Genomic DNA, 218,341 nt, shown 5'->3' on the forward strand with positions numbered 1-218,341 from the left:
CCTGCCACCTCGAGAGCCAACAGCTTTGCCCGTCGCCCGCCAACTGACCCAACACGCACCAGCCCCGTGGACGTGTGCTGGGCCATTTAGGAGAGAAGTCTGCGCCCACCACCTGGGAGCCCCCACGACCCTGTGGGCAGGGCTCCGGCGGCACCCCACACTCGGTGCAGGCGAAGCTCAGGGCCTGGTTTCCACGGGCTCTGTGACTCCTCACACCCAGGATTCCCTGCGCATGGCGTGGCCACAGCAGACAGACGTCCTCCGGGAGCACCTCGGTGGCCCCATCCCACCACGGCTCTCCTGGGACAGGTCCAGGCCGGCCTGTAGAGTAAAACTCCGTCTCTTCACGGAGACCAAGAGGGCACGTGGCTCGTGGAGCACGGTGACCCCCAGAGGCTCGGTTTTGGGGCAAAGCCCTGGGCCACGGAGCCGGGAGTCCAAGCTCACAGCGTCCAGCCACGTGCAGTCAGCTGAGGCTGCCGAGCAGCGTCCCCCGGGACGAATGTTGCCAAGGCTGCTCTCTCCGCGAGCCTGGACCAGGGGCCTGAGCCGGGGCCCCACACAAGGAACCTCGAGACCAGGTGTGAATCCAGGTCCCTCTGGAAGACAACCCCTCACCACAGGGTGACAGGTGAGTGAGGAGGGCCAGCTTCTCAAGCAGGTGAGCAGCTTGGGAGGCAGCCCTGACGGCCACGCTGCGCATCCTCTCCACACGTGGTGAAGGCCCCGCGAGTTCCCTTGACACCCGAGGCCACGGCTGAGCCAGAAATACAGTGAATAAGGTTGGAAAACTATCCTGACTTGGGCCTTAGAACAGTGAGCAAAGGGCCGGCTGGTGTGGCTCCGTGGATGGAGCGTCGTCCCGTGGACAGAGCGTCGTCCCGTGGACGGAGAGTCCCCACTGCATTCCCGGTCAGGACACAGGCCCAGGTTGTGGCTCAATCCCCAGTAGGGGGCCTACAGCAGGCGGCAGATCCGTGTTTCTCTCTCTCTCTAAAAAATCAATAAAAACAGATTTTAAAAAATAGTGAGTAAATGTCTCTGTCTTTTGCCCTCACTGAAGCCACTGGGAAACAACATGGAGATGGAGACACATGTCGGGACACAAGGCCACAGGTCGCGCCAGGAGGACGGGAGCAGGGGCCGGGGACATGGACCACTGCGGGGTTACGGGGGCTCGAACCCCCCTGCAGTGGCCTGTGGGTGCGGTGGGACGGCGAGGGGCTGACCCCTGCAGGCTGACCTCCGCGGCTGGAGGGCCCGGCAACCACCTGCCCGCAGGACACCGACCTGACTGGAGCACAGCTCCAACCGCTCCCGCGTGAACGTCTTGCGAAGGGAAGGCGGACGGAGAGCTCCCGCGGTCCGTGATGATCAAGAATAAAGGGTCCACGGAAGACACTGCGAGAGCCAGAGGAAAAGGAAACGGAAATCGAGTGCTCAGTGCACAGGCCGCACCGGCCGGGCCACCCAGTGTCGTCAGCGTGAAGACATGGAGGAGACGCTGGTCCTCCGAGCACGAACTCGGGCAGAGACGGCGACCGTGGCGAGGCCCTGACCTCAAACCAGACGAGGACGCACAAGAAAAGAAAACAGCGCTCCGATGCGCCCCGTGAACACCGATCGGAAATCCGCAACACGTGCGAGCGAACCAAACTCCACACCACGCTCAGCGGACTGTCCTGGCGTGAGGCTGGTTCACCGTGGGCCAGTGAGTCAGGCGCCTCCTGTCAGCGCTGGAGGCGGAGCCACAGGGCCCGTGACCACCCCCAGGACGTCCCATCACAGAGACAGCCCGAGCTCTTCCAGCAACTGCGGGGACAGAGAGGGGCGGGGCCCACCGAGGAGTCACCTGGGCCGGTCACGGGGGCACCAGGCTGCCCGTCCCTCAGGGTGGAGTTGAGAGCCCACTGCTGCACCCCAGGAACACCTCTGTCACTGGTTTTAACGGTTGTTTCCTCCTCCGTCTGGGGGAAGCCCGGGGAGGGGGTCTCCTGGTTGCGGAGGGACACTCACTGTCCGCTCTGTCGCCTGGCCCTCGAGGAGGACAGCTGAGCCGCAGAGCCGCTGGGAGGGCCCCTGCAGAGGTCGGCACCTCCCCCTCGGCCGCCCCTCCTCCTGGTCCTGAGGCTGGCTTCCCAGCCCCCTGGTCCGTCTGTCCCCCCAGCTCTGGTGAAGGGACACGGGTTTTTGCTTCAAACCGTGTCCTGAAGAGACGGGGGGTGCGCATGGGGGGACACAGAGCGGACACGCTGAGCACTGGGGCCTGTCCGCCCAGCACGTGCCCCCCGCCACCTGCACACAGGCTGCTCTGTGGGTGCTGGCTCCACAGGGGTCTGGCCGACTCCACGCAGCAGCTGCCTGCCCCCCCCAGTGCCCTTGGCACCCTCACCCCTCACCCCCACAGAAGCTCTGATGCCCCAGAAGGACCTGCCCTGACATCGCATCACTGAGGCTGAGAATGGCCCCGAGCCCCCATCCTGTTAGCCACCGACAGCCCCCTCTGCAGTCATGTGCCCACCCCCGCACGTGAGACCCTCAGGGGCTTCCCCGCATTGACCCTGCCCCTCCCCACAGGCGCCTCTGCCAGACACGGGGCCCCTGGAGCCCCACCCTTTGCCCCTAAGAGGGCAGTTCGGGGGGGCCCACACCTGGCTGGGGCGCTGAGGGGCAGGGCCATGTGAGTGTGGGGTCTGCTGAGATGTCGGCACAGGCCCCCGGCCTGCGTCCCAGCCCAGCCTCTGCCGTGGGAGGCAGTGTCGTAATGGAACCACAGCAGCTCAGCCACTAATTAGCAGTGACCTTGGCAATGTCCCTGGGCCTCGGTTCCCTTCCATAAAAGGAGGGGCGGGGGAGGTGATGACTGGCGGAGGGAGAAGCCAAGGCGTGGGGGGCTGGGGGCTGCCCCAGGGCCAGGCCTCACCTCCCAGAGAAACAAACCTGAGGAGAGCAGACTCCAGACAGACCTCAGCCCGTGTCCAGCTGTGGCCCCAGACCAGCCGCGGGGCCCTGGGGTCTGGTGAGCTGCCAACGCCCCACTGGACCCCGGAGCTCCACAGGAGCTGAACCCCTGCACCCTACAGTCAGCCTGAGGAGCCCCGGTCTGGACACTCCCCCAAACCGATGGCCCAATGTGAGCCTAGAAGTGGGGGTTCCAGCCCAGAACTGCCCTGGACACCCCTTCTTGGCCCCAGGAAAGAGTGCCAGGGCTGGAAAGGGGCAAATTTTTGTAGACCCTGCTGCCAAAGCCCGGCCCCCAGCTCGTCCCTGGCGTCACCGTCCCTGGAGCTGCCGCCTGACGGGCCCACCTGCCGCCACTCCGGTCCGCTCCCTCCTGCCCGCGCCTTCCTCCTCAGTGAGGGCTCACCCTGGGCAGCTCACAGCCACGTGTCCCCAGGAGCCCTCGGGGAGCACCCAGCCCCGTCGAGGCCGAATGCTGCGGACGCCGGCGGGCCCCTCGAGCCGCCACGCCGAGCTGCTGCAGGTGCTGGGTTCTTCCAACCAGATTCTGCCAGGAGGCGGCCGGCTCGGCCCCGAGGGCCCGGCCACAGTGGGCGACTGTGCGGCTGTCAGGCTCCCAAGGGGCAGCGTGGGCCGTGGGGGTGGAAGCGTGTCCCAGTGCCACGCGCCCTGATCCCTGCCCACCTGGGGCCCTGAGCACTGAGCGCACAGGAAACAGTCCTGGGCTGGTCACAGCGCCTCTGTGGAGGCCGCCAACCGCGGTCCCAGAGCCCAGTCTGCACACGGGGACGCGAGGAGCTTGGAAGCAAAGCAGCCCAATGAAGAGACGCCCGTGCGAGGGGACCTGACACACCCTCGCCCCAGACCACAGCCAGCTGGGCACGCGGCACCGTAGGGAGAGGCCTGCCCTCAGGGAGCCCCAGCCAGCGTGACTGCGGCCAGGACGCGCGGCCTCACCTGCAGACAGCCTGCCTGGGACCCTGCTTCTGCTACCAGTGGATGCTAGCCTGTCACCAGGGGACGGCGGGGTGGAGGACGGGGCAGGTGGCTGGTCTGTGCTGCAGGGACGGCCTGGGGGCAGGAGGCACATGGGGCGGCAGAGACAGGGACCAAGTATGATCCGCCGTCTGCCAATCACTTACGTGAGATTTCCGAGATGGGTGACCAGCAGCAAACGGGGTCACATCTGTCTCAGCCAGGAAAGGGGCGCCTGAGGCTGCCGCCCTCTTCACAGGCAGGGAAACTGAGTCCCAGAGGAGCCAAGAGTCTTGCTGCGGAGCGACGAGGGCTCCGTCCTGGTGTGAAAGGTTGATTTTAACCCCATCTGCCTCCGTTCCCGTTAATTTGCTGAGAAAGTCCTACTGGTGAGAGGGGCAGCTCTCAGGGTTCACACACCAGCTCCTCTGAGGTGACCCAGCTTGGGCCAGGGGCTGTGGGGGGCCCCCAACTCTCCTTCCAGGGTGCCCATCCCCGCCCCCGACGAGCACAGCGGCCCCAGCTCCCACCTCCGGGGGAGCCAGAGAGCCACTGGGTTTTGCGTTATTTTGTGGGGTTTTAACCGTTGGAGAGTTTCTGAGGTAAAACTGGGGGGGTCCCAGCAGCCCGAGTGAGCTCCGCATGATTCTGGAACATTCCCTGTGACGGGTCTGATCAGGAGAAACCCACTGAACGCAAAGCTAGAGATTCTGCAGCCGTTTCCGTGTTGGCCGGGGAAAAGCAACCCTTGGGAAGGCGATGTTTTGTTTGAACCTTATTCCATGAGAATTTCATTAGAGCAATTATATGTTAATGAATGCAGCTGGGGGTGTAGATGGCCCCGCATTTCTCCATCCAGGAGATGCCACAGCAATTAGCCGCCTGGAAATGAGCCGGGCGGAGCCGCGGCCAGGCTTTGCCTTGTTCTCGTTAATGAGTTACTAATCATCCGCGATCCCCGGACAGCCAGCCCCATGAAGCTGCTCCCAGCTCACCAGCAGGAGGCAGCCTGCCCCGCGGCTCAGCCTGTGAGTCCAGCGCCTCTGTGGGCTTGAGTCTCCGTGGGCCCCGGGCCGGCGTCAACCTCACACGCCTCTCGGGCTGGGCCTGCCCGGGACATGCTGTGTCCAGGGCCTGCCTTCCGCAGCGCCTCGGCCTAGGCCCCTGGCCAGCCCGGGACCCCTCGGCGAGCAGGACGGGCCCCCAGTGGCGTGTCCAGGAAACCGTCCAGGAAACCGTCCAGGCCTTTGTCTGCGAGGATCTTTCCCGGACGCAGGTGAAGCGGAAGGATGCCCATGCGACGCCGCTGAGGGCACCTCACCGTCCTCTGCCTTCGACAAGCACATGCCGGTGACCTCGCTTCTACGTGGGATCTGAACACACACGGCCGAACTCACAGACGGGCCAGGCGGGTGCTGGTGGTGACGGCGCCAGACAGCCAGCCTTCCGTCCAGTAAGGAACGGCCCCGGGTCGGCGTGTGCTGCTGCCCGGGAGCCGTCACCAGCGGTCTCTGGGACCCGCTACACCCCCGTCCCCTTGCCCTGTTAAGAAAGCTTTGGTCTCAGTACATTATTCTCAGATATATACAGTTATAGATTTTTTAATATAAAAAGGTTACAAAATGGGCTTGAGGTTGGAAGCGGGGGGGGGGGGTCAGGGCTGGGGCCAGCGGTCCGACACGGAGCCAGTGGGTGCCCTGGGGCCCTGAGCGGCCTCCTCTGTGAGAGAGACCCTGCTCTCGGGGTCGGGGGACAGTGGGGTGCTGGGGAGAAGGAGCGCCCAGCGAGACAAAACCTGGACAGCTGGTCACGGCCTGACCAGGCTGGCGGAGGAGGCTGAACCCAACGCAACCCAGGCCCCTGCACCGTCCCAGCTGCACCCACACTGGGGACAGAGAGGCCCTCGGGGGCTTTGGTGCTGAGACACCGCCCCCTGCAGGGAGAGGAGGAGGCGAAGACCGAGGTCTCCCCGACACCCTGAGGCCACCCTGAGCGCCTGGCCCAGCTCCCACCCGGCAGCCCGCCAGGCGGTGGCCTCCTCCAGGTGTCCTGGCTGGGCCTGGGCATGTGAGCCGGGGCCTCTGCCCAAACACCCACCATCGTGTTTCAGCACAGGCTCAGGGCAGAAGCCCGAGATGTTCGTGAGACCAGTGAGGAACGCGAGCGGGTCCCCGTCCCTCAGGCTGCCCTTCGAGGGAGCCCCCAGGTGGGCGGCCTACCACCTGGCTTCCTCAGGACTTAGCTGGTTTGGGTGGGGAAGGCCCCAGCCCTGGACACAGCAGACACATGGTCGCCCACCGTCCGCAGTTGTGCCCCTGGGCCCCAGCATTGGAGCCCCACCCCACCTCCTGGGGCCTGAGGGGAGAGGAGACCCTCACCTTCACCTTCACCTTAACCCTCCAGGAGGCCAAGTGGAGCCTGAGCCCCGGGACCCAGCAGGCCTGCCTCCCTGTCTGGAGCAGAAGTCGGGGATCAGGGGTCGCAGGGCAGGGGTCCTGGAGACTCCAGGGAGGGTTCTCCTGCCACGTCCAGCCTCGCGGTGCTGGCAGCCCAGCTTGTGGCTGCAGCACCCCAACCTCTGGTTTGGTCCTACAGCTCCCCTTACAAGCACAAAGCCACGGGACTGGGTCCCCGTCCTTTTACAACATCTGAAAAGACCCTGTTTCCAAATAAGGCCCATTCTGAGGTTCTGGGACATGAACGTGGGGGCTCATGCTCCATGCATTGCATCAGGTCCCTGCAGCCGGGCCCACGGGTACCCCCACCCACCCCTGAGGGCCCACCATGCTCTGCTCAGGTCTCACCCTGGGGTCCCGGGACCCTCGGAGCCTCAGCCCTTGATCCAGCTACAGGGGCTCCTATGAGGCTGCCATCTGCAGAGGGGCCACTCTGAACCCCAAACTGAGCAGCCAGTGTCTGGAGACAGCGCCCCCTGTGTCTGGACCACAACCACCCCAGCTCACGTCTCAGAGCCGCACTCAGAGCACCCTGGGGGCCTGGAAGCATCACTGTTCCCCGTGGAGCGATGCTGTTAACACTCGGGCCAGCCTGCTCCCTCCGGACCCTCTTCCTGCAGCGCGGCCACGAGCGGCATCGAGCTGACGCCTGCACCTGGTCCCCTGCGCCGCGCAGCCAGCAGCCGGCAGGCTTCAGGCCGCCCTGAGGCAGCAAGAGCGGCCTGTTCACGCCCAGCCCCGCCCTCGGATGATGGCACAGCAACGTCCCCAGCAGGTTCCTGCCCTCCCTCTCTGCCTGGGCGCAGACTGGACATCGGAGGAGAGATGTCAGTCCTCAGTCTGCAGCAGCCACTGCTGGGCCTGGGCCTGGGTCTCTGCTGAGGCCAGAACCCAGGGCCACAGCACCATTGTCCTGCAAGGTCCGACCACACCGCTGTTCTGAGGAGACAAAAGGGACCCCTGCAACATGGAGCCCACGGTCCCTTCCCCTCACGTGGGGAGACCTCCCCACAGCCTTGCTGCAGCCCCGTCCTCGGTGTGCCAGCCTAGCACGTCCATGGTCTCCGCTGTCCATTCTCCGTCCCGTCTGTCTGTCCTCCCTCCAAAGCAGGCTGGGTGGGGCTGACCCATGGCCCTGGGGAAGGTCCTGCTGCCCTTGGAGGTGCACTTACAGGCCCGTGTACACTCTGCAGAGGAAAGGGCGGGGAGCCTGCCACATCCCTGGGGGGGCTCAGGGCCCCAGCGGCCGGCAGGGAGCCCCCTGTCCCGCCCCTGCTACTCCCAGCCACGCGGAGCAGCTCCCTTTCTCCAGCACCCTCCTCACGCGATGCTGGGCTCCCGTCAGGACCTTCCGGACCCGCACCAGGAACCCGAGGAGAGGGGTGTTGTTCCCTAAATCTGCCACACCCTTACTTGAACAGATGCCTGTCCCAGAGAGTGGGCGCAGGGTCCCCACACTCCCCGGCGGCAGCCCCTCCACAACACAGACGCGTCCTTGTCATTAACTAAGCTCCACCGTTTCCCCCCTAATGTCCTTCCGTCCCAGGACTGTCCGGACCCAGGTGACACTTGGTGTCTCCTCAGGCTCCTCTGACTCTCCTCGCTTCGACGACCTGGTGGTTTTGAGGACGGTCACGTATCCGGGGCACATCCATCGTCACGGCTCACCACTGGTGACCTTCAGCTCAGTGACCCTTCACCCTGATGACTGGGGGGCCCCGGAGAAGAGGCTGTCATGAGACTCCTGGGGGCCAAGGGCTCCGTGTCCTCCACAGAGTGGCACCTGGCGGACACTCACTGTCAGGACCTGGGGCCCACAGGAGCCCCGAGAAGGTCATCAGGGGTCAGCGCACATCCCCGCGGTGTCCGGGCGTGGCTGGGGGGGCCGGGGCCGTACTGTAATGGCCCTCTGACTGCAGGCTGGCACGCAAGCTGCTCTCCCCTCATTAGGACCAGCTGCCAGACCCTTTTAACCAGCAACTTTAAAAGGATGTGGAGCTTTTCCAAATTAGCTTTGAGTCTAAGAATAATAAGACAGAAGAGTCGTATCAATTAACTCCCAGTGAGCCCTAAGAATGCATGTGCAGGTTGTTTGTTTTTTCCAAAGGCGGCCAACAGCTGCTGAGCTCAGAGGACCTTCCGGGCCCACGGGGGACGAAGTGGGGGCGGGAGACAGGCCCCCAGGCTGTGGTCCTCAACCCCGTGTCGGCCCCAAAGCCTGTTCTATAATCCAGAATGACATACAGTTTCTTCTCCAACATCAGCTCACAACCCTCGTTCAAGTGGCAAAACGTGTAAGTAATAAATGGAGCCCCTTCGACATGGGGCCGGAGCCGCTGGCCCAGAGGCACCGCCCTGCATGGCCGACCCTCGGACTCTGATGCTGAAACAAGACCCGGGGCCTAAGGCAACACTGTAACCCAAACGGCTGTTTATAAGATGGGAAAGCAGGTACTGGCCACCCCAGGACCGAAATGAAAACATTGTTTGGCATCTGCATCACGGTGTGACGCCATCTGCGCCCTCAGCAGTGCCCTCCTGCTGTGCACGTCCCTGTCCCCACCTTTCCATAAACCCTCACCTCCGTCTCCTCGGCAGAACATCTGTGCTCTCGCCTGAATCCATGTTCCCACTGATCCCGCACCCTGGAAGGACCTTCACTGGTAGGCGGACACGCTGCTGACGCAGAAGACCTGCGCCCAAGCCCCTCGGACTGCTGGACGTGCTGGACAGGGTCAAGGCCACGGACACAGGACCTCTAACACAGCCTCAGCCTGCACCAGGACGCTCACCCGCGGGGGCACAGCCGCCCAACCCTCACCCACGGGTCTCCCAGGCATGGCCAGGGCAGACGCCCAGAGCCTCAGACTCTGCTACAGGTCTTGTCACCCTCTTGCCTGCTAGCCAGAAGCAAAATGTCTGTTGTATAAAAATGTCTTTGTGGCCCTGGCTGGTTTGGCTCAGCGGTTAGAGCGTCGGCCTGTGGTCCAGAGAGACCCGGGTTCAGTTCCCGCTAAGGGCACGTACCTCAGTTGCAGTTTGTCCCCGGCCCCAGGTGGGGTTGTGTGGGTGGCGACCAGTCGATGTGTCTCTCTCACATCGACGTTTCTCTCTTTCTTCCCCACCTCTCTCCCACTCTATCTGAAGATAAATAGAAAAGTGTCGTTGGGTGAGGATTAAAAAATAAAAGTCTACACGGACGCATGCCCACAGACACGGTGCGCCTTCAGAGAGAACACACGTTTTACTAACACGGACTTATGCCACTGTTTGGATCATCACAGGAACAGCACTGAGACCCAGCCTTCTTCACTCGGCTGCCAGCTGGGTGTTTTGATGGCGGCTCAGCTGACAAAACTTGTCTGGAGCCCAAATCCTCTGGGGATATGCCAAACATTGTCCCGGAACCTGGAAAATAACTTTACGTTGACTTTTGTAGGTACAACCTCACCGAGCAGCATCAGGGATGGAGAGAGGAGCAGAGGACACGGTACTTGGATGGAGGGGGCTTCAAATCCTTATCCAAGTGCAGGAACTGTATAAAATTCCTCCTTTAGTGTTTGAAAAGTCCAAATATAACCCATTATTCAGATGGATTCACTGGCATACCTCTCGGGACTTCCCGGTGACACCCTACGGAAGGGCCAGGGGGAACCCAACTCGCCAAAGCATGAGTCAAAGTTCAAGTCCTAACACACCAAGTGCTGAGAAGGGTAAGGCATTGGCATCTAGAATTCTCTAGAATTCTCTAGAGTTACCTAGAGAAGAGAAAAGGGATTTCCTATGCCCCTGGCCTGTGTCAAACGTTACTGGTTCTGAGGGCGAGACCCCTGCCCAGAGATGAGAGGGTCCCAACAGGGTCCGAAGGACCCTTAGAGAGCATCTCGTTCAGCACCCTCCCTCCACACACCAAGAAACGGAATCTGCCCCAACCACTGCTTGCAGGACAGACGGGGCCCCAGGGGTACATGGTGTTTGGGAAGCCTGACCTGCCCCCACCCAGCCCAGGGGTGCGGTCAAGGTTGTGGGTGGGGATGAAGCTGGTCTGCTGAGTGTCCCTGCGGACCTGACCTCCAGTACTAGGACAGGGAGACCCTCTCACCGTCCAGGCGCTCACAGGCCCCTGATGGTGCCAGTGGAACCAGACTCAGGATGAGGAAGAACAGAAAGATTTAAAACACAAGCAGGTATTTGGTGATGTCACTGAACTGCTGGATCAAACCGTCCCTGAAGCCCGTCCCTCCACACCTGTCAGCTAGAGGGACCAATAGCACACCCCCCCCTTGTCATACTATTATGTAAGCCAGTTTGAATTGACTGTAACCTAACTGATACAGGTGGGTATGAGTTGAAAGGCAGTTTCATTTCATATGGGCCAAATGAAGCATTAAACGGTATGTAAGGGAAGTTTTCCCACCGAGTCTTGCAAAGATCGTATGACAGAGAGCCTTTGGACAGCTTTTAACTGTTGCCACCACCACCATGGATAGAGCTTACTAACTTCAGGACTATGTACACAAAATGTCCCCCACAATGTATAGAGGGTGTCTGTAGATTCTATTCTCTTTTGAAAATGAAATGTATTTTAATAAACACTGGCTTTATAATTATTCAACGTTGTGTACACATATTGGGGGGCACCCTGTGTGTCCTGCACAGGAAAGTCCGTGTTATGGGCCTTCTTTCTAAAGCCCAACACTCCACATTAAAGGGAATGTTTAAATAGTAGTAAACTACGCTTCCGAGAGCGGACAGCGGCCCCCGCGCTGACCGAGAGGCCGAGGCCGTGTCGCACACTGACTCGCCGACTCGGAGGGAGTTCAAGCACCGGACGGCCCCAGACACAGTGGGACTTTCCTGGGTGAGTGTCCAGTCTGCAGCACTGACTTGTCTCACCAGCAGAGCTATTTCTAGGGGAAGCAGGAACAGCAAGCTCACTGAAGATACTCATGATCGATCCCAGCTTCCTCTTTCACAGAAAACGCGGAAGTTTCCCCTTCCGTATTCTTGTGGGAACCCTCCCAGGTGCCGGACACGAGGCCCCGAGACCCCGCTGTCCGCTGACTCACAGGCAGGACCCATCCAGCGAGTGATTTACACTCATGTTTCAGTCACTGCGCTCTCACCGCCGGACACGGTGATTCAACCTGAGTGCGTCCTTCCTTCACACTGGAACTGAAAAAACCGTGTTTCCTCTCGGAAAAGTACAAGCAAAGCAAAGCTGAATAAAACGAGCAGCATCCAGTTATAGGAAGGATTTGCGCTACCAACACATTTAAGGATTTGCAAAGACGCAGCCGCAGAAACGGAGGGCCGAGCCCAAGGCAGACGGACAGAGGTGTGGGGTGGGAGGCCCACATTCAGACCTGAGGGTCGCGGTCGGCGCTGGAATATCAGAAACATCCCGAATCGTTGGCAAGAGAACGGGTTCTGCAATAAACGGCAGAGAGACCGTTTTGAAAAATTAATGTAGCAGACAGCATTTGTCCAGATAAATTCCCCCCAGAGTGAGGCTGGAACACTGGGGCTCCCCCTGCTGACCGGAGCACGCAGGGTGCTCTGTCCCTGGTCCACAAGAGGACCGGTGTCCGTGGTGGGTGCCAACACTGGGCCCGGAGGCCCTGCGCCTGGGTGAGCTGGCCCCACCCTCAGCCCCGGACTCTGGGCTCTGTGGGGAGCTAACACCCACCTGGAGCCCTCGGCCCCTGCAGGGGCACCCTCCTGGGAGGCCTCTGGGGCTCTGCCGGCAAAGTCCCTCCCAGGCAGTGGGTTTGTCACTCGCAGGATACGTGCAGGGTCCCTGAAGCGTATCACTGGATCAGAGGTTCAGATGCAACAGCTGCCCCTATTAGCACCCACGGGTGTTCTGGGGTGGGGGGGCGCTGTCATGCGGGTCCAAGAATAACCGCACCACGGTTTGTGGCCACAGCCATCAGGAAGTCACTGGAGTCTCCCACCCACTTTTGGAATCTGCATTTGGGAGAAGCCTGTGTTTAAAGGCTCCTGACAGACGGGTGGCAGCCTGACGCCCAGCGGCCAGGGCCGGCCGGCCTGACATGAAGCCCGCCTGACAGGCCCGCCGGCCCCGCACTGGCCATCTGGCCGCACAGAGGCGGCTCCGGGAACTCGGGGGAGGCGGCCCATTTTCATGGAGCGGGTGCAGTGACCGTCTGTCCAGTTGACACTCCTCTCGACACCCACATGAGCCAGGGTCAGTGTTTGTGCCGAGGCTCCGGGTTGAGCTGGAACCGTCTGTCTTCTGCTTGATGTGCAACGGCCCTCAGGTCCTGGTGAGCTGATGCTGACGAAGGGCGAGCTAGTGAAGGGGGGCGTCAGGGACCCCTCGGGAGGCAGGCAGGCAGGCATGGCCGGCCACGGCCGGCGCCCAGTGCCCAGCACCCAGCGACTTCAGTGCTGTGGCACGACCTCCAAGGCACCTACGTCTGACTCGGGGCCCCCACCTGAATGTCCCAAGGACGCTTCTGAGATCCCTGGACCTGGGGAACTGACACCGAGTGAAGACTGGACAGACACAGAGTCCACCCGGAGCCTGGGGTCAGCCATCCTGGGGTCACACTGGACTTGGGTCAGCTTGGACCTGGGATCACGCCTGTGCTGGGGTCACACCTGTCCTGGGGTCAGCCTGTCCTGGGTTCACATCTGTCCTGGGGTCAGCCATCCTGGGGTCACACTGGATCTGGGTCAGCTTGGACCTGGGATCACGCCTGTCCTGGGATCACAGCTGGCCTGGGGTCAGCCTGTCCTGGGTTCACATCTGTCCTGGGGTCAGCCATCCTGGGGTCACACTGGATCTGGGTCAGCTTGGACCTGGGATCACGCCTGTCCTGGGATCACACCTGGCCTGGGGTCACGCCTGGCCTGGGGTCACACTGGACCTGGGTCAGCCTGTCCTGGGGTCAGCCTGTCTGGGACTTGTAAGGACAGCAGCATTTCTCGAGAGGTCTGGCATACGAGAAGAGCAGCTGGGCCTCCTGAGCAGTGGGCTCTCTGAACCTCAAACCCAGCGACCCGGCCGGTGGGGACCCTGCCTCCCTCCCAAGAAGGGCTTGTTGTCTGAAAGGGACGGACGCCCTTGGAGCAGCCCACGTCTGCAGGGACAGGTCCACACGAAACGCCCCGCCAGCCAGGGACCGCTCCACTTAGAGTCCACGTGGGAGGACGCGAGATTGGGCCCCCAGAGCAGGCTCGTCGGATCTGACAGCAAAGAGTGCACCTGCCCTGGCCGGTGCGGCTCAGCGGTGAGCGTCGACCTGTGCACTGAAGGGTCGCAGGTTCGATTCCCGGTCAAGGGCACGCACCTGGGGTGCAGGTTTGTTCCCCGGGCCCAGCTGGGGTACGTGCGGGAGGCAACCAGTCAGTGTGTCTCTCACATCGATATTTCTCCCTCCCTCCCTCCCTCCCTCCCTCCCTCCCTCCCTCCCTCCCTCCCACTGCTCCTTGCATGGGAATGTGATCAGCCAACTACCACGGAGGAGAACAGAAAGGGGCCAGAGTCAGCAGCGGCTGGGCGCCTGGCCCTGTGGGGGACCCCAGCACCTCCCATAAGTGAAGTCCCACGGCATTCGTCTTTGTGACGGGCTCAGTCCACTGAGCACACATGTGGCAGGTGTCGGAACCCCTCCCCCTGGGTGAACACTGTGGGAACATGACGTGCGCATACTCCTTCGAGGTCCTGCCGCCAATTCTCTTGGGCATATACCCAGCTTTAATGCATTTTAATATACGATTTTCTCTCTAAGTTACTTTTTACATGTTTGCAAAATTTAACTCATTCATTTAATTGAGCTATACCTGTACCATTTTTGACACTGATAACCAATGTCATCTCCAAATTAAGTTTGTGCTAATAAACATCTGCGATTGGAGAGAGAGAGGGAGAGGGGGGCAGGCGGCTTAGCCGTCCTCTGCAGCTTCCCCGGGCCACGCCTCCGGTCTGGTTTAGTTTTTCCTTGGCTGAGCCCTCGGTGACCCGCGGACCCCGTCCTGATGCCGCCTGCGTTTGGGTTCTTCATCAGTGATGACGGACTGTGACCAGGTCCCTCTGGGGATCTGAAGACGGTGGACTTTGCAGGAGCCTGTTACTGGCTTTAGCAGCCGCAGCCTTTGGGACACCTTGTGAAACTTCGCCCTGTGCCCCGGCGCTGTCCCCAGACCCGCCACCTTCTATTTTGATGGCTTGCCCACTGCTCGTCAATGTGACAGACCTAAGGCCCCAAGATCCTCACCTGAACACCTAGTGAGAACCGACCTGGTCCGTGCGCGGACACTGCCCCTCAGTCACCGCTCTGCCTCCAGCTCCCATCGAGGACCTGAACCTTCCCTCGCAACTCGTCCCCACGTACCCCAGCTCCTGTGAGCCCTTTCCCTCCCCTCTCGGACGAAGTGCGCAGCCCCCTCGTGTTAAAGCCTGAGCCTATTCCCTCCCACTCACTGAGCGGGGCTTTGCCCCTTGTTTGGGGGATGCTATCAAAACAGAAAACAGATTTCATCTTGCACACCCACGTTTAGAGGTCCAATTGCGCCCCTGTGTGGTGACAGACAAGAATGCAAGCCAGGGCACCTCAGGCCAGGGAGCATGTGTGCCCTGCGCTGGCCCAGGTGGGTCCCCAAGGGCTCCAGGACTGGGGGGGGGGGGTGTTAGATGACGAGCTGCCAGTCCAACTGCTCCCCAGAACCCTGGCTCTTGCAATGCTCCATACAGCTTATCAGCTTAATTCTTTAAGCCCAGGTGTGTCCAGCAGATGTGGCCCAGTGGACGGAGCGTCGTCCATGCAGAGAGGTCCCGGGGGGATTCTGGTCAGGGCGTGTGTGTGGGTTTCAGGATGATCCCCAGTAGGGGGCGTGCAGGAGGCAGCTGATGGATGTTTGTCTCTGACATCGATGTTTCTCTCTCCCTTCCTCAAAAAAAAAAATCAATAGCCCTGGCCAGTTTGGCTCAGCGGTTAGAACGTCGCCTGCGGTCTGGAGAGACCCGGGTTCGGTTCCCGCTAAGGGCACGTACTTCGGTTGCAGTTTGTCCCCCGCCCTGGTTGGTCGTGCGAGTGGCAGCCACTCGATGTGTCCCTTTCACGTCGATGTTTCTCTCTCTCTCCCTTCCTCTCTCTCCCTCCCACTCTATCCGTACAAAAAATGGAAAAATATCCTCAGGTGAGGATAAAAAAAAAAAAATCAATAAAAACATATATATTTTTTTAAAAGCCCAGGTGCTATGTGTATTATCAAATTTAGTCATTAATTCATTTCCTGAACAAATATTTCTTAAGACCATTTCTATCCCCCAAGCGTGTTAGCAGATGCTGATGGACATGGCGCCCGAGGCAACGCTGGTGCGCGACCACGGTCCTCACGCGGTCAGTCAGCGCGTGGACCCTCCAGAAACGCTGCCGCTCCGACGACGTGATGGAACCACGTGGCACCCGGGGTTTCTCCACTCCCATCCCCACGAGGAGCGGGCACTGACCCTGGCAGGAAAGGCCACGTGTGTTTGCGCAACAGGAGCATTATCTTGCTGGGGTAAAAATAATTCCGAGAAAGTGCAATTTAGTGAAAGAAAACCTGGAGTTAGAGACCAAAAAACCCAAATGCCACCTCTCCAGGGACCCGTCGGTCCGTGACATCACCACTGCTCTGAACGTCAGTCTCCTCATCTGGACCAGGGGTGACAGCTCTGACCTCCGGGGCGGCCACCCCCCGAGCGAGGCGGGACCTCCGGGGACAGACAGCAGGAGGGTGAGGGCCCCGGGAGGGGAGTGGACCTGAGCTTAGAGGCTGCGGCTCACTCCCAAGCCCCGAGCTGCGGGATCAGGACGGTCCGCTCAGCTCACTGTCTGACGGACTGGACGCCGCAGACAGACTCCCGGCGCCTGCACTGCCCATCCCACGTAGGGCCGGCGCCTGGCTGCACTGCCGGCCTGAGGAGGCTCCACATGACTGAGGCCACTGCCCCCCGCACAGCAGTGAGATAAAGTGCACCCCAGGCCTCTTGCGTCAGAGGCTGGGGAAGAGCGCAGGAGCGGACAGCAGGCAGACGTCCCAAACCACACGTGAGAGCAGTGTCCCCCTCACTGAGGTGAGGGGTGCTGGCTCCTCCCACAACCGTTCTCAGCCTGGTCCCACCCCGGGCGCGAGGCTCACAGCCCGCGCAACCCCGGCCATTTCTACTCTCCAAATCAAGTGTGCATGTTACCCTTTTCCAACTTGGCCTCATCCTAAGGAAAACATAACGTCATGGGTTTAATGTGTGTGTCCTATTTGCTCAATTACACACTCAAACAAATGTAACTATGTAATGAGTAAAATAGAAACTGTGTGTCCATATGCTACCCAAAGCCACTCTTGTTCAAAGGACTCCGTGTAGCACTTTCTGGAAACCGGAACAGACGTCTGCCTTTGGGAAGCGCCCATGCTCCTTCCTCCCTCCCACCTGTGGCTCAGGACCCCAGCCTCCCTCTGACCAGGCTCAGCGACCTTCACTGGTGGACTGTCTCCATCTAGTGGCTGCCACGCTCGTTACACCGAGAAGCAAGCGGCTGTCTTCAGAGGGTGACAATGTTCTGGGATTCGGTGGTGGTGACGGCTACATCACCGTGAATCAGCAGAAAACCACCGAATTGTGCAGTTTTTTTTTTTATTCTGAGAGTACGTCTATTAAAGCTGGAGACAGTGGAACGGAGGGCTCGGACTAGAAGCAGCAGCAGGAGCCCCAGGCAGGGCCGCTGCCAGTGCACTGGGAAGTCGGAGGAAAGGGGGCTTGGGGACAGGTCCAGGGGTTTGCCCAGGACGAGCAGTCGCTGCCCACTGCTCTCCTGGTGGCAAGTCTCTGGGGTCCCTTAGAGCTCAGGAGATGCAGAAAAGGGGGAAGGGAAAGGCCCTTTGTACATTTACATTGTGCACTTGAACGGAATCACTTACGCTGAGTTTGTATCTATTGTGAAAGGATTCACTGTGAACAGAAAGGAAGACGCTGTTCCTGCCTCTTACGGTGAGATTACTTAAACCTCGGCGAGGGTGCCTTCTTCTCTCCTCTGTGTCCAGCACATGCCACTGACATCCAAGGACCAGCGTCTTCACAGTGGAAACTGGTGCCCTGGCGTGTGTGTCTGAGAGCCAGGCTACAGTTGCTGCTACACACGACTTCCAGGGACCCGTCTGTCTGACACTCTGATGCTGTCTGTGTGAGGCCCTCTCTCCGGAAGTGCTCCGGGCAGCAGCGGCACAGAGCCGAGCGAGCTGTGTTCCTTGCTCCTGCCCGGTGCAAGTCTGCAGCTGAGACTGAAGGGGAGGCTGGGGACACCTGTGCGCAGGGGGAGCCACCGCGTCAGGCAGGGCGCACGACACGCCCTCCACAACCGCACCCCCACCAGAGCACTGGCCCCGAGGCCCCTCAGCACCAGCTCCAGAGCTCCCGTGGCTCACAGGGATGGATCACTGCAATTACTCTGAAGGTCTCTGTCACTGGAGGCTGAATGCCCAGAAACAGTGATAATTATTATCTAGGAGTCAAGCACTGATTTTCCGGCTGAGATGCCGCCTCAGCCACAGGTGTGGAAAGGAGAAAACAGCCGGCTGAGCAGCTCACATGTGGGGGGAGAACCGTGACAGGGGCTGTCCTGGTCCCAGCGACACACTGGAACTCGGGGGGCGTGAGACCCAGAGAATCACGGATACACCCCCCACGGCTGGTGCCGTCCTAGCCCTGACCTCCCCCTGTAAGCTCCAGAGGTGCCCCAGCCCGACTCCTCAGGAGGGCCTGCTCCCTGCTGCCCGGTGGTGCCCACCCCAGTGCACCCTCACAGCAGCGCCACGTCGGGCCAGCGTGAGCCACTGGAGGGCCACACACTCGGAGCCAGGCCCAGGGCCAGGCTGGGCGGCCAGCGCTGCAGCTCAGCTCCCCTCGGCCTGGCCTGCGCCCTCGCTCTCCTCAGCGCTCGGTCCTGAACACTCCACCCCGAGACCCATCACACCAGCCAGTCTCAGTGGACAGTCGTCCCTACAACAATCACTGAGCCCACAAGTCCGCAGGTCCTGAGCCACCCTGACCAAGAAGAAAGGAGGCTAAACAGTCAGCAATCAGGTGAGGGAGGGAGCACCTACCACCCAGTGAGACAAAAGGGTCACAGGGGGTGTCAGGAACAACTTTATGCCAACAGAGATGAAACGGACGAGTTCCTAGAAAGACACAAATAATCAAAACTGACTCAAGAAGAAATCGTCTGAATGGACCTATAATGAGTAAAGAAATTCAATGGGTGATTTGAAAATCTCACAGAGAGCTCAGTACCCAGGGGGCTTCACCGGTGACTTCCATGAAATTATTTAAAGAAAACGTAATCCCAACCCACACAGCTCTTTCAGAACAAGAGGAAGTAGCCTTCAGCTTGATCAGGACGCCGGCCTCACAGCGACGCGGCAGCCATAGCACCGCGAGGAAACCACAGCCCTGCCGCTCGCGAACATCGGCACAAAACCCTTGACAAAGTTCCAGCAGCCCAGACTCAACAGCGTGAGTGAGGATCATGAACCAGGACCACTGGAATGTGTCCCGGAACGCAGGCTGGTGACATCTCCAAGCTGATCAGTCAGTACACGTGGGAAATCACTGACAATATCCAACACCGATGCACAATTTAAAAACCTCAAGAAACGAGAAGCAGGAACATCCTGCGTGGTTAGCGGGGAAGTCTGAGCACCCCTCCGGGATGCGACCAGGGCAAGGGGTCTGTGCTCACCGCCACTGGCCCCTCTACTGGAGGCTCTGTCAATGCAATGACCACCCCTCTCCCCCACAAAAGGAAGGAAAAGAAATTAGTTGATATTAAAAACAAGAAATACAACTATTTACCGATTACCTGATCCTGTTTATAGAAAATTCTAAGAAATTGGCCAAAAATTAAAATTAAGAAAACTACTACAGCTAATAAACAAGCTTATCAAGATTTCAGGACACAAGACCATTATGCGAAAATCAATTCTATTTTCATATACTGTCAAGAAACAACCTGATAGGAGATCAAGAAAATTCCACTTATAACAGCACCAAAGGAAATGCAATATTTCACGTGAAATGTAACAAAGAATTGTTCACTGAAACCACAAAACGCTGCTGAGGGAAATTATAGGTTTATGTAAATGGAGAGACAGTCCATGCTCCTAGATCCAAAGATTCCATCTTGTTTACATGCCAAGTCTCCACAAACTGCTGCAGATCACTATCAAAATCCCAGCATGTTTTAGACATCGACGAACTGATCCTATTATGTATATGGACATGAAAAGGGCCTAGAATAGCCCAAATAATGTTGAAAAAGAACAAGATGGAGAGTTTACACTATCAGATTTCAAAGTTCCTATAAAGCTGGTAACTAAGATCATCTGGTGTTGAGACAGAAGCACAGACATAAAGATCAAGGAGATGGAACGAAGTCCTAGCATGTCTGTGGTCCACAACGTACAAGTAACACAAAGTAACATAGAGAGTCCTCGGGGAGAAATTTCTTTGTAGTGACTCACTCAACCCTACGGAACGCTCTCTGTCTCGTGCTGGGTTCGACAGAGGACTGGCAGGCGGCGCCCCCTGCCCGCCTCGGCTCCATCAGGCAGGGCCACCCTGCGACCTGCTCTGTGTCCACTCTCCCCAGTAAACTGCAAAGGAGACTCGACAGCAGATCAGAAGGTGATTCACACACAGATGACCATGAGTGTTGAACGTATACAGGAAGATTGTTTCCCCTCAAACATTTAAAAGATTTTATCATGAAAGTTTTCAAACATGCGCAAAACCCCCCTGGTGCTCCCGCTGCCCCTCCGCCGTCTCAGCCACACCCCCTCCCTAGTCCAGATCATTTAGAAATGAATCCCAGGTGTCACAGCACTTCATCTGCAAATACTTGAGCGACATCTCCAAACGGTAAGGGCTCTTTAAACCAACACTCAAATAAAGCGTAACTCCCTCAGGAATTTTTGTTAACAAAGTGGACGGCTGTCGGCATTCAGCCTGTGGAGCCTGGGTTCTTTTAAAAGCCTTTTGTGCCCATCTGATGATGCACATTCAAATGAGTCCTCTGCTCAGTTTTCAAAAAAAATATACCTTTTCAGCTGCAGGAGGGCAGCACGGTGCGCAGTGGTCAACGCCGCTGCCGGCACCGGAGCAGACGCGTCGCACAGAATAAATGCATGTGGACCTGTTCACTTGCTCACTCCCACGCCAGGCCTCCCGCACGCCTCAGGTGACAACCACAGGGATGGAGAGCTGCAAGCCGTCCAGAGCTCTCTCTAGGAGAGAGGCTCACCGTCTAGTCTGACCCTCATAAGCGAGTGTTAAATGAAAACCTGTGGTTTGGAGATGTGCATCGCTCACTCTAACACTGGACTTGAGACAACAACCCTGAACCCAGGCCACACAGGAAGCTCAGACAGTGAAACACTTCAGTGCCGCTGCCGGAATACCTGATGCTGATGGCAATCCTGAGGCCAAATCAGACCTCCACCCTGTGGGCTGCCCAGAATCACAGCCCGCAGGGCATCCCGCAGAAGAACCTACCACACACGTTACAGCACCCCCCTCCCTCGGAAGTGTAACAACAAAGAGCAGGAAGAATCAGAGCCTGCCCGTCTCCTCCCGCACGCTCCCCTGGCCGGCTCCACGTGCGGGCAGCGCTCCCAGGAGAGTCACTGTTAGCATTCAAGGTGTCCGAGGAGGTTCCACATAGTGTGCATGGCGGAGGTACACCTCTATTCCCGTTGATTTGTGGGATTGCTTAAAGGAAATGTTTCTGATTGATGGTTGGAAATCAGCACCAAAAAGCAAGCTGCTCTCAGGGGAACAAACACAGGTGTCCTGACCCCTAGGACTCCACCTCCTCCCATTTCAGGTTCCCAGCTGACTTTTTCTTTATTGATTTTAGTGAGAGAGGAAGGGAGAGGGAGAGAGAGATAGAAACATCGATGAGAGAAAACACTGATTGGCCGCCTCCTGCATGCCCCCCACTGGGGATTTGGCCTACAAGCTGAGCATGTGCCCTGACCCGGAATCAAACCAGCAACCTCTTGGTGCCGGGGTCGATGCTCAATCACTGAGCCACAACAGCTGGGCCCAGCTATGTTTTCCATCCAAAATTCACACGTGTATTACTGCCTCCTTTAAAAAGTAGCATGTTCCTTTTAGCCAAAACACCTTTGTTTTCATTACTCCTCTCTTCCCTAAGAGCCATTCCGTTGCGTAAAGGGCTGTCAGCCAAGTCCACGGCAGTGATAGAGGCAGCACGGAGTGAGCCCTGCGAACAGAGGGCCTGCTCTGTCCTGTGCGATTGCCTGAAGGTGACCCCACGGAATAACGTCCTGCGCACGTGCCGTGTACCTGCTCTGTCCTGTGCACGTGCCGTGTGCCTGCTCTCTCCTGTGCACATGCCGTGTGCCTGCTCTGTCCTGTGCACGTGCCGTGTGCCTGCGGACACCTATCTCGTTGAGCTCCCGCCTCCAAGTGACCAAATTCTTCTGTCAGAAGAGCCTCTCTCTCAGACAGGTCAGCGTTCTCTCCCACTAACAGGACTTCCCTAACTCCAGCTCTCCCCTGCCCCCTCATCAGAATAAAGGAGACTCTGAGCACATAGCTCCTCTAAGATCAGTGCTGTATCCTGAAAAACAGGCCCTAGAAAAAGAAGAGGGGGGAGGGCTTGGATCAATTTAATCCAGTTAAAACAGAGAAAAACCAAGACAAGAATTTCCATCTTGGGCAACAGGCAGCCTAGGTGCTCTAGAGCCTTCACACTACAAGCAATTCAGTTCTGGAAGTGATGCTCCTGCCAGGGCAGGCCTGCAGGAAGGCATCTCCATGACTCCACACGGAGACCTGATGGGCTGAACCGAGCCAGAAAGCCTCGCGGTGGGGCTGCCTCAGAGAACGTGCCTGATCAGAGCTCCGGAGCCCAGCACGCAGCACAGGCAGACTGGACTCCTCCCTGCAAGGGTTCAGGAGCGTCCAGCCTGACCCTCTGGCTCCAGTCACAGCAAATGTCACCCGGAGGCCCAAGCGACGTCAACCCCATGTGAGCTCACACTCAAAGGGCCGGCCACAAAAGGAAACGCACTTCTGTGCATAAGAGTCAATAGCAAAAAACACAAAACAGATTTAGACCCACAAAGACAGCAATTTCTCAAATGACAAGATTCGGGATCCTAAAGATTAGGTGTAAACTAATTAAAGAAATAAGAATAAATTACTAAAAAAATAAGCACATAAAGAGACTATAACTGAACAAGCATATTTAAAAATTATCCAACTAGATCTTTTTACAAATAAAAATTATAATTTTTGAAGGAAAGCCTCAAACATGAGTTATCAGATTACACACAGATGAAGAGAGACTAAAAAACTAGAGATTACATCTGAATAAGTCCCTCATAATGCTGAACAGAGAAATAAGGAGAAAAAAACAAAAATGATGAGATGAACTATAGAACAAGATTTAACAAATATCTAGTCAGCGCCCCGGCAACTAAAAACAAAAAAGAAATGTTCAGAGAGAACGCTTGAGAATTTTCAAGAACTGATGTAATTCACAAAAAACAGAATCAACAAAAAGCAAACCACCCTCAGACACATTGCAACGATCAGAGACAGAGAGGACAGACCTCTGGAGCCACGACACTCAGACACACACAGGGCACCATGGAGACCAGAACCCGATGGAGCAACGTCTTCTAGATGAAAAAATCGTTGTCATCTGATAGCTGTATGTCTCCCAAGACTCAAAACTATCTTCCCACAGTGAGGAAGTAAAGCATTCTTGGGTAAACAGACTGAGCTTAACTGCAAAAGAACCTGACTTGAAGGAATCTGAGCGCTGCACTGAGGTGAACCTGATCCCGCCGAAACGATGGATTCACACAAATACACGTTATACAGAACATCAGTTAGAGAAACATTAAATGTGCATTATGTTCGTAGAACCACCTTCCTTTCATTGGAACGTCTCTTTCTTAATACATAAATTACGTTACTAAAAAGAAAGGATGTAAAAAGATACTAAGCCAACCGGTCATTAGAAGAATACAAATTAAAACCCAGATTTCACCTAGATTGGCAGATTAAGAAGTCATAACACCGCCCTGGTCAGTTTGGCTCAGCAGTTAGAGCATGAGCCCACAGACCAGAGAGGCCTGGGTTCGGTTCCCACTAAGGGCACGTACCTCAGTTGCAGTTTGTCCCCAGCCCCAGTTGGGGTTGTGTGGGTGGCAACCACTTGATGTGTCTCTCTCATGTCGATGTTTCTCTCTCTTCCTCCCTCTCTCCCTCCCGCTCTGTCTGGAGATAAATGCAAAAATGTCCTCGGGTCAGGACACCAAGCTGCCAAGGGTATGGTGGAGTACAGGGCCATTTGGGAAAGAGTGACATCAACTCCCACACCTATGACTCAGCAAGTCCACACCTGGGTCCACACCCTCCGGAGGCACCTGCCACAGGCCAGAGTAGGAACGCCATCCGGCGTCCACCCATAAGAGAATGGGTAGATGCACCCTGTTACAGTCACACGGAAGTCACAGTAAATCGACCGTGACCATATGACATAATGATTTCTGAATACATAGAGATGAATGGAAAAGCCGGTCACATTTAAAAGAGCATACGTATGGCCCTGGCTGGTTTAGCTCAGTGGTTAGAATGTTGGCCTGTGGTCTGGAGAAAAGAGCACACATGACTCATTTTCATAAGCAAACAAACGCAACAATATATTTGTGTAAACAGCAGGTCCTTGAAAACATCATTCCATTCCATGTCATTTCGTTATAATGTTGAATGAGACGCTGAAAGAACTTAACCCTTGTTCTTATCAAGTAGCCTGGGTAAAACTGGTTTCACTCTGTCACTTTGCTTAAAATCCAGAACCCATCGAAGACACCAGGTGAGGGCTTTCTGTACAAATGTACATACGCAGCAGATAGACCATGAAAGGAGAATGAGACACATGGCCTGGAGGTGACGGACCCCTCCGCTGTGGAATCGAGGGGACAGGATGAGATGGTGGGGCCCCACAGGTAGTTGTAACGATTCTGGAGATGTTCTCGAGTTTAGGTTGGCTGATGGGCTCATTCAGGATTACTCGTTCGCAATGCACATGTTTACACGGGGAGAGAAAGGGGGGGGGGGTCCAGCTAAAGGCTGTCAGATGTCACTGCCGGGCAGAAATGAATCAGTAACCCTGGTCTGTGCTCTTCTCCGGTCGCTGCTCCCCACAGTTGTCCCGAACCCTCCCAAGCAAGCCTGGCCTTTGCCTGTACCCCAGTCCCAGCGCTGACCCCCCACGCGCTCGCTCCCCACTGGAAAGCCCCCCTGATCTAACCTGAACTCCCCACGGCACCGGGCACACTGACAAGTCCCGCTCGCTGCCCACCCGTGTGCAGCACCTTCCCCCACAGATGCTCCCTCACTCACTGTCACTTGCACTGTCCCCAGGGTCCCAGGGATGTGCTGCACTGGCCCTACTCCCCCAAGGGCTGACCGTACTGCGGGGGCACTCGCTGCTTCCCTCCCAGGGCGGCCCCCGTTTCCTTTCTCAGTGTCTGTCTTCTCCCAGGAGCACTAACCTGCCCAACGAGGGCCAACACCCCGAAGCTGTCCCCGCCACCTACGCGGTGACCTGTGGGCGCTCAGCCCTCAGCTGCCAGCATCCTGAGGCACAGGCGTCTGCTCACAGCTTCTCGGGACACCCAGTGCCTACGAGGGGTCTCGACCCGTGGGCAGAACGCCTGTCGCTCAGGGCCCGCCCCCAACTCATGCGGTCGGGATCGTGCAGCCCGGGCCACGCAGACAGTCGCTTTTCACACAGCCCAGCGCCTCGGGCCGCTCGCGCCGGCCCCGGGGTCAGAGCCCCAGGCACGTCTTCCTGCAGGCGGGGGCCGGGCCGAGGCGGGGCAGCGGCGCGGGTCAGTAAGCACATCGCACGCGAGGACGGGCCTGCGGCGGGAGGTCCCCCTGCGGGGCGGACGAGCCACTCGGCTCACGCCGCCCCGACGGAGCCGCCCCCGCCCGGCCCTCGGGGCCCGGGAGCTCCGGCCGCAGCGAGTCCCGAGCGGCTCGTGGCGGGGCGGCCCCTGCGCAACGGCTCTCGAGGCTTCCGCGGCTGCCGGCACTGGGCACGAGCCGCTGAGCCTGAGGAAGCACGTTCCTGGGCGTCGGGCGCGTGGGCGGGCGGCTCCTGACACCCCAAACACACTCTGCGGGGCGACGTGGGGCCCGCCTCCCTCTGACCTCCGACCGCGCACCGGCGAGCTGGGACGACGGCTCCGTGGCTCGAGTTGCATGCCGGGACTCGTAGTTCTCAGGGCGCCCGCCTTAGCGCGCGAGGGGACGGTAGGACGACGGCCCGCGTTGCATGCCGGGACTCGTAGTTCTCAGGGCGCCCGCCTTAGCGCGCGAGGGGACGGTAGGACGGCGGCCCGCGTTGCATGCCGGGACTCGTAGTTCTCACGACGCCCGCCTTAGCGCGTGAGAGAACGGTAAGGTCGGCAGCCCGCGTTGCATGCTGGGACTCGCAATGCCTTATGGGGATCCGCGATCAGGCCGCGCGCAGTGCATGCCGGGACTCATGGTTTAAAGACCCACCGCGCCTCAGCGCGCCAACGTGCCTGTGGGACAGCGGCGCGCGGCATGCTGGGATCGCTGTCCCCAGAGCAAGCCCGGAGTAGCAACATTGTTCCCGCCGGGGCCACCCCACGGGCTTGAACCTGGGCGCCTCGGGTACCCGTGGCTTAGGCAGCGCCTCTCGGACCCCGCGTGGGCTTGTGTTTACACGCGGGCCCCCTGGCGCACGCACGTGGCGTAACGTGACGTCACGCGCTGTCCCGGAAGTCGGCGCGGACCCGGGCGGCGGGTGGAAGCCGGTGCAGGAGTGGGAATCGCAGCGCAGCCGCCGCCGCCGCCGCCTGGGCCGGGGTCGCTCGCCCGCCCGCGATGGGCGCCGGGCCCTGAGCGCCCCCCGCCGCATCTCCGCAGCCACCCCGCCGGCCGCGATGGAGGCGCCGCCCGCCGCCCGCGTTCCCGCCGAAGGCACCCCGCCGGCGGCCGTGGCGGAGGTGCGCTGCCCGGGTCCCGGGCCGCTACGCCTGCTCCAGTGGAGGGTGGCGGCGGGCGAGACCGTGCGCATCGGCTCGGTGCTGGCCGTGTGTGAGGCCACCGCCTCCGCGCAGCCCGCCGGGCCCGCCCCTGCCCGCGCGGGCTCCGGGAGCTGCGTGCGCGCCGAGCGCAGGCTGAGGTCGGAGCGCGCCGGCGTCGTGCGGGAGCTGTGCGCACAGCCGGGCCAGGTGGTGGCTCCCGGGTGAGTGAGGCCGGCGGGGCCGGGCGGTGTCCTGGGCCGGGGGAGGGTCCAGGGGCTGCGCCGGCGGGAATTTGCCGGGTAGGACCCCCGCCCCGTCTGCGTGCCTTTCTAAGGCTGCGGGGCAACCATACTGGTGATTGCTCTTTAGAAATCGCTTGTGTTCCCCCCTCTTCTGCAATAGGTAGGTGCTGTTTCCAAGACGCCGCACTTGTAAGTTAGGAGAACTCGGGGCGACGGCGAGTCCAGGACGAATCAGCGCGCCCCACTCTTGTCATCGCGCCGTAAACTCTTAGGGGTGCGCACTTGAGATCCTCGTAAACTTTGTGGAACGCGGTTGTAAAAGCTGGTGCGGTTCTGCATCATACTTCAGGAAGGAGGTGCAGCTGGGCGCGGGGAGTAGTACCTCCTGCCAGGATTGGCTCAGCTGCGTGTCCTTAGTGTTAACCTCATTAAGGGAATGTTTTTCTCTATTGAGGTGTGTGAACTTGGTGTGTGGTTTGTGTGCTTTTGAGGTCGCGTTGCAGTGAGCACAGGTGTGCGTGTGCACACGGCTCGTGGATGTTCTCATTGTCGGGAACAGAAGGACGGGGCAAGTGAGCTTTCCTGCCTTCTGCTGGAGTGGTTGGTGTACAGCTTCCCTTTGGGGGCCACAGTGTATCCCCCGCACTCAGTTGGCTTCTTGTCCACTCCTGCCTCCCTTCTGGTGGTGCTGCTCACTCTGGTCTCCTTCCCTCCCCCTGGGACTTGCATTGGTGCTGAGCTGTGCCCCTTGTAAGGTGAGGATGAGGACAGGATAAGATAAGCCCTTCCTTTATCCCAGCCCCCGGAGCCTTAGCCAGTGTCCACTCTCCATTCTCTTCCTTTGGAGATGGAGTCCATGTCTTTCGCCTTCAGCTCAGGCGCCCACGCCTGCCCACTGAATGCAGGTGGGGTGCCTCACCATGTCGCTCACCACCAGAGCCCACTGCCAGGTTTCCATGGGGGGGGCGCTCACTGTTGTCTGTGTGACACACTGTTTCATGCTGTCATCACTACTTCGAAGTCACACCTCACCTGGCCTTCTCTAGGGCACCAGTGAGCCTGAAACCTGCCAGCCTGTGCGTGATAGAGGTGCTCAATGCTGGTGCTTCATGGTGTAGAACACCCCTAAAGGGAAGAGCTATTCTCTGTGCCACTCTGTTCCTCTGTACAGAGAGGGTCACCAAGGCCCAGACAGATCAGTGACTGGTCACAGCTACTGAGAAACTGCAGTGCTGTGCTCTGGTGACACCCGCTGGTCTGGAATCAGTAACCCAGTGCATTGCCTGACCAGTCAGCCCAGCACCTGGTCTTGAGGACAGGTTCCCCGCAGAGACATTTCTCCTTTGTACTTTTGGTCTCCGGGGTCTTGGGGTATCTCATGCAGTGACTTGTTACTGAGCTCTCTCCAGAGAGAGTGCGTGCGGTGCAGAGGCAGGCTCATCTGGCCGAGTTGTCCCTGTCACCGCGGTCACCAGCAGTTGGAGGCTGACCACATCAGTGGTCATTTCCAGCAATAAGTCATTCTAGGAACTGAGGAATACGGGCTTCTGTGTGAAGCACCGACCTGTCGGTGAGGACTCGGGCTCTTACCGGCCTCAGTGGGCTGTCACTGTTGTTTGTCTTGGGAGCCCTTCAGTTTGGCTGCTCTGACAAGGCCCCATCAGTCAGAGCACGGCCCTATTTTCTGACACAAATTGTGTTCAGGCACCAGCTCTCACAGCCTCGCAAAATGTGAGGGGACACGCGACAAGACTGCTGGGTGGGTTCAGGTTGGAGACCTCAGGTTTAACTTAATATACAGAAATGTTTTACTTAACACTTGTGAATGTGGAGTTTAGATTAAAACACTTGTGGGTGGACAGAAGGTCACACGACAAGGAGAACAGAAGTCGAGTTAAAATGTCATGAGGATGGGCTTGATTGGTGCATTCTGCACCATGCTCTTCCTGACGCCTGGCTTGCGGCTGACCACATGCGTGGCGTTACTAGGAGGTCTTTTGGCTTTGCACGCACTCAGGTTTGTGCGGCCCGGTGTTCAGCGTTGACTGCTCTCTTCAGGTCTGTGGAGGCGAGTGGAGCTGTCCTGTGTATCTTTCGCGAGCAGGGGCCTCCCCGTGGACATTCTGTGGCTGTCATTGACTGTTGTCCTCTTGGGGATGGGTGCCTCTGGGGCGTTGAGGGCGCGGATGCATGTAGCTCAGGGAAGGCTCCAAGCTGACACTCATCTCTGTGTGCTGTGGGTGCCCTGTGCATGGTTAGGGGCTTCGCAGCACCCCCGGCCCCCTACCTTCTGGATCCCAGTAGCCAGCTCCTGAGTTACAACTAGCAGAGATGTCTCCAGATGCCGTGGCCCCTGGAGCCCTGACCCTCCCTGTGAAGTAAGGAAAACAGGAGATGACGAGGCTTTAACGTAGTCAGTGCTAGTCAGCGCGAGAGACTTGAGAGAGGTGCAGGCTCAGGCTGTGTAGCCTGGAGCGTCCGCAGCCGATAGGCCGTGTGCGTGCCCAGATCAGGTGCCTGCTGGCAGGCGGGTCTCTGCCCAGGACTCAGAAACAAGGCAGGGCCAGTGCCTCCTTGCTCTCAAGGAATTGGTGCCCCTTGGACCCTAAGTTACAGCATGGCAGGAGGGTGTGCCGTGTGTCACCCAAGGCGGTGGGAACTGAGAGACCTTGGGGAGGAGGAACAGCTCTGGGTGTGGGGGATACTTGGTGGGGGGTTGGGGGAGAGCTGTTACACAGAAGGGTGAGGCAGGGGTGGTCCAAGTGGAGGGAGCTCAGTGCCAGGGGGACCTCCAGCAGTGTTTGGGGGCAAGTCATCAGCTGGGCACATCGTTGGGTCACGGTGGCCATGGAGTGATACAGTGAGGTCCCAGGGGTCTACAGAGTGACAAGAAGGTGACCTTCCTGTGTGCATATGTGTGGGTTCCCTTGACCACAGTGGACAAGTTAGAAGCTGGTTAGGGCCAGGGCTGTCTGTGGAGGGGCTAGGTGTGGGGGGAAGAAGAGAGGGCACCTGGAGGGCTGCCGACATGAGTCCCCTGGGAGCAGCCTGGGCCCTCCTCTTGTCCTGCTGCAGTGTTATGCAGAGGGCCTTTCTAAAGGACACAGCCGCTCTCGATCGACAAATTCGATGGCCTTGGAAGCCACCCCCCAGTCGAGACGTGGACATCTCCCTTGTCCAGACGTGCTGCATTTTAGCCCCACCTGGTTCCTCTTGGCATGTAACACGGGCTCTTTCTCAAGGTGTCCCTTCCGTGAGGTCTGTTGGGGCCTGGCTGTGCCCCCTTTGTGGCGCTGATCTTTTATCTAATTGCCGTTCCTTTTTCTGCCCATCTCTAATGGTTGGGGCCCCCAGAGGCCCTCGTTGTCTGTTTCCTTGTTGGTGGCGATGCCCTGGGCCCATCCACCTCCTGGCTGCATCCAGCTGTGCCTTCCTGCCGGCGCCCCTGCCCCTCACTTGCTGGTTCCCAGGAGAACCTGCTGGCCTTGCCTCTCACCCTGTGTCTTTTCTGCCCTGCTCCCTGGGCCCAGGTGGCCCCTGCCGGCTGGCCCTGCTCTGGGCTGCTCGCTCGGTGACAGCGCCGGCTCTGCTGCTGTGGGCTTCTCCGCCCACCCTGAGGGGCGGGCAGCGAGCCAGGGCCAGGCTCCTTGGGGGAGGGTCCCTGTGAGGGGTCCAGTGCAGGGGTTGGCTGGTCATGTGGGAAATTGAGGGAGATTTTTCAGAAGAGGTTTGAAGGGTGTTAATGGCAGGTAAAAGCACACTCCAGGCAGAGGGGGGCTGATGGGGACAAAGCGGCGCTGGGGTTGGAGGCCGCGGACCTGGGACAGGAGGCCCTTGCCCTAGACCCACCCACATGAAGAAAATAGCGATTTCTTTGTTTCCAGAAACTGGAACTGTTGCAGTGGTCTGTTAGAAGTCAGGTGCAACCCTGGCCAGTGCTCAGTGGTTAGAGCGTTGGCCTGCAGACCAAAGAGTCTCGGGTTCGATTCCTGTCATGGGCATGTACCTTGGTTTTGGTTCGGTCCCAGTCCCGGTCGAGATTGTACAGGAGGCGACCAATTGATGTATCTCTCTGACATCGATGTTTCTCCCTCTCCCTCCCACTCTGCCTGAAAATAAATGGGAAATATCCTCGTGTGAGGATTTAAAAAAGAAGAAATGCAGATGCTTTGCAGCTTCTCCACACTGGGCTGTGGACAAGGCCTCGTTCGTTGCTTGTTGCTGCTGTTCCTTGGAGTGACGAGATTTTAGGTTTTGTAAATCCTTTATCAGGACTGTAAGGTTCATCTGAGGTGGTTTTCGTGTTGCCCACGTCTCCCCTCCGACAGGACATGCTCAGTCCCTGCACCTGACCTGTGGCTTCTGAGGAAACGGCTCTTCCTCCCTTGCACGCAGGAGCGGGCCCGGGGGGCGGTGACCTGGTTTCCGCCCACTGGGCGCTCTGTGGAGGTGCTGAGAGCCGGAGCCCCCTGCCCCTTCTAATTCTGCTCTCTGCCATGTCCAGAGCGGTTCTGGTCCGAGTGGAAGGATGCAGCCACCCAGTCGTCATGAAAGGCTTGTGCGCCGAGTGCGGCCAGGACCTGACCCAGTGAGTACCGCCCGGCCGGACGCTGGCCTCTCGTGCTGGGCACCCTGGGTGCGAGGTGAAGGGTGAGGCACTGGCGCTGGGAACCCGACCGGACGAGGGTCAATGCTCCTGGTCACCGGCTGTGGGCGGGGAGCACTGGTGGGTTGAGAAGCGTTTCTGACCCCAGCCGAGCAGACCGCACCTCCCTCCTGCTGCTGGAGCGCCATCCTGAGGCGCCGTGCGCTCCCAGCACCAAGGACCCCACCTCGAGCCCGGGCCAGCGCTCGCCCCACTGTGTGTGAGGGCCTGGCACGTGGCCTCAGTGTGTCCAGGCTGTGAGCGTCTGGGCCTGCTGGCCAGTGCCCCGTGTTCGAGGGGAGGGTGTCCGGCAGTTGCCCACAGCACGTTGACCACAGTGGCAGCAGACGTGCTTGCCCTGCTGGTCACGGCCAGAGGCGGTCACCTCACAGCCTTCTCCCCTCCGCAGGCTGCAGAGCCAGAACGGGGGGCAGCAGGTGCCTCTGTCCACCGCCACCGTGTCCATGGTGCACAGCGTCCCGGAGCTGATGGTGAGCTCGGAGGTGAGTGCTGCCCAGACCCCGGGCGGGCAGAGGGCTGGAGGGCTGCAGGGCTGCTGTCACGCTGTCTCTGGAGTGACCGCTGGAAGACGAAGCTGGTGGTAGCTGCGTTTGTCTCTCCCAAGTGACTCTGCCTGGGAGGCGGCTGGCTGCTTGTTCCAGGGCTGTGGCTCTGGACCCCAGATCCTGGTCCTGGCGGGGGGGAGTGGACAGGTGAGCACGGGGCTGGTGCGCACGCTCTGAGCAGCGGTCTGGTTGGGGAGGCTGCGTGCCGGGGCTGAAGTCCGAGAGCAGCCGCCCCAGGACAGGTGGCCGAGCAGGAGGCGAGCTGTGGGGTGAGGGCATCAGAGGTCCCGGCAGAGCAGACATGGGCACAGGGGCCGGGAAGAGGCTGCTGAGCTCCTGGGGACCTGCATGTGCCACGCCCAGGGCCTGCGTAGAATGGGAGCTGGGGCTCACCACATCTGTCCTTCGTGTGTTCCCAGAGTCCTCGACACCTGTGCTGTCTCGGTCCGGGTCCATGGGGTGCGTGGGCGTTGCCAGGGCAGCGCAGGCAGCCGGTCAGGGCTTTGTAAGCGCAGCTGTGGAGCCGGCTCGGAGCTGCTCCTGTGCACTGGAGAGTGGGTGGCACGTTGTTAACGATTCTACTGGGTTCGTGCTCGAGTAGTATCAGCTTTATTTTTTTGTGAGAAAGACAAGATATTAGGTACATAACTTAGGTTTTTCTGAATAACTGAACTTTAAACAAATGTAAATACGTGTGTGTGTGACAAAACTGGGGAGCTGGAGAATAAAAAGGGAAGAAAGTGTTCCCCATTGTTCGTGCCATCACACAGCCACTGTTGCCTGAGTCCTTTCGGGATCAGACAGTGGAATTCTGTGCTGCCTCTTGAGGGCTGGGTGCTTGCTGGTAACTGAGTGTCCTGCTGTGAGGAGGGTGGTCACACAGGCCCAAAGCCTGTCACGGCCCGTGGCAGTGCCTCCGTCGGCCCAGCGTGGGAAGACCAGGCCCTTCCGGGAGCAGTGTCTCCACTGGCCCGCGAGGGCAGTATCTGCGCCGTGCGTCTCTGGGACCCACCTGGGTCTTTCCCAAAGCGGGGTCCAGCACTGAGCAGCGGGTGCCCGAGGTGCATCCCACTCCCCTGCTGCCTCGCTCGTGTCCCCGCCCCCATGTCCCCGCCTGCCTCCCACTTTCCTGTCTGTCCTGCACTCCCTGCATTGGGTTTCTCCACAGCATCCCAGTGAATTCCTACAGGGATGACCACTCTCTTCTTCTTTTTTCTTTATTGATTTTAGACAGAGAGAAAGTGAGAAGGAGAGAGAGATAGAAACATCAATGAGAGAGAACATCGACTGGCTGCCTCCTGCACGCCCCCCACTGGGGATCGGGCCCACAACCTGGTCATGTGCCCTGTCTGGGAATCGAACCAGTGACCTCTTGGTGCAGGGTCAACACTCAACCACTGAGCCGCAGTAGCCGGACATGACCCGATTGACACTTTCTTTTATCTCCCTTTTCATGGTTTACACCGGGCCATCCAGCCTATGGCTCTATGAGGCCCCAGAACTCGATACAGCTGACATCACACACTCACCAGATTAGCCAGATAGACAGAGAAGCTGATTTCTAAGCTGATGGTTTGGTGTGGCCTGCGAATGATATGAGTGTCCAGGTGGCCCTTGGCAGAAGGGAGGTTCCCAGCGCAGGTTACGCCTGGGCGAAGTGGCAGAGGAGGAGCTCGAGGCCGAGTGCCCACAGTGGCGCTCACACGCGGCTGCAGCACAGGGAGCCGCCTGCGGCCCGCGTGGTCTGAGCAGCAGTGGTCCGCTGGTGGGAGTTCAGGACAGTGAGCACAACCACGCTCAGCGTCCCTTTGTTTTCCTTAACAAAACCAAATTTTGTTTTGGATCCAGATATTCACATTGTCCTGTTTCCTTCTCATTTCAACATCAGCAAGCCGAGCAGCTGGGGAGGGAAGACCAGCACCGACTGCATCGCAACAGGAAGCTGGTGCTCATGGTGGACTTGGACCAGACCCTGATCCACACCACCGAGCAGCAGTGCCCGCAGATGTCGACCAAGGTGAGGGCGGCAGCTCCCGCAACTCCTCCGTGGGCCTGTGCACACCACGGGCAGGTCACCTGCCTGGTCCTGTCAGGTCGCCGTAGCGCACACTCGGCCTCGTCACAGAACCCGCTGGGTGCCAGCGTTAGTGAGGGGCTGAGGGTGCAGACACCTGGAAGGCCCGGGCACGCCGTGCATTGGACAGAGGGGCTATGTTAGGGAAGGTGAGCGGATTCGTGTGCCCTCCGGGAGTGTCAGCAGTGCTGGGGGCAGTGCAGGTGGGCCTGGGCTGCAGTGGGCTGGCCGGAACCCTGCACGAGTCTCCAGGGACGGACAGAGAGAAGGCATTGAGGGTGGAATGCTGCTTCAACTTTGTGCTCGGTGTGGAGCCGAGAAGCTGGATTTCTGGACCCTCAGAAGGCTCTGCCAGCTGCAGGTGGCTGTCCAGGCCGGTGTCAGCTCCTGCTGCCGCTGCTTCCGGAGGCCTCAGCGTCTGTCTTTGTGGCCTCTGCTCGCACTCGGGTCTTTGTGTCCACAGAGCTCACCGGACTGATTAGGACAGCGCCGCGGGAAGGTGTCCTTCATGGGGACTGGGCCAGGCTGGCACGCGGGTTTACTGTGCCTTTGAAGTCAGGCTTTACGAGACGGCTCGAACTAGCTGTGACGTGCCGGCTCTCCGCTGGCGTGGTCTGGAAGGCGAAGGTGCCCTGGCTTCTGTGTGGCCAGCCCTCTGCTGCGCTCTGCCCCGCCCTGCCCACGCCCCCCCTCTGCTGGGCTGGGAGACAGAGTGATGACAGGTCTGTGCCCACGCAGCCCACTCACGCTGCCGCTGGCCTGGGACTCTGCTGGCGACCAGAAAGACGTCTTTAATTGTTAACTTCTCAGATCTGAGCTTGTGTGTGAAGAATGTTTATTGCAGTTCATGGGCCATTTAACTGTTGAGTGGGTGGAAGCTGTTCATAGGATTTCCACTCCTGACTTCTGACAGCGGCCTGATCACAGGGCTTTGCTGGCTTAGGGCTGGGAAAGGTAACCGAGCCTGAGGCCGTCTACCCTCCTGCGCAGCTGTTCAGAGCTTGTTTACTGAGGAAATTAATGAGAAACGGGAGTAGAAGGATCAGCCTTTACTTCCTAAGGAGACAGAGCTTGTTTGCATGTTAATTGTGTATAGGCAGGTTGGTGTTACTAATTTCACCCATCTGCGGTGGGTTAGAATGCTGTTTCAACTTTTGTGATTGTTTATAAGTTAAAAATATTCCGTGAGCACTGGCTGGCTTGCTCAGTAGATAGAGCGCTGGCCCTCAGACCAGAGGTTCTCGGGTTTGATTCCCCATCAAGGGCATGTACCTGGGTCGCAGGTTTGACCCCTGGCCGGGTTATGCTGAAGGCAACCAATCAATGCGTCTCTCTTATGTCGATGTCTGTGTGTGTGTATCTCTCCCTCCTACTCCCTTCTATTCTGTCTAAAAATGAATGGGAAAATATCCTCAGGTGAGGATTAACAAAAAATTTTATTTTATTTTATGTTATTTTTTTTTATCCTCACCCGAGGACATTTTTCCATTTTTTGTTCAGATAGAGCAGGAGGGAGAGAGAGGGAGAGGGAGAGGGAGAGGGAGAGAGAGAGAGAGAGAGAGAGAGAGAGAGAGAAACATGGACGTGAAGGGACACATCGAGTGGCTGCTACCCGCACGACCAACCAGGGCCGGGGACAAACTGCAACCGAGGTACATGCCCTTAGCGGGACCCTGTACCGCAGGCGGACGCTCCAACCGCTGAGCCAAACCGGCCAGGGCTAACAAAAAATTTTAATAACTTTTTTTAAAAAGGAAGAAGACCCAGCTGGTTTTGCTCAGTGGTTAGAGCATCAGCCTGCAGACCAAAGAGTCATGGGTTTGATTCTGGCCGAGGGCACGTACCTCGGTTGCAGTTTGTCGTGGTCGCTGGGTGTTTGTCTGGGGGCGTCTGTGCCTGTAGCAGGGGCTACCTCCATTGCCCTGGGCTGTCAGCATAGGGGGTCGCTGTGCTTTCGTAGGCGGTTACGTGGTTGTCATGGGTGTTGCCGTGGGCAGTGGCAGAGGGGCCGAGCTCACGCAGTGTGAGGAGAGCACGTGCGCCGCCTGGACCCTCCGCAGTGGAGCGCGGCCCGCGGGCCCTCCTGACGGCCTCTCCCTTTGCAGGGCATCCTGCACTTCCAGCTGGGCCGGGGCGAGCCCATGCTGCACACCCGGCTGCGCCCGCACTGCAGGGACTTCCTGGAGAAGGTCGCCCGGCTGTACGAGCTGCACGTCTTCACCTTCGGCAGCCGGCTGTACGCGCACACGATCGCAGGTGAGCGAGCGGCTCTGCTGGGCCCCGCCGGCGCCTGCTTCTCTTCTGTGTCCTCCCCAGGGGACGTCTGTGAGACACGTTGATCCTCTGACCACTGAGCCGCGTGGGCCAGGACGGGGCCAAGGCCCCACCTCGCCCTCCCTCGGAGAGGACTGGGGAGGAAGCTGGGCTCACAGGACCTCGCGGCAGAGCTTTGAGAGCGCTGAGCCTTCAGAGGTGGGGCGGGGGCAGGTGCCAGGCCAGGTGGGGCGCGGCGTCTGTGCCATGCAGTCCTTCGTAGCTGGCGGGCGGTCCAGGCCCCTTCCTTGCTCACAGATGACAACCGGAGGCCCAGGCGTTCATTCTGACACCAGGTTGTAGTTTTCAACCGCGATGTCGTTTGTAGCTCCTCTATCAGCTTTTAATTCTGAAATTCACCGTTTTCACAGAATGTGTTTTTTAGTTTAATCGGGATAAAAATATTTTGTTAGGATTTCTCACTTATTTTATTGCAGAGGCGCCAATAGTTCTAATAAGTTTTAGATTTACTATTGAGTAGCTTCAGTGCTTACATTGCACTTACACATTTGTTATATAGTTAAAACAATATGTTTCTTCTACAAGAACAAGTGTCTTCTGCTAACGAAGTGTCTGAGAGGTGATCCAGAGAATGTAACCCTGTGGGAGTGGCAGGCCCCCCGTGGTGGTGCACGTGGGCAGCCTGGGGGCTCTGAGGTGCACAGACGGCTTGTTCATTTGGGGGGGTGCCCCCGCATGTGTCACTGTGATTTCAGAGGCTCTGGGGCGGGGGTCAGGGGTAGGCAGGCTTTGCTGGGAGGCCAGTCTGCAGACAGTGGCCACCGTGGGCGGGGACCCATGTCCAGGGACTACACGGTTTCCACGCTGTGTGGCGATGCCGGGTCCATCTAAAACGGTCTTCAGAAAACATGGGGTGCGTTGTCAGGGTGAGTTTAAACTCTGAGGTGTCCAGTTCAGCCCTCTGCTGTCCCAGTGACAGGCTGCAGCCGGCCAGCAGCAGAGCCAGGCCCAGCCCTGTCCGGGACCTGTCGGTGTGGCTCAGCTTCCTGGGGCTGACGTTGAGCTGGGTGCACCTGTGTTCTCTGCTCCTGCAGATCCAGGTCCTATAAATTCCGTGAATGTTTCGTGAACGGTGCCCTCACACACACGTTAAATAAGAGGGACCGTAAGCAGTGACCCTCTTACCTGGGAAGGGAAAGTGTTTGATGCCAGCGTGTGACACCGTCTGATCCTGAGGAGACAGACCGCCGTGCGCGGTGGAGCCTGCGTGCGCCTTGGACGCACCTGACCTCTGTCCTGTTTTCTTTCCAAAGGCTTTTTAGACCCCGAGAAGAAGCTTTTTTCTCACCGAATATTGTCGAGGGACGAGTGCATTGACCCATTTTCTAAAACGGGGAACCTGAGGTACGTCCCGGTGGCGTCCATCATGCGGCTCACGGTCAGTCCCCACCATGAGGGTGCTGGGAGCTCAGAGCAGTGGCCGTCTGTTCTCTCGTCTCTGCCGCTGTCGTCTGACCAGATGCCTTCCTCCTGCCTCTCCATGACGTCCAGGCCGTGGTGGGAGCCTAGGAGGACAGGGTGTGGGGGAGAGGGTGCTGAGAGCAGGGTGGGGTGGCACAGGAATGCAGGTGACGTGTGGGTGGGAAGCATTCGGAGCTTCCCCGAGGGCAAGGCAGGCTGTCCGCCGAGTCATGAGTTTAAAGAAGGTATTGGCGTTGCAGGTCCATGTTGCTCGGGAGCTAAGGGTGTTAGAGGTCCCAGGTCACTTATCCATCTGCCCTTCGCTGCCCCCCCCCCCCCCCCCGTCACCACACACCCTTCCTGTCCTGCCCTCCTGCCTCTGCGACAGCGTCGTCCCCCAACCACGGGCTCTTGTGTCCTCAGGGGCGTCGTCTTTGTCCGGGCAGTTTCCCCATCTCTGCCGGGTCAGGCAGAGCTTGTTCTCGGGGTGCTGCCTCCGAACGAGACTGGGCAGGAGCTGGTAACGGCTGTAGCTTCAGTGGCCTCTTGGTTGGTGTCAGCCGCCCTCGTCTAACGTTTTGTGCTCAGATGTGGGGTGTCCCCACGACAGAGACCTGCCCAGGTCAGCGTGTACCAAGGAGAAATCCTGAAAGTACTGGTTTGGGAAAGAGACCTCGTGTTTGCTCAGCTCAGCGTGAGCAGATGGGTGAGGACTGAGGAGGTGAGCGCATGTCTGCCTCAGGGGCAGCCACCCCGTCCTGCTCCCCAGGGGACACAGGCCGTCCCCATCTGGAATCAACGTGCCGAAGGCAGCAGCCACCGAGGTCCAAGATAGTTCAGCTACCTTGACATCTTGCTTCTCTAAAACAGACTCAGAAAATAACACTGGTTTTGGACACGTAGACTTTTTTTCTGGGAGGTATAGTCTGTATCATTGGCAGCTAGAGAACTTGAACAGAGGCAGGATCTCTGCTGGGCTTGTGTCTGATCCTAGCGGACGGGGGGAAGCAGTCGTTTAGATTGTAACGGCAGGAGCAGCCCTGCATCTCAGGCGGGGCAGAGGGGAGTCTAACCAGACCGTTGGAGGGAACAGAGCATGCCTGCACCCGGGGGGCCTTTGGGCCCTTGTTAACGTTTCTGTTCACCCCTACGTAATAGTAGCTTTAGGGAATACAAGTCACTTTTTGGGAACTGCAGGGAATGCTTGTTTATATTGAACAGCTGAGGTCGAGCAAGGCCTGCCCACCCCTCTCTCTGAAACCCTCGTGTGCGGGAGCAGGTGTGAGCAGACTGGCCCGAGGCGGGTGGCCTGTGTCTATATATGGACTTGTCCGAGGACGTGGCGCTGATTCACGCTGGTCCGGGAGCATTCCCTTTGCTCTCTGGTCCGTGGAGGGCGCTGGCCCTGCTTTGAGAAGCAGCAGAGACAGTGGAGAAAACTGAACCTATCTTAGTGTTACTTTCTCTGGAAACAGTTTAAATGTGAGCTACACAAAAGCCTTCCATGTAGTTCGCACCTGTTTCACGTTAGTCTGGTAGGTGGTGATTCTTTGTAAAATGTGCTACTAGTTCTGCTACGTTTTTACTTCCAGAAATCTCTTTCCTTGTGGAGACTCAATGGTCTGCATTATTGACGACCGAGAAGATGTCTGGAAGTTCGCCCCCAATCTGATCACCGTAAAGAAATACGTCTACTTCCAGGGCACAGGGGACATCAATGCTCCCCCTGGGTCCCGGGAGTCTCTGGCGAGGAAGAAAGGTGGGCAGCGTCCTTCGGGTCCTCCCAGTGTCCACCTCGCTGTCTCCTGCCTCTCCCGTCTGTGACGCCTCCAGATCCAAGGCTCACTCTGCTGCCGCTGCTATTTCAGTGTCACAGAGGCTCTTGGGTTTGTTACGCTAAACGTGTGAGGCTTGGTGTCAGTGGGGTTTTCAATAGTACTGATCTGGACATTTTCCTGACTGAGTAGGATTAAGTGAAATGTGTGAGGTGTCCAGTTAACTGCAGCCACTAGACTAGGACCTAGAGGTCTGGGCCGGGAGAAGGTGGGACCGGGGCACCCCTGCAGAGGCGGCTCGATGTCTGTCTGGGGCCGTGTGGCGGGTGCGTCCTGTGTCCCCCGCTTCTTGGAAACCATGTTAACCTCTCCTTCCTGTGCATGCACAGTGAATCATCCTCCCAAAGGTGCTGACATCGCAGATCACGCTTTGTCCGTCAAGGACCCCGAGGAGGGAAGGCCGGTTCCTGGGGTCGAGCAGAGTAACGGCCTTGGGAAGCCCGCGAGGGAGCTGAACGGGGACTGGGCCCTGCCTGCCGCCCGTGCGCCCCCGGCGGATGGGAGAGATCCCCCAGCGTGTGCTCAGCAGCAGGGTCAGACCTCGGCAGAACAGCGGCCGCCTCAGGGTGCGTCAGGCAGCGACCTGGACTTTGACTTGTCCAGTGACAGCGAGAGCAGCAGTGAGTCGGAGGGTCGGTCCTCCTCCAGCTCTGGTGGAGAGAGCGGGGAGAAGAGGGGCCAGAGAAAGTCTAAGGCTGCTCGGGACCCTGGGAGAGGCCTGCCACAGGGCGGGCCCCCTGGCCCAGGAGGGGAGAAGTCCGCAGGGACGAATCACTGCGCGGAGCCCGTGCCTGGCGTCCAATCAGACCTGCAGGAGGAGGGCGAGCGAGACAGCCTCTGTGGGCTGGCGGGCGGTTCTGCCGACAAGAAGGAGGCGGAGACGGAGTCCCAGAACAGCGAGCAGTCGGGCATCACGGTGGGCGAGTCCCTGGACCAGAGCGTGGAGGAGGAGGAGGCTGAGGAGGAGGATGATGACAGTGACGACCACCTGGTGCACCTGGAGGAGATCCTCGCCCGTGTGCACTCCGACTACTACGCCAGGTACGACCGCTACCTCCGCGGGGAGACCCAGGAGGCCCCTGACATACGGAAGATCGTTCCTGAGCTCAAGAGCCGAGTGCTGGCAGACGTGGCCATAATATTCAGTGGGCTGTACCCCACCAATTTTCCGGTGGAAAAGACCCGGGAGCATTACCACGCCACAGCCCTCGGAGCCAAGATCCTCACCCAGCTGGTGTTAGACCCCGACGCCCCTGACCGGGCCACCCACCTGATTGCCGCGAAGGCAGGTACGTGGCCTCCCTGGGGCCTCCCCTGGGGTGGGGCAGGGGCACCGCGGGGCTCCCGAGGCGGATGGCGTCTGTGGCCCCTATGGTTGCTTTCCGTAACCAGCCCCGTCTCTGGGACTTTCAGAAGTGTCTTCCTGGTAGTGACACAGTGGTGAAGCCCTAACTGGACTTTCTGGGTCTGCCCATCGGCCTCTGCAGCAGGTGGGCGTGTCCTGGCGAGGGCCCTGCTCCGTGCTGGGCCCCTGGACAGCAGGCCTTGCTCCCCTCGTTGCAGGCACAGAGAAGGTCCGGCAGGCCCAGGCGTGCGGAGGGCTGCACGTGGTGAACCCCGACTGGCTGTGGAGCTGCCTGGAGCGGTGGGACAGGGTGGAGGAGCAGCTCTTCCCGCTGAGCGAGGACTACGGCAAAGCGCAGAGGTAAGCTGCCCCGGTCGGCCCGTCACCTCCGGAAGAGCCCACCCCTGGCCCACACGGCATCTCGATGTGCTGTCCGAGGGTTCCTCAGAGCACCCCCCCACATGCCCAGGCTGCCCCACCACTGCTCCAGGCTGTGCCGTGCCAGGCAGCCTGGGACTGGTGAGCGTTACGCCCAGGGAAGGAGCAGGTGTTTCCTGGGACGGGACGGCTGTCAGCGGTGGGCCTGGGGTGCCGTGTGCCTTCCCTGGGACGGGACGGCTGTCAGCGGTGGGCCTGGGGTGCCGTGTGCCTTCCCTGGGACGGGACGGGCATGAGTCGCGCAGCTGCTGCGGAGTCCAGTGTGGGAGGGGCCAGGCCGTGGTGAGGGATCCAGGAGAGCGTCTGCTTGTCTTGTTCATGTTCTCAGAAAGACTTGACAAACGCTTCCTGTTCTTTAGAGGTTGAAGGATGTATTTAGGGGGAAGTCCTGGGACCGACGTGAGGGAAACAGCAAATGTGTTCTCTGGGCTGAGGTCCGGCGGGCGCACCTTCTGCCCAGAGTCTGAGGGCAGACGGCCCAGAGCTGTGCCCGGCGATCTAAGAAGAGTCATGTCCGTCTCCGCCTGCACAGGCTCTGGGCGTCAGATGCTGACCTCAGTTCTTGGGCCTTGAGGGGTGTCCCCATCCCCCCGTCAGTCCCAGCACCTCCTCACAGCCTGTTTTCCCCGCAGGGAGGACGGCCCCGCAGCGTTCCCCGACAGGCAGGGTGCGCTTCCAGCTACCTTGTTCCATCCGACACCCGTACACCCCAAGGCCCAGCCCGGCCCTGATGTCCGGATCTACGATGCCAGCACCGGCAAGCTCATCCGGAAGGGCGCTGCCGGCCCCGGGCCCCCGGGCTCCCTGCAGGTCCACACCGAGCGCTCCTCCTTCAGGTATGTCTCCCGGCGCCACGGAGCAAGCTGCCGGCCGGCTCCCTCGGGTGGGCTGGGGGCTGGCATGGGCTGGGCTGTGTCAGCTCTGAGTGGGACTTGGCTGCCTGGCTGAGGGTTCCGCCGGCCGGCGTGGCAGCACCTGCCCTCCACATCGGCCTCAGCGTCTCTGTCCTGTGCCAAGTCCCAGACAAACCCTTGGTCCACCTGTCAGCCGACGTGCACTGGGCCACGCACCCTGGCTCTGCACCTCCTCGAGCCATCTCACGCTGACCTGGCCTCCACGCTCTCCAGGCCTGGTCACAGGGTGGAGAGTTGTCATGAGGGGAGGGCAGCTAGGCCTCAGCTCAGCAGCACGGCCTCCCTGGCCACCTGCCTACTTCCACTCAGCCCAGGGGCAGGATGGGGCAGAGACACCCGAGTGGACCAGCCCCAGTGCTTCCTGAGGGGCAGCGAGTCTCATGGGGGTGCCCTGCACTTCCTCTTACTGCCTGGGTCCTCCCAGTCTGAGGTTGAGGACCACACCCACTACGTACAGAGCCTCTGAGATGACACGAGTCTGCAGGCTGTGTTTCAGAGAGCAGGTGAAGTTCCCCAGTGACGTGTGGCCCCTGCACTGTGTCCCCCTCTCCTGGGGGCGCTGGGTCCGAGCAGCTGCCTCTTGCTCTAAGCTGGGGAGCTGGGGTGGCCCAGATGGGCAGTGTGTTCCTGTGTCCCGGCCACAGGGACGCCTCAGAGTCACCCCACTGGCCAGGTGAGGTGTCCACTGGCCCTGCTGCGGGCCCAGGTGGGGCAGGCAGGCAGCCTAGGGTGAGCGGTTTGCGTTGGGCTTTTTGGTGGTTGGTTGGCTGGTTGTAACTAGAAGCATCATCACTAGCTCACTCCACCACTTAAGGAGTCACCTTTGACTCTTGCTGCCCACGCTCCTGCAGCCTCGCAGCACAGCCGTGCCCGGGAGAAGGTCGCACCCGGGATGCACGGTGTCGGTTGTTGGCCAGGGTGCTGGGACTCGGGGTCCCACCAGCAGGTGCGGGCGGCGGTGGCAGCTGTCATGGGGCCAGGCTGATCCCCCACCGGGGCCTCACGTCAGCAGGCTCCTCTGTAGCCTTGACTCACCCTTCTTCCTTGCTGGGATTTTGTGAGTGTTCACCTTGTCCCTTCCGGGAAGCGCGCATTGTTAGAAGAGCGTTCTGTCGTCGGTGCTGCCGTTGAAACGAAGGAGGTGGGCACGTGGAGTACTGGTGTCTGTCTCCGTGGTCAGTGTTCACGGCTCACAGTTCACGGCGTGTGGCGTTCACTCTGAGCCCTTCCTTGAAACGTTGCTCACTGCGGTTTTGTCTGCTCCACTCCCTGCAGAACTTGTAAGGTGACCGACCCCGTCGGGGGAAGGTGTGTGAAGTGCACCCTTTCCTCAGCACGCAGGGTGGCCGTCGTGTGGCCAGAGCAACTGGTGGAAGGTCCGCTGAAGCCCACGGTGGACTCACCCTCGTGCGTGGAAGACGTGGATTCAGACGGGAGGCTCCTGCCTCAGCACAGGTCCCGCCAGGCCCTCCCGCAGGAAGTGGCGTCTGGTCTCCAGCTCTGGGTTCTGTCCCCCAGCGGTTCAGAGTGCGGTGGTTTCTTGTCAGGCTCGGAGGTGCCTGACTTTCCGGGGCTGGGCCGGGCCCTGTCTCTGCTGCCACACGGGGGGGTATCGCTGAGCCTTCTTCGAGGTGAGGCCATCCTCACCTCTGAGGTTCCCCATTGAGAGGAGCCCGCCTGGTGTGCTGGCTTCACCGTGGCTTTGTGTTCCTGGCTCTGCTTTGCCCTGGGACGGGACACTGCGGCCACCTCAGAGCCTCACGTCGGATGGGCGAGAAGGGGCTGCACCCCAGAGGCTTCCCAAGAGGCAGCCAGTGGCAGGGGAGCCCCAGGTCGGGGGCTGCGTGCCCCCAGGAAGTCCTGATGCATCCTGATGTCTCTGCACTTTCACAAGAACGGGGAGGAGTGACCTCCGTGTGGATTTGGCCGCTGTCGTGATGGGCAGCCGGAGCCCAATGGCTGAGCCCCTGAGCGCAGCCGGGTGGTGGTGCCAGTGGGGACCCTGTGCACCATGGGGTGGTGGTCTGTGAGGTGGGGATGAAGCCCACCTGGCAGATATCGGAGCTGCGGGGCCTGAGGGGAAGGGCCCACGAGGAGCCGCGTCTGAGGGGAGGTGCCGTGGCCGTGATGCCAGAGCGTTCGCTGTTCAGGAAGTTGTCCTGTCGTCTGTGTGCACTTAGCCGTTCAGTGTTCACACCGTTGACCCTTGAACAACATGGGTCGGGGATGCCAACCAAGTGCAGTCAGAACCCACATATTACTTAGGCTGCTCCCCAAAATCTTACGTTGTCCCCAGGCATCCACTGGGGAATTGGTTCAGGACCCTGTAGATACCAGAACCCAGGGTGACTCGAGTCCCCTCTGTGGGACACCAGATCAGTGCCTGCGCCCCGAGTCTGCAGCCTCCCGGCCTCGGCTGGGAAGAGGAGCAGGTGTCTGCTGCTGCGGAGGGTCAGCTGTGCGCTGTCCAGCGACTCCAGTCCCAGTGCAGACCACCCGAAAGCACCACTGGGTCTCAGCTCGCTCTGCGCTGGGGTGAAGCAGGCCCGTCGTGGGCGGGGCCCAGACCCTGCACTGCACCCTGGTCCGGGTCCTGCTGGGCGGCCCCTGCGCGTGTGACCTGGAGTCAGGTGGTGGGAAGGGCTCCGCGCTGAGCTGGCGCAAGGAGCACAGGGTTCTTGGCGCAGTGTTGGCCCCGGGCCGCGCCGTGTGCGGGGCCAGGCCTGCCCTCCCTGTGCTGCTGCGGAAGGGCGGCCAGGTGGACCGAGGGCTCTGGTGTGAGGAACTGAGCAGTGTCTCAAACCTTGGGGTGTTTAGACGTAGGTGCGGTGGTCTCCGGGCGAGTCTGCCTCGCTGCGAGGGGCCCAGGACCCCGTGGGCAGGCGGGCAGCTGCGGGGCCTCTGCCTGTGTGATGCGGGGAGCCGGCAGCAGTGGTTCCGCAGGGGAACGAGCCCTGGCTGCCATTTGTCCTGATGAGTTTACTTCTGGTGAAACTTTTGTTCTGAACGCGGAAGTGTGCTTTCCACCAGCCTAATTCGTTAAACCACAGTCAGCGTGAGGTTGGCACTGGAACCGGCATGTTGCAGTCTGGCCGACGGCATCCGAGGGGCCTGGGGCGTCTGTCAGAGTGGGTTGCGCTCTGCTGGTCTCCCCACTGGTGCGGTCAGTGCTGCGCAGCTGGGTGACCGTTCTGCCTCCAGAGTTGACAAAGGGCCGGTCTGTGTAAGAAGAGGGGGGTTCCTGTCCTGCACCCAGTCTGAAAGGCCCAGGACCCGGGCCCGGGGACGTGCAGGACGGGGCCGAGCTGTTGTGCACCTGGCCTGCGCTGCAGGTCGGCCCCCAGTCTCAGCAGCACAGGGGGTGTTGCCTGCTCGTTGGAGCCTAGAGCCCTGCCCTGTGTACCCGATTCACACTGTGCCCGGGCAGCTGTGTGTCCGTGCGCCTGTCCACACGTGCCTGCCAGGCCCCAGGCGCATCCCCCGTGCCCGTCGGGCGCTCGCCAGCACTTGGCTCCTGCTGGTTCTCGTGCCCGGTGCCCACCTGGTTCCTGTGGGAGTGGGAGCCCCTCCTCGCCCCGGGAAGGGCAGCGTGGCCTGTTCTGTGCCCGGAGCCCGTCTCCCTGGAGGCCCTGAGAACTGAGTGTCCGTAACGTGCTGAGATGTGCCGGTCGGGGTGCAGAGGGGGCAGCACTGGGGCGGGGTGCAGCCGTCGGGCACGAGCGTGGCTGGCTCTGGGGCAGAGCCTCGATCTTTGCTGGTGGGTTTGTCACATCAGCACCTAGTGGTTGAGCTCGGCGTCGGGCACAGACTCGGTGCCCCTCCCTGCTCCCCAGCTTCACCGTCCGGGTTGTTCTCACAGAAGGACTCTGGCTCGCGCGACCTTCCTTTGAGGATAGATAGCACTTCCTGCTGCTTTCTAAGGAATTTTCCTCTTCACTCTTCCTGTCTGCCCTTTGTTCTAACATGAGTCAAGCCCAGCAGTGTCGGCCTCCATAGCAGGAGCCCGGCACAGACTCGAGCCAGTGAGCGGGCAAGGCAGCGTGTGCCACAGTGAGAATGCTGTGTGTGTGCGTGTGTGTGTGCACGCGTGTGTGCACGCGTGTGCACCTGTCCCCAGTCCGAACCTGACTCGGTGCTGGAAAGGGAGCTCACACTGCCTTCCTCACGCGGGACCTGAACTGTCCTTGCAGAGCTGTTCAACCGCACCAGCAGCAGATGCTTGGGGAGGAGCTGCCCGATCGCCCCGGTGGGGAGCAGCCCGGGCCTTCGAGAAGGAAGCGACAGCCCAGCATGTCCGAGGCCATGCCGCTGTACACCCTGTGCAAGGAGGACTTGGAGAGCATGGACAAAGAGGTGAGCCCTCAGCCCGCCCACTGGGACCCTGCGTCCTGCCCGAGGTCTGGGACCAGCCTTGATTCTTGGGAGGACGTGGGCAACAGTGCCAAGGGGTGTCTCTGTCACAGCATTGGCCACGAGCACACACTTGGGCCTGTGATCCTGCTGATGGGCCCTACCCCCCCCCCCAGGGCACCAGACAGCATCTGGGGTTGTCATTGATAAGGGGTGCTCCTGGCGTTGAGCAGGTGGGGGCCAGGGATGCTGCCACACAGCCGTGCCGTCACACAGTCTGTCTCTGGTTTGTCCTTAAAACTCGCAGAAACACTCATGTCAGCCTGTCCGTGGTCCCACGTGGCCATAGGTCCTCCCCTGGCCCTTATGCCCCTCACTTCCTGTCGTGGGCCAGCCCCTTGGGGAGGTCACGGCCATGGGGTCTGTGGAGGTTGTCAGCGCGGCACTGCTCTTGGGCTGACGTGAGGGCCCATGTAGAGACCACACGTGTCCCAGGTGAGCGCAGCACTTGGTGCCCCCAGGCCCCGCCCGGCAGACGCGCTGTGCACACGGCACTGGTCTCCCTGGGCTGGGACAGCGCAGAGGGGGTAGCAGACTCTGTGTTTTCAGCAACAGCAGGAAACTAGACGGTCTGCTCCGCGCAGAGCCTACCAGAACCTCAGCCGGCTGTTTCCCTCACCTGCCTCTGAAACATTTAGTCAGGACACGAACTGTTTTTGTTTTTTTAAAACGTTTCTTCTAAAAGAATTTTCTCAACATTACTTGTCCATCTCTGATCCCAGACCTGGGGTGCCCCTTCCTTCCACCTGGGGGGCTGGGAGGGGAGGACACCTGGGGCTCCGCTGCTCCCCTCCTGGACACCCAGCCCTCCCCGGGCGTCACGGCGACCTCCCCGCTCTGACCTGCGCAGACCCTGCCTGGTCGATCAGGCAGTGACCACAGTCTGACTCGTCTGTTTCATATCAGAGGGACTGAAATTCCAGCATCAAATAAAAGTGTTAAATGTCTCTCACTCTGAGACCTGGCCCTTCGTACAGAAGTAAAGGCCGTAACTCTTTAGACGTGGCTTTGGGAGCAGGATTGGCGGCCGGAGACATCTGGACCCCCAGGGAGCACAGAGCCCGTCCTCTGCCCTGGCTGTTGGCTCCTGGCCTTCTCGAGGTCGTGGGGACCGGAGGCTGTGCAGCCGACCGCGTCACACTGCACAGCCGCGCTGGGGGTGCCGGCGCACCGGGGCCCTCGCAGGGTTGCTTCCCACCTGCCACTGTGTTCTGAGGGGAGGGGCGTGTCTTCCGCTGCCTCACGACGTGGAGACGAGCGGGTCTCCCCGCAGCTGCGGGCCGGTGGAGGCGGAGGCCGCGCCCTTCAGCCTCGCTGCGGCTGTGTCTGTGGTTGGGATTGTTCATGGTGCGTCTGTGATCCTTCGCCCAAGGGGTGGCTCTTCTCACGATCTCTGTGGCCTCCGTCCTCGTGGGCTCTGAGAAGCTGTCCTTTCCCAGAGGCCGGACACCCAGGAATCTGCTCGGGCTGGTGGCAGCTGTGGGGGGGGCTGGTGTTGGGGTGAGAGGCCCCCCCCACCCAGGGTGGCATGGGCCTGTGCCCTTGGTGCTGAGCAGCGCATCACCGGTGCCGTCTGGTGCCCTCGCTGGTGTTTCCCCCGCGCCTGGCGGCTGCTGCTGGCCATGGTGGAAACAGATGCCCGCGTCTCTTCCTCTGGCTCTGACCCACACACAGGTCAGGGCCCCGCCTTCACGCAGACGTGAAAGGGCCACAGCCAGGTGCTGCTCAGGATGGGAGAGCCTGCCGGTGGCCGAGCCGCACACGGGGGGGGGGGGGGGGGGGCGGGCAGGACGCCCGCCTGCATGGGTGGCGGGTGCCCAGGATGGCCAGCGCTCTGTCAGGCTCTGTCCCCCTTTCTGGATGGAGGGTTTTCTCTTTCCCCGGCCATGGGCAGCGGTTGCAGACTGGACAGCACAGCACGCGGGCCCCTGACGCGCTGAGTCAGGGAGAGGCTTTGGGTTGGAGAGTGTCAGGCTCTTATTTACTTCACTTGCCTGTTTGCCCCTTTGGCAGCCCCGGCACACGGCGCTGACAGCGGGGTACCCTCCATCCTGCTCACCACTATCCCAGAGTCGGGGACAGTGCACGCACCCCCTCCGCCCCGCTCACCGTGTCCCGCAGTCAGCAGGGCTGAGGGCTTCTCCACCTCGTCTCAACTGGTTTCCAGTCTGTGACTCTCTGCCACGTCCCTCTCCACAGGTTGTCAGAAGCGGGAACAGTGGGGACAGGAAAGTGCTAGGACCAGGGCACGGCGGGTCTGAGGGCAGGTGTGGTGCCCTGAGACGGACGATGCTGGACAGAGGGTGCGGGTGGCCCCGCCTCCTGCTGTCCCCGTGTGTTCTCTGTTTCTCAGCGGCGACCTCGGGGGCCCGCTTGGTTGCCTCTCCGTGATCCTGCATTTCAGTGGGTTGTGGAGACTGTCTCCGTAGCAGTTGATGATGAGCGGTTAATTCAGGAAAACAGTGTTTATACTTGATTCGAGATTTTTTTAAGATTTTAAAATGCCTTTTAGCATCTTTAAAACATTTGTAAATAGTTCGCTACAGATTCCTGGTGTTCGAACAGTGCACAGTGACCGTTCTGTACGAGGGGGCCCTGGGAGGTGCGTGGAGCAGGACGAGGGGCGGTGTCACCGGGCACCGTGGTCTGGTCTGTCTGCGCCAACACCCCGTCTTCCAAACAGCAGGCGGGGCAAGGGGCGCGGGGGCTCTGGTGCTGACTGAGCTGCTCTGTGCTCAGGTCAGGTTCACAGTGACTGGTCCTTCAATCCCTTCTTTTCTCTTGGAAAGTCATGGTGCAGAGCTAAGACAGCGAGTGTTTTGAAGCAAATGTACAGACTATTCTGATAGGTTTGCTTATCAAGGTAGACGCACCGTCATCTGTCTGGGAAGGCCAGTGCCCAGCGTCTCGGGGGAGCCCGAGCAAGCAGCACGGGTGGGGTCGGGCCTGCGGGGTTGGGGGAGCCCCGCTGTGCAGCCGCCTTGAGGAGCACGTCTGTGCCCCGGGCTCTGCTGTCTCGTCTGCGGTCGGCCTGCTGGGCGGACCCCGGTCCCGGCTGCTCTGCTCTGTTGGGTGCTCTCTGCGCAGGGGTTCGTTTAGCTTCCTGGCCCATCTCGGGCGCTTTGTTTGGTGTGTCTGCTCCCACGTCTCACAGACGTTCCTGGGCCCTCAGAGCAAAGGGAGCAGCCCGGCTGTGTGGCTCGGGCTGAGCGTCGGCTCTGCACCAAGAGTCGCCAGTTCGATTCCTGGTCAGGGCACGTGCCCAGGTTGTGGCCTGATCCCCAGTGGGGCGTGCAGGAGGCGGCCAATTGATGTTCTCTCTCATCGATGTTTCTACCTCTCTTCCTCTCCCTCCCTCTTGCTAAAAAAATAATTAAAAATATTTGAAAAAAAGAGAACAAAAGAAATAGTCACCAGGGCCGCCGTGGTCACTTGGCACAGCTTGGGAGCCCAGGGTCGTGTCCCAGTCGTCCCTGGAGCAGAGCACTGGCCAGAGTCTGCTCCTGACCTCGCGTCTTCCCGGTTCAAGGACTGGGGGACGCTCACGGTCTTTCCTAAGGTGCAGCAGTGAATCAGCCCGGTGACTCCCGGGTGCTGTGAACGGCACTGAGAGCAGAGCCGAGCTGGGAGGTGAGCCCTCGCCTGCTCTGTGCTGAGCCCCACCCAGCCTTCGGGGCGACGGCAGCCGTGAGCCAGCTGCGCGAGGCTCGTGAGGCCTGTGTCCTGGCCCTTCTCCCCGCTGCCGGTGCTGGTGCTGGTGCCGCTCGGGGGCCCGCCTTGCTGTCCGGCGACTGTCCGCACCACCCTCACTGGGCAGGCCACGGACGGTGACCTGGGGTCGCGGGGAAAACAGGCACAGGTGCCGCCGATTCCACGGTCTGGACGCCTGATTGTTCACCATAAAGCTCGTCAGTGCGTAGACGTGGGTCCCTGACAGAGTCGAGGGTCAAGGTGACCCCAGGCTCCACCAGACAGGTGGTCAGCGCGGCCCGTGCGCCTCGTCCCGTCCTGGGCATGTCCGAGCGAGCTGAGTGCGGAACGCAGTGGGGCTCAGGGAAGGGGCGTCGAGCGCATGCTGGGGGGCCCGCGTGTCCTGCGAGCGGACCGTGGACCGACTGCTGCCCGGCAGGTGGACGACATCCTGGGGGAAGGCAGCGATGACAGCGACAGCGAGAGGAAGAAGCCGGAGGAGCAGGAGGCGGAGCGGGAGGCGGCCCCCCGGCCCGGGGAGCGCCAGGCCCCAGCAGCCCCCAGGGGGCTCTCGCTGCAGGCGAAGTCACCCAGCAAGAGGAGCGCAGCCGAGGCCCGGGGGCCCAGGTGAGGGGGGCCCTGGGGAGGCGCCCTGGGCGGGCAGGATAGGGCCCAGGCCGGTGCTGTCCTGAGAGTGGGGTCTGCTCAGACGTGCCCGCCACACCCCCGCCTCTCGAGCCAGCGCGTCCTCTGCTGTCTGTCCTTGTCCTTGGGGTTCTCTGGGGTTGGGCGCGTCCAGTGTCCACCCGAAACGGCTCCTCTGTCATGACGGTCCCGTGACCTCCTGTGGCAGGGATGCGGCCTTGTTTGGCTCTGCGGTCCGCCCTGTCCCGTCCTCGAGCGCAGGGCCTGGCCGTGCGGAGTGGACGGGCCGCACTGCGGTCCTGGTCGGGCCTCCCTGGTGCGCGGAGCCTCTCAGGGCAGACGCTTCTCTTCCAGGGGCCACAAGAGGAGGCTGAGCGACGAGGACGCAGCCAGCGAGTCCAGCAGGGGGTCCAGCGGCGAGGACGAGGAGGGGAGCAGCTCGGAGGCGGACGAGATGGCGGCAGCGCTGGAGGCGGAGCTCGACCTCATGTGACCTCACGGCTCCAGGCGAGGACACATCGCTCCCCCAGGACACCCCGTCCAGAAACACGTGCACATTCTGCGAAGCTCCACATGCAGAAACATCACTTTGGAGAGATGGTGTTTTGAGAAGTTGTACTGGGAAGTCTGCTTGTTCCACAGCAGTGACGGGCAGCGTGGGCCACACCGGAGATCTGTGGGGCTCGGCTCGGTCCTGCCACGCGGAGGGGCTTGGAGGGTTTTCCTTAGATTCCACAGCATCTTATTCAGGGTGAAGACGGGGATCCGACATGACGCAGAGACGCGGCGAGAACCTGGCGTCCTGGGTTTTCCACCGAGGCTGCCCGGTGTGCGGGGTTTCTGAGAGGCCGGCCTTCACGTGTGGGCAGGCCTGGGCGCCCACGGCCCCCGTGGCCCTCGGGCTCGTTTCCGAGTGACACCTGGGTTCTTGGACTCGGCCCAGAACCCGGTCCCGGCACAGCCTGGCCGTGTGCGCCTGCCCCTCGGAGATCTGGTGTAAAGTTTTGTATATTTCATACCGACCCCCGAGCAGGTCTTTCCTTCATTTAATAAAAACCCTTTTTGTAAGCTCCCTGTCTCGTGCATTGCAGCAGCGAGTGGGCCTGTCCTGTCCTCCCCGGGGGCACCCAGAGCTCATAGAGCAGGACTCGGCCTGCAGCACGTACGGAAGGGGGGTCCCCGGGTGCGCGCCCCGCCTGGGAGCTTGTTCTCACACCTGTGGCGGTGGGTCCCTCCGTTACTGGGTGTTCTCAGAAGCGTGTGGACCCCCCCAGACTGCTGTCAGACGGCTCGGGGACCCCAGCAGCCCAGACCGAGAAACGCAGGCCTGGGAACTGATGGGCTTTGTTCTTCGCTGGGCCTCTGGCAGGGGAGGTTCATGAAAGCTGATCTTTAATGGGTATTTAATGGCCGCCTTGCTCTCGGCCCAGAAGCAGCCCGGGCACCCGCCCCCACCTGCGCAGTCTAGGTGAGCGGCGTGCTGACGTGCGCTGGCGCTGCTGCTCGGCTGGTCCCTTTATAGCCTCTTCAGAGCCTCTGTTCTTTTCATAGCATCAAATAAGTGTGGGGGTGGGGGCAGGCGGGGGTGGAGGGCCTGCTCTCAGCTGCGTCCTGGTCCGGGGCTCCGGGCAGCACAGTCCCGTCCACCTGCCTTTGTCTGAGCTGAGGGACCCGCCCCCCAGAGAGGTCCCAGGGCTCCCCGAATCCGGTCCCTCCTGCCATCTGCTGCCCGCTGGCCTTCACCTGCCTGTGTTCTTACAAAGCGTGTCCCGGCTGTTCCCGTCCACTTGCCTCCTACACACGCACACACACGTGTGCACACGACTGGGGAGGCCCCGGGACAGCTGTGCCTGCAGCGCGAGCAGCAGGTCCGGGTCAGGCTGCGGTGGCCGGGCCTGCGTCTGGGCCGCTGCAGAGTCGGCTCTCAGCACAGCCGCCTGCCCGCTCTTTGTCCAGTAGTGGAAGTCCCTCCGCGCACGGAGCAGCCCCCTGGGAACAGGACACCACGGGGGCAGCTCCTGAGGGCGCCTAGGCCCAGGCCCCTCCCTGAGCCTCCTCAGTGGATCCTCGCAGTACGTCCTTGTGCGTCCAAGCACACTCTGCGTGGGAGCAGACACGGCCTTTCTGGGCACGGCTGTGGCTCCCTTGGTTGGGCAGGTCCCGGGCAGAGGCAAAGGTTTGCTCTGCCCGAGGGAGGGAGCCGGACCGCCCCGCCCTCTGGGGAGACGCTGGTCACGTGTCAGCTCACCGCAGTTCCAGCTGAAGATACTTTGTCCTGGAGGGAAACACTCGAGGGGTCTCCGGTGCCTAAAGCCCCAAGCTCTGTCTCACGGGGTGCGGGCCCCTGGGCACACGCATGCGGCGCTGATGACGCCGGGATCGTCACGTCACCCTGACGTGTCTGCCTCGGCCGCCGCCGTCGGCGCGAGCCCTGGGCCTGCTGGTGCTCTGAGCAGCTGCCGCATCCCTTCTGAAGTCCGGATCCGTTTCCAACGTGGCCAGAGGCCAACTTAACAAAAAGATTCAAACCGAGCAGCCACCGTCTCGTTGCACATCTGAGGAAGTCGGGGCCCAGTCACCTCGCCGGACCTGCTTAAACACTGGGGGTGTCTTTAGTTCTCGTTCCGACTGGTTCGTGGGTGTTGAGAGTCGGGGTTTGCCAGTCATTCCACAGCAGATCCCGGAAATTAGTGACGGAAGCCTCAGGTGTGGGCTCTGGAGCCGTGACGGTTCCAGGACTGCGTGTCTGTTGGGCGGGATGACCGGGACCATCCCCACAGGCTGTGGGCGTCCCCCTGCCGCAGGCCCCCGAGAGGGGCAGTCTGTGTTTTAGGGGGTGACTGTCCTGGGAGCAGCCTCGGCACCCGGCACGGCGGGTCCTTGAACACGGGCTGGAGGCTCTGAGCACAGGGCGGGTTCACGGCCGGTCTGCGTAAAACAGACCTTTCCCGGAAGTGCCCCCTTCGCACCGTCGTGGGCTGGGTGTCCACCCTCTTCAAGCCTGTTTTCCACCCGTGCCCGGGATCCCCGCCCCGGGGCCACGGTGTGAGGGGCTGCACAGCACTGGGCGGCGGGGGTGCCCGCCACGAACCGGCTGGAGCCAACCAGGCTGAGGGATCCACCGTGCACTGTCCCAGGGTCCACCGGCCCCTCAGCAGCACAGGTCGCGGTGCAGCCAGGCTCAGGCCTCTGCTGCCTCTGCCCTGACAGGCGCCCGTCCGTCTGCCCGCCACGCCCGCCAGCTGTCCGCAGGTCCGTCCCCCAAGAGCAGCAGCTCCTCGGCGATGGGAGCCGTTAGCGTCACAAGCACAGACCTGGCCGGAGAAGGTGATGCAGAAAAGGCTGGGTGGGAGGAACTCGCGTGGTGACGGGGACCCGGGGGCCACACTGTCCACACGGGCCAGCGCGGCGGATCCAGGGAGAGGTGGGAGGCCGGGTGGGTCACCCACGGGCAGCACAGCGTGACCTCGTGCCACTGGCGCCACGTGGCCACGCGATGGGCCGGCCCAGACTGTGGCTGGAACGCATCCCGAAGGTGCCGCTCCCCTGCCCGGGGCCTTGGCACTGACTCCTCGCTGTGAGTTCGGGTGCAGCTCCAGGCCCCCAGCTCCAGAGGGAAGGCAAGACCCCAACCCTGTGCAGAGGGGGGTCCTGGCAGACGCGACCACAGAGAACTGCTGATGGGATTAGAGCGATGTGCCTGGAGGAGGAGCAGACAGGCCGCACACATCACCCAAACACCCACAATTGCCGGAGGATGGAGCAGATCACTTTGGGGGGGTCTTACATTTGGCAGCATCCCGGTCTCAAACGATGGCTGAGTACAAGACCCCAGTAGTGAGCCGCCCGGACGCCAGGGGTCCGAGAGGGGACCGGCGTCTGCCGACTGTTTTCTCCTGCTGCGCTGGGTCTGAGTGGTCTTCGGGGCGGCTGTGGGTGGAGGGTGGAGGGTGAAAGACGCGCTGAGATGGCTTCCCAAGTCCGGGGAGAGAGCATGGCCAGGAACAATTCCAGGACATTTTCATTTATCTGAGAAGAGGCCTCAGTGGAGACGCGACACGAAAGGCAGCAGATGGACCAGCCGCCTCGCCTGGGCCGGCAGCGCGCACCTGCCCCACCCTCAGAGTCCCAGCCTCACGCCAGCCGAGCCGCGTTTCACAGCCGCCTGCGCCACGGGGAACGAGACGCGTGTGCACAGGCCCCGAGAGCAGGGGAGCCTGCGGTCCAGCTCGACCACGGCCTGGGTTCGGGGTCTCGGGTCCCGGAAGTGTGAGCAGAACTTGGCAGAGAACCCAGAACCGGGCCTGTCCTGTCCCTGCCTGGATCGAGGACCCCACCCCGCAGAGCCCTGCCTGGGAGCTCCTGGTCCTGAACCCCGGACTCATGCTGTTTGGTCCGGGTCTCATCTTGTCCCCCACAGTCCACATCAGGGTGACCCTGCCCCTTGCAGTCTCGTAGCAGATGGAAACCCTAACTCGCTCAGCGTGCTCCCAGAAAGGAGCCCGGCCACAGCGAGTCCCTGGAGCCTGGCTGGCGGCCCCGTGGGGCTGGGCTCTTCCCGGCAGGTGCCAGCCGCCGGCCCAGACTGAGAACTGTCGGAACTGGGAACGCCTGATCCTTAAATCAGGCCTGGGGGGGTCCTGTCACTCCTCAGCAAAGAGAAACCAGAGCCAGGTGCGGAGCGGGAGCCCACGCCCACGTGGGGGCCTCGGAAGCCCTGGGTGCTGGGCTCACGCAGAGACGAAAGACCAGGCAGGACTCGGTGCCCGCGCCTGGGACGCTGTGAGGCTGAGACCGTGCAAGGGACCCGTCAGCACGGTGCGGGGCTGAAAATGTACTCGGAGAAAATTCTAGCGAAAGGGCAATTTTCACCGGAAAGACCACATCTGTGCACTGGTCTTGCTGCCTGTTTGGGGAGGGAGACAGTGTGTGTTTTCACAGGTGGGTAAGGGGCAGACACTGAGACCTGACTGCTGGGCCAGGTGACAGTCGCCTGAAGGAGGGAGCAAGTGTCACGGGCCAGGGCCAGGGACCTCGGTGACAGGCATCTGGGCACATGGTGGACTTCAGGAGACAGAGACACGCACGGTCAGAACGCTGGAGAAGTCTGGGCTTTGTTTGAGTAGGAAGCTCTGACCACAATCCCACGGAGAAGAGGCGCTGGCTCAGGGGAGCGCGGCTCGGAGGGGAGGCTGCCGTGGGCACTTCTTCGCTCTGGGGACGGAGAAGCGGGGCCCCGGGTGGCCGGACCAGCACCTCTCTGCTTGTCTGCGTTTATGTCTGCCTATCCGTCTGCTAATCCTCTTCTGCGTGTCTCCTGCGCAACTCGTTTTTTTTTTTCTTATTCAAGTTATTTAAACAAAAAACAAAACACTTCACCGGTTTCTTCCACCCCCGGATGATCCGTGACAGTGAGCATCTTCCGTGTGCCTGCTGGCCATCTGCGTGTCCTCTCTGGAAAGATGTCTGTTCAGGGCCTCTGCCCATTTTTAAATCAGATAGCTGCGGGGTTTTGTGTTGCTTTTTGTTATTGGGTTGTATGAGTTCTTTTATAGAGCTCACCACCCATGTTTCCTTCAAAGTTTTGTGGTCTCAGGTCTTAGGTTCAAGTCTTCAATCCATTTTCGGTTCATTTCTGTGTATGGTGCATGGGGCCCACTTCAATTATTTTGCAGTTTTCCCAGCACCATGTATTGAAGACACTATCTCCCCATTATATATTCTTGGCTCCTCTGTCTTCAATTCATTGACCGTATAAGTGTGGGTTTATTTCTGGACTCTACTTTGGCCCATTGAGCTACGTGTCTCTCTTATGCCAATGCCATATTGTTTTCATTACTGTAGCTCTGTGATGTAGTTTGAAGCCAGTCGCATCCTACCTCCAGCTTTGTTCTTCTTTCTCAAGGTTGCTGTGACTACCCAGGTCTCTCATTGTCCTGTACAAATTCTAGGATTGGCTTTGAATTTTTTAGAATACAGTTTTATTGATGTTTTAGAGGGAGGGGGAGGGAGAGAGAGAAACATCGATGGGAGAGAGAAACATCAGCTGCTCCTGCACGCCCCCTACTGGGGATCAAGCCTGAAACCCGGGCATGTGCCCTGAGCAGGAGTCAAACCAACACCTCTCAGTCCAGGGGACGACCCTCCAACCACTGAGCCACACCAGCCAGGCAGCTTTGAAATTTTGATAGTGATTCTATTGAAACTGTGTATTAATTTGCATGGTATGGATATTTTAAGAATAATAAGAATATTAAGACTTGCAATCCATGAGGTATTCTTTATTCTTTTTGATGTAATTATTATCTTAATTTTTCTTTCTGATAGATCATTATTAGTCTATAAAAATACAACAGATTTTTTGTGTATTCATTTTGTATCCTGCAACTTTACTGGATTTGTCAGTTCTAACAGTTTTTTTGATGAAGTAAAAACCCCTAAGGAGGGTTTTCTATATATAATATCATGTCATCTGTGAATAGTGACAGTTTTACTTCTTCCTTTCCAATTTCAATGCCTTTTATTTCCTTTTCTGGCCTCATCGCTCTGGCTGGCACTCACAACATTATGCTGAGTCACAGAGGTGAGAATGGACTTTCTCGTCTTGTTCCTGATGGAAAACTTCCCGTTTCCACTGGAGACCACGATGTTAGCTGTGGGCTTCTCACACGTGGCCTTCACGCTGAGGTGTGTTCCCTCTACACCTGCTTTGTGGAGTGATTTTATCGTAAATGGACATTGAGCCACACTTGCACCACTGGGGGGATCCAGTGGACACTGTGCCCATCCGGCAAGCCTCCTCTGCCCGTTGCCTGAGCCGCCCTCCTATGACCTGGGAAGTTCTGGTCGTTCGAGCCAGTGCTCTGGTCATTGACTGTTTTGTGGGAAGGTGGCCCGTGTGCTGCCTACTAGCCCTAGAACGGCTCCTTGTTCCCCTGGGTTTGTCGTGGCGGGAGACTAGCTTCTGTCTGTGTCTCCGCTTCTCTGCTGTCTCCTGCCTCCCTGATCTGAGCCCGTTCTCTGTGGAGATGAAGTGAGGATGGGTGTGGGGAGGCTCACCTTTGGGGGGAAGAACTTAAAGCTGAGCCAAGGTGGATGGGCTGCCAGCCGTCCACGTAAACCCAGTCCGCCATCCATCTCGGGCTTTGATTGGTCATCCCCCAGGGGCGGATGCTGGTGCCGCTAACGGCACCATTTCTTCTTCAAGGTGCTTTCTGGCCTCTGGAGAGCAGCAGGTGGGTTTGACGCGTCCTCCAGGTGGGGGTGCCCAGCACACCTGGCCCCGAGGAGGAGCCACACTAACGGTGTGAACACACATGCCTGAATGAACAGAGGCAAGGGGCCTGTCCCCCAACACCTGAAGGCTCCACTCTGTCCACCCACACAACAGAAAGATTTATGTTCAGAATGTCTTGGTGCCAAATAATTCAGAAAAGAAGCAAGTCCCAGTCATCCAAAGCCCTGTCCCAGCTTATTCTACAGAACAAGCCATTCGCGCAGTTACAATGTTGTCACCTCAGACTTGAGACTGTTCCTGAGAAGCAGGGCCGACAGCGGTGGCAGAAGGATTCGCTGAAGAGAACGGCCCCTCCGGAAGGCCCTGTGCTGCTGGGTCATCGTAGCAGTATGAGGGTTACGGACGTTTCCCACTGAGACGTGGATTCTGAACACACCGCGCAGGCTGCCGTCAGGAAAATGGAGGAGCCTGGCGCAGAAGGTGAGCCTCGGGTCCGGGGGCACAGAATGGGGCGGTGACACCCCCTTGCCAACAGCCAGGAGAGAACGCACCAGGCCGGGCCTTTCATGGGAACTGACCTGGAAGTGTCTCCTCTGGGACCGAGTCACAGACGCGCCACGTGCACAGACTCGGGTGCTCAGCCTCCTGCGAGGGTGCGACCTCCCTGCGCCCGCGAGGTGCCAGGTGAGGGGCCAGAGCGGCTTTGCTCTGCGGAGGGTGGTGGGCAGCCTGGCAGCCGTCCAGGTCAACGTGTCTACCTCTGAGCGACTGCCTCCCTATTTGGAGCTGAAATCCCGACGAGGGGACAGAATAACAGAGGCGCAGGCCGGGGGAGTTGCGGGCAGAGGACACAAAGTCGTGAACTTTTCAGGAGACTGGAGAAAGCTCAGACGGAGCGGCCGCCTTGTGACGGGAAGCGCTTGATCATCAAAGCGGCTGCCAGGCAGATGAGGAGCGATCGCAGGACATCTGAGGGACCACAGAGTGGCCTGGAGACATGAAAGGCTGTGAATCCACAAGAGAAAGAAACAGAAAAGAAAAGAAGGAAGGTGCTGGTGGGGGGGGTGACCAGGGGAAGAACCCACATGCAGGACAGAGGGTTGGCCAGCCGGTGCGGGGACCTGGAGGGACAGGGCAACTGACTCCTTCCATGAGTAAGAAGGAAGAACAAACAAGAACCAAGCAGAGAGACAAATGGAAGGAAGCTCGTGTTCGAAGAGCTGAGGAGCCAGGAGCAGTCTGAGGGGACCTACGAGCGTGGCCCCCTGGGGAGAGGAAGCCTTTCCTTCCTCCTCCAAGTGTCAGCATGCGCAGAGGAGACAGACAGACGGAAGTCGGTCAGCGCAGGGACTGGGGGCTGGGCAGTGTGAAGGGCCCAGGGCTGCTTTATGGGGTGGTGAAGTGCTCTGCGGCCTGTCGCAGCGCCACGCGCCCCGGGAATCCGTAGCCCACACGTGGACCGGGCGAGCTGCCTGGTGTCTGGATCCCCCAGCAAAGCTGTAACCAAAAAGGAGGGAATGTGTCATCTTGTTTCGAAAATCAGCCAAGAAATGAAAGTAGAGTTCGATATTGAGAAGAAAATGACTGACTCGGAAAACACGGGTAAAGAGGCGATTAGACACCTGCGTGGTGACCAGGTCCGTCCCCTTCCTGGGTCACGCCCTCGGTGAGTGGACACACACATAGGTGCCCGCATGAGGCCCACCGCTGACCAGCACGTCAGCGTGGTCAGCCCGTGGGTCCAGATAGACCCACGAGGTGTTCAAGGTCGAGCGTTTTCTAATAGAGAAAAACGTGTCAAATAGTAGTTTCGGTAAAGTACTAGCCATATACGGAAACCTGTGCAAACCTTCAAGACGATGTTGGATCCTGGGAAACACTGAAGATGTTCATTTCCTTTTAAGTGATAAAAGCCAGTATATATATATAGTAGGATGGTGTGTGTGTGTGTGTGTGTGTGTGTGTGTGTGTATATATATATATATACATATATAATTTTTTTTTCCTTTTTTGTGGTACGTGCCCCTAGTGGGTACCAAACCCGGGTCTCTCTGGACCACAGGCTGATGCTCCAACCGCTGAGCCAAACCGGCCAGGGCAGAAGTTTGCTGGTTTTAACAAAGACCCTGCATCACTGCACAGAAAGCATTTTGTAATTGGTTGCTCCTTCCCTAAAATAGAAGCTGCACGCGCAGCTGCGACAACAGACACAATGTAACATCATTTAGAAGAAGCAACAAAGAGTCTGCCGGGAACCTTCTGCAACCTGGTCCCCAAGCGGCCCTGCCCCTGTGACCCAGGCTGAGACCCCGGGACGTGTGCTGCCAGGTCCTCAGCACTAACCCCTCACTGATGCCACCTGTGAGGTCAACAACGATCAGAAATGTGGAGGGACACATTCAGAAATCCAGAACCTCAGCCCTGGCCGGTTTGGCTCAGCGGTTAGAGCGTCGGCCTGCGGTCCGGAGAGACCCGGGTTCGGTTCCCGCTAAGGGCATGTACCTTGGTTGCAGTTTGTCCCCGGCCCTGGTTGGTCGTGCGGGTGGCAGCCACTCGATGTGTCCCTTTCACATCGATGTTTCTCTCTCTCTTCCTCTCTCTCCCTCCCTCTCTGTCTGTACAAAAAATAGAAAAATGTCCTCGGGTGAGGATAAAAAAAAAAGAAATCCAGAAGCTCAGCAGCCCAAATAACAAGGGGGTGAGACACACCTGGTGAGGGAGATATGGGGCCTGGGGAGACCAGAAATGCTTGTATAGACGACGAGCAATTCGAAAGGACGTCACACAGGGCTCGCCCATCACTGAGACGCTAGGCCTGTGCCCTGGTTGTGGGTCAGGGTTACATGATGCCAACAGCGTCCTCCATCACGACCAGGCCGAGCCCTTGGGTGGGAAGCTGGGCTGCTTCCCCTCTCCAAGGGTCATCTGGGCTCAAAATGTCAAAGCTCCTTGGTTTACAGACATGTTTAGTGTTTTGTTGCAACATCCCTGAAACATTCTAGATCGTTAGTTTTGTAAGCCTAACATAACCACGGAAGGCACCTGGTTTGTTCCCTCTGACCACGTGTCTCCCGGTACTGACTCATTTCACTAGGAACACAGTGGGGTAGGTTCTGCTATGATTCCCGTTTCACAGGTTAGGACATGGGAGCAGAGAGAGGCGAGTGACGGGGTCAAGGACACACAACCTCTGTGACGGCCCCGGATCTGCACCTGCCGGCCTACGGCTCACACCCCCGCTTCAGAAAGGAAGGGGGAGCATCAGTCCAATGCTACAAAGAAGTCCTATGAAACAGACCACAGGTGCTGTCTTGGGGGGAGGGGAGGGGATAATGTTGGTGGACTTACCATTTCAGAGGCCTGATTGGCAATATTCACTTTCAGAAAGGCCTTGACTGTCTCCATGACACCTCCCAAACGAAGTGGGAAAGGTGAGTTGCTGGAGTAGCCTGGATGGAGACGGACCATGGGGCCAAGACAACTGATTGTTAGTCAGTACCAAGCCCAAACCCAGGAGAGCACCGCCCGGCCCAGGCTCCCTTTCTCTGAGGCATCGACTCCACGGATGACTCGGATTTGTGTGTCCCAGGGCTCAAGGTGAGAACGCACTATCGGTTCATGATAGGGTTAAGATTCTGGAACACCTGACAGGCTCACCAAGACAGTAAGGACCAATGAGACAGAATTGAACAGGAACAAGCTGCAATATACTGCACCTAGAGTTTGAAGAACCAAACTGAAAATCAGGGATCAGAAAACAATCTAGAAGCGACGGCACAGACAGGCGATCTGCAGGGCTTCGTTGCCTGAAAAGCCAGGGTTGTTGGAACATGGACACCGTGCCAGAGAGGCCCAGCGCCCGGGAAAGGGGGTGGGCTGGGTCCGCTCTGCATGGTCACAACCAGGGACTTGAGACAAGGTGCGGGGCTGCGGGGGGCACCCAGGGCGGACCTGGTGAGAACGGGAAGGCTGTCCAGTGGAGAAATCACATAGATCCAACCTGGGAAAGAAAAGTACCAACTAGGCACTCGGTGCGCCAGGCACTGCTGGGCTTTCCGTGAGGCACCTTGTTTGTGTCTCAGACACTGTTTCTCCTGGGTGGAGGGGCTTCTGTGCCCACGAGGATCTCTCCTAGCTCCCCAGGCAGCCAGATGACCACTGGGCAAGGCGCTCCGAGGGGGGGGGGGGGCTGAGGAGGACTGATAACAGGCACAGCCCAGAAACACTCCTGAGGGAGGTGGCCTTTCCCGGCTGGGTGGCCAGGCCTCCCTCTGGCTCTAAATTCAATTCGTGTTTCTATGGAGAAAAAACCTCTTTCCGGGCCTGGGTGTTCAGGCTCAAGCTGCCGAGAACACTTCCTTCTGGTAAAAGGAAAGATGAAATCCCCCTCCCGAGGGCGCCTGGTTATCAGGATCCACTCGGCGTCGCGGGCGCCACAGCTGGCTCTGCTGGTGGCTGGCAGTGTCTCCAGACCCCCAAGTGGCCGCCACAAGGGCCCTGGGGGAGCGCCAAGTGGAGCCCCTCCTCTGCCTTTACCCGCGGGCTGCTGCGAGGAGTGGGAGGGGGCTCTGTGCCCCACGCCACTCTGTGTGCGAGCGCGTGTGCCTGGCGCGTTGGCGGATCCGCGGCTCCTGCGCCCCGGGGACTCGCTCCCAGTGGACATGGCCGTGGACTCCTGGCCCCTGCGCTGGGGTCCGCTCGCCTCCCGACCCGCGGCCGGGCACGAGGGGGCGCCGCGCCATCGCAGCCGTGCGGATCTCCGGGGCCCGGGCCGGGGGCGGCGCGCGGGGCGGTGCTGGACTCCACGGGCTGTGGGTTCCGGAGACGCCGCGCTCCGCCCGTGGAGGCCGCCCGCCGGGCTAGCGGAGCAGCAGCCCGCAGAGTCTGATCCTGAGGTAAAGTTGCTGCGCGGTGGGACCCGGGGTCTACACCGGAGGGTCCTGGGGCCGGGACGGGGGCGGGGGGGGGGTCTACATCCGAGGGTCCTGGGGAAGAAGCGTGGGCTGTGGAAGTGGTCGGGGATCTACACCGCAGGGTCCGGCCGAGCCAAGCAGGGGGCATTGGGGGGGCCTCAGGCACCTGTCCCCAAGCGGCGATGGTCAGACGCACGCAGTTTCTAACCGGTTGCGAGGTGGGGTGGGGGGTGAAGAGATTGGGGAGAGATGTTGGAAGCGCCTCCCCCTGGAACTGGGGTCCCCGCTGTGTTGGGCGCCGCCCCCAAGATCCTCCCTCCCTCCGCCCTGCAAGCGAGGCGCGGGCTCTGCCACGAGGTGCGCTTTCCTGGCCGTCCCAGCCCGGCTGCTGGAGCCTGGTTCCCCCGCCGCCGCCCCGTGGGTCCGTAGGGGCTGCCCAAGCCCAGGTGCGAGCACGGACCGGAAGCGTAAAGCGGCGTCTGCGATGTGGGGTAGGCGACCTGGGTGGGGGCACCCAAGGGGGCTCTTGCTGCGCGCGCCCTGGCTGGGGTGGTGGGCGCACCGGCTCGGCGAAGGGGCGGCGGACCGTGGGCGAGTCCTCCTCCCGCGGGGGCCCCTTCCTGTCCCTGGAGTGGTAGTGAAAGTCGCCCCCATGCGCGCACACACGCGCGCAGACACACGCGCTCTCCCAGCCCTTTCTCCGGCCAAATTGCAGACCTGAATTGGGCAAAGGGCACCTCGAATTCTGCAAACTGGGAGCCTGATCCGCCCAAGCGCCGAGGAGAGGCAGAGGGCTTCCAACTTGGCAGCCAAGCCCGATGTGGGGCTGGAGGCGCAGAGAGCGGACGAGGGTCGGGACAGAGGGGGGTGGGGAGGGCGGGGCTGAGCAGTTCTGGGGCCTCTGCGCGCGATGGCAGGGCGTCCGGCAGTCCGGCAGGGCGACACGGGCACTCTCTGCACCCTTGAAACTCCTCCAAGCCCGCAGAGTTTCCAGGGACCCTGCCGTGTCCATGCACCTCCAAGTGTGTGTGCTCCAGCAGTTTCGGGGTAACTCCCAGCCCACCTCAGTGCAGCTGGTTTCTGGCTCTTGGAGCAGGGCCACCATAGTCATGGACTGTGACTCCCTTTACCAGCCTTTGCCACCTCGTCCAAAACCATCACCCAGTGTGGGCTGGATGGATTCCATTTGGCCCTCACAGTTCCAGAAAATTCTCTTCCCCTACCTGAAGCCTGCTTTCTTCTCCCTCTTCCTGGGCTGCGCAGACCCTGGTTCCTGCCGCCCGCTCAAGGCCAGTATTGGGAGCAGGTGGGTGTAAGGTAGATTCAGACTGTGTTGGTGCATCAGGATAGCTCCCTGGGCGGTGATCTCTGAGGATCCCCAAGGCCCAGGGTGATTCACGACTCAGCCCTGCTCAGAGCGGGTGTCAGTCAGGTGGGCTCTCCACGGTCACCCTGCCCACCAGACCATGGAGAAGAGTGCAGGTGGGGTCTCCAGACTCCAGGCAGGGTTAAGCAAAGGGAAGCCCCGCCCCCCTCTCCCAGGTGCTCACTGTGTACAACCCACCCCCAGGCTGTGCTTCATTCACATTCCCTCCGGGTCAGTGGGCTGCAGTCGCCCTCGTTCCTCCTACACCTGGACTTGGAGGCATTGTGCCTCGTTGGGGGGTGAGGTCCGCTTGGCTGCGGCTGTGGGTGCAGACCAGCCACACACTCAGGGTCACACAGTGGTGCCAAGGAAAGAGGTGTATCTGCACCTCTACTGGGGACACAGTATGAAAACAACTTTCAGATTCTGTCTAGGCCGGTGCCAAATAGCATTCGGATTCTTCCCCAATTTATGTATTCCACTTTGCAGCAGTTTTTTTTATACCTTGAGATTTCCATAATTTAAGAAAAATCGGGTGTTTTGTGGGCACAGAGGGAAGAGGGAAGCAAGCTCGTAGCTGGTGGGGCCGGAGGCTGTGCAGTCTTCCTTCTCAGGGCCTGGCACCGGGCCCGCGCGTGCCGGATGCTCTAGATCGTGTGCCAGTGCGTTAACTGAGTTACAATGGAGAGCTCCTGCCCAGGGCACGGCTGGCACCGCCCCGGCATAACTACAGGTGTGCGTGTCGAGATGAACAGTCGGACAGAGCGCATAGGTTGGTAGGGAATGACAAAATGTTGGGTTTGCCAAGGCAGGTGGGTCTGAGCCTCTCAGGTGGTCCAAACAGCCTGGTCCTCCTCCTGTCCTGCGGTTTGGCCGCTCATGTGAGGAAGCTCCCCTTCCCCGGGCACCAGGAGGGCACGACCACCGAGGATGAGGTCGTGCAGTGGGAGGACGTTTTTGCTTCTGCTGAGTTCGGATGTGTGGGGGTGGCAGTGAACGGGAGCAGATGGGGCAGCCAGCACCAGGGTGCGTGGGTGCTGGGGGTCGGAATGAGCCAAAGGGGCTCGGGGACTGTGGGATGAGGACGGTGGGGGTCCCAGGGGCTGGGACCCAGGAGTGAACATCTGAGCGCGTGTACTAATGGGAAATTTCATGGGGGATAGGGACAATTTAGGGCTGAAGTCATGGAGGCCCCGCTGCCTGTGAGGTCTCTCACCCTCACACTGAATAGAAACATCACCTGGTAGCCCAAGACTCTGCAGTGAAGGGAGCCGGTGACAGCCAGCCAGGGCACTGAAGGACAGCCTTCAGAGCTGGTCAGGACATGGGTGCTCAGCTCGCCCATCTGGTGGCCTGCACAGCACTCAGGGTCCCCTCGGGTCACCTCGGCCATCGGCACTCTCGAGAGCTTCAGCTGTTCTCTCAAGGTGAGCTGAAGTGAACTGCAGGAGAGAGAAGCAGCCCGTTGGCTCCGAGACCCCTCCTCTGAGGCCTCCCCTGTGGGCACCTGCAGCCTTCTCTCTGCTCTGTTTGCCCGATGGTTTGTCTGCAAGAACAAACCTAAATCGGAAACTTTGAGGAGCAGCCAAACCCAGCGTCAGGTGCAAAGTGATGAGTGCATTGGAGGGCAGGTCTGCCGTCAGAACTTCCGGGGGGTCCATAGACCCCCGGTCAGCCTCTCCTGTGCCGGCGACGTCAGACTGACCCTCGACACAGACAGGCTACTCGGGCTTTGTTGTTAAGCACCTCAGAACCAGGGATGTGGTCCTGGGGGCAGGTGTGAACGTCCTGGGCCTCGTGGGCCGGGCAGAACTGCTCATTTACATCCTCTGGTGCCCGAGTCCAACGACTCTGCCGGCTCAGCCTCTGACTTTCCGAGGAGATACTTGTGTCTAAACAAGGAAGTCCGGGACAGCAGCTCTAAACGTGAACACCCAAAGTTCTGGTTTGACTGTGTGCTTAGAAGAAGACTGAAGTGTAATATGTAAGTGGTACAGAAGACCTTTGGGTCGCCTTACTAAGTTAACGCAGCGACACCCGGACAGACTTCACTGAGCATTCTGCACAGGCTGGCAACCTGCGCCGAGTCCCTGCTCTGTGTCCGCCACCTCTCCCCGGGAAATCAGGGCATCTCTTGATTTAGGGGTCCCTCCCCTTGCCCCACTGGCACACCCTCCCGCCACTCCTGCTGTGTCCCCAGCCTGGCTCAGCCTCACCAGCACAGCGGCTGGGTGAGGAAGGCAGGCCGGGGCAGGTGTGGCCCAAGGCTTCGGTTCCCAGAATGGAATGACCTTCCTGGATATGTTTAACCTTCTCAGACATTTAAAAGGTAGCATTTAAGTCTTACCACAGACTCGGGGAATGTTGGGCACATGAAGACTAAAGGCTGAAACTGGGGGCCCAGCAGAGCCCCCAAGCCCTTGGGCAAATCTGAGCCCTGCAGCCACTTTTCCTACATTCTGGCTTGAAGAGGCACGTTTATTTCTGCAAAGAGTCTTCCCTGGCTCCTTTCTCTCTGGCCTGGGAAGGGGTGGGCAGCGGAGGGTCTGTCTCCAGCTGGTCGTGCTCCGGGGGCCCAGCTGTGTTCATGCAGAGGCACCCAGATTCCCTTCCCGCTTCGAGAACTCTGGAGACGTCCAGGGGGACCCAGTCTACCCCAGCCAGCACCTCCCCTCTGGGTGTGCTCTGCTGAGCTGCTGCCCTCCTGCCCAGGGGCTGCGGGTCCTCCCCCTGATCACAGGGCTCAAACACGCTGGGGACAGCCAGGAAGAGCAGTCCCTGCCTGCTTTCTGTCCTCTTTTGGGGGGTCAGGGGCGGTGTCTTTGCAGATTAACAGGAAAAAAGTATGTGACACGTTTTATATCTGGATATTGTATCTCACACTGTAGCAATCTCGTGACATGACGTGCGTTAAAACCATTGCCATCACGTGACTAGCGGCTTGGCCACGGGTCGGAGCATGAGCCTGGGGAGGTGGGGCTGGATGTCCTGAGGGGGCGCCCGAGCCCCTCATCTCCTCTCCAAAGCATTTCCCCGGCTCACAGTTACTTCAGGAAAAAATGACAGTTTCTGACTGAACAAATGTCTTTGAATTTGTTTCCACCAAAAGAAAAGAAAAAAAGACATCTTTTAGATGAGGAAGGTAGGAAATAAACATCACTGGCTTCTTTAATACTCACCAAGTGAGAAACAGCAAAGTCTGGGGTCTCAGGAAATGCCAGTGTGTGGAAGCTGTGGGCCAGGTCAGGATCAAGACTCAGGTCTTATCTCTGGGATTCACGTGTCCTTTTCTGAGAAACCTGTAAGTTTGTTTCTCAGGAAGCTGGGGGGGGGGGCCTTCCCCCAGGCTCATCCCTGCAGCTGGCAGATGACCCCTGCTGTGTGCGCTGTGAGGAGGCGGTCACACTGGGGGGTATGACATTAAACACAGTCCACACCCAGCCCAAGGGGCAAATGGAAAGATACTTTGTTATCTTTTCCAGGTGCAACAATGTGATTTTAACTACCTGTTAGAGCTTTTCCTCCCCACAGAAGTTGGTGGTCACGGAAGACCTGGAAATACCGGTTAAGGAAAAGCATACGTTGTAAAACCCTTGTGCAGGGCTCTCTGTCAAGGTGCAGGGCCCTCGCTTACTGAGGTATTTCCTTCGGCCTCCGTCAGTGCTTATATACAAATCACACACAGATCCGCTCACACTCTGATGCCCACCGGACAGCGCACACCCCAAACTCTCCCCGTCGTAGGTCCTACTAAGTCTGTGTTGCTGTTGAATCCATGGCAGGCAGAGGGAGCAGGACTTTGGAGAAGGAGACTGTGGGGCCTTGGCCCAATGGACACGTGGACATCCTCTGCTGCTGGGGGCTGGGTCTCAGAGGTGCATCTACCAGATGGTGCCTTTGCTGGGTCAGCCCACGCGTCCTGTGGAGCAGCTGTTTGCCAGCAGACTGGGGCTCGGGGCAGGTTTCCCCTGTGGGGACCAAGGTACTGATGGGAGTCAGGGCAGAGCCCCTGGCGCCGTTCGGTGACCAGGACACTGCAAGTGCCTCATTGTCGCGCTGCGTGTGAGCCGGGACTCATTCAACACACAGCTCAGAATGGCCCAGGGACCTCGTGAGCCGGGGGGTGGGGTGGGGTGTCATGTACCTGAGACCCGGGAAGCAGCGGAGCAGCGCACTGTGGGAGCCCGGGGCTGGCAGCCTGTGAGCACACCCCTGTCATCAGGGCTCCTCCTCCCTCTGCTGTGGGCCCAGCGCTGCCTCCCCAGGTCTGTGCCTCGGCCCCCTCCCTGTGCCGGGCTCATCATTGCTCAGCAGATGGGAGGGATGAGACCAGCGGGTTATCTCAGCTCAGCATTTTCCTCCCAGGGGTGGCTCCAGGGCCCCTTCCGAACCGAATTAGGAGGTTGTTGACACGCCCGCACATGCTACGGATAACGTTGCCCGTCTTTTCTTGTGAATGTTCCATCGCCTGTGAAGACGATCTCAGGGCCCGACGGGGCAGGCGCTGGGACAGCGTCGCTGAGCTAGAGTGAAGCCAGGCGCACCTCCGAGGGTGTGCTGGGTGAGTGGAGAGGTGGCTCGGTCCTGTGGGGAGAAAGCCGGGACCACTGGACGCTGTCCCTCCTATAGGGGTTGCTGGTCTTGCTCAGTAAAGCAGATGCCTGGTGCCGGCAGGTGGGCAGCTCCTGAGCCTGTGTCTGTCAGCCCTGTTCACGGCCTTGGAGCCCCTTGTCACGTACACTTGTCACACCTGTCACACGTGGCTTCACGTGGCTTCATGCTCTCACACAGGTCATCACGTGCTAGTGAATGGCCGGGGGGTCAGGGTGTCACCCTGAGCTCACGGAGATGCCTGTTCTCCGCCGTCCCCTCAGCACCTGGCCCACAGTGGACATCCGCACAGCTGCTCACCACCTCCCGCCCAGGGCCCTGGGTCCCATCACCTTCCCTACACCCTCCTCCAACCTCTCTTGGCCTCGTTCTGAGCCCCAAAGACCCCTTCATTCGTTCACGGTTTGGAACCCATGAAAGGCCCAGCCCGGGGGAGGATGCCAAGAATCTATGGCGTGAGGGGGAGGCAGGACATGAGGTCTTTCCAGGAGAGACAGTTGTGGGACAGAAGCAGGTCCAAACCACACCTCCTTCCTAGGATACCTGCCCAGTGACCCTGCTGCCACCCCACAGGACAGAAAGGCTGAGCCAGCCGGCAGGGAGGCCCACCCGGCCAGGAGGGACAGTGGCTCAGGGCTCCTCCCTGCCGGATTGAGTGGCTCTAGACAAGTTTGCTCTCCCACCCGGAGCCATGTGATGCCCACCCTTTAAAGGGTCCTACGGGAGGTGCAGGTGGAAACCAGGGCCTGTGGGTGAGGACGCAAGGGATGGGGCACAGTACAGCAGGGAGAGCACCCTCCCAGGAGATTCGGCCTTGGGACCGGAGGGGGCTGCTCATTTATCCCCCCCCCCCATCCTCAGCCAGGTCTCCGCACTTTTCATAACAGGTGCGCATTTTAAGTTCGACACTATTTGAACTGAAGAGAATATGTTTTTGAAACAAGTGATAGATACAGCTATTTATTTTTGGAGCTCTGACTGTTAAAGTCAAATGATATAAAAACTAAGTGATCACTGGTTCACTCCAAGTAGATGAACTGAGCTCCCACGGACGCTTCTCCTCATCGGCAGCTGCTCCTTCGAGGCTGCATTTCTCTCTGGCCTCGGAGTCTGGGGAGGTGAGACGGGTCTCGCACCCTGGACCCTCTGCATCCCTCTGCCCGCTGCCCACCCGCGGCTCCTGACAGGACGCGGGAGGAACGTTTTGCTGTCACTGTGGAAACAGTTTACATCTGGTTTGTAGGGCCGTAGGGAGGGAATGACAGTCACTCAGGTTGTTCTCACTACCTGATGTCGCAGACTTTTTAAACTCCTTGTGTTTCAAAAGTTGAATTACTTTACTGTAGTTGTGGTTGCAAAAAGGAAAACATCGGAGTGACTGGAAAATCTCGTTCTAGAATTCTGAGCCTTCCTGTTTGCAAAGCAACAAGTTCCAGAGTCTTGTTCGCCCTGGTTTTCAATGGTTGGCTGATGTGTGGATACAAATTGTCTCTTCTGTCGTCTGGGCTGATGTGTGGATACAAATTGTCTCTTCTGTCGTCTGGGCTGATGTGTGGATACAAAAGTGTCTCTTCTGTCCGTCTGGGCTGATGTGTGGATACAAAAGTGTCTCTTCTGTAGTCTGGGCTGATGTGTGGATACAAAAGTGTCTCTTCTGTCCGTCTGGGCTGATGTGTGGATACAAAAGTGTCTCTTCTGTCCGTCTGGGCTGATGTGTGGATACAAAAGTGTCTCTTCTGTTGTCTGGGCTGATGTGTGGATACAAAAGTGTCTCCTCTGTCGTCTGGGCTGATGTGTGGATACAAAAGTATCTCTTCTGTCCGGTCTGGGCCGGGAGCTGCGGAGAATTACAGGCTCGGGGTTCGAGACCCAGAGTCTTCCCCCAGCTGGCCAGCCGCCGCTGCATCGGTTTGAGTCACAGAGCTCAATTCTCAGGATATCAAATGCCTACAAGGATTTAACTCAAAGGTACATTTATCACACTGTCATTTCCTGGGACTAACGTTTCATCATATAAAAAACTATACGAAGTGATTTCCCCTCTAAAATTAGAATACTTTTACTCCTCTTTCTAGATACTAAAATTGTATCTTTTGTTAAGAGGGGGAAAAAAGCAGGAAAGAAAAACATAACAAAAAAATACAAATGCTCTAAAAGGTTGCTGCTCACACCCACTCCATCCAGAAGTCTCCTCACTCTCCTGCCCACGGAGAGAAAAGGTGTGTGTACACACAGCCCGCGCTGCTCTGTAACCTGCTTTTCCTGTCAAGCACCACGTTCCGATAGCACCTGGACTTGAAGGGGATGTGTGCAGAGAAAGGCCCAGGCTCTGCAGGACAAGCGTGGGCTTTCGGGGTCTGCGCCAAGCCTGCTGGGCGCAGGAGTGTCGGGTCTGTCCTGTGGGCAGGTCGCGGATGAGCAGTCGGACTGAAAGCCTTCTGGAGCAGACAGTCTCCACGTGCAGAGATGCCTCGGGCTCCGATGGCAGACAGGTCTGCAGGGAGCCGGCGGCCGGGGTCTGCTGGAGGCGCAGGGCAGCGTCTCCGGACGGACAGCGGCACAGGGACGGACTGCTCCAGGCCGTGCTGGGCCAGCAGAGTGAGCCCACGGTGCACGCCTCTGACCGGAAGCGGCCGCGTGAGCATCACTCCCCACTGTCCCTGGGGGACACTTGCTTAGCAAAACTGATTCGAAAAGAAGTGACCAGTTAAGAATCGTCACGATCTTATGCTGGCTCCGAGGGCCAGTATGATGATCACGGAGGTGGTGTTCCTGGGGAGGCTGCCCGGGGTGCGGACCCCTGCCATTTCCCCAGACGTGGGGAGCTGTGAAGTCTGTGGTGGAGGGACTGCGTTCACACGCTCCCCTGGAAAAGAAAAGAGGAAGAATGGTCACGATTTAAAAGTAAAAACTCAGTATCTGGAACATCTGCTCTGGCCGACACGCACCTGGGCCCAGGTACCTGCGATGTGCTATGTGGTCCCTGCGAGGAAGCCGGCTGTCCCTACGGCAGGAGGGCGCCTGCTGGTCTTCCGTGGGGACACAGTGGAGGTCTTGGGCCCCACCTGGGGACCCTTGCACAGGCTCCGGGAAGCCTGGGGGGAGGCTGGTCGACACTCCCCCCTCAGTGCAGCCCACCCCTCAGGTGCCCAGACACCAGGGCACACTCCCTCCACCCCCTTCACGGTGGGCAGAGGGCGGGAGAGTGACTCCTGGATCCACAAGATTTTCAAACCGAGCCCCCTTTATGTTCCCCTGCAATTCCGGCAGCTCAGTCTCTGTGAAGCACCTTCTCACCCTGGTTGGCGTGGCTCAGTGGACTGTGTGTGCCCCTGCACCCAGAGACTGCCGTTGGAGTCCGGGTCAGGGCACAGGCCCGGGGTGTGGGCTCCATCCCCAGTAGGGGCCGTGCAGGAGGCGGCCGACGGGTGTTTCTCTCTCTCTCGTTGATGCTTCTCTCTCCCTTCCTTCCTCTCTAAAATCAATAAAGACATTTTAAGAAGCAACAACAGCAAAGCCTTCTCAGTGGCTGGCGTCCAGGCCCAGGCTGGGCCAGAGCTGGCATCTTGGGCAGGGAAGTTGGCGGCCCTGCGAGGGCTCGGGCCCCACACCGGGGCAGGGCCGGGGCCCCAGTGGCAGGACAGTGGCTCTGAAACATGTCCGTCCTGAGACCATTGAGGCCATAAAGGAGCTGTGGGTGTGGGGGTACAACATCGCCACGTTAGAAATGACAGGAGGACAGCTGCCGAGGGCCCAGGCCCTGGGGCCCCTGACACGCCAAGGCCCGTCCACTGTCACCAAGACCGTCAGAGAGGAGAGACGCTCAGTGTGGATTTGGGGGTTGCTGGAAGGAAAGACAGAACTCCCTGGAGTGCTGACCCTCCTTTCAGCACCAGGCCCCCCCCCAGACTGGGGCAGCCACTCCATCCCCCGCCGGCCGTGACCGCTCGGAGCCCTGAGTGTGGTGGGCGGGAGGGATCTCTGTTCTGGGATCTGGAAGCAAAACTGCTTATGTAAATAGCTGCTTAGACAAAATAGGTCTAATAGCACATCTGCAAACACAGGTACAATCATATTTCTCCTACTTGTGCCTTCAGACATTCCGCAGCTAGTTTTACACTGGAACACGGAATTCTCCGCACACGGATCAGGGACTCGCACAGAGGGACACACTCAGGCTCGAGGGTGTCACCCCGAGGGTCTGCAGCTCTGCCTGGCTGGGGTGAGCAGACCCCGCTGACTACATGTGAGGAAGCCAGTGAGGTTATTTTGGTAAATATAGACTAAATATTCTAAAACTTATTTGCATGAAAAGCAGAGGCATCTGAAGAAGTCAAACTGTTTGAAAAGAACATCAGGGGAATCGGTCCACCCAGTTCCGGGACTTGCTGCCTATTTATCAAGACTGTGGTTGGTGCCCTGACCAGCTTGGCTCAGTGGTTAGAGCGTTGGCCCATGGACCAAAGCGTTGAGGGTTCGATTCCAGTCAAGGGCATGTACCTCAATTGTGGTTCAGTCCCCGACTCTTGTCGGGCTCACGCGGGAGGCAGCCAGTTTCTCACATCGATGTTTCTCTCCCTCTCCCTCCCTCCCACTCTATCTGAAGATAAATGAAAAAATATCCTCAGGTGAGGAATAAAAAAAAAGACTGTGGTTGGTGGAGAGATATTTACAGCGATTAGTAGAACAGAATAGAAAACCCAGACATGTAGGCACACAGACGTGTCCGGCTGATTTTTGAAAGAGGGTTGAAGGTGATTCAATGCTGGACAGTTATTCAAAGACCAAGATCCTTTACCCAAGTCCCACACCGTATACAAAAACGAACTCAAAATGGACTATAGTGCATGTAAACGTATATTTTAGAAGTAGAACTGTAGAAAACCTTTGAGATGTCGGACCTGGCATATCATTTTTTTTTTTTATCCTCACCTGAGGACATTTTTGCATTTATCTTCAGATAGAGCAGGAGGGAGAGGGGGAGGAAGAGAGAGAGAGAAATATTGATGTGAAAGGGACACATGGACTGGTTGCCACCCACACGACCCCAACCAGGGCCGGGGACAAACTGCAACCGAGGTACATGCCCTTACCGGGAACCAAACCCAGGACTCTCCGGACCGCAGGCCGATGCTCTAACCACTGAGCAATACTGGCCAGGACTGGCAAATCATTCTTTTTTTTTTTTATCCTCACCCGAGGACATTTTTCCATTTTTTGTACAGGTAGAGTGGGAGGGAGAGAGAGGAAGAGACAGAGAGAGAGAAACATCGATGTGAAAGGGACACATCGAGTGGCTGCCACCCGCACGACCAACCAGGGCCGGGGACAAACTGCAACCGAGGTACATGCCCTTAGCGGGAACCGAACCCGGGACTCTCTGGTCCGCAGGCCGACGCTCTAACCGCTGAGCCAAACCGGCCAGGACTGGCAAATCATTCTTGACACCAAAAGTACAGTCAATAAAAGAAGAAATGATACATTGGACTTAATAAAAAATAAAAAATCTTTTACTTTGCTGGGCATCTGTCCCAAAGGAAAGCATACCCTAGGAAGTGTGTTTAGCAGCTTTGCTCATAATTCCTAAATCCTGAAAATAGCCCAGTCGTCCTTCCGCTGGCGAACCGCTCGGCGAACTGGGCACAGCCGGGAAGGTCACCGGGGTGAGCTGTCGCACGGCAGCCCTGGGACGGCTCTCCAGGGAGCTGCGCTGAGTGGAAAAGCCTAGTCCGAACAGGACACTGGCCACGTGGGGCCATTACTGTTCCCTTCTTGGAACAACAGAAGTGCAGATGGAGACCAGGGCCGTGGTTCCAGACGGGCCGCGGTGTCGGCACTGGGTCAGTGTGGCCTCCCAGCTGTGAGCCGGGCGGTCTGCATGATCTGCTGCTGGGGACGCGTGAAGGCTACAAAGACCTCCGCAGCCTCAAAGTGAAAAGTTCAGTGTACTAAAAGCTTCAGGGCTGTTCCACGCCGCTGGGCTGTAGGATAAGAATGATTAGTTACCAAATTTCTGTGTCGTATAGATTTGGAGATTAGACGTGGTTCTCATAAATTATAATGGAAAAGAAATCATCAATTTCTGTCAGCAACATAGCTAAAAATAGATCTAATTAGCAAGTTTTCAATTCTATGCATATATACACTCTAGAAGCCTTTTCTAATCTCGGTAACTTTGACATATAGAAAGTAAATCCATTTCAAAACATGATAATTGGACACAAATGAGTTTAACAGTCAGAAAGAAATGATAGAAATGACCCTGAGGGCTCTTATTTTGAGGCTCTGAGAAAACCTCCCAGAGGGTCATGTTTTATTCAAAATCAGCTATTTACCTGGGCTCCTTGTGTTCGCCCCACAGGTGACCGTACCTGCGATTCACATGCTGCCTGTGCTCCCAGGACAGAGAAGTGAAAACGGCCAGCAGAGGTGGGTGAGTCTTTATTTTAACCCCTCAGCCACGGTCAGTGCTCGTGGGCTGTGGAAGAAAATCGTGTCTCACTTAGACCACGTTTTCCTGCTGGTCCCTGGCCGGCTCCTGTGCTTGTCCTTGTGAACTGTGTCATGCCGAGGGCCGCAGCGCAGTGAGCGCCTGGGGGGCGACCAGACCAGCAAGCAGGCTGGGACGTGGCGTGGTCTTTGTGCAGATCCCACGGGTCCCACGGCCTCCTTCCCACAAGCGGACACCTTTGGCCGCGGGTAGCTGATGGGGAGAGGAGGTGAGGGAAAAGGTAAATGAGTGTAACCAACCGCACAAAGACTCCCAAGCCGAACGGGGGCAGAAAACAGCTTCTCAGAGCCTGTCCGTGTTGGGTGAGCGATCTCGCCACACCCATAGTGTGGACCGTCTCACCTGCTAGAGCAGTTGGCTTTTACGGGGAGATCCAACCACTCTGAGTCCCCACGGGAGAGGCGTCCCTAGCTGGCCCCTCCTCCCTCCGCATGTTCTCTCTGTTCCTTAGGAGCCTGCTGGTGCTAAGGGTGCTGGTCCCCTGCCAGGTGCTGGTTCCATTAGGGCTTGCGTGGGCTCAGCCGCTCCAGGGACTGGGTGGTGAGCCTGCCGCGGGCAGGGCTCCAGGGTGGAAACAGCCGGGTGCTGGGGCAGATGGCTCTCCTGGCCTCGGAGGGCGGCCGCCTGGGGAAGGACCGGCTTCCGCTGTGACCAGCGGAGTGTGTCCCAGCCCCAGTTACCCAGCGTTCTGGGGATCCACCGAGACAGCTGGGGAGGTCCTGCGCCCACACTCGGGAGCGCGTTTCCCCACGAGTGAAAAACAAAAGCTTTCTTACTTCCCAAGTTCAAAACCATCAGGTTCCACTGCAGACGTTTATTTAGGGACCGAAGCTCCCTGGCTCCCGTGACGCATCTTCATCCTGTCGGGCACTGTCCCTAACGCTGGAAATTCAAATCTCATGCGTTCCTTCCCTCGGTTGACTGTTGCCGGTCCTGGTGAGCAGATAATGTTGCTTTCTCCTCCGTTCGCGTGGCCTTTCCACGACGTTTGCCTCCTGTTGGCGCCTTGTGAACACCTTCCGGGAGCGAGCGCCCCCCAAGCCCAGCCTCACCTCCGGACGCTGGGCTCCGGGCTGTACGTGTTCATTTCTACAAGCTTTGTTTCCTGTGTAAATCCTTGTCGTTTTCACGATGTCTTTTTCCCTCTGTGCTCTTAATCCTTCTGTCAACTTTTTCTCTTTTTTTTTTTTGAATCCTCATCCGAGGATATTTTTTTCCATTGATCTTTAGAGAGAGTGGAAGACGGGGAGGGAGAGTGGGAGAGAGAGACATCGGTAGGTTGTCTTCTGCAGGCACCAACCAGGCAGGGGACAGAACCTGCAGCCCAGGCACCGTGTCCTTGACAGGGAATCAAACCCTGAGACCCTTGGTCCACAGGCCGATGCTCTACTCATGGAGCCACACAGGCCAGGGCTCTTAACGATTATTTTAATGGACATTCGTACCCGTAAAGAATTCGGAGCACGCGTTTGATTTGGCTGCGCAAGGCGTCTACCAGCCTGTTCTACGATCTTGTAGGTGGCTCCAGGGGACATGAAAATTGGAGCCAAAGCGGGGTGCGCCCAGGCAGGGAGGATGATTGAAAACAGCCCCCTTTCCCCTTGACCTTTACTGGCTGACAGGTAACAAGCTGGGGACCGAGCCCCGATCTCCTGAGGCAGCCTCTGCAGGGTGGGCTTCCTTTGGCCGCCCCTCAGCCAGTCTCCAGGAGATAAACTGAGGCAGGCTGCCACTTAAACTGGGTGTGCGGTAAAGGCTGTGGTCCTATATGTGGGCCACCTGTAGACTGCAGGTGTACAGGAGGGAAGAGCCAAGTGGATGGGCCAGAGGGAGTCCCTGGTTCCCTGGGTCCCCAGGCCCAGGGGTCATGCACGGGGCAGTCAAGTGTTCCCCAGCCTAACGCGAGCCGTTCCTTCCGCAGGCCCAGCCTCCTGACCCCGGTGCTTTGCATGGGGCCATGGCCCTGCTCCCCCGGCCCGTGGAGCCCCCAGGCGGCGGCGGGGCCCGCGCCCGGCACGTCATCATCAACGTGGGCGGCTGCCGGGTGCGCCTGGCCTGGGCCGCGCTGGCGCGCTGTCCCCTCGCGCGCCTCGAGCGCCTGCGCGCCTGCCGCGGCCACGACGAGCTGCTGCGCGTGTGCGACGACTACGACGTGAGCCGCGACGAGTTCTTCTTCGACCGCAGCCCCTGCGCCTTCCGGGCCATCGTGGCGCTGCTGCGCGCCGGGAAGCTGCGGCTGCTGCGCGGCCCGTGCGCGCTCGCCTTCCGCGACGAGCTGGCCTACTGGGGCATCGACGAGGCGCGGCTGGAGCGCTGCTGCCTGCGCCGCCTGCGCCGCCGGGAGGAGGAGGCGGCCGAGGCGCGCGCGGGGCCGGTGGAGCGCCGGGCGCCCGGGAGTCCCGGCTGCGCCCTGGGGCCCCGCGGCCGGCTGGCCCGCGGCCGGCGGCGCCTGCACGACATGGTGGACAACCCGCACTCGGGGCTGGCCGGCAAGCTCTTCGCCTGCGTGTCCGTGGCCTTCGTGGTCATCACGGCGGTCGGCCTGTGCCTGAGCACCATGCCGGACATCCGCGCGGAGGAGGAGCGGGTGAGCGCGGGCTGGAGGCGGGGCAGGGCTGGGGCGGTCTGGCAGAGGATGGGGCGGCGGGGCCAAGGCCTGGGCCTGGGCTGGGGGGAGCTCAGCTGCATACGTGGGGCCTCAGAAACCCCTCTGCCGCTGGTGGTGGCACCGCAAGCTCGGGCCCACCGTGGCCTGCTAGGTAATGCGCCCCGGGCGAGCCCCCACCCCAGGCTGGCATTGCTGGGGGCTGTTCCCCGATGACAACCAACCTCAAGGCCTCAGCCAGGCTGCGGCTCCTTCTCGCACAGGCCCTGGAAGCGAGGTCAGCGCGGGGCGGCACCTTCAGTGTCACGAGGTCTAGCGAGTGTGGGCTCCAGTGCTGTGATCCTGGGCCAGGAGGATGTGGCTTCCGTGGTCTTTGAGGGTGAGAGGGCCAGGGCCCGGCGCCCACCTCAGGCAAACCCGGGCTGGTTTTGCGTGGAAGTGGGGTCGTTTCTGAGCATAGGGTGGACTCCCCATCCCCCTTCTGTCCTGTGAACACCAGCACTGAAACGTGGGCAGAAATGTCAGCGCCTGTGTACCCGGGGTGCATGTTCAGGACGTGGTCCGGGAGCCTGGGCCTGTGCTGTCCAAGTGTGTGGGTTACCGGAAGAGGCTGCTCCACTGTGTGGAGGACATTGCTGAGTGTGGCTCTGAAAGTGTCCCCTGCATTTCCTGGGGGGAGGGGGGCTGGTGATCCGCCTGCCAGGAGCTGGGTCCTGGCTCTGAGTTGAACCTTCCTCAGGCAGCTCCCCCTGGGAGCCTCGGAGGCGGGGTTGGTGCCCCAGCTCCCTGGGATCAGCTGCCACCAAGACAGTGAGGAGCTGAGGGAGGTGCCCCTGCTCCCCTGGAACATGAGCTGTTACCTGGCTTGACCTCTGGTGCTGCGACCTTGACTGCAGATTAAATTTGAACGTAAATTTCAGGAAATCAGTTTGGCATCCTTCATTGTTTGCGTGTCTGATTCCTGAGCTGTTTCCAGTTGCATTAACCAGGTCCCAGTTTTGGACTGTGCTGCTAAGAAGACGCTTGATGTATTCCGGTGTTCAGAGTAGCAATAATAGGCAGGGCAGAAAGGTTCGGGCTGCTTCAACCAGGGACAGCGCCCAGGAGGCCAAAACGGCCCTTGCAGCACCCTCCAGGGCGAGCCCCACCCCCTCCCCAGAGCATCACTTCACACTCTCAGGTGCAGACCAGGTATCAGGTTAAACAGCAATGGCCCCGTGTTGGTGGCCACTGTGCCGCCCACCACCTTGTGGGGACTTCAGAAAGCACCTGGCCCTTGGCACGTCACAGGTGCCAAGGAGAAGTGGGTGTTGCCATGGGAAGGAAAAGCTTTTGTTTTGTTTTTTGGTTAATCCTCGTCTGAGAACATTTTTTCCATTGACTTTTAGAGTGGAAGGGAGAGAGAGAGAGAGAGATACATCGATTGGTTGCCTCCTGCATGTGCCCTGACCAGGGCCGGGGATGGAACCTGCAACCCAGGAACATGCCCTTGACCAGAATCGAACCTGAGACCCTTTGGTGCGCAGGCCGACCCTCTAACCACGGAGCAAGTGGAAAGAAAAGTTTTATGTCTCATCATTGTTCTCTGTGTGATAAAATACAGAGTTCACCATCTTAACCATTTCTAAGCTGGTTAGTGGCAGTGAGTGACTCACTCACCAGCCGTGTTGTGCCGTCATCGCCATCTGTCCCCACGAAACGCTCCCCGGGGTCCTCCCCCAGCCCTGGCCCCCGCCATCCACGGGTCTCTGTGCTGTCGATGGCTCCAGGATCCCCACATAACTGGATCCCGTGGTATCCATTTTGTTGTGACTGGCTTATCTCAGGCAGCATGTCCTCCAGGTTCACCCACGTCGCGTGCGTCGGAATTTCCTTCCTCTTTAAGGCTGGGTGACGTCCCTCCGCGCTCATGGACCACAGTGTGCGGGTCCCCTGGTCCACCAGGGGACACTGGCTTGCTCCCTCCTCTCAGCTGCTGTGACCCAGGGCGTGGCCTGGGTGTGGCCCTTGGGAAGGCCAGGCCTCTGTTCCCCTGGCACCTGGCTGTGACCTGTGGCTGCCTGAGAGACTGGCAGCGTGGGGGACAGAGTGCTCAGGCCTCGTCCTGGAGAGCAGCAGGCACCGTCGATCACAGGCACCCCTTCATCCAGCTCTGAGGGCCCTCGGCCAGGAGGGGCTCTGGGCGGGACCGAGGGGCTGTCTAGGAAGAGCCTGCCCCCCCAGGAGGGCCCAGCCCACCCAGACAGCTCCAGACCTGAGTGCTGAGGGCGTCTGTCCCTCCTAAGGCTTGGCTCTCCCGCGATCGGACAGGACGAGTTTTGGGGGCCGAGGGAGCTGGGGTGCAGGAGTCAGCGGGCTGGTTCCTATGGAGACTCCAGGGAGAATCCTTTCCGCTTGTCCCAGGCCCCTGTCCGTCCTCCGAGCCGTCACTCTGGTCCTTCTCCATCACCACCTCCAACTCTGCAGCCTCCCTTCCAGGAGGACCTGTGACCACACTGGGCCCCTCTGGCCCAGGTCTCCCCCCAGGACTCCCCCCAGCACCCCCCCCCCGCCACAGGAAGCAACAGCCAAGGCCAGGGGGCCAGGACCTGGATGCTTTCCGGGCTCGACACAGGGTGACGCTCCCGCTGCACGTCCTGGCCCAGCCGGGTCAGCCTGCCAACGCGACCCCTGGGTCACTGTGAGCGCCTGCTGCCCGCAGCCCCGGGCCCCGCGGTGCCCACACGCCCATGCTGTGCTCCTGATCTCACTGACGGCTGTGGGGTGTCTTCCCCCACACGGACCTGGGGGGCTCTAGGGCGTGGGAACCTGAGGCGGAGACCTGGTGCCCCGGGGCGGAGTCGGCCTTTGGGAGTCCACGGGGAGACGGTGGCTTCGCGGGGACATGGGGGCAGTGTCCGGGCGCGAAGGCCTGCTCTGGGCTAGACTATAACGGGAAGGCGCGGGAACGGTGCCCAGAATGCGCGCAGAACGCTCGATCCTAAATTATCTCTGAGCAAAACACCCGCCGTGTGTCACCAACAGCTCTGGGAACCTAGGAACACAGTGTCTTCACCAGCATCAATGTGCTTCCTCCCTGTGGGCACCCCAGCCCGGAGGGGGCAGCAAGGCCACCAACCCCATCCCCACCACACCGTGTCCCCCAAGTGCGTGTGACCCCCGGGCCGTGGTCTCCACCTGTGAGACTGGAGGGCATGACCCCAGCCCACCTGCCCTGCCTGAGAAGGGCCTCCCCCCCCAGCACCAGTCCGCGGGGGCCCCATTCACACGGCGTGGCCTCCAAGGGTGGAAAGGCTGGGGGTTCCCCACCCAGCCTCAGGGTGACTTGCCCAACGGTTCCATCTTGTCTGTGGGGTAGAAATACCAAAACCCTAAACGTGCACTGAAAGTTCTCCTGAATTTTCTGACCCCAAAATACACATTCTAAGCTACAAAAACCACGCCCGGGGAGCCTCGCTTTCCCGCGGTTCTCAGGAGAAACCGTCAGAGCCCACCACCAGGGACGCTCTGCCCTCATCCCAGGCTGGAGGCCTCGGGCTTCAGGCCGTGGGGGGCGGAGCTGGGGTGGGGCTGTCTGGCGCCGAGCAGGGACCAGCTCAGTGGGAAGGGCTTCTCCAGGCTCTCGGACAGCAGGGCTGACCCAACCTCCCCACCCCATCACTGCAGAAGCCCCGAGCCAGAGGGGACGGCGAGACGCCCACTCCCCGCGGCCCCCGGGGTGTCTCCGGTGGGCCTCGGCCTTCACTCCTCCGCCTGCCTCGCAGCTGCGTCAGGGCCTGGGCACCCGGACGGAGGCGCCAGCTGAGCGTGGGGGTGACCGGAGCACCCCGTTCCTGTGGGATCGTCGGGAAGCGAGGACCAATTCTCCTGAGAATGTGTCTGGGACGAAGTTTGTTGACAACGGCACAGCCTTGGGGATCGAGGGCTCTCGCTACGGCCAGGAGGGGTCAAGGCCACACCTAGGTGTAGGCCCTTGTGGACGTTGGCAGCGCGACCTGGGGGAGAGGCCTTCAGACGGAGGGGAGGACAGAAGCCGGTGTCCCGGCAGACAGCACCGGGATCGCTGTGCGGTGGCGGCCAGGGTGCTGCTTGGAGAGGTGCTGCGCCCCAGGGGTCTGGGGGCGCCCGCCTGCGGGAGACCCCGGAGCTGTCGAGCCCTCGCTGCAGCTGCTATCTGTCTGGCTGTGAGAGTTGATTTCTTCCTCTAAGCTCACGTGATTGAATCAAGACCCGCATAATTAGTTATAGATTTCACGGCTGGGATTTCAGCGATCGAATTCACGGAGAACATTTGGCAGCAGCATGGGAAGCCGGGGACAAAGTTCCCGCCGCCTGTGGGCACACACAGCTCTGCGGCCTCTCCGGGGAGCGTGTTTGGCTGTTTCTGAGCCGCCTGACGCGGTTCACAGAGGACAGCCTGCAGGAGAGGCGTGTACGGGGCACAGTGGGGTCACATCGTGAACACGCGAAACAGGTTGTTCTTGTATCGTTATTTAGTGTTTATTGTATCATTTCCCAGACCGACAACCGTACACCTGTACAACTGTACGCCCCACCCCGGATATTTACATTTATAAGGGGTGGTTCACACCATGGTGACCGCTGGGACCCCTGAGACCCTGGGTCCGCAGGCTGGAGACCCAGGAACAGACACGGAGAAGACACTCCAATCTAGCTCTTGGGCTGCAGGCCCCCTCGAGGGGTCAGCCTTCCGTTCTGTTCAGGCCTTTGATTGGACGAAGCCCATCCGGCCAGCAGGACGGCCGGCCTGCTTGGAATCCAGTGACTCCAACGCTCATCTCGGGAGCACCCTCGCAGACAGACCACGGCCGGGCCCTCGCGGCCCGTCAAGTGGACACATGCAACTGACCACTGTCCTCGCTATCTCACGGTCTGTGCTGGGGTTTGGGTGGAATGCTGAGGGGGACACATCGCACTTCAGGATCTGTGGGGAACGCTCTGAAGGGCCTCGCGGGGAGCCCTGGCGTGAAGACGCGTCACCTGTCCTAAACGCAGGCCAGAAGCAGACACGGCCGAGCCCTGGTGAGCGGGGCTTCTCCCTGGAAACCCACTATTGGGAAAGAGCAGGTTCCGTGGCCCGAACATTATGTCCCCCCAGGTGGTGGTGTTAGGGAGGTGGGGCCTTGGAAGGTGAGTTGGTCCTAGAGGTGGATCACGTGAGACTCAGAGAAGACCTGAGTCTCACCAGACCCGAACCTGCGGCCCCGGGACCTCGGACTTCCAGGCCTAATCGTGTGTCCTGTTGGCAACATCTGGTCCGGGAGTCGGCAAAATTCGGGCAGTACCAGCCGTGTGCGGGCCTTGTCGGGAGCCGACCTGCTGGGCTCGGGTCCTGACGCCCCGTCTCCCTCTGCGCTGAGAGGGGAGGCGAGTGTGTAGTGGCTGGGTGCCCATGTCCTCCGTGGCGTCAGCCCCTCCCCGACCCGGTGCCACGCCCCAGAACCTGGTCCAGGGCCCAGAACAGCCCCCCGCACCTGGACGCCGCCGCCTGTTTTCCTGAGACCCCGCTGTGGACGCAGAGGCAGTAGAAACAGCCGATGTGCCACGAGACAGACATAAAGCTCAGGACAGACTTTTCCTCTACTTTCTGCACAAACTTGGCATAAAACAAATAGGGGTTGGAGTTGGGGTCTGCGCTTGTCTGGAAGAAAGGCCTATGCCTGGGGGAGAGGCCACACGGTCCCTCCCTTCCCGTCGGAGCAGGTGGCCTGCTGGCCCGTCTTGCTGGCTACACGACGTTTCCAGCGGAGACGGAGACAGAGGCAGCGAGGGGTGAGCGGTGTGGGGTCCCTGATGGACTCTCCTCCGGAACCTCCGGCCAGGCCGCAGCCCGGGAGCTCAGCTGCGCCCTCCGATTGGCTCCTCCACCTCCGGTTTTAACAGAACCAGAAGTGCCCTTGGCAGGGCCGGAGCTGCTGAATTTCTGATGCTCTGAAATGAGAACAAAGCGGGGGGTGGATGAGGCCAGGTCTCCCCCGAGAATCAACCACTGACCTCCCCACAGCCTGTTACTGAAAAGACTTGGCCCTGAGCTGGTCCCTTCTCACTGGGGGTGGCGCCAAGTGCCAGGTGAATGCCGTGCAGCCGTGGTTTCAAATCACGTCTTCTCCGGGAGCTGGGACTGGCTGTCCCCACCCCGGGGTTGGAGCCAGCCGGGCTGTCCCCAGCCTCCCCTGCCTGGTGCGGACGGCCCCTCCCTGCCTGCGGCGGCCCCGAGCGTGGGCCTGCAGAACATCCCCAGCGCCTCACTGTTTGGCTGGGTCTGTAACCGTGGATGACACCCCAGAGGGTCAGCGACTCGCACGCACCCACGGCCGGGCACCCCACGGCCTCGTGTCTGTGCCTAGAATCAGCTCCGACCTCTCGCGTTCAGTGGGGCTCTCGGTTCTTGAGCCACAAGTCATCGGGGGAGCCCCGGTTCTGGCCCTGGAGAGAAACAAATGATCAGGAAAGGAGCTGGGACCCAGGGCCCCGTCACCTGTGCAGACATGGCAGGTGGGCGCCCAGACCCTGGGCGGGGGCTGTGAGGGCACCGGCACTGCGGCCTCGCACCAAGCGGGGCGGTCTGCCCATGGGGCCAGACTTCATCACAGGCCGGGCCCTGGGGACACGGCCTTGGCCAGGGGACCCCAGGCCCTGCCAGAGGAGCCGGTGAGGGTGGGAGGGCGAGGTGTCCCCACGTCCCTGCAGGCACGAGCACACCCCTCTGTCCCCATAGGAACACCGTGGCACCTGAAGGGTGGTATCGGGGTGACAGCCCCCCGCCACGGCCCTGGAGGCCCCCGTGCTTTCCCTCCAGAAGCCCCTGCCGGAGCCTGGGTCCTCTCCAAACACCCCGGGCCCGGCACCAGAGCCCTCCCTTCAGGCCCCCAACGGCAGCTGGCAGGGCGGTCAGCAGGACTCCCTGCCCACCCCGTGGGCAGCTGGACGGGAGCAGGAAGGGGTGAGCAGGCTGAGAAGCTGGGCAGGACCCGCCGACCTCCAAAGGCCCTGAAAGTCTTGGAAACACAAGCAAAGCAGATGAGCGGCCGGGGCTGGGGGGCCTCAGATCCGGGTGAGCCAGCGGAAGGGGCGTGTTGCTGACCCGATTCTGGCCAGATAGGCCAGGTGTGTCAGACTATGATAAATCGGGGTCTGCTTTCTGGGTTAAAATTTCCAGAAATAGCTCCTTCCAATTAACCTCACAGCTGGTCCCTAAGGAAAGGGCTGGAGGGGGGCCGGGGGCCCACAGGCCTGTCTCCTCCAGAATCCACCAGGATGGTCAAGCTATAGGTTGCACACGGGGTTCCTCCTCCTGCGTGGGCCCCGCACCTGTGCCCTCCTCCCCCCAGACACACTGGTTGAAGACCCCCATGGGGCTTGCACCACACCTGGCTGGGTACCTGTGCTGAGACACGGAGGGGCTGGGCCTGCAGTCAGCCCAACAGGGGGTGTTGTATGGCTTGTGTCTGGGGCTGTGGATCCCGGGATCACCACAGGTTCCTTGGGCTTCTTTGGATCAGGTGGAGGCCTGGCGGAGGCTCGTCACTGCCCTGACCTGGAGTCCGAACTTCATACGCTGTCCTCCCCGTCACCCACGTCCCCGAGGATGGCGACCTCCCTTCCAGCCCTTCCTCGGGCCGGGCAGTGGGTTCTAACGGGCTGTCCCAGGCCCCCTGGGCCCCAGCCGTCTCCTGACTACAAACTTGTGGGTTTGGGGAAAACCCAGTCCAGCAGGGACACCTCTCTGAGCTTACACCCAGCTGGACACAGGGCGTGACAAAGGCAGACCCCCTCCTGGGAGGAGGTGTCCCCCAGGTTCGACGTCAGGGCTCAGAGCTCCCTCACCCCCTGCCCTGTTGCCCCATGAGGCTCAGGGCTGGACTCAAAGACTTTCCACCGGCCCAGGCAGCGGGGCGGCCAGTCCTAGATACTGTTTGCCGCCCTCGGGATGAACAAGCGTCAAATTGCTGGGACAAAACCCACCGCAAACCTACAAGCAGCAAACCACAGAGCGTCACGTGGCTGTGAGCTCTGGCGCAGGTTGGGGAGAAGGCACACCCTGCCTCTGAGACCTGCTCACTGGCTGAACTAGACATGACCGTGAGCCGCAGAGCAGAAGCGTTGTCTAGGGCCGGGGTCCCAGCCCTCAGCCCAGCCCAGAGGGTTTAGTGATGGGCTGGGAGTCAGAAGCTGTGGGCCTGTCTGGGGGTAACCCTCGTGTCCGAGGATAACCCTTGTGTCCGAGGGTAACCTGGGGAAGCAAGTCTGTGGCCAGGGTTTCCAGGCCCATCGCAGGGACAGTGGTCAGCGGAGGTCAGGGTACTGGGCTCTGGCAGCTCCCTAATGGGAAGGCCAGACCCTGCTCGATACCCAGATCACCCCGCAGTGAGTGCCGGCCGGTGGGAGGTTTGCGGGAGCCCCGTTTGCCGGTTCCTTGCGGACCAATGATACATCAGCGCCTGGCCCTGAAGATAAAAGACAAGACTTGGGGAGCAGCCCTGTGGGGTCCCACCACCTCTGTGCCCTTGAACGCCAAGGTGTCGAAAAGCTGACTGCTGACCCCCAGCCTGTTCATTTGAGGCATCAGGCGGGTCCTCGAGCCATTGTCTCTGGGCGGCGGAAGGTCCCCACTGCTGGCTTTAGGCGAACACCTGCCGCGAGGGCTGGGCAGCTGGACAGGTGTGACGGTCTGTCCTCTGCCCAGAAGGAGGTGAGCCAGGCCGGGGGGGTGGGGGGCAATGCAAGGCACAGGGCGGCCATGTGGCCCTGGCCAGGCCCCTGGTCTCACTCCAGTGTGAGGGGGGCGGGGACTCAGCACAGAGCATGTGGGTCGGCTGAGCCCTCTTCTCCACCCACTGGCCCCAGACTCAGGCCGCATCAGGCCGGTGGGGGCGGGATGAGCAGCCGAAGCCTCTCTCGTCCCAGAAGAACCCCAGCCCCCTCCCCTGCTGGAGCCCAGAACTCTTGGCTGCAGCCTCTGGAGTGAACCTCTCCCTGGGGTGGGGGGTGAGGAGGTCTTGGCTCAAAGAGCAGACCCTTTCCTTCCCTCCCAAATCCTAATGGGTTTTCTCGAGTAGATGCCGCTTGCCCTTAGAACCGTTGCAGGGGCTTTAAATGGCTGCGTTTTAAGTGCTTTTCACCCGTTTTGATGGGGAGCAGGTCAGCTGAGCTCATGTGGGAAACCAATCTCCAATTCCGTCTTCTGACGTGAACTAGGCCTTTCTGAGGCTCCCCTGGTCTCCTGCAGCACACGGCGTGGGGCAGCCGAGGGTGACCATCCCCCGATGCAGAGGAGCCCTCAACACCTGTCCCTCTCCTCCCCAGGGCGAGTGCTCCCGCAAGTGCCACAGCCTCTTCGTGATGGAGACAGTGTGCGTGGCCTGGTTCTCCTTCGAGTTCCTGCTGCGCTCCCTGCAGGCTGAGAGCAAGTGCGCCTTCCTGCGGACGCCGCTCAACATCATCGACATCCTGGCCATCCTGCCCTTCTACGTGTCGCTGCTCGTGGGCCTGGCGGCCGGCGGCGCGGCGCGGGCGGGCGCGGGCGCGGGCGGCAACAAGCTGCTGGAGCGCGCGGGGCTGGTGCTGAGGCTGCTGCGCGCGCTGCGCGTGCTCTACGTGATGCGCCTGGCGCGCCACTCGCTCGGCCTGCGCTCGCTCGGCCTGACGGTGCGCCGCTGCGCGCGCGAGTTCGGGCTGCTGCTGCTCTTCCTCTGCGTGGCCATGGCCCTGTTCGCGCCGCTCGTGCACCTGGCCGAGCGCGAGCTGGGCGCGCGCCGCGACTTCACCAGCGTGCCGGCCAGCTACTGGTGGGCCGTCATCTCCATGACCACCGTGGGCTACGGCGACATGGTGCCGCGCAGCCTGCCCGGGCAGGTGGTGGCGCTGAGCAGCATCCTCAGCGGCATCCTGCTCATGGCCTTTCCGGTCACCTCCATCTTCCACACGTTCTCGCGCTCCTACTCGGAGCTCAAGGAGCAGCAGCAGCGCGCCGCCAGCCCCGAGCCGGCCCTGCGCGAGGACAGCACGCGCTCCGCCAGCGCCACGGAGGACAGCTCTCAGGGTCCCGCCGGCGCCGGCGAGGCGAGGGCCTCCGCGGACCGCCCGTGGGTGCGCGCGGGCCGGCCTGACCCGGCGGGGACCCTGCTGCCCGAGGGCCGCAGCTGTCCGTCACGGGAGGATGCTCCTCGCCAGCTTTAGAAACAGCAGCACAGCCCTCGCCTCCCACCGCGTCGAGGGTCAGGGACCAAGCTCAGGGGCAGCAGCTCCCAAACCCCAGGGGCCTGGCTCCTGCTGAGCTATCGGTCCACGTGCATGTTGCTAGGACCAGCAAGGCCCCATGACTCGGCCTAGGCTGACCCGCCTGCAGGAGGTGGTGTGAAAAGCCATCCTGCGCCTGAGTGCATTTCCTGCGGGCTCCCCAGCCTGTCCGCCTTCCTTGTGTCTCCCCTGGACTTCTGGCTCCATGGCTAGCTAAAAATAAATTCAAGAAGTCTCAGAACAGCCAAGCCTGTGGTAGGAGCAGGTCACACTGTCCCCAGACCTCAGACTAACCCTGCCCTACTCTTCAGCCCGAAGGTCCTCGGAGAAGTGGAGGCAGGGGGTGCAGTGAGGAGCAGTCTGAGGGAAGAGTTGGGGGGCAGGCTGTGCCCCTGGGAGGAAGGCCTTCCCTGTACACCCAGCTCTGCAGAAGCCCACGTCCCTGCCAAGCGACAGGCCCGGAGGTTTCACACTGATGCCCCCTGTTCCCCGGTTCCTTTGGAGGAAAAGCCCTGACCTCTGACCTCCTCCCTGGCACTGTCCTGGGGGTCCTCCTGGGTCATCTCCTCACAGTTCTGCCCTGAAACGCCTCTCACTTTGGCTGCTGGGGGCCGCGTCCCACCCTCTGGGACACCCGTCCCTGCAGGGCTTCTCCAGCCCCACAGTCCTGGAAGAGGGTCAGGGAGGGGGAGGGGGTGGGGGAGAGGGAGGGGACAGGGGAGGGAACGGGGGAGGCCCCGGGCGCTCGAGGCCTGTTGTCACCGAGGCACCAGCCTTCTCCCTCAGGAGACAGAGGACTGGAGCCTCCCAGGGATGCTGCTCCGCACTTCTCATTTTGAGGAGCTGAGCCATGACCCCCCCCCCCGACATCGTTGCCACAGACCCTGCTGGAGGGGGACCTGCATCACTCAGAAGCCCCACTGAGGCCCCCGCCCACCATCATCCCTCCCAGCTTTCGGCAGGGCCCCTGGCAGGCCCAGAGCTGGGGAGGAGGGGCCAGGGCCAGGGTGGGGCGGGGCCTCCTGCAAGCTCAGAGCCCTGTAGGGCAGAGCAGCACCCTGCCCAGAGCACAGGCCTTGAGGGCCAGGAAGGGTTTCCTGGGACCACAGGGAGTCGGGACATGCAGAGTGTGGGCACTGCACCTGGACAGCACCCCTGCATGCTCAGCCCAGTGTCCCTCCAGTCCCAGGTACTCCCAGCCTGTCACTGGCCCTGCTCCCCTGAGCACGGGGCTGTGTTCCGGGAACCAGCCAGAAGCAGACACCAGGGTGGGAACAGGCGGCCTGTCCGTGCGGAGTCTGGGCCACCACGAGGAGCCTCGAGTTCCCCGTTGTCTTCCTCCTCACTCCCACCCCATGTCCAGAGGCACGGGAACACCTGGGCTCCACCTGTCATGTCTGTGGCTCACTGTCAGGTGAACAGAGACCAGGGAAACAAGTTGGTCTTACCAGGGACCCGCAGACGCGCCAGGGGTCAGACTGAGCCGAGCCGCCCAGCCCCTGGGAGCTGAAGGCCCTCCCCACTCGGCCTTCTCAGGGCTGCCTACGTCAGCTCCTAGCAGGTGGGGGAGTGGAGCCGTCCAGGGCGACCAGCCAGGCCTGCCAGCTCCCTCGTCTGTTCCAGGGGAGCCTGTCTCAGGATGGGGGCCAGTGCTGTGCCCCAGGGGGGGTCAGTCCAGCCCAGGGGACATGGACACTTCTGAGCAGAGGCTGGTGCTTGGGCCGGACCTTCCCCAGAGACCCCTGAAGCAAAACAAGACCACAGGCTGGTCGCTCAGTGTGCCCTGGCCCTACGGGCTCCCCTCACACGGCCACGCTGGGTCCTCGAGCAGTTCATTGGTTCCCAGTCGCTGTGCGGACAGAGCCCCGAGTGTTCCCACACACGGCACATGCGGTCACCACTGCAGACAGTGACACTTTAATTTAGAGGCAATTTCTGCTACAGACATCTCCCTTCATTTTTTTTTAAAATACATGTTTTCAAAGCATCTTACAGGCCAAAGGACTAAGCAGGATCCTCACTCAAATATCCAGGAGTTTTTGAGGCAAAGTCGGGAGGAGGAAACACCCTCGAAAGCTCCTCCCCGGCCACCCCGACCTCGGGCGCTTGGGACGCAGGGCGGTGCACAGACTCGCCCCTCCCCCGCCGAGGGGCGCGGCCTCCGCAGCACGGGGACTGCGCGGTGGCCCGGCTGAGATGCCCGTGTGACCCTGGAAGGGGGAGAGGTGGTGACGGTGGCAGACAGCGGCCCCCCACAGCCACCTGCGGGAACATGGAGAACACGTGGACGGGAGACGGTGGGAAGACACGCCTGTGCAGGCCACCCCACCGCCCTGGAAGGTCACTTCGGGCCCACCGGCTCCCGGTGGGTGCGGGGCTGCTCAGCGCGTCTGTCCTGGGACACGGCATCACCAGCTGCAGACGTGCCCGCTTCCCGGGAAACGGAAAAGGCCGCGCAGCAGCCCGCTTGCCCTGAGCCCAGGGAGCCACATGGGCCGCCCGCACCCACCGTGCCCTCCAGGACGCGTGAGAACTCCAGGCTTTGGTTCAGACTCCCCTGAGCTTGCTTTGGCCAGTGCCCAGCTGGCACAGACATGGGCTTGTCCCTGGCCCTCTGCGGGAGGCCAGTGCAGCAGCAAGGCCTCTGGGCCCCATACGGAGCCGAGGGCTGAGTCCCGAGCACTGTGAGGTGGTCACACTGAGGGGGCCCGGGCAGGGCCACTTGGGCCAGATAGACCAGGGCCCACATCACGTGGGTTGGTGTGGCTCCCCTTCCACGTGGACACCGGACCCAGGCGGTGCCCTGTGCCCAGCGCGTCCTGCCCTGGGCGCCCTTGCCGCATGCTGTCCAGCGGGGCGTCCACTCTCCGCTGCCCTGACCACGGGCCCGTGTGCTGGGGCCCAGCTCTCCCAGTGCCGTCCCTCAGCAGCATCCCGGGCGCATCCAGGACACGCCGGGCGGAGCCATGGGGAAGCCCGCACGGCTGTCCCGCACGGCCTGCTCCACGAGTTCCCAGGCCTGGGAGCATCTCCGGGTTCTCTGGGAGTGACACCTGCTTGTCCACCACCTTGAGAACCACCGCAGCCCCACCCGTGGGGCGACACCCGCTGCACCGTCCCAGCGAGTGAGTGCAGACACGGCCCCAGGCCCCCGCTGTCCACCGTCCAGGCCCACCCGGGAGGGCAGGTGGCCGGCCGAGACTTGCAGCCAGCAGTCACATGTCCTCGTCCTCCTGGCCGCCTCAAAGGGCCTTGGCACTGACGGGGTGCACCGTGTGGGGGGCGGGCTTCGGGGGGTGGCGGGAGAAGGCGTAGGCCTGCGCCAGGATGGCCAGGTCCACCAGCACCTGCAGCAGGCCGCACACGGAGAACTGCAGCGGCGCGCCGTTCAGCAGGAAGTACGCCGTCTTGAAGGTGTCGCCGCTGGTCCACATGAGCACCATCTTGATGCTGCAGAGACACAAGCCAGGTCAGGGGGCCCCGGCCTGCCCGCTCCACCCTCCTGTGCAGCACAAGGTCAGGAGGACCCTCGGCCCCCAGGGGCTGGGCTGGCACAGGGCAGCCCCACACCTCACAGAGGTCCATCCTTCCTGGCTGCCGGCACCTGGGGCGGGCCCCTTGGGAGACGGGGGCGTGAAGACCACCACCCGCTCCAGGGGCCAGCCTGGCAGGGACAGCAGCCGCCGAGAACTTGGGAAGAGTGGCCCTCGGCCACAGGGACCCTCAGGACTGGCATCCAAGGTCGTGGCTCCAGCCTGGGTGGGAAGGGGGGGCCCTCCCACCCTCTGCCCCTCTGCCCCTCTGCCCCGCCCGTGGAGCCCCAGCTGCACCGGCCACAGCGGCAGCAGGAAGGGCAGGCACTGATCCCCAGTTCCAGTGCCAGACGCCCCGAGAGGGACATGCACGGTGCCCGCCCAGCCCGCCCGTCACCCCTGCTCTGTCCACATGGAAGTCAGTGGTGGAGCACAGCGCCCCGTCCCCACCGTGAACACTGTCACAGAAACACACCCCCTTTACGACTCGAGACACCCTGAACCCACTTCGCCATCCGCAGTGCGCTGACCGCTGACCGCTGCCCTCACAGGTGACAGTTACGGGAGGTGCGTCCCGGAAACATCAACACAAGATCGTCCGCATCTCTCTCCTCGGGACTCCAGCTGACTCTGGCTCAGAACTCCTTTCCCGAAGTGGGGCTCACACTGGGCCCCTCGGGCGCTGGGGCACGAAGGGGTGGGGCGGGGAGCTCGTCCCACCAACAGAACAGTGCTGGGATCCCAGCTCCCCGAGCCCTGGTCGGACAGTCAGGGGCCACCGCAGGGGCTGCGACCTGGGCCAGAGCGGACGGCTGCAGCCTGGGGCCGGGCAGCTCCACACCTGGAACCGAGGTTCCCATGACGAGGCCCCGCCCGCTCCCCCACATGCACACCAAGCGCTGCCCCGAAACGAGACAACACGTGGGCTGTGGCTCCCTCTGCACAGAGGAGGAAGCGAGGCACCGACAGGGTCAGGGACACGCCCAGGGGTGACGGGCTAGTGCCTCCTCCAGAGGCTGCAGGGACGGACGCAGCACAGAGCTGAACGGGGTCCCTGGACACCTGTCGCTGTCCTGGGGCCGCCTGCCTGGGGCCGGCGGTGCGCTGGGCCTCACTACTCACCCGGGCGGGAGCAGACGTGCGGTCATCCTGGAGCTGAGTCTGCCTGACGCACAGGGACATTTTTAGCTGCCCAGACGCCTCACCTGGCCTCAGCGCTCAGTCGGCGACTGCATGGGGACAGGGACCCAGCAGCCTGTTGAGGCCCCAGGACCAGCTGCCTGAGCAAGGGCTGGGGGAGGGCGGGCACGGCAGCCGGTCAGATATCAATGACACCCTGCTGCCGGGGTCCCCCAGGACCTGTTCAACAGAGGGACTTTCAACAAGCCCCAAAGGCTGCTCTTTCTGACGTGGGCGTCCCATCACCCGACCCTCAATGCGGTGTGGGCAGGTGGACGGCGGGCGGGCCTCAGCGCCTCTGCCGTCACTGTTCAGAGCACCAGGAACGTCCTGCCAGACGTGGGTCCAGCGCTCGGCCACTGCGAGTGGCGAGGTCTGGCCTCGTCTTGGGGGTGGAGGTCCCACCCAAGGAGCCCCCGTGAGGGAGGAAGTCCCGCCAGCGCAGGAAACCCACAGGGAACCTTGCAGAGGGGCCAGTTTGAGTGGAGGGGACTGTCGCCTCCCAGGCCCCAGGCTGCATCCCCCTGGCTCAGGCTGCTGACCTGGGGCTGGGCTCCCTCTTCTGGTTCCCCTCATGCCGTCCCCAGCCCCGCTGCTGGTCCTGCACCCCCTCCCCCACACTGTAACCCAGCTCCTGTGACCTCAGTGTTGGCTCCAGCCTTCTGCCTCCCCGATGGGCTGCCGGGTCCCTGTTCCTAAAATACCTCCCCTCGTCCACAGCGTATCCGCAGCCAGGAAGGCCCCTCCCAGACCAGCGCCCAGGAGATGAGAGTCCAGACGCCTGCACCTGCCCAGCGCCCTCACCGTGGCCCACAGCTCGTGCCCACCTCACAGGGCAAGGCCTCCCCCTCCTTCCACCCACCAAGAACCCCCATAATTGAAAGTCCGCCCAATACGCGTCGCAAAGGAGTCTTCGTGACCCTGGGTCAGACCACGGGTTCTTGGGTGTGACACCAAAAGCATAATAATAATTAAAACAAAACATATTTGACTTCATCAAAATTAAAACCTGTGCTGCAAAGGAAAACATCAAGAAAATGCAAGGACAGTCTTCAGAATGAGAGAAACGTTTGCACATCAGATCGTATCTGACAAGGTTCTAGTATCCAGAAAAGTCTAAGGGACTCTACAACTCAATAATAAAAATACAGAGAACCAACAGTCAAAATAGGCAAAGGACCTGAACAGCTCTTTCTTCAAAGAAGATGTGCAAGCGTCTAGTAGTCACACGAAGACTCAGCATCCTGCGTCGTTAGGGAAACGCCGCACCGCCCTGGGCCCACGCACGAGAGGACGGCTAGCACGGATGGGGCGGGCTGTGGGGTCAGAACCCCCACCCGCGGTGGGGACGGCCGGTGGTACCGTCACACAGAGGTACCGTGTGACCCCACCGTTCTGCCCCCAGGCATGTCCCAGCGGAAGGGTCCTCTGTCCACACAGAACGTGGACACCAGTGTTCAAGCATAATTCACAACAGCCGACAAGTGGACACAGCCCAGGAGCCCGTCACTGGAGATGGACAGACAGCGCCGCCCGCCCACAGTGGTCTGTTAGCCCAGAAGGGAAGCGGCGTTGGAACACACACGGGGTGCTGACGGGTCACAGACACAGACCAAGCACACGTGATTCTGATCACACGAGTGTCCGGAGCAGCCTGACCGCACAGGTCACGGTGGCCGAGGGCCAGGGCAGGGGTTGGGAGCAAGCGAAGCTTGATTCCTCAGGGGGGCGAGATTTCTCTTTGGGGTGATGAAAATCTCTCAGATTAGACTGGTGACAGGTATGCACCTCGGTGAAATCTAAGACCCACTGGAGTGTGCACTCGAGACGGTGATGGTGCGGTGAGCACACCCCGTCATGTGCTGTTCTGTGCTGTGCTGTTCTGTCTGTTTTAAATCCTCACTGGGGGGCGCTTTTCCATTTATCTTCAGATAGAGTGGGGGGGGGGGGCTGACATGACAGAGACACATCGACTGGTTGCCTCCTGCACAACCCCGACCAGGGCCAGGGACCAAATCACAACCGAGGTACATGCCCTTGACCGGAATCGAACCCGTGACTCTGGCCCGCAGGCCAATGCTCTAACCACGGATCACACCAACCAGGCAAAGGATGTTTCTTTTAAACAAATCCAGAGACAGGACTGTCCCCCCCCATGTCAACTCTGCTCAAAACAGGGAAACTGGGGCCCCTCTTGACCCAGCAAACCGCTCCCTGCTCCGCAGGACACCAGTCGCCTCCCCCCACCTCCACAGCCCTGACCTCACCTCTCCTCCAGCTGCGGTGTGGGCGGGCCCAGGCCCCATGCAGAGGACAAGGCCTCAGGCCGAGCTCAGGCCCTGGAGCCCCCAGTGGCCTGGCCCTGCAGACGGGCCCACAGGAGCCCTGGCCAGTCCCCCATGCGGAGACCACAGGTGTCCTGTGGCTCGTGACCCTCACCCGAGGATCTCTTTCCATTGACTTTTAGAGAGAGAGAAAGGGAGGGAGGGAGACGGAGAGAGATAAACATCGATATGAGAAAGACACATCCATTGGCTACCTCCCACACGACCCTGACTGGGGCTGGGGATCGAACCTGCAACCCAAGTACGTGCCCTTGACCAGGAATCGAACCTGAGACCCCTGGGTCTACGGGCCGACACTCTGACTGCGGAGCCAAATGGGCAGGGCTGCTGTGTGCTGACCGCACCGGGAGCCGGCTGAGCACAGGCTCCCGAGGAGCCTTCCCCGTGGGCAGTGACCTGTGCAGATATTCTGCCTCCCGGGACCATCAGGGTCTTGACGGGACCGGTACTGGAGCGGACGGAATCAGTGACTCAGTCCCTGACAGACTGGCTTCCCCTCCGTGGACATGGGACCCTGTTCATGGCGGCCACCTGTGTGGGACCTGGTCCTGGGCCCTGGGTCCTTGCATAGGCTCAGCACCCCCAACACACATGCTGAGCCTCATCAAGGCAGCCCCACTCTCCCTGACACCTCTGCCTTCTCTCAGGAGAGCTCCCCATCCTGCTTCCCCCGCAGATGGGGGAGTGGGGAGGGGCCCCTGGGGAGAGGGCCTGGGGCTGAGGGCCACACACCCCCTTTATGCCCAGAAGCCAGGACTGCAGCGGGTGTGCTGTCCCCTGAGCCGCACCCGGTCACTTTGGCACCCCTCTTTCCAAAGTCGACTCTAAATGCAGGAGCCCGGGGCCTTCTGCACACATCTGTCAAAATGTGACCTTGGGCGACGAGGAGCTGAACCTCGAGTGGGAAGGGACCGTGCCGCTCCCCCCCACCCCCACCCCCCACCCCCGGTGCCTCTGCAGAGCAGCTCAGACCTCCAGCCGGGACGGGCGTCCCTCTCAACGCCTCCTTGGCTGCATGAGTTACGGCTCTTGACCCAGGAGGGCACCTCGTTGCTGTTATGTGAACCGTTCGACCGGCGGGCACCTACCCCGGAGATTTCCAGGCCCAGGATCATTCCCCACCTGTTCTCCTCTCCAAAGGTGATGCAGAGACTCTGCTATTTCGCTCCTTCACCTGTTCACTCTAAGCGTTTACGGGGCTGCTGTCGCTTTCCAAACACTTTATCGGACGACAGGGAGAGAGGTCGGTGGGACACAGTTCTGCCTTCAAGGCCTTCAGTCAAGTAGATGAAACAAAGTAAAACGTCAGTGCACCTGGGCGCAGGCACTTCTGAGGGTGTGGAGACAGTGGTCAGGAACTAGCAAGAGGGCCCTGGCCGGTTTGGCTCAGCGGTTAGAGTGTCGACCTGCGGTCCAGAGAGACCCGGGTTCAGTTCCCACTAAGGGCATGTACCTCGGTTGCAGTTTGTCCCCGGCCCTGGTTGGTCGTGCGGGTGGCAGCCACTCGATGTGTCCCTTTCACGTCGATATTTCTCTCTCTCTCCCTCCCACTCTATCTGAGCAAAAAATGGAAAAATGTCCTCGAGTGAGGATAAAAAAAAAAAGAACTAGTAAGAGGAAGATAAAAGGCCAGTCTGAGCCCTGACCAGTTTGGCTCAGTGTTCAGATCATCAGCCCACAGACTAAAGGGTCACAGGTTCAATTCTCAGTCAAAGGCACACACCTGGGTTGCAGGTTCAATCCCCAGCCTCGGCTGAGGTCCTGCAGGAGGCAACAGATCAATGTGTCTCTCTGGCATCGATGTTTCTCTCTCTCTCTCCCCCCCCCTTTCCACTCTCTCTAAAAATATCCTCGGGTGAGGACTAATAACAACAAAAGGCTGCCTGAAAGACAGCTGCAGGTGTGTTTTCTGCATCGAAGACGAGAGTATGTGCACAGGGACCGAGGGTCAGTTAAAGCAGGGACCCAGCCTCCGGCCTCCTGGGAGACGCCGTCTTCCTCCCACACAGCACTGGGCATTTAACCTGAACACACAAGACTCTCAAAGGTGCACAGAAGACAGACTGGCTAGGACCTCGGGACCCAGGGAACAACACACTGGACAACACAGTGGAATGTTTCTGCCCCATGAATCCCAGACTTGAAGCTAAAGAAGCCAGCAACCTAGAAATGCCAACAGTCACAGACCAAAAAGCCCCCAAACCAGGCGCTGTCTCCATCCGAGAGACCAGGAGGAGGGCAGCCGGGCAGGAGAGGCAGCACTCAGAGGGCACAGCCGCTTCACTGAGGCGGCAGAACACGCTGCAGCCCTGCGTCCTGAGGGCGGGGGGCGGGGGGCGGGGGGCAGGTCCCCCCTGCCGGGCACCATCCCCCTGCGGTGGGTCTGAGAGCCACTACAACAGGTCTGACTAAGAGCCAGGGCCAGAGGGCTCGGAGATGTCTGGGTCTCCACTGAAACCACCCATCATACCAAGACCCAGGAAGATGCCAAACAGGTAACAGATGTTAGAAAACCAAAGATTCTAAAGCAGCCACAGTAAAATTGCTTCAATGAGCAACTATGGATATGCCTGAAACAAACAAAATCTATGAGTGGAGGAAATGGCTAAGAAGAGGGTATTATAAATGGTGGAGGGCAAGGAGAAAAAGGGGTAAAATTAGGACACAGTAGATTGTGGTAAGTTATGTATACATAATGTAATACTTAGACGAATCGCTAAAAAAACTATATAAAGAGACAGACACTCAAAAACACTATAGTTAAATAGAAATGAATTCTAAAGAAGTTAAAGTAACCCATAGAAAGTCAGGAAAAGAAAACAGAACAAGAAACAGTACAGAAAGCAACAAGTAATGAAGCAGAGGTAGACCCTAACATATTAATAATTATAATAAATGTAAACAGTATAAACATATCAACTAAACGACTAAGACTGATAAAGTAAGTTCAAAACCGTGACCCAACGATGCTTTCAACAAGGAACTCACTTCCAATTCAACAGCACAGGCAGGTTGAAACTAAAATAATAAAATATATATATATATATTATGCAAATATGAATCAAAGAAAGCAGCAATGGCTACATTAATATCAGATAAAGCCTATTGCAGAGCAAATAAAATCACCAGAGACAGGGGCCACTCTAAAGGTAAAAGGGCCAATTGGCCATGAAGACACTGGGATCCTAGATGTGTGTTCACCAAAACAGCAAAGCTACCAAGCATGTGACCCTAAAACTAGAAACAGACAAATCCACAATTATAGTTGGAGACGTCAACATCTCAGCGACGGACAGAAAAAGTGGGCAGGAAATCAAAACTTAACAACATCCACACATAGAATCTAATAGCTATTTAAAGAACATTTACTCAACGAGAGCACAATACACATTCTTTTTTTTTTAATCCTCACCTGAGGACATTTTTGCATTTATCTTCAGATAGAGCGGGAGGGAGAGAGGTGGGAAGAGAGAGAGAGAAACATGGATGTGAGAGAGACACATCGAGTGGCTGCCACCCACACGACCGCAACCAGGGCCGGGGACAAACCGCAACCGAGGTACGTGCCCTTAGCGGGAACCGAACCCGGGCCTCTCTGGTCTGCTGGCCGACGCTCTAACCGCTGAGCCAAACCAGCCAGGGCACAATACACAGTCTTTTAAGTACCCACGGAACACACACCAAAACAGACCAGGTTCTGAGCCGTAAGACAAATGTCAACAAATTTAAGAGAATTACAATCATACAGAGTGTGTTCTCTAAACATCATGGAATCCAATTAGAAATAAATAATGGGCCCTGGCCGGTTTGGCTCAGCGGTTAGAGCGTCGACCTGCGGTCCTGAGAGACCCGGGTTCGGTTCCCGCTAAGGGCATGTACCTCGGTTGCAGTTTGTCCCCGGTCCTGGTCGGTCGTGCGGGTGGCAGCCACTCGATGTGTCCCTTTCACATCGATGTTTCTCTCTCTCTCTCTGTTCCTCTCTCTCCCTCCCACTCTACCTGAACAAAAATGGGAAAGTGTCCTCGGGTGAGGATTAAAAAAAATAAAAAAAATAAAAAAATAGAAATAAATAATGGAAAGACAGAAATACCTCTAAACACACGGAAATTATACAACACACTTCTAGTCACCTACAGGTCAAAGGGAAAGTTTTACAATAAACACGGCTTAGTTACGAATGAAAATGAAAATAAAACACCAAAACGTGTGAGACGCAGCTATGCAGTCCTGAGTGGACGTTCATAACCTTACATGCTTACATTAGGAGATAGAAAAAGTCTTATCTTAATAATTTAAAGAAAGATAAGAGCAAATATTTGTAAAATGTGAAATAAGCAACAAAACAAAGAGCTAATTCTTTGAAAAGATCAATAAAATTGACAGACTTCTAGAAAGAGAGAAAATAGGCTTACAGAAGTAGGCTTACAAATACAAATTAATAACACAAGAATAACCTCTGTCCCACATGCTCACAACTATAAACCGACTTTGCCAACGCCTGCAAATGGCCAGTAATGGACCAGCCCTGCAAACACCCAAAGACAAGAAGGGAAACTCTGAGCGACTCTACACATTTACGTTTGACGACACAGATCAAATGTACCAACTCCTGAGAAAGCCCAAACTACCACAGATCACCCAATATGAAACAAATAATTTTAATAACCCTACAACTAGGAGAGAAATTGAATCCATAATTTAAATCCTCCCCCCAAAAATATACAGGTTCTGATGGCTTCATTGGAGCAGTCTAGTAAATGCTTAAAAAGAGTGAATGCCAATTCTACACTATTTCTTTCAGAAAAAGAAGACTTGCCAATTCATTTTATGAAACCAGTGTTACCTTAATACCAGAGCCAAGAAAAATACCAAAAAAAGAGAAAGAAAAAGAAAACTACAGACCAATATCCCTCGTGAAAACAGACACAAAAATCTCTGAAGTATGAGCAGGTAGAATTCAGCGATTTACTTTCATGTGTGTGTTTGTACATCTGAACTAAGTGAGCTTTATTCCAGGAACGCAAGACTAGGTCATTACTGAAAATCGTCAATGTCATTGCTATTGGCTGAAAAAGAAGACTCACATGATCATATCCCTTAAGGAAGAAAAACCATTTGACAAAAGTCAACACTCATTTAATATAAAAATGTTCAGAAAAACGAATTGAGAACTTTCGACACCTAACATCACACCTGAGGGTGAAACACCTCACCCACTACGACTGCTCGTATAACACAGTCCCAGACGTTCCAGTCAGCGCAGTAAGGCAAGAAAAGGAAATAAAAGGTATATGGATCAGAAAGGAAGATATAAAACTGTCCCCATGTACACATAATTGTTCACACAGAAAATCCAGGACCTACAAGAAAACGCCTAAAAATAATGAGTTCAGCCCTGGCCAGTGACTCAGTTGGCTGGAGCATCGTCCCGTACACCAAGAGGTGTGGGTTTGATTCCCAGTCAGGGCGCAGAGAGGAAGCAACCCATTTAATGTTTCTGTTCCACTTCAATGTGTTTCTCTCTTTCTCTCTCTCCTTCTCCCCCTTCCCCTCTCTCTAAAATCAAGATGCATGTCCCCGGGTGAGGATTAAAATAAATAAATAAAATAATGAGTTCAGCAAGGTGACTGGATACAAGATAAACATACTAATTAATTGTATTTCTGTATAGTAGCAAACAAAAGAAGGATGACATTTAAAACACAACACCAACCACGACTGCTTGAAAGCAAATGAAATCCTTTGGTGTCAATTTAGTATGACCTGTTCTGGACTCATCCTGAGAGTGCTTCTCACGGCACACCCCCCAAGAGCTATGCACCCCCACTGTGAGCAGGGCTTCTGCTTCTGGGCCACTCCGCACCTCCCTCCCGCTCCGACTCTTCGGGCTCAGCAGCCAGAAGGAGCAGCTGTCCGACCCCACAACCCGCCACCTGCTCACGAGAGGGTCTCAGTGTCTCCCCGCCCATCACACACGAGCCTGGTGCTCACACATCACGAGGTCAGTAGACCGATGTGTCTCAACCCAACTGCTCTCTAACTGGCTGTTTTACAAACGGAATCGAAAACGAAGCAGCCGGATTTGTACTCATTTGACTTTTATCGAGCATTTGTGTACCCGGTGCTGCCGTGGACAGCAGTGGACACGGGCCCACCCACCTCATGCCCTCCGTGGACTGGTAGCGGTGGTTGCGGTACAGCTGCGGCACGCCCAGCATGGCCTCGGTCAGCACGGCCAGGAAGCCCAGGGTCTCCACGAACAGGGCCGAGTCGATGGACAGGTAGGTGACGTAGCCTGCGACGCCCGTGAAGGCCAGGACACACTGCAGGTAGTCCGCAAAGCTGCTCCAGTGCCAGAAGTGGCGGGAGTCGAAGTCTGGGGCAGGAGAGACGGGGTGGTCAGGGCGTGGCCAGCGTGAGACTGGGTGAGGGGTCACGGTCAGCGGGAGGAGAGGGACGGGAACCGGGTGAGGGGGTCACGGTCAGCGGGAGGAGAGGGACGGGAACCGGGTGAGGGGGTCACGGTCAGCGGGAGGAGAGGGACGGGAACCGGGTGAGGGGGTCACGGTCAGCGGGAGGAGAGGGACGGGAACCGGGTGAGGGGGTCACGGTCAGCGGGAGGAGAGGGATGGGAACCGGGTGAGGGGGTCAAGGTCAGCGGGAACCGGGTGAGGGGGTCACGGTCAGCGGGAGGAGAGGGACGGGAACCGGGTGAGGGGGTCACGGTCAGCGGGAGGAGAGGGACGGGAACCGGGTGAGGGGGTCACGGTCAGCGGGAGGAGGGGGATGTGAGCTGTGAGGCTCCGACTGTTCTCAGCCAAGGATGCCCTGAGGTGCCCTGAGGGAGAGTCGCACAGACATTAGCTCAGCCTGAAGCAGCACTGATGACGCACAGGGAGGGTCATCCCTGAGGCCCTGGAATCTCCTTCCTGGGCTGATACCCCTCCTCCCTCCACAGTGCCAGGTCAGTTGTTCTCCATTTCTTCTTTTTTTTTAATCCTCACCCAAGGATGTTTTTCCCTATTTATCTTCAGACAGAGTGGGAGGGGGACAGAGGCACAGAAAGAGAGATAAACATCATGTTGCCTCCCACAGGACCCTGAACAGGAACCAACTGCCCTTGGCTGGAATCAAACCCGCGACTCATGGTCCGCGGGCTGACACTCTACCGCTGAGCCAAACCGGCCAGGGCCATTCCTTTCGATGTAAAAGAGGATTAGTATTACCAAGCAGTCTGGGTTGAACTCACAGAAATCAGCAAAGTACATGAAGTTCACGGGCTTTGGCAGGTTCTGGGGACAGAGGCGGGTGCGTACAGCCAGGGGAATGAAGGGGCACAATGCACCCCAGTCCAGCCCAGCCCTTCGATTTGCAGTCAGGAGCCAGGGCCTCCGCCAGGAGACGGCCCGCAAGGGTGTGAAGTGCATCTGGGAAGCTGGGAAGAGTGGAATAGGGGCCTGCAGGCTGCACATACAGCCCTGTCCTCCCAGCCCCCAGATCTGAGTCCCCCAGGGCTCCGGCCCTCATCCCGCGTGAGAACCCTGCTGGGTGAGTATGAGAGGGGGATAGGGGGATGGGCACGGTCTGCAGTCGGAGGTCACACGGAGCACGGTGGGGTGTGAGCCACCCGGCGTCATGAAAACGCCCCTGTTACAGCTCAGGGGCATCCAGGGGAGCTGGGGACACAACGGGGGCAAAATCAGAGGCACTGCAGACAGAGGTCTGGGCGAAGTCCTGCCTCAGTGCCCGCTGAGTGGAGAGAACGTGGTCAGAGCCGAGGACTCGGGCTCCAAGACAGCTGAACTTTGAGGACAACATGCTGAGCAGAGTAAACCAGACACACACACACAGTGACTCGACTTACAGAGTGACTTGGAGCCATCAACATCGTACAGAGAGAAAGGGGACGGTGGGTGCCAGGGGTGCCGACAGCTGGACCCGCATGTGGGCAAGGGCCTCCGTGCCAAGGGACCGGGGCAGCTTCTCAGAAGGGCCACCCAGGTCCTCCCTGCTGGTTCTGAGCAAGCCAAGGCCACCAATCACAACAGTGGCCTGTCCCTAAACTCGTGGGTCACACTCGAACCCGTTTTCTCCTGGTGGGAAAAGTGGGTGTCAGGCCTCAGAGCGAGGCCGATGGGCTGGCACAGGTGCCCTGACGCTGGAAGGTCTGCAGGTCTTCAACACAGGCCTGGGCAGAAGAAGGCCCCCAGGACGAGTGTGGGCCCCAGGACCCACCACTGAGGCCAGCTGGCGGGTGCCCCCGTCCCCTTCGGTGGTCCAGCCCCAGGCCCGCTGGGCCCACCTGACGCCCGGCCACAGGCAGCTCCTCCCAAGCCGCTCAGCAAACCAGCCACACAAACTGCCGGAAACCGCCCCTCGGAGGGTTAAGGATAAAACGCCATGAGCCCAAGTCTCCCATCGCCAGGCTCCCACTGCATCCGACTGACAGGCCCCCTCCTGCAGACGAGCAGCACTCACAGGACAGACAGACAGACAGACAGACAGACAGACCCGAGGAGCCAGAGAAACAAACAGAGGCGTCCCCAGGAGGGTGAGCGTCTCAAGCAACCCAGGTTTGTTCCCACCTCCCACAAGTAGAGCCCCACACAGTCTCGCGGCAGAAGAGACGGGCACAGTGCCACCCGGGGGGGGGGGGGGGTATCGCGGGTTTCGGCTTCGGAAGCAAAGCCCCTGAGCCACATCCACCTCCACAGGGCGGCCATTTGCCAAGAAATCTCACAATATTAAGTCCGTGGAAGCAAAGGGATCTGTGTTTACACATAAAACTCACAAAAATTAATTTTGTGTAATTACATTAACTTGTGGCAGAGAATACAGCCTCATAGATACATTTTCGAAGTCTTCCTTCTGAAAGAAGAGACCGTGTAGACGGATGAACGCTGGCCCCTCCTGCACACAGCACAGCCTGGCAGAACGACAGACGGTGCCCAGGGTGGCAGAGCCCGACGGGGTGAAGAAACGGGAGCAGGGTCATGCACAGCACCGTGCCAGCCCCTCGTGGGCACAAGCCAGGGCCAGCACTGGGCAGGCCACGTATAGCCAGCCCCTCATCCTGCCCATGCCCGTGGACAGGGATACCCCTTTAACAGAAGGAGACTGGGGGCCTCGAGGTCAGGCAATAGGCCCCACACCCCAGGGTGTCATCTGGGACCATCACTGACCACCTCTCTAAATGGACAGAGAGGCCGCGTGGCGGGCTGGCCGGCCCTGATGCCCCTTGGGGGCTGAGGCCCAGGATGGGGTGGGAAAGGGGGCACGCCCGCGGGCCATTCCTCCCTGAGCCCCGCCTGCCTCTCTGGCTGGGCCGCAGGTGTCTCTGCCTGGGTCCGGCAGGCACGGACCCCTCTCCAGAGGCCTCTAGGTCAGCACCTGGAACCCCAACAAGCCAAATGTGGGGATACTGAGGCAGAGCCACCGGCCAGAAGGGATGAACAGCATTTGAACCCGGACCCTGTTGCCACGCTGCCTCTAGATCCAGCGGATGGCGCCCCCCACCCCCACCCCGGTCGTGTGACCCTGAGACGGGACTAACCTCCCTGAGCCCCAGGATGGCAGCACCCACCCTGCCCCCAGGGACCCTAGGGAGGTTCTGTTGTGGCCAATTCAGAGGTGGAGACCCTCCCAGCAACCCTCACCCACACCCCGGCCTCCCTGAGGTGGGGCGCACACAGGCCCCGGGGCCCCGGCAGTGGTGTGACCCCGCAGACCGAGGGGCCCGAAACTGGGAGGCGGGGAGGACAGTGCATCAGGCAGCCCCCCACAGATCCGCAGTGCGGGGGACGGGGGCCTGCACTCTCGCCCGACAGGCACCACCAGCCGAGGCACAGAGCCTCTGCAGCTCCGACGTCGACGTTGGGAGCAGAAGAAACCCTGGCCTCCCAGGTGACTCCCCGTGCGCCTCCTCATTAGGGCTCCAGGGGACCCCACCGATGACACCGGTTATGCAACCGCTGGGCTCCAGATCCGGCAGCCCACCAGCTCCCCCGTGTGGCCTGGCTCCATCAGTGCAGGCCGAGTCTTCAGCCCCCAAAGCAGCAAGGAGGCCCCCGTGGTCCCACCAACACCCACCCGCCAGGCAGAGGGCAGCGTGGGGGGCCCACACCACAATGAAAACCCGCGGAGAGTGGTGTGAACCCCGTGGTGACACACGCACAGCCACGGGGCCTCCACATGCCCCCCTTTCCTGGGCGGGACCCCCCTTCGGTGTCCCTGTTCTCACAAGACCCCTAGAGGCACCAAGAGTGCGGAGGACTCAGGCGGCCGGCGGCCACTCTCCTCTCACGGAAGCTGCCAGTGGCTGGAGCTCCTGTGCCCTCCCAGCCCAGCCGGCCCTGTGCCCGGAAACGAGGGGGACGCTGTGGACGCTGAGGGCTGTCCTAAGGCCGTCCAGGGAGGGGCTCGCATCCCAGGTCCACAGCAAAGAGCTGCCTCTCGGGACTGGGACCAAAACTTCGAGCAGGACAGCCGGTAGCCACCCGGCCAGCAGCTCTCTCTGAATCAGGGTCACACCCAAGGGAGGAGGAGAGGGACAGGTTCCAAGAGGCCCCCGTAACTGACAGCGGCCTCGTGCTGTGTGTGGTGGCTGCCGCACCACCTGGGCTTCGAGATAAGAGGGCAGAGGGCCTGTGGCTGAGCGTGAGCCCGCCCGCCTGCTGGAGCCCGGCGCTCCTCTGGCCTGGGGATGTGGAGACGCTCACGACGAACCCCAGTCAGCCCTGAGTGCCTGGACCCACCAGAGGTCAGGACCCGGCGATGCCCGGGACTGCAGATCGCAAAAACTCACACCTTCCCGGCAGACGCAACAGCAAGGGCCTCCCTGCTCCCTTCTGTACGTTCAAACCGACAGGGAGAGATGGTGACCCTCCTGATGGGCAGTTCAGCGACCACAGCAACAGGACACTGAGGGTCTTGGCAAAGCGTCACCACAGCTGCGGAAATTCACGAAACTGAGGAAAGGTCAGGCCGGTCTAGACAGGGTCTCCCACGGTCAGGACCCTGGAAACTCGAAAAATCACCTTCCCAAGCAACAGCCCGGGAAAGTCTCCCCGTCAGGAATTGAGGAAAAAACACGTGTGCCCAAATTGCAGGGCACTGACCTGCTCGGGCACTGAGCCCTGAGACACCGCTGGGCACACTCGCTCTGAGCGCAGGACACACCCCTGATCTCGAAGGCTCGATGCGGAAGAAGGACAGAAAATATCCTGTTAATAACTGGTGTGGTGGTTACACAATCTTGTGAGAGCCTTTCGCTGAAGAGCAGATTCAGTAACTTCACCCACGTCTTCTCACTTCCCGTGTGCGCCAGGAACACGGCTGGCTCCCTGGCTGGCGCTGCATTCGCACCGGGCACCGCTGTGCGTCAATGCGGCGCCGCCAGCACGGCTAGAACTCTGCCCGTCGCCGGGAACTCAAGGGCCTGTGGCTGCGCCCACCGCCCTGTTGCCCCGGGAAAACCCTGGTGTTTCCAGGCCCGGGCAGATGCACAGACAGCGCCACGGCTTCAGGACAAGCTGCTGTGGCAGAGACGTGGCAGCCTCATGCCCTCGGGGGAGCCACGCCCCACTGCGGGCGGGTGGCCCTGCCTGTCCCCTCATCCTGAGTGCAGGTCCCGGGTTCCACACTGCCAGGCTGTGTGTGCAGTGGGGAGGGGACAGTGCTCCGTGGTCAGCGCAGGCCCTGGGGCCAGCAAGGGGCCGACAAGGGCACCTGGAGGTACAGCCAACCCCTTGGATCCCTGAGGGAGCTGGGGGGGACAGTTGGCAGAACAGCCAGGCAGCATTGATGTCCCACCGGAATAGGGGAGACCGACTGTGCCGGTGGTGAGAGTCGACCCCAGTGAAGGGCGCAGGGCTCCGGAGGGTGAGGGTGAGGCACAGGCGGGCACTGACCAGGTTCCAGGGCCCCAGCCGGCCGCTACTGCTACATGGCCACCTGCCTGGAGACCCAGCCTCTCTGTGCCTTAGTCCTCATCCACAAAGCAGGGAAATCACAGTCCCCTGTGCAAGGCCAACGGGAAATTAAATGAGCAATTGCACGTGAAAGACAAGCAAGTGCCGGCCACACGCTGAGTGTTCAACGTCAGCTCTGCTTGAAAACAAAGTCCGCTCGACCGGGCCACCTCGGCCTCCTTCCCGCCCCCTGGCTGGACTCCTCCGGCCGCAGCTCTGTCAGGGACAGTCACGTCACTGACGGTCACCAGCTCTCTTGGTCCCACTGCAGGGTGCCTGCATCAGCACACTTTACAGAACCCAACCGAACCCAGTGGGCCTGGGACCCGCTGGTGCCGGCCCCTCCCTCCTCGTGGCCTTCGCCATGAGGGCCACCCCCCCACCTGGCAGCCCCCAGGCTCCTCCCAGAGGAGGGGCAGCTTCCTGGGCAGGGCAGTGGGGGCACCAGGCACCTGGACCCTCTCACGGTGGCAGACGCAGGGACCCGCCTGCAGGCTCCCCAGATGGGGCCAGAACAGACAGCTCTGGTCCCTGCAGGAGGTGAGGAGCCCCACGTCCTTGCTGCTGGCATTGGGCACAGGAATGCAGTGAACATCTGAGCAGAGGGGGCAGCACACCCTTCCAAAGTGCTGCCCAGAAACTGGCCAATCACAAGCGGGAAGATGGCCTCCCAGAAGCAGCTGGGATGCTCCTAAGAACAAGGGAATGCAGGGCGGTCCGGCCAGACCGTCCCCACGAGGAGCGCACAGCACCTGCAGGGTGGTGGCGGGGGGTCCGCGGCTCTGGTTGGACCTCCTGTGTGGCCACACAGTGTGAGTCCTGCCTTCAGGAGCCAGACAGTGTTTGGTGTCATCAGCATCAAGTCTGAATAAATGAGCAGTAGAGAATATCAACACCACCAGAGTTGGTTCTTTGAAGAAAAAAAAATCAGTAAAATTGACAAACACATAGCTGGAATGACCAAAGGAAAAGGGAAAAGGGGAGACGCCAATCACTAGAGTCAACAGTGAAAGCGAGACCATCACTCTAAACCCACGGAACGGGCAGAGTTACAAGGGAACACAGGGCACGACCGTAATCCGACAAATTACATAACGTAGGTGCAATGCACAACTCCCAAGAAAAAAACTATAAACACTAACTCTGGAAGAAACTGAAACACCGAACAGACTTACAGTCAGTAAAGAGGCTGCACTAGTGATTTAAACACTTCCCCCAAGAGGAGCCAGACCCAGACGCCTTTCCGGGTGATTCCACCCAGCAGGTAAAGAACCGCAACCTGCAGTGAGAATGAATAAGCCCGAGAGATACAATGTCCACAGATACCATGAACACAGATGGCAACATGGTGTTATAACCCTCAAACTTGCTTAGAAACTAAAACTAATAATTCCAGTCGCTAAACAGAAACACCTATGTCCTGTGATAGAGGTGCTAAGTATCGCCATGATGGCAATCATGATACGATGCATAAGTCTATAAAATTAACATGTACACCTTGAATTTACACAATGTTGTATGTCGCACTGCAATTTAAAAGTGTTTAATTAACAAAGAATTGATACCAATCCTTCACAAACTCTTCAAAAAACAAAACAGAAGCGCAGGGAGGCCCTTCTCCACTTACTTCCGTAAGACGGCAGTGCCCGGACACTGACACCCCAGTCATCACAAGGGAAAAGGACCAGTATCTCTTACGACTAGGGGCACAAGAATCTTCGACATGTTACTAGCAAACAGAATCTCGCAATTTATTAAAAGGATTATAGCCCTGGCCAGTTTGGCTCAGCGGTTGGAGCGTCGGCCTGAGGTCCAGAGAGACCCGGGTTCAGTTCCCACTAAGGGCATGTACCTCGGTTGCAGTTTGTCCCCGGCCCTGGTTGGTCATGTGGGTGGCAGCCACTCGATGTGTCCCTTTCATGTCGATGTTTCTCTCTCTCTCTCTCTCTCTCTCTCTCTCTTTCTTCCTTCCTCCCTCCCTCCCTCCCACTCTATGGAAAAAATGTCCTCGGGTGAGGATAAAAAAAAAAAAAAAAAGGATTATATACCTTGATCTGATGGGATTTATTCTCAAAATGCAAGGTTGGTACAAGAAACAAAAACCAATCAATATCATACAGTATAATTAATGGAAGAAAGGACAAAAAACACATGGTCATCTCAACAGACACCGAAAAGCATTTGACAAACTTCAACATCCTTTTATGATAAAAACACTCAACAAACTCAGAATAGAGGGCGCTCACGTAGCCGAACAAAGGGCGTCTGTGCAGAACCACCATACTCGATGGGGAAAGACCAAACGCCTTCTCACGAAGATCAGGGACAAGCACAGCCCCCAGGCCACTTCCTGCCAGGTCATTAGGCAAGAAAAGAAATAGAAAGTATCCAGGTTGGAAAGGAAGAAGTAAAACTATGTGCAGATGATATAATCTTGTATGTAGAAAATCCTCAAGTGTCCCCTAAAAAGCGATGAGACCTAACACATTATTTCATCAAAGCTGCAGGATACAAGATCAATATGCAAAAATCCATTTTATTCCACAAAGTAGCAATGAACAACCCAAAAACCAAGGCAAGAAAACAAATCCATTTACCATGGCATCAAAAGGAATAAAGTATTTAGGATACATTTAACAGAAGAATTCCAGAACTTATACTCTGATCCTTTCTTTTCTTTTTCTTTCTTTCTTTCCCCTCCCTCCCTTCTCTGTCTCTCGCGGACCCTCAGGAACACGGGGCAGGCTTCTGGGAACTGACTACTCCATGCGGAGAACAGAGGCGACGGGCTGGTTAGTTGGCGGGAGGTGCGGCCACACTGGGTGCACGGAGTCACAAGCACGGCCAGGCTGCGAGCACAGAGGGAGAGGTGACAGAGAGGGACACAGCTGCCATGGGATGAAACACGAGGTGATGCCGCATGCAGGGGGTACATACCCAGAAAGGACCGTCTGGGGGGGACTTTGATTTCCTCGTCCTTATTATCTGCGGCTACATTTAAAGAGAGAGAGGGAAACAGAGAGGAAGAGACAAAACAGTTTTAACCAGACGAGCAGCTGTGTCTCAGCCCTTCTTGCATTTCCTCCTTTAAAAACCACTGGGACAGGAAGGCCATAGATGTTGGTGTCTGTGCATCAGGAAATCCACCTTTGAACTATTTTTCTCCAAACCTACCCTCTTTCCAAATAAGTACTTGGAATAGAGGGAGGAAATTTGGGGCCAAAAATGAAAAGTCACTACATTTTCATTTGACTGCTAAGGTGGCACCTGCAGTCACCAGATTCTGCTTCTGCCCCCCAGACACTGGCTGCCACACAGCCCAGGGCAGAACTCTGGGCCGAGGACTGCTGTTCTCCCAGGACACCCCCAGGACACCCCCAGAGCTGCTTTAGCACACAAAGGGGAGAAGCAAGGAGACAGTGCTGCATCCCCCAAGGTGACCCAGCCCAGCAGCCAGCAGCACCTGACGGAGGGGTGGTTCCACTCTGAGGTGCCCTGCCCCTACACCCCCCACCAGCGGCCCACCCCCGCCGGAGACCTCCCAACTGCACTGCCCCGACAGCAGCCCAACACCCTGGAAGACAGAGCTGGAACAGAGCCAGCAGGGTCCCTGCAGGTGGGAGGTGGTTAAAGGAAGAGCGAGGCTCCAGTGAGTCACTGTGACCACAAAGTGAGGTGGGATCAAAGGTCGCCTCAGCTGCCCAGGCAATGGGGACTCCCCTAAACATGGAAATTGGCAAGTGAGCAGCTAAAAGCAAAGAGCAGACCAGCTGCCAGGACTCGGGGCTGTGGTGGGAGGGTCACAGCACCCCCCAACGTGGCCCTCTCACCTGACCTCCCAGCACCACCCCTGGACCTTCTGGGCTCTGACTACCCAGAGTCACGTGGATTTTCTCAGCTTTTTGCTTCTTCTTTTTTTTTTTTAATTTAGACCAATTTCACCATTCATTGGCACCTTGTGTAAAGATCAAGGTCCCAGATGAGAGAGAGGGAGGAGGGGCGGGAGCAGGGCGGGCAGGGGAGAGGGGGCAGGAGGGGACCTGAAGTGGCTCCTGTGCAGCTCAGAGCAAACAGCCTTTCTCTCCCGTGTCCAGGCCGCACCAGCAAAGTGCACGCGAGCTCTGCACAGGCAGCCCTGCGGGGCCCCATCGGACACTCCCAACGCCACCGCCTAAGGCCTCTCGGCTGGAAAGCACCATGATCAGATCTACGTCTTAGAAAAACCTCTCTGTGTGGACAGACTGGAGGAGACAGGCATCAGAAATGCTCTCAACAACGTTGTCCTTCCACACATCTGCGCCGGACGCACTCCCGGCCAGGCCCACATCCTCCGTGACCTCAACGCTCCCCACCAGGAAGAGGCATTTCTGTCCCTAGCTGTGGGGGACCTGTGGCCACACGCCTGCAGAAAGGAAGCTGCATGCTTTCTGAGACTCGATCTTTAAAATGACTCAGTGGCCACCCAGTTCTCTCAAAAGCACCCTCGAAACCCAGGCCACGCCGTGTGGACACCTAGGCCACATGAAGAGGCCACACGTGGACGTTCCAGCAGCGAGCCCACTGAGCTTCCAGTTGGTGGCCAGCACCAAGCCAGACGTGAGCGAGAGCGAACAGGAGACAGAGAAGGAGCGGATGTCAGGGCCCTGTCAAGCCCGAATCACAGATTCCTGAGAAACCGGTTCCACTCATTCACCTGTCGGCAAAATGTGGTTCCTTGTGGCTGGAGGACTGGGTTCCTGTCCCTGTGGCTGTAGGATGAGGGGTGGGCCCCTCTGGAGCTCGCCCCTCACCCGCCCTCAAAGCCAGCAAGGTCAAGTCCTCTGTCTGTGATCCATCTGCCAGGTCTTCCCTGTGCTCTCCCCTCTCCGGGCCCTGTGACGCCGACACCCCAGAGAGCCCGGCTCCAGGCCCCACCTTAAATTAACTCCACCTGCAGAGCCCCTCTGCCTCATGAGGTTCCTGCCTGCCTCCCCCCGCCCCCAGGAGGTCACTTGTTACAATTCAGACTCCAGCTCTTTTTTTTTCTTTATTGACTTTAGAGGGAGCGGAAGGGACAGGGGGGAAGAGAGAAACATCAATGAGAGAGAACACTGATTGGCCGCCTCCTGCATGTCCCCCACTGGGGATCAGGCCCACAACCTGGGCATGTGCCCTGACTGGGAATCGAACCCATGACCATTGGTGCCTGGGTCAATGCTCAACCACCGAGCCATACCAGCCAGGCGAGATTCACTATTCTAACTCAAGCCCAGGTAACAGAATAGAAATACTCCTTTTGGAAGAATTTACACAGAACACTGGAAATCAAGAGAAATGATCAGACGTCCACCACCCCACTCACTTCATCGAGAGCCTTTGAAGGTAAGTCCGCAGAGGAGACCCTTGGTCCCTCACAGTGCCCACTGCCCTCACTGCGCCGACCGGAAGACCTGCTGGCAAAACTGAAGGGAAGGGAGCGTGGGGCTGAGCAGGCCACAAAGACGGTCGCCTACGCCGCACGGCCTGGCGGCGCCCACGCCTGCTGTCTGGTGGCCTACACGACGCTACCCGAACAAGGCCACACACCTGCTCTCGGGTCCCAGAGCCGGGCGCACAGAGCCGTCGGCCAGCGGGGTGGTGCCAAAGTAGAGACGAGGTTCCGAGGGGCACAGGTCACAGGTTGGGGCAGAAGCTGGGCGAGCAGAAAGCCCTTGTCCGAGAGACTCCTGGCCATGGGTCCCCTTCACTGAGCCCTGCCTCCAACACAAGACCACGGACACAGTCAGCACCGGCTCCGGGGTGACCCCCGCGTCATCACAGGGGGCGGGGACAGAGCACAGAGGAGACAACAGCATCGACAGGGAGAAAGCACCACACACGCAGGAACAGGATGATCGCCTGCGTGGTTTAGTGACACTGGTGGCGCAGGCCCTGTGTCAGAGCAGGAGGCTGACCTACTTTGCACAAGGACGGAAACGAACATGCATTTCTCTCACTCAAAAACCAGGACCTACACGAAGGAGGGGCAGCTCGCAGAGAACAGTGACCTCAGGGACAAAAGCTCGGGCGAGACCTCAGGGACAAAAGCTCGGGCGAGACCTCAGGGACAAAAGCTCGGGCGAGACCTCACGTCCATGGCGTCCCAAACGGAACACACTGAGGAAACGCCTCTCTGAGCGACACAATCACAGACGAGCTCCGGCACATCTGCAGTCAGAAGGAAATGGAAGTACGGCACCAAGCCTCCCGCGCGTGAGAAGCCCAGTAGCTGACGTTCAGACGGGACACCAGCTCAGAAGACGCTTCTCCAAAGGAACAGGCAGAAACAGGCAGAAGCACCTTTTGGTCGGTGAGCCAAAGATGTCCAACAGTGGTGTGGCTGAGCCTGTCATTCATGCTGCCCAAGCAGGACACCCAGGTGGGGACCCACCAGCACCCCCAAAGTCACGGCTTTGGGAGTATTTTTAACAAGGCAGGTGAGTAAGTACCAGTTAACTTGGCCACCGGGAAAAGGCTTCATGTACAAGCCTCACAGAAAGTCAGAGACAAACTGCCTTCTCCCAAATGTCCTTCTGACCTGGCCAAGCCAGAGAGGAGCCCAGCTGAACACGCCTCCGGTCCCAGTCAGACTCCGCACGCAGCCAGGTCCCAGTGAGGAGAAAAACGTTAGAACCAGGTAACTCGCCCAAACCGCAGGGAAGAAACTATGATCTGGGCTGTTTCACAGTATAAAATGTTTGCAGTCAGGTCACAGGCTGCCAACACCAACATCGGTCACAGGTCACAGTGCCACGTGGCGAGACAAGCCTCTCGGACGCCGCTGGGCTGAAGGGGCTTGCCTCCCACCCGCAGACGAGGCAAGCTCTGTGGTTTTGTGGCTTCACCCCAGGTGCTGACCACCCACCTGCAAAGCAGCGGCGTCTGGCATTGAGCTCGTTGGCCACACGGACTTCGGTGCACAGCTTCAACATCAGCAGCATGGTGACGATCATGACGATGCTCTGCCAGAGAAGCGGGGACTCGAAATGCCTTCCAAACCTGGGGTAGGAGCCACGGCGTCAGGAGGGGGACTGCCAGGGGCAACTCCCAGCTCCCTGCCCGGGTCTGACCAGGGCCAGAGGGCCACACCCACTGTGGCCATGATGCCAGGCCCCAAACTCCACAGAGGGCAGAGCTGGGTGCGGAGGGGCCCGGGGCATCCTGCACAGCAGCCCCTCAACCCCCACTGACCCCGCAGGACAAGCAAGAGCCAATGAGCGGGCCTGGGTGAGGAGAAGGTGCTGCAGAAGAAGGGATGGTGTCCGGGGCTTTCTTGGCCAAGAAGCACAGATGGGTGGGGTGGAGTCTGCCAAGGGCTGGCTCCTGCTCACCACAGCCCCCAGGCCCTCTGGCCCCAGTGACCCATGGCCTCAAGCCCACTCTTTATAAATTGCAAGTATAACCCCTAAGGCTGTTTGAAGAAAGCTCTAATCATTTCTAAGACCTGGTCCCCACTGGCTACCTAGCTGATCCAGGAGGTGGACTCACCCACAGGTAAAGGTAATATGAGGGACAGTGAAGGTTCCATGTCAGGCTGAGCAGCCGGCATCAAAACAAAATAAGTCAAATTAGGGACCCCTTCCACCAAGCTGTAAGGCCATTTGGGCCATGATGTGAAAAGGGCCAGTTCCATTTTTCAAATTTTCAACAGAAACAATGAGTGACTAGAGAAACTGTGGGGAAAATACCAAGTTTGTACTTCTCCTTACACGACACACCGAGAATCAAATTTAGACGAACTCAATGTTTACAGTGAAAAAGAGACCATTGAACGTGAGTGACAGGAAGCACGGATGAGTACTTAATGGATCTGGGGATGCAGGCTGGCTGAGCAAGACACAACATTTCAAAAAACACAACTTTCCACAAACAATACACAAGAAACAAAATAAAGATGAAACCAAGTTCAACGTCATCAATAATTTTTTGAACCCAAATAAAGTAGAAAGATACAACTTTTTACTTATGAAATTAGTTAAACTTTTTCTTCCTTAAATAGTCTGTGCTGGCAGGTAAGTCGCGACAGCACTTCCTCCTCTCCTGCCGAGAACGTGGAACAGCACAGCCTCTTCTCTTACAGAGAAGCCAGTCGAAGCGAGTTCTCTCCTGGTTGCAGAGTACGTGTCTCGCCCCTAGGGAAATACACATTGCAGAGGACGTGCACCGTTCTACCAAGTTCAAGTAAAAGTTTCCACAGGGAACACCTTCTCTACCTCTCAAAATAACAGAAAAATATATCAAGTGGAAGAGAAGTTGTGTTCTGCTTCTCTGTGTGGCCTGAGTGTTATGATCATTAGTAGCAGAATGTTACCACGTCTCTGATACAATGTTACTAAATCTTCAATACAGTATTACCAGACCTCCAATACAATGTTGCTTAATTTTCAAAACAATGTTACTGCATCTCTGATACAGTGTGTTTGTCCAATAGGGATGGAGCTGGAGAACTACCTCCATGAATGCATGAGGCTCTGCAGCATGGTCCATGCGCCCTGGCTACCTCCCTCCCCTTTGTCTCTACAAAATTATGAGCCCACAAATATTAGGTACGGGGCATCGCTTAGCCCTTGTCCTGGCTTCTAATACCTCAAAGGCCAAATCCTGTACATCAGCATTTTTTAGAGTATGATATGCTGAATTTTTTTTTGCAAAAAGATGGTAAGAAATGGGGCATAAGAGTTCTCCTCGTTTCAGAAACCTGGGTTTGCAGTCAGCCCCTCCTGCGGAGCCACTAGTGTCCTGGCACAAATCTCTCAAGGGGCTTCCCAAGTGGACTGGAGCTCTGAGGACTGTGGCCGGCCAGCTTCTGGAAATGCACTCTCTCCAGTGCTCCTAATGGTAGCGCTGTTCTGGTGTGGACCCAGTTCCCACCTCCCCTGGAACCTGCCACAACCTCTGACCTGTGCTCTCCCTCCCCACCACCCATAACCTGTGTGTGTGGTACGTCCTCACAGTGCGTCCACTAAACCTGTGTGTGTGGTACACCCCACAGTGCGTCCACTAAACCTATGTGTGTGGTACACCCCACAGTGCGTCCACTAAACCTATGTGTGTGGTACGTCCCCACAGTGCGTCCACTAAACCTGTGTGTGTGGTACATCCCCACAGTGCGTCCACTAAACCTATGTGTGTGGTACGTCCCCACAGTGCGTCCACTAAACCTATGTGTGTGGTACGTCCCCACAGTGCGTCCACTAAACCTGTGTGTGTGGTACATCCCCACAGTGCGTCCACTAAACCTGTGTGTGTGGTACACCCCACAGTGCATCCACTAAACCTATGTGTGTGGTACACCCCACAGTGCTTCCACTAAACCTATGTGTGTGGTACACCCCACAGTGCTTCCACTAAACCTATGTGTGTGGTACACCCCACAGTGCTTCCACTAAACCTATGTGTGTGGTACACCCCACAGTGCATCCACTAAACCTATGTGTGTGGTACATCCCCACAGTGCATCCACTAAACCTATGTGTATGGTACATCCCCACAGTGCGTCCACTAACATGCAAACTGAAGCATCTAGCCCAGCGTCTGGCACAAGGAAAACTAAAAAAAAAAAAAAAAAAAAAAAAATCCGTTACATCAAATGGACTGCTGACCCACGACGCCTGGAGAGGACAGAGAGTGAGAGAGGAATGTAAGTGGGCATCTGCTTCGCCCTCAGAGCAGTAGGGTCTCAGTACCAGGTGGGCAGAGAGGAACACATTCGGACAAGTTGTGGATGGAGGCCGGCCCTTCTGCTAATGTGCAACGTCGGGAAGTGACCCCCAGGCCAATGCGCTCCCTCCTCAAGGAGGCCCAGCACCGCTGCCAGCCCTCCCTTCATAGGACACATTTTCTAAGCCTTTCGGGATGCTGGCTGCAGGCAGCCCTGTGTGCTCACATGGTAGCCAGGGACCCAGGACCCCTGAAGTGACCCAGGACAGCTCAGGATGCTGACTCTATGGGGAAGAACGAATCGGATGTGCAGAAATAGACTTGCCAGTGGACCAAGGTTAGAATCCCACAAAGGCCACCCTACACTGCACTGGGAGGGAGCTCAAGACCTTCTAAGACTCAGGCCCTGTGGTGAAGAGAGAACATGGGGTCCAGACACATCAAATGCTAGTTAAATCCAGAGTCACCAACAAGATGACCTTCAAGAAGCTGGTGTGATTTCTGATTCCTTCAAACCAGATACTAAAATGGAGATTAGATATTCTATTTTCTTTTTTTTTCAGTTTTGAATGACAAGCATGATGAAGGGAAAGATCTCTAAATGGAACTATTTTCCCATAAGGTAATCCAACTCTGGTAGTTCCCTCCACTGCTGGAGAAAACTGATTCCAGGCTAAAGGAGATGCTGCACCTGCCGGACACAAGGTCCGAACCCCACGCGGTTCCTAGCACTCAGGGTCCACAGCAGTCTCAGCCAATACATTTCACCAGCTTCTGTGCAAGCTTAGACTTCAGGCCATTTTAGAAAAAGGAAACAAGGGGTTCCGCCTCAGAGGTCCCCCAGCCAAAGGGAAAGAAGGAATCTTCAAAACACTGTTTTTCAACATGTGTTTTTCAACCAAAATAAGCCCCCACTGACCCCTCCCTGCAAAGTGGGCTCACCATGTGACAAACTAAATATGCGACTGACTCACTAGCTCACCTTGTAAAACCCCAGACAGGACCCAGCTGGTGTGGCTCAGTGGTTGAGTGTCACCCCATGCACCAAGAGGTCACCAGTTCAATTCCTGGTCAGGACACATGGCAAGGTTGTGAGCCAAATCCCCAGTGGGAGGCATGCAGGAGGCAGCCAATCAATGTTCTCTCTCATCGATGTTTCTATTTCTCTCCCTTTCTCTCTCTCAAATCATAAAGAAAAAAAATTGTTTTTAATAAAAAAAAAAAAAAAACACCCAGACAGGAGCAAAAGTAATGCCTAAGGAAAGTGAATCAGGGTGGGCTGGGGCCTGGCTGGACAGAGGCACAGAGCAGACAGAACTTCTTGGCTCAGGAAATTCATATCTCGACTGTGATGGTGATGATGGGGGGAGGGGTGCTCATCAACACCCATCAAACCGTACATTTAGAATGGGCGATTTTATTTAATGAAAATCATACTTCAATAACACTGACTGAAAATCAGTAAGCGAAAAAGCCTAATTACTCAGTAACCAAAAGTCAAATGAAGTAGCCTCAAGTCCTCCTCCCAACCTGGGTGCCAGGCTCTCCCTGAGCAACCTTTCTGCTGACACAGGGGTCTGAGACCACCCAGAAGGAAGGAAAGTTCCAGACTTGGAGGCCTTAGAATGAAGCTATGAGACCTCTCCTCATCTCTCTGAACATTCACCCTCCCAACTATGTCTGGCTTCAGCAACTGTTAAAATTAATTTCAAGTTCTTTACTGGAATGCAAATGACAAGAAGAGGAAGTTGGGCTGGGTGGAGCAAGAAAAAATAGTCTCTGAGCAGCGTTTCCCAGAAAGTGGACTTCTTGTTCGAAAATAAACAACACTCACACAACACAGAGAGAGTTGAAGGGGACGCCCCCCCCCCAAGCTGGCCCTGAGCAGGCCCCGGCCCCCCTCAGGCTCAGAAGTCCCCTCCTGAGAGGTCTCACTGGCCAGCAGGATGTCCTTCCTACTGGCCACTGTGTTTCGTTCCTGACATTCATTTACTGTTGTTTTCTCTCCCCTGGTCTCTCATGCCAATTCCCTGAGGTCAGGGACCCCATCCTGGGGTGAAGGCCCGGAGAAGCATCCAGTGCCTGGTGACATGGAATGAAGACTAAGCCTGAGATCACGAGTGAGGTTCTCCACCCCACGCCACCATTTTCCCTGGGAGATCGTCTCATCCATTTCCCCAGATCCTTCTCAGTAAGCACAGACACCTCCACCCCTGGCCTCACTCGGAAACCCCCAAAGGAGAAAGCCATCTCTCTGGGACTACCCCACAGTTAGAGAGCCCTGACTTACCAGAAGAGTATCCTTAAAATATTGGCCATCAGGAGCACCAGACACACGTAGGTAGAGAAGCCCTCGGCGTTCTGAGTCCTCCGGATGTCCCTGTACTGGGGGATGTACGGCACCACCCCTCCGAACACCATGGCCCCGGCCGCCCCCCAGGAAACCAGCTGGTGCAGCGGGACCAAAAGCCAATCCAAGCCTTGTGCGTCCATCGCGAACACCTGTGCCGCCCGCCCGCGGGCTGACGTCCACCTGGCTGAGTCCCCGCGGCTCCCACGGGCGCCTGGAGCGCGCGCTGGCTGTCAGCCCCACATGGCCGCCGCCGGAGCCTGGCGAGAGAGGAGAGGTAAGAACGGGGCCGGGGCCTCGCGCAGAGGGGGCGGCGCTCCGCTGGGCACCCGGGAGGCACGCGGGGACTCACGGCTGGGGCGCGACCCCTCCCCGGACACGCGCGGTCAGGGCGCCCTGGGCGCGCGCAGCGGCATCGCTGCGGGTCAAGGCGCGGACGCACCGCCCTGGGAGTGGCGGGCTCGGTCCGGGGGACTCGGTCCCGGGGAGGGCTGGGTCCTGGGGCTCCGTCCAGCGGCGCCCGCCCCGCACGCCGCGCCCACGCGCACCACGGATCCCGCCCCGGCCCTCACCCGCTGCGCCGGCTCCGCCGGTCGGGCCAGCGTCCGTCAGTCTGCCCGTCCGAGCCCGGGGCCCGCCTCGGCGTGACGTCACAATGCCAGGGCCCGCCCACCGCGGGCGGGACGGGCGCCGGCGGGTCCTAGAGCGCGGTGTCCGGCCCCGGAGCTGGGACGGGCCCTGGGAGGTGAGGACGCCCCGCGGCGAGAGGCCTGCCCGGCGGGCCGCCCTTCGGGGCCAGGTGTCCCGTGGACGGTCTCCGCATGTCCCGGGCGGGGCCGCGTAGACTGGCGCTCGGTCACAGGGAGCGGACACGGGGTCTTGTCGAAGCCCCGCGGTCAGCTTGTGGCCTGAGGACCCGTCTAGGGGACCAGGAGGGTGTGAGCCGGGGGCGTCACCCCTCCTGGGGGCCAGGGGGCGGCCTCCAGGAGCCTCCCGGGGTGCTCCCGCGCGGTCATTTTCTGGAGGAGTCGGGGCCCTCCTGACCAGGGGACACCCCGGAGCAGGACTCAGAAGTTCGGGAGTTTAACCGGGTGGGGCGGGCGGCTCTCCTGGAACAAAGCCGCAGCCGCGAGGGTCCTCAGTGTCCCCGCAGCACGTGCCCCAGGCCTCGGCCACGCGTATCAGACACGCGGTTACTGCTCCAAGTCAGCCACACAGTTCTGTGATGTGAATAAGAGGGTACCCTGCACAGTGAAAGGAAACGGGGTTCCTGAGGGGTGCCGGACCGCGGGGAGCCCCAGAGGCGGGGACTGCGCCGCCAGGGTGGGTGGTGGGGTTGGGGGGACCCTGTTGAAGCCAGCCAGCCCTGCGTGCCCGAGACCCGCGTAGGTGGGGCTCAGGGCCCACGGGTTCTGTCTGCAGAGGAGCTGCCCTCAACCAGGGCAGACCTGAAGCACCCCAAAGGCGAAGGCCTGGAGGATGAGAGGGTGGCCCCAGATGCACAGACCTGGCCCCCAACCCGCCTCCACACAGGTCGGGCTGCCTGCTTCCTACCTGGGAGGTTTTGTGGGAAATCCTAACAGTTACAGCCTAAGACCAACTCCCCAACAAGCCTGGTGTGAGGGGTGCTGGAGAGAACGGCAGACGTCGGGTATTTCTGGGTCATCACAATTCAGTACCCACCAGAAATGACAGAGAACACAACACCCAGCATGACTAGAGAGACAAAAACAACCCAGAGAAGGAAGCCGGACAGGGCCAGGGAAACAGGTGTTCCTACTTAGCCACTCCCTCCCCCAGCTGTGAAGCCTCTAGAATATTCCATTCTCGGAAGTCTGGAGGGTGGAGGGAGGGTACGGGCTTCCCTGCCGCCCTGGAGCATCTGGGTCACGCTGTTGGGCCTGTTTTCCTGGCACGTGGGCAAATTGGTGGCCAGCCCACAGCCACCTGCTACTCTGGGTCCATGGGGGGCGGGGCACCCACACCAGGGAGCGCCTCCAAAGGCCACTAAAGTCTGGGCAGCCCTGGAAGCCTCTGGGGTAGCCAGGCTCGGGAGCCACTGTTTCAAGATCTACACTCAATACGGAAAGTCCTCAGGATTCAGAGTAATTTGCTTCCAGGAAAGGCCACTGACCTTCGGTGTGGCCAGAATGGCATCGTAAATAATTAATTTTGAAATGGTTGAGAAGCCCTGGCTGGTGTGGCTCGGCTGGTTGCAGTGTCTTCCCTTACACAAACAGGTGGCGGGTTCGATTCCATCAGCACATGCCCAGGTTATGGGTTCAATCTCCTGTTGGAGCAGCAACAAATCTCGGTGTCTCTCTATGCCCACCCCCTTCCTGTCTTTAAATATAAATAGAATTAAAAAATAAAAATAGTTGATAACATTGCATTAAAAAATGAAAGCTAAAATTGCAAAAACATTTTATACTCCAGCCTGTATACCCAGCTCTACACTCCCAAAGAACATATAAGTGAGAATTTGCAAACACAAAAGAAGAGGTTGGCCCTGGCCGGTTTCTCAGTGGTTAGAGCGTCAGCCCGCGGATCAATGAGTCTCGGGGTCGATTCCAGTCAAGGCACGTACCTCCGTTGCGGTTTGTCCCCGGCTCTGGTCGGGTCGTGTGGGAGGCAACCAGTGGATGTGTCTCTCTCTCATCAATATTGCTCTCTCTCTCCCTCCCTCTCTCTCCCCCTCCCTCTCCATCTAATGATAAATGGAAAAATATCCTCAGGTGAGGAATACAATTTTTAAAAAGTGGTTGTAGCACACTGAGACCCATGTGTCTATTACCAGCATCAGGAACTATAAAAAAGCTCTTCTAATGATTATAAAATAAAAATTAAGCAGGACAGTGTAATTGACAGCATTTCTCCCTTTCTCGGCCATTAGAGTGCATCTTAAACTCAGCAGCGTCTTAGATCAAAGGCCTTAGAAATGAGACCGTCACCTGGAACCCACGGCGCAGCTTCCACTGACATTTACTCTTCACAGGACAGAGTTTCCTCTTCCATTTGGTCACACTATGACGTTCTCGTCTATCAAAATTAAAATTTTAGTTTTCTAATTTACTTTTGTTTCACATTTTGCTTCTGCTATTGTTATAGGTCTTTGCTTCCACAAACACGTGCTTCTTACTCAGACTCTTTTCCTCCCGGATCTGTGCCCTGCACCAGCCGATCACCATTCACTTTCTGCAGCTTCACAGGAATGTTTTCACATTGTAGATTTCCAAGGTCACTTTCGTTAGAGAATTTCCCCCCTGAACCTAGTTCCTGAAATTTAATATTCTTAACAAAATGGGTTTCTGTTGAGTGATTCTCGCTTCCATATTAATGAATTTGCCTCCCACAGATGCAGGACGAAGAATTTGATCCCTAACAAGGCAGTGTAGGTGAACACCCCTCCAGGTGCGCGGTGTGAAATGACAGGTCCTATTTCTCCAGGAGAGAGTGGTTCTCAGGGTCATCAGAGAATTTCTGAGGAGGTTCCCATTTGACCAGAGAGATTACAGTTGAGAGAGATATTTAAAAATACAAAGGGAGCCTGGCTGGTGTGGCTCAGTGGTTGAGTGTTGACCCTGCACCAAGAGGTCACCAGTTTGATTTCTGGTCAGGGCACATGCCCAGGTTGTGGGCCAAATCCCCAGTGGGGGGCATGGAGGAGGCGGCTAATCGATGTTCTCTCTCATGGATGTTTCTAAAAAAAAAAAAAAAGGGAAAGGGAGAATCGTGGTGAGTCCTGGAATTTGTAGCCTAGGGTTTTAAAGAGTTAGCTGGGAAGATGTAATTTTAAAAAGATATAATTTGTGTGTGTGGGGGGGGGGGGGGATCAGGGGAAGGGTGTCAATGAGGGGAAAAGGAGAAACATCTATAACAAAAATAAAATTTAAAAATAAATAAAACTACTATTTAATAAAGTATAAAAGCTACAGTGTGCAGCACATGGTGAAAAATGTATATATAGTAGTAAAATATACACAGTATCAGATTTACCACCTTGAAGGCAGCAAGTGCACATTAAGTCGCAGTAAGTACATCCTCGAGGTTGTCCAGCCATCCCCGCCATGATCTCAGAACGTTTCCTCTTTCCAAACTGAAACTCTGTACCCATTAAACACTGGCTCCCCCTTTCCACGCTGCTGTAAACATCTGTGCACGTGTTTTGGTGTGGACACGTCATCATTTCTCTTGGGTCAATACCTCAAGGTGGGATTGAGGTTTTAGGGACCAGCAGGCTCTTTCCACACTGACTGCACTGTACCCCATTCTCTCAGCAATTGTGAGTTCCCAGATTTGCCACCTCCTGCCAGCACTTGTTATTGTCTGTGTTTGATTGCAGCCATCATGGGTGTGAACTGGGATCTCAGTGTGGTTTTGGGGGGGGGGGTGTTTTTTTTAACTTTTTTTTCTTTATTGATTTTGGAGAGGAAGGAAGAGATAGAAACATCAATGAGAGAGAACATCGATTGGCTGCCTCCTTCATGCCCCCCACTGGGGATCAGGCCCACAACCTGGACATGTGCCTCGACTGGGAATTGAACCGGCAACCTCTTGGTGCAGGGTCAATGCTCAGCCACTGAGCCACATGGGCCGGGCTCAGTGTGGTTTTGGTTACTAATGCTCTTGGGGGCTTTGCCTGTGTGGCTGTTTCACAAACACATTCAGCAACTCAGGTGCCCACGTGCTGTGTGGCTCAGCTACAACCCTGGGCCATCGGGGTGACTCGGACAGCCACAGCCCTGCCCCACAGAGCTTCAAGCTTAAAGGGGTACAAAACCAGTACAAAACAGGTCGCCACCCACAAAGTGACCCAGGAGCTCCCACTCAGACAGGCCTAAAAGGCACCAGAAGGGGGTGGGGGGCTCCTTCCAGATCTTCCGTAAAATCAGAATCCAGATGCAGGTGCTGGGGTGTGTCAGGAACTGGCCACAGAGCGTAGGGTTCTGAACCCTAAAGCCGACCATAGATGTGGCAGAGATTCCAAGCTGACAGTCTCCTGCAGGGTGCGGACAGGGCCCAGTCCCAGGGCCACCAGGACCCCCGTTGGAGAAGTGAACATGAAGACAGAGCAGAGTTTAATGGGACAGAGGTTCAGTTGGGAAGATGAAGGAATTGTGCGGGTGGATGTGCCCAACACCACTGAGCTGTGCACCCGACAATGTCTGATGGTAGATTTTTAATCCTCACCCGAGGATATTTTTCCATTTTTTTTTTTTTGTACAGATAGAGTGGGAGGGAGAGAGAGAGAGAGAAACATCGACGTGAAGGGACACATCGAGTGGCTGCCACCCGCACGACCAACCAGGGCCGGGGACAAACTGCAACCGAAGTACGTGCCCTTAGCGGGAACCGAACCCGGGTCTCTCCGGACCACAGGCCGACGCTCTAACCGCTGAGCCAAACCAGCCAGGGCCTGATGGTAGATTTTATGTTGCATTTTATTATAATAGTAATGAGGAGGAGGAGCAGGGGGAGGAGCAGAGGCAGGAGGTATTGCTAGCCCTAACCCTCCCTCTTGCATCTCCAATGGGATGAAAAAAGCAAACCGGAGCTGTGAAACTACTCAGACCAAAGGCCTGGTCCCTGCAGAGGGTTTTAGCTCCCACCCCAGGGTCGATGACAATGACCTTCAGGATGAAGCGGCCACCCAAACCTGGCCCTCACCTCCCAGGCCTTCTCCCAGGACCTGCCCAGCAGCTTCTTCGTCTCCCGGCTTGGACAGCTGTGCCCCGCCCAGGACTTCACCACCAGCACCTAAGTTGTTCTGCATCTACAGCACATCCAGGCTCTCAGTTGTTCACTCTGCAGCCCGAGCCCTGCCCGCGGCCACCGGAGCCACCTGGACCCACCTGGACTGGGGGCCCACCCCACACGCCCCATGTCCACATGGACACCCAGGAACCAGAAGACCCCGGGGACGTGCTGCAGAGCAAGGTGAGTGGGGACCCTGACCCCACCCTCCCTCCTCACCCTCCTGGTGCTAGACTCCTTGCGGGGCTGGGGACTGGTGGGGACATGCTGGCACCCAGCTGTAGGGGGCCACCCACAGGCAGCCCCGCGGGGCCCCACCCACCCTCCCTCCTGTAACCTGGAAGCACCAGTGAAAGGCTGATTCCCGTCTTGTTAAAAAGAACTTGTCAGATGTTGTAGGTACTTAAACCTACATTTTCCTGATGAAGGTGAAACCCTCTGACAGTGGGTGGTGGTCTCCACAAAGAAATGCCGATGCTAGACTGACCCCCAGTGTTCCCGGGTCTGTGGAGGTAAACGTGTGAATTTACGAATTACATCGCAAGTAGTTTGAGAGTCACTTGCGCTTGTGGCCTGCCCGGCAGTTGGGCGTCTCCGCGTGACATTCCGCACGGCAGATCCCAGCTGATGACCCCTGGTGGCCGCCCTGCCAAACCCTGCCAGGAGGCTCCCGGCGCCCAGGGCTACTGAGAGTTTTCCTGCCGTCCTTGGACATGGCGGTCCTGGTGCCCCCGGGCAGGCGTAGGGTCCTGCCGGTTAGTTCCGTTATGCACTTGGCTCTCACTGTCCCTCCACTACTGGTGGAAAAGACTTCCCTTGTTAAAAGTTTACGTATGTGGATGGTTCTAGTCTACGATGCTCGAAATGCCCCACACTGAGAGTAAACATTACAATCGTTGTTTACGGCTAATTTTTTCAGGCAGAAAATCTATTTCACGAACTTCAAGAACATTTTCAAGCTCTGACCGCAACATTAAACCTCAGAAATATCCTTTTCTATCTTATCGCAAATACTGTGATGCTTTGAACTGTTAAATTATTGTGGAGTATCTTTTTAGTGGGTGATTGTTGACCTAGAATGCCCTGGTGTTTACTTCTGTGCCTTACGTGGCCTCCTGATGTAATTGCCGTCACACATAATTTCTTCCTGCTTGACTAGCAGGCAGCACAGGACATCTCGTGTGGCAATAAAGTAGGTGGACACATGGACCGTGACTCCCTAGCAGGGCTTCTGCACCGAGCCCTGGAGCCCTAAATAGACCCGCAGCCCCCAGAACACGAAGGCCTCGGGTGTCGGGTGCTACACCTGGCTCCCACCTGTGCTGTTTCGTGACTTGAGCAGCTCACTGTTTTGTTAAGACATGAATTCAAACACACTCAGGATAGAATGTTTGCTTCCAGTTTGAGCAAATCCAGACCAGGGTAACATCTGCCCTACTTGAGCTCACTCCACACAATTCAATTCATTCCCTAAAAGCTGTGCGAAGCATTTACATATGGAACTTGCGGTTTCTGATCCTGTCGATGGGTTCCCACAGAGAAGATGATTCCTAGACATGATGAAGTTAAACCGAGTTCACTTCCATTACATTTACATCCTCACTAGAGTATGCTTAAGACAGAAACATACCAGAGTGCCTCACATCTGAGTCTCTGTCCAGGGGAGCCAAGATTTCAGAGCTGAGCTGCCAGTTCCGAGGTCAGAGACAGCTACAGAAACCTCCGGGGAGAGACTGTCTCACCGAGTCGCGCGGCCGGGGTGTGGCAGACGGGGGAGCAGGCAGGTGGAGGCAGGGCCCCCCTGCCAGGGGCTGCTGGGCTGCACCTTAACGCGGCACTGGAAGAAATGGGGAACCGCCTCCAGGACTTGCAGAGGAACGTGAGCGACTTAATGGTGCAAGCTGGGATCCACAATGCCATCAAAGAACAAATGGTAAAGCCATCACTAGGAAACCAAGTAAGTTTACATTGTGCAGAGCTTGTGATTGCTTTCGGCTTGAGAAGTACAATCCCGTGCTTGTTCCCTGTGGGGATTACTGCTTCTGTGCTACAGGAGAAAACTTCAGGAGTAACAGCCCTTTACAGATGCTCCTTTCTAAGTAGACGCACTGAAGCTCTTGTAATTCCTTAAAAAGTGCACATTTTAAGTGGAAAACTTTATTTAAAATTTGGGTTTTAAAGCTTAAAAAATGATTGAATTTTGCTTAAGTATTTTCTACCCCCATCCCTCAAATTAATCTTTAGTCAAAACACAAGTCTCCATGATTTAGACATTGGGGATTATAAGTAGCAGTTTCTGTGAGACAATGTATTCATGGAATTAAAGAAGAAATGTTGCATTAAGCCCTCAACCCACTTCTAGAGTCTGGAGGATCCCCCCTGGCCCTGCCACGCGAATCTCTCTTTTCCAGTGGAATTTTGCACTGGATCTTTAGATGCAAATAAATGCTCAGCCTCAGGTCTCAGACTGATTCAGGTCCATGTGATGTGTGTGGAGAAACACAACTTTATTGAAAGATGTGCCTGTTGACTGACGCACCGTTCTGATTATATGAGCATATTTTAATTAGATGCTTTTGCTTTTCTTGTTCTCCCATTCAGTGACAATTGTTAGCCTAAGTCATACTGATACATCATAGCTAGTTCACCTATCCGTGACTTACAAATATCTACCTCTGGTAGAAGAGATAGCTGTACCCTGCGTCCTGCTACCCACGAGCACTCTGCAATTCTGCCCGTAGGGTGAAGATACACCTGCCCTGCAGCCCTGTCTAGGCCTACTGGACGCTGAGCCGTCCACCTCTGAGGGCTGACTGGTGACTAGCCATGCCTGAAGGTGGGGACCAGTAATGGGTGATTCTGCAGGGTCCGGAGTTGGCACAGTGCCAGGCACAGGGTGGCCGTGGGGACTCTGTCCTCTCCCTTCATCACCTGCCCTCCAGCAGGGTTTCAAATTTGGTCAAAAACCACTAAATATTAGGCACCAAATTAAATGGTTAAGTATCAAGACTTCACTTTAAAAATTTTTTTTATTTGAGAAACATCAATCAGTTGCCTCCCATCTCTTTATTTATTTATTTAATTTTATTTTGGTACATGCCCCTAGTGGGAACTGAACCCGGGACTCTCTGGTCTGCAGGCCGATGCTCCAACCGCTGAGCCAAAACGGCCAGGGCCAGCTGCCTCCCAAATGTGTCCCAGCCGAGGACTGAACCTGGGGATGTGCCCTGACCGGGAATCGAATCTGCCACCTTCCAGTGTACTGGGTGATGCTCCAACCAATGGAGCCAGCTGGCCAGGGCAAGACTTCACTTTTTACACACATATAGCCATAAAGCAGCATGAGTCCAGGTATCTCAAGTTTGCTCAAAGCAGTTAACGCTGTTGACATTAAAAGAAAGGCCTAAATAAATTCGTCTGCTTGACTAAACCTGTGCTTGAAGGTGGCACTAGGTCAGGGCTTGTGCCTTGGGCTTCAGGGGATCTGCAAACCCTAACGTGTGCTCCGGGGCGGGGTGGGGGGCGTGGTGCCTGGGAGGAGAGTCCATGACCCAAAATGTTAAAAAACTACTGTTCTGTGTTCGGAAAGACCTGGCTCTTTCTGTCTCCGAGTGAAACGTAACACCTTCCCCATGTTTACTCCAGCAGACAGAGTGAGCCCTGGACACTGTGGCCCCTGGCGGCGGAAGGCGGACGCGAATCCACAGGGAGCTCAGGTCGACTCGACTCACTTGGTGGTGAGCCCGTGATGCCACCTGACTGAATGAGTCACTAACATCACGTTCTCCTATATCTGAGCTGTTCCCATGCAAATGCTCTAGTAATTACAGGGAATTAAGGTACATTTGTTGAAAGCCTGGATTCCAGTTTAGTTCATTCATATGTAAATAAATCTTTATCTCTTTTCTTACACCCAAATTCACACTTGAAAATGATCAAATGAAAACTACTTTTTGAGTTATAATCTGCATAACTCAAGTTCTGACTTTCAGTACTTAAAATATCATTTTAGCCCTGGCCGGTTTGGCTCAGCGGTTGGAGCGTCGGCCTGCGGTCCAGAGAGACCCGGGTTCGGTTCCTGCTAAGGGCAGGTACCTCAGTTGCAGTCTGTCCCCGGCCCTGGTTGGGTCGTGCGGGTGGCAACCACTCAATGTGTCCCTTTCACGTCGATATTCCCCCCCCCCCCATCTGAACAAAATATGGGAAAATGTCCTCGGGTGAGGATTAAAAAAAAATCATTTTAGTAAAATTAAAGATTAAAAAAACAAACGCAGCCTGGCTGGTGTGGCCCTGTGGACTAAGGTCCCGGTTCAGTTCCCCACAGGGCACATGCCCGGGGGCGTGCAGGAGCAGCGGATCATGTCGGATCATGTCTCACGTTGCTGTTTCTGTCTCTCTACCCCTTCGCCTCCCTCTCTAAAAAAAAAAAAAAATCAATTAAAAAAGTTTAAAAACAAAGGCAGTGTGGTGAGAATAAAATTCCAAAAGCGAATGACCACTTAACAAACACAAGAAAAGCATATGCTGTTATTTTTTTTTCTAAATTAATTTCTATATAAATATTTTTTTAAAAGATCATAAGCAATTTTCTGATAGAAGCTGCTTTTTAAATGGCTGCATCACTCAACATTTCCAGTCACAGCGTTGTGGGAAGACTCATGTTCATGTCTAGTCCAGGCAGGTTCCCAGAGCAACGCTCTCCAAGCAAAACGAGGAAACCACAAAGGCAGGTGAGCAGGGGGCCAACTCCAGCCTCACCTAACCTCACCCCCTCGGAGGCTGTCAGCACTTAGATCCCTGGGTTACACAGAAATGCTTTCAAATAACCTCCATCCCTTCTCAGCAGGCTGCCCACCCCAGAGGGGTCAGCTGCAGGCTCAGGGCTAAGGCCTGGGGAAGACAAAGGCTGGGACGGGGAGGGGAGGGGCACCTGGGGCCCTGAACATCCTGTCTCCAGGCCAGAGACACATTTCTTCTGGGTGCCACTCGGTGTGGTCCTGTTTCAGCAGCCCCAGGACACTCAGAGCTACAGAGCGGCCATCAGACACCCTGAACTTCAGTCAAGTATGATGTTTTGGCCCTGGCCAGTTTTGCTCAGCGGTTAGAGTGTTGGCCTGCGGTCCTAAGAGTCCCAGGTTTAGTTCCTGCTAAGGGCATGTACCTCAGTTGCAGTGTGTCCCCTGCCCTGGTTGGGGTCATGCGGGAGGCAGCCACTTGATGTGTCTCTTTCATGTCAATGTTTCTCTCTCTCTTCCTCCCACTCTATCTGAACAAAAAATGGAAAAATGTCCCCTGGTGAGGATTAAAAAAAAAAAAGAATGACGTTTTTACTTCCCAAACCTGTAACCTATACAAGAAAGAAACCATCAGGACTTCCCGTCACTGTGTATTTGTTTCTTCGGCTGGGTGCTTACAGATTATCTGCGAGCATAAAAGCACAGCCAGGCCGACTCCCGTGGAGGCTGTGCAGCTTCCTGTCCTTCCCAGACTCCTCCTCCAAGGCGTCAGAGCCAGCGTCCACACGTGGAAGTGACCCCCGCCAACCCCGGGCCCGTGAGGGGCGCTCAGTATCGGTACTTCGTGGAGTAGTCCTTTGGGGACACGACCAGGCCACGGCCCTTGCGGGCGCCCCGGTACACGGTCTCGATGATGTCGATCATCTCCTGCTTATCCTCCATGGCCCAGTTGATCTTGTTGTTGTTGCCGGTGCCCAGGTCGATCATGATGTGCTTGTTCCTGCAGAGGAGATAGGCAACACTCATCAAGGCCTCTAGAAGGGACCCCAAGGAAACACCTGCCTGGTGACACAGTCTGTATGTGATACGGCTGCATGACTTCCTTCGACATGAAAGAATCTGAAGGCACTGATCACGTGAAACTTGCAGACCAACAATGTCAAACAACAACGCTGAGAGCAGAGTACGTACCTGAAGAAAAACATGACAGTGCAGGGATCGTAAAGCTCGTACATTTTGTTGAAGTCAGGTACTTCTGTGATATCCACAAGATAAATAACTGCAAAATTTTTAACCTAAAAGTAAAGACAATTGAAAAAAACCTAAAACAATAAGTCAGTTTTTTATTCAGTAAAAGCACATTAAAAATGAAAACAAGCGAGCTGTTGTGGCTCAGTGGATGGAGCGTAGATGGACTGAGAAGTCCTGGTTTGATTCCCAGTCGGAGCACATGTCTGGGTTGCGGGCTCGATCCCCAGTAGGGGGTGTGCGGGAGGCAGCTGATTGATGTTTCTCTCTCACATCCATGTTTCTATCTCTCTCTCCCTTACTCTCTCTTTGAAAAAAAAAATCAATATTAAAAAAAAAAAATCTGTGTATAATAGAACAATTTTCAAATGAACTCTCCAACATTTTCCCTGTAGTTAACAAAGAAAAATAATTCAATGAGCTCGGGACACTGAGCAGTAATTGACCATTCACAACTCCCTTCAAATTTTTTTGAGTAACAAGTTACAAGAACCTTCACAAAATATCAGCAGATATATCATTTATGCTGATCTAGCAATAACCTACACCAACTTTTCCAAACTTGAATTCTGTAAGCACTCAATCACGTGCACAGAACAGCTGCTTTGCCGCATGCCGTTCGAGTTCGGCCATACGTTCCGATGTACTTGGGTATGAACTCTTGTAAATACTAACAAATTAATACCACAAATAAAATCGTCTATAGCACATTTTCTTTAATTGCAAGTTTACCAGAGAGGATCTAGAAAACCCAGAAAACTAAAAATAAAATCACCTTCAATCCCAACAAAAAGTTCACTGCTGCAAAGGTATTTTTAATGTATTATTTTTCTCCAACTAAGTCACCCAGCCAGGGCTCCTGGCAGACATACTAACACAAATAGTCTGTTCATACTGGCTTACACAGTGTGACCGTAAGTGATCATGCTGCAGCATTCAGTGCTGCTTTAACCACAAGCATTCTCTTCTATGCTTCACAGACATACAACTTTTATGGTTACATTAAATAATTAGTTCATCAAATGTCTACGTCATTATTTTACTATTCTGTTACTTTCTTCCTGATTTTTCATGACTATAAAGAATTCGTTTTCGCCCTGGCCAGTTTGGCTCAGCGGTTAGAGAGTCGGCCTGCGGTCCGGAGAGACCCAGGTTCGGTTCCCGCTAAGGGCACGTACTTCGGTTGCAGTTTGTCCCCGGCCCTGGTTGGTCGTGCGGGTGGCAGCCACTCGATGTTTCCCTTCACGTCGATGTTTCTCTCTCTCTCTCCCTCCTACTCTATCTGTACAAAAAATGGAAAAACATCCTCGGGTGAGGATAAAAAATAAATAAATAAATTAAGAATTCGTTTTCAAGCCCTGGCCGGTTTGGCTCAGCGGTTAGAGCGTCAGCCTGCGGTCCGCAGAGACCCGGGTTCGGTTCCCGCTAAGGGCATGTACCTTGCCTGCAGTTTGTCCCCGTCCTGGCTGGTTCGTGTGGGTGGCGGCCACTCGATGTGTCCCTTTCACGTCGATGTTTCTCTCTCTTCCTCTCTCTCCTTCCTGCTCTGTCTGAGTGAAAAATGGAAAAATGTCCTCGGGTGAGGATAAAAAAAAAAATTCGTTTTCAAGAATATCATCTATTCAGCAGGGAACATTCTAGCCTGAACCAGTGCACACGCCACTGTTTCCTGAGGACCGAAGAACTCGAGCTGAGCACAGATGTCCCGCAACCTCCGAGGGCTCGGGTCACCGCAGCCGCTCCCACCGGGGCTGGGTGGCGGCAGCCACAGGCTCTCTTCACAGCCGTTACCTGCCAGTTCGTAAGGTGCTGCCTTCTGAAAAGTTCACTAAGCAGAGATGCTTTCTTTAAAAAAACCATTTTCTTGCTTTATTACTTCCCACATAATGGAGGTTATTGTAACTTAAAACGGGAGATACTGATGTTCTAGTCTGAACACACCTGCATCCGTCTCCTGAATGGGGCTTAAGCTGCCGTCACATGAAAACCCGAGAGGCCTTTCAGAGTGAGATTTTTAGAAATGGCCTGATTTCCCTTTGCCTTCAATGATAAGAAAACTGCAGCTCATTCAAAGGTACAATAAACCCCAATTAAGTGACAGCACAGAACTTGGTTTTTCCACTTGAGGTAAGTCATGAGGCCAGGAACCACATCTGTGGTCTTTACTGATGTGTCCTCAGGGCTAAACACCCAACACGTTCAAGGCACTAGTAAATATCTGCTGAATGAATTAACGTCAACAGTAAACTCATACTTCAAAACTCAAGAAACACATTGCCACTACAAACTGTGGTTTTGGACAGTATAGACTTAACTCTATAATCCTGAGTTCAGACCTGCCTTATGGGGGTCAGGTCCACCCCCTTCCTCCGAGGTAGGGGCCTGACAGGAGGCTGTCCCAAGACCGCAGCAGCAGTCCTCCGGAGAGGCTCCCACCTGTCAAACCTCCTCCTCACGAAGCTTTGAGTCGCCTCTGTTGTCCTGAAGCCTTCCACATGGTCTGAACCACGACCCTAAACAGTGCACATCCATTAGTGGATCTGCAGCCTACTAGAACCCTGCATGTGAACATACAACTGAAATTAAGTAGGTGTCTATCTTCCCCCATTTAAAAAAGTTGGTTTTCACTGTGATACACAAGAAAGAAATCCCTGCGTGGTCTGCCTGCCTGTGTGGCAGCCCCGACTGAACAGGGGCCACATCTGCAGCCTGGCAGTGTTCAGTGTTTTCACTTTGGGAAGCGTTTAATGGATCTTCCTTGTGCCCGGTGCTGTGCTCAGTGGCTGAGCATCAACCCTGCACCTAGAGGTCACCAGTTCGATTCCCGGTAAGGGCACGTGCCCAGGTTGTGGGCCAGATCCCAGTGGGGGACATGCAGGAGGTGGCCAATCGATGTTCTCTCTCATAGATGTTTCTCTCTCTCTCTCTCTCTCCCTCTTTCTTCCTCTCTCTCTCTCTCAAGTCAATTAAGAATAATAATAATAGTAGTAATAACAAAAAATAGTAACTATGTTTGAAAACATCAATCGATCAATCGTGTTTTTACAGGAAAAAACAAAAAACAAAACACATTCATTTGGAAAATACAGAAGTGAAATGAAAAAACTGCTCTTTTGTAGCCAGTCCAGTACTTTTCAAACAAATCATATAACTAAACCACAGGAGAATCCTAATACACAACAGTGTCCCAGTGTCCAGAGTGAAAGTGGGGGTTCCTGTCCCCCCCAGTGCGTGCTGAGGACACCTCGCACATTCTGCTGTTCTCCAGCTGACATCACTGTCTCCCCATGTCATTAAATAAAGCTCGCAGGAAACTGTTTCTTAATGGCCAAATAATATTCTACCCAGTAGGGTGGGCATTCCCAATTTAAATCCCAATTTCCAAGCCCAGACAGGTAACTGCTAGCACCTGCCAGGAGCTACCCTAAGGACCACGTGAGGGGTCAGTCTCCTACCTGCACTGTGCCGGCCTAAGTGTTCCCCTATCACTGGACATTGTGGCTGTTTCCATCCTTGCTGTAAATGACAGCAATGGTCTCTCGGAGCACAAAGCCTTGGAGGGTGGGTCACTGAGAAGGGGGGCGGGGTGGGGCAGTGCCAGCCTTGATCCCCAGGGTGATGCCAGCTCTACCGAGACCCCATGGCTTCCAGCACACCGCACACTTCAACACGTTCGCCTTTTTGTCTCCAATGTACCTAGAACACCGTGCACCGTTTTAATGTGTTTCTCTGAAGTTTACTTAACCACTGGAATTTCTTTTTTCAAGTTCTTTTTCCATTTACCCATGAGAACCATCTTTTTAAATGATACTGTAAATGTACTTGCATAAGTCTACCATATTTAAAATACATTTTGCCTACTATATCTGTAGTAATCTTAACTGGTTGTGGAATAATGTATTTGTGAACCAAGTACCAAATGAAGTACAAATTTCATTTCTATTATCAAGTTGTTTTTGATATACTTATTCTTTTCATCATCCACAACAGTAAGGATCCTTTCCAGCCCCGTTGCCCACGTTTTATGAGCACACCTTCTGCTTCAGCGAGTCAGTGGTCAACACCCTGCTCTTTGTAGGAAGCTCCTCCCTGAGCTGAGAATATCTAACGCTCCAGAATAATGTCCTGGGCCGTCAATCGGCTAAGTATTAGAGTGTTAAGTGACTCATTCCAAATCTCGCCAAAATTATATGGTAACTTTATTTTCCAAAACTGTGTCCTGATCAGCTCTACTCACAATAATGGTTGCAAATTTTGTGATGTGAGAGATCTAGTAATAATAATGGTCGCTAATGATTACTAAATAGACCACCTGCTATGAAACAGGAAGTGTTCTTTCTGGGAACCTTGATGTTAACTCTGCCCTCCCAACTACCTATGAGTCAGGCACTAGTATCCCTTTCCTTCAAAGGAGTTATTTAAGACCACACAGGCAGTTAGGTGGCAGAATCCAGCTCTGTCTGGAGCCTCAACCACTGCTCAATCCTGCCTCTCACAGCTGCCAGGTGGTTATACGCAGACACAAAGCCACAGTGGACACAAAGCCTTCTGTTGGTGCCCGTCCATTCCTCACCAAGCAGCACCACGTCCACTGGCTCCCGTGCTTTACGTGAGGCTTCAGAAAGACCCCACAGTCATCCCTAAAGAGTTTCATCAATGCTTGTGCCTTACGTACAGTTGCATCTAGAATGTACGATCGTGAGTCAGTATCACTGAGGTTCTGCTTATTTTCAACCATTCGTATGAGTTTTTTAATACAAAAATTAAATGTCCCACTTATTCTTACCCACCGTGAGATTTAACAGTGAGCTGTGACAAACTGTTCCTCCAGGATGGCAGGCAGCTCAGAGGGCACACAGCAGGCTCTCCTCAAAGCCCCGCATAAAACCAGCTGCTAAATAGGAAATTTTATTTGTTATTGTCACTGGACCAACTTCCAGACAGCTGTGAAACCTGTTAGCCTATCTCAGCACAGCTCAGAACTAATCCAGCACGAGGAGGGGTTGGACTGTCGGAGCATCGAGTCAACACACCACATCCCATCCTCAACACAGAACTTTTACTCACTTTAAAGCAGCTGGGGTGTCCAAACAGGGCCCGTAACAAGACGAGGACGATCCCCCACTATCTGCCATTTCTGCAGAGGGAGATTTTTACATAGAGTTAAATTGTTCTTTATACTGAAACCTCCGATCTCAAAAATTCCTGTTGAGCTTCCCCAAAAAAACTCCCAAAATTATAAACTCTTTATTTTGCCCTTATACTAAGAATAAAACATTGTCTTATAATGCATTTCAAGTTTGCATTTTGAATAGCTACATTATAACACAATATTGAAAGTTTATTAAAATAAAAACCCACATTTTTGGACTAAAGAAAAAGGATAACTTAAAAGACCAAAGGAAAGGCCCTGTGTGCGGCTGAGTGGCTGAGCGTCGACCCTGCACCAAGAAGTCACTGGTTCGATTCCCATTCAGGGCACATGCCCAAGTTGTGGGCACGATCCCCCCTGTGGGGCATGTAGGAGGCGGCCAATCGATGTTCTTGCTCATCAATGTTCCTATCTCTCTCCCTCTCCTTTCCTCTCTCTCTAAAATTAATAAAGAAAAAGACCAAAAGAAAATAGTCAAAGTTTAGTCAAACCCTAACTAAAAGGTCCTGTTTAACAGCTTGAACACAAGAAGAGGGTGTCCACTGATGACACAGTGATTGGTCTATAACTGACACGTAGGCATTAGAAAAGAACCACTCTGGTAAAGTCCCTAAAAACTTACATTAACACACAAAACCTGTCTCCTAGCTAAGAGCATCTTGCTGAGTTTTGCTCAGATATAGCCAACCCACCTCCCGTCTCCAGGCATCCTAAGCCTGGCGCTGAGGGCAGCAGGGTCTGACATCACCTGGTGATTATGCAGCCACCTGCAAGGTAGAATCCAGGACACACACCCCAGGTTATTTCAAAGTCAACACGCTAACGATCTGCCTACTGGAAAGGTGCTTGCTAGAGTCCTCAGAACCCAGCAGCACCTGCCCCTGACCAGCACGGCTTAAGCAATGAATAGATGATTCCAACACCACCTCGCTCAAGGCTCTCCCGAGCTCCCCAGTCACCTCCCCAAGCTCCTCACTGTCTTAGGAATGGCTGGCAAGCACAGCACTTGTACTTGGACCCAGACCTCTGTTGAGGGATTTACGAAAGTCACCTCACAATTCCCAGAGGAGTTTCTCAAAGAAGTCGTCTCTGGACCTCACCCAGACCCATAGAATCAGAATCTCTGCCATGCACTTGGCAAGTATTCCAAGTGGTACTTATGATGACAGACCCAGAACAGTCCCTAAAGTACACAATGCCACCACCCCTACCTCACTCTGCCGCTCCTAGCAAATAGGAGACAGTAAAAATCAGCTTTCCTTTTCTAAACACAAAGTATATATTTACTGCAGTTCCTATTTACTCAAAGGTGTTATTTCAACCAGCCTATATTAGCATCTCCTATTCCCATGAAAGAAAATGTGGTTTCAGTATTTCCAGTTTTACTCTTCATTCAAATGACCTTTCAAATAATTCATAAAATAGTAAGTTAATTATTTCATTGGCACCCTAATATATGTGCCTTTTGCCCTATTGCTGCAACTGTAAAAATTCAAATTAAAGTTATCTAAAATCACCATGAGGAAATTAGAAAAAAGAATTAAGGCCCTGACCCGGCCAGTGTGGCTCAGTGGTTGAGCGTTGACCCTGCACCAAGAGGTCGCCAGTTCCATTCCCGGTCAGGGCACATGCCCAGGTTGTGGGCCCGATCCCCAGTGGGGGCATGCAGGAGGCGGCCAATGAATGTTCTCTCTCATCGATGTTTCCACCTCTCTCCCGCTCCCTTCCTTTCTCTAAAGTCAATACGCAGAAACGCCCTACAGCAGTCTTGCTGTCAGAAAACAAGTACCCCGGACATCCCAGTGTCAAAACGTCAGGAAAACTATCTAACAAAGCCCAATTCTATTTTCTCCGATTGTTCCTGCACTTAAATCTCTTGTGTTAAGAAAGTAGAAACGATGCAAAGAAAACAGCAGGATTTACAACGCTATTAACGTAAGTGCTCTGCCTTACTAACAACATACAAACTTCCTGCTAAAGAGAACAGCCCTTTTTAACTAAGCCATTTAAAGGGAGCTCCAACAGTCTTGCCAAAGTATGCCAAATGTGTGCATGGCACTATAGATGCAAAATTTGGAGAACACCCTACCATTAGAAATCATTAAGTTATTTATCTAGGGAGAGGGATCGTGAACTTTTCTGTCACGCATGGGAACTTCTCCCCGAAACACACATCACCTATCGCGTGTAATGTCGGGGAGCCGGTCCTCATATCACCAGGTCAAACCTGCGTCTTCTCTTTCTTTGCTGGCACATTAAAACTTAAGGCCCGAAGCCCTGGCCGGTTTGGCTCAGCGTTTGGAGCGTCGGCCTCCGTACAGAGTCCCGGGTTCGGTTCCCACTAGGGGGACGTACAAGGGGGGGGGGGGGGGGGAGTAAGGCCGAAGAAAGAGTATGGAGTGCCGTCTTTAACCTCACTTTTAAAGTTTCCTGTCAACCGGCCAAGCAAAAGAAAGCGGGCCCGAGCCCCGCGGCGCGGCGGGAGCGGGAGCCGGGCGGCCGTACCTTCTCCGCTATGCTGTACAGAACCTCGTCCATCTTCATGCACGTAGGGTCCCAGTCGTGCCCGAACCGAATGACGACCACGCGGTCTTCTTCCGAGAGGATGGCCTGGTCCACCTGCCAGCCGTTGTGCAAGTGCGGGAGCATGTACGACATGCTGGCGACTCCACGGGCCCCTGCGGGAGAGGGCTCGGTGGAGGAGCTGCGCCGGCCCAGCCACAGCACGCGGCGCGGGGCTCCCACCGACCCGCAGCCCCTCCCGGCCGCACCCCCGCCCGGCCGCCGCCCCCCGGACCCCGGACCCGCTCCCCGGCCCCGGCCCGCACGGACCTCGGGCGACACCAAACCTCCCGCGCGGCGGCTGCTCCGGCCGGGCGAGCGCACTGACGTGTGCGTGCGTGTGCCCGCCGTGCGTGCGTCCGCCGTGCGCGCGCGCGCGCGCGCCCGCGCCGGGGCTACGAGGTCTTGATGGGTGGTCTCCGGGGGTCGCCTAGAGGTTGGTGCACCGGGACGCTCAGCGGTCCCGAGCGGCCGGGCTGTATCCGACCTGACCCAGCTTCGCTGCGGGGCCACCGTGACCCGGGAGGAGCTTGTGCTGCTCCTTCCACACACAGGCCCCAGATTTATCACTAGTCATGCTTTCCAGACATAAACACAGTTTGCTTTGCTTGTCCAAAGCAGTTTTTTAAAAGAAAACCCAATGCATAAAACTCACCAGACATATGTGAACATATTTCCTCCCATTCCGTGGGTTGACGTTTCACTTTTTATTGGTATCATTTGCAGCAGAAAAGTATTACATGTTAAGCCCAATTTATATTTTTCTTTTGTTGCTTGTGCTTTTGGGGTCGTATCTATGAAACAAAGGTCGTGAATATTTACTCCTACCAGACTTATACTTTTCTTACATGTAGGTGTGTGATAATTTTGAGTTGATTGTTGTGTATGTTGTTAGGTGTCCAACACCATTCTTTCGCATGTGGATATGTAGTCCCACATCATTTACTGGAAAGAGTATTCCTTCCCCATCAAATTGCATTGGCACTCTTGTTTGTTTTTTTGTGAGGGGGGGGCTTTTTTTTTTTTTTGCACCCTTGTTGAAAATTAATTGACTTTTTTAAATCCTCACCTGAGAATATTTTTTCCATTGATTTTTAGAAAGAGTGGAAGGGAGGGAGGTGGGATATAAATTTGTTGTTCCACTCATTTATGCATTTACTGGTTGATTCTTCATTGGTTGATTCTTGTATGTGCCCTGACCAGGGATCGAACCCATAACCTTGGCGTATTGGGATGACACGAACCAAATGAGCCATCAGCCAGGGCTTTAATTGATTTTAAAGGCAGGATTTATTTCTGTAGTATCAATTCTACTCTAGTGATCTTTATATGTAGCCTTATGTCAGTCTTGCTGTCTTGATTCATGAAACTTTGTATAGGTCTTGAAATCAGGAAGTGAGTCCTCCCATTCTGCTCCTTTTCAAGATTAGTTTGGCTCTTCTGAGTCCCTTGCATTCCATATGGATGTTAGGGTCAGTCTGTCAATTTTGGCAAAAAGGCATCTGGGATTGTGTTGAATCTGTACACCAATTTAGGGAGTATTGTCATCTTAACAAGATTAAGCTTTCCAATACATGCATTCGGGATTCTTTCCATTTATTTAGATCTTCTTTAATTTCTACGACTTCGTTTCCATTGTCCACATTGCACTTAAATGATCAATATTTTATTCTTTTAGATGCTATTTAAATGGATTATTTTTAATATTGTCAGATTACTTGTGACTAGAGTATAGAAATACAACTGATTTTTGTATACTGAGCTTGCATTGTGCAACTTTGCAGTGTTGGCAGGTGGGGGCCGTGGTTTGTCACTGTTTAGAGGGAAGAACTCCCCACGGGTCTTCTGAGAGATTTTCAGGTGGGAAGTCACCTCCTCCAGCCCGAAACTCTCAAACAGTCCTCACAAACTCTTAGTACTTGTAGCCTACATGTCCCCTTGCCATAGTGGTTTCACCATTCTTATCAATGAGCCCCCCAGCTGCTGCTTATCAAGGACAACAAATGTAGCATGACTTACTTTATCCTCATATCAAAGCTACATTTTAGTCTTTGTCGTAATCAAGTGCATCAAAACAACTTCACGTGTCATACACCTGTACTTAAGTCATAGTAAATCCACGCACAATTTTAAACCTGCTCTTTAAAGCCTCATACTCCTAGCCCGGAGGGTGCAGTCCCGCCAGGGTGAGGCCATGCCCGCAACGCTCCCACCACACAGGTCCCGTCCTGGTCCAGGAGCTTCCCCAACGGTCTGGGAGGAGGTTCCCTCCCGAGGCGGCCCCAGCCATCAACGGCCTCACGCCCTTCTGAGCCTCCGTACGTCCGCACGCAAGTGCACTTCCGGTGCGCTCCGCCACAACTTCCGGGGCTCACCCGCGGGAAGGTAGATGGGGGCGTAGCCCATCTGAGAAGCGGTGAAGGGGCGGGGCCTCACCTGGTGGCGAGCCGCGGTTAGGGGCGGGGCCCGGGCGGAGGGCGGGGTCTGCTGGTCCAGGCGAGGCGGGGCCGGGGCGGGGCGAGGCGAAGAGGAGCGGGTTAGGTGGGGTGTGATAGGCAGGTGTGTCCTTTGAACTTTTACTGTGAGGAACCTACCTGTCTAGGAGGCTGGGTTCCACCAGAGCGCCCTTGAAATCTAAGGTCCTCTGAAAAGGTAAGTGTGCCCCTAGTATGTCGTGGCGAGGGCAGAAGACTGGACGTAGCTCTGCAGCATGGGTGTGACTGTGACCACAGACCGCCCCTGGGACAGGTGGGCCGCCTTTGAACCCTAAGACCCATCCTGACCTGCACAGCAGGACCCTAAAGGATTTAACTGGGGAAATGCAACGTTGCCTTGTTTGAGAGAGGATGAAGGTGGCTCCGGGGACCCTGCGGGAATTTAAAGGTCAATTTGGATAGGTATTTGCTATTTTTCTAAGCTGTAGGCAATGGCACGTTAACCTTTAAATGGGTTAAATTCGTGTACACACATCAGATTGTAGTTCATAGTTTTCTCCCTTACATGAGTCCAGTGTTTTAGGAGCTTAGCACCTGTTTTTGCTGAGACACATTGTGATAGTATTGGTTTGAAGTTATGTCGGATTTGTTGATAGCTGTGACTCGGGAAACCTTACATAAAAGGTGCGAACAGTGCAGTTTTCACTAATCCAGAACTACCAAACGATCATCAAGGAATCTGTAAACCCTTTGGCATATCTTAATATTTTAAGTCTCCTTTTCTAGTCATGTACTGATCAGATAATTGTCCATCAAATCAAATATCACATGCACCTTTGCTGGACTCTGGCCCATAATTGGAGATGGTCAAAGTCTGGTGTGAGAGAGAGGCCAAGAAAGGTGTGAGCCCTGCATCTGCCCAGTACTCCCATCACTGTTACTTCCATCTTTCCCAGATGGGAATCTCACCCCTTCTTATTATTTGGACCAGCCATGAGTCACTCGGAGAATCTTGGATCTTTTTCACATAAAACCACTAACAGCAATGGTGTGATGGAGGGCGCTGCTCTTTAACCAATGCTGATGAAAAGTCAAAATCAAAGCAATCAGGAATCAAGCTTCCTCTCTGCAAAAGTAAACTAAAATCTTATCTTGAAGTCCAAAAAAGAAATGTTTTTTAACCAATTGCACTGTCAGCTTTGAACAAATGTTAAACATTTTTAGCTATGTCATGACATGACCCAAAGATGCATTCATTGACCAGTTTTTTACAACAGGTTTTCCTTTTGGTGGAAAGCTATAAAATGTTAGAAATATCTTTTTTTTTTTTTTTGCATTTACCTTCAGATAGAACGGGAGGGAGAAAGAGAGGAAGAGAGAGAGAGAAACATCAATATGAGAGATACACATCGACCAGCTGCCACCCACACAACTCCAACCGGGGCCAGGGACAAACTGCAACCAAGGTACGTGCCCTTAGTGGAACCAAACCCGGGACTCTCTGGTCCATGGGCTGACGCTCTAACCGCTGAGCCAAACTAGCCAGGGCAGAAGTATCTTATTTTTAATCAGTAATGGGGAATGTAAAATTTTGTTTAATTAATTTGACAGATAAAAAGTATCTTTTATTTTCACAGTAAAAAAAAAAAAAAAAGATCATGTCGGACGTGAGAACTTCCAGACCTATAGAAAAAAAAATTTTTTTTAAATAATTTTTATTTTCCTCTTGATCTACATCTATGATCAATTTCTTTTTTTATCCTCACCCGAGGACATTTTTCCTTTTTTTGTTGTTCAGATAGAGTGGGAGGGAAAGAGAGGAAGAGAGAGAGAAACATCGATGATGTGAAAGGGACACATTGAGTGGCTGCCACCTGCATGACAAGCCAACCAGGGCCAGGGACAAACTGCAACCGAGGTACATGCCCTTAGCGGGAACCGAACCCCGGTCTCTCGGGACCGCAGACCGACACTCTAACCGCTGAGCCAAACCGGCCAGGGCTAGACAATTTTTGTAAGAGTTTATTTGAGCCAAAACTGACAATTGCCGGGAGGCAAGATCTTAAATGTTCCCTAGAAAGATAGTTTTCAGTTTCTTTTTGCATTTGGAACCAATGAGGGAATGTAAGGAAGATTAAATGAAGGTGGGGAGAGCAGGTAGGGGTTGGGTTACAGGGAGTTGACAAGACCATGCCTCTCTTGAGAGTGGTCAAACTTCAGGGGTCTCAAAAATAAGATTAGCCTGGCATTTCAAAGGTATGTTAACCTAAACACACAAAAACAATGGTCAGGATTTGTGTGAGGCAGAGATAAATCTTTTGCTAAAACAGGTGTATGCCTGCGGCTTGACTGCCTCAGTGATCTGCCCAGTCAGGAATTCATGACCTGGTCACCCTGCGAGGTTACTTTCCATAGAACCACATTTTTGTCAACAGTCAATTTTATTAGTTATTGCTGCATATATAACAAATTATCCTACATTTTAATGGCCAGAAACAACAAGCATCTGGTATCTCCCAGGTGTACAAGTCAGGAATCCAGGAATGGCTGACCAATTGGTTCTGGTGGAGGATCTCTCTTGAAACTTTAAACAAGGTATTGACCAGGGCTGCAGCCATCTCAAGGCGCACTTGGTTCTTGGCAGACCTCTTAGATCTACTTCCAATCTCACTCACAGCCTCTGCACAGGCTGCCTCCCAGTTGAGGGAGAGTGCGGGCAGGCCGTGACCTCCCATCACATCGTTATGCCACCTTCTCCAGGGTTGGGGTCACACTGATGTGTGATTACCCCAAGGTGTCATTGGAGACAGCTCCAGAGGGTGCCGTGGAGGCACTGATGCCTTCAGAGCTCAGGGTCTGTTGACTTTCAGAATGAATCCCCAGCCTTGTTGCAATTTAGAAAGTCTGAAGAGTAGCAGCAGAGCACACAGGTTGTTCTCTTATAGACTCTATTTAGACAGCAGAAATCAAGGTTGCCTTTCTGCAGGCCATGGGAGATCAGGACCTACCAGGAGTTTTGGTGTCTGGATTCGAAGGGCCCTCTGGTATATGCAAAGATCACGTTGGAGAGCTGCAGAAGCACTTCAATCTCATTACCATGCATGAACTTCTGGAAAATAAAACGCAATTGGGTCCAAAGATCCAGGCTGTATGTATCTGGAACAGAGAGCCAGCTATTAATCAGGAGCTTCTGCAGAGCCTGCCCGCCTTGAAGATTGTTGCCAGCTCAGGAGCTGGCCTAGACCACCTGGACCTGAAGCTCATCGACAGCTTTGGTGTGAAAGTGGCCAACACACCGCAGGCCGTCTCCAGCCCCACGGCGGACCTGGGGATGGCCTTACTGCTGGCAGCAGCCCGGAGAGTAGTGGAAGGTAAAGCATGTTGGAGAGGCTGGTTTCCCGAGATCAGATGGCAGATACTTTCTATTTTCAATGTTTTTATCGATTTGTTTTAGAGAGAGAGGAAGGGAGAGAGAAATAGAAACATTGATGTGGGAGAGATACATCGATCGGCTGCCTCCTACACATCCGCTACTGGGGATCCAGCCCACAACCCAGGCTTGTGCCCTACTGGGAATCAAACTGGGACCTCTCAGTCCATGGGATGATGCTCCATCCACTGAGCCACACTGGCCAGGCACAGACACTTGTTAACACATGACAAACGTAATTTTACCTTTACTCTTCACCTCCTTTTCTGGCCCTGATTTGTTTACACCACATCCAGGACGTGGTGGCACTTGGGAATTGGAGCCCCTCCTGGTCCTTTGCAGCCCACTTAGTGCCCTGGCCCAGTCCCAGTCCCAGTCGCTCAGCAGTCTGTCTGACAGCAACTCTTTTCCTCCTCACCAAGTGCCACTCTCTCATGTAACAGGTGGGAAGTGCGTGCGTGTGGTCATTTCAGCACCACTGTGGAAGTGCCCTGGGGGTCATTCCCTGACTCATCAGCATGCCCCCCAGGGGGAAGGCATATATCTGAGTAGGCAGAACCCACCTGTCCACACACTGGACATACCTGGGAGCATCCCCGGGAAAGGCAGTGCAGCAGCCCAGCCCCCTGATAGAGCTTTGGTGTGAAGGGGCTGGAGAGAGAAGCAAGACATAGTCTTTCTGTTTCTGACTGCTGGTTCACATACACTCACATGCAGTCACCCACACGAGCTCACGGTCACACACACACAGTCACACACATACACATAGTCACACATATAGCCACACACATACACACAGCCACACATGTATACAGCCATATACACATACACAGTGGCATGCATGTATAGCCACACATGTACCTAGTCATGCACACATACAGTCACATGGGTACACAGTTACACAGGTAACACACAACCCCACATGCACAATGTACTCAGTTACACACATACACATAGTCATACACAGACAGTCACATACTCAGACATACCCCAAAACCAATTTTAACCAGAAATCCTTCCTTAATGTGAAAGGAGTTGCTCTTTAAAGCATTCTACCAGGAAGTGCTGGCTTTGGGGGAGGACACTGCCGTCTGTTCCCCTTGCAGAAACATGTGTTTGCTGTCACATAGACATGCATGACAGCCATGGTCTGCCACCAGCATCTTGTACCCTTGTGACCTTGGCAAAGGTCCCAGGAAGGCTTATGGGTTTCTGTGTGGTGCCATCTCCACTCCCCACTGACTTCTCCTGTATGTTAGGTCACCAGCTGGCCGTCTCCCCAGATACAGAGAGCTTTTCCGCAAACTGGATGGGCGAGGAAGTGACGGGGTCCACCCTGGGGATCGTTGGCATGGGCAGCATCGGCTACAAGGTCGCTCAGCGGGCCAGGGCATTTGAAATGAAGATTCTGTACCACAACAGGAAGCGCAGGTGAGATTCTGAGTGGACTTGAAGAGAACTGAGCAGAACCTACGCCATCACTGCCTTGAATGTGGCTCTGATGTACAATCTTTCCATTTTTCATAAGATGCTCTGCTCCTTCTTCCAGAAAGTGGGATTGATGGTCTAGAAAGGAATCGTGGCATTTTTACAATTACCTAGAAATGTGACTGTGACTTGTTAAAAAATTTCACCTATAATTGTTCTTTTGTTTGTTTGTTTCTCAAGTGATTTTTGATTGTGGGAGAGGCAGTGCACACCCGCTGAGCAGTCTGACTGGCTCCTTCAGTGCTGAGCTGCAGGCTCACACACTCGTGCAGTCTGAAAGCCATTTCCTCCCTTGTGAGATTCAGCCCAACACTCAGTCCTGTTGATTCCGTCTCCAAACAACCCTCCCACCTGCTTGTTGTCTCTCCCTTGTCTACACGTGCCCTTAGGGGCGATGGCCTGCTCGGGAACACCCAGTTCCCTCTGCAGCTCAGCCAGAGCATGGCCACTGTTCGCCACCTTGTAGTGGCGTCCAGACCACACGGAATGGAACTCTCGCTGATGAGACGGCTGTGCAGCACAGCGAGCTGGGAGATTCGATGTCAGATCCCACCCCCTTTTTCTTTTCCATTTTAAGGAGTTAATGTTATTTATTTATTTTTAAAACAAATGCCCTGGCTGGTTTGGCTCAGCAGCAGAGCATCGACACATGGACCAATGAGTCACAGGTTCAATTCCGGCCAAGGGCATGTACCTCGGTTGCAGTTCATCCCTGGCCCTGGTCAGGGTCGTGCAGGTGGCAACCAGTTGATGTGTTCTTCTCATATCAATGTTTCTCTCTCCCTTTTTCTCCCTCTCTCCCTTTCCCACTCTCTTTGAAGATAAATAGAAAAAAATATCCTCAGGTGAGGATTAAAAAATATATTTATTTAGATTGAGAGGAAGGGAGAGGGAGTGAGAGAGAGAAACATTGATGGCCTGACTCCTGCATGCCCCCTACTGAGGATCGAGCCTGCAACCCAGGTATGTGTCCTGATGAAATTAAACCAGCAACTTCTCAGTGCATGGGACGATGCCCCGCCAACTAAGCCACACCAGCCAGGACAAGCCCATTCCCTTTCTCAATCACTGTGTGTGCAGTGGACAGTGGAGACAACTTTCAGTGTGATGAGAGGGCAAAGGCAGAGGCCAGGACTCTCCAGGACAAGGTGAGTGAAGTGGGCAGGGTGTTGAGCAGGGAGCTGAGTGTGCTGGCCATCCATCTTCCCTCCAGGCATCCCTAGCCAAGACAGGTTAGGACAAGTACCTATACCTTTGTATTCCCTGTTTTTATGGCAGGGGTGGCTACCTGGGACACTAGGACCTCCTGGAGCTTGGAATTTCTTTGAGCAATCATACGTCTAGGATGGCCAAGCAGGAGTTCAGATTTGGCCAGAGCCAAAATGCAGCCCTGCTTCCATCCAGCTCATGGATCTCAATTCTGTTTAACAGACAGCACTCCTTGTCCTGGCTGGTTTTGCTCAGTGGTTAGAGTGTCAGCCCTCCGACGGAAGGGTTGTGGGTTCAATTTCCGGCCAAAGGCACGTACCTGGGTTGCAGGTTCGATCCCCAGCCCTGGTCAGGGTCATGTGGGAGGCAACCAGTCAATGTGTCTCTCTCGCATGAATGTTTCTCTCTCTCCCTCCCTCCCTTTCACTCTATCTAAAATTCAATGGATAACTATCCTCGAGTAAGGATCAAAAAACAGCACTCCCAGGCCCTCTCCTGTTTTGCTTTCTTTTCTGGGAACTGTGTTATGTTTGCCCACAGTCAGTGGTTCACGATCAGGCTTATGCCAGACTCCGGGCTCAGAGAAGTGAGAGGTAGGCCCTGGTCTCGGGGCTGTGGGTCTGGTGTGAGATCCTGCAGACACAGGGCTCAGCCCAAACCCAGATGCCCAGAGGATCTCCAAGGCTGAGTCCTGGGCCCATGCTGGGGACAGGCTGAGTCCCTGCTCCCCTCAGAAAGTCCTCCTGGGACAAGTGGATGAATTTCTGAGAATGTGATTTTTCTTCCTTGCTCTCCTCATAGGAAATTGGAGGAGGAGGAAGCTGTTGGGGCCACTTACTGTGACAAGCTGGATGAGTTGCTTCAGCAATCAGACTTTGTGATGTTGGCCCTGAGCCTGACGCCCCAGACCCAGAGGCTGATCGGAAGGAGGGAGCTGAGGCTGATGAAACCCACCGCCATCCTTGTCAACATTGGCAGAGGTACCGGCCCCCTGTCTGTGTGGCCAGGAAACCACGCAGGCAGAAAGCCCCCGGCTAGACTCCGGGCATTTCTAGTCGACCTTTTCCCCGAGTGGCTGAAACATTCACTTAGACTCGTGGGGCGGTGAGCTTCTATTTAGAAATATTTCTGATATTTGTCTTCACATCTTTCTGATCCTCAAATTAGTATCAAACATAATGAGAACACTGCAATGTGGGTGTTTTCAAATCCAGGTTGGGCGTCTACACGGGATAGGGGCCTCACAGTTTGATCTTCTAGGTGTAATTAAGCAAAATGCTTGGGGATGAATTTTCTGAGGCTTCACTTTACAAAACAACTCAGTGTTAGTTTGGTTACTTGACATTTACGTGGTGCCGTATGTGTTTGTACACAGGGGGTGGGGGCCCTGTGCTATAACCAAATATCGGGGTGGGCTGGTGCGGCATTTATGAAGGAGACACGGAGCGTTCGTGATGCCGGCCAGTGACAGCACACGCAAGGGTCAGTGCTGACACCAAACATCCGGGCTGCTGGCCTTTGCAGGGTCAGTGGCTGTGGATGCAGACCCAGCGCTGCCACCGCCATCCATGTGTCCTTGGTGAACAGGGCCATGCTGACGTGCTGGAACTGCTCTGCAAACTCACACCCTCCAGGTGGGCTTCCCTGTGCATGCTTTCAGGAACGTCAGAGGCCAGCGAACACAGTACGAGTCTGGAAAGACAAGTGCTCAAGGAAGGGGCTTCAGACTCGGCTTCTCCCACAGCCACACGGGCAAGCCAGGGGTGCTCTGGGCCCTGACTGGGGGGCCGCTGCTCCCAGCCAGTCGGCAGAAAGGAGGTGCCCTTGGTGTGTGGGCTCCATGCAGATCTCTGCTGGGAAGAAAGGAATTTTTTTTTCTTTATTGATTTTAGAGAAAGGGAGGGAGAGAGAGAAACATCAATGAGAGAATATCAACTGGCTGCCTCCTGCATGCCCCCCACTGGGGATTTGGCCCACAACCTGGGCATGTGCCCTGACCGGGAATCAAACCGGCAACCTCTTGGTGCAGGGTCGACGCTCAACCACTGTGCCATACCGGCTGGGCGGGAGGAAAGGATTTTCTTCTCAGCTCTGCCTGCTGTGTTGTGTTTGAAATGACAGTTATAGATTGTGTTTGTGGCTGTTTAGTTTTCTAGTGTGCATGTAAAACTGGTATCTGGGCACTGTTTGGGGAGGTGGTGTGGTGGAGTGAGCCAGGCCCAGGCTCCAATCTGGGTCTACGCATGTGATCTTGGGCAAGTTGGTAACCAAGCTGAACTTCCTTGTTTGTCAAATTAATATTGACTCTGCAGGTTCTGGAGGGTCCGGTGCAAATGGGTCTGTCTGGGCTTAGCACACTGCATGGTCCCTGGGAGGCTCACAACCTCCAACAGAGAATCAGCAGAATGAAGTTCAGGTTCTTTTTGTCAGACCTTGGGCAGGGTCAGGATGTGTTTGGAATAGTAGCTGATGTGACCAGAGCACCTTTCCTGTGCACTGCCTCACTGTGGTGACCACAGAGGACTTGTCTCGTCGACTCAGGTCTCTTGATCGATCAGGATGCCCTGGTGGAAGCTCTTCAGACTGGGGTCATCAGAGCAGCTGCACTCGACGTGTCGCATCCAGAGCCCCTGCCCAGGTAAGGCAGCCAGACAGCACCACATTCCTTTCCCAACCGGGGCTGCCCGGAGGTCCTCAGACAATCGCGGCTCTGGCTTCTGTAGCTGTGCTGTCACAGAACGTGGCCACGGGGCCTGCAGACCTCTGGGGCCTCCAGTTCCACAGACAGTCTGGCCTCTGCTTCCACACCTCCATGGACAGGGGCTCAGGGTACTCGGGCAGCTGGCCGCATGGACGGACACCCCACCAGGTCATCTTCCTCCTGTGGAGCCCAGAGTCTTCCCGAACCCCGAGCCTGGATTGCCTCCGGAGCACTGAAGGATAACTTGGGTTTTCTTCTCTTTTACAAGCCTCCATGTGTTTTAAGACAACTAATGTTTTATCTTAGTCTTTTTTTGAGGCTGAATATCTCTGTAGCCTTCCATCGTAGCCCTGAGCAATGGCGTTTCTGGACACCCGGTCATCATTATTGTCTTGCAGCACTTTTGTTCTTAATATCCTTTGGAAATGTGCTTTTGGGAACTGGACACAATGTTCATGTTGCAGCCAGACCGCTGAAGAAAAATCTCACCAAGTCTGTGCTGGCTGCACACGGTTCTAGAAGCCTCATTGCACCCTTGACTCACTCTCTAGTCAGATACAACTGAAATTGTTATCCCCCAATTGGTTTTTAAGCATTTGCGTGGAATTTTACATTGAATTCCATTTTATTTCATTTGCTTTTGTGTTTTGACCCAGAGATCCAGGCCATTAGGGCCATGGCCACGACTGTCCTTTACTCTGAAGCCTGATGCTGCCACTCTTTAAACTCGCGGGGGCTCCTCCAGCTTTGATTTCTTTTTTATTTTTTTATTATTATTTTTTGCATTTATCTTCAGATAGAGCTGGAAGAAGAGAGGGAGGAAGAGAGAGAGAAACATCGATGTGAGAGAGATACATCGACTGGCTGCCACCCACACAACCCCATGGAGCCGGGGACAAACTGCAACCAAGGTACGCGCCCCTAGTGGGAACCGAACCCAGGACTCTCTGGTCCACAGGCCGACACTCTAATCACTGAGCCAAACCGGGCAGGGCTCCAGCTTTGATTTCTATCCAGTGAGCAAATTCCTGGATGACATTACTGAAGTTCTAGAAGCATGGTCTGGACACCCTGTTAGGGGGTCTGTGAAGTCAAAACTATGTTCATAATACTGTCAGATGTCACTTACTTCCCACTCACATTTTCTCACAAGTGTGCTGAGTAATGACGTGTGGTGACACTCTGACCGCTGAAGGAACATGTGCTCCTGCGTTATTGTATTCATGTCCTCCAGTTTTAATTCCTGATGCAGCAAATGCTGACAGACCCCACACAGACAAATGTTCTTTGGGGTTTCCAATTTCTAAGAGTGTGAAGAGGTGCTGAGAACAAGTGTTTAAGCACCACTAATCTAGAACAAAAAAGTTTCAATATAAATTGAGAAGCATGAACATTTTATTTATTAAAAAATTTTTTTTCCTTTATTGATTTTAGAGAGGAAGGGAGAGGGAGAGAGAGATAGAAACATTGATGAGACAGAACATCGATTGGCCACCTCCTGCACGCCCCCCACTGGGGATCAGGTCCACAACCTGGGCATGTGACCCAACTGGGAATCGAACCGGCAACCTCTTGGTGCATGGGTCAATGCTCAACCACTGAGCCATACCAACCAGATGAGAAGCATGAATGTTTTAGATAGTTATCTACCTACTCAGAAACCTAGAAGTCATGTGATCACCTCTATTGTCTAGTCTGCTGAAATGAGCTTTTCATTAGATGCACAAATCACAGGGCAAATACTAGGTAATGTCCCAAAGTTCAGTTTATTCCAATAGGTGGTGCTCTTCCCATGTGAAATTATTTTTGTGGCCAGGAGATTTAGCAACTATTTTATGAATAACTTTTTATATATCTACATTAATTTCAAATCTCTATATTACCTTTATAAGACAGGCTTGAGTTTTCACGGCAGGTATTTTGCCATCTCTCGGCCTGCCAGGATCGGTGCACCGCAATGAACCTACAACCACATGCTGGTTGGAGTGAGGGGGAGATTTGCAATTTTACTTATTTATTTTTGGTACATGCCCCTAGCGGGAACGAACCGAGGACTCTGGTCGGCAGGCCAATGCTCCAACCGCTGAACCAAACCAGCCAGGGCTGTCTCTTGCTTTTTATGAAGAGACCTTGAAGCCAAAAGATAACACACCCTTATTCACATGCAAATGAAGTGCCCAACACACCTGGGTGGGCCAGGTTCCACACACAACCCCCCCCCCCCCCAGGATTCCGAGAATGCATTAACACATGGTTGAGAGTGCTTAACACAAGGTTAAAAAACGTCCATCTTTCAATACCCCAACCCCACACATTTCGTTGTTGCTTACTGTAAAAAAAGGATATTTGAGATTATTTGGTCACACTACATAAGTATTCATTGCCTTACACAAGGATTTACTACACGATTATTTTTTTTTAAAGTAATTTGCCAGTAGTGTAAGGAGTCCCCAATATTATCTTCAGTCTTAATGATTTTGTAGAAAGACTCACAGAACTCAAAAGAGCTTTTATACTCACACTTACAGTTCATTAAGTGAAAGGATACAGACTGAAATCAGCAAAGGTGAGAAGTGTATCCGGTGGAGTCCGGGAGGAAGGAGGCAAGAGGTTCCAGCTGTCCTCAGAGGAGCTGTGTGGATAGTAGTTACTACTCCAGCAGTGATGTGTTTCTAACCAGGGAAGTGCACCCAGGGGTCAGGTAGGCACAGAGTGCCCACATGTCTAACATTCGCTACCTAGTCTCCAGCCTTCCAGAGGTCACAATGACAGAGTGGGCCAGTGTCCAGGAGCAGAAACAGGCATCCACCGCAGATTCCATGTTAGCATACACTGTCTGGCTGTGCTCAAGGTCCCAAGGATAAGACGGCACCATTTAAAAAAAAATACATTTTTATTCATTTTTTTAGAGAGATAGAAACATTGATATGAGAGAGAAACATCAATCAGCTGTCCCCTGCACTCCCCCTACTGGGGATTGAGCCTGCAACCCAGACACGTGTCCTGACGGGAAATCAAACCGGTGGCCTCTTAGTGCATGGAACCTGCCAGGCAAGACAACCCTCTTCCAGTGGTACATCGCAAGGGCTCCGAGGTCATCTCCCAGAAGCCTCACTCTCCCTCTTTCTTCCTCTGTCTTCGCAATGTGCATGGTTTGAGCACTCCAAGCCTGCCTGCTGAGTTAATCTTTTACTGCACGGACCATTCTCTGATCCTTGACCTAGGCTGTCTTACAGCAAAATGATTATGTTTATTGGAGTATCTACATTTATTATAGCTTTTATATGACAGATACAGTCATAACATCAGTATGACTATACCTAACATTTGGAAGAGCCCGGGTGGGGCAGATAGATTTAAGCAACAACTAACCCATCCTATAAAGCCATTACATGAATTTTTGTATATTTGTACTAGTTTGTTTGCCCATTGATCTACCACCATTTGTACCTTATGATGAACTTATGCAGTACTATTAGTGTATAAATTAGCTATTTAGCTAAATTTAGTTTTTCCTCAGGCCAGTCATTTTCCATTGGTATCATATTCTGAGGAGGCTTTAACTCAATCTCCCAATACAACTGACCATCAATATCAGTGTTATCATACAACTCATTTATAGGAGGTGGTTAAAGTCTACCAACAATGCTAGTGTTGGTATTGTTGTCTCACAACAATATGGTCTCACAATATGGTCATGGTATAATTCAATTTCATAACACAACAATTCAACAATAATTACAGAGGTATTTGCTATGCTTTCTCAACAAAATTGGCTCTGGCCTCTACCCCGGATATTATTATGGGCAGGTGTTACAACTGGTCATGATTCAGTTATTTCTGGGTTCCAAGTCAGCTGGGACAAAGCAGGTCACCCTGTTTCCCAAGGTGTGCTGTCAGCTAGCAGGGCCACCGCCTGCCTATGGGGAGGACATGTGTTTCAGAAGAGTCTGTATCCCTCCCAGACTGCAGGCTGTGCCTTAAGGGGCCAGTCCTGGGAATGGTGCAGTCACAGTGTGGCAAGTGCCCTCAGAGAACTTCCATAGGTTCTGGGGTCCATAAGACCCTAAAGGTGTGCCCCTAGAGCCTCAATAGCTAGGAGAGTCACATGGCAACTTTGGGCTCTGTCTGTATTAAAATAGTAAGGAGGCCCTGGTAGGTCAGGTTACATACAGTCCTTTCCCAATGCTGGGTTTGAGAGTTATCTATCAACATGTTCTTCACTAAAACCTCACCCTTCCAGGCTGACCCCCATCCTTTGCCTTCTTCCTGGAAGAGAAAGAAGTCCCTCTAATCTGCTAATTCCAGTTAATACATCTTTTACCTCTGAATGCCACTCCTTGTCAAATGCACATTCAGCTTGTCCTATGATCCTCGACCAGCACCTATGTCCCCTAATGCCGTATTCTGTCTTGTGGGCCAGTATTTCATCCACCATGCCTGTTGTGCTGTTCTATGCTATGGCCTGTGTGCAGTTAGGATATGTGTTTTACATCCACAAGTGTAAGGTCCCTCACACTAGGGTTAGATGAGCAGTGGTCATACCTAGGTGGAATTTAGAGTATGCTGTAAATCCCCTGTAGCCTTCACCATCTCGGGATGGAGATTTGAAACCAGACTATGAAGTTCGAGAGACAAAATAGCTCTGAATGGTTTTTCCCAATTAACCTGTATTTCAGAGATCATCCTTTGTTGAAGTTGAAGAATGTCACTCTGACACCTCACATTGGAAGTGCAACTCATCAAGCCAGACGACAGATGATGGAAAATTTGGTTGGAAGCATCCTGGCTTCTCTCAATGGCCTTCCCATTCCTAATGAAGTGCTATTTAAATGATTTACGTGAGCTGAGAAATCAGAAGTATGAAATATGGCAGATTAAATGGGAAAACTATTTTGTGTGTTGTATTTATGTTTGAGTTCAATACATAGATTGGGTTACTGTCATTTTATCTGCAAATCTAATAGTGACAATACTTCCATTCTCACTTCATCCTCAAGGCAGCGCTGTGAGGGACGTTATCATTCACAATGAAACTGAGCAGTTACTGTACTTGGATTAAAATCCTGGGATAGGTCTGTGGATTTGCCAGGGGGCTGCTGCTTTCCATTTTGTTAAATTCCCATAACTTCCTGGGTTAGGTAGCCTTCCCCATACTCTTCACTGTTCACTTGTTTCTTTCAATCCAATTATTCAAGCAATGGCTATTTGTAGTAGGCAGGAAGACGGGCATGAGCAGAGCCAGGACGATGGGCCACGTACAGGTCAGCAGGGTGGAAAGCCCCGGGTGCCCAGCAAAGGACGACTGGAGCATGGGACCTCCCTCTTCTCCCCTAGCACATCGCTGTCATGGGTTTGGACCCCTGACCATTGCCCCTAGAGATAACATCTAGTCCTCAGTTGCATTTCAGCTTCTGAAAAGGAAGCAGTAAAACCAGACAAGCGACCCTATGGATGACTTCAGAACCAGCTGCATTGACGAATGACGCCCTGCCCAGCGCTGACCACTCAATCAGTGGAGATCCTGACCCTGAAAGGACCCTGGAAAGCTGCTGAATATTCTATTGAGATCTTCCCCTGGGACCACCTGTGAAATCTCCACCCTTAAAACCCTTAGGAGGCCCTGGCCAGTTTGGCTCAGTGGTTGGAGCATCCGCCCGGGGACCAGAGAATTCCGGGTTCGGTTCCGCTAAGGGCACATACCTCCATGCAGTTTGTCCCCGGCCCCAGTTGGGGTAGTGTGGGTGGCAACCACTTGATGGGTCTCTCACGTCGATGTTGCTCTCTCTCTCTCCCTTTCTCTCCCTCTCTACCCCTCCCACTCTGTCTGAAGATAAATGTAAAAATGTCCTTGAGTGAGGATTAAAACAAAAACAAAACACCCTTAGGAGGACCCAGCTCACTCTCCCCAGAGCAGTCCCCTCCTTTCTTACCCCTCCCTCTCCCCTGGCATCACCTTCACCTTCCGCACTTCCAAGCTCTAAGGGCCCTTCCTTTACCACTATAACTTGTAGCCTAAGCCCATTTCTTCTACAAATTACTTCTACCTCTGTGATTTTCCAAATGAATGTTCTCTTATAGTTTGAGCCACAACTCAAGGTTGCTGAACCCAGGTCTGGTCTGACCCCACTGGTCTAACACCTGGTGCTGTCCCACCGCCTACAACAGACTGAGCACCTTCTAGGCGCCACACCTGTTCTGAGCGTTGGGGCGACCGTAGGAAACAAGTCGCCACGGGCAGGGGTTTACTGGCTAGTGGCGGACAAGACAGCAGCAAAGCACCTCCGTGTGCGAGCGACCAGCGCGTCGGGGTGACGGTGACGACGGGCTGCGGAGGAGTGTACCTCCCTCCCGGAGCGCCTCCGAACCTGGGGCTCAGGTGGCACAGGAAGCACATTCGGCGTGAGAAGGGACCTGGCAGTGCACCCCGGCGGCGCCAACATGAGGGGCTCGCCGCCAGGACGCCTCCCGCAGTCCCGTACTCCCGGCAGTCCCGTGGCCCGGGCGCTTCCAGCAGGTACACCCACCTGGCCCGCCAGCCCCGTCCGCGGCTTCACGCCCCGCCCGCCGCCTCTAGGTCCCGCCCCTCCGCTTGCTGGTTGCTCCATATGCACGTAGCCCCGCCCCGTCGCTTTACGTTCCGCCCCGCCCCGCGTCGCTCCGCCTCACGTTTCCGCACCGCTGCTTCACGTCGCTCCGCCTCGATCTTGAGGCCCCGCCCCCTGCACGTCGCCTCTGCGCGCCGTCCCGCCCCACGTCGTCCCGCGTCGCCCCGCCCCGCGCCGCTCCGCCCCGGGGCTCTCGACGGCCGTGGGGATGGCGGCGCACCGGCTGTGGGCGCAGCCCGGGGGGCTCCGGGCACTGCTCGGCCGCTTCAGCGCGGGGCTTCTTCCCGGTGGGGCCCGAGGCCTGCACGTGTCGCCGGCCCCCTGTGGCAAGAACCTGCTCAAGAAATTTGCCTCGAAAACCAAGTACGACGTCCCGAGCGCAGGGGGTAAGGGTGGGGCGGTGCGCTCGAGGGAGGGGGCGGGGGCCGGGGTGGTGCCCGCGGGGCGCGCGTGGTGCCCACCGGCCTGGGGTCCGCGGGCGGCGGGGGTCCGCGGGGCCACGGGGCGGCCATGGGCCCACGAGGCTGGGGACGGCGGGGCCCACGGGCACCGCTTCAGCAAGCGCAGCCTCTGCACGTTAAAGGGACGACTATTGAAAGATCACCGGCAGTTCCACTGCTCTGTTAGCATTTGCGTTTTTCCTACCCAACCTTTTTTCTGCCCTTTTATAGCTGAGATAGGAGCTTTAAGTCTCCTAAATGAACGTGTGACGCAGAATGACGTGTACGTTTATTGATTCTTGTTACCAGTAGCATTTTTCAGGAGAGGAGTTCCATCAAATAGGGAAGGAAACTAGAAAAACATGAAAAGTTTTCTTTCCATGTTAATGCTTTCCATGTGGGTGGGCTTAATCTGAGAAATAAATTTGAAAGCTTGTCAGGATAGATTTTTATGGTAAGAGGTAAATATAATGAAATGTGTTAATTAACAGACTGCTTTTGTAGATATACGTGGTAGATTTTTGTTTGTTTTAATAGACTTTATTATATATATATTTTAATAGAATTTAAAAAATTCTTTTCTTTATTGATTTTAGGGGGAAGTAGGGAGAGGAAGAGAGAGCTAGAAACATCGATGAGAGCCCTGGCCGGTTTGGCTCAGCGGTTAGATCATCGACCTGCAGTCCAGAGAGACCCAGGTTCAGTTCCCGCTAAGGGCATGTGTCTCAGTTGCTGTCCCTGGCCCTGGTTGGGTCCTGCGAGTGGCAGCCACTCGATGTATCCCTTTCATGTTGATGTTTCTCTCTCTCTCCCTCCCACTCTATCTGAACAAAAAATGAAAAATGTCCTCAGGTATAAAAAAAAAAAGAAAGAAACATTGATGAGAGAACATCCATTGGCCACTTCCTGCCTCCTGCATGTCCCGCACTGGGGATCGGGCCCACAACCTGGGCATGTGCCCTGACCTCTTGGTGCATGGGTCGATGGTCATCCATTGAGCCACACCAGTTGGGTGGCTTTTACACTTTTAATTGTTAAATTTTAGCACTTCTTACTTAGTGGAGCTACAAGATGCCTCAGTTCTAGAATCAGCCATTTCTCCAAGGACCTTTGTTCCCTTGTTGGACAATGGCCTTAGAAGCTGTGCTCTGAGAGCTGTCTTTTGGGTCCTTTCAGCTGACAAAGCAAAAAAATAGGAGTTTATCTTAACTCCTGTATACACTTATCTATGCTGTGTGTCACCATCTGTATCTGTCACAAGTGAAACTTGAGTTTGTACAGATCTCCAACTCTAATCCATGACCACATGGACCATTCTAGCTTCCTTTCCTTGCTCATCTGGGACTTCCCCCTGCACCAGGGAGAAGCACCTGTTCACTTAGTTGTTCAACCCCAGAGTTGTTCATCTACACCCCTTGGAGACAGCTGTATCAGGTAGGGTGACGTGCTCACGTGCAGTTGGGTAGGTATATTTTTAAGATCCTCTTTCTGTACCTTTGGGACTAGAAGTAGACTTTGAGTAAAAATTTTGAGGTTTAATTAAAACCATCTTCTGTCTTGCCCAGTTAGGTAGATTCCTAGTTTCATAATATCAGTGTCCAAGTTCAGCTCCTTAGAAACAGTTTTATATCATAAGCTCAAGTTAGCTTATGTAACTTCTCTTTAATTTGCTATCAGTATCCAACATAATTCTTTTTTTCTTTAAATCTTTACCTGGGGATATTTTTTCTGTTTATCTTCTGATAGAGTGGGGGTGGGGGGGGGAGAGAAATATCAATGTAAGAGAGACACATCAGTTGGTTGCCTCCCGCATGACTACGGCCAGGGCCGGGGATCAAACCGCAACCGAGGTATGTACCCTTGACTGGAATCAAACTCGTGACTCTTTGGTCCGTGGGCTGACACTCTAACAGTTGAGTCAAGCTGGCCAGGGCAGTATCCAACATAATTCTTATTTTCTCACCATAGGAAGAAGTTTTGGTATGAAGGCCCTTCCCTGGGTTCTCACTTGGTAAGTAGTGTGGCAGCGATGAGCCACTTCACAGCCTAGATGAGCACAAGGTTCCAGAAAATCGGCAAAACTCTAGCCTGGCAGCCCATCCATCTCCATATTGGAGAGGACAGAGTCTGTAGGGGTGAGACTAGTTGGTCCATGGGTTGATGCCCAACCACTGAGCCACACCGGCTGGGCCTGGCAGTAATTTTTATCTTGAAGGAATGGCAGGTAAAATGTGAAAGGATCCAGTTCTATAAAATAAAATATCTTAAGCTAAGGTGATTGAGCATAACATTTGTTTCGTGTTTATCAAAGTGTTCAAGTTCTTTCCAGCTGCCTGTTTTTTAAGTTAGTACAAGTTTTTTGTACAGTCTGATGTTGGCCTTTGTGTCTGTTCTTAATGCAGACTTACAAGCCTTCCCAGTTGGAATTCCTAACAAAGAGCACCTCAAAGCAGACCAGGAAGGAAGACCATGTGCGCCGGAGGGCCCTGAATGGCCTCCTCTACAAAGCACTCAGTGATATGCTGTGCACCCCTGAAGTGAGCCAGGAGATCTACGACCTGAATGTGGAGCTGTCCAAGGTGACTGCAGGGGCCAAACGAGAGAAGTGAGGCCAAGGACTGCTTGCCTAACCCTTAGGAAAAGGGCGCCGGGCCACTCACAAGGTCTTTAGTTTGGGTTGCAGAAGTGATGCCAGGTGTGGCCGTTTACGTACTAAAGGCAGATGGAGGGACTGGTGCAAAAGCAGGGGCGGGGCAGCTCCGAGTGCTGGTCAGTAGCCCAGGAGGTGTGATGGCGTGGAGCGTTCCGGGACCTGCGGGTCAGATGAGAAGTGGACATGACTGCCTTTGTCTTAGAGTAAAGACAGAGGTGACTGCCTGCCGTTTGTCCACTGAGAGTGAGGTTAACCAAAGGGAAATAATGAGAATAGTGGCAGTTCGGGTGTTTTGGGGAGCGCTATGGGCTTGGGGTGGGGAGGTGAGAGTTTGGTTTCTGAACCTACTTCAGCTGTGAGTGTGCAGATGGCAGCCTGTGCAGTGCACCTGGAGAGCCGGCTCTCGAGTGGTGGACATGCTGAAGACTGCTGCCACGTTGGCCCATCTGTGCACTGTGGGCTGAAAACCCACTGACACTGAAAGGGATTCGCTGGGGGTGGGGGGTCAGGTGTCTCTGACCTCAGACTTCTCCGCCTGCCGTGTGTACTGGAGGACGACTGCCTCTGCCGAGCAGAACACGCGCACCCAGGCCGCCCTGCGGAGAAGCGCAGCGCATGTGAGGTGAGGACGCTTTGCTTTGCTTTCGCAGCACCTGGGATTTTCCCGGCCTGTTTCATGGTGTGTGTTTGCTTTTGAGGGAAAATTTGGAAGCATTTTTTTCCCCACCCGAGGATATGTTGGGGTGTGTGTGTGTTTTAACTGAGTTTAGAGATAGAGGAAAGGAGGAAGAGAGAAAAAGAAACATTGAGCACTTGCCTCCTATAACCTAGCTATGTGCCCTGACTGGGAATTGAACCTGCAATTCTTCGGTGTATGGGACTACGTTCCAACTGAGCCACTGGGCAGGGCTGGGAGCACTGTTTTGAACTTTAGAGTATAATTCCCATTTTCATATAAGTAACCTAAGTAAGTGTTTTTCAGAGTGTGGCCCTGGATCCCTAGGGGACCCTGAGGTATTCAGGGGAGGTTCGTGAAGTTGAAGCTGTTGTCACAGTGAGATGTTGTTTGCCTTTCTCACTGTGTGGACATTTGCACTGAGGCCACGGTGGGTAAGACTGCTGGCCCAGAGGCCCTGTGGTCACTAGCTCCCTGCCACGTGCTCACAGTAGAACAGCACCAGTTTCACTCGAGAATGTCCTTGATGGATAAGCAAAAGCTACCAATTTCATTAAATTTTGATGCTCGGGTACACCCTTTTTAGTATTGTGTGTGGTAGGAAGTGTGCGTGGAACCTCCGCTGTGTGGGGGTGGGTGGCTGTCCCTGGGGGGATTGCTGCCTGTGCTGAAACAGACGCTTCCGCTTGATGGAGCAGGAGAACCGGCTATGGTTTTCCAGGTTTGGGTATTTGACAGACACTTTCTGTAGATGAGCCAAGCGAACCTGTCACTTCAGGGAAATCAACTGACCATACTTGTTACCAGTTCTAAAATTCAGGCTTTCAAGTGAAAATCAGAATTTTCGAAAGCATATCTATGGCTATGAGTTTGACAGCTTCCCAGTACTTACAGCCTCTTGATGAGATTGGTGTGATGCTAACAAATATGGTCCTGTATGGTGAACGTGTCCGTCAGCCTTCTGAAAATCTGCACACTTGGTGACCCAGTGCTTCCAGGTGACCAGTGCATGAGGTTACAAGATCATGCACTGGAAAAGGTCAAAGTGCAAGAGAGACCAGGAAGTTCAGTGTGACAGTGAGACATGCTCATTGGTCTGGTTTTGATTCCATGTGGCAGCTAACCTTTAAAAAACCGCCACGCGTTGTTGTTTAGTATCTAAAAGAGCCACATTTTCTTAAGGATGTTCAGATAGCCCTCATTTTTCAGTCATAGATCTATGTGAGGCCAGGTTTTCTTTTCATATTTCAACCAAAATAACAGGACAGATTGAATGCAGATGTAGACATGAGAATCCAGCTGTCTGTCATTAAGGTGGGTGTTAAAGAGACGTGTAACTGTGTATACTGTGCCACCCTTTCCAATAATTGTGTTTGGAAAATAGTTACTTTTCATTTAAAATGTCTATGTAAACATTTAGTGAGGGTTTAAGTAATCAATAATTTATTGCTTTTTAGAGAGAGAGAGAAAAACATCTATTTGTTATTCCCTTATGCATTCATTGGTTGAATCTTGTATGCCATGGCTGGAGATCAAACCTGCAACCTTGGCTTCCTGGGATGATGCTCCATCCAACGGAGCTACCCGGCTAGGGCCCAGTGGGTTTACTTTAAATGAATTAATACATCTTTTTTAAATTCTTAGTTTTAATTTATAGCAAATATTGATAGATGTAACCCCCATAAACAAAAGATCTTTAGGGTTTTGAGTAATTCTTTGAGTATAAAGGGGTCCTGAGGTTTTGAGAACTGCTAAGCTGGGTGATAGTAAAGAAGTTATTCAGTTTTCTCCTTAGGCTTAAAAAAATCCAGAAACCCTACCAACCAGCACTCAGAATTGGAATCCCTCCTTCCTGCTTCCTTCTGCTTTCTCTGTTGCTCTCACCTCTCCGCTCATATCATCCTGCGTTGTCAGGAGAAGTGGGCAGATGTTGAGAAGTCAGAGTTGTGCAAGGAGCTGGTGTTTCATGTCATCTTTGTAGCTCTCCTGCATGGTGATCACTGTCCCTGTCACAGTGGTCCCTACGGGTCTGCACAGGGGTGTACTGCAGGATGGTCAGTTAATTCATTTTCACATTGAACGGAAAAAAGAAAATGAGAGATTTCCAACAAGTATTGACATAACAGTATTATTTTCTGGTTGGTTTTTAGGTAGGTAGAAAATCAGGTAAACAGTGTCCCTTTTTCCTACTCTTCAATCCCATATTTATGTCTTTGTGACATTATCACATATTTTTGTTTCTGATGCCATCACACCTCTCCTGTCACTGTCACCTGCTACAGCTCTAATCTGCATTGTCTCCCTCCAGGCACCTTTTGATGTCCCAGCAGACTCTGAGGAACGTGCCACCGATAGTGTTTGTTCAGGACAAAGAACATGCAGCTCTAGCTGAGGTGAGGCTTTTAAATCATAGACTTGATGATGTGAACCTTTACATGGGTGAGCCTTCTAAAAAGATAATACATACAGTTCACAAAAGTGATACCTGAAAGGGTACAGATGGAAAGACACTCCCATGCTCGTTCACAGCCTAGATCACCAGATGTAACCTTGCTTTCTGGCTCTCAATTTTTTTTTTTAATCCTCACCCAAGGATATGTTTTTATTGATTTTAGAGGGAAGGGGGGAAGGGGGAGAGAAAAAGACATCAGTGTGAGAGAAACATCAATCAGTTGCCTTCCCTACGAACCCTGACTAGGAATTGAACCCGCAACCTAGGTATGTGCCCTAACCAGGGATTGAACCCAAGACTTTGTGCTGTATGGGACAATGCTCCAAACAATTGAGCTACTCTGGCAGGGCTTTATTTATTTACTTATTTTTTCCTTTGTTGATTTCGGTGAGAGAAGAAAGGGGAGGGAGAGAGAGAAACATCCATGAGAGAGAACATTGATTGGCTGCTTCCTGCATGCCCCCAACTGGGGATTGGGCCCACAACCTGGGCATGTGCTCTGACTGGGAATCAAACTGGTGACCTCTTGGTGCAGGGCCGACGCTCAACCACTGAGCCACACCGGCCGGGCAGATTTTTTATAATGCTTGTCTCTAACTCTTAACTAGTGAACCAGATTTACAGCTCTCAAGTTACAAACTGGAGGTAGTCGAAGCTGAGCTTACCACCACCTCTCACTTCCTGGGTTTCAATCCACCTGTGATTATTTTACACCATTAAGGCTTACAAGGTTTGCATTCTGTCCTGTGAATATAGCTTTGGTAATTGTTTTTCTTTTCCTTTCTTCAGCTGTAAGTTAAGTATTAAGATCTATAAATGTGTGTGTGTGTGCGTGTGTGTGCGTGTGTGTGCGTGCATGTGCGTGCGCGCGCCTCCGTTGCGGTTAGCTTCGGCCCCAGCTGGGGTTATGTGGGTGGCAACCAGTCGATGTGTTTCTCTCACATCAATGTTTCTCTCTCCCTCTTTCTCTCTCTTCCTTCCTCCCACTCTGTCTGAAGATAAATGTAAAAATATCCTTGGATGAGAATTAAAAAATAAAAAAATAAAAAACAAAGTAGGGTACCATGGGGGTGCAGCTAGCAGTGCAGCATACAGGCTGTGTCAAGCTTGCAGAAGCCGAGTGTGACAGTGGGAGGGTGTGTGCCAGACGTGCTCAAGAGTGTTGGTGGCAGTTTCTCGTGGACACCCAGACCTGTGTTAGCAGTGGAGCAGGTGAATGTGCTCTGGTACAAGCCCCTGCACCCTGCCACCCCAAACAGTCATTACCTCCCCTACCACCCGCCTGATTTTGCGCCTAGGTTAGTGTGGCCTGCTTATATTTCTGGAAGGTCACATAAATAGAATCTGACAGGATGTTGTCTTGCCTCTGGCTCAGCACTGTGTTTTGAGGCGCATCCCTGCATTTCATGGGTAAAGAGCTTCTTTTATAGGGGATTGGTGTCCATGGTGGGAACACACTGCAATTGTTCTACCCCACTTGCTGGTGGACAGTGTCCTCTTGTCCATTTGGGGCTGTGATGGGTGAAGCTGCTGTACACCATCTTTGGATGTGTGTGGTTTCTTTAGGTCAGCTTACGAGTGCGTATTTCACTGTCAGGAAGCCTCCTGTCTGCTAAATGTGCATGTCCTCAGGGTCTGGGGTCATCCCTTCTTCTACAAGGTCTTCAAACCCTGCTGCTTTTTATTTCTGCTGATTGTCAGGTTGTGGCTCGTCGTGTGTGACCAAGTCCCCGTCAGAACATGTGCTGCGAGCCTTTTGTCCCCGTTGGTCTTTGTTTTGAGTCTCGTCAGTCTGTCCTGTTTCTGTGCACTGATTGAACTCCTGGTTCTGCTTCTTGGCACATTTGTCAGTTTTACCGATGCCAGTGGAGGGCACTGCTTTCTGTTGCTGCGGATGACGGGCTATCTGGGCAGGCGCTGGAGGGGTACTGCCCCAGCGGGCTGGCTTGGTGCTGGCGGCCTTTTTCCAAAACACAATCCTGTGCAGAGCAAGCATTTAATAAACAGTAAATGTTACTTGTGTAACTCAACTAATACCAACTGGTTTTTCGTAAATGTGACTAGCATTTACAGATTTTAATGTTTTTGAAACAACTGTTCGTCCTGGCTGGTTTGGCTCAGCAGTTAGAGTGTCGGCCTGCGGACCAAAGAGTCCCAGGTTCAATTCCGGCCAAAGGCACGTACCTCAGTTGCATTTCGTCCCAGCCTCAGTTGGGGTTGTGCGAGTGGCACCCAATTGATATGTTTCTCTCACATTGATGTTTCTCTTTCTCTCTCTTCCACTCTGTTTGAAGATATATGTAAAAATATCCTCGGGTGAAGAAAAAATAAAATTAAAATTAAAAACTAAGAAATAAAAAGAAACAACTGTTCATTATCAAAGAAAATGTGATCATTAAAATAACAGCTGTTTGAAATCACAGGCTGTTGAATGGCGAAGTGGCACCCGAAGGCCCGGGGCATGGCGCAGGGCGCAGCGCGTGGGCTCTGACGCAGCAGGAGGGTGTGGCTTGCTGAGCTGCCCTCTGTTCCTTTCCAGGTGGACCGGTTACTGGCAGTGGCTGATCTTGGGCCCCCCGATGAAAAAGAAGACCTTCCACAAAGTGGCTTCAGGTGATGCATGTGGATATCTGTCATCCTTGGGCAGGTGTACGGGTGTGGAGTTGCGTATTCCATGGCACCTGCAGCGGGTTGGCAGCTTGGCCCTTGATGTGCTCTGTGGCCCAACCCCACTCAGCTTGCAGCAGGCCCCAGTGGTGCTTGAGGATGGTGCCCCATGCCTCACTGAGGCTGTCAGGAGGTCCTCTGGGCAGTGCCGGGGCCTCTGGCGGCTGTGCTCACTGCAAAGACTTGTTAGGTCAGGACTGTGTGTCTCCCTCCTCATTTGCTCGGTGTGTTTTCATGGCATGCTGACTTCAGGCCCAGCCCTGTTCCAGCACTCAGCATACATCTGTGAGCTGAATGGAGGGTGGTGGCTCAGGAGTTTGCATTTTACTGGGGGAGGCCAGCAAGAAGCCACAAACATCACAGATAAGTAGATGGGTGAGTCACATTGCAGGGTGAGCTTCAGAAGGGGTGGTGGGGATTCGAGGGGTATATGTAGAGGGCTGGTCTGGCAGGGGTCAGCCATGGCCTGTGCTCCTAGATCAGCTGCATCTGCCTCACATGGGCCCTGGCAGGATCTTGGGGGACCCACAGGACCCAACTTGACACACAGTGGGTGCTGTACATGGGGATCACTGAGCTGGAGCAGAGGCCTCAAGCTGCAGGGAGTCTGTGTGTCCCAGACCAGTGAGGAGCCATCCTGGGTAGAGGCAGGTGGAGAGCCAAACTGTAGGCATGGAACCTTCCAGAATGGAGTGTTGTGGGGTTTAGCTTTGTGACATAGCCAGATTTTGGTTTTGACAGCATACTTTCATTTTGCTCTCAGAATAGACTTTCACTTAGGTTCATCAAGTAACTCAAGTAATAGATCTAAAAGACCCTTCCAAAGTCCTGTTTAATGATCCTAGTACCCTGGCCACATGTAAATGGGGAAGAAATGTAAAATGTGTCTGATGACCATGCAGACATTGCACTGAACTGCCATGGCCTGTGCCACACTCAGGCACCAGGGCGCTGGTGATTGTTCCTGGTAGGAGGGTGTCAAAGCCAACCCCACTGTCTTGTCCTCCACGACTCCATCAGGTGTACCTTCGGACAGTCATCGGCAGAAATGTGGGGAGGGGAAGCGCTAGCTCATGAGCTCCCATGTGGTTGTTCTTGTGTTTCATCTGAGCTTCTCACCTCCAGGGACCCTGAGCCCCCAGGTGCCCCATCGCCAAGTGACACCCTGGGCCCTGCCATGCACTCGAGTCTGTGTGGGATTGATCATGAGGCACTCAACAAGCAGGTTATGGAGTACAAGAGGAGGAAGGAGAAAGAGGGCAGGGGTGAGAGCCCAGCATGGCTAGGACCAGAGCACGTGGCTGAGCTGACAAGGCAAATGAAAAGGAGGAAGAAGAAGGCCAAGCCTCGTGTGGACGATGACCTCTCCCCCAAGAACTACTCATGGAGGTTAGTGAGTGAAGACGAACTGGATGGTGGCAGGGCCCTTCGCGAGGAACTCACCCCAGGACACAAGGGGGAGCTCTCAGAAGCAGAGCAGGAACTGAAGGCCGAGGGAGGCGGTCACAGAAAGGACTGAAGTGACTGTTAAGGGATTACGGAGGGAGGGTTGGAGGCATCAGCTCTGCACCTGCTGGGAATTCTGCTTTGAGAAGCACAGCCATTTCTAGTGTTTCACGGGAGAGTCTTTGTATGCTGCGCAGTGGAGTTGCAGGGTTCTCTCAACCCTGTTCGCTGTCACCGTGGAAAGTACGTAAAAACCTGTAGATTGATGACAGTAAGGTTGATCCTCATTATTTACAGATTCCATGTTGGCAGGTTTGCCTCCATACTAAGATTTCTTTCTTTAAGTTGTTTTTTTTTTTTTTAAAGATTTTTAGAGAGAGGGAAAAGGTGAGGGAGAAAGAGAAACATTAATCAGCTGCCTCCTGCATGCCCCCTAATGGGGACCAAGCCCACAACTCAGGCATGTGCCCTGACCATGAATCGAACCGGCAACCTTTTGGTGCACTGAATGGTACCCAACCACTGAGCCACACCGGCCAGGACTCACTAAAATTTCTTTGTAACTCCGAACAATACTTGGGGCACGTTCATGGTCATTCCTGGATGTGCCCAGAGAAGTGAAAATTGGAGTCATGCGATGCACTAATCCCCAGTTAGGTTCAGACTAGGCAATGCTCTGCCTTCTTGTTTCTTCTCATACTGTAAACAGCTGCTTTTCAGGGTGTATTTTGTGCCACATTTTCCATGTTTTGTGTCTTTTGATGGTGATTTCATTGTTTAAAAATGGCCCCAAGGATGGTGCTGAAGTGCATCTAGTGTTCCTAAGTGCAAGGTGGCTGTGATGTGCCTTTCAGAGAAAGAACATGAGTCAGGTGAGTGTTGTTGAGGCACAAGGCACAGTGCTGTGGGGACAGGGAAGTCCGTCATTATCTAATTCTGACATGGAGGTGCATTCCCTTGGGGTGGGGCAGCTCCCTCTCCCAAGTATCATTAACTTTACACACTAAAAGTGGTACTAAGTTTACATAACCATACACTATTAAGGTTAATCGGGAACTTAGAATGTAATTTGCATTTTCGTGAAGTGTTTCAGGAAGGAAGTGTTGCTGTCACCTCTGCCATGCTGGCAAGCCCCCAGCGCTGCTTCCTCCATAGGCTTTGGGACCAGGTGCGCTGCCCCAGCAGGGACGTAGCACCAAGCAGCTCTGCCAGCACAATGGCTCCACTGAACGGACTGCATCACAGGACGCAGCAGACCCTGCAGAAGCTCTAGACATGTTGATGTTTGGGTAGCACATGTGTGATCCCCCCCACCCTGAGGATGTGTGTAGCCTGTGTGTGGAGTGTTTCCTAGTACAGGTTGCTTACGCAGCCTCTTCTCTCCTGACTGACCTGTTAAACTGTGTGAGGGGTTTGTTCTAATCAGGTGTATGAAGATGACAGACTTGGAAACAACTGCCTTGAAGGAAGGATTTGGTGCTGGCATTTCCCAAGAGGAGGAGCCACCCCGTGCAGGACCACCAAGAAGCATACGGCGGGTTGGGAGGCAGACGGAATGAGGAGGGAACATGGCCCAGAGCCTGTGCTGGGGTTTCTCCAGGAAGGACTTGGTGAGGCAGGGTGGACAAGTTTGAGCAAGGTTAGGATTGGATGGTTTGAATAATTTCAGCAGGCTCTGGGCTGTAGGGGTAGTTCTAGTTGCCTGGTACCTGGCCCCGGGGATGATACAGGGCAGAGAAAATACTGGCCTGGGAGTGTAAGAGCTAGATAAAAGGATGTTTGGAAAGACATTTATACTGGGCACCAAAGCACTGAGAAGCCTGCTCTGCCGACCACCAACTCTTGCACCCACACTGCAGAGAACACCCAGATCCCTGCTGCCACGGGGTGAGTGTGGTGGCAGGGCTCCTGGGTTGTGGACAGACGTGCCCATCAGCCTTTTTACTGCAGTTTCTTGCCTAAATTCTATCTATATAAACCAGCAAAATCTGGCCATGTGTGTAAGTCTGCCCATGTGTGCATGTGTGCAAGTGTACCTAAGTGAGTGCTCATGTATGTGTGTGTACCTGTGCACAAGCTTAGGACTTCAAGGCCTTAAGGCATATTTGTAACATGCATGCCTCCTAGCCTGTGCCACCAACATTTGTCTTGTGGGTTTGGCTCCATCTTGGGAAACCTCATACCCATCAAGATCAGGGGTTTGAAGATGGGTTCTGTATTGCTCAAAGCTGTACTGTTTTTTTTTGGGTGGAAACACACTGGAGGTTTCTCTTATTCCATAATGAAATAATAACTTTTTGAGAATGTTCTTAGGCACAGCAGTGCCTGGACCCCCCTCTGGAATCTGTGGCAACAAGTTGGGCTAGGAGCCCAGAGTGGCTACACTGACCCTGGGTTGCAGCACCCTTCCTCTCAAAGGGACCCTAGTCCTTGTGCATTTCTGGTAAGATGGAAGACATGAGGATGTCAGAAGTGGGAGGGGCTTTGTGGGGAGGGGTTTTGCTGATCCTGGGCACAGAGACAGCCTTTGAGAAAACACACACATGCACATGTGTGACAATAAAACAGCAAACTCTGGGGAAGGGACAGATTCTGATTGCCAGAGCTGCTACGTTACTAGATTCATATGTCCAGTCAACAACAAAAAATCATAAGACATATGAAGAAATAGGAAATATGGCCCAATCAAAAGAAAAAGTCAATAGAAACTGTCTCCAAAAAAGACCTGGTGGTAGGTTTAAATACAGAAACTTTAAAATTGTGTTTAAATGCTCAAAGAACTAAAAATATAAAGAATGTCAAGAAATGATGCATGAACAAAATGGATCTAGCATTAAAGAGAAAACAAACCATGAAATTCTGGAGCTGAAAAATTAAATAACTACTGAAATATTCACTAGAGTGATTCAAAGTCGGATTTGAGTAGGCACAAGAAAGAAACAGCAAACTGAAATATAAAATGGGAAATTATTGAGTCTGATGAACAGAAAAAAAAGAATAAAGAAACGTTAATAGAGCCTCAGGGACTTGTGTGACACCATCAAACAGACTGACACACACACTGTGCAGGCACCAGAAGGAGAACAGAGAGAGAGAGAGGTAGAGAGAATATTTGAAATAATGGCTGAAAATTTTTCACATTTGATGAAACATCCAGGAAGTTCAGTGAACTCAAAGAAAGATGAACTCAGAGACACAATCAGACTGTCAAATGCCAAAGAGAGAGAACCTCAAAAGTGGCAGGAGAAATAAGTCACATATGAGGGATCCTCAATAACAATAACAGCTTTCTCATCAGAAACTTTGGAAGTCAGTGGGCTGATATATTCAAAGTGGTAAAAGAAGGGGGAAAAAACCAAAACCTTTCAACCAAGAGTCATATATTCAGCAAAATTGTCCTTCAAAAGTGAGGGAGCACTTAAGGCATTCCCAAGTAGACAAAAACTGAGGAGTTGGTGAGCACTAGGCCTGCCCTGCAGGTGGAATGACAGAACACCAGACAGGACCTCGAAGCCCTATGGAGAGTATAGATCTCAATAAAGGTAATACATGGACAATTATGAAAGCTAGTTTTAATGTAACAACAGTTTGAAACTTTTTTTTTTTTTTGGTATGATTTAAGAGACTAGTGTTTTTTAATCTTCACCCAAAGATATTTTTCTTTTTATCTGCAGACAGGGAGAGAGAGAGAGAAACATCAATGTGAGAGAGAGAGACATTGACTGGTTGCCACCCACATGACTCTAATGAGGGCCAGGGCCAAATCACAACCGAGGTACATGCCCTTGGCCAGAATTGAACCTGGGACTCTTTGGTCTGCAGGCTGACGCTCTAACCGCGGAGCCAAACCAGCCAGGGCAAAACTAATGTATTTTTAAAAAGTATTATTGTAACCCCACATTTTGTTTTCTACATAATTTAAAAAAACTAAAGCATTTAAACGAATTACTTTGTTTATCTTCCAGGCACATAATATATAAATAAATATGTCAACAACCAAAAGGGTTGGGGACATAGCTATTAAAGAAGCAGAGTTTTTGTGTTATTCAAATTAAGTAAGTATAAATCCAGATTTGAATGGTATGACTTTAGGATACTAAATGTAATCCCCATAGTAACAACAAAGAAAATAACTATAGCATATATAAAAGGAAGTATATAAAAGAATGAGAAAGGAATTAAACTGTTTACCAAAAACAATGTAATGCGAGAAATGAACAAAACTATATAGAAAAGAAATAGCAAAATGACAGAAATCCTTATCAGTAATTATTTTAGATGTAAGTGGATTAAACTCACCAATGAAAAGACTGGTCAACAGAATGGATAAAGAACACTATATGCTGTCTACAAGAGATTCATTTTCGATTCAAAGGCATAAATTGTTAGAAAGGGAAAGGATGTAAAAAGAGATTCCATGAACCAAAAGATACCATAGTTGGCTACATTAATATTAGACAACAGTGACTTGAAATAAAAAAGGTTACATGAGAGAAGGGAGGGCATTATATACTAATAAAAGTTTCAATAAAACAAAATACAATTACATAAACATTTAGGCACTTAATCCTGAACCATCAAATATTAAGAAAAACTGACAGAGTGGAAGGCAGAAGTAGTTCTGAAATAACAATTGGGGACTTCAGAATAATGGATACAAAAAACCAGACAGAAGATAAGGAAATAGAAGACTTACAATACATGAACTACATCTAACAAGCATGTAGAACTAGACTCAACAGCATACACATTATTTTCAAGTGCACATGGGACATTTCACAGGATGGACCACTAGGTGTCAAAGTAAGTCTTGGTAGATTTAGAAACAGCTATCATACAGTATCTTCTATAAACATAATGGGATGAATTTAGAAACCAACAAATTCAAATCTGGAAATGTAACAGCACAATTAATGGATGAAAGAAGAAACCACGGGAAATTAAAGATGAATGAAAATGAAAAGACATCTAAATGTGTGGGGACACAGTGAAAGTGATGTTAACTGGGCAATCATTAGCTATAAATGCTTACATTAAAATTAAAAGTGTCAGATGAACAATGGAACTTCACAATTTAAGGAACTAGAAAAAGAATGAACTAAAGCTATCAGAATGAAGGAAATAAAGATCAGAGCAGAGATAGAGAATAAAAAAACATACGTGCTATCAATGAAACAAAATGTTGGTTCTTCAATGAAACAAAGTGTTGGTTCTTTTCAAAAAGCAACAAAGTTGACAATTTTGCACCACATGAAGTAAGAATAAAGATTTAAATCAAATGGAAGTAGGGCTATTACTACTGATTCTACAGAAATAAAAAAGGATTGAACATTGTATACCAACAAATTGGAGAACTTCAATTAAATGGACACATTTTTTGAAATAAAAACCTTCCAAGACTAAATCATGAAAAGTTAGAAAATCCACATAGGACTGTAACTAATAAGATTGAATCAGTAATCAAAATTATCTCAACAACAGAAAAAATGCCCTGGCCCTGTAGCTTTACTACTGAATCCTATCAAATGTTTAAGGAAAAACTAATACCAATCCTTAAACTTGTCTAAAACTTAAAGAGGAAAAAACACATCTTAACTTATTCTATTAGGCTATCATAACCCTAATACAAAAGCCAGACAAAGACATTACAAGGGAAGAAAGCTACAGACCAATATTGTGAACATTTACACAAAAATTCTAGCAAACAATTAAACTGCATATTGAATGTATAACATGCTGTGACCAGGTGGGATTTATCCCTGGAATGCAAGGTTCAACATACAAAGTCAATGTAATATGTCACATCAACAAAATGAAGGGGAGCAAAATATATCAATTGATGCAGAAACAGCACTTGATGAAATTTAACACTTTAATGGAAAACAACAATAGGAATAGAAGGAGATTGCCTTAATATAATTTTTAAAAAGCCACATATGAATAACTCACAGCAAGCATATCAATGGCAAAGGACTGAAAGCTTTTCCTTTAAGATCAGGAATAAGACACTGATGTCCACTTTCACCACTTCTGTTCAACATAGAAGTTCTAGCCAGAACAGTTAGACAAGAAAAAGAAATAAAAGGCCTCCAAATTGGAAAAGAGGAGGTAAAATGATCTCTTTTTGCAGATTATATGATCTTAATTATAGAAAATCCTGAAGACTCCATACAGAAGCTGTTAGATCTAATAAATTAATTCAGCAAATAGCAAGATACAGAACAACATGAAAGTCAATGACACTGCCCTACACAATGAACAATCTAAACAAGTAATTGCAAAACAATTCGATTTACAATAGCATCAAAAAAATAAAACACATGGGACTAACTTAGCCATGGAGGTGAGAGACCTATGCAAGGAAAATTACAAGACATTGCCAAAAGAAATGAAGACGTGTATGGAAACACATCCCGTGCTCTGGACTGGAAGACTTCATTATCTGATTTGTCTCACACACACACACACACACACACACACACACACACACACACAAAGCTAGGAAAGTCTCTATAAAGTGACTTGTATTTTAACTATTGTATTAAGATAATAGAATCACAGGGTTGAAGTGACTTCAACACGCAACCTCCAAATGATACATTCCTTTGTGTTTGGTTCACTTCTCTTATCCATGTATATGGTTTCAATTATCATCCATAATATGGTACCTTTAAGTTTATATTTCTATCCCAGGCTGTCTTCTTAGATTATGACCTGTATTTCCAACTATCTAGTAATATAATAATACCTAGAGGTCTCTACAGTCATAGTGTGGTTAAGACCAAACTTGTGATCCCCTTTCTTTCCAGTGTTTCCACTCTCCGTGCTCAATGGCATCATTCTTTTTTTTTTTTTTTTTTGGTACATGCCCCTAGCAGAAACCGAACCCAGGACTCTCTGGTCCACAGGCTGACACTCCAACTACTGAGCCAAATTTCATTCTTGATACTTCACTTATAGCCATGTCCAAACTATCGTCAGGTCTTGTTCACTTCACCTCAGCTATCTCAAAGTTGTCTGCTTTTCTTCATCTTCAACGCTGCCACACTAATTTTGGCTCCAAGCTACCATCATCTTCTACCAGGAGCTCTCCAGATGATCCGTTCCTCCCACATCTGTCCTCCCCTGGCACTATCCCACCTCACACAACAGCTGGCTGTACTTTTACTTTTTTCCCTAGATTTTCAAAATTTAAGGTTTATTTATTTAGTTAGTTACTTATTTTTTGGTACGTGCCCCTAGTGGGAACCGAACCCAGGACTCTCTGGTCCGCAGGCCAATGCTCCAACTGCTGAGTCAAACCGGCCAGGGTGATTTTCAATTTTAGAAGTTAGTAAGTCACATTTAAGCAAGTTAATACTTTGCTGAATTCAGTCTTTGTGAAGAAAGAGAGTATTGTAATGGCACAATGTGCTTTTGACCGTTTTGTTAATTATTTTTCCCCACCGTATTAAACAAGATCAAGTTCTTGAAAGTTAGTAGATAACAGCTAACTTCCTATGGCTTGAAATTTCCAATGGTAATAGTTACATTTTATAACAAAATATTTTCTATAGATTTCTTTTCCTATCTTAAGATTTAAAAAGCAGTCATTTGTAAGGATTGCATTGACATCAGTTTAGTAGAGGAAGACCAAACTTTATTGAAACTGCTTGCATACACAATATATTGCACTATGCCCAAACAAATGTCAATACAAAATCCAATCTGTTGTCACTAATATGTACAGACAACATTGCCCAAGAGCAGTTACATCACAAGGTCATTCTACCTTGGTTAATTATCTACCGTATTTTAAACTAAACAACTTACAGATGATGTGCAAGGTACCAATTTGTTTTCAATTATACACATTCCCAGAGTAAGTGACAATACTTTTTAAAGACTGTAAAATATTCTTGAAATTGTACAATCTGTTGCCATTTTTATATGCTTACTGTATTTGTATACAAGGAAAAGTAACTGTGAAATGAAAATTCAGAGAAACAAACTCAAAACACATCACAGGCAGAACTTCAGTTTGTACACCTCTGTATGGATTCAGTGGTGTACTCTGACTTGGAGGGTTTTTTTTTTGTTTTTTTTTTAATACTTACTCGAGGACATTTTTCCATTTTTTGTTCAGATAGAGTGGGAGGGAGAGAGACATCGACGGGAAAGGGACACATCGAGTGGCTGCCACCTGCATGATCAACCAGGACTGGGGGACAAACTGCAACCGAGGTACGCGCCCTTAGCGGGGACTGAACCCAGGTCTCTCTGGACCACAGGTCGACACTCTAACCGCTGAGCAAAACTGGCCAGGGTGGAGTTATTTTTTTAAGAAAAATTCCAGCTGTACTTTTCAAATGCAAATCTGCTCTTGTCAACCCACCCACTATAACCACTTCACTGGTTTCTCGTTGGTCTTAAAAAGATGAAAATGGCTTCATGATTGGGTCCCAGGTTCCTTTCATAAGATTTCCTTCCCTGTGACCTGAACTCCAGTCATGTTTCTTTGGTCCATCTGACTGTGCCATGCTCCCTCCAGGCACAGGGTCTTTACTACAGGGGCTGTTCCTGACACTTCGAGTCATCTCCCTTGACCCTCTTCACTGCTTTGAGCTGCTAATATCCACTTGTTCTTTTGGTTGTTGCCTCTTCAAGACTGCTAGTCTAACCCAGCCAGTGTGGCTCAGTGGGTTGAGCGTCATCCTATGGACTGAGAGGTCCGAGTTCAATTCCAGATCAGGGCCATGCCTGGGTTGCAGGCTCCATCCCCAGTACAGGGCATGGTGGAGGCAGCCGATAGGTGTTTATCTCTCACATCGATGTTTCTATCTCCCTCTCTAAAAAATTAATAAAAAGATATTTTTAAAAAGACTGCAAGTCTAGATCTGATTTTTTGTTCGTACATGCCTGGAGAGACTGCCTTCTCTAGAAGCATTTGCTTCAGCTTATAATTAAATTTTTATTGTGTAGTTATTTCACTAATGACCTTCTTCCTCACTGGACTCTAAGCTCTAGGAAGGCGGGGACTGAGTCTGCTTTTCCGCTCATACAGTCTGCTTGGCACCTAGTAGATATACAGAAAGAGCAAGGTTACATATGAGTTCACAAATTATGTCTCCCTTTGCTATGAAAATTTCAGTGGTTTTAGATTAATGTTAGCAATTTATTTTGTAGAGGAGCACGTATGAAGTCTCTGTTTAATGCAGTTGTGTAGTGTGCACGTCATACGTGGAGACCAGCTGTGGCAGGGACATGGGAGCTGGAACCCAGCCCACTGATGCCCAGGTCTGCACCCTGCTGTGGGGCTGGTACCTTGCAACAGCGCATTCCTCTGAAGCTAGAGCCTTTGGAGCAGTACGTGCTCACAGGGCTTGTCCCTTTTCGAATTTTCACAAAGGTGACCTCATGTATTAGGCTCTGAGGCCAGTTTAAGATCTGTCTGTGTTCTGTGGTCACTCAGAGTGCTGTCTTTATGCTGAATGGTTACCTTAACACATTGTTGACCAGCAATTTTTTTTTCTTTTTTTATCCTCACCCGAGGACATTTTTTGTTCAGACAGAGTGGGAGGGAGAGAGAGGAAGAGAGAGAGAGAGAGAGAGAGAGAAAGAGAGAAAGATCGATGTGAAAGGGACACATCGAGTGTCTACCACCCGAACCACCCGCACGACCAACCAGGGCTGGGACAAACTGCATCCGAGTTACATACCCTTAGTGGGAACCGAACCCAGGTCTCTCTGGACCACAGGCCGATGCTCTAACCGCTGAGCCAAACTGGTCAGGGCTGTTGACCAGCAATTTTATGCAGAAGTTATCTCATGTCACTGGCTATTTTTTTGTAATTGAGTATGAAAGTGAAACAATCTAAATAAACTTCAGTATACTTTATTTATACATAATGAATTTAAATGAAACTTTGTACATATCTGCTACATATTATGTTTTATACATATATATTTTAACAATTTTTACAGTTTTAGTAGATTTTTTGTAAAATTGTCCCATTTGGTGGTGGTATATATTGGTTTGAGAAACAACTAAATCAAAAAAATCGTCACTAAAAAGTAATTCTGTCACTTTCCTGATGCTCCGTGAATCACTAAAGTCAGCAATTACACCCGAAATATTTGAATAATCCTCCAAAGTTGGTGTAATATCATTTTCAATCCACTCTTCTTCAAAATCACTTTCACTATCAGATTTTATTACATTTCTTTTTTGTCGTTTTGGTGGTCTAATAACAGAATGGTGTGCTGTTTTTCAAACTTTGACCCTCAGGGCGAAGAATCGCAAATACAATAATCCTATGTTACCCTGAGTTTCAAAAATTGAAATAGCTAATGCAAGGGCAAATACGAGTTAATTCGTGAGTGGTCAACCATGTTTGGGCATGAAAACAGGAGTTCACTCGTGAGTGGTCAACAATGTGTTAACAAACGCTGATGTGGATTCTAGGGGGAGCCCTACGAGAGAGGAGGAGCAGTGTGGCACAGCATCTTCACTTTTAAACCCAGCTGAACAACTGGAAGCAAAGCTTCAGTGCACACACTGACACCAGGCAGGTCGAGAAGGCAGAGTGGCCTTGCATGTGCCGTGACATATGCAGCAGATCGGCCCCAGGCCTGCCTTCCGACTCAGAAAGCCCTGAGGATCTCTCTCATGCACTTCCCTGAATCTTGAAAATAATCTTTTTTTTTTAATTTATTTTTTTCCCATCACCATTTATCCCCCCATACCTTCTTCCACCTCCACCCACCCCCCTCATCCCCACAGTCACCACAATGTTGTCTGTGTCTATGAATTCTTTCTATTTTTTGCTCAGTTCCACCACCCTCCCCAACACCCTCATGGGGTGGGGGGATAATCTTGACCAGTCTCACTGAGTCATGTTGCTCTTTCCTGCTGTGGTGGGGAGGGACTCTCCTTTCAGCAGCAAAGCTGGTGATTGCAATTTTAAAAGTCATTTTTATATATCCATGTTGAAGCATTTAAGCACATAGTGGACTTATGTCTCCAATTTTCTTTGCCTACATCCAAAAAATAAAATAAGATGGATCTAGATGAATAGTTGGATAGTTGGGTGATATAGCAAATTCAGCAAAATGTTAATTGTAAGACCAAGGTGATGGTGTTCACTGTACAATTATAACTTTTCTGTATGTTCAAGGAAAACTTAATTCATTTAAAATTATTAAAATTTTATATTTACTAAAAAGATTTATTCATATTAAAGTAAGCTAGACGTCAGGGAGACAGTGATGAAAGAAGACATGATCCCTGTTGGCGTAGTGCTCCCTGAGGGAAACACGTTAGCAGATAAAGATAAAACCATGCAGTGAAAGACACTCCCAGAGTGTTCTGAGAACATCAAGAAGTACCCACCACATTGTGTCATGCTGTGTGTATGATGGTGATGGTCAGGAAGATCATCCTTTAATGGCAATGGGGTAGACATTAGTTCAGGTAGTGGGGAGGGAAGACATTCAACGAGCGAACACTATGGTGTTTACAGGAGCAGAAGATGGCTGGGACTGGTCAATCTTGGGGAGCTTGTGTGCCATGCTGACCCTCTGGGCTTGATCCTGTGGGGGAGTTGGGATGGCTGAAGGTAAGAAGGGGGATGACAGGTCTGATGTGCTTTTAGCTAGGTCACCAAGATGGTTGGCTGGAGAACGCATCTGAGGTGCCAAAGCTGGAGGCAGGGGAGGCAGGGGAGGTAGGGGGCCTGTGTTGGTGTGCCAGCCAGGGGATGGCCTGAATGTACACATGGTATTCGTGCTGCAGTTGAGGGAACAGGGTTGAGAAGTATTTAGGTTGTAAAATTGGAGGATTGGAAATGGAGAAAATAAAGAACAGGTAAGCACATTGCTTATTATAAGAGAGGCTGTTGAGGAGGGGATGGTGAGTTCAGTTTTGAACATTTTGAATTTGTGGTAACTGTGAGATACCCAAGTGGAGCTGCCCAATTGGCAGCCAGAAAAATAAAAGTATAACTTGGGAAAGAGGTGGATATATTGAGTTGGAATTGAAATAATGAAGTTTGAATCTGTGGTTGTGATGCAGAGTAATAAATGAAAGGCATGGGATTTTCAATACCCAGTACAGTGCCTGGCACATGGCACACAGGTTAATGAATGTAGGATCCTGGAGACTAGTGTTCAAGGATGGTCTGAGGAAGGGAAGCTGATGAAGCTGCAAGGGACAATCAGAGAGGTTGGCGAAGATTAAAGGGCATGCTTAGGTCAGTTGTCAGGGAGGAAAGGACTTCAGGAAAGGGAGAGGGATTACACATTGAGGACTAAAATCTATTCTTGGGTTCAACAAGTAGGTGAGCGGTAACCAAGGCATTTCTGCAGGGGGTGAGGGTGAGGGAGCAGAGGATGGGCAGAGGGAGCAGATGTGTTCTTTGGAGAAGTGTGATAAAATGCCCTCCTTGGATTATGGTGGACTAGAAGGCTTTGACTTTACTTTCCATCACACCCATCATTTCTTGGAGATACATAGGAACATTGTGCCCATTTACCGCTATAATTCATTACCAAATTAAATCACAATTCATAAAAGGGCAAACGTCCTTCAATTATGATAAACCAGACATTTATTTGGTGCCTGTTATGTTTTTAGTCGCTAGGCTTAAACTGAGTGGAAGGTGTCTGTAGAGCGGGGCGCCAGATGACTGGACAATGAGGTGCGGGCAGGGCAGCCAGACAAGGTCCAACAGTAGACCGGCTGGTCGTGACTGTGGGCAGACACGTCCTCTGAAACTAGCTCCAAGGTCAGGATGGTGGTTGAGGAGATGGACGTGCATGTAGGGGCTGAGAGGTCGAGGAAGACCGAGTCTGCCGGTCTTGGTGCTCTGGAAGGAGGGCAGGCATGACCTTCCCCTGGAAAGGGCAGGTGTTGCCCAGGGAGTTTCAGTGACGTGGGAAAGGTCTGGAATAGTCATCAAGGAGCAAGTAGAACAGGGATCCCATAAATGAAAGGCGTTTGCACACACACCTGGCCTCATTAAACTGCAAGCTCCCTGAGGGCGGTGTGATCTTTCTATTCTCTGTGGGCGCTTGACTCAATGGATGAAGACCCAAAGCCATTCTGAAAGCTCCTACTCCATGTTTTCACTCATTTTGAAAAATATATTATTGCTTCACAATATTGAATGGGCAAAAGTGAATTTTAAGGCCATTTAGGAGTTTTTACAAATGTATGTGACTAACCTACAAAACATATAGTGGCTCTACCTTAAAAATCAGAATTCTCAAGAAAAGGTGTGACACAAATTTTCTTAGACAGGAATAAAGTCAGGAGACCCTATTCCAGTCAGTGCACCAAGATGTGTCAATCAAGGGCACACTTGTAAAAGTTCTGATGGCCCATGTTCTACTCTCCAATGGCATGACAGGATTCTCCTCATAGCTAGTTTCTATTGGCTATAAGATGTGGGCGGAGCCACCCATTCCTGCTGCAGCCACTAGCTCCACCCCCATTCCATGCAAATAAGGTCAAAGCTCTGGTGAGCTCACGTGATTGGCCACGTGGTTGATGACACAATCGCCCCACCCCCTCAATGACGTCATTACCCACCCAAACTCTCACGAGAGTTTGCACAGATGCTGGTGAGGGACTGGTAGGCCAGTCCACTGTGGCAGGAGGGGTGACAAGGTAGGGGGCTCCTGCAGGACACCCCAAGTCCCACTCCATAGGCTCCAGTCCACCTTTAGGCAGGGGCCCCCAAGGGTCTGTAGGGCCCGGCCCAGGGGGTCCCATGCATCCTCTCATCCCATTGGCTGACTGCACCGGCATGCAAATGAGGGCTTGCGTCACTTCCGGAGGCAAATCGAGCGCCATTTTCTCTTTCTGGCCGAGCTGGGAGGAGGGGACAGGGTCGCGCGGGGGTGGGCGCGCGCCGAGGCGGGGGTCCCGCCGCGCGGGGCGGAGGCGGGCGCGGGCCCCGGCGGGGCGGGGCGCGGCGAGAGGCGGCGGGGGACGCGGCGGCGCTCCGGTCGCCCAGCGGTAGGTACGCCCCCGGCCCTGCCCCGCGACGACGCCCCCGGCCTGGCCCGCGAAGTCCCGGCGGCGGCCCCGCCCCGCCCCGCCCACACCCGCGGCCGCCTCACGAATCCCGCGGCGTTCTGCGGGCGGCGGGTTCGCGGCCCGAACGGGGCCGGTCGCCCCTCCGCGTCACGTGGGGCCGGGTGGTCGCCGCGGGGCGGGGGCGGGGCCGGAGCGGGGGCCGGAGCGGGGGCCGGGCCGGGGCTGGGGACCGTGGGCGGGGGCGGGACTGGGGTGGCGGAGAAGGGACGCGGTCGGGGAGCCGGCCCGCGGTAGGGGTAGGATGAGGGCGGCCCCGGCAGGGTGCGCCCCGCGCCCGGTCCTCCCCAGCCCGTCCTGGGAGCAGCCCTGAGTGACCGCGAACGTGGGCCGCGAAGACGCGGGCGCTGCTCGGCCTGCCCTGCGGAGCCTGCCCGGAGGAGAGGGCGCCGAGCGGCGGCCGGGCGAACCCCTGCGCCTTCGCCCTTGAGCGCTCGATGGCAGTGATGGTTCGCGTGCAGGTGTTAACAGTGAAATCTTCGCTTCTCCCGCGCCAGGCCGGCTGCGTGGACGCGGGCTGTTTGCAGAAGCGGCTGCGTCTGGCTTGGGGGTGTCAGGAATTGTAACCGCCGGTTCGGATGGGGCGCGCGCCGAGTTGGTGGTGATGAAATAGTTCAGGTGTTTGTCTTTGCATTTGAACGAGAGTCCTGCCCGAATGCTGGCGCCACTCGCTGTAGAGAGAAGGGACCAGGACTTACCGAATAGGTAGGCTCGGAGCCTGGGTAGGCGTTGGTGTGGGGAGCGCGTGTGGGAGCGAGCACCCCACGTGAGAACAGCGTCGGAAGGGGTGCGTGCTCCTCTCTGGTTGGAGTCGAGTGGTGCAGTGGGACTTAGAGCTGCTCCTGGAGAGGGGGTGCGCGAACTTGGGTGTTTCGGGAAGTGGGGACTTTGTGGGGCCCTGTAAGCGTGGGAGACAGGTCGGTGAGAGAGAGGGAGCCGGAGCTTCTTCGGGGATAGGCAGGCTGGGGGGGCACACGTTCCGTTGTGTGACTGGGGGGTGGTAAGTGTGAGGGCTGGAGTTAGGGTTACGACGGATGATGATCGCTTATGGGGACGTGCCAAGAGTTCTCGCTGATGAGTTCCTGGGATGCCTCTAATGTGAACCCAGGTTCGCAACATGCTGTTGGTGAATTTATGGTTGTAGTTCACTTTCAGGATCTAAGCCCCCAGCATTCTGCGTGCCCTGCGCTCTGCTGTCACACCCGCCAGGGCAGCAGGCTTGGTGCGAGGAAGCGGGAAGGCTGCTGGCCTGCTGAGGGCCACACTTCTGGCAAGGGATCGGCCTGTGTTTGAACCCAGACCTTCTTTCTAAAGCTTGCTTTCATGGTGGCACAGAAATTATAGTGATTTAATTAATTAATTAATTAATTTATTTATTTATAAAGCCCCATATTCCAATGTTTGGGACATTTAATTTCGATTTTTGGAATTAAATCCATAGCAAACTCAGTGCCCATGCCCTAAGTGCTTTTTTTGTGTCCATTCATCCTCACAACTGCTTCATGGAGTAGGTTGTGTGCGCCCGTTTCACAGGTAGGCAGCTGAGGCCCAGGGGTTAAGTAATTTGCCGAAGATTGCACAGCTAGTAAACTGGAGGTGATTTGAATCCAGGCATTGTGGCTCCAGAATCCTTGCTGGTGAGATCATTGTGCTGTATTTCCTCTCAAGCGAAATTCTTTTATTATTTTATTTTTTTAAATCCTCACCCAAGGATATTTTTCTAGTTATTTTCAGACAGAGTGGGAGGGAGGGTGAGAGAGAAACAAACATCGATGTTTGAGAGACATCTGTTGGTTGCCTCACACAAGACCCTGACCAAGGCTGGGGACTGAACTGCAACCAGGGCACATGACCATGACCAGAATCAAACCTGAAACTCTTTGGTCTGTGAGCCGACGCTCCAACCCCAGCCAAACCAGCCAGGGTTCGAGTGAAATTCTTTTTTTTTTTTGTTCAGGTAGAGTGGGAGGGAGAGAGAGGAAGAGAGAGAGAGAGAAACATCGACGTGAAAGGGACGCATCAAGTGGCTGCCACCCACATGACCAACCGGGACAAACTGCAACCAAGGTATATGCCCTTAGCAGGAACTGAACCCGGGTCTCTCTGGACTGCAGGCCAACTCTAACCGCTGAGCCAAACCGGCCAGGGCATCGAGTGAAATTCTTTTAGATGTTAGATTTCATAGGAACTTAAAAGAAAGTTCTGTGGCTCAAAAGGTATTAATTACGTGATTGACTCTATGTTTTTTCCATAATGGAATAATCTTAAATGGTCATGATACTAAACAACAAAGGAAAACCCTTTAAGTTCCCCCCTGGGAAATAACATTTTCTTGTACACGTTAGTGGACTTTTTGGTAGGTCCTGGTCTATCCCACCCTATGAAGTTAAAAGTGATTTACTGTGAACTGAGGTTGATGATTAGTGTGGCTGCAGTAGCCTGCTGTTTCCTAATGTACATTTTTTACACATATACAGATTTAACCGAGTGCTAAGGATATATGGAGAACAGCATATTAGAGGATCTATAAATATGAAAACATTAAACAGTTTCTTTCCTGGTTAATACACTGGACATTTTGTATGGAATCTTGTATCTTGAAATGGATAAAGTATGGTCTTTTAGAATGGAAAAATTATGGTAAAACCCAGCTTTTTTTTTTTTTCCCAAAGTGATTGGCAGCAGTAGACAAGGGCTCTTGAAAGGTTATGAGATTTATAATCTACCTACGTTTTAATTTTTGTTATCTTTAAACAGTAAGCATACTGCTAAAAAGGGAAACTTTTTTTTTTTAATGCTTGTTTTGGGAGAATCACAATAACAATGATGAGGGAATGGGGGCAGTTAACATTTGAGAATAAACCAGCAGTTCTCAATCTGTGGGTGGAGACCCCTTTCGGGGTCGAATGACCCTTTCACAGGGGTCGCCTAAGACCATCGGAAAACACATATTTCCGATGGCGATTCATAACAGTAGCAAAATTACAGTTATGAAATAGCAATGAAAATAATTTCATGGTTGGGGGTCACCACAACATGAGGAACTGTATTAAAGGGTCGCAGCATTAGGAAGGTTGAGAACCACTGGAATAAACATTTCCCATTCTCCAAATTTAAGAGAAGACTGACAGTTGTTTGGCTCTGTTCCTAAGCCTTGAACAGGTAACATAGGGCCTGTTTAAAACTTGCCCAATCACAGCTTCATTTCAGTCTCCTCCTCCTGAGTTAGCCATTCTGTAGCAGCCTTCAGGAACCAACCTAAAAAATCAGCCAGTCCCCCAGCTGCCGCTTGAAAAGCACCAATCCTTGTTTTCCGTCCTTCTCAAAACCCTGTAGTAAGATCAGCACTTGCTAGGTAAGGCCATACTTATTTGCAAACAATAAACTTGGCTTCCTTAGGATAGAGAGGGTTGTGGAACTTTAAGGAGGAAATGAAAGCAAGTCTGATTGAGTGGAAAGCATCTGACAGGAATTTTTGTTGAGCCCAGCTCTGGTAGGAAGTGACCTTGTACGTACCTTTTAAAGAAAGCCATCATGAGGTTCTTAACAACTCATGATGCTTTTGAAGGCTAGAAGCCAATCAATGCATTTTACTTTTAATTTTATTACTTTTACCGAGTTCTAAAATACTAAATGATCCTTTAATCTCTCCTTCTGAGCCTGATACTTTTCACATAGATTACTTGTCTGAAAACTTGCCCATTCCAAATCAGCTTCTTGAAAATGTCATGTTTCCTTATTACCTACCCCAAATTCCTCCTCACCTGTTAATCCTCCCTCCTCTCCCTCAACCCTCTATTAAGTTCCATATACCTTTTTGGCTTAATTTATCTTCTACCAAATACATTCAGACTTTTCCTCCTTTACCTCAATCATTTTGTATTCTGATCTGTTCACCTGCAACATCTTGGGCTCTACCTTTACAATAGCCCTTTCCATGTGTCTCATGATTGTTACCATTTTATGTTACTCCTGTTACTCATTTATTATAAACATTTGCTACGTATAATAATACGTGATAAATGTTTACTATGTATAATAGTACATGATAGGCCCAGCCATGCAAACAAAACTTGATTCCTGCCCTGAAGCTTAGTCCAATAGGGGAAATAGATATAAAAATAGATAATTACAACATAGTGAGGTGAGTGCAGTAGAGATATATAAACTGTTTCCTGAGGACCCCTAGGAGGGGTACCAAATTTATCCTTGGGGCGGCTCACAGGAGGGGTGTGTAAGGGGACTGCTGACTCATAGAAATTGTCATGTAAAACCATGGGAAATACTGCCAAATTGCTCTCTAAACATGTAGCGTTACAATTTTTCTACTTCAGTACTAATGGATATTGTCAATCTTAAAAAGTTATTGTTTTGACTTATAACAATAAAGATTTTTAAAAAGTTATTGTTTTGGTAATAAATTGGCATTCATTATTTCATCTGGTGTTCCTTTAACTCGGATTTTACTGATTTTGTTTTTAGCTTTTACACATTAAAGTTTTTTTTAAAATAATTGCAGGTTTATGGAAGGTTGCAAGTACAATCAAAGAGCTTTCCCCCTGAATCGTTTGAAAGTAGGTTGACAAACAAGATGTCACATTACCCCAAATAATGTCTCTTTCCTACAAATAAGAACATTCTCCCATATATCCAGAACACAGCCATCAATCCAGGCAATCAGCACATTGTTAACATTGAAGTTTTGCCAGTTGTACCAATAACATTTGCAGTAAAAGAATCCAGATAGAATTGCACAGTAATCTAGTTTCTTTAAAACAGTTCCTTGGTTTTTTTATTCCATTATCTTTTTTAAAATGTATGATTCATTGATTTTTAAATAAATTCACAGAGGTGTACAACCGTCACCACAATCTAATACTGGAACATCTCCAGCATCCCCCACCAAACTTACGCACTTGCAGTCAGTACCTCTTCCCGCCTGGCCAACACCTGCCTTCTCTCTCCATAGATTTGTCTTTTCTGGATGTTTCCTATGAATGGAATCAGTCAATATGAGGACTTTCATATCTATCTTCTCTCAGTATCATGTTTCTGAGATTCATTCATGTTATAGTATGTGTTAGTACCTAATTACTTTTCATTGCCAAATAGTATAACATTGTATTGATTTACCACATTTGTTTAACCATTCACCATTTGATGGACATGTGCATTGTTTCCACATTTTGGCTACTATGAGTAGTGTTAGCTTGTATGATCTGGACATTTTTTAATATTATAGGGCAATTGTTTTTTACAATGTCTTAATTTGGGCTTGTCTACCAGACTTCTGTGAGTTACTCTTTATTCCTGGTTATTTTTTGTGGGTAGGTGCTTGGGAACCATGTAAATATTCCATTTTTCATCAAGCTCTTAGTTTATTTCATTATAACACCCTGGACTTAGGTTTATATTCTAGTGGGTTATGTTTTAGTTATCGTTTTATACCAAACTACCCCAAAACTTGGTGGAATAAAACGTTTTAATTTAAAAAGTGAATAATTCTTTGGGTCAGGAGTTCATGCAGTAATAGGGTAAATGGCTTGTTTCTGTTCCACCGTGTCTGGGAAGACTCAAAGGCTGAGGCTGACCGGACAAGCCCTAGAGGCATCTTTACCCACACATCTAGGGGCCAATGTGGAACATCTCTGTGCAGTCTCCACTGGACTAGTTTAGCTTCCTCACAACATCGGGTCTGGATTCCAACCAAACCTGATGATTCCCAGAGAACAGGCAAGGTGTGGCATTTTTATGATCTAGCCCTAGAAATCACATGGCATTAATTCTGTCATACTTTATTAGGTGAGACAGCCATCAAGTTCTGCCCAGGTTCATGGGGTGAGGGCATAGATGCCCTTACTTTTTGGAAGGAGTGTCAAAGTCATATTTGATGGAGAGCACATGGGATGGGAGATAATGTTGCATTATTTTTGGAAAATTCAGTGCCACAGGCTATAATCTTTTACTATCATTTATTTGATGCCCAGATAGTCCCATGTTTGGCTTGTAGGAACTTCTTCAAGCTAGCTCCAAGTCCTTTTGATATATCCCACCATTCTTTGACAGATTTCCTTATCTTCTGGCACAAGATGTTCTAGGAGCTGGTGTTTTCCATGCTCCAGCCCTCGAATTGGCCATTTTTCACAGGCACCCTGGTACCTTTTCATGGAAAGGGGTATTTAGAAATTAAGATTTGGGCCCTAGGAGTGCTCACTGCTACTGGGTGTGTAACTGCGTCTAGGCTTTTTTAGTGGGCAGAGCTATGGAATGTACACAGGTTTATTTTTATGTGTGTATATGTTAAAAGCAGTAAGGTCACACCTGTGCCTTTTTTCCCCAGTCAAGTATCATAGTGTATATTTTAATTTTATCCCTTTTCGGATATTTTAAAAAACATTTATTGAGTTGTAATTTGCATACCGTACAATCTACTTATGTAAAGTGTACAGTTCAATGGCTTTTAGTATATTTGCAGAGTTGTGCAGCCGTCACCACAGTCAGCTTTAGGACATTGTCATTGTTCTAGAAGAAGCTGTTCCCCCAGCCATCACCTCCCAGCTCTCAGCCTCCCCGCAGCCCTCTCTTCTCACCCTAGGCAGCCAGTGCTGCACCTTCTGCCTCTGCATAGCATTCGTCTGTTCCGGACCCTCCATGTACATGGATCAGACCACGCAGTCCTTTGTCGGGCTTCTCTGCGCACCATGTTCCCCAAGGCTCATCCACGTTGTAGCATGTGGCAGAGCTTCATTTCTTCTTGTGACCAAACAGTACTCCATGGTAGGAATGCACCACACTTTTTTTTTTTTTATCCTCACCCGAGGACATTTTTTCATTTTTAGTTCAGATAGAGTGGGAGAGAGAGAGAGAAACATCGACGTGAAAGGGACACATCGAATGGTTCCTCCCGCACGACCCATCCAGGGCCAGGGACAAATTGCAACCGAGGTACGTGCCCTTAGCGGGAACCGAACCCAGGTCTCTCTGGACCGCAGGTCTCTAACTGCTGAGCCAAACCAGCCAGGGCATGCACCACATTTTATGTATCCATTTATCAGTTGATGGATGTTTGAGTTACTTCTACTTTTTGACTATCAAGAATAGTGCCACTCTCTGGCCAGTGTGGCTCAGTGGTTGAGTGTCGACCCTGCACCAAGAGGTCACCAGTTCAATTCCTGGTCAGGGCACATGCTCAGGTTGTGGACCAATCCCCAGTGGGAGGCATGCAGGAGGCGGCCAATCGATGTTCTCATCCATGTTTCTATCGCTCCCTCCCTCTCACTTCCTGTCTCTCTGAAATCAATAAAGGAAAAAAAAATTATTTTTTAAATACAAAAAAAGAATAGTGTCACTGTGAACATTCTTGTACAACTTTTTGTTTGGATGTATGTTTTCATGTCTCTGGTGGAATTGCTGGCTCATGTGGTACCTCTATGTGTAATGTTTTGAAGAAATGCCAGACTGTTCTCCAAACTCACTGTACCATGTTACACTATTGCTGGTGATGAATCGAGAGATCAATTTCTCTATATCCTTGTCAGCACTTGTTCTTTTCTCTTTTCAGAATCACAGCCATCCTAGCAGGTGGAAGGAAGTATCTCGCTGTGGTTCCCATTAGTACTTCCATGTGCTCATGTTGGCTAGCATCTTTTCATTTGCCCATTTTTAAGTTGGGTTATTTGTTTTTAATTATTGAATTATCAGAGTTCTTTTTATATTCCTGGTATAAGTTCCTTATCAGAACTATGATTTGCAAAAATTTCTTCCATCTTGTGGATTCTCCGCTTTTTCCCTAGCATTCATTTGAGGCACAAAAGTTTTAAATTTTCTCAAAGTCCAACTTACCTAGTTTTTCTTTTGTTGCTAGTACTTTTTGGTGTCATAGTTAAGAATCCATTGCCAAATCCAAGGTCATGAAGATGTATGCCTGTGTTTCTCTCTGAGAGTTAAAGTTTTAGCTCTTAGATGGAGGTGTATGGTTTTGACTTGATTTTGTGGGTGGTGTACGGAAAGGGCAACTTCCTTCTGCAAGCAGATCCCTCGTTGTCCCGGGATCAACTTACTCTCAGTGTTTTACTAACCCCGTTACTTATTACAGTTTTGTTTTCCTTCCTTCTAAGGGAAATTTCAAAAATGTTTCAAATTCCTGTGGAAAATCTTGACAACATCAGGAAGGTACGAAAAAAGGTGAAAGGCATTCTGGTGGATATTGGGCTTGACAGCTGCAAGGAATTGCTGAAGGTAAGGGGATGCAGTAGCAGATTAAAAGCAGACAGTAATCATGGAGATTCTGGGGTTGGTTTTTGGAGCTGAGATTTGAGCTGGGAGTTTTTGAAGAATGGATAAGATTCTTCAAAATGGAAATTGCTAATAATCGAAATGACTGCCTGAGAGCATCATTAGTTCTTATTTCTTTCTTTCTGACTTAAATTGAGTTACTTTAACCTAAGTTTTTTTTTTTATTTTTTTTTTTATCCTCACCCGAGGACATTTTTCCATTTTTTGTTCAGGTAGAGTGGGAGGGAGAGAGAGGAACAGAGAGAGAGAGAAACATCGATGTGAAAGGGACACATCAAGTGGCTGCCACCCACAGAACCGACCAGGGCCGGGGACAAACTGCAACCGAGGTACATGCCCTTAGCGGGAACTGAACCCAGGTCTCTCAGGACCGCAGGCCGACGCTCCAACCGCTGAGCCAAACCGGCCAGGGCTAACCTAAGTTTTTTGAAGACTTTCTTTTATTTTATCCTCACCTGAAGACATTTTTCCATTTTTTGTTCAGATAGAGTGGGAGGGAGAGAGAGGAAGAGAGAGAGAAACATCAATGTGAAAGGGACACATTGAGTGGCTGCCACCCTCACGACCAACCAGGGCCGGGGACAAACTGCAACCGAGGTACAGGCCCCTAGCGGGAACTGAACCTGGGTCTCTCTGGACTGCAGGCTGACGCTCTAACCGCTGAGCCAAACCGGGCAGGGCAACCTAAGTTTTTAAAGTGACTTTTATGAGGGGCTTTTTATAATTATTAGTATTTATTTATATTTTTCAACTTTTGCTTACGTTTTTAATTTGCTTTATTATAGTTTTTCTTTGAACGTTGTGCCCACATTTACTGTACACAAAGGACATTTTCAGATACCAGAAATAAAACATAAAGCATTCAGACACTGACTATGTAAGCTATGTATGGTCATTAGATTGAAGACACTATTGAACCTAAACAACAGGAGTTTGAACTTCATGGGTCCACTTGCACACAGCTTTTTCCAGTAAATATATATGGTCGAGCCCTGGCCGGTTTGGCTCAGCAGTTAGAGTGTCGGCCTGTGGACCAGAGAGACCCGGGTTCGGTTCCTGCTAAGGGCACGTACCTTGGTTGCAATTTGTCCCTGGCCCGGTTGGGGTCGTGTGGGTGGCGGCCACTCGATGTGTCTCTCCCACATGGATGTTTCTCTCTCTCTCTCTCCCTCCCTTCCTCTCTCCCTCCTTCTCTGTCTGAAGATAAAGGCAAAAAATGTCCTCGAGTGAGGATAAAAAAAAGGTAAAATATATATATATATATATATATATATTCGGCCCTCTGGATCCCTAGGTTTCACATCTGCAGGTTCAACCAACTGCAGATCAAAAACAGTATTTCTGATCTGTGGTTGGGAATCGTGGATGTGGGGGCGGGGGCAACTGTATGCATTAATCTAGGCCATTCTATAGAGGGGACTTGAGCATTCCTGGATTTTGTTTTTTGCAGTGGGCCCTGGAACCAATCCCCTGTCAGTGCCCAGGGACAGCTATGCTTTTGGGGCATCGAAGGTTAATGCGAGTTTTTGGCTGTGGGCAGAGGCGTGGGGTTGGGGGTTGGAATCCCTAAGTCATGCTATTTATGTTTTGCTGTGTATTAGTTTTTGATCTTTGAGGAGAATGTGTTGAATTATTTATCATTTTAGCAGAAGACCCTAACTTAATTTCCCAGTATTGTTAGAGTAATCAATAAATGGGTATGCATACATGATATGATAGGATGTTTTTTCTGATTTGTGAATTTAATATATTCAGTCTTACAGAAGTTTAAAAATTAAGGTCACAGTCACACTACTGATAAGTTGTATTCTATTATAATTTTATCCTTTCTTATAACTTGAGAATATATGGCTGGCACATCTAGTAAAAAATAAAAATTTTTAAATAAGGCATGCTATGTAGCCTTGCAGCCATTGATAATTCTATGCATGTTTTATTCATAACCATTGAAATACCATGTCAGCTTTGACATTTTTAAGCTTGTGAAGAATTTAATTCAAAGTATTATTGACTAGTGAAGAGTTCAGTTTCTCAGTTTTCAAATCTCAAACTTAAAACCAGAGTGATTTTATTTATTGAAAAGGCAGTCTGATACTGAAAGACCTATAATTACCAGGATTCTCATTAGTAGTCAGCAGGTAGACAAATGTTAATTTCTAAAGGACTATGGGCAACCACTTGATATGTCTCTCTCACACCGATGTTTCTTTCTCTCCCTCCCTCCCTTCCTTCCATTCTATTTAAAAACCAATGGGAAATGCCTTGGGTAAGGATTAACAAGAGTAAAAGTGAATAACATGCATGTACTCATGTACTGCAAGTCCCTGTGAAGACCTAGAGCAAAGATTGTGACTGGATGTTGAATTTTGTCATGATTTTTCTGCATCTATTAAGATAATTGTTTTTGTTTTTTTTTCTTAATCTAATATGGTGAATTATGTGGTTTGGTTAAAAAAAAAAAACTTAAACCAATCTGTAGCCCTGGCCAGTTTGGCTTAGCGGTTAGAGCGTCGGCCTGCGGTCCGGAGAGACCCAGGTTCGGTCCCCGCTAAGGGCGCATACTTCGGTTGCAGTTTGTCCCCGGCTCTGGGTCGTGTGCGTGGCAGCCACTTGATGTGTCCCTTTCATGTCGATGTTTCTCTCTCTCTCTCCCTCCCACTCTATCTGAACAAAATATCTAAAAAATATTCTTGGGTGAGGATTAAAAAAAACAAAACAATCTGTATTCTTGAGATAAATTCTACTTGGTCCTTTTTTTTAAATTTCTTTTATTATTATTTTGTTGTTGTTGTTGTTTAGATAGAATGGGAGGGAGAGAGAGAGAGAGAAACATTGACGTGAAAGGGTCACATCAAGTTGCTGCCTCCCACATGACCCAACCAGGGCCAAGGACAAACTGTAACCGAGGTACGTGCCGAACCCCGGTCTCTCTGGACCACAGGCCAACGCTCTAACTGCTGAACCACACCGCCAGGGCTCTACTTGGTCCTTTTCATATGTTGGATCTATTTGAGCCCGGCCGGTGTGGCTCGGGTTTAGCCATATGTTAGATTGATAGCAGAATTTTGGTTAAGGATTTTTACATCTATGTTCATGAGGAATAGGGTCTGAAGTTTTCATTTTCTGTAGTATCTCATCTAGAGTTGGAGTTTTCTTTGTAGGGTGGTTTCTAACTATGAATTCAGTTTCTTTGGTAGATATCAGGCTAATAGGTTATCTAATTTTTCTTGAGTGAGCTTTGGCAGTTTTTCTTTTACTTTTTTTTTTTTTAAATCCTCACCTGAGGATATTCTTCCATTTATCTTCAGATAGAGTGTGAGGGAGAGAGAGAGAGAGAGAAATCAGTGTGAGCGAGACACATTGATTGATTGCCTCCTGCACGAGCCTGACCAGGGCCAGGAACCAAACCACAATCAAACCCACCACTCCACCCTTTGGTCGGAGGGCTGATGCTCTAACTGCTGAGTCAAACTGGCCAGGGCAGTTTTTCTTCTTTTAAGGAATTTGCTTATTACAACTTAAGTTGTCAACTTTATTAGCATAAAGTTGTTATGCTATTTCCTTAGTTGTAGGAGCTGTAGTGATGTTCCCACTTTCATTTTGATACTGGTAATTAGAGAGGTCTCTTTTTTCCTGATTAGTCTGAACAGAGGTTTATCAATTCTACTGATCTACTGGTTTCTTTGATTTTTCTTTGTTGTCTGTTTTCTATTCTATTTATTTGTGCTTTTTATGTTTTCATTTTTTTTTTTAGGGTTTATTTATAAAGCTCTAAAATATGATTTCTTAAGGTGGCAGTTTAGGTCATTGTTTTTTTACTTCTTCATTTTAAGTATTTTGTGCCGCACATTCCCCTGAAGTACTGCTTTAACTCCATCCTACACATCTGATTGTTTCCATTTTCATTGAGTTTTAAATATTTTCTAATTTACCTTGTGATTTCTTTTTTTTTTTTTCTTTATTGATTTTAGAAAGAGAGGAAGGGAGAGGGAGAGAGAGAAACATTGATGAGAGAGAACATCAATTGGCCACCTCCTGCACGCCCCCCACTGGGGATTTGACCCACAATCTGGGCATGTGCCCTGACTGCGAATTGAACCGGCGATCTCTTGGTGCAGGGTGGATGCTCAAGCACTGAGCCACACTGGCCAGGCTCCTTTGTGATTTCTATTTGATCCATGGATTTTTTAGAAATGTGATTAATTTGCCCTGAATAGTTTGGTTGAGGGGTTAGAGCATCAGCCCATGAACCAAAGGGTTATGGGTTTGATTCCTGGTCAGGGGCACGCACCTGAGTTGCATGTTCAGTCCCTGGCCCCGACTGGACCATATGGAAGGCAACCAATCCATGTCTCTCTCTCACGTTGATGTTTCTCTCTTTCTCCCTCCTTCCCTTTCATTCTGTCTAAAAAAAAATAAACAGAAAAATATCCTCTGGTAAGAATTAACAAAAAAAAAAAATCAACAATTATAAATTTAAAAAAAAAGAAATGCGTTTAATTTTTAGAAATTTAGGGTTTTTTTTTCTAGATATCGTTTTGTTACAGATTTATTTAATATATATATTTTTTGTTAGAGACTGTACTTTATAATTGTTTCAGTCCTTTTAAATATATTGAGACTTATTTTATGGTTCAACATGCACTCTGTCTTTGGAAATGCTTCATGTGTATTTGAAATGAATGTACCTTTTACTGTTGTTGGAGGAAAATTCTATAAATGTCATTTTGTCAAGTTGATTGATGGTGTTGTCTTCCCTGTCCTTCCTGATTTTTAAAAAATATGTGTTTATTGATTTTTTTTTTTTATCCTCACCCGAGGACATTTTTCTATTCTTTTGTTCAGGTCAAGTAGGAGGGAGGAGAAGAGAGAGAGGGGGAGAGAAACATTGATGTGAAAGGGACACATCGAGTGGTTGCCACCTGCACAACCCAACCAGGGCCAGGGACAAATTGCAACTGAGGTACGTGCCCTTAGCGGGAACTGAACCCGGGTCTCTCTGGACCACAGGCCAACGCTCTAACTGCTGAGCCAAACCGACCAGGGCTGTTTATTGATTTTTTTAGAGAGAGAGGAAGGGAGAGAGCTAGAAACATCACTTGAGGGAGGAACATCAATCAGCTCCTCTTGCTCGCCCCCTGCTGGGGATCGAGCCCATAACCGGGGCATGTGCCCTGACCCGGAATCAAACTGGGACCTCTCAGCCCATAGGACACTCTCCATCCACTGAGCTACACCATTCGGCTGTCCTTCCTGATTTTGTGGGCTTCCTCTATCAATTATTGAGAGAGCCATGTTGAAGCCTCCAACTATAATTTTGGATTTAATTATTTCTCTTTTCAGTTTTCTTCATGTACTTTGAAATTCTTTCAAGTACATACGCATTTAGGATTATTAGGTTCTGTTGGAGAGTAGTAGACTCCACTATTATCATGAAATCACTTTCATCCGTGTTAAAATTATTTCTTTCCTGCTGAAATCTGCTTTGTCTAATGTTAGTATAGCTCCTTCAGATTTTTTTGATTAGTGGTAGTGTGACATACCATTGTTCATCTTTTTACCTTTATTCTGTCTAGGTCATTATATTTAAACTGAAATTTTTGTAGATAGCATATAATTGAATATTGTTTTTATACCCAATGTGACAGTCTATTTGAGTATTTCCAGAAGGGGTAGGTAAACTATGGCCCCAGTATGGGCCAATCTGGCCGTTTTGTCAGTAAACGTCCTCAGAGCTCCACCATGCTTGTCAGTATTCCTGTGGTGTCTGCTCTCTGTGCACCGTGTGACTGCATGTTGTTCAGAGATTGCATAGCAGAGACTTCACGTGCATTATCTGCCTCTTAACAGAAAAGGGTCACCAGTCTGGCCCATGCGGCTCAGTGGTTGAGCGTCAACCCTGCACCAAGAGGTCGCCAGTTCGATTCCTGGTTGGGACACATGCCCAGGTTGTGGGCCCAATCCCCAGTAGGGGGCATGCAGGAGGCGGCTAGTCAGTGTTCTCTCATCGATGTTTCCATCTCTCTCTCTCTCTCTTATTTCCTCTCTAAAATCAATAAAAGGAGAAAAAAAAAAAAGAAAAGCATTATCAGCCCCTGTTGCTTAATGTAATTATTGATAGGGTTGGGTTCAAATCTCCCATCTCAATGTTTGTTTTTACTTGTCTCATCTGTTCTCTGTTTCCTTTTTTTTTCTTTCTCTGCTTTCTTTTGATTGGGTTTTTCTAATTCCAGTTTCATCTCCATTATTGGCATAATAGCTGTGTTTTTGTTTACCTTTAATCTTTTAATTTTTTTTTTTTTTACTTATTGATTTTAGAAAGAGAGGAAGGGAGAGAGATGGAAACATTGATGAGAGAGAAAATCGATTGGCCACCTCCTGCATGCCCCCCACTGGGGACTGGGCCCACTACCTGGGCTTGTGCCCTGACTGGGAATTGAACCCATGACCTCTAGGTGCATGAGTCGACAATCAGCCACTGAGTCACACCAGCCAGGCTACTTTGCTTTTTTGTTACTTTCATCTTTCTCTGTCATTAGATGTTCATCTTACCCAGTTTATATCATATTTCTCTTGTTTTCCCCCAACTATATTTTAAACTTGGTGTGTTTGAACCAGGACTCAATCTGGACCCCCTTGCTCCTGGTAGCTAGGTTCTGAGTGACTCTGTCCCCTCATCTCCTCCTCCCCTGCTGCCACGTTCGCCACGCCCTGGTCTACACGCCCCCCACAGCCGATGCCTGGTGCCCTTGGTCTGCACACACCCAGGGCTCCCGCCTCATGTTCTCACCAAGTCCTCACCTCTGGTGGGAGGTGGTGTGTACTCGTGCGGTTTTCATCTTCTGGAAATTATTTGTGAGAAATGTCATCTGTTTATTTCTTATAAAATTATAATTTTGGATTATTTCAGCCTTTTCCTCTGGTTTCACACTTCATGGCTCCATCACAGTTTGCTCAGGGGCTGCATTTTCCATTAACTTTCCCACGTAGGTTTCTTAGGTGCCAAATAATGGCATCAGGTTCTAATTAGATGTTTCTTTATCTGCTGGGATTGGATAATGATTTCTTTCTTTTTCTCCCTTTTTTGAAAGGACCTTAAAGGCTTCGATCCAGGAGAGAAGTACTTTTATAACACATCATGGGGAGATATTTCTCTCTGGGAGCCTTCTGGAAAGAAAGTGGTATGTATTTTTGTATTTGATTTTCATGTTTCCTCAAAAGTTGAAGAAGAGTCAGTTCAGTCTGAGGGACCTCCCCAGTGCCACGGGGTTGCTGACGAGTGAGTGGGGAGGGGGTGAGACGTGTGCCTCGCAAACCCTGGCTCCCAGCCTGGGGCTCCTCTTGTTCTTTTGGTTTTTTTACTTACCTTTATTGTTGAATATTTTACAGATGTTCCTCCTTTTTCCCCTGTTGACCCCCTCCTCCCCGCTCCCACCCCCCTCCTGCCTTTCCCCACACTGTTGTCTGTGTCCAGTGGTTGCACATGTATGCATAGAAGTTCTTTGGTTGATTTCTTCCCACCCTACAGTCCCCCCCCCCCTTGAGATTTGTCTGTCTAGCAACCAATTTGTACTTCTTTTTGTTGTTTTTCTTTTTTTATCCTCACTCGAGGGCTTTTTTTTTTTCAATATTTTGTTCAGATAGAGTCGGAGGGAGGGAGAGAGAGAGAAGCATCGATGTGAAAGGGACACGTTGAGTGGTTGTCACCCACACGACCCAACCAGGGCCGGGGACAGACTGCAACCGAAGTACGTGCCCTTAGCGGGAACCGAACCTGGGTCTCTCCAGACCGCAGGCCGACGCTCTAACCGCTGAGCCAAACCGACCAGGGCTTCTTTTTGTTTTTTAAACAGTATCTTTCAAAGAGAAGAAGCTTTATTCAATGAAGTCTAGCTTATTATATTTTACCTTTTATGAATATTTCTGGTGTCATAGTTAAGACATTTTCCCCCAACCCAGAGACCTATTCCACACTAATAGATAATAACATGCAGTTGTTAGTGAGTTCTGTTGACTCTTTGAGTGTAATTTTTGCTGATTCTCTTGTTTTTTAATACAGTATTCCATTGAACGTAAGTCACTTTTTGTTGTTGTTAATTCTCACCCAAGGATATTTTTTTCCATTGATTTTTAGAGAGAGAGGAAGGGAGGGGTGAAGAGGGGAGAGAGAGAGAGAAACATTGATATGAGAGAGACACATTGATTGGTTGCCTCCTGCATGTGCCCTAACTGAGGCCAGGGACTTGAACCTGCAACCTAGGTACATGCCCCTGACCCGGAATCGACCCTGGGATCCTCTGGTGCACAGGCCAGCGCTCTAACCACAGAGCCGCACTGGCCAGAGCAAGACACCATTTTTAAATGAACCCCTAATAAAACTAAAGTCATACTTTATTTAAACTGTCTACCACTGAGCCATTATTTGTAAAGTATTTCCAGATTTCAGAGATAATAAAGCATTGGGGAGAAAAGTCTCAGGATCATTGAAATAAGGAGTTTTTAGCCTGTGCTTGGCTGTTGCCCTGTGTTTATTATAGATCCTACTAGAAATGCCATTACCTGGGGTTTCTCTAATTGCAGAGAGGCAGTAACGTTTTGTTGAAAGTGTTTTGGTGATTTCTCTGACCTGTGACTCAAGAAGACAAAGTGTATGAGTAGGAGAGAGAAAGGATGACGCTCATAGAATGAGGACACTGTGGTGAGAGAGAGTCTGATCATGAGAGCACAGAGAACAGGTCAAGGAAGGGTGGGCTCACCCGTGGCCACTGTGTAGCAAGGAGTGGTGTCCCCACATGGGATGGTGTCTGCACAGCCCATGGTGGGGCCTCAGTGAAGCGTTCAGTCTGTCCCAAGTCTCACCCTCCTCCTCTGTGGAACGAGGGCCAGGTGTTCTGTGGTTCACAGCTCTGGGGTCTGGAGACACATGCAAGCAGAGAGTTCAGTCCTCACATCATCACAGACAAGCGGTTCACTGCATTACACTCCTCTGTTGGCCAGGGTGGTTCATGTGTCTGCTGTTATGCCCCGTGCTTGTTGAATCGCCCTTCATGTGCCTGAAAGAGAAATTCCATGTCGTCAGCACTGTATTCTGTGGCCTGAAGCTTACTTGAGGGTTATTTGTGGTGACTTAGGCACAGTCCCTCTTTCTTTACTGTTTGTTACATAGTTTATTGGATACTTATGTCTGCTAAGCACTGTCTGTTTGGCTCTTACCTTCACTAAGAATAGAAACGGAAAATAATGTAGTAATGATGGGTTTCACAATTTGTAAGTTAGATTATTTGTAGATAAATTGCAGAGGTTTTAGAATTTGGAGTAAAAACAACATTGGAGAAATAGGATGAGAAGGGGAGAAAATAACTTTGTCTTTGCAGAGAACTAAGTGACTTTATTTTTACTTTTTAAAAATATATAAGCAAAGTAGGAAAAGTCTACAGCAGGGGAACAGAAATGATCAAGGGGCTGGGAGTGAAAGTTACTGCAGTCATCTGGGGACAGACCCCAGTCTGCTGCTGAGCATAGAGTCTCTAAGTGAATACTTCATAGATCAGGTTAGAAAACAGTAGCATTGGGAGCACATCCTGAACTTGGAGATATTCCTTAAAGAAATACAATGAAGTGTTACTTCATGCAGAGGATTGTGCACTTATGAAATTCATTACCCAAAGAAGTGGTACCATTTGAAAGTAAAATTCAATTATAAAAGTGATTTGCATACAGAAATCAAGAAATTTTAAGTCATTAAGGGAAACCTGAATTTGAGGTTAATACTGAGATGTGAGAGGGAAATGCAGTGGCATCAGGAAATTCTTGTCTTTAATAATAAAATAAAATGTGAATATAAATAAAACTTAAAGTTAGGTTTTATTTTCCACTTTAGTTTACTTTTCTGAAAACAAATACCTACTCTAGTACTTTTACCTTTAAAAAAAATTCCAAACTTCTATCTACTATTCCTTCAGGGTTTCTTGACCCCCAGGTTCCAAGCAGTCTGTGGATAAAATTACATTTCAGTGTAGTTTGTTTTCTTTATGATCTTGTGCATTATATTTTCTACGTTTAAAACACGACTCTGAGGAGGCCACAGGCTTTCCCAGATGGCGGGAGGAGAGTGTGGTGCAGGAAAGGCCAGGGTCTCGTGGACCAGATCAGCCATCTGGACTGCCCGGGGTGCAGCAGAGAAGGACATTGTCTTGCTCCACAGCTCTGGCAAGGTCTTGACACCAGGGCACTTCCCTCGGAGAGGCAGAGAGCCCTCTCCACTTTGGTCTGGATGTGGAAGGCATAGAGGATGGAGTTGGGGCAGAAGCTGATAAGGAACTAGAAGAGAAGGGGCCTTGGTTAGGGATGAAGCTGGGATGGTAGGAGCCATCTCCCTGGTAGAACAGGGGCCACAGTCCTTCCCTGGTTGCTGCTAACAAAGATTCTCCTTGGCTCCATTCTCTGATCCCATCCTGCAGTACTGGACACACCAATACGTGGGCCCCTTCATCCTTGTCCTGATTTTTGGAAGCTTGCTCAGCCCTGAGCCAGCCTTCTTGGCCAGTCATTGTTTTGTCCTCAGCGTGTAACCCTTCATGACCCAGGCTGATGATCCTGAGACTTTGGATCCCTCACCTAAAGGTGCTCCTAGTCATGTGGCCCAGGGGCCAAAGCCTCTCCTGAGCTGAGAACTACGCCGTGTAGTTGTGGCTCACTGCAGAAGAGCACTGAGCAGAGCGGAGGGGTTGAGGCTGAGATCTAGTCTGTTTTACCTGTGGCTGTGTTGGGCTGGAGGGCCATGTCTTCTGACTCACACGAAGACACTGCAGAAGCCCTGAGCCAGAGCTGCGGTGGCACTGCCTAAGTGACTTTATTTTAATTGAAGCAGTTAATTCAAAGTATAGGACTAAGGAATGAGATTTGTGGTTTTAGAGGATGGTTTGGAAACTGTTCACATCATGTGTTTGTATGGATTACAAACTAAGAATAGTTGTTAAATTTTTAAGTGTTTGAGAAGAAAAAATGAAAAAAAAATGTTTGGTGAAATGAAAATGATATGAAATTTGAATGAGTGTGTGTAGTTTCATTGTCACAAAGGCTCATGATGTACGTGTCACCTGTGTGTGCTTTTGTCTTCCAGGCAGCGCTCAGTGGTTGCCCTGAAGCTGTTGGGTGGCCCACAGAACCTAAAATATTTATTCTGGCCCTTTAAACATTTCTTGCCCTGGCTTAGAACTCACATTATTCTCTGAGGGGTGATAGCGTTAAGCTATCTAGATAGCACGTTAGAAGAAAATGAGTCATATACTTGTTAACTGTAGAAGGTGTAGCTCACATCAGGAGGCTTTATTAAATGATAATTGATTTTTTATTTTAACAGAGATATCGAACAAAGCCATACTGTTGTGGCCTCTGTAAATACTCTACAAAAGTGCTTACTTCGTTCAAAAATCATTTACATCGCTACCATGAGGATGAAATTGACCAAGAGCTGGTGATCCCTTGCCCAAACTGCGTATTTTCCTCTCAGCCCAAAGTGGTGGGACGGCACTTCAGAATGTTCCATGCGCCTGTCCGGAAAGTGCAGAACTACACAGTGAACATCTTAGGTGAGACTAAGTCATCCCGGAGTGATGTCATCAGTTTTACGTGTTTAAAATGTAACTTTTCAAACACTTTGTACTACAGCATGAAGAAGCATGTGCTGGTAGCCCATTTTCACTACTTAATAAACTCCTACTTTGGCCTACGAACTGAAGAAATGAGTGAGCAACCCAAGGCCGATGGTCCCCCTTCTGCGGAGAAGATGCCGCCCTCTGACAAGTATTACTGTAAAAAGTGCAGCGCCAACGCCAGCAGTCAGGACGCGCTGATGTATCACATCCTGACGTCTGACACACACAGGGATCTGGAAAATAAGCTCAGGTCCGTGATTTCAGAGCACATCAAGAAGACCGGACTTCTGAAGCAGATGCACATCGCTCCGAAGCCCGCTGCCCACCTGGCCTTGCCTCCCAGCGGCAGTGCTCCGGGCATCCCTGCCACGCCCCCCTGCTTCCATCTTGCCTTGCCGCCCAGCAGGCAGAGTCAGACTGCCGTCCAGCCAGTTCAGGGCTCAGTCCAGCCAGTGACACTGGCCTCGGGCACTTCTGGAAGCCTCACCCATTCTCCGCCTGCCACTGCCCAGTCTCATGTGACTCTGGTCTCCAGTCCACTGTCCGGAGGCCAGAGCAGCCTCACTGTGCCTCCCTCAGGGCCGCAGCCTGTCTTCCTCTCTCATGGAGTCCCCCTTCCTCAGTCAGCAAATCCTCCTGTGTTGCCCTTGAGTCAGCCAGTTGGACCTGTCAGTAAGTCTGCTGGAACTGGTGTCCTCCCCATAAACCAGACCATCCGCCCAGGGGTTTTATCCCTCAATCAGCCTGTTGGGCCCGTAAGCCGACCGGTTGGGTCTGGAGTTCTTTCGGTAAACAGACCTGTTGGGTCCACTGTCCTTCCTGTCAGTCCATCTGTCACCCCTGGGGTTCTTCAGGCAGTCTCTCCAGGGGTGATTTCTGTGAGTCGGACTGTCCCGTCAGGTGTCCTTCCTGCAGGCCAAATGACTCCTGCTGGGGTTATCCCTTCAGGACAGACAGCAACTTCTGGGGTTCTTCCTGCTGGACAGATGGTCCAGTCTGGGGTTCTCCCCATCGGCCAGACGGCCCCGTCAGGGGTTCTCCCCCCTGGGCTGACAGTCCCATCACGGGCACTCCCTCCTGGCCAGACGGTCCCCCTGCGGGTTCTTCCTGCAGGCCAGGTGGTCCCACCTGGGCTCCTTCCTCCCAACCAGACAGTCTCGTCAAGCATTCTCCCTGGGAACCAGGGTGTGAATCCTGGTATGCTGCATCTCAGCCAGCCGGTCATGTCAGGAGTTCTTCCTGTGAGCCAGCCAGTGAGGCCTGGGGTCCTACAACTTAACCAGTCTGTGAATACCAGCATTCTGCCTGCCGGTCAGCCAGTTAGGCCTGGTGCTTCACAAAACACAGCTTTCCTGACATCAGGCTCCATTCTCAGGCAGCTGATACCTACAGGGAAGCAGGTGAATGGGATTCCCACGTACACACTTGCCCCGGTATCAGTCACTTTGCCTGTGCCACCTGGAGGTGTTACAGGTGTTGCCCCACCCCAGGTACCCATCCAGCTCCTGCAGCCGGGTGCAGCCACGCAGATGGCCAGTCCCATGGCCGGCATGCCCTCTCCCCCAGTGGTGGTGAATGCAGCTCCAAATGTGTTCATTCAGCCCTCCTCCTCTGCAGCAGAGGCGGGCCCGGTGCTCAAACAGGCAAAGCAATGGAAAACCTGTCCAGTCTGCAACGAGCTCTTCCCTTCCAATGTCTACCAGGTTCACATGGAAGTGGCTCACAAGCACAGCGAGTCCAAATCTGTTGAAAAACTGGAGCCAGAAAAACTGGCTGCATGTGCACCATTTTTAAAGTGGATGAGAGAGAAGACAGTTCGGTGTCTCTCTTGTAAATGCTTGCTGTCAGAGGAAGAGCTCATCCATCACCTACTGATGCACGGCCTAGGGTGCCTGTTCTGCCCACGTACTTTCCATGACATTAAAGGTCTTTCAGAGCACAGTAGGACCATGCACCTGGGGAAGAAGAAGGTGCCTGTGGATTATAGTAACAAAGGTTTCCAACTGGATATTGATGCCAACGGCAACCTGCTGTTTCCGCATCTTGATTTCATTACCATGTTGCCAAAGGAAGAGTTAGGGGAGCGGGAAGTCTACCTGGCAATACTGGCCGGGATACACTCCAAGTCACTCGTGCCGGTGTATATTAAAGTGAGGCCTCAGACGGATGGTGCTCCTGGGGTTCCCAGCAAACAGGTGTTGACCTGCCCCTTTTGCTTTGGCACTTTTGTGACAACCGAGGCGTACGAACTGCATTTGAAGGACAGGCACCACATCACACCAACAGTCCACACAATCCTGAAGTCTCCGGCTTTCAAGTGCATCCACTGCTGTGGGGTCTACACTGGCAACATGACCCTGGCAGCCATCGCCATCCACCTGCTGCGCTGCAGAAGTGCCCCGAAGGACAGCAGCTCAGACCTGCAGGCACAGCCTGGCGTCATCGAACACAGTGAGCTGCTGCTCGTCAACGGTGAGGTGCTGCAGGACTCCAGCTCTCCTGTCAAGAGAAAGCTTCCTGAGGGCCACTTTGGGGCAGAAGGCCAGCGGGAAGGGGAGCAGCGGCCTCTGGCCACAGACACTGACGCGCCCCCGGCTCCAGAGAAGGTGATGGGTGTCGTGCCTCTTAAGAGACAAAGGAATGAAAGCAGGACGGAGGGACCACTTGTTAATGACGACGCTCTGCAGATTTTAGCATTAAACCCCCGAAAATATGAAGACCGTTCTTATGAAGAAAAAAAGCAGTTCCTTAAAGATTATTTCCACAAGAGACCCTACCCCAGCAAGAAGGAGATCGAGCTGCTGTCCTCGCTCCTGTGGGTGTGGAAAATTGACGTGGCTTCGTTTTTTGGAAAAAGAAGATATATTTGCATGAAAGCAATAAAAAGTCACAAGCCTTCTGTCCTCTTAGGCTTTGATATGTCTGAACTTAAAAATGTTAAACACAGATTGAACTTTGAGTTTGAACCACAAAACCTGTAAAACAATTAGGAAATTAGTAGTTTTTTCAATTGAGATTTTTATAAATGTTATTTTCTTCACTGTATGTTGAACTAATCAATTTCAGTGGTCTTTATGCTGCTCTTTAGATATATTTCAGGTGCTCAGCAGGACTTCCACGTGAAGGAGTGATAGTTCTCAGAGTCACAGCCCCCGCGGCTGGGTCAGTCACAGTGACTGTTCGTCCCCTGTCAAGTGATTTGGGTCGTGTCCGTGCACGCCGTGCTCTCCCAGCAGTGCGGGCATGTTCTCCACGCAAGGACATTGTAGCTTGTTTCAGAATCCTTAATTAATTGCAGATTCAAGCTCTGATCTCCCTCAGCTTCCCAGGCAGCCGCAGATGGTGCAGTGACGTTCAGAGAAGTGAGCAGCCGTGCTGTGTGCGGCTGCTAAGGGCTCGTGCGCTCACTGCCCTGGTTCCTTCTGTGAGATGCTCGCTTACTAGAGTGTGATTTTCATTTACAGCTTTTTAGGTTTGTCTTAGCCGTTTTTGATCATAACTCATAGAAAACCAAATGTTTTCATTTGTTAAAAAAATATACTGAACCTGAAGTCTGGTATTTTAGCTTGTAAGTCAAGAGTTATTTTAGAAATAAAGTAATTCTTTTCAGTGTAGCCTTCCCCCTCTTTTTGATATGGTGATAAGTCGTTTTTCATTCAAAGGTAAGACAGTAAATCTTTAGTGCCTTTAGAATAAACACTGAAAACACACACGGACTCTCCTGCTAACCTAACTACTCATAAACCAGTGAAGGGGAAGGACCATGTTACTCAGGAATACATTTTTTACCCCTGAGTGTGGATGCTGAAATGTAAACATAGGTCTTCAGGGACAAGGGGAAACCAGTAGACCAACAGCTATAAGCTCCATGGTTGGGCCATGAATTTTTGACAGTTTCCTAGAAATAAGTGTGTACCTACTGGGGAAGAGGGTGTTCCGTGGCCAGCGTCTGGCTACCGGGATGGGTGTGGCGAATGAACTCCACTGTGTTATCGTTCTTTGGGCAGTAGTTAGACCGCAGTTTTGTCACATGATAACACGGCATAGAAGAGCTCAGTGCACCAGAACCAGTGAAGGAGACCAGCCAGGTTAGACCTTGAGTCGTACTTACTGCTGGTGGCACACAGCATACGCACCTGTCCCGTGTATTCAGAGGATAGGACGGTCTCTGGGAAATAAGATAATGTTACTTATGGATTTAAAATATAATACCTGCATGTAATTGCTATAATGTGCATTTTTGAGGCGGTTGTGAAACTGGTCTGTGATTGTTGGTGTACTCTGTTGTAAATTCAAAAGAGCTTGTTGAAGTTTATTTTTTTTTTTTTACCTATTGTTTTCAGAGTGTCTATTTTGAATTAAAATTTGTTATACCACTACAAATAGACGTGTTTAACTCTTAACAGAGCGCCGCTGTGACTCAGGAGTAATCGCAGCGTAGAAATAGATGCTACGTCCATTTCCCAGAAGGACATCACCAGGTCTGAGAGAGAGATGGCAGGATGTTCTTTCTGTTGTTAATCCACACCCGAGGATATTTTACCACTGATTTTTAGATAGAATGGAAGGGAGGGAGGGAGAGAGAGAAAAAACATCAGTGTGAGAGAGACACATTGAGTAGTTGCTTCCTGTGTGACCCCAGCCGGGACCAGGGATCGAACCTTCAACCCAAGGTACATGCCCTTGACTGGGAATGGAACCCATGACCCTCCAGTCCTCAGGTGACGCTCTAGCCACTGAGCCAAACCAACCAGGGCAGGCTAGATTTTCTTGATGCACCTGTAACAGAGACCACCAAGCTGTCCAAAGCGGGTTTGCCCGTATGGAGGGTTTGCCTAGGGCCACCGGGGAGGGCCAGGTGTGGAGGCGCTGACGCGGCGCTGCCCGCCTGGTGAGGCCCGCCCTCATTGAGGTGACCGTCCTGCGCGTTGCCAAACTGGAGAAGCATCCCTGCCTCTCTCTACCTGCAGCAGCTGAGGCGCCCCCTGGGCCAGTCCTGGCAACCAGGGCTTCGTGGCTCAGTGCCCTGGGAGCAGAGCCCATCCTGCGAGTCCCTGTGATGGAGGAACCGACTTCCAGCTGGGTCTCGGCTGTCGTTCAGCTTCTGACGTTCGGCTCATGACTGGTTTTTAAACAATTGTTCATGCTCACAAATTAGGCACAGTTTTACACAAGCCAGGTTTCCAAAGGCACACGTGGGAGTCCTTTCAGAGGTGAGACGCACGTGCAGGGGTGCGCGGGAGTAGGGTCACTGTTGCCCTCGGGGAAAGACCTGCAGGCTGTGATTGTTACAGTACTTGATTAACTCTAAAGAATGTCACACAACTGATACCTACTGTGCCTACCCCTGTATTTATTATTTGAAAGTGAAAAACAACTACAGATTAATAGTTGGTGGTTGAGGTTTGTAAAACCGTCTTAAAAGATTATTAGAAATTGCGTAGGGAAGGACAGTTCTTTTATATGATGGTTACAAAAAACTGTATACTTTAAAATACTTCTTTATGTAGCATCAGCCTTTCTATGCTCACGTGAGAATATGTTTATTGATTTATTCATGTATTTTAGAGAGAGAAACATTGACTGTTGGCCTTCTGTGTGCGCCCTGACAGGGAATGGACCAGTAGCCTTTTGGTGTGGCTCCTGCTGCAGCTAACTGCCCAGCCAGGGCAGGGCAGCCTCTGACTTCTCCCTGTTTGAAGCCTGTTCCATCAGAATGCAGCATGCTGTTCTAGCTTCTCAGATTTAGTTTACCTTTATTTGATCTGTTTGTTTGTTTGTTTATTTATTTTTTATCATTCTCACCCGAGGACATTTTTCCATCTTTTGTTCAGGTAGAGTGGGAGGGAGATGGAGGAACAGAGAGAGAGAGAAACATCGATGTGAAAGGGACACATTGAGTGGTCGCCACCCGCACGACCAACCAGGGCCGGGGACAAACTGCAACTGAGGTACGTGCCCTTAGCGGGAACCGAACCCGGGTCTCTACGGACCACAGGCTGATGCTCTAACCGCTGAGCCAAACCGGCCAGGGCTGTTTATTGTTTTTTAATCCTCACCAGAGGATGTTTTTCTATTTATCTTCACATAGAGTGGGAAGGAGAGACAGAAAGAGTGAGAGAGAAACATCAACAGGTTCCCTCCCGCACGACCCCAACCAGGGCCGGTGACAAACCGCAACCGAGGTACGTGCCCTTGGCCAGAATCGAACCTGCAACTCTCTGGTCTGCAGGCCGACGCTCTAACTGCTGAGTCAAACCGGCCAGGGCAGATGCGTTATTATTTTAATAAATAAAAACCACATCAGTTCACTTCCTTTTTATCCTCACCTGAGGAGAGAGAGGAAGAGAGAGAGAGAAACATGGATGTGAAAGGGACACATCGAGTGGCTGCCACCTGCACGACCCAACAAGGGCCAGGGACAAACTGCAACTGAAGCAGGTGCCCTTAGTGGGAACTGAACCCAGGTCTCTCTGGACCACAGGTCGACGCTCTAACCACTGAGCCAAACCAGCCAGGGCTCAGTTCACTTCTTAACAGTGAGTCTAAGTGAGAGGGCCCCAGACAAAGTTCAGTGTAGTAAGCCTCCCACAAAATTATGAGGAGCACATGTGTTCAGTATCTTCTGCAACATGGGCCACAGGGCAGAAGTGTGACTGGCAGAAGTCACTGGGGAAGGCACGGGGGAGCCATGTGGCCACGTGGGAGACAGGCTGGGTGACAGCGTGGTGCCAGAGTTGGAGAAGGGGCAGCCATGCGCATGGAGACTGATATGGTGGAGACGGCGTCCTGCTGGTGGTGTCGGGAACTGCGTGTCCCTAATGAAGATGACTCTGCTTCTCCACCCTTCAGTTCCATCGCCATCAAACCAAACAGCCAAACTGCGCACAAGCAGCTGGGGGCTGAAGACTCATCCGTGTACCTGCGGACGACAGTGCAGGCCCTGCCCAGCTGCTGGGCACCACAGCCAGTGCCGGTGCTCTGGGCACAGAAGTCCTGCCAGAGCGCCTCAAGGGACCGCCGGACCACAGGACAGGGCTGCAGGCCTCTGCACCTGGCCTCCTTGGTGTTGGGCACACGAACTCAGGCCACTTGTCTGCCTTGCAGGAGTCCATGTGCTTCTCACTCTTTCATCAGGTTTCGAAAGAGGGCCTCTGGAAACTGCGGTGCTGCAGTTGGCACTCGAGAGACTTCCTTCCTGAGGCCTGGCTAGGCCATGTCGGTGGTGTCGTCTGGCAGCTCAGCAGAGCCGTGCTCCTGCAGCAGCGCCTGCTGTGCCCGGCGGGCTGCCCACCTCCCTGTGCATTCCCTGCAGCCCGAGTCTGACGTCGCTGTGCAGGTCACTGGACAAAGCAACTGAACCCTGACCAAGAACAGAAAATAAGCAGCCCCAAAAGTAACCTTGTGCGTGTGTGTCCACTGCCCCAAGTCCAGTCTCTCTCCTTCACCATTTCTCCCCATCCCTCTCCTCCTCCAACCCCCTTCCCCTCTGGTGATCACTGTGCGGTCTAACCTACTTTTTATGTTTGGTTCTAAGCAGGCCTTCCTAGTGAATAATAAACATGTATCAACCATTGCCAGGAAACAGGCCGAATACTTTAATAACAGTAATAATAACAATGTGCTGTCCGCACTGTTACCAGGTGAAGTGGCAGTAACCCCTCTACATGCAGAGAGGCTAAGGCAGAGCGCAGTTACCTTGGCCAGGCAGGGTGAGTACGGTGGGAAGGGCTGGGGAGTAGGAGGCGCGGCTCTTAATTAATCCAGTGTAGCTCCTACCCATGTATTACCCACCCCAGCTCAAAGCAGTCCTATGATGTAGGCGTTACTCTTATTTTTAATCCTCATCCGAGGATATTTTTCTATTTATCTTCAGATAGAGTGGGAGGGAGAGAGAGAAACATTGATGTGAGAGAGACAGCGATATGAGAGACACATCGACTGGCTGCCTTCTGCAGGACCCCTACCGGGGCTGGGGACGAACCACAACTGAGGTACGTGCCCTTGACCAGAACCCGCGACTCATTGAGCTATAGGCCAACGCTCTAACCGCTGAGCCAAATGGCCAGGGCGATGTAGGTATTGTATCTGCATAGTACAGATGAAGAAACGGATTCAGAAGTTGAGTGGTAGCCTGTCCCTTCCTCAGGACTTGGATTGTTTGGACTTCCAGTGCCGAGACCAGGCCAGCAGGAGCACGTTGGTCCCCTACTCAAAGGTCCTCAGGGTGACATGTCATCTAATGATGATGCACTACTATGTCTAATTCTGTACTATCTAGACTTGTATATAGCTCTTCTTAAGAAAATATTTTTATTGATTTTTTTTTTGTTGGTAGAGAAAGAGAGGGAGAGAATGAGAAACATCAATGTCCGAGAGAGACATGGACCATCGGCCTCCTGCACGCCCCCTACTGGGGGTCAAGCCCACAACTCGGGCATGTGCCCTGACCGAATCGATGGACCGGCACCCCTCAGTCCATGGGATGACATTCCATCCACATGCTCCATGAGGAAAAAGTATGTGCATATAGACACATAGTAGCTAAGGTTAGTGTTTCACAGCTGTTTAAAGAATGTGCTCCCCAAACCACTGTATCCCACTCGTACAATCAGGAACAGTGTGGTCAGTTATTTACAGGCGGCCTGGTCACTGCTCATCAGTTCCAGACTCCACCGCGAGCCCGGAGCAGCAGGGGCTTTGTCCACACACAGCCGCCCCCGCTCGCGCTGCCTCCGTGGCCTCCGTGGCCCCCGTGGCCTCAGGCTAGCGCGGCTTTTTCAAATTCTATATTTGAAGAAACTGCGATAGAGTGAAGCCGCGGACATCGAAGCGCAAAGTGGGCGGACGGCTGTGTTTATATTTTTTATTTTTTTTATTGGAGGGAGAGAGGGAGGAGGGGAGAGAGCAAGAAACTTCGGTCTGCTGTTCCACTACTGAGGCTTGATTCTTGTGTGGGCCCCGACTGGGGATCGAACCCACAGCCTGGGCGTATCAGGATGACACTAGAGCCAACTGAGTGCCCAGCCCGGGCAGAAACTGAATAATTAATAGCAATGAATAATAATAATGCTTTAGCCCTGGCCGGTTTGGCTCAGCGGATGGAGCACTGGCCTGCGGACCAGAGAGTCCGGGTTCGGTTTCGCTAGGGGCACGTATCAAAAAAAAAAACCCATAATAGTAATAATGCTTTAGTGGGTTCAGGAGTTTTTCTTAGGGCAGTTTTTACCTAGAACGTGGAAGGCGCTCAGGCGGATTCAGAGGGGAGGTCCTGTTCACGGACAGTGTCCTTGGTTCCAGAAGGGACAGGAGCTTCATGCTCGGTTTGCTGCTGTCTGTTGGAAGATGACATCGGAAAACAATGGGAAACGCAGAAGAGATCGTGTTAGAGAAATTAAGCATTTTGCAGGAAAGGTAGTTCTTGGTTATTTTTAAAAACGAGTTTTGTCTAGATTTTATAAGTGCTTTCGAATATCCAGGGTGAATGTGTGCACCAGTGAGAGAGCCCACACAGAAGGGGGCGCAGAGTCTGATGCTCAGCAACCCCAGGTTCAGCCCTGCCAGCGGAGTGCTCCCTCTCGGCACATGATCCAGTCACATGACTCCAAGTGCCTGTCAGAGGCCGCTGCCCAGTTTTGAGGTGTGCTCTTCTGGGACTTGCTGGAAATCGGTGACTTCAGCCTGGAGCTCGTGCGTTGCGGGGCTTCTGGGCCCCTTGCTCCCTGTTACTCTGTTTCACTGTCCACGTCTTTCATTCTGGGTGGTGGGAGGGACCGTCTTTGTCCAACGCATTACTAAATTAGAAGCAAGCCGAATACACAGTCAGTACCCAGCACTGTACAGTATCCTAGCCACAGTCTAGCTGCTTCTGGTCCGAGTTCTGGCTTCCAGGTAACAGTCCGTGTGAATGGATGTGATGCCCAGAGGTAGAGGCGAGCTGCCGTATGCAGCCAGGTGGTGCACGTCTGCTGCCCCACTGCTGCATCGCTGTGACGCTGGACTGCAGGCGTCTGCCAGCGCTCCCCTGGGAAACCAGGCTATTCCCCTTGTCATTACACCTGTCCGAGAAGGTACTTTGACATTATGCAAATGTCCCATTCCTCTTTAAAAATAAAGCACTATTGCCCTGGCCAGTTAGGCTCAGCAGTTAGAGTGTCGGCCTGCGGTCCAGAGAGACCCGGGTTCGGTTTCTGCTAAGGCACGTACCTCGGTTGCAGTTTGTCCCCGGCCCTGGTTGGTCATGCGGGTGGCAACCACTCGATGTGTCCCTTTCACATCGATGTTTCTCTCTCTCTCTTCCTCCCACTCTATCTGAACAAAAAATGGAAAAATGTCCTCAGGTGAGAATAAAAAAAAGATAATAAAGCACTATTAGTGTGCATACTCTAGGATTATCAGCAAAATTATTTCAACAGAGTTCACTACACAGATGACACTGCTGACCTCCTAAAGCAGTCGAGTACCTTGGGGCCAGACTTCCCTGGGATGTGCTCTGTGCATTGTCAACGAATTGAAGCTTCTGTGAATTAGATGACACACTCTGCACGGCTAAAGGAACAACATCAAAATGGAGAGAGGGAGCCACCATATGGGAGAGCATAATCGCCAACAACGCATCAGATAAGGGGTTACTTTCCAAAATATATAGAGTGCTCATACAACTCAACAAAAGGAAGACAACCCAATTAAAATATGGGCAGAGGACCTAAATAGACACCTGTCCAAACAGGACATACAAATGGTCAAGAGACAAATGAAAAAATGCTCAACGTCACTAATAATCAGAGAGATGAAAATTAAAATGACTATGAGGTATCACCTTGCACCTGTCAGAATGGCTGCCATCAACAAATCATCAAACAACAAGTGTTGGCGAAAAGGGGACTCTAGTACACTGCTGGTGGGAATGCAGACTGGTGCAGCCACTATGGAAAACACTATGGTGTTACCTCAAAACATTAAAAATTGAACTGTTATTTCACCCAGTGATCTCACTTCTAGGAATATACCCTAAGAAGCCTGAAACACCAATCAGAAAGAATATATGTACCCCATGTTCACAGCAGCACTATTTACAATAACTAAGATCTGGAAACAGCCCAAGTGTCCATCAGTAGATGAGTGGATAAAAAAACTGTGGTACATATACACAATGGAGTACTATGCAGCTGTAAGAAAGAAAGATCTCTTTTCCTTTGAGACGACATGGAAGGACCCAGAGAGTATTATCCTAAGTGAAACAAGCCAATCTGAGAAAGAAATACCATATGATCTCACTTCTTTGTGGAATATCATGAACAAAAACAAGCTGAGAAACAAAACAGACCCAGAGACATGGAAGTGGGGTGCAGACTGACAAACCTCAGAAGAGGTGAGTGGGGTGGGGGGACAAACCACAGAACTTATATGCATGAATATGTAAACAAGGACATAGACAATAATGCTGGGTGGGGGGCGGGATTGGGAGGAGGGTGCCAAGGGGGGGGGGGGAAGGAGAAACATCTGTAACAAAGATAAATTAATAAAACTTTAAAAGAAATTAGATGACACACCCAGTAGTGGAAAGTTGGGAACAAAACACAAAGTGCAGCTTGAGACCCCAAAGCAAAACGAAGTGCTTCAGCTATTGGACACATGCCCGGTGAGTTTCGTGTCCACGTGAGTTTACTGGAGTCCTTCAGAATGCATCACACACGTTTGCCGAGCTCGTGTCTACCGCGTTTCAGTGGCTTTAATTTATAAGATGTGCAGAGTCACCACTAATCTAAAATCTAATAATAAAGCATGAGACCGGACTAAGTTACTCCAACTAGGCAGACCTCGTTTATGGGGCTTCTCTTCAAGGTGCTTTGCAGATTCTGCGTTTTCATCAACATTGAGGCAGACCCTCCATCAGCAAAAAGATCACAACTCGACAAAGGCTCAGATGTTGTGTACATTGTTTTTTAAACATAATGTGTATTGTACACTTAACAGACTGTAGTGTCGCTAAACATAACTTTCATATGTACTGGGAAACCGAAATATTTACAACTTGCTTTATTGCAGTGCTTGCTTAATTGTGGTGGTCTGGAACTGCACCTGCGAAATCTCCGAGGTATGTCCGTACGTAATTCTGGATAAATGTGGCCTTTATTACTATATTACATATTATAAGTTTCTAAAATTGGTCAAACTCAGCAATTAATGTTGGATGAAAAGTGTTCAAAGGACTGAACCCCTCACCACTGGAGGGTCCCGGGGTTTGCATGAGGAATGTGTGGCTTGGGTCTGTGTTCAGGCTGCCCCGGGCCCCCTCACTCATTCTCACATTCACTAGTTCCCACATGTACGGTGGTGTCATATAGCTATAGACAGAAAAGCGTGAACTGCCCTAAACTATTTAATTCTGACATTTGATTCTTTGCCTGGTGCTTATTGCAGAATCATAACTTGAAATGAAAAGACAGTAAATAGATCAATTGGATTTTTGTTCCGTTGCAAATTCAGTTGGCATCTGAATATTTGGATAGCTTTAAAAATCCAAATGTTTTGGTGATTTACAAATATGGCTGTAGCGTAGAGTTTAGATCACAGCAATGCTGGAGACAGAAACCAAGCCACATCCGACACACCCACAAACTCATCGACTCTGTCGGGCTTCAAGACTCCTGTCTAAGGTTTTGGTCTATAATCAACATTAGTTGAAGATGAGCTAAATTTGTGCATTTAATGTATGAACGCAGTTTCATTTTATGTGCCTAGCTATGTCCTTAAAGAGGGTTGTGCGTACAACGCGGTGTGTAGTTCGCCACCGCGGCGACGTCTGAGCTCCGAGGGCAGAGCAACCTCGAGTTTCCACAGTGTCCGGGGTCCCACCTGCGCCGCTGCTCAGGGACCGGGAACCTCAGATCCACGGCAGCCTGCACAGCCCGGTTCTGTCAGGAGCTAAAGGCAGGGACCCCGGCACCCCAAACGGGGAGCACAGCCAGCAGCCGGAAGAAGCGCTGTGTCCGGAGCGGCCGACCTCCTCCGACTGCCGGGCCCTCGGGCCGAGCGGAGGCGGCTGCGCGGGCGGCCAGGGCGGAGGGCGACTGTGTCTTCACTGCCACGGCCGCGGTGCTCGGGGGCCAGATCCGTTCCTAGTTTATTTTATTTTTCTAAAGCCACTCTACGGGGTGTGAGTGGCATACAAAAAGGAATATATAATTAATGTATGCGACCTGGTGAGTTTGGAGATGAGCTCACGCCCGTAAAGCCATCACCACAATCTATAAACATGGCCTTGGCCTCCCAGTTTCCTGCCCCCTTTTAAAAATTTATTTATGTATTGGCCCCGGCCGGTTTGGCTCAGCGGTTAGAGCGTCGGCCTGCGGTCCAGAGAGTCCCGGGTTCGGTTCCCGCTGAGGGCATGTACCTCGGTTGCAGTTTGTCCCCGGCCCTGGTTGGTCGTGCGGGTGGCAGCCACTCAATGTGTCCCTTTCACGTCGATGCTTCTCTCTCTCTCTCCTTCCCACTCTATCTGAACAAAGAATGGAAAAATGTCCTCGGGTGAGGATGATAAAAAAAAAAAAAATTATTTATGTATTTATTTTTACAGACAGAGCAGGAGGAAGAGAGGGAGGAAGAGCGTCCACGGAGAGAGACACACCAACTCGGGGCTGGGGTCGAACTGCAACCGAGCTACGTGCCCTTAGCGGACCCAACCGGACTCCCTGGTCCGCTCCGAAGCTCTAACCGCCGAAACACACCGGCCAGGGCAGGAATTTATTTACTTGTGTGCGATTGTCATCACCATGTGTGTGTGGTGAGAACACTGAGCACAGGTCCATCCGCGGCCGTCCAAGCGCACAGCGCTGTCGCTGACCGTGCGGCGAGCGGTCTCCAGAACCGATCGGCCCGGCGCAACGGACACTGCCTGCCGAAGGCGCCCTGCCCGTTACCCGAAGGCCAGCAGCGGCTCGCCAGGGCTTTCCAATGCTGCTCCACCGCGGGGGAGCAGGCTGGGGGCGGGGTGCTGGCCGCTCAGCCCACCCGTCAGAGAGCGAAGGAGACCCTCACTCCTGACCTCTGAGGCCGGACCGGTCACCGACCAGTAGTGCGCAACATTCGGTTCTTAAACTCCACCAAGTTTAGGGCAGGGAGAGGTGGGCTGGGCGCGATCCTGAGGGTTCCCTGGGGCCAACGTGGCCACCTGCCCAGGCGTCTGGCCCGTAGCACTGCATTCATGGTGATGGGGTTTCCTGTGCAGTGTAGGGTGTCCCCTCTGCCTGCCACAAGCACAGCCTCCACGCTGCCAGGTGCCCTGGGGAAAGGAGGTAAGATTATTGCACTAAATCCTCTGCTCTCCCCTGCTGTGCAGACTTGCACCCGGGCCAGGTCCAGGTGCACCCAGCAAACAGGGCTCACTTCCTGGCAAGGGGTCCCCGGGGTGGGAGGGCTGGAGTCTCCCTTCTCCGTCACTGTCTCCTCCCACAGTTTCGTTTCCTTCACGGCCTCTCCTTGTCACAGTCCTGTCTCCTGCCACGGTCTGTCACCGTCTCCTCCCTGACGTGGTCTCTCTCTGCTTGTCACGTCCCCTCCCAGCACGGCTGCTTCTCTGCCCCAGTCTCCTTGCCGACAGGGTCGTCCAGTGTCCTCTCCCTCACGGACTTTTCTCCATCACAGTTGGCACCAACACCTGCTAATTCAGAGACTCACATGATGTTAACCCTTTTTCTCTCTATTATCAGGGTCTTAAAAAGAATTTCTCACCCTGGCTGGTAAGCTAAGTGGTTAGAGCCTCGGCCCACACACCCAAGGGCTGTGGGTTTGAGTCCTGGTCAAGGGTACATACCTGGGCTGCAGGCTCCATCCCGGGCCTGGTCAGGTCGAGTGCAGGAGGGAAACAACGATGTGTCTCTTTCACATCAGTTTCTCTCTCTCTGACCCCACCCCCCTCCCTCCTGTCTACTCTCTAAAATAATCAGTGGTGAAGAGATTAAGAAGTACAAATTCATTGCTAGACTGACAAACCTCAAAGGGAAAGGGGTTGGGGGGGTGGGAAGAAATAAACCAAAGAACTTATATGCATAACCAATGGACACAGACAATAGTGTGGGAAAAGGCGGGAGGGGGGCGGGAGTGGGGAGAAGGGGGTCAATGGGGGGAAAATGTGGAACATCTGTAATACATTCTACATCCAACAATAAAGATTTAAATAAAAAAATAATAAAATAATCAATGGAAAAAATATCCTTGGCTGAGGATTAACCTGAAAAAACACAAACCCTACAATTTATCTGTTTCATTATCAGATCACCCTTTATTTCTGATGAAAATGCCTTTAGTCCCCAAGTACCCAGAAGTTTGTGATTTAAAAACTACGGGCCTTTCTGAAGTGAGCCAGTCAGAGAAGACAAGTATCACATGACCTCACTTATTTGTGGAGCATAATGAACAAAATAAGCTGACAACAGAGCAGAACAGACCCGGAGACGTCGAAGCAGCAGACTGACCAGCCTCAGAGGGAAGGGGGTGGGGCAGGAAGAGACAAACCAAAGGACTTAATGCACATGTGCACAGCCCATGAGCACAGACAACAGCGCAGTGAGGGGGCGCCGCAGGGACGAGGCTGTCAATGGGGAAAAAGGAGGGACATCTGTAATACTTTCAACAATAAAGAAAAAACGTTTATAAAAAAACTGTTGCTTTCATTTAAGCTACTGAGAACTGTAAGGTCAAACCAAGGGCTTTGGGGGAACACATTCTTCTGGGTCTGCAGCTTGTTTCCTTCTCGATCCTGGGGGCTTGGGTACCAGTTCTGGAGCAATGATTTGATGCCAAAGATTTGAGGAAGATGGGCCCCTCCCCCGCCCTCTTTCCCCTCTCAGTGACTGAAGCCAGCTGTGAGCCTGTATACACGGTGTGAACCTCTGCAGCCCCGGCCTCAGTGAAGGAACACCTCTGGCTGGCATGTCAGTTCATCTCAAGGGCAGGGCGCCTCCTCCTGGCACCCTCCCTGGGAGGGCACAAGACCCCTCCCACCCGGTGTCTGGGCAGAGCTGTTCAATGACGTCCAAGTGGGGCCTCCGCTGGTGAGCGTTTGGTTAGCAGGACATCGCCATGGAAACAGGCCAGAGAAGCAGGCAGTGTTCACCTCACGAATGAAAACCGAGGTCAGTTAAGCGACATGTTCAAGGCTACCTGGGTCCAGGGTCCTCTGAGGGATGCCTACAGGCCTCCCCCAACTCTCAACCCCTTTGCTGAGCCTCCTCATTTAATTGCATTGAAATCTCCGAATGCCTCCCTGAGGTGCTGGCTCACAGATGACTGACAGCTGCAATCAGCCTATGACTGGGGCAAGTGCCCACCATTTGGAGCCCACCTGCCAGCTAGAGAGAGCCTGCCCATGGGCCTCCCGGCTCCTCTGACCAGGCTGTGTCCTGCTGCTGGACCAAGAAGAAGCTTTTCCAGCCGAAGGCTCAGCTGTTCTTGTCTATACCGGACCCACCCACAGGCTTGAAGCAAGTTCTGGCTGGAAACTCAAGATCCACATGTGAACGGCCAGCTTTCCCGGCCTTTCCTCCTGCTGACCACACTGACCAAGAGCCGACAGGGCAGCTGCCACCTAAGCACCTCCCGAGACCCTGTGCAAGTGCAGAGCCCTCGTCCGTGGGTCTGGTGGGGAACTGCTCCCCAGGGCAGGTGGAGCGAGGCTGCTGGGCCTGGACCACTGCGCCAAAGGCACGAGAGACGCGGGCATGGCACCCAGCCTGGGTGCTGAGCTCCCAGCCTTCCTCCCGCTCCAAGCCCTCAGCTTGCTGACAGCTGCCATCCCCACCCTGGAATTCTGCTCATCACCCCCCAGCACCTCGTCCCGCCTGGAGCCTGCCCCCAAGCCTCTTCTACCCCCACGGGACAAGGATGTCCACTGCCAGCAACCAGGAGTGACCTGCGACTCTTCTCCGACTGACATTCAGCTTAGGACATTGTCCTCTGAGAGAGAGTCAGTGCCTCTGGACACAGCTTGCTCGCTCTCAGCTTGCCGAGCGCGTATCTCTGACATTTTTTACTCTACCTGGAATTTATTACATT

At 53.7% G+C, this 218,341-nt stretch overlaps 8 protein-coding genes, 2 long non-coding RNA genes and 1 other non-coding gene across 18 annotated transcripts; 7 read left to right on the plus strand and 4 right to left on the minus strand.

Moving 5' to 3' along the window:
* The first annotated feature begins 26,420 nt into the window (after positions 1–26,420).
* Positions 26,421–51,854, plus strand: CTDP1 (CTD phosphatase subunit 1). The gene is made up of 13 exons (XM_036245296.1): positions 26,421–26,725; positions 31,251–31,334; positions 31,801–31,894; positions 33,846–33,974; positions 36,137–36,287; positions 37,619–37,709; positions 39,359–39,525; positions 39,931–40,890; positions 41,165–41,306; positions 42,017–42,220; positions 46,489–46,651; positions 50,838–51,025; positions 51,398–51,854. Exons 1-13 carry the CDS (start codon positions 26,421–26,423, stop codon positions 51,534–51,536), a joined length of 2,817 nt encoding a protein of 938 aa, XP_036101189.1. The 3' UTR covers positions 51,537–51,854.
* An 11,754-nt stretch (positions 51,855–63,608) lies between these two features.
* KCNG2 (potassium voltage-gated channel modifier subfamily G member 2) lies at positions 63,609–88,486 on the plus strand. The gene is made up of 4 exons (XM_036245980.1): positions 63,609–63,684; positions 75,532–75,603; positions 77,603–78,268; positions 87,614–88,486. The coding sequence occupies exons 2-4, from the start codon at positions 75,553–75,555 to the stop codon at positions 88,484–88,486; spliced, it is 1,590 nt and encodes a 529-aa protein (XP_036101873.1). The 5' UTR covers positions 63,609–63,684; positions 75,532–75,552.
* On the minus strand, positions 65,708–68,815 carry LOC118619315. The gene is made up of 4 exons (XR_004957156.1): positions 68,704–68,815; positions 68,066–68,527; positions 67,739–67,858; positions 65,708–66,001 (listed from the first exon to the last, which is right to left on the minus strand). It is a non-coding gene; the product is annotated as an uncharacterized LOC118619315 (long non-coding RNA).
* A 1,639-nt stretch (positions 88,487–90,125) lies between the features above and the next one.
* SLC66A2 (solute carrier family 66 member 2) lies at positions 90,126–119,812 on the minus strand. Of its 3 annotated transcripts, XM_036244538.1 has the most exons (5): positions 119,541–119,812; positions 114,456–114,589; positions 110,510–110,563; positions 101,763–101,979; positions 90,126–91,996 (listed from the first exon to the last, which is right to left on the minus strand). In XM_036244538.1, the coding sequence occupies exons 1-5, from the start codon at positions 119,741–119,743 to the stop codon at positions 91,789–91,791; spliced, it is 816 nt and encodes a 271-aa protein (XP_036100431.1). In that variant the 5' UTR covers positions 119,744–119,812; the 3' UTR covers positions 90,126–91,788. The 3 variants fall into 3 exon arrangements, with proteins under 3 accessions (XP_036100431.1, XP_036100432.1, XP_036100433.1); XM_036244539.1 differs by lacking the exon at positions 110,510–110,563 and having other exon boundaries at positions 90,138–91,996; XM_036244540.1 differs by lacking the exons at positions 101,763–101,979; positions 110,510–110,563 and having other exon boundaries at positions 91,821–91,996.
* Positions 112,747–114,449, minus strand: LOC118618318. Its single transcript, XR_004957047.1, has 3 exons — positions 113,677–114,449; positions 113,138–113,624; positions 112,747–113,013 (listed from the first exon to the last, which is right to left on the minus strand). It is a non-coding gene; the product is annotated as an uncharacterized LOC118618318 (long non-coding RNA).
* Positions 119,813–125,303: 5,491 nt separating the features above from the next.
* Positions 125,304–129,102, plus strand: HSBP1L1 (heat shock factor binding protein 1 like 1). Its single transcript, XM_036245150.1, has 4 exons — positions 125,304–125,537; positions 126,274–126,340; positions 127,193–127,311; positions 129,000–129,102. The coding sequence occupies exons 1-4, from the start codon at positions 125,490–125,492 to the stop codon at positions 129,009–129,011; spliced, it is 246 nt and encodes an 81-aa protein (XP_036101043.1). The 5' UTR covers positions 125,304–125,489; the 3' UTR covers positions 129,012–129,102.
* Positions 129,103–130,727: 1,625 nt separating this feature from the next.
* TXNL4A (thioredoxin like 4A) lies at positions 130,728–139,359 on the minus strand. Of its 5 annotated transcripts, XM_036244968.1 has the most exons (5): positions 138,996–139,110; positions 136,406–136,475; positions 136,129–136,232; positions 131,282–131,385; positions 130,728–131,090 (listed from the first exon to the last, which is right to left on the minus strand). In XM_036244968.1, the coding sequence occupies exons 4-5, from the start codon at positions 131,323–131,325 to the stop codon at positions 130,919–130,921; spliced, it is 216 nt and encodes a 71-aa protein (XP_036100861.1). In that variant the 5' UTR covers positions 131,326–131,385; positions 136,129–136,232; positions 136,406–136,475; positions 138,996–139,110; the 3' UTR covers positions 130,728–130,918. The 5 variants fall into 5 exon arrangements, with proteins under 5 accessions (XP_036100861.1, XP_036100858.1, XP_036100859.1 ...); XM_036244965.1 differs by lacking the exons at positions 136,129–136,232; positions 136,406–136,475 and adding an exon at positions 139,323–139,359 and having other exon boundaries at positions 138,996–139,168; XM_036244966.1 differs by lacking the exon at positions 136,129–136,232.
* On the plus strand, positions 133,927–134,042 carry LOC118619458. Its single transcript, XR_004957233.1, has one exon. It is a non-coding gene; the product is annotated as a small nucleolar RNA SNORA31 (small nucleolar RNA).
* A 2,247-nt stretch (positions 139,360–141,606) lies between the features above and the next one.
* On the plus strand, positions 141,607–155,155 carry LOC118619038 (probable 2-ketogluconate reductase). Its single transcript, XM_036245694.1, has 6 exons — positions 141,607–141,704; positions 144,474–144,858; positions 146,177–146,348; positions 148,416–148,594; positions 150,156–150,252; positions 154,995–155,155. The coding sequence occupies exons 2-6, from the start codon at positions 144,477–144,479 to the stop codon at positions 155,149–155,151; spliced, it is 987 nt and encodes a 328-aa protein (XP_036101587.1). The 5' UTR covers positions 141,607–141,704; positions 144,474–144,476; the 3' UTR covers positions 155,152–155,155.
* A 1,975-nt stretch (positions 155,156–157,130) lies between these two features.
* On the plus strand, positions 157,131–167,545 carry RBFA (ribosome binding factor A). Of its 2 annotated transcripts, none has more exons than XM_036245679.1 (7): positions 157,131–157,286; positions 159,332–159,374; positions 159,766–159,942; positions 160,526–160,638; positions 163,001–163,085; positions 165,684–165,757; positions 166,937–167,545. In XM_036245679.1, the coding sequence occupies exons 1-7, from the start codon at positions 157,132–157,134 to the stop codon at positions 167,328–167,330; spliced, it is 1,041 nt and encodes a 346-aa protein (XP_036101572.1). In that variant the 5' UTR covers position 157,131; the 3' UTR covers positions 167,331–167,545. The 2 variants fall into 2 exon arrangements, with proteins under 2 accessions (XP_036101572.1, XP_036101573.1); XM_036245680.1 differs by lacking the exon at positions 157,131–157,286 and adding an exon at positions 158,332–158,797.
* An 18,287-nt stretch (positions 167,546–185,832) lies between these two features.
* On the plus strand, positions 185,833–205,572 carry ADNP2 (ADNP homeobox 2). The gene is made up of 4 exons (XM_036245522.1): positions 185,833–185,908; positions 189,452–189,572; positions 196,721–196,810; positions 200,992–205,572. The coding sequence occupies exons 2-4, from the start codon at positions 189,465–189,467 to the stop codon at positions 204,265–204,267; spliced, it is 3,474 nt and encodes a 1,157-aa protein (XP_036101415.1). The 5' UTR covers positions 185,833–185,908; positions 189,452–189,464; the 3' UTR covers positions 204,268–205,572.
* The last annotated feature ends 12,769 nt before the right edge of the window (positions 205,573–218,341 follow it).

The sequence above is a fragment of the Molossus molossus genome, unplaced genomic scaffold (assembly GCF_014108415.1).
Source record: "Molossus molossus isolate mMolMol1 unplaced genomic scaffold, mMolMol1.p scaffold_m16_p_6, whole genome shotgun sequence".
NCBI classification, from domain to species: domain Eukaryota; kingdom Metazoa; phylum Chordata; class Mammalia; order Chiroptera; family Molossidae; genus Molossus; species Molossus molossus.

What these genes read in the sequence shown, in the direction of transcription:
- CTDP1 (XM_036245296.1), top strand. Translation starts at nt 26,421, where the DNA reads ATGGAGGCGCCGCCCGCCGCCCGCGTTCCCGCCGAAGGCACCCCGCCG. An exon ending in GGCCAGGTGGTGGCTCCCGG is followed by an intron (nt 26,726 to 31,250) that starts GTGAGTGAGGCC and finishes TGCCATGTCCAG; the next exon opens with AGCGGTTCTGGTCCGAGTGG. An exon ending in CCTGATTGCCGCGAAGGCAG is followed by an intron (nt 40,891 to 41,164) that starts GTACGTGGCCTC and finishes CCCTCGTTGCAG; the next exon opens with GCACAGAGAAGGTCCGGCAG.
- KCNG2 (XM_036245980.1), top strand. Translation starts at nt 75,553, where the DNA reads ATGCTGCCTGTGCTCCCAGGACAGAGAAGTGAAAACGGCCAGCAGAGG. An exon ending in AAAACGGCCAGCAGAGGTGG is followed by an intron (nt 75,604 to 77,602) that starts GTGAGTCTTTAT and finishes TTCCTTCCGCAG; the next exon opens with GCCCAGCCTCCTGACCCCGG. An exon ending in TCCGCGCGGAGGAGGAGCGG is followed by an intron (nt 78,269 to 87,613) that starts GTGAGCGCGGGC and finishes TCTCCTCCCCAG; the next exon opens with GGCGAGTGCTCCCGCAAGTG.
- SLC66A2 (XM_036244538.1), bottom strand. Translation starts at nt 119,743, where the DNA reads ATGGACGCACAAGGCTTGGATTGGCTTTTGGTCCCGCTGCACCAGCTG. An exon ending in CCCCAGACGGTCCTTTCTGG is followed by an intron (nt 101,980 to 110,509) that starts GTATGTACCCCC and finishes CTCCTGCCCCAG; the next exon opens with ACTTCGACTCCCGCCACTTC. An exon ending in CAGTCCACGGAGGGCATGAG is followed by an intron (nt 91,997 to 101,762) that starts GTGGGTGGGCCC and finishes GTGTCTCTGCAG; the next exon opens with CATCAAGATGGTGCTCATGT.
- HSBP1L1 (XM_036245150.1), top strand. Translation starts at nt 125,490, where the DNA reads ATGGACACCCAGGAACCAGAAGACCCCGGGGACGTGCTGCAGAGCAAG. An exon ending in GGGACGTGCTGCAGAGCAAG is followed by an intron (nt 125,538 to 126,273) that starts GTGAGTGGGGAC and finishes TAATTTTTTCAG; the next exon opens with GCAGAAAATCTATTTCACGA. An exon ending in CGCAACATTAAACCTCAGAA is followed by an intron (nt 126,341 to 127,192) that starts ATATCCTTTTCT and finishes TTAACGCGGCAC; the next exon opens with TGGAAGAAATGGGGAACCGC.
- TXNL4A (XM_036244965.1), bottom strand. Translation starts at nt 139,148, where the DNA reads ATGTCGTACATGCTCCCGCACTTGCACAACGGCTGGCAGGTGGACCAG. An exon ending in TGTACAGCATAGCGGAGAAG is followed by an intron (nt 131,386 to 138,995) that starts GTACGGCCGCCC and finishes CTTTACTTTTAG; the next exon opens with GTTAAAAATTTTGCAGTTAT. An exon ending in ACTGTCATGTTTTTCTTCAG is followed by an intron (nt 131,091 to 131,281) that starts GTACGTACTCTG and finishes TCTCCTCTGCAG; the next exon opens with GAACAAGCACATCATGATCG.
- LOC118619038 (XM_036245694.1), top strand. Translation starts at nt 144,477, where the DNA reads ATGGGAGATCAGGACCTACCAGGAGTTTTGGTGTCTGGATTCGAAGGG. An exon ending in TACCACAACAGGAAGCGCAG is followed by an intron (nt 146,349 to 148,415) that starts GTGAGATTCTGA and finishes CTCTCCTCATAG; the next exon opens with GAAATTGGAGGAGGAGGAAG. An exon ending in CCTTGTCAACATTGGCAGAG is followed by an intron (nt 148,595 to 150,155) that starts GTACCGGCCCCC and finishes TCGTCGACTCAG; the next exon opens with GTCTCTTGATCGATCAGGAT.
- RBFA (XM_036245679.1), top strand. Translation starts at nt 157,132, where the DNA reads ATGGCGGCGCACCGGCTGTGGGCGCAGCCCGGGGGGCTCCGGGCACTG. An exon ending in TGAATGTGGAGCTGTCCAAG is followed by an intron (nt 159,943 to 160,525) that starts GTGACTGCAGGG and finishes GTGGGGGGTCAG; the next exon opens with GTGTCTCTGACCTCAGACTT. An exon ending in CTTCCACAAAGTGGCTTCAG is followed by an intron (nt 165,758 to 166,936) that starts GTGATGCATGTG and finishes TCTCACCTCCAG; the next exon opens with GGACCCTGAGCCCCCAGGTG.
- ADNP2 (XM_036245522.1), top strand. Translation starts at nt 189,465, where the DNA reads ATGTTTCAAATTCCTGTGGAAAATCTTGACAACATCAGGAAGGTACGA. An exon ending in GCTGCAAGGAATTGCTGAAG is followed by an intron (nt 189,573 to 196,720) that starts GTAAGGGGATGC and finishes CTTTTTTGAAAG; the next exon opens with GACCTTAAAGGCTTCGATCC. An exon ending in AGCCTTCTGGAAAGAAAGTG is followed by an intron (nt 196,811 to 200,991) that starts GTATGTATTTTT and finishes TTATTTTAACAG; the next exon opens with AGATATCGAACAAAGCCATA.